The sequence below is a fragment of the Microplitis mediator genome, chromosome 7 (genome assembly GCF_029852145.1).
Source record: "Microplitis mediator isolate UGA2020A chromosome 7, iyMicMedi2.1, whole genome shotgun sequence".
NCBI lineage: Eukaryota > Metazoa > Arthropoda > Insecta > Hymenoptera > Braconidae > Microplitis > Microplitis mediator.
This window is the reverse complement of record NC_079975.1, coordinates 25,317,464-25,605,821: the sequence shown is the minus strand read 5'-3', so window position 1 is coordinate 25,605,821 and position 288,358 is coordinate 25,317,464. Positions and strand designations below refer to the sequence as shown.

Here is a 288,358-nt window from a genome sequence, read left to right as displayed (position 1 = left end):
CATTAAAAATTATCATTAAAATAAAAATATCGTAATTACAAATAAAAATAAAATTTTAAAAAACAAAAAAAATATTTGAATCACGACATTAAATTTTCTGTTTCAATCAACGTATGACTAAGAGTATGACTAAAATATATAAAAACAATTAACTAATAAATACAATCATTCATACACCTATTGATGAATTTAAATATTTTTTTTTTTTTACGATTTTACCTTGACCTGAAGGTTTCCGAAGAACCAAAAACTCGCGGCATTAATTTAAAAAAAAAAAAAAAAAAGTAATAAGTCAAGAGCAACAAGACGTTTTTCACAGGCCGGTAGACAAAGTTATCCATGCATAGAAACACTTTTTATTTCATCAAGTGATTGTCATCAGAAGAAATGCTCCTCGGCACCATTTAGTGTTCAATAGACCGAAGATTTATTGTTTACATTTTTTGCTAATATTCTGTCGATTAAAATAAACAAACTTGAGAATCGGATTTCTTGTACACTGGGTTCGATTAGATGCCGAGTAAGTTTCTAGATCTGGTTTCTTTACACACTCACATCGGTGATTCAGCTCGGTTTAGAAATACATGAGGATTGAGGACGTGAGTTGACGATATTTACAAGAAGTTTATATCCTTTGTCATTGAAAAACTTGATGTTTGTCCAAGTCCTCGCTCTGTGATTTCATTGATAATTAAAAGAAAAAATTAATTATTATTATTATTCAATAATAACCATAAATTTTTTGTCACTTTTTCATGCGCGTCCGAAATTTTTTAGTAAACAAACACAAATCTTTTATTGCTTTGTCATGTTGGTACGGCCTCCCCTAATTTTTTCGTTTCATACGAAATATTTTCTGATAAATTTCTGGCTTTTGATCAAAAATTGAAAAAACGTAATTTTGAGAAATGTTTTCAACCTTTCGAACTTTTGCGTGAGATAAAAATTTAAATTCTGTGTTCGAGGGTAGATTTTCCACAAACTCTAGATACAAAATAAAATCCTGCCATTAAAATTTTGAAAATTTGCTTTGAACTTTTCGGAATTCAAAATTTTAAATGCGAGAATATTTCAACAAATCAATTGCAAAAAAATAAAATAAAAATATGCACACGTAGAAAATTTAAAAAACTACAGGTGCAATTTTTTCAAATATTTTTTTTATGTTTTATCGTCAAAAAAAAAAAATCCAAAAATTATTAGACGTCTGCTAACTTCAGTATCATTAAAAAACGGGTAAAACGGGTCACCCTCAAAATTTTTTTTTAACTTTTGAAAAATATGATCTGCATGACAATTCGCACATAAAAGCGCCAAAAATAAAATTTTTAAAATTTGACTTCTGTCCCTGGTCTCAAATGATTTAAAATTGATTGTAAAAATTGCAAATTACTTTGAAAGTATAAAACCAAAAAAATTTCACAAAAATTTTTGGTTTCTCCGCCCAAAATTTCCCTGTCTCCTTTAACTCGATCCATTAACTGGAAATCTGTAAATCTGGTCCAATTTTTTTGCGGTCTAATATCTCATATATTTATATATATTTATATGCTTAAAAGTCTCACGATCTAGAATAATATATATGTATATGTATATATTAGCGTACATTGGCTAAGTTAAGGCCACTTTTCTTACAATATTAGACTGCTACTATATAAATTGACCTTGAGTTTCTACTAGTACAATAATATATATATTTATATACACTATGTAATATAAAATGGATACTATTTACGTAATCGTATCATGTACACACGAATGTACTTAACTTCACACGGGTGTCCTTTTAAATTTACCATTGGATTTTAGTTTTATTTTTATTTATTTTCTCTTTTGTCGATGTCCCTAAAATTACCTTTTATTTTTCTCTTAATTAACTAAACATTTAAAAATTAAATTATAATTTTTTCCAAAATTTACTATTACTACACAGAAAAAAAAAATATCTTGGCGCAAGAAATTTTTTGTATTATAAATTGAAAACAAAAATTTTCTTGAGACAACAAAAATTTTCTCGGTTCAAAAAATTTTTTCTTGCTCTAAAAAAATTTATACTCGCTCCAAGAAATTAAAATTTTCAATTTATAATTCAAAAAATTTTTTTAGACAAGAAAAATTTTCTCGGTTCAAAAAATTTATTCTCGCTTCAAGAAATTTTAAGTTTTCAATTTATAATTAAAAAAATTTTTTGAGACAAGAAAAGTTTTCTCGGTTAAAAAAATATTTTCTTGCTCTAAAAAAATTTATTCTCGCTCCAAGAAATTTTAAGTTTTCAATTTATAATTCAAAAACTTTCTTGAGACAAGAAAAATTTGCTCGGTTCAAAAAATATTTTCTTGCTAAAAAAAATTCATTCTAGCTCCAAGAAATTTTAAGTTTTCAATTTATAATTCAAAAAATTTCTTGAGACAAGAAAAATTTTCTCGGTTCAAAAAATATTTTCTCGCTCTAAAAAAATTTATTCTCGCTCCAAGAAATTTGAAGTTTTCAATTTATAATTCAAAAAATTTCTTGAGACAAGAAAAATTTTCTCGGTTCAAAAAATATTTTCTTGCTCTAAAAAAATTTATTCTCGCTCCAAGAAATTTCAAGTTTCCAATTTATAATTCAAAAAATTTCTTGAGGCAAGTAAAAATTTTTTTGGGCCAAATAAAAATTTATCGCACTAAGAAATCCTTTTTTTCTGTGTACTGTTATTATTTGAGGTCAATGGATAAAAAATATATTTTTGATGAATGTAATAAGGCGGGAATATAAAGATGATACAAAGTTTCAGTTGAAAGTAAACAATACTAAATATATTTAGCGAGATAAAAAAAAATAATGCCGGTCCCACGGGTAGCTTGGCCTCAAATATATATATTGTGTATATTCCTTGAGTTCAAGTACGTCGAGAGGGAAATTCGCGATGGATTGTGGCGAGCGATGCGCACTGATGAAATAAAATAGTCGCAATAATGAAAAATATTTTTTTTTTTTTAATTAACATGCCGTAATTTTTTCTTATGGCTTTCAAAGTCCACAGAAATTTATGAAATTTTTTTCTACGTCGCTAATTGTTACGTCGCAATAATAGGGCTGGTCAATGACAAAATCTAAAATTATTTTACTTATCAAAGTGATCTTAGTATCAATTTTTATGATGATCCTGAAGTTAGCACACGAATAAAAATTTTTTAATTTTTTTTTTTTAATTTAATTTAAAAAAAAATAAAACTAAAAATATGCACAGGTAAAAAATTTTAAAAACTGTAGGTGCAATTTTTTTAAATATTTTTTTTTAAATTTATCGTTTTTAAAAAAATTCAAAAACTATTAGACGTCCGCTGACTTCAGTATATTTTTATGATGGTACTGAAGTTAGCAGACGTATAATAAATTTTGAATTTTTTTTTTCGACGATAAACTGTAAAAAAAAAATATTTCAAAAAATTGCACCTGTAGTTTTTTAAATTTTCTATATGTGCTTATTTTTTTTTTTTTTTTTTTGTAATTAATTTGTTGAAAAAAAAATCCGAAAATTACTAATTATCTGCTAATTTCAGGATCATTTTTTATGACAGTAAAGATAGCAGACATTTGAAATTTAAATAAATTTTTTTTAATAGATGAATGATTAAAAAAAATATATTTCCAAAAAAATGCACATGTAGAAAATTTAATAAACTATACGTGCAATTTTTCAAAATGTTTATTTTTTTGTTAAAAAAAATTCCAAATATTGTTAAACGTCTGCTAACTTTGGTGTCATTCAATTTTTATTTAAAAAAATTAATTAAAATTACATATATCTAATAATCAGTCACAGGAAGTGATACATCGTTCCTCCCAACCCGATGACTCGAAGACATTGAAAAAAAAAAAATAGGGGAGGGTGGGGCAAAGCGGCCCCCATGGGGCAGAGCGGCCCCCCTGAAATTTTGACCAAAAAAAAATTTTTTTTTTTTTCGACTAATTACTATAAATCCGATATGTTTGCGCATTTTTACCCCTACGCATGACATTTGGGGCAAAATGGACAAGCCCAAAATTTTGAAAAAGTGATTTTTTCATATTTTTATCGTCAAATTAAAAAAAAATTGTTATAATTCCACATTTCTAGCCCTACGCATAACACCTGGGGCAAAATGGACCAGCCGGAACTTCCGAAAAAATTATTTTTTCATATTTTTCGGCCGTTTCTTTATGTAAGAGGCAAATTTGGTCACTCAAAATTTATAAAAATTAATTTTTTTTTTTTAGTTGATAAATTTTTGAAATAAAGTAAAATTATAGAATATATTTTTTTTTTTATTAAATAACAATTAGTAATTAAGGTAATCGAGAGTGAACGATTTTTTACGCTTTAAAAAATTTTTTTCGAGTAATATAAAACCAAAAATAGTTGTCAAGAGTAAGAAATACATTCTTAATGATGAAAACAATTTAAAAAAAAAAAAACGAAAAAAAAATTTTTTTTTATCACTTTTTGAAGGGGGGCCGCTCTGCCCCACAAAAAAAAAAAAATATTTTTCAGAATTTCGGCAAAATGTCCATAAATTTGTTCGAAATAGGACAAAAGTAAAGTGATCATATGGTTGAAAGCCACAAAAAATAATCATTGGCTTAGGGGGGCCGCTCTGCCCCACCCTCCCCTAGTAACAAATTGCTATGAGTCACCTCTTATTTAAATATCAACAATTCATAAAAATTAATTCATTTCTATTCGTAATTATAATTGATAATTATATATTTAAAATTTCTTAATAAATATCCTTCGAATTAACACTCGGTGAGTTTTCCGTTCATCATTCAAATTTACATATCAATTAATTGCTATCTGCATATCATCAATTACAACATAAAAATAAAATAAAATCATTTTTTATAATTATTTAATTAAATACCCTTGACCATTTGACAGGAATATGAATCATATAAATAGTATACTGTTTCACAGAATTTATATTATATATGTATAATGAAGAGTCAGGAAAAATGACAAACTAATTAGCATAATATAGTTATTACATACTTGTGGTGTAATAGAGACTTTATAAATTAATTTAAAAAAAAAAAAAAATCATAAGTCCGACAATTTTTTTTCTTTGATAACGAGGACAATTTTCTTAAATTTGATCTTCGTCCTTCAGAAAAATGTGATTTTTTTTTTCCGATTTTATCTCATATTTAACTATATATTTGTTTTCTAGTAAAATATGATATATGATATTTTTTTTTTATGTAATCGTAATAAATTATTAAGCCAAATTTAACCGGATGCAATTAAATTTTGCTGATAAAAAAAAATTCAATTATTAAAATTAATTTAAAAAAAAAAGTTCAATTTTTAAGATTAATTTAAAAAAAAAAAATTCAATTTTTAAAATTAATTTAAAAAAAAAATTCAATTTTTAAAATTAATTTAAAAAAAAAAATTCAATTTTTAAAATTAATTTAACAAAAAAAATTCAATTTTTAAAATTAATTTAAAAAAAAATTCAATTTTTAAAATTAGTTTAAAAACAAAAATTCAATTTTTAAAATTAGTTTAAAAAAAAAATTCAATTTTTAAAATTAATTTAAAAAAAAAAATTCAATTTTTTAAATTAATTAAAAAAAAAAAATTCAATATTTAAAATTAATATGAAAAAAAAAATTCAATTCTTAAAATTAATTTAAAAAAAAAATTCAATTTTTAAAATTAATTTAAAAAAAAAATTCAATTTATAAATTAATTAAAAAAAAAAAATTCAATATTTGAAATTAATTTGAAAAAAAAAAATTCAATTCTTAAAATTAATTTAACAAAAAAATTCAATTTTTAAAATTAATTAAAAAAAAAAAATTGATAGGAAGACATTTTTTAATAATAAAAGAATAATTAAAATATGTTATTGTTTTTAAATAATAAAATTATACAATCTAATTAATTATGAATGCATACACGAGGACAAATCTCTTTCTCACGCTCTAAAGATATAAAGGATTTAATTGGCGAATAAATAAATAAGAATATGAATGAGGATATTAAGTCGACAGTGCAGTCTATTGATTGACCATCGCCGCCATTGCAATATCATGGCTATTGATGTTGTTTAAAGTTATTGTTGTATATTCATTTGTTGTTACTCATAATAATTATTCATTATAGTGCGTCTGTGTTTTTTAGTACTATCGCAATCCGCTAGGTGTTTTCTGTGGCTCTGCATTGTTCATTAATAGTCATTTACGTTACGTCATATATATAATAGTTTAATATATTTTGCAAATATATACATGTCTTATATAAATAAATAAATAAAATAGTAAAATAATTTATTTCTTTACTTATATAATTATACTGCACATTTTTTTTTAACCGTGACATTGATCATTATTCTAAAAAAATTTGAATTAAAGTTTGAATTCAAATAACTTGGAAATAATTGAGTTTACGAAAAAACTCAATGAATACTTTTTTGTAGCAAATTTAATTCTAAATAAATTTGTACTGATACATTTTTATCGTATCTTTGATAGCAAGCTCATAATTTTCATTTAAAAGACCCAGTGTGTGATTAAAATTGAAAATTTTATTCCGTCAATGATTTAGTGAATACAAAATGAAATTCCGACTAAACTATCGAAGATCCGTAAAAAATATCTCTATACATTTTTGTAGCAAATTAAATTATCTACAAAAAACTTCCTTACAACTTTTCTGTACATCGCATACTTTCAGCCCAATACTAATCCAAAGTAAAGTAAAAAAAAAATTTCAGTCCTGGCAAAATTACCGAGTACTCAAAAAATTTTTTTAAATTCTCAGTATAAATTAACAAAAAAAAAAAATTAAATTTAAAGGACAATACAATAAATGAACGTAACCAAACGTGAGAAAAAAGTTATTTATTATTATTATGATGCAAGTGACCTCCTCCCTACTTATTTTAACACTGAGTGCCCCCGTCCCTCCCCCCAAGCTTTTATATTTTTTACCATCTACCTATTGTGCACATGCACACAAACACGCGAAAAATTTTTTTTCAGCCCATCGCTTCTCCTCATAACTTAAAAGTTTAAGCCCGCTAATGTCTTGACAACTTGTGTTCCACCACTTTCGACTTTTACATCAACATATAATACCACTACCATACACTTACGTATTATCTCATACTTATACTCATACTCATACTCAGTCATAGAGTAAACCTATTTGTTGTTACATTAGCATGGTATTTTTTTTTTCCTACTACCAGCCCATCCTATCCTCCCTATTTATTACTATCTGTTCCTCTTATTTTATCTCCATTCTTTTTTACCTGAATAATAAGCTAATGTAATGCTCTTTCTTACTTACTCACTCACTTGCTTGCTTGCTTACATTATATGAACACGAATACGAATATAATAGTATTATATTATGGGTTTATAGCTTACTTGTACTACTGACTCCCCCACTACTTAAAATACGGATGACCTCTTCTGTATTACTCGAACTACTCGCACGCAGAGATAAATGTATATGGACGGGCCTATGTCACTTTTAGTAACGTTAACGAGCTAAGAAGTGTCGGGTCACTAATAACGAATATTTATTTTCATATTTATTAATTTATATATTTATGGGAATAGTAATTTGGAATTTTTGAGTGAAACCATTTGCTGCTGGTTTTGTTTATATATATAGATATATATATATATATATATATATTTTTATAAGGAAGTATTTGGTAGGATGGAGGTCCTCCATCGTCCTGTATTTGTTGTTGTCGTCGGTGGATGGAGATGTGTAAGTTTATTTATGTGGGAGAGTAATTAGTGCAGTTTATTTATCATGTTCTATATATTTTAAGTGATTGAATAATTAATTTTTTTTTTAATTATTAAAATGACCTTAATGTTTTAATTGGATTATTTTTTTTTTTATGTATATGACATTTGAAAAAATTTTTGCGTTTGAAGTAAATTTGAAAATTTTTCGTCGGGTAAAATTTTGAAAACGAGAGAATTTTATGATTTAGAGGACGAATTTTTTGGAAAAATAAAAGAGCGGTAAAAAATATTTGAATTATATATATATATATATATATATATATATATATATATATATGACATTGGAAAAAATTTTTCCGGTGTTCAAAATAAATTTGAAAATTTTTCGACGGTGGTTGAAATTTAGGAAACAAGAGAATTTTATAATTTAGGGGATAAATTTTTTGGAAAAATAAATGGGCGGTAAAAAATATTTGAATTATATATATGACATTTGAAAAAATTTTTGCGGTGTTCGAAATAAATTTTAAAATTTTTCGTCGGTTAAAATTTTGAAATCGAGAGAATTTTATGATTTAGGGGATAAATTTTTTGGAAAAATAAATGGGCGGTAAAAAATATTTGAATTATATATATGATAGTTGAAAAAATTTTTGCGGTGCTCGAAATAAATTTGAAAATTTTTCGTCGGGTAAAATTTTGAAATTGAGGGAATTTTATGATTTAGGGGATAAATTTTTTGGAAAAATAAATGGGCGGTAAAAAATATTTGAATTATATATATGACATTGGAAAAAAATTTGCGTTCGAAATAAATTTAAAAATTTTTCGTCGGTTAAAATTTTGAAATCGAGAGAATTTTATGATTTAGGGGGATAAATTTTTTGGATAGATAAATGGGCGGTCAAAAATATTTGAATAAAAAAATGGATGAATTAAAAATTCGAAAAATTTGAGGCAAAAAAAAAAATCCAAAAATTTTGTAATTAAAAATTCTGATATTTTAATTAAATTTAAATTAATAAGAGCCGAATAAAAATAAAAATCGATATGAGATAAATAAAAGTATGAAAATGAAAGCAACTTTCGGCGTTTAAACATGACAAGGGTAGTAATGAATAACTAAAATACTAAAGGTCGAATGAAAGTTATATAAACGGGAGGTTGATGACACATATGATATATATAAACTTTATTGACTATTCCAGATATCCACGTGTATAATATTCGTGTTATTTTCCCTATCACTGGTATCTTGTCAGTTGGATTTGCCTCCCCTAAGAGACGAGCGCGTGTCTGCAGACGCTTATAATCAGCGTAATCGCGGATCTATAGATTCGTATAACCAACGTGACCGTGGATCGATAGATCCTTACAATCAGCGTGACCGTGGATCTTCAGATTCTTATAATCAGCGTGACCGTGGATCTTCAGATCCTTATAATCAACGTGACCGTGGATCTTCAGATCCTTATAACCAACGTGACCGTGGATCTATAGATCCCTATAATCAGCGTGATCGAGGATCTAGAATAAATGACTTGGATTATAAAAATGTCCTTGCGCGATTGGATTTTCAAGGTGCGGAAAGGTGCAGCAATAATGTCGCCGCTCAATGGAATTATGAGACTAATGTTAATGAATACTCGCAACTTCAAGCTGTAAGTTCACATATTTATTATTTATATTTACTAAGTAAACATATGATACAATAACCCGTGAGAAAAAAAATTCGATTTAAAAATTTTCAAAAAAAGTTTATAAGATTAAACTAGGAGTTGATAATTTTTGTGAATTTTGAAATTTTTGAGAGTAAAAAAAATTCAACTGAGACGCGAGAAATATTTTGAATTATGAATTGAAGACAAAAATTTTTTTAGGGCTAGAAAATTTTTTGGCACAAAAATTTTTTTTCTGTGAAGTTTTCAAATTTTTTTGAAATTTTCAAATAAAAATAAGGAGACTAGAATTTTTCTATTCAAATTTTATCAAAGTTCGAAAAATGATCGACTCAAGGCTCAAAATTTTTTCAAATTTGGAAACATGAAAATTTTTGGAACAAAATTTTTTTACATGGAAAATTCCAACCCTTATGTTCTATGCCCGATCATCAAAATAAAAATTTTTTAAATTTCCTTGTCGACTAGAAGAAAATTCAAATCAATTTTTTAAAGAAAAATTAATGAAATAAAAAATGTTATTGCAAGTCAATAAAAATTAATGTCATTGCATTCCTTGAACCAGATTAATAATTAAAGATGATAAAAATTTTCCTGATTCATTTATGACTTGAATACGTTCAATTAACGATTTTTTTTATTATTATAATTGTTATTATGATTTTTTAATGCTACTATCTCACGCGATACCTTTCAGTTCGTTATTTTCTTAACTGATACGACCACCAGGTTTTTATTTAGAAACTAATCATATCAAATTATAGATTATCGCTATCTGTATTTTCAGACATGAGAAACTTTCTTTTTTTTTCGTAATTGCTCTACTTTTTATTTTCAAAAATTTTTTTTTATGCTGGTTATTTGAATTGGTAATTTTAGTTTGCAATTAAAAATAAATTTCATCATTTTTTCGGTTAAATTTAAAAAAAAATTAACAGAGTACACCAAAAAATCCATTAATTTTCGTAATAAAATCAATTGAGCAAAAAATAATTAAAGAAATTTATAATAAAAGTGAATTTGAAAAATTTACTTCATTATTTTTTTAATAATTTTGTATAGACAACAATAATAATGAAAAAAAATCCTCGACCTCATCTCCAACGTCAGATTCACGAGATTGATTGGCCGCTTGCGTTTTACCACGTGAAATTTCTCGGCAAATGCATAACTTGAGAATTACAAATACTTGTACATATATATGTATATATGTGTGGTATGACCACGTGAATAGTCTTATAGCTTAACGTCGAATGATGCACGAGAAAGGGCGTGTGTACAATGACAATACGTTAATGTGCGTCTTGATACGGGAAATGTTCCCAGGTGCTATTGTTGTGTCGGCAAAACCCATTGCGATTAAAATATTGAGTAAGAGTTTCAGTAGACAACCACTTACTGCTTACATATTCGCCGGTAAAACATGTGGCTTTTTTTTAAATTATTTTTTTTTTGTTACATTACGATTACGCGATTTCGGTAATCGTTACCATCACGTGCTCGTCGCGTGTCATTAATTTTTTAATCACTATTTTGCATAATTAAAATTCATTTAATTAGTAGATTTCATAGAAATCTATCTTTTGCGTTTGTCCTTATGGTGGAATTTTCAAAAAATTTTGCCATAATCTATCATAATTCATCGAGTAGGTTCCAAAAATACCATTGGTTCAAAAGTTTATATAGGGGAGGGTGGGGCAGAGCGGCCCCCCTAAGCCAATTATTATTTTTTGTGGCTTTCAACCATAAGATCACTTTACTTTTGTCCTATTTCGAACAAATTTATGGACATTTTGCCAAAATTCTGAAAAAAATTTTTTTTTTTTTGTGGGGCAGAGCGGCCCCCCTCCAAAAAGTGATAAAAAAATTTTTTTTTTCGTTTTTTTTTTTTTTTAAATTGTTTTCATCATTAAGAATGTATTTCTTTCTCTTGACAACTATTTTTGGTTTTATATTACTCGAAAAAAATTTTTTAAAGCGTAAAAAATCGTTCACCCTCGATTACCTTAATTACTAATTGTTATTTAATAAAAAAAAAAATCAATTCTATAATTTTACTTTATTTCAAAAATTTATCAACTAAAAAAAAAAATTTAATTTTTATAAATTTTTAGTGACCAAATCTGCCTCTTACATAAAGAAACGGCCGAAAAATATGAAAAAATAATTTTTTCGGAAGTTTCGGCTGGTCCATTTTGCCCCAGGTGTTATGCGTAGGGCTAGAAATGTGGAATTATAATAATTTTTTTTTAATTTGACGATAAAAATATGAAAAAATCACTTTTTTTAAATTTTGGGCTTGTCCATTTTGCCCCAAATGTCATGCGTAGGGGTAAAAATGCACAAACATATCGGATTTATAGTAATTAGTCGAAAAAAAAAAAATTTTTTTTTTGGTCAAAATTTTAGGGGGGCCGCTCTGCCCCACCCTCCCCTATATACATGTAATATAACGCGCCTTGTTGCGACGATGGCGGCCACAATTTTTAACGGATCTTAATGAAACTTGGCACACTTATTCTATAAACGGTTATCGCGGTTAAGTTCAAAGATGAGCAAAATTGGTCATCTAGTTTAGAAATGAGGGACATTTGAAATTCCAAAAATAAAGAAAAATCCTACTTCTTCGGCTTTTTTAGTAGATTTCATAGAAGTCTATCTTTTGCATTTGTCCTTATGGTGGAATTTCCAAAGAATTTGCCATAATCTATTATAATTCATCGAGTAGGTTCCAAAAATACCATTGGTTCAAAAGTTTATATATATACATGTAATATAACGCGCCTTGTTGCGACGATGGCGGCCACAATTTTTAACGGATCTTAATGAAACTTGGCACACTTATTCTATAAACGGTTATCGCGGTTAAGTTCAAAGATGAGCAAAATTGGTCATCTAGTTTAGAAATGAGGGACATTTGAAATTCCAAAAATAAAGAAAAATCCTACTTCTTCGGCTTTTTTTAGTAGATTTCATAGAAGTCTATCTTTTGCATTTGTCCTTAAGGTGGAATTTTCAAAAAATTGCGCCATAGTCTATCATAATCCATCGAGTAGGTTCCAAAAATACCATTGGTTCAAAAGTTTATATATGTATGTATGTAAAATAACGCGCCATGTTGTGACGATAGCGGCCACAATTTTCAACGGATTTTGATGAAACTTAGCACACTTATTCTATAAACGATTAGCTTATTTAAGTTCGAATATGAGCAAAATCAGCCAAGTAGTTTAGAAATGGTGAACATTTGAAATTCCAAAAAAAACGAAAAATTCTACTTTTTTGGTTTTTTTTGTAAATAACTTTTTAACGGATATATATATCTTTATTACGTAAAAAGAACTTGATAGCCGATAGAATAAGCTGTATTTTCCTTTTTTTCATTTTTTGTTTTACGATAATTGTTCGACATTTAATAAGGGTTCAGTCACATAATGGACTTATGTGTTGATAATGCCAGTGTTTATATCTTTGAAAATTTTTGATGGGTGATTATTAAATTATATATACGTATTAAAAGTGGAACAACTATCGTAAGAAATCTACTTCCATTTCGGATGCCGGATGGCCTTTTTTTATGGAAGAAAGAAATACGCACTTTAAATTTTTAAAAATCGATCATGAAAAATCAAGATTAAGCTTTTAAATATTTCCTTAATTCAAGGACGATTATATACTACTTATATATTTTTACTGATGATAAGTCGTGATAAAAAAAAGTCAACCCTTAATTACTTTTTCTTATTTCCGGTTTCTTAATACAATTTTTCTTTAATTACAAAATTAAATTTCTTGGACACTAACTAGGCCACAACCCCCACCCCCTCATTAAGGAGAAGTAAAATTACCCTATTCATAATTAATATAAAGTAATTTTTAATTACAATTTATATTTACAGTTAGAAGCCCAACGAGATTACGCAGAATTTCAAAATGGCGCATGGCAATTGATCAACAAACTAGACGTCTCCAATCAACGTGACCCGGTCCTCCAAAGACGATTGAGATATCTATCAATCGTCGGTCCAGCTGCTTTGCCACCCGACCAATTAGACCGGGTAATTACTTCAAAAAAAGGAATTTTTGGCGCGAAAAATTTTTAATTACCTAAGAAATTTTTTGCACTAGAGAAAAAACAAAAATTCTTGCGCCAAGAAATCCTTTTTTTTTCTATGCAATAAAAATCTATTCCATCTTCTTTTAAACCTCGACAATAACAACAACAAGAACAATAAATTATAATATTTCCCACATATTTAATACAACAAATGTAAGGTGTAACCAAGGTCAGGCATAACTAGTATACTGTAGAACTAGGTCACAATACTAGTGAAGAAATGTAAGAAATATCGCTCAACCACAACGAACACTACTGACACTGATGACTCTTTTACCTTGAGTAGGTCATTTCTCTCAGTACTTTAAATACCAACTATTGGACTAATTAATTTAAGTGCAGACTCATAAAATCGTTTTGTCCCTAAAAAAAAATAAAAAACCCGCCATTAAAAATTTAAAAAAATTAATGGACATAATTTATGCATTTTTTGTCATAAATTTTTTTCGACTATATATATATATATATATATATATATATATATATATATATATATATATATATATATATATATATAGAAAATAGTTACCTCACTAGAGCACGTTTCTGACTGATTTACCACCCGACCTTTATTATTAAGTACCCAATGATTACGTAATTTATTGTGAAGATCGTTTAAATGCATTTTAAAATTCTGAACAGACTCAAGAATATTTAATAGTTAGTCATATATGTGTAAATATATATAATAAAATAAATATAATGACGTTTATAGAACAAGATAAAATATTTGAATAATATTTAAATATATTATTTGTTTTTAGAATGCGTTTTTAAAATTCAAATTGTTTATTTATATATTATATATATATATATATATATATATATATATTCATATGTATGTAGTATGATGAAGAATAGGATTTAAAATAAACCGGTAATTACTTATACAATCGATGAGAAAATACGAGAGTGTATAGAATACGCGTTAAAAAATATGAAAAAAAAAAAAATTTATTATTATTTTACAGAGAATGAGAATAATGTGTAAGGTGTAGTTTTGTTATAGAATATGTTTTATAATAATGTAATATGTATGACGCAGTGATGCGTGACAAGATGTTAAGATTATGCGTGGGCCGAGGAGGCTTAATTATTTTAATGTTGTTGTTATCAGTCTGGCAAAAACTTTCACTAAAATAAATAACATTTTTTTTGTTGCAGTATAATCGACTGATAAATGATATGCTGGCGATTTATAATTCGGCGACTATTTGCGCGCATAATGATCCATTTAGATGCGGACTGAGACTGTATCCAGGTAAATTTTTTGTATTTTATAGAGTAATATTTTGCGCCTGTCGTTTTTCATATATTTATTTTAATGTATATTTTCGTGTCGTTTGTATATATTTTTTTGCTTTCGACCAATCATGTTACGAGTAGTTTGGCTTCACATATATTCCATATAAATTTTATCATAGGATAGTTTGTGGCAGGGTGACCCTGCATGGGCCAACTTTGAATTTGAAACCATCCATAGGCATGCAAATGAGTAAAATGAATTTGATTAGTAGACAAAAAAAATTTTTACGCGACCCGATTTGACTCACGCAGCATACAGCAGCTTACGATACAAAAATGTCCCTCTGACCGGTCAATCTTGAGGAAATATTTTTTTCTTTATCCCTTAGTCGAAAGTACGCACTTCCCTCCCTAATTTTAAGGCCTAAAGTCTCATTTCCCTCTCCTAGTGGAGTTACACGCGCCCCACTTACATCGCCGGGAGCAAAAAATTTTTTCGTGCCTACGGAAACAGCCGGCTGCTGCCATCTACTGAACGTCTACCACTTTATCAATAAAATTTTTGACGATAACATCATAGATCGTTGCTTTATTTATATGTACGTCAGTGTTTTCGTGTCTCGTTGTTTGTGATATTTTAAGTAAACAGTGTACTTGCAATAATAAAATGACTGAAAAAGTATCATCTGATGACTCTATGGACGAGGATGAGGTGATAAAAGATTTTGATGCAGAGGCGAGGTTAATTATTGAAAGATTATGTATTCATTTATATATTATTTATTGGCAGGAAAAAAATCTTGTTCATAGGCATAAATTTATTTCTTTCGAAAAAAAATAATTATTTTTTATTTTTATTTTTTATAAGTATAATTATGTCTTTTTTTTTGTTTTGTTTTTGATGCCTGCCCCCGCCGACCAGACGCACTCGCTTCGCTCGTGCTTTCAAATGTCGCGGGGCAGGCATCAAAAACGCAACAAAAAAAAAAAGGGAGACGGAAAAAAATTAAAGTTTTATGTATGTCCGAAAGAGGCGCGTCAATAGGGAGCAAATAAAAAAAACATGGCCGACCTGTCAGCTGAAGGCAGAACGTGGTTGTGTTGTTTATAGTATTCAAAAATGTAATTAATAAACGTACTTTCGACCAGGTATAAAGAAAAATCGTATACACCACACGGGAAGATAGTTAAAAGCCCTGCCCTGTGTGTCATGATGCCCTCGGCTTCGCCGCGGGCATCATATCACACAGGGCAGGAATTTCAACTTTCTTCCCTTGTAGTGTAATATACTATTTTTGAGACCGACTGTCCTGGAATGAATTTTAATTCATCCCGAGGTTCGAAAATAAGTTAAGTAAAGTCAATTTATAAATAAAAAAATCTGTCTATCGGTTGACCCTGTGGGCCAGCCGTAAAACTTCCCGCTGTTTTCGAGCTCGAAAATACTTTTGTATACCGTTCTTTTTGAAAAAAATAGTTTTTTACCATTTTTTCTCCAACGATATCTCTCAAACGAATAAACCGATTAAGACGGTTGAGGTGGCATTCGACGCGGCTTATAAAGCTCTAGAGCCCAGTCGATTTTGGAATCAATCCATCGAGCACATTGAAAGTTATCCAAAAAAAACATTTTTGGAAAAATTTTATTTTTGGAATACCTCTGAACGAGCCCTACCGATCTAGCTCAATTTCTTACAGCTTCAAGATATTGACAATCCGCGTCAAATGACACCTTAAAGTTCAAAATCGCTTCACCCGTTCAAAAGAAACAGGTATTTACATACGTACGTACGTACGTACATACACTCGGACATCATCTTGAAATTAGTCAGAATAGCTTCCTAGGACCTCAAAACGTCGACATCTGATGATAATTCGATTTTCGTAAATCGGACCAAAACCAATAACTTCCCGAATTTTTGAAAATTTACAATTTTCTTAGCGGGAAGTTAAAAAAATTTCGCGGCTAGAGATAAGCTACTAGATCTCATTGCGGCTTACGCGAAATTGGGCATTTTTGGGCCCGACTCTACACTAACTTTGTACAGTTTGTCGGGTTTTATTAAAAATAAATTGACCTGCGTAACAAAATTCATAATGAAGAATTTGAACATAAGAGATAATTTTGATCTTAGACTCACACAATTTTGGAATTTTATAAAAATCAATGAACGAAAAAATTTTCATCTCAGTACTTTCCAAATTTTTTCAATAAACATAACTTTACAGGAGGTCGAAATTTTGTTTTTTTCCTGAATTTTTCAAAATCCAAAATCCGAATTTCGACGATCACTATTATGAGCTTTTTTTAAAAAATTTTGAAACGAATTTTTTTTTACCCGAGGACGGATAGTTAATTATAAAATTAACATAAATTGATTGCATAAAATTTTTAATAGCATGCAATTAGTTAGCAACAATGAGTAACAAACAATTATGCATTTAAAGAAAATTACAATTCAAATGGTAATTTGTTATTATGCTCAACTAACCATAATTTGAATAAACTTCATTTGAATATTTAATATCACCTACTTATTAATTTTATTACTTAATATATATATTCATATAATTATTCAAATTTATTTTTGAACAATTAATGCGTAACTAAGTACCGTGTGAAAATCTTCATGTGTAATTAAAAAAAATAATTCAAGTCAAGTAAATAAAAATGAATTATTCACAAAAAATATATATGATAGTAAATTTATTTTATAATTTAAAACGTTTATTTATAGAAATATCAAAACTAATGGCCAAAAGTAGAGACTGGGATGAATTACAGTGGGTGTGGGTGGAATGGCGACGACGAAGCGGCTCGCAAATCCGTGACCTCTATAGTCAATTAGTCTTTTTGAATAATGAAGTTGCCAGATTAAATAGTAAGCCATTAAAATTTCTAATATTTAAATATAAACCTTTCTATTTTAATAAATTTTGAATAAAAAAAATAATTTACGTAAAATTGTCCCGTAGATTTTACTGATGCAGCAGACTATTGGATGTTCCCATACGAGTCACCGGATTTCCAGCAGGAATTAGACGAAGTGTGGGAAAGTGTCCGACCTCTTTACGAAGAACTTCATGCGTATGTCAGAAAGAAGCTTCGCGATCTCTATGGACCTGAAAGAATCGGCGGACATACTCCGCTTCCTGCTCACATACTTGGTAAATAATTTTTTTTATTATGAATTTAAATTATTAATTAGGAATTAATAATTAATAATTAATTAAGGAAATGTATGGGGACAATCGTGGACGAATCTTCTTGACATAACTACTCCGTATCCTGGCAAATATTACATGGATGTTACGGAAGAAATGCAAGCGCAGGTAAAAAATCCTAACCTGTATTCAAATAAAATTTTTTTGCACCTCAAGCGCGAAGCGCAAAAAATTTGGCGGCCATTTTGTTTTTACTATTTTTATTGTTCACTTTTATTTTCTACCAACTACTGGCAGCAGCACTAGTGCGACAGTAGAATTAAATAAAAAAGCGACATCTAAGAAAAGGCGGGAGATTTTAAAAATTTGAAATTCAAAAATTTAAAGACTAAAAAAAATAAAATTAGTAATTTAGAAGGTAAATAAAAATAATGAGCGATTGAGGTGCGCAGTTAGGGATTTTTCTGTTGTTTTTTTTTTATATATTTTTAATGAAAATTTATTTGTTACAGGGGTACACGCCCATAGATATGTTCCGTATTGGAGAAGAATTCTACCTCTCACTAAATTTGAGCGCAATGCCCCAGGAATTCTGGTCGGGAAGTATAATCGTCGACCCGGGTGACCGGCCATTAATTTGTCAGCCTTCCGCTTGGGACTTTTGTAACCGCGTAGATTATCGGCAAGTCACTAGATCTTCTCCATTCATAATTTTTTATCAACCCCTCGAGTGAACTATTCAAATAATCCACAATTTTTTCCACAGAATAAAAATGTGCACAAAAGTAACAATGAAGGATCTGATAACTGTCCACCATGAAATGGCGCACATTCAATACTTCCTACACTACAGCCACTTGCCGCGTGAATTCAGAGATGGCGCCAATCCAGGTAAGGATTTCTTCAAAATTCGAACTTTCTTATCTTTTAATCTTCTTTCTAACGAAAAAACATTTTCTGCTACTCAATACTGTCCCAATTATTTACCCACATAATAAATGGTTACGTGCGTTAATATTTCCGACAAAATATCCCCCGACAAAATATCCCAGGAACAATTTTAGGTCCAAGATGGAAAATTTCAGGGATAGCCTGCAAAGTCTATTGCTTTCTCTTTACCTATTAACCCTTCAGGACATGGGTGTTTTGACTGCCGTTATTTACTCTGGCCATGAGAAAAAATCTCATGGCTTCTGCGCATGCGCACCAAATATTTCAAATACAGTTTTCTTACGAAAACATCATTTATTTTTTTTTTTAATGTTTTTAAACCATAAAATAATTATATTTAAATAATATGAACTATTAAATTATAAGCTTTACATATTTATGCAGATAAACACTGCACAATATTGCACTATTATTTTGTAAACATATGTATCATGTAAACAAATATGGCGGACGCGTACTACTGTTACGTTTTCGCTGCACGATGTTGATGTTGAGCTCAGCTAGTTCTGTAGTATTTCTAGGTATTGGGTTCTCGACAGCAAATCACCTCACGGTGACCCGAAATAACTGGTTGTATTTTAGATATAACAATAACTTTATTCACAATTGATAGTTATAGAATTTAGAAGTTGAAAGTATACACTTAATATACAAATGATGTATGTTCAATAGTCAAACTTACAGAAGGTATAACTATGGACTTGATAATTTAATAAGCTCTGATATCAAAGATCTGGTGTTCAGAGTCTAAGTCTAATGTGTCTAAGACTAAATGTATCTGAATAATAATCGAACAGAGTGAGCCCCTCCTGCTCTGAGAGCGAGGGTTTTTATTAGGTATTCTAAGCACCAAAAATAGTGGGGTTGAATTGTTGATCAGAGTTCACACTCAGTGGTCATTGAACTCGTCATTGCTTATCAGCGCGAGGCGATTGGGCATGAGACCCATGCGTCGAGCGCGAGAAGGGATTTGATCCTCGGCTGATGTAATATCTGAGAAAAGTTATTTATTTGAAAGTCAAAGTCCATTTTCATATCATCTGCGTTTGTTACAAATTATTACTAATAGTTTATACAGCTGTGTTTTAAAATGATTAAATTATCTCTAGTTGAATATACTTGAAGATTATTATGAAAAATGTTCTCATACGTGGGATTAAGTACATCCGGTGATAGTTTGTTATTTGATTATTGATTCGTAAAATACACGTATGTTAAAGATATTCTTATTTTATACAATTTAAATGATGGAGTAATTCTTATGATATATAATATTCTTACGTTATTATAATTATCTACTTAAGGTACTCTAATTGTTGGTAATTAGGGTGCCTTATTTTGGGAATAGACTTTAGGTCGGTAAAATAATCTAGTGAGCTAAGAACGGGCCCTGCTTGACAGCCAGGATATAACACGCCCCACCCCGTTGGACGAGCGCCCCGCTCGTTATTTTTTTTTAAACATAATGGGTCTTACCGACGTAAGGTCTATTTCCTTACAAATGTATTCTATTTTAACTACATGATAAGTTGATAAACAGATGTCTTTCTTATTTTTTCTTTGCTTTATTACTTAAATTTTGTTTTATTATTCGTTAAATAGTTTTGCTTAAAATTCTACTTAAAATCTAACTTACAAAATTAATTTCTTATTTAAAAAATTTTCTTGTTTACATTTAATTATTGATACATATGTATTTATGATTTTAGTATATCTTTTTTTTTTTTTTTTTTATGAAGCTTTGAGAATAAGTTTATTGATACTATTATCTATACGATTTCAGTATATTTTTTCATGAAATTTTGAGGATAAGTTTATTGATACTATTAGTGGTTTTTTTCCTAAAGAGGAATACAAATTATTTTTTTATATATTTTTGATATAGTTATTCGATTTTTTTTCCTAATAGATATTATACATACATATATTTTTGTATAAAAATTTTTTATATTTGAAATTCGTGTGTTAGTTGGAGTCCTTAGTCAAGGATCGTTGGTAGGAAAGAAAGTAGTCTTCAGTATTGTGTGAATGGGAAAGCGAGATAACTTATTTATATGCTATTTTTGCTCTATCGCAGTGAACTATTTTTCTTTTCCCCGGTTTGTATTCTATCTCTATATCATTCTTATCTGCAAGTACATCAGTAATTTTAAATGGGCCTAAATAATTGTCGTCAAATTTACCGGTTTTTTGATTTTTGATTAAATAGATTTCTTGACCTATAGTAAATTTCACGGGATTAATTTTCTGATCATAATATTTTTTTGATTTTTCTTTAGCTTTTTCTAAATTTTCTTTCGCTTGTCTTTTAGTTTCAAAAAGTCTAAGGGTTAAACTTTGAACGTGATCATCATACGTGAGAATTTCTTCAAGATAAGGAAATTCCGAAGGCATACGGGCTTGTTTTCCGTAGACCAGCTGATAAGGGCTGAATTTAGTCCCTTCGTGTACACTAGTGTTATATGCAAAAACTGCAAAAGGAAGCCATTTATCCCAATCTTTATGATTTGTGTAATGTTTAATGAAATCTGTAAGAACCTGATGACTTCTTTCTAATGAGCCATTAGATTGAGGGTGAAAAGCTGTAGTTTTAACTTGTTTAATTTTAAATGCTTTCGCTACTCTCCGCATAACTTTACCGATAAAAGCCGCGCCTTGATCAGTCAAAATAACTTTTGGACAGCCATGAAGACAGATGAAACGTTCTATTAAAGCTTCTGCAATATCATCTGCTGTCATGCCGTATAAAGGAATAGCTAAACAATATTTAGAAAGATCATCTTGCATAGTTAATATATATCTGTAACCATTATTTGAAATTATGTTAGGTACTACGATATCCATAGCAACTTTATCAAAAGTGTCTGAAGAAGTATCGGTAATTATCATTGGTTGTTTAGTTTTGATTCTAACTAGTTTTTTCTTTTGACAACTTATACATTTACGAACAAAACCTTCTATATCTTTTTTTATATTATCCCAGAAATATCTCTGTCTAATTCTATTGTATGTCTTAGTCACACCTTTGTGACCTGCGAACGGAGACTCATGATTCTCCTGCATGATTTTTTTGTCTCTGTTCTACTGAAGGAATAATGATTTTATCTTTACAAATAGTTATTTTTATTTCTGTTCCTGCAAATACTTGATCTATAATATTTTTAATTTTTAACCACGAAACGTTTTTCAAATTACTTCTACCTTCTGAGATGCTAGCCGTTTTTAAATCCATTCCTAACATTGTTTCTTTTAAATGTAAAAATGCTTTTAAATAATTATTTTCGATAGGCAAATCTTGATCATTATTTTGAGTGACTAATGCAAACACTCTTTTCCGCGTAGTTCCTGACTTAATTACTTCACCTATTTTATATTTATTTGTTGGAGATAATTTTAATAAACCTAATTCTAATAATCTTTTACCGATTTCACTGGATACAGTGCCATCTGCAGAAATAAAACATAAATAATTATCTTTTTTCATCTCTAAATTGTCTCTAGTTTCAATAAAATTGTTAGATTTTTCGATTTCTTCACCGTGAGAAATATTATCAATTACTAGCTGTGAATCATTATTGTTAAATATTGGAGGATTATTATTATCGATTCGTGTTAAAACGTTATTAGTATGTGTCGGAGAGTTGTAAACAGGGTCCGAGGCTGCTCTTATCGGCGCCGCTGGACTACCTGGATCATTTAAAAATGTTTGATAATTTTCATCAGCTGTAATTCTTGCAATGTTATTTTGTGTAATATTTAAATTATCATTAGGATCATTAGCTAATATTGATTCATTTTCTTTTGAATGTTCTGAATTTATAGTTTCTAAATTTACAGGTTCCAAAGTTGCAATAATATTAGGAATTTGTGGATATCTCTGTCTGAAATTACTATTTTTATTCATTTGTTTTGATTTTGTTTTTAAATCTTGATAGCTATTTTTGTGTTGCATAGCATTTTTAATATTTGAAATGTGTTGTTGATGATTATATTTAGTTACGTCACAGCAAGCGCATTTTGTCGGCTTACGTTGGCGTGAAGATCTTCGTAACGGCTGTATATGTTGTGTAGGATTAGTATATTTATTTACTGTATTGTTTACAAATGTATTTTTTGGATTACTTAAGTCACGTGATGGTGATGGAGCATTAACATGAGGAAGATGTGTGTTTAAAGATTGTTGAATTCCGACCGAACTTTTAACGTTATCTATATTTTCTATATTTACGCGTGTTTGAGATGTTTTTGAGTCTCGTACGACATTTTTATCGCTGCTCGATTCTTCTGATGAATAAATAACGCTTACGACTTCCATAGGTTCTATAAACGAGTTTTGTAAAGATATATTGTTTCTATTATTTTCAATTACAGCTTGAGTATGAATAATTTTAGGTACATCACCACCTTCGTCAGATGACCATGGGATTGCACCACCTTCATCTGGGTTACCTTTAGGTTCAATATAAGTTGCTTTATTAGAATTATTTAAATTTAAAGTTTTTTCAATTTTATTTGAATTTTTAGAATTATTTTTACGCGGTAAATTTTCGCTAGTTTCGCTATTTGAAATAATCGATTCATCTGAACTGCTTTCTTCTGAAGTTTCTGGAATTATAACATTTGATATTTCTAAATTGTTTTTATTTCTTTTCTTGGAACGTATCATTGGAGAAGGAGTAAAATTAGCCAATTGTGATGTTCTTTTAATTAGAAAATTTTTTGCTAAATTTCTCTGAAAATTATTTTCTTTACTCGTAGGATGAGTTCGCGCAATAATGGGCGTTCTAGGGGAGGGTTGTATGGGAAGGAGGGGGGTAGAAGTGTTTGTAGCTTGAATCTTAGGTCTGAAACTTGGGCCTGGTGTAGGCGTATTCAGAGTTTCAATTATAGGGAGAGGGGATGAATCTTGTAATGAAGTACGAGAAATAGTCATATTCTCGGATAATGATGCATTTTTATTAATATTTTTAATTGGAGTGGGTACAGGAGTAATTCCAAAGTCAGTGGAATCTGTCGTATCCCCGTTATAAATTCCGATTTTCTTTTGCTGATCAAAAATCTTTTTTCGAAGTTTTTGAATATTATAAATATCTGAATCATCCGATGACGAAGTGTCATGAAAGTCTGAAAGAATAATTTCTTCATCATGAATTTTAGTTTTATTTTCGCATGTTTTACCGGGTTGTAAATTTCGCTTTTCTAAATTTAGTTTTTCTGAATTTAGTTGTTCTGAATTTAGTTTTTCTGGATTTAGCTTTTCTGAATTTAGTTTTTCTGAATTTAGTTTTTCTGAATTTAGCTTTTCTGAATTTAGTTTTTCTGAATTTAGTTTTTCTGAATTTAGCTTTTCTGAATTTAGTTTTTCTGAATTTAGTTTTTCTGAATTTAGTAATTTAGTATTTCTTGAAAATGGATTATATCGCCTGACGTCAGATTTCTTTTTTCTAAAAATTTTATTTTTAACGATATATCCTGAAGGTTCTGAATTTAGCTTTTCTTTAACTGATCGTCGATCAATCGGGTGATCAATCCTATTGTCGTCGATAGAAATAATTTTGTCGACTGGATCTGTAGGTAATATATCCACAGATTCAACCGCTTGAGGTGTGAGCTCAAGGTTTTGAGTTTTGTCGATTGGGTCGGTCAGATCCATATCTGTTGACTCAACCGCCGAAGTTTTAGAATTTAAGTTTTTCTTATTCTTTTCAACCGTATCTGAACCATTTTCACTATTACCATGAGGAACAAACGTTTGAATTTTAGTTTTTAGAGTTTCCCGCGCTTCATTCTCTGAAATAGAAGTATCAGAAGCTTCAATCGCGGCAAATTTTACTTTTTTTCGTTCGTCAGAATCTGACGATCTTAATCTAGCTAAACCCGTACTAAGGGTTTTACCTCCATAAGGAGTGTTTTTATAGCGCCATTTAACTTTAATTGGATAAGCTTGACGCTCCTCGATAATTGGATTACGAGATAGTGCATCAGCATTAGTATTTTTTTTACCTGCTTTATGCACTATTTGAAATTCGAAATCTGCCAGACGATGTCTCCACCGCATTACACGTGAGTTTGGGTCATTCATATTATTAACCCATACTAGTGGCCGATGGTCGGTCACTAGCGTGAACGGTCTACCGTAGAGATAATGTCTGAAAGTTTCTATACCAAAGAGAACTGCGACCATTTCTTTTTCAGTCGTAGAATAGTTTCTTTCATGTTTATTTAGGACTCTAGAAGCGGCGGCTACCATAGGATCTTCGCCAACCTTACCTTGTGAGAGAATTGCACCGACTGCGTAACCTGATGCGTCAGTCGTTACAATAAATGGTTTTTCAAAGTCCGGATACTGTAATATCGGAGCTGTGCATAATTTATCTCGTAAGGTTTCGAAAGCCACTTGATGATTCGTGGTCCATTCGAACTTCGCATTTTTACTTGTAAGGTCCGATAAAGGCTTCGCAACCTTTGCAAAATCTTTGATGAAACGACGATAGTAACCACAAAGACCGAGAAATTCTCTCAATGACTTAACATTAGTTGGAACTTTGAATTCTTTGACTGCTTTAATTTTATTTGGATCAGGCTTAACGCCATCAGCCGATATTAGATGACCTAAATACATTACTTCTCTTTTAAGAAATTCGCATTTTTCTGTTTGAAGTGTTAAGTTTGCACTGCGCAGGCGTTCTGCGAGTTTTATAAATTTTGTCGCATGCTCTTCGAGTGTACGTGCATAAATTACGATATCGTCTAGATATACGAATAAATCAAAACCCTGTAAACCTCTAAGAACTAAGTCCATCAATCTTTGAAATGTAGCGGGTGCATTTTTTAAACCAAAAGGCATTCGTGTGAATTGATAAAGACCATAAGGTGTTTTGAAAGCTGTTTTCTTTCTATGTTTACGGGATAGTTTAATTTGATGAAAACCCGATTTTAAGTCGAAAATTGAAAAGTATGTAGCACCACCAAGTTGATCGAGAATTTCACAAATTAATGGCAATGGATAGACGTCTTTTTCAGTTTTGTCATTGAGATTTCTGTAATCAATTACTAAACGAGTACGTTTGTTACCTTCAGAGTCAGGTTTCTTAGGAACAATCCATAAAGGAGAACAATATGGTGAGTTCGATGGCTCGATAATGTCCATCTTACGTAATTCGTCAATATGTTTTTCAATTTCATCTTTTAGAGTAGGTGGATATCGATATTGTCGAGTGTTTACCGGTATATCATCGGTTGTATGTATTTTGTGAGTTATAATATCAGTGGATTTGAGAGGCTCACCAGGTATGTGGAAGAGGTCAGAGTATTCCTCGATAAGAGAAATAACTGCTTTACGCTCTTTGTCGTCAAGGTGATTTAGCCGAAGAAGCTTAAGAACCTCATTAACACGGTCATCTCGAAACTGAGTATGATCTCTATGTTCTGTGGCCTTATCTTCCTTTTCCGAAGGGCTACTGTCCTCGTCTACACTTGTATCGAAAGGATACAAAGGAATTACGGGCACATTCACTGTGACGTCCACATCTTGTGTATTGATGGCATATAAGTAAGCTATTCCATGATCATTTTTGACCACGGCTTCACCTGCAAATATTCCATCACCCAACTCTATTTCAGGTACATAACCTTCACTTAAGTTATTTTTGACTCGAATGTATATTGGAGCTTTTGACCTAGCCGGCAGGACAAAGCTTTCCTTTTCTAAAAATGGTATCTCTAATTGTAATTTAGTGAAAGTTATGGATTCCTTGGTAGAGTCGATTACACCACCTTGTTCTTTAATAAATTCCCAACCAATGATTCCAGTATATTCGAGAGGAAATTCGTCAGGAATAATATGAAAATCTACTGTAGTATTAAGCATGCGTAATTGAATTTTTCCTAGAGTTAAAGCATCAGAAACTCCATTTAATTTAAAGCAGTATGATTCATCGATTAATTTAGAATTTTTAATTTCGCTTAATTTTATTAAATTTAAATTGCAACCAGTATCAATCAAAAATTTAGCAGTATTTAATTTAATGTCATCTGATCTTATTATAATTGATGTAGGCCTATAATTTGGTAAGAGTGCGCCTACAAAATAAGTTTTTAATGGGATTCTTATTGTGCTTGAGTTATTACCTGGCGCTGAGATAAAACGTTGCCCGTCGGAGCGCCGGATCGAGGGAACGTCTTTTCGTTTCCCGCATTTTCAGAATTAGTTGGTTGATTTTTACGTTTGTCTTCATTAAATATGCGTTTACGACATACATCGATAGTGTGATATTGCTTTTTACAATAACTACATTCTGGAATAGTTTTTTCTGAATTTGATTTATTATTATTATTATTTTTATGATATTCTAAAACGCGACAATCGTTAACAGTGTGATTAGTTCGTTTACAGTAAACACAACTTATTTCTTGTTGTGAATTATTATTATTATTAGTATGGGATCGCATGTTTATATTTTGATTTGGTTTTTTATATTGATTATTATGATTATTATTATTATTAGTATTTCGAGAAAAATTATTTTTATTATCTGATTGAATAGCATAGCAATTTTTTGAAACTGGATCATGAGATTTAAAATATTTGGAAACTGATGTCATTTGTTGCTGACAAGTTTCGATTTCCATCGCTGCTTTTGCTGCGTCATCAAGAGTTAAATAGAGATTTTGAGCAGTAGCTTGTTGTAAGAACATAGCTATATTAGGTCGAAGACCTGATAAGAATGCTTGGACTGCTGCTTCAATTGCAGTTGACTTTTTTGAATCTTTATCATCGATATCTGATAAATCTATTTCCGCGATCGCGCGCGTTAAATGATTATCTATTCTATAACTGAAATCTAAAACTTTTTCGTTAGGTAGTTGAACGAAATCATTGAACTCTTTTAGCCAAACCGAAATAAGTTTTTTAGGTCTGAAGTGAAGATTTATGAATTTAATTAGGTCGTTAACATTAGAATAATTTTTTGAACAAATGCGTTTTAACGCTTCGCCTTTACATTTTGCAATTAAAAATCGAATAACTTGTTTATGATCTAAAATACGTAATGCAATAAATTCTTTTGCATCTACGCAACTTTGTATAAATGAATCTACTGGATAACCACTAGTAGTACCATCAAAATCTGGTATCGTTTTGAAAAATTCTTTATAATCTGATTTAGTTTGTGTAATAGTATTATTTAAATTTATTGTTTTTTCTTTACTATTGTTTGCAGTTAAAATATCTAATTGTTCTTTTAATTTATTTTCGAGTTGTTTTTGAAAATGTTCATGCATTTGAGATTCTAGTTTGCTTTTTTCTACTTCGCTAATTTGTTTTAATTTTTCTAATTGCGCTTGTAATGCAAGAATTTGACTTTGTTGTTCGGAGATAGTTGTCTCCATTTCTTCAGTTAATGTCATTTTTGTAGTAAAGATTTAAATTGACTTACTCTTATAGTGATAAGAAATGTTTATTAAATACGACAGAAGACGCTGGTAAGACTTCTGTAGACTTCGAAGAGTAGTAGGATGTTGGTTGAAGGCTCTGCTGCTGTAGTGTGCGTTGCTGATAAGCTAACAAGGCTCCGATGACGATGATTATGTAGACAAGTATATTCAAAAGGCTCTGATGACGTTGTAAATTTGAATGTGTGATGGATTATATTATTTTTTCACCACAAAAAAATTTTTTTTTTTTTTTTTTTTTTTAAATTTAGCACTTTCTTTTATTTTTTTTTAATTTTATTTCACTTTATTTTTAATTTTTTTTTTTTTTTTTTTATTTGTTTTTTTTTTACACACAACAAAAAAAATTTTCGGAAAGTTTTTCTTTTTTTTTATATTAGTATTATTTTATTTATTTAATTTTATTCAGTAAAAATTTTTGACGAGAAAAAAAAATTTTATTATTTTACTCGTTACTGGAAACACTGAATTTAAATGTTAATTTCTTATTATTATTTTTTTTTGATACTCACTTTTCACTCAATAAAAGTTTTTACTTTGAGGTTGATTGAGTTTTTTTTAATGGGAAAAAAAAAATTTCCAGATTTTTTTGAAAACTCACCAGGAACTTCGGGGCTGTTCGAATCCGATCGCTGCCACCAATTTTAATATATACTAGCTGTTACGTTTTCGCTGCACGATGTTGATGTTGAGCTCAGCTAGTTCTGTAGTATTTCTAGGTATTGGGTTCTCGACAGCAAATCACCTCACGGTGACCCGAAATAACTGGTTGTATTTTAGATATAACAATAACTTTATTCACAATTGATAGTTATAGAATTTAGAAGTTGAAAGTATACACTTAATATACAAATGATGTATGTTCAATAGTCAAACTTACAGAAGGTATAACTATGGACTTGATAATTTAATAAGCTCTGATATCAAAGATCTGGTGTTCAGAGTCTAAGTCTAATGTGTCTAAGACTAAATGTATCTGAATAATAATCGAACAGAGTGAGCCCCTCCTGCTCTGAGAGCGAGGGTTTTTATTAGGTATTCTAAGCACCAAAAATAGTGGGGTTGAATTGTTGATCAGAGTTCACACTCAGTGGTCATTGAACTCGTCATTGCTTATCAGCGCGAGGCGATTGGGCATGAGACCCATGCGTCGAGCGCGAGAAGGGATTTGATCCTCGGCTGATGTAATATCTGAGAAAAGTTATTTATTTGAAAGTCAAAGTCCATTTTCATATCATCTGCGTTTGTTACAAATTATTACTAATAGTTTATACAGCTGTGTTTTAAAATGATTAAATTATCTCTAGTTGAATATACTTGAAGATTATTATGAAAAATGTTCTCATACGTGGGATTAAGTACATCCGGTGATAGTTTGTTATTTGATTATTGATTCGTAAAATACACGTATGTTAAAGATATTCTTATTTTATACAATTTAAATGATGGAGTAATTCTTATGATATATAATATTCTTACGTTATTATAATTATCTACTTAAGGTACTCTAATTGTTGGTAATTAGGGTGCCTTATTTTGGGAATAGACTTTAGGTCGGTAAAATAATCTAGTGAGCTAAGAACGGGCCCTGCTTGACAGCCAGGATATAACACTACGAAATGACCCGAACTCGGCCGAAAAAGAAACGAAAGCTAAAATTTCCCACCTTTTATTACTCTGGCCATGAGAAAAAATCTCATATCCTCCGAAAAAAATTTTCTTTTTCATTATTTTTAATTAAAAAAAAAAGATAACTAAATTATTGGAAGATACAAAAATTTTTAGTAGCCTTTCCATTTGAAATTTAAAAAATATTTGAGATTGAAGTTGATCATGAGAAAAAATCTCATAGCCCATGTCCTGAAGGCCCTGATTAAACAACTGAATTCGATCGAATAAAACAGAATTAAATTTTTAATTCTATTTAATTCAGATAAATTCTGTTAATTTGGTACCTAACTTAAAAATGAATTCTGTCTAATTCGGCAGGCAAACCAGAATTTGTCCAAATTACCACGAATTTAAATAATTCTATTCGGTTTAATTCTGATCAATTCGAAAATAATTATCCAATTTCTGGTTCTGAATCCGAATTAAACTGAATTAAAACGAATTTGAAATTTTTAAATCGGTTTTATTCTGTTTAATTCAAATTCAAATTTTCAATTCATTTGAATTCTGTTTTGTAGAATTCGACAGAATATAACAGAATTAAAATTTTTAATTCGGTCGAATTCAGTTGTTTAATCAGGGGGTTAAAGCATATAAATAAAAAATTTTCAATTAATTAAAAACATTAGTAGAGAACATTAATTAGCTTATTATCGTGCTGTGCCCTCTTTTCACGGATTTTGTGTGTGTTTATTCGAAAATAAGCCAACACATAAGTTTGTTATCGCGCTGGGCCCAAAACACGTCACACCCCGAAATTTTGAAATATTGTGATATTTTGTCGGGGATATTTTGTCCGGAAATATTGACGCGTGTCACCCTAATAAATATGTAATTAATGACATATATTTACTGACCAACAATAAACGGAAACCGGAAGATAAACCTTTTAGCCACAATGTAATTTGAAAGTGAGTAATAAGCGATACGCTCCAAGTGAATTACTGCATTTATAATTTTATTACTCCGGCTTAAATCTCTTTACGTCTTATACAATCACTCGATATAACATCTGGTCAAGTAAACCGCAACAAATAAGTTTATAAAATTAATAAACAAATATCATTTAATCCATATCCGGAATTACGATCTGCTAATTAATCATCCGGTCGCGGTATTTAATCACAGGCGTACCAAAAAAAAAACTCAAGTATACACGCGTGCGTTAGATCCTATATTACGCGATGTAATTATCGCACTTTCACTATCGCGGATGTTCTCCATACACCGGAACAGCTTCAATACGACCACAATAACATCAATCAACTCACACGTTATTACTCTAGGAAGTCTTCCGGCATAATTGAACATACCGCGATTTAATTAAGACAGTTTCTGCGAATATCCTAGATCAAACATTAAACAAAAACAAAAAAATGATGAACTGAATTCGCAGGCTTTCACGAGGCCGTCGGAGAGGCTGTCGCTCTGAGCGTTGGATCGCCTCGTCATCTCCAAACCCTTGGATTGGCGAACAAATACATCGACGAGCCGTCGGCAGATATAAATTATCTGTTTTCGCTGGCGATGGAAAAATTACCTCTGCTGCCATTCAGCATCGCCGTTGACCGTTGGCGGTATGACGTCTTCCGCGGAATCGTAAATCGCGAAGAGTACAATTGTCATTGGCACAGAATGATGGAGCTCTACGCGGGAATCAAACCTCCCGTTTTACGATCGGAGGACGATTTTGACCCTGGTGCGAAGTATCACATTCCTGCCAACGTTCCCTACGTCCGGTGAGTACTTAATTCTATGGTTAAACTAAAGTACCCGAGTCGAAATTTAGAGTCCACTTAGAGCCTTCTAAAGTCGGACCTATTTCGGACTTGGAAGCTCTAAATAGAGTCTGTTTCTATGTTAAATTAGGTCCGATTTTGGTCCCTGAGGTGCTTCGAATTTCTGTTTTCGGCACTTGCGGGCTCAATCTAGGACCTGATGAAAATTAAAATTAGGTCCGATTTAGGGCCTATTATTACGGGACTAATATTGTCGGATTTGAAGGCTCAAAATCGGACCTCTCAGTGAATGTTAGGACCTCCGGGTTCAAAGACGGAGCTACAGGACTACAGGGCTCTAAATCGGATCTATTTAGGGCTATAGGGACCTATATAGGCTCTAAATTTCGACTCGGGTAGCTTAAGGATTTTGAATATTGGGATCGATAATAAGGCCTCTGATTAGTTCTTTGGTTTTTATTTTCATACAAAAGAGATTTACAAAAAAACTGCGTTAATAATGATTAATAACTACCTATTGAATGCGTAATATTAATAACTATGATGGGACTCAAAATTATGTCCGCCGAAGTCTCCATGATCGCCGAGATCTGAGTTTCCGCCAAAGTCATGCTCGGGCTCGTGGTGTTCGTGATGTTCGTGATGTTGGTGATGGTCGTGATGTTCGACTTGCTGGTGGTGTTCGACCTTGTAGGGAACTGGTACCTTTACTGGGTAAGGAACGTGTTTTTCTACGGTATAGGGGACGTGCTTGGTAATGTGAACCGGAACTGGACGTTCGACTGGAACCTTGACTGGGTAAGGCACTGGTTTTTCAACTGGTACCGGGATCTTCTTTTCGACTGGATAAGGAGCTGGTACGTGGACCTTTACTGGGTAGGGCACTGGTTTTTCAACTGGGTAGGGAACCGGTCGCTCGACGTGGACCTTGACCGGGTAAGGAACCGGATGGTCAACTGGATAGGGAACTTTCTTTTCGACGTGGACTGGGTAGGGTTTGATGATGTGGACTGGGTAGGGCCGGTCTACGTGTACTTTGACTGGGTAGGGAACTGGTTTCTCAACGGGGTATGGTTGGGGCACGTGGACTGGAACCTTAACTGGGTAGGGGATGTTTTTCTCAACGGGGTACGGTTGTGGTACTGGAACCTTCACGGGGTAGTGGACCTTCTTCTCAACTGGGTAAGGAGCTGGCACGTAAGTTTTGTAGGGAACCGGACGTTCCACGGGAACGTGGACTGGATAGTGGACTTTTTTCTCGACGGGGTAAGGCGCGGGAATGTGGACAGGCACTTTGACGTATACTTTGTAAGGAACTGGAATTTTCTTCTCGACTGGGTATGGCTCGGCAACTGGAACCTTTACGGGGTAAGGCACTTCTTTTTCAACTGGATAGTGGACTTTCTTCTCGACGGGATACGGCACCTTCACGTGCTTGACAATCGTTATTTCTTTGACTTTGGCTTCTTCGTGGTGAGGATATGAGTGGCTTTCGAATGAGTGCCCGTGTGACCCGCCTTCAAAGCTGTCATGACCAGTACTCATGAAGAGTCCTTCATATCCGCCTCCGTAATTACCCTCTGAACTGTAAAGACCGCGTTTCTCTTGCTTTTTTTCAACCGCAGAGTCTGTTGATTCAACGGATTTAGATTCTGCGGCCTCTGAGTCTTTTTCTTTGAGGTCTTCTTTGCAGCTCACGCTGCTTGTTAGCAGCAACGCTAGTAATGCGAGCTGTAATTTTTAATAGGTTAGATTATTTTATAGTTTTTTGAAAAATTAACATCTTTTTGAAAATTCAGAAAAATTTGTTCGATCAAATGATTGTCACTTGAATTTGTTTTTGCCGATATTTTATTACGAATGGAAGAGAATTCAGTAGTAAAAATTTTATTTCAGAGACTAAATTTTAAATTATCACCGAAAAATTTCTTAAATAAAAAAACTGCACTTTTGTAATTTTTACTTAAAAAATACTTGCAAATAATTTTCATGCGATATCTCAAATTTTCTTGAAAAATTTTGATTAAAATTTGAAAAAAAAAAAAAAAAATGAAGAAATTTCACTTTGATAAATTTTCCCGAAATTAAAAGAAAAATTCGAATTAACTCAGTGTACTCTCACTTTTGAAAATTGAAATGAAAAAAAAAAAGAAAAATATTCTGCCGAAAAAAAAATTTTTCCACATTTAAAAAACCAAAAATTAAAAAGAAATTTTTTGAAAACTACACACACAAAAAATAAAAACTTACCGAAACTCTCATGACTAAATATTTATTGTAATGTTACAGTACTCCAGAGTTTACTGTAATAATTCCCCCCGGATACAATCCACTTTATATATACCCAAGTACAGCTTTCCCCGCCTCTAAATATCCTAGTACCCGCGGTAGGCCGGTTTTGTTGAAAGTGAAACACTTGGTTTTATGCGTGTTAACAACACATGATAACAGCACATTTCAAGCAACACATCCTACCCTCAATACAATGCCAATAAACCATTCGCACACAAGCGCACAATCACACATCAAACACGTGTTCCTTCTCGATCGAATCATCAGTTCGATAACTCCTAGCATTTGCCCAGGCATTGAATATCGAGGACTTCCTTAAGCTATTAATGTCCAGTCTAATCCAATCCCTCTATAATTTGATTAACAAGCATATTAATTTACGCTGCCACAAAAAAAATATATATATCTATAAATATATGGATATATGAAGCTAAGATTTATTAGCTTATGAACTGCAGCTGATTAAATATTTCCGGAAATACTTTTTATCTACACATGAATGGAATTATTCGTGTGTATAACTGTTTCGTATAAATTATTTACTAAGCGGAAGAGGAATACAGTAGATATATATTTTTTGTATGTGAAGGGCAGCGATGCAAAAACAAAAATAATTTATGTAAAATTTTTTATTAATCCTGGGTTTCATTTATTGGACTTATACCCCATGAAAAAAATTTATAAAAAAAGTATATAAATATATATGAAATATGTATGAAAAATATATTTTTAATAGCTAACTTTTGGCCGATTTTCGTATATTTGAAATGTATCAGGATATATAAAAAAATATATATCCTCATTATACTCATATTTTTTTCATAAATTTATATATATATATATATATTTAATATATTTTTTAAATATTTTCATAGATGTATTTTTATGATTCTGAAGTCAGCAGACAATTAAAAATTTTTTGATTTTTTTTTGAACTATTAAATTTGAAGAAAAAAAAAATTTTTTAAATACACATGTAGAAAATTAAAAAAACTACAGGTGCAATTTTTTGAAATATTTTTTTTTTCAATTTGTCGTTTTTAAAAAAATTCAAAAATTATTAGACGTTGACTGATTTATGATCCTGAATTTAGCAGACAATTCAAAATTTTTGGATTTTTTTTTTGAACCATTGAAATTGAATAAAAAAAAAAAATTAAAAAAATGCACATGTAGAAAATTAAAAAAACTACAGGTGAAATTTTTCAAAATTTTTTTTTTTTAATTCGTCGTTTTTAAAAAAATTCAAAAATTATCAGACGTTGACTGATTTATGATCCTGAATTTAGGAGGCAATTCAAAATTTTTTGATTTTTTTTTGAACCATTAAATTTGAAGAAAAAAAAAAAATAAAAAAATGCACATGTAGAAAATTAAAAAAACTACAGGTCCAATTTTTCAAAATATTTTTTTTTTGATTTGTCGTTTTTAAAAAAATTCAAAAACTATTAGACGTCGACTGATTTACGATCCTGAGTTTAGCAGACAATTCAAAATTTTTGGATTTTTTTTGAACCATTAAATTTGACGAAAAAAAAAAAATAAAAAAATGCACATGTAGAAAATTAAAAAAACTACAGGTGCAATTTTTAAAAATATTTTTTTTTTTTTATAATTCATCATTTTTCAAAAATCCAAAAATGATTAAACGTCGACTAATTTCAGTATCGTGTATTTTTTATATATTCCAAGATATATTTTTAATATATTTAAATTACATTTGAAATATATAAAATATATACGAAAATCGACCAAAAGTTTTTTATACATATTTTATAAATTTTTTTCATGGGGGTATTTTGCTTTTGCAAAATTTTGAGCTGAATATTGCGATTATATATTAAATTTTGTGCTGTTATTGTTATTAGCATGTATGTCTATGGGCATTATGGAGAGATGGACTCTATAGTTTTAGAGAAAGTGCAATTTAAAATGAAAGAATGACGTGATACTCCTTGGGCACTTGGCAGTTGTTACTTTCGATTAGATCGCGATGATAAAGCACTCTTTGTCCACTTCCGTCTGGCTATTGAGTAACAAAAGAGTCATTACATGAGCGAGGTAAATTAACGTCGGCGATTTTTTTTATGTCATATCATAAGATTCTGAGAATTTGTTTATTTTTGGTTGGATTATTTTGACGAGTAATATTTATTGCGGACTATGATTATAATTATTATCGTGTTGGCGGTATCGAGTAGTTGAGTTTTTAAGTGCGTGATTTAATTAACGAGTGAAAGGGATTGTGTCGGAACTAAACTGGAGGGAAGACCTGTTGAACGGGATAATAAACGAGAATTTCCGGACTATCATTTTTCATTTGTCGAATCATATGTTCGTTATAAATCTATTAATATTTATTTTTATCTATTCATGTTTTCATTGCTTCAGTACGAGTAGATAGGAAGCGAACATATGCTCTTATGAAATAGATGAGTTTTTTTTATATCAATTTTATTGAACAATTAAATCCGCTAGGTGTTTGGTTACCGGTATTAACACAGGGTTGTTAAATTTTTTTTTCATAATAAATTTATTTATTTATTACTTTTATGAATTATAAATTTTTAATTATACAATAAAAATTAATGATTTTTTTTCTTCAATACAAATTAATAGTAATTAGAAGAGTCTTTAATTATAGACTCGGCGTGACTGGTCAATCGAATTAAAATTGAGTAAAAAATAATTAAATTTTAATTATTAATTGGTAATTAAAAATTTTGAATTTAAACATGTAAGATTTTTGAATAGTAATAAAAAACTACAATTACTGATTACTAACTACGATTAATTTACAAAAATAGTACGATAATACAATCCTTCAGTGATATTGATTTTTTTTACGATAATTTGACATTTTTGAATTTTTTTTTAACATAAAGTTAAATATTTTTGAATTCAAATCACCTTTAATTTGACAGACAGTGATAAATATCACTGATTATCAGTAAAAATATCACTGACCATCAGTGATAAATATTTCTGACCATCTTTAAGAAATATCTGTAATCACCCGTAAAAAATATCACTGACCTTTAGTGAAAAATATCTCTGACCATTACTGAAAAATATCACTGACTGTTAGTGAAAAGTATCACTGACCCTCGGAAAAAAATATCTCTGAACATTAGTAAAAAATATCACTGACCATTACTGAAAAATATCACAGACTATTAGTGAAAAGTATCACTGACCATGAGTAAAAAATATCTCTGACCATTACTCAAAAATATTACTGACTATTAGTGAAAAATATCACTGACCCTCACTAAAAAATATCTCTGACTATTACTGAAAAATATCACTGCCCATGAGTAAAAAATAGCTCTGATTATAAGTGAAAAATTTCTCTGACCATTAGTGTAAAATATCACTGACCCTCAATAAAAAATATCTCTGATCATTATTGAAAAATATCACTGACCATTAGGGAAAAATATCACTGACCATTAGTGAAAATATCTGACTATTGGAGAAAAATAATTGTCCATCAGTGAAAATTCACTGACCAACTTTAAGTGTCTCCGTTACTTACGTGCATGAAAAAAAATTATTGAAGTATCTAAAAATTCTTTTCTCACGCAGAAGACGTTGCCCTGTCTAGCTAAAGTGCCACAGCTTGACTGTAATCACTTAAAAAAAAACCTTAATTACAAAAAAAAGTACCATCCATCTTTACAGTAAAAATTTTTATTAAAAATTATTTTTATAACATAAAACTTGACAATTACAAAAAAAAAATTTATTTAAGATATTCATTACTATTATTGTTATCAGCAATATGACTAATAATAGCATGCAAAGGCATTGAATATTTAATACTAACAGGATAAGTCGTAAGCGGGTAAAAATAATACATAATAGGGTAATTTTTTTGTGTAACTTTGAAATTATGTTCCGGTGGACGATCGTAATTATTTAAATTTATTTCTTCTCCATTTTCTTCAGACACTGGAATCAGTTGTCTATTCAGAGGAAAAAAAAAATTTTCTTTATGTCCGTGATCATGGTCGTGATTTTCGAGCTTCGGTGCGTATCGATATTGACCGCCAAACGGAAATAGTGGCGTAGATCGAAATGGAAAAGTGTTTATGTCGATTTGTTGTTGTTTATGTTGATGTTGGCGTTGGAATAGTTGTTGTTGTTGTTGTTGTTGTTGTTGTTGTTGTTGCTGCTGAGGGAATTCAGGGGACTGTTTGAATTGAGGATAAAATTTATCCGGATTGTTTATCCGTTCATTATCATCGATAGCACGTTTAAAAAATTTATTGCCACGTTTTATTTGTGCAACAGCCAATTCGCCGGCTTCGCGTTCTTTAGCAATACGCTCGTAGTCGTGACGTTGTTGTGGCGTATAAATGAAACCCGGAAGTTTCCATGTTTTATCCTGTTTTCTTACACTAGAGTGAGACTCGCGAATGGTCTCGGTCTCGGTCGACGAGTTACCACTTTCAAGCGCCTTTTCCACTGCCCTCTCGGCTACTCTCTCGGCCGCACGTTCTACCGCGAGCTCAGCAGCTCGCTCGAGTTCCTCCTTACGGCTCGCGGAACCAGTCAGTGCGATGCTCAGACACAAAATTACCACTCCGACCAGTTGCACTACCTAATTAACCACATCCAATATTTTATAAAAAATTAAGACCTTTTTAGATTCGATTGAGTGAACAAAAAAAAGTACTAATAGGATCGATTGATTAATTGATCAATTACATCGATTACTTAATCAGTCATTTTTTTTTTTTAATAGTTTACTTAAGAAAAAAATTGAGTCAAATAATTATAGAGAAACAAAACTTAATCTGTGGTCTGCAAAAATTATTTTTTAAATGATTAATTAATTAAATTTTAATTGATTTTTGGAATTAGTATTTTTTTTAATATCAATAAATTTGTTGTGAGGCAGAAAAATTTATTTTTATTTTGAATGAATACTGAATTTTTGGAAATTAAGATAAAATTTGAATACCAGAATATGTAAGTGGCGCCATCTAAAGAGAGCGAAACTGTGGCGCCACGATACGATTCCTATCAGAATGAGGATTCACTAAAATATTTGAGATTTTTCTGTTCTTTTTTTTCCGAATATTAAAATCGCAATTAATCGACAATATTTTTCAAAAACTATTAAATTGTGTTGATTCATTTTTTTTTAAATTCTAATTTCAATTAGGGGAGAAGGGGGCAAACTGGGCCCCTGGGGGCAAAGTAGGCCTCTTAAAATTTTAAAAAAATATGGGGGCAAAGTGGGCCCCTCAAAATTTTCTACACGCCAATAAATTCGGACGGATCATAAATTTATCGAAATTTTTTATATAATGAGGGCTAAAATAGACCAGCAAAACTGTTAATTAAATATAATTTATTAAGAAAGTTAAAGATAATAAAATTACGTTTTAAAATTATATCTTAGCAGACTATTGAAATGACTTTTATATTATTAAAATACAATTGGTTCATAGTTGTTTGCAAATATCACACGTGTAAAGAATAAAAAATATCGAATCCGAAATTTTTTGGAGGACCTACTTTGCCCCTAATTTTCAATTTTTCAATTTTACTGGACGTAGCATGAAGTGAAAATAAGTATAAAGGCTCTAAAAAGAAGTAAACGCGTAAAAAAAATTAATAATATTATAATTATTTTCCTTAAGGGACCCACTCTGCCCCCCTCCCCTAAATTAATTAGTGCATTCTCAAAAAATTTCCAAATTTTCACCCTGTACCAAAAGGTCAACAATAATTTTGAATTTAAAAAATGCGATCTATGCCCGACTAAAAAATCTCAATCTTCAAAATTACGACTAATTTCTCAATTATAAATTCAAAATTACAGTCTAGATTTTTGAATTATTCGTCAACTTTAATTTTTGATTAATCATCAAAAAAATTAATTTTATTGTTCAAACCACAAACTACTAAATTATTAATTGATCTGTCAAAAAGTAAACAGTACTTACTAAATTATGCTTCATTACGAAAAATAATCCACTCGATTTACCGCTGTCTCAAAGTTAACTAAATACCAACTAAAATAAACCGACAAATATTTATACCTCTGATACTTTCGCTAGTTCCGAAAAGACATTAAATAAATAATTGTCCTTGTTAGTGAAATTGTCTGCAATAAAACTAAACAATAAATTATCTCTAATACTCCCTTCCCCTCAAAAAAAAAAAAAAAAAAAAAAACAACAACACCAAGATAATATTTTATTTATTACATTTTACAGTATTGATTGATATAAAAATATAAAAACAATAAAATTATCATTAACAATTGACTTTCTCAGTAGTCAAACTTTCTCATCAATAAAAATCTTAATCACTATCCTAAAATTAACAATAATGATTTAACAACAAAAAAAAAATTCAACAAAATTTTAACCTGACTAGATTCTAAAAAAAAATAACATATTCGATTGCAGTATAAATTTACAGTTCCACGATTGTGAACAATAGTAATAATAGAAAAAAAGATATTAATAATTTTTATTGCTCCAGTAATCGACATATTTATGCTCTATTTCCAACAACGACTAATTTCCTTTCTCTTTAATATTTTTACTCGTACCATCATACGTTTTAATTCTCTTAATTATTTTTCTAAGTCGTTTCACTTTTTTACCATTCCTCTTATCATTATTATTATTATTATTATTATTATCATTATTATTATTATTATTATTAATCTCATTGATGTTTTGGTTATCATTTTTAACAACAACTCCCTCAGAATTAACTTCTTTCAAATCCGTGGCTTCTTTGGCGCCATCTGCACTAGCGTTGGCCGCCACATGGTTCCTAACCTCTTCGGAATTAGTGTCATCTTCTTTGCTGTCTTCGACCACAGGTTTAACATCAGAACCTTGAGTATCCGCCTTAACATGGCCAACATTGGCCACAACTTCGTCGGAACGAATCAATTGCTCATGATCCCAATCATTTCTGTCGCCATATTTGTACTCTGTTTCGTGAGTATCAATAGCACTGGGTCTAAACTCATCACCACAGCAGCTTTCTTGTTTATACCCACTATGAATTTCATCTTTGGCATCATCATAGCCATGTTCTGGTTCATGTTCCACCTGTTCGTGTTCCACTGGTACAGGAACGGGGTTTTCAATCGGCACTGGAACTGGACGGTCAACAGAAACAGGAACCGGATACGGCCGATGGTTGACCACAGGGTAGGGAACTTCTTTTTCGACTGGGTAATATTGAGGGACTTCAACTTTTACTGGGTAGGGAACATGTTTGACGACGGGGTAAGGAACAGGTCGTTCGACTTTTACTTCAACTGGAACCGGCTTGGGTTTGAACACTGGGTAAGGAACATGTTTGAAGACGGTTACTGGATAAGGTTTCTCGACAGGAACAGCGACGGGTCGGTCAACTTTGACCTCCACGGGATAATGAATCGGCTTTTCAACCGGATAAGGTTGCGGAACTGGAACAGGAATCTTAACAGGAACGGCAACAGTTTTTTCAATAGGATAAGGTTCCGGAACGGGTATTTTAGATTCGTAGTATACTTTCTTTTCAACGGGATAAGGGTCTGGGATGTATGTTCGGTATGGAACAGGTCGTTCCACGGGAACATGGACAGCATAAGGTACTTCTTTGTAAACAGGAACCGGGTAAGGAACTTTTGTTGGAACTTTTATGACGACCTTAACAGGGTATGGAACTTCTTTTTCTACGGGATAAGGCTGCGCCACTGGGGTATGAATGGGGTACGGAACTTTTTTGATCACAGGATACGGAATTTGTTTTTCTACTGGATAAGGAACGGCGACATTCTTGATGACAGTTATGACTTTTTCGTGTTCGGTATATTCTTCAGTATATTTTTGATCCTCGTCGTAGAAACGGGGCTCAGAGTCAGATGACTGGGCAATATTGTCTGTAGGCCGGATTAATGGTTCATCTGATAATGTTCCTGTGGAACCGGTATCCTCGGACATCCGGTCGGTCAAAACGCTCAAGTCCATTGACTGTTTTTTTGAAATGTAATTTTTTGAGTCCTCTTTTTTTAATACTCCTAGACATAGATTTATTTTTTTATTTTATTCATATTTAAAATTTATATAATTTTTAATAATAAAGTTTATTACTGATATTATTTATCTCAGAATTATTGTTTTTTTTTTTTTTAACGGGGAATTCAGAACTTCGATGTCTATTTTTAAATATGGCAATAATTATAGTAATAAAAACGCAGCAATAACACTTTCTTGGTAATTAAATAAAAGAAAACTTTAGATCGAGAAACTATGATAAATTTTCTTTTAATTAAAAAAAAAAATTAATTACTTATTTTATTGTTATTTGGATAGTAAATTTTTTCAAATTTTACAATTATTTTTAAATGAATTTTTTTGTTAAAAAAAAATTTACAATGGAGTAAAAATAATTATAGGGGAGAGTGGGGTAAAATGGGCCCCTTAAGAAATGAGGACTTGTATGTAATATAAATGTCAGCCCATTTTGCCCCACTCTCTCCTAAATACTGTAGTCTGCAAAGAGAAAATTTTAACATTTTTTTTAAATTTCCCGCGAAAAAAAAATTAAAAAATTTCAGAGATGCGGAATTTTTAAATTTTGAATTTGAAATTTAACTTTGATTGCCACTCAGTAAAAATGTAATGAAAAAATTTTGAAGCCTCAAAAAAATCTATTTTTTGGATTGAAAAAAAAATAGGAAATGAATTAAAAAAAAAAAGTGAAATTGCGCGGTAAAAAATTTGAATAATGATAAAAAATATTACCAATAGAAGAATCTTTATAAATAAAAGAAAACTTTAGATCGAAAAAATATGATGAATTTTCTTTTATTCAAAAATTAATTGCTTATTTTATTATTATTTAAAAAAATATTTTTTCAAATTTGACAATTATTTTCTAAAAAATTTCCTATGGAGTAAAAATCATAACAAATTCTGTAATCTGCAAAGAAAAAATTTTCACATTTTGTAAAAATTTTTTTGGAAAAACAAAATTGAAAAATTTCAAAAATTCGAAATTTTTAAATTTTGACTCTGAAATTGAACTCAAAGTATCGCGAAGTAAAAAATCGAATGAAAAAAATTTTGAAGTCTATAATTTTTCAAAAATACAAAAAATCTGTTTTTTGGATTAAAAAAAAAAACGAAAATGAATTTAAAAAAAAGTGAAATTGCGCGGCAAATAATTTAAATAATAATAATAATAAATATTATCAATAGAAGGATCTCTATAAATAAAAGAAAACTTTAGATAGAGAAAATGTCATGATTTTTCTTTTAATTGAAAAATTAATTTTTTATTTTATTATTATTTAAAAAAATATTTTTTCAAATTTGACAATTATTTTCTAAAAAATTTACTATGCAGTAAAAATAATTCTAAATTCTGTAGTCTGCAAAGAGAAAATTTTCACATTTTTTAAAAATTTTTTTTCGAAAATTTCAGAAATTCGAAATTTTTCAATTATGAGTCTGAAATTAAACTCAAAGTATCGCGAAGTAAAAAATCGAACAAAAAAATTTTGAAGTCTGTAATTTTTCAAAAATACAAAACATCTATATTTTGGATTAAAAAAAAAATAGGAAATGAATTTAAAAAAAAGTGAAATTGCGCGGCAAATAATTTGAATAACAATAATAAATATTACCAATAGAAGGATCTCTAATATCATCAGGATCAATAGTGCGATAGCTAACGTAAAAATTTGGTCTCTCCCATGAATATTTTTCCTCTGGGGTAATTCGTAGATATCCACAATCGAGGATCGGTTTCTTGTAGTTGTATCGTATCGTCGCTGACACGACAACAGCGACACAATAAATAATCAGTGTCAAGGTCACGTGTATCTGTCGAAAAAATGCACCGGGTAAACTTTCAGGGTGTTTAGAAATAAGCTCGATAATTAATGCAATAATTATTATAATTATTTAATAATTATCCACTATCTCACCACGTGTCCCATGACGTCGAAAAAAGAGCTCGATGCCCCGCAGATTTATTGCAACAAAAGTAATAAATAAAAAATAAATGAGTTAATGACGGACGGGTTTAACTTGTCGGATTGTAAAGAACAACTGGAACCGATCCTCATATTTTTCCTCTATTTAATACGCTCGCTTGTACAAGTGTGTCATCTCCCACAGGTTAAATATATACATATATATTTGTGCATGTGCATGCATTGTACTTATGCTCAGTTTTTCTTTTTCTATATAATATTGTTAATTGAACGATGCTTTTCACGGACAATGGGCGGGGAAGATCGCTTTCTTAATTTCGCTTTGCTATCAACACAAACATTGACGGCTTCGGGTCCATGAACTCTTTTTATTCGTGATATTACATATATTTATTTACACATATGTATGTACTCGTTAGTTGAAAGTGAATACTCATTTTCTTGTACATCAGCACGTAAACATAACTATGGTTTTTTTTTATTAACATTTTCACACTTTAATGCCGAGCATTTAGACGGTTTGAAAATTTTTTTCATTGATACGCAGTACAGTTTTATGATGTCTCAATTATTTACGGAGCGATCGGTTGATAAAAAATTTATGTGCTTGCAATAACTAATTAATAGATACATTAGATTTTTTCTGAGCATTTAATTGAATTTTTTTGAAAAATTAGTGGTCTATTAATTCCCATACAAAGTCGCCGAGCTTAGAAATTTTTCCGTAGATCGGCTGATGCCTGGTTTGCAATGGTTGGCCGATCAATGGCTACCTATACTGGCCTGGGCATGGCAAATCATTGGCAGCCGTCTTTTTGCTTAACAAAACGGCGCACAATTAATCGATCTTTAGCCGATCTTCGGCCGATGCTTGAAAATCGGCAGCCATTCACGACCCAGTAGTCGATTATTTTTTTTATATGGGTTGGCACGAAATTTAAAAAATAGAAAAATAATTTTTGCGGGAAAATTTCCGTGAAAGTTTTCGGGTAAAAATTCCCTGGAAACTTTCCCGGTAATTTTTGACTTGTGAAATTTTTTTTGATACCGTGTCCATTTGAAATAAAAATGTGTCGCGATAAAAATAAATATAAAAATTTATAATTTAAATTTTCAATTTTTTTTACGTCAGGATTAATTTTTATTTTGAATTAAAAAAAATTTTCTATTTTTTTTGGACACTCCACTGCCTAAGATTTTTTTTTTCCCAATAAGTGAAAACTAACCGACCCCGCCTATTAATTATGGTCATTTCTTATATTAATATTATAAAATAAATATATTAATTAGTTTATTTGTGAATATGTTAAATAATTTTCCCAGTAATCACGCGATCTCCCCCTCACAGTAAACTAAAGTATTTATATATGTATATTTATATATAAAGATTGGAAATCGAAAGTATCTTCATCGAGGATGAAAATCGTTTCTGTCACGCGAACTATTTAACGCCCGACGACTAAGCTCCATGTTTTACATACTCATTTAATCCAGCGCACTACACATCTATTTTAATGCCTCAATATATCCAAGTACATGGAAATAAATATGTTGGATATATGTGGAGAGGTATTTGTACATTAACTCGAGACTGTTACGCCCAATTAATTAGCCTCAGGCGATGCAAAATGATAGCAACTAGTAACAATCACATTTGGTGCATGCTTACCTCGTTCGCTATATGTATATATATATATATATCTATATACTGGTTACTGGTGGTTTCGGCACGGTCCCGTGCCCACAATATATTGCTTGCAATAGATGATCGCATTTCAGCAAAATCGATTTTAATTATTCGATGTAACCAACTTCTCATCATTTATTTTTGTGTTTATTATTTATACACACATACTTTTATTTTATCTAATTAACAACTCAACACGTCAAAATAAATTTTATCTACTTCCCTTTCATCTGTAGAAATCTTAAGTTTCCCGCGGAAAAAAATGATTAATTTTTAATTAATATATAATTAAGTTGAGTTTTCAATTCGAGTTTTATACTCGGCTCAAATTTTATGAGATTGGAAGATCGAAATTGTATTGATAAAAAATTAAAGGGGACATTTCGAAGGATTTTGAGTTTTCTTAATTGAAAACCTTCGATCTCAGTTATTTCAAAATTTGATTAATTTGGGATTTATTCTACGGCTCAAATTTAGTAAGATTTGAATATCGAAATTAGTTACATTGATAAAAAAATTTAAACGGACATTTCGAAAGGATTTTGTGTTTTCTTACTTGAAAATCTCCAATTCAAATGATTTCAAAATTTGATTAATTTAAAATTTTTCAATTTGAGATTTATTCTACGGCTCAAATTTAATCAAATTTGAATATCGAAATTAGTTACATTGATAAAAAAATCTAAAGGGACATTTCGAAGGATTTCGTGTTTTCTTAATTGAAAACCTTCGATCTCAGTTATTTCAAAATTTGATTAATTTGGGATTTATTCTACAGCTCAAATTTAGTAAGATTTGAATATCGAAATTAGTTACATTGATAAAAAAATTTAAAGGGACATTTCGAAGGATTTTGAGTTTTCTTAATTGAAAATCTCCGATCTCAGTTATTTCAAAATTTGATTAATTTGGGATTTATTCTACAGCTCAAATTTAGTAAGATTTGAATATCGAAATTAGTTACATTGATAAAAAAATTTAAAGGGACATTTCGAAGGATTTTGAGTTTTCTTAATTGAAAATCTCCGATCTCAGTTATTTCAAAATTTGATTAATTTGGGATTTATTCTACAGCTCAAATTTAGTAAGATTTGAATATCGAAATTAGTTACATTGATAAAAAAATTTAAAGGGACATTTCGAAGGATTTTGAGTTTTCTTAATTGAAAATCTCCGATCTCAGTTATTTCAAAATTTGATTAATTTGGGATTTATTCTACAGCTCAAATTTAGTAAGATTTGAATATCGAAATTAGTTACATTGATAAAAAAATTTAAAGGGACATTTCGAAGGATTTTGAGTTTTCTTAATTGAAAATCTCCGATCTCAGTTATTTCAAAATTTGATTAATTTGGGATTTATTCTACAGCTCAAATTTAGTAAGATTTGAATATCGAAATTAGTTACATTGATAAAAAAATTTAAAGGGACATTTCGAAGGATTTTGAGTTTTCTTAATTGAAAATCTCCGATCTCAGTTATTTCAAAATTTGATTAATTTGGGATTTATTCTACAGCTCAAATTTAGTAAGATTTGAATATCGAAATTAGTTACATTGATAAAAAAATTTAAAGGGACATTTCGAAGGATTTTGAGTTTTCTTAATTGAAAATCTCCGATCTCAGTTATTTCAAAATTTGATTAATTTGGGATTTATTCTACAGCTCAAATTTAGTAAGATTTGAATATCGAAATTAGTTACATTGATAAAAAAATTTAAACGGACATTTCGAAAGGATTTTGTGTTTTCTTACTTGAAAATCTCCAATTCAAATGATTTCAAAATTTGATTAATTTAAAATTTTTCAATTTGAGATTTATTCTACGGCTCAAATTTAATCAAATTTGAATATCGAAATTAGTTACATTGATAAAAAAATCTAAAGGGACATTTCGAAGGATTTCGTGTTTTCTTAATTGAAAACCTTCGATCTCAGTTATTTCAAAATTTGATTAATTTGGGATTTATTCTACAGCTCAAATTTAGTAAGATTTGAATATCGAAATTAGTTACATTGATAAAAAAATTTAAAGGGACATTTCGAAGGATTTTGAGTTTTCTTAATTGAAAATCTCCGATCTCAGTTATTTCAAAATTTGATTAATTTGGGATTTATTCTACAGCTCAAATTTAGTAAGATTTGAATATCGAAATTAGTTACATTGATAAAAAAATTTAAAGGGACATTTCGAAGGATTTTGAGTTTTCTTAATTGAAAATCTCCGATCTCAGTTATTTCAAAATTTGATTAATTTGGGATTTATTCTACAGCTCAAATTTAGTAAGATTTGAATATCGAAATTAGTTACATTGATAAAAAAATTTAAAGGGACATTTCGAAGGATTTTGAGTTTTCTTAATTGAAAATCTCCGATCTCAGTTATTTCAAAATTTGATTAATTTGGGATTTATTCTACAGCTCAAATTTAGTAAGATTTGAATATCGAAATTAGTTACATTGATAAAAAAATTTAAAGGGACATTTCGAAGGATTTTGAGTTTTCTTAATTGAAAATCTCCGATCTCAGTTATTTCAAAATTTGATTAATTTGGGATTTATTCTACAGCTCAAATTTAGTAAGATTTGAATATCGAAATTAGTTACATTGATAAAAAAATTTAAAGGGACATTTCGAAAGGATTCCGTGTTTTCTTATTTAAAAATCTCCATTTCAAATGATTTCAAAATTTGATTAATGTAAAATTTTGTAATTTGGGATTTATTCTACGGCTCAAATTTAATAAAATTTGAATATCGATTAGTTACATTGATAAAAAAATTTAAAGGGACATTTCGAAAGGATTTCGTGTTTTCTTACTTGAAAATTACTGATCTAAGCGATTTCAACATCTGATTAGTTAAAAATTTTTTTTTGAACCTCACAAACATTCAAATTAATCCATTTACATTTTCTCCCATAAGTTAAGAGACCCAGTACCCGATCACTCGTGTATTTGTATATCTATATTTACTAAATTTTACGAAATATAGATATAAAAATACATGAGTGATCTACTAGGTCTTTTACTTTACAGTCAATTAAAAAAAATTTGAATTTAAATTTTTTATTCCCGCCAAACCGATCGATCATTTTTTTTGGAGACTATTCAAAAACCCGGACACTGGTCGCTATGATCAAAAATCAGTAATCAAAATTCAATTATAATTCTAATGAAAAAAAAAAAATCAATCGACCCCTTTTTTGAACCGGAACATATTTTTATTTCCTATAATTTCTCCATAAAAATAAATTTTTGTTCTTTTTCTACAAATTCGCCTTTTTTAGATCAAAAGCAAAAATTCATAGGTCGGCATACAAAATTGATTTTTTGATTCTTCCCTCGATTTTTAGAATCGAACACTTTGTCAAGCATCAATCAAAAACTTAACAATCGATTTTGTTCTCGAAAATTTGAATCTATAAAACAAATACTGTTTAAAAAAAAAATGATTGTATAGTTTAGTGATACAAATTATCTCATTATAAAACAAAAAGTACAAGTTGTTTATTGTCTAGTCGGTCTAGTCTAATCTCAACAATAATTTCACTTTCATTGTTTGTAAAGTAGAACTCAAACTTGTCGGCAGCGATAAGAGCAAGTAGTTCACTCACTTTCCATCTCGAGTACGTGGCTCTGTAACTAATCCGAAATAAAATCCCTCTTACTTTCAAATCCACTTGGCATTACGACCGGTTTAAATTAAACAGCGTAATCCGACATTGAATAACAACAACAATAGCAAGTAAATTTGATTTTATTCAAAATCATTTATTTATAATTACTTGTACAAATTCAAGTACCACGAATCTTAAAGGAAATAAATTGTGAAACCTATTCTTATATTTAGCCATATCCATGTCATGTGAAAGTATGTCGACCTATTTTTATTTATTTTCCTTTCAATAGTGACACATTAGTGGGTTGTAATAATTTGCAATAATGGTATATCGTTGTGGGTGGAAATTCCTTGGAATGACAATTGCATCGCCTCACACGATGCACAGCCAGCCATGGAACAGCCACAACAACAAACATACAATAGTTTCACACAATTGTCATACTTTTAGTATTTTGAAATTTTTTAAATATTTATTTTCTATTATCGCATCTTATAATTATTTATTTTTAAAAAAACTCATCCGCCAGCCGGAATTCAAGACTTTTTTTTTTTTTTTTTTTTTTTGAAAAAAATTAGAAACTATGGAAACAGGATTTCGTGTTTTTTTTTTTTTTAACTCAAGATTTTCGTAAATCTACAGAAATTTAGGGAAATTTTATACCCAAATTTTAATAGACGCAATTATGGAAATTTAATTAAAACTAAAAAAAAAAATTAGTCCTGTATTTTGAAATTTGACTAAAAGTAAAAAAAAAATTTACAGTTACGCTAAATAATTTCAGACATAAATTATTTCGCTTCAGAAAGTTTTATCAAAAAATATATAAGGGAAGAGGGGGCAAAGTAGGCCCCAGAAATTTTCTGTACGCCAATAAATTCGGACGGATAATAAGCTTATCAAAATTTTTTATATAATGAGGGCAAATATCACACGTGTAAAGAATAAAAAATATCAAATCCGAAATTTTTTTGAGGGCCCACTTTGCCCCAATTTTCGATTTTTTAATTTTACTGGACGCAGCATGAAGTGAAAATGAGTATAAAAGGTCTAAAAAGAAGTAAACGCGTAAAAAAAATTAATGATATTATAATTATTTTCCTTAAGGGGCCCACTCTGCCCCCCTCTCCCCTAAATGAATTAGAGCGTTCTCAAAAAATTTCAAAATTTTCATCCTTTACCTAAAGGTCAAGATTAATTTTGAATTTCAAAAATGCGATCTATGCTCGACTAAAAAATCTCCATTTTTAAAATTACGACCAATTTCTTAATTACCAATTCAAAATTACAGTCTAGATTTTTGAATTGTTCGTCAATTTAAATATTTGATTAATTATCAAAAAATTAATTTCCAAACCACAAACTACTAAATTATTAGTTTTGTTAAAAACTAAACAGTACTTACTAAATTATGCTTCATTACGAAAAATAATCCACTCAATTTACCGCTGTCTCAAAGTTCGGTTCAACTCTGCCCCCTCTCCTCTAAGTAGTTTTACAAAAAAAGTGGGTTTAGAAGGACGTTAAATAATTATTAAAAAAAATTAATGATATTGAAGTTAGCTGACGTCCAATAACGTTTGGTTTCGTTTTTAAACGATAAATTACGAAAAAAAAATATTTTCAAAAATTGCACCTATAGTTTGTTTAATTTTCTACATGTGCATTTTTTTACTTTTTTTTTTTTTTGTAATTTATTCGTTGAAAAAAAAAATCCAAAAATTTTAAATTGTCTGCTATCTTCAGGATCATAAAAAATTAATACACTAAAAAATTGGAAGTGAATTCGGAGTGATTACGGATTTTATTAAATCCGAATTCACTCCGTCACGGAGTTTAAAAAAAAATCATTCTGCATACGTAGTAAAGAGTTTTTTTCTTTTAACGGGTGTGGATTTTATTTAAATCTGCACTCGCTTCGATTCAGAGTTTTAATATTTTAATTAACTCCTCGTAGGAGTGAATTTTACTCCGGGGGGTTAAAAAATAGACAATCATCTGCTCCGGATTCACTCCTCTAATTTTTAGCGGTAAATTAAAATTTAAAATTCAAAAATAATTAATTTCGAATCATAATAAAAATTTCTATAAAAATCTATCCCATTACCGTAAAAAAAAAGGTAAATATATTGTGTCAATGTTTTGACATCTGATGCGATAAATCCTCGTAATGTTAGCATATAGACAACTCTTACTTTCGCATGGATCTCTGAGGTTTATCGATGTACACACGAGTTAATATATGTTATTACATCCATTTGCGCGAATGACCACATTATATAACACTTTAAATCACTCTCCAACTCGAGCAAAATTTCTCCCGTTATACCACTGGCAGTAACTATTTTTCCATAAATTTAAATAAAATAATATATTATTTTAATATCAACGTCTATAAATTTTATCGCAACCGGTTCCCTCGTTTCAATTAATTCTAATAAAAGAAAGTTATTTAATTCTGCTTTTATTACAAAAAAAACAATTTTATTTATTACCCAACCGATTGTTCGAAACCAATTGTCTAGATAAATAAATATATTAATATTTATATACATCCATATACATTTTTTTTATGCTACGTAAATTAGCTGACGTCTAATAATTTTTGAACTTTTTTTTTAAAGCGATAAATTATAAAAAAAAAAATATTTGAAAAAATTGCACATGTAATTTTTTTAATTTTCTTCATGTGCATTTTTTTTTTTTTTTTTTTTTTTTTTTAAATTAAACTTGAAAAAAAAAGTTCAAAAATTTTTAATTGCCTGCTAACATCAAGATTTTATTTTTCTTCAAATTTGAGTAGAAAATTAAAAAAAAAAATATTAAAAAAAATTGCACATATAAATTTTTTAATTTTCTTCATGTGCATTTTTTTTTTTTTTTTTTTTTTTAAATTAAACTTGAAAAAAAAAGTTCAAAAATTTTTAATTGCCTGCTAACATCAAGATTTTTTTTTCTTCAAATTTGAGTAGAAAATTAAAAAAAAAAAAAAAAAATCATGAGTAAGCGAAACATGTTTCCAAAGCGTGCCAACAAACTGACAATTTCACTTGCCAGCTTGTCATGCACTGGGTCAGCAAACAAAAGATGATAAATCGGCATCTAGAATATTAATGTCACTATTGAAAAAAAAAAAAAAAAAAATTCAAATTTAATCATAAGGTAAAAAAAAATAAAAAACTCATTGGCTCTTATTTAACAATCTCATATTATTTACTATCATTACACAATAATTATAATTACATTTATAATTTATAATTAATATTAATATTAATTATTTATATAAAGTCGATGGTAACTGACAGATTAATCTAAAGGTAAAAAATCGATATTTAAATTAAAAAATATAATTTTTCAGGTAACCGTTGTAAAACGCGCGAACCAATTTTTAAAATAAACCTATTTTATTTATTTATTTGTTTAATTATTTATTTAAAATGGTTTCGCGCTCTTTAGTGATGGTAGTCGTGCTCGAACCCACCGTGGTCTGGGTACTCGTACCCGTGGTGCTCATGGTGATTATGGTGATCATGATGAGTATGGTGTTCATGATGGTCATGGTGCACATGGACTGGGTATGGAACCTTTACGGGATAAGGTACAGGTTTTTCAACAGGGTAGGGCACGTGCTTTTCAATATGCACTGGGTAAGGTCTGTCGACTGGAACCTTGACTGCGTAGGGAACAGGTTTTTCTACTGGGTAAGGAATGTGTTTTTCGACTGGGTAAGGCGCGGGTACGTGGACCTTTACTGGGTAGGGCACTGGTTTTTCAACTGGGTAAGGAACCGGTCTGTCGACTGGAACCTTAACTGGGTAAGGAACTGGTCTGTCAACTGGGTAAGGCACTTTCTTTTCGACATGGACTGGGTATGGCTTGGGAACAGGTACTGGGTAGGGTCTGTCGACATGGACCTTGTAGGGAACGTGAACGATTTTCTCAACTGGGTAAGGCTGGGGAACGTGAACTGGAACATGGACTGGCACATGGACCTTCTTTTCGACTGGGTAGGGCTGAGGAACGGGCACTTTTACTGGGTAGGGAATGTGTTTCTCCACTGGGTAGGGCTGGGGTACGAGTACCTTTACGGGGTAGGGCCTGTCAACTGGCACATGAACTGGCACGTGGACCTTCTTCTCAACTGGGTAAGGCTGGGGCACATGTACGGGCACCTTTACGTAAACTTTAACTGGATATGGGACGTGTTTTTCAACGGGGTACGGCTGGGGTACTGGTACCTTTACTGGGTAGGGCACGTGTTTCTCCACTGGATAGGGGACGTGTTTCTCAACGGGATAAGGCACCGGTACGTTTTTAACCACTGTGAGGGTTTTATAATGATGATCACCGTGATAACCACCACCGTAACTGTCCAAATTGTCGAATTCAAAGTCGTGAAGGTTGTGGAATCCGTGTTCACCGTGACCACCGTGTCCGTGTCCGTGTCCAGCACCGATTTCGTAGCCGCCTACGTCGTAGCCGTAACCATAACCAAGACCCAAGATCCCGCGCTTTTCGTTCTTTTTGGTGGAAGATGAGCTCTCGTCGGCGGATTTTTCCTCGACTTTCTTTTCCTCGGCGAGTGCCGCTGTCGCCAATAAGGCGAACACTAACTGCAAACGAAGATATGATTAATAAACTATTTTATTTTAAAATTTAATTATTTTTTAATAGTGCACTGAATCACTTCACGAATATAATTTTTGTGTGCGTGTGTGAATGTGCGTGTAGATGTGTCTCTAAAAGTATCAACGTACCAAATACTTCATATTGGATTTAGTTAATGTTCCGGGTGAGTCCAGAAGTGAACTGGATGCTGATTGCCAGTAGTTCTGGGCCTTATATACGCGGCACACTTTCGCCTTCGTACGAGGAGGCCCAGCTGCCCCCAACTTATTCACCCGGACGCTAATACGACGTACCCCCACGTTGTTATCTGACGTTTTTTTTCTTTCTACATTACATTTTTTTGCTTACTTTGTTTGATGTATTGGATGTGTGGTCTGTGGTAGGAATTGTTGGTTACCAACTCAACTCACAAACTGGTCATTGCGGATATAATTTTATCCGAATGCTGGATTGTAAACCCAAACATTCGACTGTCACACTCCTACGTACTAGGTATTTATTTATATATATTTATATTTACTTTTTATTTATCAAAGTTATGTCCCAAGAAATTATCTCGCTGTACTTAAGAGCTTTAGTTGTAATCACACGTCAACGGTTACATAAAAATTTATGGAGAAATTTTTTAATCCGCCTGTTTACACGTCTCTTATTTTGACTGGCTCAGGATTATTCCCAGATGATATGGATGTGGATAATTGGATGTAATTAACTTTAAAAGCGCGGAGATGTGCGACGTTTTTTTAGCGAAATTTTAAATAATTGCTTTCACTTGAGGCCCAATTAAATAACGTCGTTAGTGGGTAATTTGTTATCAAATTTTGCAAGGATTATTTTCAACTTTCACGATATTGCAGAGGAAATTTTTAGTTGCTATTGTTCCTGGTTTGGGAGAATTTGAATGCATTTTTTGGGAAAAGCCGAAGGCGGGAAAAATCTTTAATCGAAAGTCTGGTTGGAGTTTTTTTTGCTTTTATTGACGGTGGTGTTTTTTTTTTTTTTTGCAGAAACTTTGTGGCTGGGGTACTACAGTTTCAACTTTATCGAGGTCTATGCCAAGCCGCAGGCCAACGATACACCAATGATCCACGTCGGCCGCTGCATAAATGCGATTTTTATAGAAGCCCAGAGGCTGGACGCGTTTTAGCGTAAGTTTTTTTAAATATTTATTTATTTTGGTAGGGAAATAGATTTTTTTGAGATTTTAATAAATAGGCGGGACTTTTAAATGTGTTCTACATACTGACAATATTTAAAAAAAAAATGAACTAATTTCGGTTAAAAAATTTTTAATTTACAATTTTTCCCCCATGAAAAAAATTTATAAAAAAAATATATGTTAAATAAAAAGAAAATATATTTTTCATATAAAAAAAATATATTAAAAATACATAAAAAATATATAAATATATATGTTAATATAATATTAATATAATATATAATATATATTAATATAATATGCATAAAAAATATATTTTAAATAGCTAACTTTTGGCCGATTTTCGTATATATTTTATATATTTTAAATATATTAAAAATATATCTTAGAATATATAAAAAATACATGGATAAAAATATACAAAAAATATATTTTTTTTATATTTAAAAATATACAAAAATTATATAAAAAATATATTTTTTATATAAACTTTTTATATTTCTTTTTCTATGTTGTTAATTAACTTAATAATATATTTTTTATATTTTCATAAATATATATTTTATAGATTTAAAATATATTATTCATGTATTTTTTTATATTTTTAAATATAAGAAAATTATATTTTTATACATGTATTTTTTATATATTTTTTATATATTTTTAATATATAAAATATATACGAAAATCGGCCAAAAGTTAGCTATTTAAAATATATTTTTTATACATATTTTATATATTTATGTATTTTTAATATATTTTTTTTATAATTTTTTTTCATGGGGGTTAGATTTTCCTGGAAAGTTTTTTGTCGCATAAATTTTTAAGTACCCGAAATATTCAGAAAATAAGGGAGGGTGGGGCAAAGTGGGCCCACCTCCTCTATTTAAAAATTTTCTAGGGTCTAGAAAAAAAAACTAACAAATTTCGTATTAAAAATTTTAAATTTCCTATTTTTTAATTTTCCTAAAATTTCTTATCATAATTTTCCCAGTACCCAAAATATATGAAACACATTTTTAAATACCTGTAGGGACTCATATAAATTACCAAAAAAAAAATATTTAAATATGAATATTGTTCGTTAGAAAGAAAGTATAACAAGTTAGAATTAAAATAAAAATAAATCATATATAAATATACAAAGAATATAAAGAAGGCTGTTGTAAGGACACAAATGACGTATTATAACATAAATGTGAAATGTACCACGTAACGCAGTTTAACAGAATGCAAGTGAGAGGAAACTAGAACGACTAGTCCTCGACATCGAATCGTATTAACTTTGGTAACTAAATATAAATATACATATACATATATATTATAAAATCCATCCATGTATGCAAATAAAATAATTATTTCGCGATACATTCCATATTCATAATTAACATACATTAAATTAACGCTCGTCCATTACCGCACCGTCTTCGTAACCTTACATTAAATATTAAATAATCGATTCATTTTATCAATTAACTATATTAATAAATAACATATATATGTAACATAATACTTTTTTATATTTTTTATATTTAACTTTTACTTAAATTGTCACTTTCTCATCGCAAACAGTTAATAGACTAATTAATTAAATTTTTTTTAAGCATATATTAGACTGATTCAAAAAAATCGACTAATTTTTTTTTTCTTCATTATATTGAAAATATTATTGGAAATGACGAAAAAAAAAATACTGTGAAAGTTTGAGCTCTTAATATTAATATTAACAACTGCCGCATCGCAATTTTCTATTTCCCGTTTAAATAACATGGGGAAATTTATTTTTTAAGCTTTGGAATTTTGTAGCTCTCGGTGGAACCAATATTTTCGAATGGTCAAGACATATTCTTATGGGAAATTTTACGCTCTACAAAAAAGGTCTCTTATAATTTTTCGATATTTTTATTTCTTCAAAAGTAATTTGAAGTTAAAGTTAGATTGACGATAAATTTGTCACATTTTTTAAATTTTTTGACGCAACCATCAACTTTATCCGAAAATTTTAAAGGACATTTTTTGTAGAGCATTTTATTTCCTACAACTTATCTCAGAGAAAATTTTCGATATTTCTCATAAGTCGTAAGTTATTCGCAATTAACTGAAAATTCAATATAATTAATTTTAAGCAACAAAATCTAGATTATTTAAGAAAATTTTCAGTTAATTGCGCATAACTTACGACTTAAGTGAAATATCGAAAATTTTCTCTGAGATAAGTTGTAGGAAATAAAATGCTCTACAAAAAATGTCCTCTCAAATTTTCGGATAAAGTTGATGGTTGCGTCAAAAAATTTAAAAAATGTAGAAATTTATCGTCAATCTAACTTTAACTTCGAATTACTTTTGAAGAAATAAAAATATCGAAAAATTATAAGAGACCTTTTTTGTAGAGCGTCAAATTTCCCATAAGAATATGTCTTGAACATTCGAAAGTATTGGTCCCACCGTGAGCTACAAAATTCCAAAGCTTAAAAAATAAATTTTCCCATGTTATTTAAACGGGAAATAGAAAATTGCGATGCGGCAGTTGTTAATATTAATATTAAGAGCTCAAACTTTCACAGTATTTTTTTTTCGTCATTTCCAACAATATTTTCGATATAATGAAGGAAAAAAAAATTAGTCGATTTTTTTGATACACCCTAATATATATTAAGGTGCTGCGTTTGAAATGAACATTTTTTTTTTTTTCACTCCCAATCGAAAATTTTGTTCTATTTAGTAAATTTGTTTTTTTTCCTTTTCAATGAATGAAACTCAGCCCCACATTTATGTATCGTATCGGTCCCAAGTTTTTCTTAAAGGGAAATGAATGCTCTTTAAAAAAGCCAGTAGCTGCTTAGCTCTGAGTTCAACTCTAGCTCTCCTGTGAGTCTTTAATGTCAAATTTTGTATCAAATTGATGGTTTTTTGCTGTTAACTCATGAACACTCAAGTTTAGAGAAAAAAAGTACATGATCTTTTTTGTAGAAAATTTAGTTTTCTATAAAAAAGGTTCCATGACTTATATCCGTAAAACTATTATTTTGAAAAATATATGAATTTAAAGTTATTAAAATTTAAAATTTTAGCAAAATTTCGAGATTAATTGTTTTCCAATTAAATAATATTCATATTTTATCAAAAAAAAATCAAAATTTGTAAGACATTCAAAATTAAGTATTTACAATCTATTTTTGGAATAAATTCGAAATCATTTATATATATATATCTATATATCATCAAATTATTACCATAAATAATAAACAACTGGTTTATTACAATAGTCGGTCTCTCATTATAATAGACATTATTTTTCAATAGCTTTAATTATATTTTAAAATTCAATATATATGTAAGCAAGCTGTTGAAGAAGTAAGATGCAATCTCTTGGCTCTTATGTAAATTTATTTCCCATAGAAAGACGAGGTGAGCGACTTGACTATTTTTTTTTTTTTTATTGTTGTTGCATCCAATTTTCCCACCTCATTTCTTCACAATTTAAATCACTTGTTATTACTTCAATTTTTTTTTTTTAATGGCCACTAATATATACAAATATATATGCTTTATTTTTATTGACGATTTTGAAAATATAAAAATTGTGAGGCAAAAAAAAACGAAGTGTTTATTGGCATGAAAAAAGGAGCGCAAATGTATGTAATGTGTAATAACATATATGTTGGGCATTAGCGGTGAAATAAAAATAAACATATAAATAAATATAAAAAGTAGTGTGTTAACTGCATTCGTCTCAAGACGATCATGAGTGTGACGCAATATATGTTGCGCTGCGCGGCGATATCTGGGTTTAAACTCGACTCTGGTAGATGTGTAGATATAGAAGAATACAAATGTATGTACACTGAGAAGAGAGCGAATCATTATGTGTAATGCAACTTGGTAGTGTGATGTGTAGTAAGTACATGGACGAAATGTACTGTACGGTAACTAGTGTAGTTAGTTGGTAGTTAGTTTCTGTGGGATTTAATATTGACCGGGCGAACTCAGAACCATCACCGGATAATCCTACTCGAGAGTTTAATCGGTTATTTTAACTAAAGTCTTTAATATATTTAATTACTTTACTTTTGTTGGAGTTCATTTCCTTCGTTTAGTTCTCATTTTTTTTTTTTTTTTAATTAAATGTTTATTTTGTCATTTAAAAATTTTTTTTAAATTTTATCAATGTATTTTTTTTTTTTTTTAAATAAAGTTAGCAGACATTTAAAAATTTTTGGATTGTTTTTTTTAAAAAAAAATGAACATTAAAAAAAATATTTTGAAAAATTGCACGTATAGTTTATGAAATTTCCGACATGTGCATTTTTTTAAAAATATATTTTTTTCATTATTTATCTGTTAATAAAAATGTTTTTTGATTTCAAATGTCTGCTGCCTTTACTGTCATTTTTTTTTTATTGTTTTCGAGTATAAAAATTAGTAGGGGGAGTGGGGCAAAATGGGCTGACATTACACATAAGCCCACATATCTTAAGGGGCCCATTTTGCCCCACTTGTCTTTATAAAATTTTTCTTATTGAATTGAGTTTTTTTATGATACTGAAGTCAGCAGACGTCTGATAACTTTTGGATTTTTTTAATTGCGGTAAATTATGAAAAAAAAAATATTTAAAAAAATTGTATTTGTAGTTTTGGAAATTTCCTACATGTGCATTTTTTTAGTTTTTTTTTTTTTTTTGTACTCGATCTGTTGAAAAAAAAATCCGAAAATTATTAATTGTCTGCTACCTTCAGGATCAGAAGTGAGCCGACATCTAATAATTTTTGAAATTTATTTAAATCAGTAAATTATGAAAAAAAAAAATATTTAAAAAAATTGCACTTATAGTTTTTGAAATTTCCTACATATGTATTTTTTTAGTTTTTTTTTTTTGTACTCGATATGTTGAAAAAAAAATCCGAAAATTATTAATTGTCTGTTACCTTCAGGATCAGAAGTTAGCCGACATCTAATAATTTTTGAAATTTATTTAAATCGGTAATTTATAAAAAAAAAAATATTTAAAAAAATTACACTTGTAGTTTTTTTAATTCTCTACAAGTGCATTTTTTTAGTTTTTTTTTTTTTTGTACTCGATCGATTAAAAAAAAAATCTGAAAATTATTAATTGTCTGCTAACTTCAGGATCAGAAGTTATCCGACATCTGATAATTTTTGGAATTTCCTCAAATCAGTAATTTATAAAAAAAAAAATATTAAAAAAAATTGCACTTGTAGTTTTTTTAATTTCCTTCATGTGCATTTTTTTAGTTTTTTTTTTTTTTGTACTCGATCTGTTGAAAAAAAAATCTGAAAATTATTAATTGCACCCGTAGTTTTTTTTTTAATGACAGTAGATATAGATCAACCATTTGTATAAGAGCTTAAATTATTTATATAAAACTAAAGCAAAATGGCAGATCTAAAATTTTTTTTTTAATTCAAATTAATTTATTTTCAATAAAAAACATAATTTCAGATGAATAATTGATACCATTTATTATTTTATTAGTAATAAAACTCAATCGATCTAAAGATAAATTACGCGTGTAAAGTCTTAAGTAAAAAAAGAAAAAAAAAAATTGAACGAGTATCATAATAAAAAAACGAATGGTCTCACATAATAAAAATAATAAAAAAATAACAGTTATTAAAGTTAATAGTAATATATCAGATACTAATATTTCAAAAAGACAACGTAACATAACTCTCGCTGATCTGTAGGAAAAGAAAACGTCAAAAAAAAAAAGTACATATAAAGTTTCCATCCAGCAAACATAACACTCCCATACATAACAGAGCGATTACTCGTCAGTGCATTAAAGCGAAAGAAAATTCATGCTATCACTAAAATTCTATGCTTTAGTCGCGAATCTACCCAGCTCATAAATACCTACTGTACATACGCTATCTACTCACATCCACCCATACATAAATTTATATATCTATGTTTGTCTTCCTGTAGTCAACAAACTCGAGTTAACAAAAGTTAATACAATATCAAGTACATAAGACCCAGCACACAAATGATTCAATCCTCGTAAACTCTCGCCAGTTAAATTACGGTTATATGTAATGTTACAAACACACTATTATGTACTATTGCGAAAGCCTATCACATTAAAACATCTAGAAAAAATATGTTTTTAAAAACGACGCATATCAATGTCCTTTAATAAATCGATTTTCATTTCCGGTACTGTAAAAGGAACGGTGTCAAAAATGGACTCTATTCAAAACCGCGTGGTGTTAAAATGAAATAACGCCGGTGTTGGCAGCCCATACGATAAAAATATATGTCTGGGCAAATCTGCATATATGAGACATATTTATATATATGTTGCATATATGCAGATTTGCCCAGATATATCCGGATATATATTTTTTTCGTATGGGAGTGTTAAAATACTGGTGTTAAATCAGTGTAAGAAAAAATTCCACGTATGGAAATTAGAAAGAAAAAATGTTACATATGAAAAAACATAAATTTTGCTGTGTATTTATTTAGATAATTTATTTTATACGTAATTTATTAAAAAATTACACAATTTCACGCCTACTATTTCAATCATCATTAATTTAATTTATTAATTAAAATTTTGTTTAACTTTCGTGATCGAGGAAGTAAAAATATTTACAAAGTTAAATATTTTTAACACCGGGAAATTTTTTTAACACCTTTAAAGAATATTAACACCTTCGGCGGTGTTATTTTAACACCGCTATAGGTGTTGAAATTTAACACCTTGAATTTTATCACCTACACCGCCAGGACTTACCCCTGATTTTTCTTTAAGTCTATAACTAAGTCTTGACGGTGTAGGTGTTAAATTTCAACACCAAGAGCGGGGTTAAAGTATTTTTAACACCGGGAATTTTTTTAACACCTCTAAATAATATTAACACCTTTGGTGGTGTTATTTCAACACCGCTTTTGGTGTTAAAATTTAACACCGAAAATTTTAACACCTACACCACCTGGATTTAAGATAGATTTTAATTTCCTACACTGTAAAAAAATTCGGGATAAGTCTAGATGGTGTAGGTGTTAAATTTCAACACCAAAACCGGTGTCAAAATATTGTTAACACCGGGAAATTTTTTTTAACACCTGTAAAGATTCCTTACACTTCGGTGGTGTTATTTTAACACCGCTTTTGGTGTTATTTTAACACCGCTTTTGGTGTTATTTTAACACCGCTTTTGGTGTTAAAATTTAACACCGAATATTTTAACACCTTCACCACCTGGACTTAAGATAAATTTTAATTTCCTACACCGTAAAAAAAGTCGGGATAAGTCTAGACGGTGTAGGTGTTAAATTTTAACACCAAAAGCGGTGTCAAAATTTTTTTTTCTAATTTCTAAACGTGGAATTTTTTTCTACACCGATTTAACACCAGTATTTTAACACCGCCAAACTACACCACCTACACCGATGTTATTTTATTTTAACACCGCTCTGTTTACAGTGTATTCATTCATCCATTAAACACTGAAAAAAAATATTATTATTTTATACATTTTTTTAATTAATAAGCTTTCTAATATCCTTGGGTATAAAAAAAAAATGAATAATGGTTTATTTATTTATTTTTTAAGTTACAAATAAACATAAATGTTGATATGTGATGTTAGTAACGCAATCAATGGTTCAGAGTCCCGTAGTTAAAAAGTTGCGAAATTATGAGCAGACAGGAAAGTCCCGATTTCGCTCTTACTCTCCATACCGGAAATTATAAGATCGATGAATTACGACAACTATTCGCTAAAAACATTCCTAAAACGTTCTTGTAACCCATTCACTGTTCTCACGGCTTCGATTAATTCGCTTGGGTATTATCTGGGTAATTATACATTGCTTAGACATTTTTTAAATTTGTCTAGCTACGGTGATATTAATAGAATATAGGATTAAGAAACTTCTGGTGTCAATGTGCTAACAAATATCTTTACATGAAAATTTATATTGCGACATTTTGGCGGTCGGAAAATTGTTTGAATTTTTTTAAAGTGGAAAATTGTTTCCTTGCAATTTTTTATGAATAATTTTCTAGACAACATGAAGTTTGCGCGCGAACCGGCATTTAATTTAAAAAATGATCATTATTTAATTTTTTGATGGTCAATTGACGTCAATTGTCCAAAAAATTTTGAATTGATGATAAAAAAAAAAATTCAAGTTATTTTCTAAATTGTTTCTCGTTTTTTAGTTTCTACCCACCAATAGAATAAATTTTTGCCACCAATCAACTCATAGCATCTAATTTAGACACCCGGCCTTAAAAACGATCCTCCCAATTCCCAAAAATGGCAGTTATGGTCGTAGAACATCACTATTAAATAAGATTCTAATCAACTGTTTTTAAAATTATCTCAAAAAAGTATAGATTAAATTCAACATGGCATTAATTGGACGTTAATTGATTTAAGATGTCAACTAACGTATGTTTAAATATATAATTTAGAATCATCTCACACAAATATTATCTCATTCACTGACAAGTTTCTTACATCTTACTCGCTTAATATAAACTCACTTTCTACGAGGTATGTTGAGCATTAATCTATAGCCAAAGGCATTATTCGCGGCATAACGTGACCCAACGTACACTTGACCTTTCAGAAATGTTTTATATATACACAACTACTCCCATATATGTATGTACATATATATTAATTCCAATACAAATTCCCTAGGTTATTTATTTTTAACACTTGACACTCAATATTCAATTATTACATCACCTTACATCTTATTATTTAATCTCCTTACACAATATTAATAATAATAAATAACAAATTATACAACGAGATATATATTTTTACTATACAAGATATTATTATTTATTTAGCAAATATGATTTCTCAAATTATCGATCTATTTGTCGAGAATTTTCTACTTTACATGAGTACGCTTTACTAATACAACAAATATATATTATATATAGGTGTGTACAGAAAAAAACAATTTCTTGGGACACGAAACATTTCGTATTACGAAATGAAAAAAAAAATTTTCTTAGGTCTAGAAAAAATTTCTTGGCGCAAAAAATATTCTCTTACCTCAAGAAAATTTATGATCTCAGTTCAAAATGAAAAAAATTTCTTGAGGCGAATAAAAATTTTTTTTACCAAGAAATTTTATCAAGAAATCATTTTTACCAGATAAGGATGTAGAGTGGTTTGATATGTTATTTAAAAAAAATTTTGGATAGAAATAAGAAATTTTTTTTTTCTTTTTTTTCATCATGCTGTACCTCCAAAATTATAGTAGCTAAAAATTTGAAAAAATTCTGAGGAGTAACGGCTAATATAAGGATAAAGTCTACAGAGTTTCAAATTTTTCGAACAATTACTTTGGCCGGAATAAAAAATTAATCGTTCAATGCCAAAAATCACATGTTATTCAAATGGGAAATTTGCATCACTGTGCGGCACGGGTCAAAATTGAGATAGAAACCTGAAACTTTGAGCATATTTTTTTTTATCTATTTCGAACCACATAAACCTCTGGGAGCATAAAAATTTGAAAATATCCAAAATAAGGACCACCCTAATATATATATTAGGGTGATTCAAAAAACAAACAACTTTTTTTTTTTTCTTCCAAACAGGTTCAAGAGTTTCGTTTAGATAAAAAAAGACGCCTGTGAAAATTATAGCTCTTAATATTAATGTTAAGAGGTTCCGTATTGCACTTTTCTATTTCCCATAAGAATAACATGGAAAAAAATTTTTTTGCGTCTTCTGATTTTCATAAGTAGCTAACGATGCGTCATAGGAATAATTGGCAGGCATGTTTTTGTAGGTAATTGAATGCTCTACAAAAAAAGATTTTTATCATTTTTTGATAAATTTATTTGTTCAAAAGTTATTTGAGGTTGAAGTCGAATTCATATTGAATTTTGAGATCTTTTTACTTTTCCGGCGAAACTATCAGACCTATTACAAAATATTATGGAACCTTTTTTGTAGACAATTTTATTACCTACAAGTAATTCCCAATAAAGTTTTTTCGAATTCCGCATTGTTTTCTAGTTATTTTCATTTTAATGTCAAACTCAAAAAAAATAGTCTTCTGATCGATTTTATATATGCATGTATGTATGTATGTATGTATGTATGTATGTATGTATGTATGTATGTATGTATGTATATCTTATTACGTCACGTGATAATTAGATAGTATTTGTTTAAACCGGATGTAGTGATTTGTATCAAGAAAATATATATATATATATAATGCCGAGATTAAATTTTTTTAATTAAAAATAAAAAAAAATTAATTTTTTATTTTACATCAATACCCAGTAATTAAAGCGTACATTCATAGTCAATTAAGTAATTAACAATCTTTTTTTTTAAATAAACATAAATTACTACAATTTACTTTTAATTAGTGTGAGTATTAAATTAATAAAAATATCAAGTTAATAATTAATTCAAAAAAAGTTTGGGGTCGAACAAAAAATTGTAACGTTACTGAAAAGCTTTTAGTTTGACCGTTGATTCAACAATTGTTAAAAGTTTTGTCGAGTTTTGCCAAACATATTCTGGCTTTGATATAAATTATGAATTTTATTTTTTTTTTTTTTTTATGTCGGTTTTGTAAATTTTTTTTACGAAAATTTAAATGTAACTTTGAAATTGGGTTGAATTTTTTACGTCAACTGCAGCAACTTTTTTTAATAAATAAATAAACGTTAAATTAACAGCCATGTGATTTTATTTGTAAAAAATTCAAAAAAAAAAATTTAATGTATTTAAATTTAAAATAAAAAAAATTTCTCTTGAATGAGACCTTTGTAAATTTCAAGTAAACACACGTCTCCGGATTCCCGGCAATAATTTAAAAAAAAAAACAATCTCTGCATACTTACTAACAGCCAAAAGTTAAACTCATTAATTTATATATTTTTTATTCATTCGTAAATAAAAATTTCGGAGAAAGTAAATTTATTTTAAAAATTTGACGACATTTTTTTTGCTTCTGCTTCTGTTCCTGAGGTATAATAGACCGATTTTCACTTGCAGGAGATTGATGGAGAAAGGATCCTCAAGACCATGGCAGGACACACTCCAAGAGGCGATCGGTGAATTCAGATTGGACGGTGACGCACTCAGAGAATTTTTCAGGCCATTGGAGGATTGGCTGAGAACGGAAAATCTCAGGAACGGTGAAGTTGTCGGTTGGTCTTACGGTAAGTCCTATTATATATATTTATTATCACATCATTCAATATGTATCTCGGTCTGTCTCTATTTCTATATAGCCATACATATATACATATATATATATATAAATAAAATATATATAAAATTACTTTCCATCACATAAAGTAAAGTGAGCTAAAAAACAACCGACTTTCTGATCTTCCGGTTTATTATGTCTCAGTATTTTATTGATCATTGATCTCTAACGGATTTCCGTGTAATATATATATGTATATATATATTGATAATAAAATATAAAAGACCACTAGCCACTGCTCTTTATTATTGATATATTTATGATCATATTTCACTTTGAAAATAATTTATATAATCTAATCCCGCGAATAATAAATTTGAATTTTTCCCGCGAAATTTGAATTAAAAAATTTAAAGTTCAGAAATAATAAAATTTTTACTCGACTGAAAAGTGGCCGACAAAAGACTCGAAAGTGAATACAAGACCGAAATTTGACCCACGTCTAAAAAATTTTCTGTTCTATTTTGAGCTTGAAATTTTATTTTTAAAAAATACTACGGCCGAAAAAACGCAGACTCAATTTATGGGCGAATTTTCGGCCTATTTATGAGGAATAACAAAATTTCGAAGTTTTTCTGGCCTAATTTCGGCATTTTCCAATGAAATTCTTCAGCTGAGTCGTAATTTTGACAAAATTCAGCTTTTTCGGCCTTTTCTCCGTATTTTCGGTCGGAAAAGATAAAATTTATTGAGCAGACAAAAAAAAATTGATACCTCGGCCTAAAAATATTTTTGCAATTCCGAAAAAAATCAAAATTTCGTTCGTTCAAAAAAAAAAAATATCAGGCGCAAAAATTAATTATCGAGCCAAAGAAAATTATAATGAAGTTAACAGACAATTGAAAATTTCGGATTTTGTTTTTTCAAAAAATAAATCACAAAAAAATGCATACGTAGAAAATTAAAAAAACTAAGTGCAATTTTTCAAAATATTTTTTTTTTAGTAATTTATCATTTTTTAAAAATTCAAAAAATTATTAGATGTCGGCTGACTAGTATCAGAAAATTTTTTCCGTGGAAAAGTAAAAATTTTACCAATATTACTTAATATAAAAATAAATATAAGAACCCATGAATATATGAATAATCTTCTCATATATCTGTCGCTACTTACTCGCGATTATAATACGCTAAGCTGTATCCTCAATCCTCGCGTATGTCGGCGCTATCTAATCCGTGGGATTGAGTATTATTACGAAATGGGTGTAACGAGAGCGAAAGGAGCCTCTTACATTACATTACACTGCACTACACAACACAACACAACACTGCATTGCACTATACTAGATACCAGTGCAGCACATGTTAATAAACCCTCAAGACTAATATATAAGTAAAAGAACTAAACATAATAATAAATACATGAATATTTCTCATCAGTATTAATCTCTCGATACACGGACAGAAATACATGTGAGGGTGTCCGTGTCCTCCCACATGCACACACTGAGCTTTAGGTTTAAGTTTTTGTGCGATACAATGTAATGTAAGTACAAGTCGAGTTAATAATATGAAGAAAGATGTATGGCGGCGTCTGTTGCTGTATAAAGCTGTTATGTGTGTATAGAATCGTGAGACACGTTCGACGTCTTAGGTCGCTCTTATTTCCATGCCTCGTTGCCTTTGTTTAGCTCTCACGACACACTTTAACTTACTCAAGTCTTTAATATATTTTTTTATACATTTATTCTTACATATTTAACACGAAACACCCACGGAGATATTTACCCGTCCGATATCATGTCTATATATGAATATTCTTTAATTCACCTGAGAAAATCGCGGCTTTTTTTAGTGAGTCGGCTCTCTTTTAAATATTTCATATATGGAAAAAAAAATTTTCGTGGCGTAAGAAATATTCTGCATTAGGAGTTGAAAGTAAAACTTTTTCGAGTCTAGAAAAAATTTCCTGAATTTAAATGATACTGAAGTTAGCAGACGTCGATTTTTTAAAAAACGATAAATTATAAAAAAAAAAATATTTGAAAAAATTGCACTTATAGTTTTTAAAATTTTCTACATGTGCATTTTTCAGGTTTTTTTTTTCTTCAAATTTAATTCGGCAAAATAAATTAAAAAAATTTTTAATTGTCTGCTGACTTCAGGATCGTGAATTTAAAATTTTCTTGGAGCCAGTGGAAATTTTTATGTTTTTTGAATTTTTATTTTAATTATTTAAAAAAAAAAATCAATTAGTAGGAAATTAATCATTTTAGTAAACAATTAAAATTATTTTTAAAAATGAAAAAGAAAAAATTACAGTGGCTCATTTTCCCCGAATTTTCATATTGTTTCCTTTCCATGATAAAAAAAAATTTTTTAATTCAAATTTCTAAGTTGCCGCCTAAGCTAGTGAATTTGTTTCACTCAAGATATTCCATTTTGCCCCGATTCTCATGAGTAGTCAATTTTTTATAGAAAAATCATCATTACCCTGTAACTTTATGATTCAATTTTCTCAAACAAAACAATAAATAATAGTGTTGAGATTCTTATATATATTCTTATATTATTAATAACAATAATAATAATAATAATAGAGTGAGCTAATTTTCATGGGATTACAGATTACACATAAATTTATTTTTATTTACAATACAGCTTTTACTCGGAGAAATATATGAGAAGACAGACAATTAATAAATATCCTGTTGTTTATTCGTAGATATATATATTAGGGTGTGTCATTTTAAGGCTATATTTTTTTTTTACTGCTATACCAGAAAATCTGGTAGTATATAGAAAATAAAAAATTATGCCGCTGGGCTAAAGGGTTCAAGTCCAATAGCGGCTTAGCTCATCAAAAAATTCGATTTCCCATTTAAATAACACAGAAAATTTTTTTTTTTAACTTTGAGTATTTTTAACTCGTGCACAAATCAATAGATCGAATTGACTAATACATATTTTTGTAGGAAATTGAACGTTCTACAAAAAAGGTCTCTTATCATTTTTCGATCAATCGATCTGTTCTAAAGTTATCAGAGCTCGAAGTCAAGTTATAGTAAATTTCGAGATCATTTTACTTTTCCGGCAAAACTATCAGACTTATCACAAAATATTATAGAATCTTTTTTGTAGACAATTGTATTTCCTACAAATTATTATTCGTAAAATTTTTTTAAATTCCGCATTGTTTTCTAGTTATTTTCATTTTAATTTCGAGCTTTGAAAAAAGTAGTGTTCTGATCGATTTTAAGAGCTTGAAATTAAAATGAAAATAACTAGAAAACAATGCGGAATTCGAAAAAATTTTACTAATAATAATTTGTAGGAAATACAATTGTCTACAAAAAAGATTCTATAATATTTTGTGATAAGTCTGATAGTTTTGCCGGAAAAGTAAAAAGATCTCGAAGTTTACTATAACTTGACTTCGAGCTCAAATAACTTTAGAACAGATCGATTGATCGAAAAATGATAAGAGACCTTTTTTGTAGAGCGTTCAATTTCCTACAAAAATAGGTATTAGTCAATTCGATCTATTGATTTGTGCACGAGTTAAAAATACTCAAAGTTAAAAAAACAAATTTCCCGTGTTATTTAAACGGGAAATCGAATTTTTTGATGAGCTAAGCCGCCATTGGACTTGAACCCTTTAGCCCAGCGGCATAATTTTTTATTTTCTATATACTACCAGATTTTCTGGTATAGCAGTAAAAAAAAAATTATAGCCTTAAAATGACACACCCTAATATATATAGATATTCATATATTTATGTATATATGTGATTACAGACGGCGACTACTGCAAACGGAGCATCGAAACAGCCGGTCTTCAAGTCTATGGAGCTGGATTTTATAATAGTGCTTTCTCTGTTTATCAATATTCGAGTTTCGTTATGACTTTGCTATTAATTATTGTGACAGCCGTTTTTTAAAATGATTATTTTATAAATTTATTTATTACTTAAGTTATTACTCAAAATAAAATTTTTAAAAATATAAATGATTATTTGTTTAAATTTTTACTTCGATGGAAAAATATTTGACATTGAAAATTTTAGGTGTAATTTTATAAAAAGTTTTGTAAAATTTACATGGACACATAAATAATTTATGGTAAAATTTTTATAAATTGACTTCGTGTATAAAATAGATAAAAAAAAAATTAAGTGATTTAAAATGCAAATAAATCAGACCGCGAGATATAATAAGTATATTTTAAAATCAACGCACATATAAGAACGCGGAAAGAGAAATAAATGATCCTATACGCTACATAAATAAATACACAAATATATATGTATATATATATAAATGTATGTATATAATCAGTTGTCCATCACATCACGTTAGTCATAATAAAAAGTCTATAGAGACTTAATTTTCGAGATTAAATATCTCGATAACATTCTCTTAGCTACAATGCGCACATCAATTACACCAGCAACAAAACAAATATATAAATAGTATACAAATATATAACAAGTATTTCTTATATATATAACAAATATTTCTCAAAAATTTTTATTTATTTTGTATAAAAAATTTTAAATAGATATATTTTTGTTTACTGTAACAAGATGGCGGGAAAATCTATTGTGCGCAGGCGCATAAAGAGGGGGAAAACCCGAAGATACCCGAAGTAAATTTCTGTACTAGTGCGATAATTTCCCAAAAAAAAATTTTTATAGTAAATTTTTTTTATTTAAAAAAAAATTGAATTTTGGTTTCCATAAAATTTTGAAAACGAAAATTTTTTTCATAATTCAAAATAAATTTTGAAATTAAGATGAATATCAAATTAATTATGATACTGAAGTAAGCAACCGTCAAATAATTTTGGAGTTTAAAAAAAATGATAAATTATAAAAAAAAAAATTATTTTGAAAAATTGCACTTGTAGATTTTTTTATTTTCTACATGTGCATTTTTTTAGTTTTTTTTTTTTTTGCAATTGATTTGGTGAAAAAAAAATCCAAAAATTGTTGATTGTCTGATAACTTCTGGATCATAAATTAATTACTAAATTTTTTTTATTCTTTCAAAAATACAAAAACTTTTTGTAAAAAAAAAAGAAAAGAAAAGTCTCCGCAGAACGTGATGAACAATGAGTCTAATGCCCTATAGAGTCTGGCTTTCACCGTTTAGCCGACGTTAAAAGGAAGTAAAAAAAAAAAAAAAAAACCAAATAGATAAAGTGTAATATAAGTAAATATATAAGGGAGTTATAGAGAAACGGAATCTGGTGTAAGTATGAAAAAATTAAATTGAATTTTAAAAAACGCTTTATAATAGACACTAATGAGACGATGATACGCTAGATCTTATTTGTAATTCTCCTGGTAACTGTTTTAGTTGTAAATTGGCTGAGATACTTGACGTTAAATTGTTTGTAGACGTCTCCTGACTGTGACACCTTCTGGGAAATAGTAATTATGAGCCTTTCACGTAATGTGATGTAATGGAGATTAAAAGACACGTTGGGCGCCAGATAAGTTTCATTTTTTATTGTTGGTATTTATGAGTACGCCGGGCGTTTAAATTTAATGGATAATTTTTTCGGTGATTAATTATCGCAGTTAATGGTTTATTTGGGTATTCAATTAATTTTAATTGGCTGAAAGTAATGATGAAAGGTATTTAATTATGACATTGTCATGCTGATTGATCAAGAGTAAATTGCATTTAATTATTAAATTGAGATTAAGGTATTACTCATATAGAATTTTATTAATCGTCATAATTATTCATGATACGGTCATTTGACTGCTGCTTTGCGACATTAATATTTTTTTTTTCACTATGAATTTTTTTTATTACGTAACAGAAAAAAATTAATTCTTGGCGCAATTTATTTTTCTCGTCCCCGGAAAATTTTTACTTGACCCAAAAAAATTTTTTAGGTCAAGTTAAAATTTTCTTGGGGTAGAAAATAATTTTTGCGTCGATCGATCATTAAAAAAAAAATTATCGATTGAATTGATCCAGACCAATAATTTTATACTTGATCCTAAAGTTAGTAGACAATTCAAAATTTTGGGATTTTTTTTTTTCAACAAATAAATTACAATAAAAAAAAACTGAAAAATGCACATGTAGAGAATTGAAAAAATTAGGGGTGTAATTTCTTAAAATATTTTTCATAACTCCTGCCTTTAAAGTTCAATATTCGAGCGTCGTGTAGCGCGAGTAAAATAGGTCTTTCTCTCGATAACTCGACGAAACTATACAACGATGTCGAAAAATCAGCTGTTGGACTTTTCAGCATGATTTTACTGTGCTGAAAAGTAATTGGCTATAGGAAATGTATTCAAATTACCTAGCGACCGTCGTTCACTCGAGTTAAAAAGAGATAGCGATACTTTTTTCTCCATATACTCCTACTGTCGCGTTTATCCTGAAATCCGCACATGCGCAAATAGAAAGACGACAATTGGAAACCAGCATTGTGATCATATGTGTCTTATTCTTATTGAAAATCATAACCTGTGTGTTTGATTGTGAAAATTATAATATTATATTATTTATTGTTCATAAAAAATTGCCACATTATTAAAAACATAGATTTTAATAAACTATGGCCGATTTAACGCGACAGTGTACTCCGCCAAATTTGGTTGCTGCGGCACAAAAAGCGACGCTAAATCTTTTACCCAAAAAATCAAAAGCGTTATACAACAAAGCTTATGATAAGTTTTTAGATTGGCGTAAATTAAATAAGACAGAATCGTTCTCCGAGACTGTAATATTAGCCTATTTAAATCACCTGTCTGAAACATTATCACCATCGACATTATGGTCACAGTTTTCGATGATAAAAACGACAATTTTATTAAATCATAATGTGGACATAAAAAATTATGGGAAAGTCACAGCTTTTTTAAAAAACAAATCGATTGGATATAAACCTAAGAAAGCTAAAACTCTAACATCAAATGAAGTAGAAAAATTCTTAAATGAAGCTCCTGATGAAATATATCTTGCTTTAAAAGTAAGTTTATAATAATTTAAATTCTCACTTATAATCTGTGAATTAAAAAATTAACTATTATTTTTAGGCTATTTTAATTTTTGGCGTAAGTGGGGCGTGCAGGCGCGGTGAATTATCGAGTATGACTACTAATAATATAAAAATTGTTGACGAATCTACTATACTTGTCCAATTACCTAAAACTAAAACTAACGTTGCCAGGTCATTTACTATTATCGATACATTTAATGAAGTGGTAAAAAAATATATGTCAACACGCCCAAAAGAAACAAAGATTGATCGTTTTTTTTTAAAATACGCCAATGGTAAATGCCAACAACAGCCGATGGGAATAAACAAAATTGGTTCTATTCCGAAAATAATTGCTGAGTATTTAAAACTACCTGAACCGGAATTATATACAGGTCACTCATTACGACGTACTTCAGCAACATTACTAGCTGATGCAGGCGCTGATTTGCTAACGTTAAAACGTCACGGAGGATGGAAATCTAGTAATGTTGCTGAAGGATACATCGATGATTCGGTAGGAAACAAAAAAGAAATCGCCAGTAAAATAAAAAAAAATATAATTTTGAATAAAGAAAATCAGACTATTGAAACGAGTGAAGCTAATATTGAAATTACTGAAGATATTAACCAAAATGAATTAGTTAAAGATAATTTATCTGCTGTAGTGTCTCAAGTACAAAATACTACTGTACATAAGAATCTTGATATTTCATCAACAATTACCATGCCTTCTAAAAATATGAATTTCTCGTTCCACAATTGTACCGTCAATTTCAACTTTGATAATAAATAAATATTATATGTACTAATTATTCTTACGGAAAAATAATACTAAAAAATTTTTAGATTAATGTAATTCAAAAGAAAATTAAAATTAAAACAGAAATTAAGAGTTCAATTACAAAATAAAACATTAATAGATTGTTATTATTTACACCTGTACAATTATTTATATTCAGGAGGTAATTTTTTATTTTTTGAATGATTGAATTCCTCTCAATTAAACTTTAAAGGCAGTCATTATAAAAAATATTGTTCGATACATAAAATTAAAAAGAGGGATACGGTATGCATGTATTGTCAACACTCGTCTAGGGATATGTTACATTCACAACGAGAACTCGTACCTACATCTCTCTCGCACTCGCTTCGCTCGTGCGAGAAAGATGTATGTACTCGTTCTCGTTGAGAATGCGGCATAACCCAAGACTTGTGTCGCCAATCCAAGCATGCCGCAAACCCTCTTTTTAATCCTACGTATCGAAAATAGCTATTTTTAACTTCCCGCTAAGAAAATTGTAAATTTTCAAAAATTCGGGAAGTTATTGGTTTCGGTCCGATTTACGAAAATCGAATTTCCATCAGATGTCGACGTTTCGAGGTCCTAGGAAGCTATCCTGACTAATTTCACGATGATGTCCGAGTGTATGTATGTGTGTACGTACGTACGTACGTACGTACGTACGTACGTACGTATGTATGTATGTAAATATTCATAACTCTTGAACGGATGAACCGATTTTGATCGTTGAGGTGTCATTCGACGCGGCTTGTTAATGTCTTGAGGCCGTATAAATTTGAACTTAATCGGTAGGGTGCGTTCAGAGATATTTCAAAAATAAAATTTTTTCGAAAATGTTTTATTTGGATAACTATTAATTTGCTCGATGGATTTATTCCAAAATCTAATCAGCTCTAAAACTCTATAAGCCGCGTCGAATGCCACCTCAACCATCAAAATCGGTTCATTCGTTCAAGAGAAACCGTTGACGAAAGAATTCAAAAAAAATTTTTTCCTTGGTTTTTTTGAAATTTCTCAAAAACGGCTGAATAAATCAATTTCAAAATTCGACCAGCTTTAGAACTTGATAAAACGCGTCGATTGCCACCTCAACCATCAAAATCGGTTAATTCGTTCGCGAGATATCGTGGAAGAAAGAAATGCTAAAAAATGGTTTTTTACAAAACAATGGCATACAAAAGTAATTGCGAGCTCGAAGAGCTCGAAAATATATTCACAATAATGTTTTCGAGCTCAGCGAGCTCGGAAACAGCGGGAAGTTTTGGGGCTGGCCCGCAGGGTCAACTGACAGACCGATTTTTTTTATAATTTATCGCTTAAAAAAAATCAAAAACTTATCAGACGTCGACTAACTTCAGTATCATTGATATTTTTTTTATTTACTATGAATTTTTTTATTACATAACAGAAAAAAAATGAATTTTTAGCGCAATTAATTTTTCTCGCTCCCGGAAAATTTTTACCCGACCTAAGAAATTTTTTCCTTGACCCAAGAAAATTTTTACTTGACCTATGAAATTTTCTACTTCACGAATTGTAAACGGAAATTTTTTAGGGAGAAGCCAAGAAAAAATATTTTGGGGCAAAAAAAAATTTCTTAGGTCAAGTAAAAATTTTGTAGGGGCGAGAAAAAAATTTTTCGTCAAAAAATCAATTTTTCCTGTGTATCGATCATTAAAAAAAATGATCTATTAAATTGATCTTGATCCTAAAGTTAGTAGACACTTAAAAATTTTCGGATTTTTTTTTCCATCAAATAAATTACAATAAAAAAAAAACTAAAAAAATGCACATGTAGAAAATTGAAAAAACTCGATGTGTAATTTTTTCGAATAATTTTTTTTTTATAATTTATCCCTTAAAAAAAAATCCCAAACATCAGGCGTCGACTAACTTCAGTATCATTGATATTTTTCCCTATAGAATGACTTTCATTTATAAAAAAAAAAAAAATGTCATGATACTCAGTAATAATTAATACACCCGACCTGTGTACTCTTGATATATAATAAAAAAAATTGTTATTTAATAAGAGGGCGAAAATAACAGAAATTACAAACTGCAAATTTTTTTTTTTTTTTCACTATTACGAGAGCACGAAAAAATGAATGATAATTTTCTCATGATTACACACATCTAGACTAAAGACATGTGCACGTGTAGATATATATGTATATATAATTTACAACAAAATGAAGAAAGTCTCTATCGAGTACTACCGGTCTATACAATGATTGCATCGAATTGAACATAACAATGACACGCGTGCCAGACAGTCCGAGTTATTGAACAGCCGGTTTTAACTCTTGCATATATTTGTCAGACATACCCATATATATATATATATATATATATATATATATATATATATATTGGGTCTACTGTACTCTGACAATGACTACATGCACTTGCATTTTAAACTGAACGTAATCGAGTGTTGCGATAAATTGCGGGTCATTATAATTATTTTTTATTTTTAAGACTGTCTATAGTTCCGTACAACAATTACTTTTTTTGACCATTGTTATCATTGTCGCTGTCCTTTCTTAATCAAGTAATTACTATTATGTATAATAACTACAATGAACACGTATTATATATATATAATTTATGATATAAATATAAGTAACCTTGTCATTACACACCGTCCATAATTATCTTGACGATTAAATCACATTAGTTTTTATTGTAATAATGAATTGTATTATAATTATTTAAGATTGAAAAATAAATAGAAAATGTAACCGTTTATTGAATTTGAATTTTTTTTTTTTTTATTCATTTCTTTTTTTTTTCTAGGCGAAGTCAAGGAAAAATGATTTTTTTAGGTTATGACAGCGCGTCAGGTGGGCCAGGGTCAGGAAATGGCGAAGGATGAAACTAGTTATGGATTTTAGCGAAGTGTGGACCGTAACGTTTTTTCTGTTGGAAATATCTCAGTACAATATAAACGTTTTTTGTTCATTATGATGTCCTCTAGTAGAAAAACCCTGAAAAAGTCCTGGGAAAAATTTATTTTCCGAACTCAGACTCGTAAGAGGCTGGGTGGACATGGGTAGAGATGGGTAGAGATGGGTGGAGATGGCCGGGGATGATTCTCTATGAAAAGTGGCCGTAATTTTTTTTCTGTTGGGAATAGCTCAGTACAATATTAACGTTTTTTGTTCATTATGATGTCCTCTAGTAGAAGAAACCCGAAAAAGTCCTGGGAAAAATTTATTTTCATAATTCAGACTCATATAAGGCTGGGTGGACATGGGTGGAGATGGGTGGAGATGGTCGGGGATGATTCTCTATGAAAAGTGGCCGTAATTTTTTTAACTTCCCGCTAAGAAAATTGTAAATTTTCAAAAATTCGGGAAGTTATTGGTTTCGGTCCGATTTACGAAAATCGAATTTCCATCAGATGTTGACGTTTCGAGGTCCTAGGAAGCTATCCTGACTAATTTCACGATGATGTCCGAGTGTATGTATGTGTGTACGTACGTACGTACGTTCGTACGTACGTACGTATGTATGTATGTAAATATTCATAACTCTTGAACGGATGAACCGATTTTGATCGTTAAGGTGTCATTCGACGCGGCTTGTTAATGTCTTGAAGCCGTAAAAATTTAAACTTAATCGGTAGGGTGCGTTCAGAGATATTTCAAAAATAAAATTTTTTCGAAAATGTTTTATTTGGATAACTTTTAATTTGCTCGATGGATTTATTCCAAAATCTAATCAGCTCTAAAACTCTATAAGCCGCGTCGAATGCCACCTCAACCATCAAAATCGGTTCATTCGTTCAAGAGAAACCGTTGACGAAAGAATTCAAAAAAAAATTTTTTTTTGGTTTTTTCGAAATTTCTCAAAAACGACTGGATAAATCGATTTCAAAATTTGATCAGCTTTAGAACTTGATAAAACACGTCGATTGCCGCCTCAACCATCAAAATCGGTTAATTCGTTCGCGAGATATCGTGGGAGAAAGAAATGCTAAAAAATGGTTTTTTACAAAACAATGGCATACAAAAGTATTTGCGAGCTCGAAGAGCTCGAAAATGTATTAACAATAATGTTTTCGAGCTCAACGAGCTCGAAAACAGCGGGAAGTTTTGGGGCTGGCCCGCAGGGTCATCTGACAGACCGATTTTTTCTGTTGGGAATAGCTCAGTACAATATTAACGTTTTTTGTTCATTATGATGTCCTCTAGTAGAAGAAACCCGAAAAAGTCCAGGGAAAAATTTATTTTCATAATTCAGACTCATATAAGGCTGGGTGGACATGGGTGGAGATGGGTGGAGATGGTCGGGGATGATTCTCTATGAAAAGTGGCCGTAATTTTTTTTCTGTTGGGAATAGCTCAGTACAATATTAACGTTTTTTGTTCATTATGATGTCCTCTAGTAGAAGAAACCCGAAAAAGTCCTGGGAAAAATTTATTTTCCGAACTCAGACTCGTAAGAGGCTGGGTGGACATGGGTGGAGATGGGTGGAGATGGTCGGGGATGATTCTCTATAAAAAGTGGCCGTAATTTTTTTTCTGTTGGGAATATCTCAGTACAATATTAACGTTTTTTGTTCATTATGATGTCCTCTAGTAGAAAAACCCTGAAAAAGTCCTGGGAAAAATTTATGTTCCGAACTCAGACTCGTAAGAGGCTGGGTGGACATGGGTGGACGTGGGTGGAGATGGGTAGAGATGGCCGGGGATGATTCTCTATGAAAAGTGGCCGTAATTTTTTTTCTGTTGGGAATAGCTCAGTACAATATTAACGTTTTTTGTTCATTATGATGTCCTCTAGTAGAAAAACCCTGAAAAAGTCCTGGGAAAAATTTATTTTCCGAACTCAGACTCGTAAGAGGCTGGGTGGACATGGGTGGAGATGGGTGGAGATGGTCGGGGATGATTCTCTATAAAAAGTGGCCGTAATTTTTTTTCTGTTGGGAATATCTCAGTACAATATTAACGTTTTTTGTTCATTATGATGTCCTCTAGTAGAAAAACCCTGAAAAAGTCCTGGGAAAAATTTATGTTCCGAACTCAGACTCGTAAGAGGCTGGGTGGACATGGGTGGACGTGGGTGGAGATGGGTAGAGATGGCCGGGGATGATTCTCTATGAAAAGTGGCCGTAATTTTTTTTCTGTTGGGAATAGCTCAGTACAATATTAACGTTTTTTGTTCATTATGATGTCCTCTAGTAGAAGAAACCCGAAAAAGTCCTGGGAAAAATTTATTTTCCGAACTCAGACTCGTAAGAGGCTGGGTGGACATGGGTGGAGATGGGTGGAGATGGTCGGGGATGATTCTCTATAAAAAGTGGCCGTAATTTTTTTTCTGTTGGGAATATCTCAGTACAATATTAACGTTTTTTGTTCATTATGATGTCCTCTAGTAGAAAAACCCTGAAAAAGTCCTGGGAAAAATTTATGTTCCGAACTCAGACTCGTAAGAGGCTGGGTGGACATGGGTGGAGATGGGTGGAGATGGTCGGGGATGATTCTCTATGAAAAGTGGCCGTAATTTTTTTTCTGTTGGGAATAGCTCAGTACAATATTAACGTTTTTTGTTCATTATGATGTCCTCTAGTAGAAGAAACCCGAAAAAGTCCTGGGAAAAATTTATTTTCCGAACTCAGACTCGTAAGAGGCTGGGTGGACATGGGTGGACGTGGGTGGAGATGGGTAGAGATGGCCGGGGATGATTCTCTATGAAAAGTGGCCGTAATTTTTTTTCTGTTGGGAATAGCTCAGTACAATATTTACGTTTTTTGTTCATTATGATGTCCTCTAGTAGAAGAAACCCGAAAAAGTCCTGGGAAAAATTTATTTTCCGAACTCAGACTCGTAAGAGGCTGGGTGGACATGGGTGGAGATGGGTGGAGATGGTCGGGGATGATTCTCTATAAAAAGTGGCCGTAATTTTTTTTCTGTTGGGAATATCTCAGTACAATATTAACGTTTTTTGTTCATTATGATGTCCTCTAGTAGAAAAACCCTGAAAAAGTCCTGGGAAAAATTTATGTTCCGAACTCAGACTCGTAAGAGGCTGGGTGGACATGGGTGGAGATGGGTGGAGATGGTCGGGGATGATTCTCTATGAAAAGTGGCCGTAATTTTTTTTCTGTTGGGAATAGCTCAGTACAATATTAACGTTTTTTGTTCATTATGATGTCCTCTAGTAGAAGAAACCCGAAAAAGTCCTGGGAAAAATTTATTTTCCGAACTCAGACTCGTAAGAGGCTGGGTGGACATGGGTGGACGTGGGTGGAGATGGGTAGAGATGGCCGGGGATGATTCTCTATGAAAAGTGGCCGTAATTTTTTTTCTGTTGGGAATAGCTCAGTACAATATTAACGTTTTTTGTTCATTATGATGTCCTCTAGTAGAAGAAACCCGAAAAAGTCCTGGGAAAAATTTATTTTCCGAACTCAGACTCGTAAGAGGCTGGGTGGACATGGGTGGAGATGGGTGGAGATGGTCGGGGATGATTCTCTATAAAAAGTGGCCGTAATTTTTTTTCTGTTGGGAATATCTCAGTACAATATTAACGTTTTTTGTTCATTATGATGTCCTCTAGTAGAAAAACCCTGAAAAAGTCCTGGGAAAAATTTATGTTCCGAACTCAGACTCGTAAGAGGCTGGGTGGACATGGGTGGAGATGGGTGGAGATGGTCGGGGATGATTCTCTATGAAAAGTGGCCGTAATTTTTTTTCTGTTGGGAATAGCTCAGTACAATATTAACGTTTTTTGTTCATTATGATGTCCTCTAGTAGAAGAAACCCGAAAAAGTCCTGGGAAAAATTTATTTTCCGAACTCAGACTCGTAAGAGGCTGGGTGGACATGGGTGGACGTGGGTGGAGATGGGTAGAGATGGCCGGGGATGATTCTCTATGAAAAGTGGCCGTAATTTTTTTTCTGTTGGGAATAGCTCAGTACAATATTTACGTTTTTTGTTCATTATGATGTCCTCTAGTAGAAGAAACCCGAAAAAGTCCTGGGAAAAATTTATTTTCCGAACTCAGACTCGTAAGAGGCTGGGTGGACATGGGTGGAGATGGGTGGAGATGGTCGGGGATGATTCTCTATAAAAAGTGGCCGTAATTTTTTTTCTGTTGGGAATATCTCAGTACAATATTAACGTTTTTTGTTCATTATGATGTCCTCTAGTAGAAAAACCCTGAAAAAGTCCTGGGAAAAATTTATGTTCCGAACTCAGACTCGTAAGAGGCTGGGTGGACATGGGTGGAGATGGGTGGAGATGGTCGGGGATGATTCTCTATGAAAAGTGGCCGTAATTTTTTTTCTGTTGGGAATAGCTCAGTACAATATTAACGTTTTTTGTTCATTATGATGTCCTCTAGTAGAAGAAACCCGAAAAAGTCCTGGGAAAAATTTATTTTCCGAACTCAGACTCGTAAGAGGCTGGGTGGACATGGGTGGACGTGGGTGGAGATGGGTAGAGATGGCCGGGGATGATTCTCTATGAAAAGTGGCCGTAATTTTTTTTCTGTTGGGAATAGCTCAGTACAATACTAACGTTTTTTGTTCATTATGATGTCCTCTAGTAGAAAAACCCTGAAAAAGTCCTGGGAAAAATTTATTTTCCGAACTCAGACTCGTAAGAGGCTGGTCGGACATGGGTGGACATGGGTGGAGATGGTCGGGGATGATTCTCTATGAAAAGTGGCCGTAATTTTTTTTCTGTTGGGAATATCTCAGTACAATACTAACGTTTTTTGTTCATTATGATGTCCTCTAGTAGAAAAACCCTGAAAAAGTCCTGGGAAAAATTTATTTTCCGAACTCAGACTCGTAAGAGGCTGGTCGGACATGGGTGGACATGGGTGGAGATGGTCGGGGATGATTCTCTATGAAAAGTGGCCGTAATTTTTTTTCTGTTGGGAATAGCTCAGTACAATACTAACGTTTTTTGTTCATTATGATGTCCTCTAGTAGAAAAACCCTGAAAAAGTCCTGGGAAAAATTTATTTTCCGAACTCAGACTCGTAAGAGGCTGGTCGGACATGGGTGGACATGGGTGGAGATGGTCGGGGATGATTCTCTATGAAAAGTGGCCGTAATTTTTTTTCTGTTGGGAATATCTCAGTACAATACTAACGTTTTTTGTTCATTATGATGTCCTCTAGTAGAAAAACCCTGAAAAAGTCCTGGGAAAAATTTATGTTCCGAACTCAGACTCGTAAGAGGCTGGGTGGACATGGGTGGACGTGGGTGGAGATGGGTAGAGATGGCCGGGGATGATTCTCTATGAAAAGTGGCCGTAATTTTTTTTCTGTTGGGAATATCTCAGTACAATACTAACGTTTTTTGTTCATTATGATGTCCTCTAGTAGAAGAAACCCGAAAAAGTCCTGGGAAAAATTTATTTTCCGAACTCAGACTCGTAAGAGGCTGGTCGGACATGGGTGGACATGGGTGGAGATGGTCGGGGATGATTCTCTATGAAAAGTGGCCGTAATTTTTTTTCTGTTGGGAATATCTCAGTACAATACTAACGTTTTTTGTTCATTATGATGTCCTCTAGTAGAAGAAACCCGAAAAAGTCCTGGGAAAAATTTATTTTCCGAACTCAGACTCGTAAGAGGCTGGTCGGACATGGGTGGACATGGGTGGAGATGGTCGGGGATGATTCTCTATGAAAAGTGGCCGTAATTTTTTTTCTGTTGGGAATAGCTCAGTACAATATTTACGTTTTTTGTTCATTATGATGTCCTCTAGTAGAAGAAACCTGAAAAAGTCCTGGGAATAATTTTGTTTCCGAATCCAGACTCATATGAGGCTGGGTGGACATGGGTGGACATGGGTGGAGATGGTCGGGGATGATTCTCTATGAAAAGTGGCCGTAATTTTTTTTCTGTTGGGAATATCTCAGTACAATACTAACGTTTTTTGTTCATTATGATGTCCTCTAGTAGAAGAAACCCGAAAAAGTCCTGGGAAAAATTTATTTTCCGAACTCAGACTCGTAAGAGGCTGGTCGGACATGGGTGGACATGGGTGGAGATGGTCGGGGATGATTCTCTATGAAAAGTGGCCGTAATTTTTTTTCTGTTGGGAATATCTCAGTACAATACTAACGTTTTTTGTTCATTATGATGTCCTCTAGTAGAAGAAACCCGAAAAAGTCCTGGGAAAAATTTATTTTCCGAACTCAGACTCGTAAGAGGCTGGTCGGACATGGGTGGACATGGGTGGAGACGGTCGGGGATGATTCTCTATGAAAAGTGGCCGTAATTTTTTTTCTGTTGGGAATAGCTCAGTACAATATTTACGTTTTTTGTTCATTATGATGTCCTCTAGTAGAAGAAACCTGAAAAAGTCCTGGGAATAATTTATTTTCCGAATCCAGACTCATATGAGGCTGGGTGGACATGGGTGGACATGGGTGGAGATGGTCGGGGATGATTCTCTATGAAAAGTGGCCGTAATTTTTTTTCTGTTGGGAATATCTCAGTACAATACTAACGTGTTTTGTTCATTATGATGTCCTCTAGTAGAAGAAACCCGAAAAAGTCCTGGGAAAAATTTATTTTCCGAACTCAGACTCGTAAGAGGCTGGTCGGACATGGGTGGACATGGGTGGAGATGGTCGGGGATGATTCTCTATGAAAAGTGGCCGTAATTTTTTTTCTGTTGGGAATAGCTCAGTACAATATTAACGTTTTTTGTTCATTATGATGTCCTCTAGTAGAAGAAACCCGAAAAAGTCCTGGGAAAAATTTATTTTCCGAACTCAGACTCGTAAGAGGCTGGTCGGACATGGGTGGACATGGGTGGAGATGGTCGGGGATGATTCTCTATGAAAAGTGGCCGTAATTTTTTTTCTGTTGGGAATAGCTCAGTACAATATTAACGTTTTTTGTTCATTATGATGTCCTCTAGTAGAAGAAACCCGAAAAAGTCCTGGGAAAAATTTATTTTCCGAACTCAGACTCGTAAGAGGCTGGTCGGACATGGGTGGACATGGGTGGAGATGGTCGGGGATGATTCTCTATGAAAAGTGGCCGTAATTTTTTTTCTGTTGGGAATATCTCAGTACAATACTAACGTTTTTTGTTCATTATGATGTCCTCTAGTAGAAGAAACCCGAAAAAGTCCTGGGAAAAATTTATTTTCCGAACTCAGACTCGTAAGAGGCTGGTCGGACATGGGTGGACATGGGTGGAGATGGTCGGGGATGATTCTCTATGAAAAGTGGCCGTAATTTTTTTTCTGTTGGGAATAGCTCAGTACAATATTAACGTTTTTTGTTCATTATGATGTCCTCTAGTAGAAGAAACCCGAAAAAGTCCTGGGAAAAATTTATTTTCCGAACTCAGACTCGTAAGAGGCTGGTCGGACATGGGTGGACATGGGTGGAGATGGTCGGGGATGATTCTCTATGAAAAGTGGCCGTAATTTTTTTTCTGTTGGGAATATCTCAGTACAATACTAACGTTTTTTGTTCATTATGATGTCCTCTAGTAGAAGAAACCTGAAAAAGTCCTGGGAATAATTTATTTTCCGAATCCAGACTCATATGAGGCTGGGTGGACATGGGTGGAGATGGGTGGAGATGGCCAGGGATGATTCTCTATGAAAAGTGGCCGTAATTATTTTTCTGTTGGGAATATCTCAGTACAATACTAACGTTTTTTGTTCATTATGATGTCCTCTAGTAGGAGACACGAAAAAAATTTCTGAGAAAAATTTATTTTCCGAATTCAGACTCATATGAGGCTGGGTGGACATGGGTGGAGATGGGTGGAGATGGCCAGGGATGATTCTCTATGAAAAGTGGCCGTAATTTTTTTTCTGTTGGGAATATCTCAGTACAATACTAACGTTTTTTGTTCATTATGATGTCCTCTAGTAGAAGAAACCTGAAAAAGTCCTGGGAATAATTTATTTTCCGAATCCAGACTCATATGAGGCTGGGTGGACATGGGTGGAGATGGGTGGAGATGGCCAGGGATGATTCTCTATGAAAAGTGGCCGTAATTTTTTTTCTGTTGGGAATATCTCAGTACAATACTAACGTTTTTTGTTCATTATGATGTCCTCTAGTAGGAGACACGAAAAAAATTTCTGAGAAAAATTTATTTTCCGAATTCAGACTCATATGAGGCTGGGTGGACATGGGTGGAGATGGGTGGAGATGGCCAGGGATGATTCTCTATGAAAAGTGGCCGTAATTATTTTTCTGTTGGGAATATCTCAGTACAATACTAACGTTTTTTGTTCATTATGATGTCCTCTAGTAGGAGACACGAAAAAAATTTCTGAGAAAAATTTATTTTCCGAATTCAGACTCATATGAGGCTGGGTGGACATGGGTGGAGATGGGTGGAGATGGCCAGGGATGATTCTCTATGAAAAGTGGCCGTAATTATTTTTCTGTTGGGAATATCTCAGTACAATACTAACGTTTTTTGTTCATTATGATGTCCTCTAGTAGAAAAACCCTGAAAAAGTCCTGGGAAAAATTTATTTTCCGAACTCAGACTCGTAAGAGGCTGGGTGGACATGGGTGGAGATGGGTGGAGATGGACGGGGATGATTCTCTATGAAAAGTGGCCGTAATTTTTTTTCTGTTGGGAATAGCTCAGTACAATATTAACGTTTTTTGTTCATTATGATGTCCTCTAGTAGAAGAAACCCGAAAAAGTCCTGGGAAAAATTTATTTTCCGAACTCAGACTCGTAAGAGGCTGGGTGGACATGGGTGGAGATGGGTGGAGATGGTCGGGGATGATTCTCTATGAAAAGTGGCCGTAATTTTTTTTCTGTTGGGAATAAGTCAGCATAATAATAACGTTTTTTGTTCATTATGATGTCCTCTAGTAGAAGAAACCCGAAAAAGTCCTGGGAAAAATTTATTTTCATAATTCAGACTCATATGAGGCTGGGTGGACATGGGTGGAGATGGGTGGAGATGGCCAGGGATGATTCTCTATGAAAAGTGGCCGTAATTTTTTTTCTGTTGGGAATAAGTCAGCATAATAATAACGTTTTTTGTTCATTATGATGTCCTCTAGTAGAAGAAACCCAAAAAAGTCCTGGGAAAAATTTATTTTCCGAACTCAGACTCGTAAGAGGCTGGTCGGACATGGGTGGACATGGGTGGAGATGGCCAGGGATGATTCTCTATGAAAAGTGGCCGTAATTTTTTTTCTGTTGGGAATAAGTCAGCATAATAATAACGTTTTTTGTTCATTATGATGTCCTCTAGTAGAAGAAACCCGAAAAAGTCCTGGGAAAAATTTATTTTCATAATTCAGACTCATATGAGGCTGGGTGGACATGGGTGGAGATGGGTGGAGATGGCCAGGGATGATTCTCTATGAAAAGTGGCCGTAATTTTTTTTCTGTTGGGAATAGCTCAGTACAATATTAACGTTTTTTGTTCATTATGATGTCCTCTAGTAGAAGAAACCCGAAAAAGTCCTGGGAAAAATTTATTTTCATAATTCAGACTCATATGAGGCTGGGTGGACATGGGTGGAGATGGGTGGAGATGGCCAGGGATGATTCTCTATGAAAAGTGGCCGTAATTTTTTTTCTGTTGGGAATAAGTCAGCATAATAATAACGTTTTTTGTTCATTATGATGTCCTCTAGTAGAAGAAACCCAAAAAAGTCCTGGGAAAAATTTATTTTCCGAACTCAGACTCGTAAGAGGCTGGTCGGACATGGGTGGACATGGGTGGAGATGGCCAGGGATGATTCTCTATGAAAAGTGGCCGTAATTTTTTTTCTGTTGGGAATAAGTCAGCATAATAATAACGTTTTTTGTTCATTATGATGTCCTCTAGTAGAAAAACCCTGAAAAAGTCCTGGGAAAAATTTATTTTCCGAACTCAGACTCGTAAGAGGCTGGGTGGACATGGGTGGAGATGGGTGGAGATGGCCAGGGATGATTCTCTATGAAAAGTGGCCGTAATTTTTTTTCTGTTGGGAATAAGTCAGCATAATAATAACGTTTTTTGTTCATTATGATGTCCTCTAGTAGAAAAACCCTGAAAAAGTCCTGGGAAAAATTTATTTTCCGAACTCAGACTCGTAAGAGGCTGGGTGGACATGGGTGGAGATGGGTGGAGATGGCCAGGGATGATTCTCTATGAAAAGTGGCCGTAATTTTTTTTCTGTTGGGAATAAGTCAGCATAATAATAACGTTTTTTGTTCATTATGATGTCCTCTAGTAGAAAAACCCTGAAAAAGTCCTGGGAAAAATTTATTTTCCGAACTCAGACTCGTAAGAGGCTGGGTGGACATGGGTGGAGATGGGTGGAGATGGCCAGGGATGATTCTCTATGAAAAGTGGCCGTAATTTTTTTTCTGTTGGGAATAAGTCAGCATAATAATAACGTTTTTTGTTCATTATAATGTCCTCTAGTAGAAAAACCCTGAAAAAGTCCTGGGAAAAATTTATTTTCCGAACTCAGACTCGTAAGAGGCTGGGTGGACATGGGTGGAGATGGGTGGAGATGGCCAGGGATGATTCTCTATGAAAAGTGGCCGTAATTTTTTTTCTGTTGGGAATAAGTCAGCATAATAATAACGTTTTTTGTTCATTATGATGTCCTCTAGTAGAAAAACCCTGAAAAAGTCCTGGGAAAAATTTATTTTCCGAACTCAGACTCGTAAGAGGCTGGTCGGACATGGGTGGACATGGGTGGAGATGGCCAGGGATGATTCTCTATGAAAAGTGGCCGTAATTTTTTTTCTGTTGGGAATAGCTCAGTACAATATTAACGTTTTTTGTTCATTATGATGTCCTCTAGTAGAAGAAACCCGAAAAAGTCCTGGGAAAAATTTATTTTCCGAACTCAGACTCGTAAGAGGCTGGTCGGACATGGGTGGACATGGGTGGAGATGGCCAGGGATGATTCTCTATGAAAAGTGGCCGTAATTTTTTTTCTGTTGGGAATAGCTCAGTACAATATTAACGTTTTTTGTTCATTATGATGTCCTCTAGTAGAAGAAACCCGAAAAAGTCCTGGGAAAAATTTATTTTCATAATTCAGACTCATATGAGGCTGGGTGGACATGGGTGGAGATGGGTGGAGATGGCCAGGGATGATTCTCTATGAAAAGTGGCCGTAATTTTTTTTCTGTTGGGAATAGCTCAGTACAATATTAACGTTTTTTGTTCATTATGATGTCCTCTAGTAGAAGAAACCCGAAAAAGTCCTGGGAAAAATTTATTTTCATAATTCAGACTCGTAAGAGGCTGGGTAGACATGGGTGGACATGGGTGGAGATGGTCGGGGATGATTCTCTATGAAAAGTGGCCGTAATTATTTTTCTGTTGGGAATAGCTCAGTACAATATTAACGTTTTTTGTTCATTATGATGTCCTCTAGTAGAAGAAACCCGAAAAAGTCCTGGGAAAAATTTATTTTCATAATTCAGACTCATATGAGGCTGGGTAGACATGGGTGGACATGGGTGGAGATGGCCAGGGATGATTCTCTATGAAAAGTGGCCGTAATTATTTTTCTGTTGGGAATATCTCAGTACAATATTAACGTTTTTTGTTCATTATGATGTCCTCTAGTAGAAGAAACCCGAAAAAGTCCTGGGAAAAATTTATTTTCATAATTCAGACTCGTAAGAGGCTGGGTAGACATGGGTGGACATGGGTGGAGATGGCCAGGGATGATTCTCTATGAAAAGTGGCCGTAATTATTTTTCTGTTGGGAATAGCTCAGTACAATATTAACGTTTTTTGTTCATTATGATGTCCTCTAGTAGAAGAAACCCGAAAAAGTCCTGGGAAAAATTTATTTTCATAATTCAGACTCGTAAGAGGCTGGGTAGACATGGGTGGACATGGGTGGAGATGGCCAGGGATGATTCTCTATGAAAAGTGGCCGTAATTATTTTTCTGTTGGGAATATCTCAGTACAATATTAACGTTTTTTGTTCATTATGATGTCCTCTAGTAGAAGAAACCCGAAAAAGTCCTGGGAAAAATTTATTTTCCGAACTCAGACTCGTAAGAGGCTGGTCGGACATGGGTGGACATGGGTGGAGATGGCCAGGGATGATTCTCTATGAAAAGTGGCCGTAATTATTTTTCTGTTGGGAATATCTCAGTACAATACTAACGTTTTTTGTTCATTATGATGTCCTCTAGTAGAAGAAACCCAAAAAAGTCCTGGGAAAAATTTATTTTCCGAACTCAGACTCGTAAGAGGCTGGTCGGACATGGGTGGACATGGGTGGAGATGGCCAGGGATGATTCTCTATGAAAAGTGGCCGTAATTTTTTTTCTGTTGGGAATATCTCAGTACAATAGTAACGTTTTTTGTTCATTATGATGTCCTCTAGTAGAAGAAACCCGAAAAAGTCCTGGGAAAAATTTATTTTCATAATGCAGACTCATATGAGGCTGGGTGGACATGGGTGGAGATGGGTGGAGATGGCCAGGGATGATTCTCTATGAAAAGTGGCCGTAATTTTTTTTCTGTTGGGAATAGCTCAGTACAATATTAACGTTTTTTGTTCATTATGATGTCCTCTAGTAGAAGAAACCCGAAAAAGTCCTGGGAAAAATTTATTTTCCGAACTCAGACTCGTAAGAGGCTGGTCGGACATGGGTGGACATGGGTGGAGATGGCCAGGGATGATTCTCTATGAAAAGTGGCCGTAATTATTTTTCTGTTGGGAATAGCTCAGTACAATATTAACGTTTTTTGTTCATTATGATGTCCTCTAGTAGAAGAAACCCGAAAAAGTCCTGGGAAAAATTTATTTTCATAATTCAGACTCATATGAGGCTGGGTGGACATGGGTGGAGATGGGTGGAGATGGCCAGGGATGATTCTCTATGAAAAGTGGCCGTAATTATTTTTCTGTTGGGAATATCTCAGTACAATATTAACGTTTTTTGTTCATTATGATGTCCTCTAGTAGAAGAAACCCGAAAAAGTCCTGGGAAAAATTTATTTTCCGAACTCAGACTCGTAAGAGGCTGGTCGGACATGGGTGGACATGGGTGGAGATGGCCAGGGATGATTCTCTATGAAAAGTGGCCGTAATTATTTTTCTGTTGGGAATATCTCAGTACAATACTAACGTTTTTTGTTCATTATGATGTCCTCTAGTAGGAGACACGAAAAAAATTTCTGAGAAAAATTTATTTTCCGAATTCAGACTCATATGAGGCTGGGTGGACATGGGTGGAGATGGGTGGAGATGGCCAGGGATGATTCTCTATGAAAAGTGGCCGTAATTATTTTTCTGTTGGGAATATCTCAGTACAATACTAACGTTTTTTGTTCATTATGATGTCCTCTAGTAGGAGACACGAAAAAAATTTCTGAGAAAAATTTATTTTCCGAATTCAGACTCATATGAGGCTGGGTGGACATGGGTGGAGATGGGTGGAGATGGTCGGGGATGATTCTCTATGAAAAGTGGCCGTAATTATTTTTCTGTTGGGAATAGCTCAGTACAATATTAACGTTTTTTGTTCATTATGATGTCCTCTAGTAGAAAAACCCTGAAAAAGTCCTGGGAAAAATTTATTTTCCGAACTCAGACTCGTAAGAGGCTGGGTAGACATGGGTGGACATGGGTGGAGATGGTCGGGGATGATTCTCTATGAAAAGTGGCCGTAATTTTTTTTCTGTTGGGAATAGCTCAGTACAATATTAACGTTTTTTGTTCATTATGATGTCCTCTAGTAGAAGAAACCCGAAAAAGTCCTGGGAAAAATTTATTTTCATAATTCAGACTCATATGAGGCTGGGTGGACATGGGTGGAGATGGGTGGAGATGGCCAGGGATGATTCTCTATGAAAAGTGGCCGTAATTATTTTTCTGTTGGGAATATCTCAGTACAATACTAACGTTTTTTGTTCATTATAATGTCCTCTAGTAGAAGAAACCTGAAAAAGTCCTGGGAATAATTTATTTTCCGAATCCAGACTCATATGAGGCTGGGTGGACATGGGTGGAGATGGGTGGAGATGGTCGGGGATGATTCTCTATGAAAAGTGGCCGTAATTTTTTTTCTGTTGGGAATATCTCAGTACAATACTAACGTTTTTTGTTCATTATAATGTCCTCTAGTAGAAGAAACCTGAAAAAGTCCTGGGAATAATTTATTTTCCGAATCCAGACTCATATGAGGCTGGGTGGACATGGGTGGAGATGGGTGGAGATGGTCGGGGATGATTCTCTATGAAAAGTGGCCGTAATTTTTTTTCTGTTGGGAATAGCTCAGTACAATATTAACGTTTTTTGTTCATTATGATGTCCTCTAGTAGAAGAAACCCGAAAAAGTCCTGGGAAAAATTTATTTTCCGAACTCAGACTCGTAAGAGGCTGGTCGGACATGGGTGGACATGGGTGGAGATGGCCAGGGATGATTCTCTATGAAAAGTGGCCGTAATTTTTTTTCTGTTGGGAATATCTCAGTACAATATTAACGTTTTTTGTTCATTATGATGTCCTCTAGTAGAAGAAACCCGAAAAAGTCCTGGGAAAAATTTATTTTCCGAACTCAGACTCGTAAGAGGCTGGTCGGACATGGGTGGACATGGGTGGAGATGGCCAGGGATGATTCTCTATGAAAAGTGGCCGTAATTATTTTTCTGTTGGGAATATCTCAGTACAATACTAACGTTTTTTGTTCATTATGATGTCCTCTAGTAGGAGACACGAAAAAAATTTCTGAGAAAAATTTATTTTCCGAATTCAGACTCATATGAGGCTGGGTGGACATGGGTGGAGATGGGTGGAGATGGCCAGGGATGATTCTCTATGAAAAGTGGCCGTAATTTTTTTTCTGTTGGGAATATCTCAGTACAATACTAACGTTTTTTGTTCATTATAATGTCCTCTAGTAGAAGAAACCTGAAAAAGTCCTGGGAATAATTTATTTTCTGAATCCAGACTCATATGAGGCTGGTCGGACATGGGTGGACATGGGTGGAGATGGCCAGGGATGATTCTCTATGAAAAGTGGCCGTAATTATTTTTCTGTTGGGAATATCTCAGTACAATACTAACGTTTTTTGTTCATTATGATGTCCTCTAGTAGAAGAAACCTGAAAAAGTCCTGGGAATAATTTATTTTCCGAATCCAGACTCATATGAGGCTGGGTGGACATGGGTGGAGATGGGTGGAGATGGCCAGGGATGATTCTCTATGAAAAGTGGCCGTAATTTTTTTTCTGTTGGGAATAGCTCAGTACAATACTAACGTTTTTTGTTCATTATGATGTCCTCTAGTAGAAGAAACCTGAAAAAGTCCTGGGAAAAATTTATTTTCATAATTCAGACTCATATAAGGCTGGGTGGACATGGGTGGAGATGGGTGGAGATGGCCGGGGATGATTCTCTATGAAAAGTGGCCGTAATTTTTTTTCTGTTGGGAATAGCTCAGTACAATACTAACGTTTTTCGTTCATTATGATGTCCTCTAGTAGAAGAAACCTGAAAAAGTCCTGGGAAAAATTTATTTTCATAATTCAGACTCATATAAGGCTGGGTGGACATGGGTGGAGATGGGTGGAGATGGCCGGGGATGATTCTCTATGAAAAGTGGCCGTAATTTTTTTTCTGTTGGGAATAGCTCAGTACAATACTAACGTTTTTTGTTCATTATGATGTCCTCTAGTAGAAGAAACCTGAAAAAGTCCTGGGAAAAATTTATTTTCATAATTCAGACTCATATAAGGCTGGGTGGACATGGGTGGAGATGGGTGGAGATGGCCGGGGATGATTCTCTATGAAAAGTGGCCGTAATTTTTTTTCTGTTGGGAATAGCTCAGTACAATATTAACGTTTTTTGTTCATTATGATGTCCTCTAGTAGAAGAATCCCGAAAAAGTCCTGGGAAAAATTTATTTTCATAATTCAGACTCATATAAGGCTGGGTGGACATGGGTGGAGATGGGTGGAGATGGCCGGGGATGATTCTCTATGAAAAGTGGCCGTAATTTTTTTTCTGTTGGGAATAGCTCAGTACAATACTAACGTTTTTCGTTCATTATGATGTCCTCTAGTAGAAGAAACCTGAAAAAGTCCTGGGAATAATTTATTTTCCGAATCCAGACTCATATGAGGCTGGGTGGACATGGGTGGAGATGGGTGGAGATGGCCAGGGATGATTCTCTATGAAAAGTGGCCGTAATTTTTTTTCTGTTGGGAATATCTCAGTACAATACTAACGTTTTTTGTTCATTATGATGTCCTCTAGTAGAAGAATCCCGAAAAAGTCCTGGGAAAAATTTATTTTCATAATTCAGACTCATATAAGGCTGGGTGGACATGGGTGGAGATGGGTGGAGATGGCCGGGGATGATTCTCTATGAAAAGTGGCCGTAATTTTTTTTCTGTTGGGAATAGCTCAGTACAATATTAACGTTTTTTGTTCATTATGATGTCCTCTAGTAGAAGAAACCTGAAAAAGTCCTGGGAAAAATTTATTTTCATATTTCAGACTCATATAAGGCTAAGTGGACATGGGTGGAGATGGGTGGAGATGGCCGGGGATGATTCTCTATGAAAAGTGGCCGTAATTTTTTTTCTGTTGGGAATAGCTCAGTACAATATTAACGTTTTTTGTTCATTATGATGTCCTCTAGTAGAAGAATCCCGAAAAAGTCCTGGGAAAAATTTATTTTCATAATTCAGACTCATATAAGGCTGGGTGGACATGGGTGGAGATGGGTGGAGATGGCCGGGGATGATTCTCTATGAAAAGTGGCCGTAATTTTTTTTCTGTTGGGAATAGCTCAGTACAATATTAACGTTTTTTGTTCATTATGATGTCCTCTAGTAGAAGAAACCTGAAAAAGTCCTGGGAAAAATTTATTTTCATAATTCAGACTCATATAAGGCTGGGTGGACATGGGTGGAGATGGGTGGAGATGGCCGCGGATGATTCTCTATGAAAAGTGGCCGTAATTTTTTTTCTGTTGGGAATATCTCAGTACAATACTAACGTTTTTTGTTCATTATAATGTCCTCTAGTAGAAGAAACCTGAAAAAGTCCTGGGAATAATTTATTTTCCGAATCCAGACTCATATGAGGCTGGGTGGACATGGGTGGAGATGGGTGGAGATGGCCAGGGATGATTCTCTATGAAAAGTGGCCGTAATTTTTTTTCTGTTGGGAATAGCTCAGTACAATATTAACGTTTTTTGTTCATTATGATGTCCTCTAGTAGAAGAATCCCGAAAAAGTCCTGGGAAAAATTTATTTTCATAATTCAGACTCATATACGGCTGGGTGGACATGGGTGGAGATGGGTGGAGATGGCCGGGGATGATTCTCTATGAAAAGTGGCCGTAATTTTTTTTCTGTTGGGAATAGCTCAGTACAATATTAACGTTTTTTGTTCATTATGATGTCCTCTAGTAGAAGAATCCCAAAAAAGTCCTGGGAAAAATTTATTTTCATAATTCAGACTCATATAAGGCTGGGTGGACATGGGTGGAGATGGGTGGAGATGGCCGGGGATGATTCTCTATGAAAAGTGGCCGTAATTTTTTTTCTGTTGGGAATAGCTCAGTACAATATTAACGTTTTTTGTTCATTATGATGTCCTCTAGTAGAAGAAACCTGAAAAAGTCCTGGGAAAAATTTATTTTCATAATTCAGACTCATATAAGGCTGGGTGGACATGGGTGGAGATGGGTGGAGATGGCCGGGGATGATTCTCTATGAAAAGTGGCCGTAATTTTTTTTCTGTTGGGAATAGCTCAGTACAATATTAACGTTTTTTGTTCATTATGATGTCCTCTAGTAGAAGAAACCCGAAAAAGTCCTGGGAAAAATTTATTTTCCGAACTCAGACTCGTAAGAGGCTGGTCGGACATGGGTGGACATGGGTGGAGATGGCCAGGGATGATTCTCTATGAAAAGTGGCCGTAATTATTTTTCTGTTGGGAATATCTCAGTACAATACTAACGTTTTTTGTTCATTATAATGTCCTCTAGTAGAAGAAACCTGAAAAAGTCCTGGGAATAATTTATTTTCCGAATCCAGACTCATATGAGGCTGGGTGGACATGGGTGGAGATGGGTGGAGATGGTCGGGGATGATTCTCTATGAAAAGTGGCCGTAATTTTTTTTCTGTTGGGAATAGCTCAGTACAATATTAACGTTTTTTGTTCATTATGATGTCCTCTAGTAGAAGAAACCCGAAAAAGTCCTGGGAAAAATTTATTTTCCGAACTCAGACTCGTAAGAGGCTGGTCGGACATGGGTGGACATGGGTGGAGATGGCCAGGGATGATTCTCTATGAAAAGTGGCCGTAATTATTTTTCTGTTGGGAATATCTCAGTACAATACTAACGTTTTTTGTTCATTATGATGTCCTCTAGTAGGAGACACGAAAAAAATTTCTGAGAAAAATTTATTTTCCGAATTCAGACTCATATGAGGCTGGGTGGACATGGGTGGAGATGGGTGGAGATGGCCAGGGATGATTCTCTATGAAAAGTGGCCGTAATTATTTTTCTGTTGGGAATATCTCAGTACAATACTAACGTTTTTTGTTCATTATGATGTCCTCTAGTAGGAGACACGAAAAAAATTTCTGAGAAAAATTTATTTTCCGAATTCAGACTCGTAAGAGGCTGGGTAGACATGGGTGGACATGGGTGGAGATGGCCAGGGATGATTCTCTATGAAAAGTGGCCGTAATTTTTTTTCTGTTGGGAATATCTCAGTACAATACTAACGTTTTTTGTTCATTATAATGTCCTCTAGTAGAAGAAACCTGAAAAAGTCCTGGGAATAATTTATTTTCCGAATCCAGACTCATATGAGGCTGGGTGGACATGGGTGGAGATGGGTGGAGATGGTCGGGGATGATTCTCTATGAAAAGTGGCCGTAATTTTTTTTCTGTTGGGAATATCTCAGTACAATACTAACGTTTTTTGTTCATTATAATGTCCTCTAGTAGAAGAAACCTGAAAAAGTCCTGGGAATAATTTATTTTCCGAATCCAGACTCATATGAGGCTGGGTGGACATGGGTGGAGATGGGTGGAGATGGTCGGGGATGATTCTCTATGAAAAGTGGCCGTAATTTTTTTTCTGTTGGGAATAGCTCAGTACAATATTAACGTTTTTTGTTCATTATGATGTCCTCTAGTAGAAGAAACCCGAAAAAGTCCTGGGAAAAATTTATTTTCCGAACTCAGACTCGTAAGAGGCTGGTCGGACATGGGTGGACATGGGTGGAGATGGCCAGGGATGATTCTCTATGAAAAGTGGCCGTAATTTTTTTTCTGTTGGGAATATCTCAGTACAATATTAACGTTTTTTGTTCATTATGATGTCCTCTAGTAGAAGAAACCCGAAAAAGTCCTGGGAAAAATTTATTTTCCGAACTCAGACTCGTAAGAGGCTGGTCGGACATGGGTGGAGATGGGTGGAGATGGCCAGGGATGATTCTCTATGAAAAGTGGCCGTAATTTTTTTTCTGTTGGGAATAGCTCAGTACAATATTAACGTTTTTTGTTCATTATGATGTCCTCTAGTAGAAGAAACCTGAAAAAGTCCTGGGAAAAATTTATTTTCATAATTCAGACTCATATAAGGCTGGGTGGACATGGGTGGAGATGGGTGGAGATGGCCGGGGATGATTCTCTATGAAAAGTGGCCGTAATTTTTTTTCTGTTGGGAATAGCTCAGTACAATACTAACGTTTTTTGTTCATTATGATGTCCTCTAGTAGAAGAAACCTGAAAAAGTCCTGGGAAAAATTTATTTTCATAATTCAGACTCATATAAGGCTGGGTGGACATGGGTGGAGATGGGTGGAGATGGCCGGGGATGATTCTCTATGAAAAGTGGCCGTAATTATTTTTCTGTTGGGAATATCTCAGTACAATACTAACGTTTTTTGTTCATTATAATGTCCTCTAGTAGAAGAAACCTGAAAAAGTCCTGGGAATAATTTATTTTCCGAATCCAGACTCATATGAGGCTGGGTGGACATGGGTGGAGATGGGTGGAGATGGCCAGGGATGATTCTCTATGAAAAGTGGCCGTAATTTTTTTTCTGTTGGGAATATCTCAGTACAATACTAACGTTTTTTGTTCATTATAATGTCCTCTAGTAGAAGAAACCTGAAAAAGTCCTGGGAATAATTTATTTTCTGAATCCAGACTCATATGAGGCTGGTCGGACATGGGTGGACATGGGTGGAGATGGCCAGGGATGATTCTCTATGAAAAGTGGCCGTAATTTTTTTTCTGTTGGGAATAGCTCAGTACAATATTAACGTTTTTTGTTCATTATGATGTCCTCTAGTAGAAGAAACCTGAAAAAGTCCTGGGAAAAATTTATTTTCATAATTCAGACTCATATAAGGCTGGGTGGACATGGGTGGAGATGGGTGGAGATGGCCGGGGATGATTCTCTATGAAAAGTGGCCGTAATTTTTTTTCTGTTGGGAATAGCTCAGTACAATACTAACGTTTTTTGTTCATTATGATGTCCTCTAGTAGAAGAAACCTGAAAAAGTCCTGGGAAAAATTTATTTTCATAATTCAGACTCATATAAGGCTGGGTGGACATGGGTGGAGATGGGTGGAGATGGCCGGGGATGATTCTCTATGAAAAGTGGCCGTAATTTTTTTTCTGTTGGGAATAGCTCAGTACAATATTAACGTTTTTTGTTCATTATGATGTCCTCTAGTAGAAGAAACCCGAAAAAGTCCTGGGAAAAATTTATTTTCCGAACTCAGACTCGTAAGAGGCTGGTCGGACATGGGTGGACATGGGTGGAGATGGCCAGGGATGATTCTCTATGAAAAGTGGCCGTAATTATTTTTCTGTTGGGAATATCTCAGTACAATACTAACGTTTTTTGTTCATTATAATGTCCTCTAGTAGAAGAAACCTGAAAAAGTCCTGGGAATAATTTATTTTCCGAATCCAGACTCATATGAGGCTGGGTGGACATGGGTGGAGATGGGTGGAGATGGTCGGGGATGATTCTCTATGAAAAGTGGCCGTAATTATTTTTCTGTTGGGAATATCTCAGTACAATACTAACGTTTTTTGTTCATTATGATGTCCTCTAGTAGGAGACACGAAAAAAATTTCTGAGAAAAATTTATTTTCCGAATTCAGACTCATATGAGGCTGGGTGGACATGGGTGGAGATGGGTGGAGATGGCCAGGGATGATTCTCTATGAAAAGTGGCCGTAATTATTTTTCTGTTGGGAATATCTCAGTACAATACTAACGTTTTTTGTTCATTATGATGTCCTCTAGTAGGAGACACGAAAAAAATTTCTGAGAAAAATTTATTTTCCGAATTCAGACTCATATGAGGCTGGGTGGACATGGGTGGAGATGGGTGGAGATGGTCGGGGATGATTCTCTATGAAAAGTGGCCGTAATTATTTTTCTGTTGGGAATAGCTCAGTACAATATTAACGTTTTTTGTTCATTATGATGTCCTCTAGTAGAAAAACCCTGAAAAAGTCCTGGGAAAAATTTATTTTCCGAACTCAGACTCGTAAGAGGCTGGGTAGACATGGGTGGACATGGGTGGAGATGGTCGGGGATGATTCTCTATGAAAAGTGGCCGTAATTTTTTTTCTGTTGGGAATAGCTCAGTACAATATTAACGTTTTTTGTTCATTATGATGTCCTCTAGTAGAAGAAACCCGAAAAAGTCCTGGGAAAAATTTATTTTCATAATTCAGACTCATATGAGGCTGGGTGGACATGGGTGGAGATGGGTGGAGATGGCCAGGGATGATTCTCTATGAAAAGTGGCCGTAATTATTTTTCTGTTGGGAATATCTCAGTACAATACTAACGTTTTTTGTTCATTATAATGTCCTCTAGTAGAAGAAACCTGAAAAAGTCCTGGGAATAATTTATTTTCCGAATCCAGACTCATATGAGGCTGGGTGGACATGGGTGGAGATGGGTGGAGATGGTCGGGGATGATTCTCTATGAAAAGTGGCCGTAATTTTTTTTCTGTTGGGAATATCTCAGTACAATACTAACGTTTTTTGTTCATTATAATGTCCTCTAGTAGAAGAAACCTGAAAAAGTCCTGGGAATAATTTATTTTCCGAATCCAGACTCATATGAGGCTGGGTGGACATGGGTGGAGATGGGTGGAGATGGTCGGGGATGATTCTCTATGAAAAGTGGCCGTAATTTTTTTTCTGTTGGGAATAGCTCAGTACAATATTAACGTTTTTTGTTCATTATGATGTCCTCTAGTAGAAGAAACCCGAAAAAGTCCTGGGAAAAATTTATTTTCCGAACTCAGACTCGTAAGAGGCTGGTCGGACATGGGTGGACATGGGTGGAGATGGCCAGGGATGATTCTCTATGAAAAGTGGCCGTAATTTTTTTTCTGTTGGGAATATCTCAGTACAATATTAACGTTTTTTGTTCATTATGATGTCCTCTAGTAGAAGAAACCCGAAAAAGTCCTGGGAAAAATTTATTTTCCGAACTCAGACTCGTAAGAGGCTGGTCGGACATGGGTGGACATGGGTGGAGATGGCCAGGGATGATTCTCTATGAAAAGTGGCCGTAATTTTTTTTCTGTTGGGAATATCTCAGTACAATATTAACGTTTTTTGTTCATTATGATGTCCTCTAGTAGAAGAAACCCGAAAAAGTCCTGGGAAAAATTTATTTTCCGAACTCAGACTCGTAAGAGGCTGGTCGGACATGGGTGGACATGGGTGGAGATGGCCAGGGATGATTCTCTATGAAAAGTGGCCGTAATTTTTTTTCTGTTGGGAATATCTCAGTACAATATTAACGTTTTTTGTTCATTATGATGTCCTCTAGTAGAAGAATCCCGAAAAAGTCCTGGGAAAAATTTATTTTCATAATTCAGACTCATATAAGGCTGGGTGGACATGGGTGGAGATGGGTGGAGATGGCCGGGGATGATTCTCTATGAAAAGTGGCCGTAATTTTTTTTCTGTTGGGAATAGCTCAGTACAATATTAACGTTTTTTGTTCATTATGATGTCCTCTAGTAGAAGAATCCCGAAAAAGTCCTGGGAAAAATTTATTTTCATAATTCAGACTCATATAAGGCTGGGTGGACATGGGTGGAGATGGGTGGAGATGGCCGGGGATGATTCTCTATGAAAAGTGGCCGTAATTTTTTTTCTGTTGGGAATAGCTCAGTACAATACTAACGTTTTTTGTTCATTATGATGTCCTCTAGTAGAAGAATCCCGAAAAAGTCCTGGGAAAAATTTATTTTCATAATTCAGACTCATATAAGGCTGGGTGGACATGGGTGGAGATGGGTGGAGATGGCCGGGGATGATTCTCTATGAAAAGTGGCCGTAATTTTTTTTCTGTTGGGAATAGCTCAGTACAATATTAACGTTTTTTGTTCATTATGATGTCCTCTAGTAGAAGAAACCTGAAAAAGTCCTGGGAAAAATTTATTTTCATATTTCAGACTCATATAAGGCTGGGTGGACATGGGTGGAGATGGGTGGAGATGGCCGGGGATGATTCTCTATGAAAAGTGGCCGTAATTTTTTTTCTGTTGGGAATAGCTCAGTACAATATTAACGTTTTTTGTTCATTATGATGTCCTCTAGTAGAAGAATCCCGAAAAAGTCCTGGGAAAAATTTATTTTCATAATTCAGACTCATATAAGGCTGGGTGGACATGGGTGGAGATGGGTGGAGATGGCCGGGGATGATTCTCTATGAAAAGTGGCCGTAATTTTTTTTCTGTTGGGAATAGCTCAGTACAATATTAACGTTTTTTGTTCAATATGATGTCCTCTAGTAGAAGAAACCTGAAAAAGTCCTGGGAAAAATTTATTTTCATAATTCAGACTCATATAAGGCTGGGTGGACATGGGTGGAGATGGGTGGAGATGGCCGGGGATGATTCTCTATGAAAAGTGGCCGTAATTTTTTTTCTGTTGGGAATAGCTCAGTACAATATTAACGTTTTTTGTTCATTATGATGTCCTCTAGTAGAAGAATCCCGAAAAAGTCCTGGGAAAAATTTATTTTCATAATTCAGACTCATATAAGGCTGGGTGGACATGGGTGGAGATGGGTGGAGATGGCCGGGGATGATTCTCTATGAAAAGTGGCCGTAATTTTTTTTCTGTTGGGAATAGCTCAGTACAATATTAACGTTTTTTGTTCATTATGATGTCCTCTAGTAGAAGAAACCCGAAAAAGTCCTGGGAAAAATTTATTTTCCGAACTCAGACTCGTAAGAGGCTGGGTGGACATGGGTGGACATGGGTGGAGATGGCCAGGGATGATTCTCTATGAAAAGTGGCCGTAATTTTTTTTCTGTTGGGAATATCTCAGTACAATATTTACGTTTTTTGTTCATTATGATGTCCTCTAGTAGAAGAAACCCGAAAAAGTCCTGGGAAAAATTTATTTTCCGAACTCAGACTCGTTAGAGGCTGGGTGGACATGGGTGGACATGGGTGGAGATGGGTGGAGATGGCCGCGGATGATTCTCTATGAAAAGTGGCCGTAATTTTTTTTCTGTTGGGAATATCTCAGTACAATACTAACGTTTTTTGTTCATTATAATGTCCTCTAGTAGAAGAAACCTGAAAAAGTCCTGGGAATAATTTATTTTCCGAATCCAGACTCATATGAGGCTGGGTGGACATGGGTGGAGATGGGTGGAGATGGCCAGGGATGATTCTCTATGAAAAGTGGCCGTAATTTTTTTTCTGTTGGGAATAGCTCAGTACAATACTAACGTTTTTTGTTCATTATGATGTCCTCTAGTAGAAGAAACCTGAAAAAGTCCTGGGAAAAATTTATTTTCATAATTCAGACTCATATAAGGCTGGGTGGACATGGGTGGAGATGGGTGGAGATGGCCGGGGATGATTCTCTATGAAAAGTGGCCGTAATTTTTTTTCTGTTGGGAATAGCTCAGTACAATACTAACGTTTTTTGTTCATTATGATGTCCTCTAGTAGAAGAAACCTGAAAAAGTCCTGGGAAAAATTTATTTTCATAATTCAGACTCATATAAGGCTGGGTGGACATGGGTGGAGATGGGTGGAGATGGCCGGGGATGATTCTCTATGAAAAGTGGCCGTAATTTTTTTTCTGTTGGGAATAGCTCAGTACAATACTAACGTTTTTTGTTCATTATGATGTCCTCTAGTAGAAGAAACCTGAAAAAGTCCTGGGAAAAATTTATTTTCATAATTCAGACTCATATAAGGCTGGGTGGACATGGGTGGAGATGGGTGGAGATGGCCGGGGATGATTCTCTATGAAAAGTGGCCGTAATTTTTTTTCTGTTGGGAATAGCTCAGTACAATACTAACGTTTTTTGTTCATTATGATGTCCTCTAGTAGAAGAAACCTGAAAAAGTCCTGGGAAAAATTTATTTTCATAATTCAGACTCATATAAGGCTGGGTGGACATGGGTGGAGATGGGTGGAGATGGCCGGGGATGATTCTCTATGAAAAGTGGCCGTAATTTTTTTTCTGTTGGGAATAGCTCAGTACAATATTAACGTTTTTTGTTCATTATGATGTCCTCTAGTAGAAGAAACCTGAAAAAGTCCTGGGAAAAATTTATTTTCATAATTCAGACTCATATAAGGCTGGGTGGACATGGGTGGAGATGGGTGGAGATGGCCGGGGATGATTCTCTATGAAAAGTGGCCGTAATTTTTTTTCTGTTGGGAATAGCTCAGTACAATACTAACGTTTTTTGTTCATTATGATGTCCTCTAGTAGAAGAAACCTGAAAAAGTCCTGGGAAAAATTTATTTTCATAATTCAGACTCATATAAGGCTGGGTGGACATGGGTGGAGATGGGTGGAGATGGCCGGGGATGATTCTCTATGAAAAGTGGCCGTAATTTTTTTTCTGTTGGGAATAGCTCAGTACAATATTAACGTTTTTTGTTCATTATGATGTCCTCTAGTAGAAGAATCCCGAAAAAGTCCTGGGAAAAATTTATTTTCATAATTCAGACTCATATAAGGCTGGGTGGACATGGGTGGAGATGGGTGGAGATGGCCGGGGATGATTCTCTATGAAAAGTGGCCGTAATTTTTTTTCTGTTGGGAATAGCTCAGTACAATATTAACGTTTTTTGTTCATTATGATGTCCTCTAGTAGAAGAATCCCGAAAAAGTCCTGGGAAAAATTTATTTTCATAATTCAGACTCATATAAGGCTGGGTGGACATGGGTGGAGATGGGTGGAGATGGCCGGGGATGATTCTCTATGAAAAGTGGCCGTAATTTTTTTTCTGTTGGGAATAGCTCAGTACAATATTAACGTTTTTTGTTCATTATGATGTCCTCTAGTAGAAGAAACCTGAAAAAGTCCTGGGAAAAATTTATTTTCATAATTCAGACTCATATAAGGCTGGGTGGACATGGGTGGAGATGGGTGGAGATGGCCGGGGATGATTCTCTATGAAAAGTGGCCGTAATTATTTTTCTGTTGGGAATATCTCAGTACAATACTAACGTTTTTTGTTCATTATGATGTCCTCTAGTAGAAGAAACCCGAAAAAGTCCTGGGAAAAATTTATTTTCCGAACTCAGACTCGTAAGAGGCTGGGTGGACATGGGTGGACATGGGTGGAGATGGCCAGGGATGATTCTCTATGAAAAGTGGCCGTAATTATTTTTCTGTTGGGAATATCTCAGTACAATATTTACGTTTTTTGTTCATTATGATGTCCTCTAGTAGAAGAAACCCGAAAAAGTCCTGGGAAAAATTTATTTTCCGAACTCAGACTCGTTAGAGGCTGGGTGGACATGGGTGGACATGGGTGGAGATGGGTGGAGATGGCCGCGGATGATTCTCTATGAAAAGTGGCCGTAATTTTTTTTCTGTTGGGAATATCTCAGTACAATACTAACGTTTTTTGTTCATTATGATGTCCTCTAGTAGAAGAAACCTGAAAAAGTCCTGGGAATAATTTATTTTCCGAATCCAGACTCATATGAGGCTGGGTGGACATGGGTGGAGATGGGTGGAGATGGCCAGGGATGATTCTCTATGAAAAGTGGCCGTAATTTTTTTTCTGTTGGGAATAGCTCAGTACAATATTAACGTTTTTTGTTCATTATGATGTCCTCTAGTAGAAGAATCCCGAAAAAGTCCTGGGAAAAATTTATTTTCATAATTCAGACTCATATAAGGCTGGGTGGACATGGGTGGAGATGGGTGGAGATGGCCGGGGATGATTCTCTATGAAAAGTGGCCGTAATTTTTTTTCTGTTGGGAATATCTCAGTACAATACTAACGTTTTTTGTTCATTATGATGTCCTCTAGTAGAAGAAACCTGAAAAAGTCCTGGGAAAAATTTATTTTCATAATTCAGACTCATATAAGGCTGGGTGGACATGGGTGGAGATGGGTGGAGATGGCCGGGGATGATTCTCTATGAAAAGTGGCCGTAATTTTTTTTCTGTTGGGAATAGCTCAGTACAATATTAACGTTTTTTGTTCATTATGATGTCCTCTAGTAGAAGAATCCCGAAAAAGTCCTGGGAAAAATTTATTTTCATAATTCAGACTCATATAAGGCTGGGTGGACATGGGTGGAGATGGGTGGAGATGGCCGGGGATGATTCTCTATGAAAAGTGGCCGTAATTTTTTTTCTGTTGGGAATAGCTCAGTACAATATTAACGTTTTTTGTTCATTATGATGTCCTCTAGTAGAAGAATCCCGAAAAAGTCCTGGGAAAAATTTATTTTCATAATTCAGACTCATATAAGGCTGGGTGGACATGGGTGGAGATGGGTGGAGATGGCCGGGGATGATTCTCTATGAAAAGTGGCCGTAATTTTTTTTCTGTTGGGAATAGCTCAGTACAATATTAACGTTTTTTGTTCATTATGATGTCCTCTAGTAGAAGAAACCTGAAAAAGTCCTGGGAAAAATTTATTTTCATAATTCAGACTCATATAAGGCTGGGTGGACATGGGTGGAGATGGGTGGAGATGGCCGGGGATGATTCTCTATGAAAAGTGGCCGTAATTTTTTTTCTGTTGGGAATATCTCAGTACAATACTAACGTTTTTTGTTCATTATGATGTCCTCTAGTAGAAGAAACCCGAAAAAGTCCTGGGAAAAATTTATTTTCCGAACTCAGACTCGTAAGAGGCTGGGTGGACATGGGTGGACATGGGTGGAGATGGCCAGGGATGATTCTCTATGAAAAGTGGCCGTAATTTTTTTTCTGTTGGGAATATCTCAGTACAATATTTACGTTTTTTGTTCATTATGATGTCCTCTAGTAGAAGAAACCCGAAAAAGTCCTGGGAAAAATTTATTTTCCGAACTCAGACTCGTTAGAGGCTGGGTGGACATGGGTGGACATGGGTGGAGATGGGTGGAGATGGCCGCGGATGATTCTCTATGAAAAGTGGCCGTAATTTTTTTTCTGTTGGGAATATCTCAGTACAATACTAACGTTTTTTGTTCATTATGATGTCCTCTAGTAGAAGAAACCTGAAAAAGTCCTGGGAATAATTTATTTTCCGAATCCAGACTCATATGAGGCTGGGTGGACATGGGTGGAGATGGGTGGAGATGGCCAGGGATGATTCTCTATGAAAAGTGGCCGTAATTTTTTTTCTGTTGGGAATAGCTCAGTACAATATTAACGTTTTTTGTTCATTATGATGTCCTCTAGTAGAAGAATCCCGAAAAAGTCCTGGGAAAAATTTATTTTCATAATTCAGACTCATATAAGGCTGGGTGGACATGGGTGGAGATGGGTGGAGATGGCCGGGGATGATTCTCTATGAAAAGTGGCCGTAATTTTTTTTCTGTTGGGAATATCTCAGTACAATACTAACGTTTTTTGTTCATTATGATGTCCTCTAGTAGAAGAAACCTGAAAAAGTCCTGGGAAAAATTTATTTTCATAATTCAGACTCATATAAGGCTGGGTGGACATGGGTGGAGATGGGTGGAGATGGCCGGGGATGATTCTCTATGAAAAGTGGCCGTAATTTTTTTTCTGTTGGGAATAGCTCAGTACAATATTAACGTTTTTTGTTCATTATGATGTCCTCTAGTAGAAGAATCCCGAAAAAGTCCTGGGAAAAATTTATTTTCATAATTCAGACTCATATAAGGCTGGGTGGACATGGGTGGAGATGGGTGGAGATGGCCGGGGATGATTCTCTATGAAAAGTGGCCGTAATTTTTTTTCTGTTGGGAATATCTCAGTACAATACTAACGTTTTTTGTTCATTATGATGTCCTCTAGTAGAAGAAACCCGAAAAAGTCCTGGGAAAAATTTATTTTCCGAACTCAGACTCGTAAGAGGCTGGGTGGACATGGGTGGACATGGGTGGAGATGGCCAGGGATGATTCTCTATGAAAAGTGGCCGTAATTTTTTTTCTGTTGGGAATAGCTCAGTACAATATTAACGTTTTTTGTTCATTATGATGTCCTCTAGTAGAAGAATCCCGAAAAAGTCCTGGGAAAAATTTATTTTCATAATTCAGACTCATATAAGGCTGGGTGGACATGGGTGGAGATGGGTGGAGATGGCCGGGGATGATTCTCTATGAAAAGTGGCCGTAATTTTTTTTCTGTTGGGAATATCTCAGTACAATACTAACGTTTTTTGTTCATTATGATGTCCTCTAGTAGAAGAAACCTGAAAAAGTCCTGGGAAAAATTTATTTTCATAATTCAGACTCATATAAGGCTGGGTGGACATGGGTGGAGATGGGTGGAGATGGCCGGGGATGATTCTCTATGAAAAGTGGCCGTAATTTTTTTTCTGTTGGGAATAGCTCAGTACAATATTAACGTTTTTTGTTCATTATGATGTCCTCTAGTAGAAGAATCCCGAAAAAGTCCTGGGAAAAATTTATTTTCATAATTCAGACTCATATAAGGCTGGGTGGACATGGGTGGAGATGGGTGGAGATGGCCGGGGATGATTCTCTATGAAAAGTGGCCGTAATTTTTTTTCTGTTGGGAATATCTCAGTACAATACTAACGTTTTTTGTTCATTATGATGTCCTCTAGTAGAAGAAACCCGAAAAAGTCCTGGGAAAAATTTATTTTCCGAACTCAGACTCGTTAGAGGCTGGGTGGACATGGGTGGACATGGGTGGAGATGGGTGGAGATGGCCGCGGATGATTCTCTATGAAAAGTGGCCGTAATTTTTTTTCTGTTGGGAATAGCTCAGTACAATATTAACGTTTTTTGTTCATTATGATGTCCTCTAGTAGAAGAATCCCGAAAAAGTCCTGGGAAAAATTTATTTTCATAATTCAGACTCATATAAGGCTGGGTGGACATGGGTGGAGATGGGTGGAGATGGCCGGGGATGATTCTCTATGAAAAGTGGCCGTAATTTTTTTTCTGTTGGGAATAGCTCAGTACAATATTAACGTTTTTTGTTCATTATGATGTCCTCTAGTAGAAGAAACCTGAAAAAGTCCTGGGAAAAATTTATTTTCATAATTCAGACTCATATAAGGCTGGGTGGACATGGGTGGAGATGGGTGGAGATGGCCGGGGATGATTCTCTATGAAAAGTGGCCGTAATTATTTTTCTGTTGGGAATATCTCAGTACAATACTAACGTTTTTTGTTCATTATGATGTCCTCTAGTAGAAGAAACCCGAAAAAGTCCTGGGAAAAATTTATTTTCCGAACTCAGACTCGTAAGAGGCTGGGTGGACATGGGTGGACATGGGTGGAGATGGCCAGGGATGATTCTCTATGAAAAGTGGCCGTAATTTTTTTTCTGTTGGGAATATCTCAGTACAATATTTACGTTTTTTGTTCATTATGATGTCCTCTAGTAGAAGAAACCCGAAAAAGTCCTGGGAAAAATTTATTTTCCGAACTCAGACTCGTTAGAGGCTGGGTGGACATGGGTGGACATGGGTGGAGATGGGTGGAGATGGCCGCGGATGATTCTCTATGAAAAGTGGCCGTAATTTTTTTTCTGTTGGGAATATCTCAGTACAATACTAACGTTTTTTGTTCATTATGATGTCCTCTAGTAGAAGAAACCCGAAAAAGTCCTGGGAAAAATTTATTTTCCGAACTCAGACTCGTAAGAGGCTGGGTGGACATGGGTGGACATGGGTGGAGATGGCCAGGGATGATTCTCTATGAAAAGTGGCCGTAATTTTTTTTCTGTTGGGAATATCTCAGTACAATATTTACGTTTTTTGTTCATTATGATGTCCTCTAGTAGAAGAAACCCGAAAAAGTCCTGGGAAAAATTTATTTTCCGAACTCAGACTCGTTAGAGGCTGGGTGGACATGGGTGGACATGGGTGGAGATGGGTGGAGATGGCCGCGGATGATTCTCTATGAAAAGTGGCCGTAATTTTTTTTCTGTTGGGAATATCTCAGTACAATACTAACGTTTTTTGTTCATTATAATGTTATCTAGTAAAGAGATTCCAATCAAATCCTACGATAAATTTATTTTTTGAGTAATCGACGTTGGGCAGATGCGGGCAGATGACACTGTCTATGGCTCTTCATGAAGAGTGGCCTGTAACTTTTTTTTTGTTGGAAATAACTCATTACAACATAATTGTTTCATGTTCCTCACAATGTCCTCTAGTATGAGAAACAGAAAACGTCCGAAAATAATTTTTTTTTCTGACTTATGACCCATATGAGGCCGGATGAGCACACTATCTTCGCATTCTTATAAAAAATGACTTGTGTCATATTTTCTGTTGGGAATAACTCCACACAATACGTACGTTTTCTGTTTCTTATGTTTTTCTCTAGTAGAATAAACCTAAAAAGCCCCATAGAAATTTTTCCAAGTATACAAAGCAAGGGGCATTTATGCGCAATTCAATAAAGACTTGATGCTGCTCTTATTGGATCGTCAGTTTGAATTTATAAAGCTGTCTTCAGTCTATATTTAGCTCATGAATTTCTGTATGTTGACATTTTTAATCGATCTATGATACACACACAATCGGAATAAAAGATGATCAATGATGTGGAAATAAAGAAAGGGTTTTATTCGGTCACTGAGCTTCAGCTCGAATTTCAATCGCCTCGCAATTCCATTTAGCCTTCGGCAAGAAGAATAATAACCACCAGCAAAAGAAAAATAATCAAATTACTGAACCGGCAACTCATCGAATTCGAAAAAAATAAAATTCATCAAATATGAAGTCCGCTCCATTATAAATAAGAAAAAAATTGATTTGAATTAATCTTCGAGCTAAACACTTGTCGTTTTCATTCCTCAGCTAGCAATCAAAACAAATGATATGCATAATTTACTAATTTACTGAAATTAATACCGTCGATAAATCCTGTGCAAGCTCTTTATCCGAAATTGCGGGTACGAAATTAATTTAGTTTCTCAACTGCTGGCAGTTTCTCTTTTTAAATTGTAAATGTTATATATTATCTATTTATAGGATGACATTAATTTTTTTCTGCCGAAAATTTCCGTAACAAAAATATATTTTTGTTACGTCAGCAGGTGAAAGTTGATAAAATTACAAAAAAAATATTATACAAGAGTACGAATTTTTAAAATTATATTTTTTCAAACAAAATCTCTTATCTAAAAATAAATATCGCGAAGCCATAGAGCGTTAAAATTTTTTTAGACAAAAAATCAATTTTTTTATCCGAAGGTACAAAAATTCAAATTCAATTTCGGATTTTTCCTAAAAGATCTGAAACCAAAAAAAATGTTCAAACATTTTTTTTAACACTGAGTAGAAATCCATAAAAAAAAATTGTCAATTTTTTTAATTTTGAAAAAACTCAAAATCGATTTTTTTTACTTCTTTAGATGTCAACTATAATTTTAAAAAAATTTACGCACTTACGGCTCGGTTCCTTTTCCAGGAACTTTAGGCGAGAATAAATTCAAATTTAAATAAAATATTTGTGAAAATTATTTTAATTTCGAAAAAACTCCAGATCGATTTTTTTTTACTTTTTTAGATGTCAACTATAATTTTAAATAAAATTACGCACACGGTTCTCGGTTTCTATCCCAGGAACCATAGGCGGGAAAAAATTCAAATTTAAATAAAATATTTTTGACAATTTCTTTAATTCTGAAAAAACTAAAAATCGATTTTTTTTTTTTACTTCTTAAGATGTCAAGTATAAAAAATAAAAATTTACGCACACGGATCCCGGTTTCTATTCCAGGAACTTCAGGCGGAAGAAAATTTAAATTGAAATAAAATATTTTTGACAATTTTTTTAATTTTGAAAACACTCAAAATCGTTTATTTTTACTTCTTTAGATGTCAACTATAAAAAAAAAAAAATTAACGCACACGGCTCCCAGTTCCCATTCCAGGTACCATAGGCGGGAAAAAATTCAAATTTAAATAATTTTATATTTTTATACTTTTTATAAAAAACGTATCGTTTTTGAGTCTACGCCTTCACTGCTCCTGTAACGATATGACTTCCAATAGTTCAATTCATTCACAAAAAAAAAAAAATTCATGCTGTCCATTATAAATAAATAAATAAATAATAGATAGAATACAATTTTTTATAATCAGCGAAAGTATTTTTTTTTATTACACATTTTTCTGGTTCGTTTAGTAGGTGAAGGTTGATAATAATTTATAATGCGCAGATACATTAAAATAAAATTGATACATAATTCATAATAGATACAGCTTTAAATGTATTGCTGTAGTAATAGAATAAAAATGGAGATTGAAATTTAAATTGATCGGGTAAAAATTAAGGATATTATAGTTAATGATGATAGGCTGAATTACAAGCTAATTTGTGTGGGTAATTGGATAGAGTTGTGTCTGCTGAGCCATTATAATTTAGACTAGTGTTGTTATATTGTCTTGTACTGTGCATGTACAGACTAAATAAATGTCAAGTACGGGTTGTATTGTAATGAGTCGAGTTCGAGTTAACTTTAGTCAAGACGAGATTAATCGAGGGGCTGCAGTTTCTACGGAGTACAATTTATTTTTTTTTTTTTTAAAGAGAACAAAGATCCTGTGAGTGATCTTACAAATTTGCAATCACTTGCTCGCTGCTACACAACTTTTGTTGCATAATTTCGTTACTGAAACTTGACATTTGTTTCTATCTCTCTTTCTCGTGATTTTACTCCACTATTATTTTTATTAAATTCCTTTTTTTTATTATTAATGATAATTAGAATTTTTTTGCAATAATTGAACAAATCAAAATTTTTGGTTTAAATTTTTTGAGTGAATATTTAGAAAAAATTTTTGAGTATTTAATTACAAAAAAAAAAAAATTCAAATTCAAAATTTATTCAATTTTATCAAAAAGCCTCATAGCTTTGCAAATTTTGATTTTAGAGAGAAAAGTTTAAGATAGATTTTATAGGAAATTTTATTGGCTACAAAAAAGGTCTCTTACAAAAAATTGATAAACTCAAAATTTTCACAGATATAGTCATTTTTAAATTACCTCAATACGAATCATCCATTTTGGTATTTTTGATAATTAATTAAATGTCAAAATTAATTTTTTTTAATTATCAAATTCAATTAAACCCTAAAGACAGCTGAGTAATAGCTGCGGGTTCCTCTTTCATTTTTTTTTAAACCGTAATTTTTATTTTACCATACGGAAAATAAATTTGAGGTGGGAAAATTTTTGAAAAAAATTTATATAAATTTTGGAAAATAAATTATTTGATATAAAATTTTTTACTATATTATATGAGATATATATACATATATATATATGTAATAATTTCGTTACTGAAACTTGACATTTGTTTCTATCTCTCTTTCTCGTGATTTTACTCCACTATTATTTTTATTAAATTCCTTTTTTTTATTATCGATAATAATTAGAATTTTTTCCCCATATTTGAAGAAATACAAATTTTTGGTTTAAATTCTTTGAGTGAATATTTAGAAAAAATTTTGAGTATTTGATTACAAATAAAAAAAAATTCAAATTCAAAATTTATTCAATTTTATCAAAAAGCCTCATAGCTCTGCAAATTTTGATTTGAGAAAAAAAAGTTTCGGAAAGATTTTATAGGAAATTTTATTGGCTATAAAAAAGATCTCTTACAAAAAATTGATAAACTCAAAATTTTCACAGATATAGTCATTTTTAAATTACCTCAATACGAATCATTAATTTTGGTATTTTTGATAACTAATTAAATGTCAAAATTAATTTTTTTTAATTGTCAAATTCAATTAAAACCTAAAGACAGCTGAGTAATAGCTGCGGGTACCTCTATCATTTTTTTTAAACCGTAATTTTTATTTTACCATACGGAAAATTAATTTGAGGTGGAAAAATTTGATAAAAATTTATATTAATTTTGGAATATAAATTATTTGATATAAAATTGTTTACTATATTACATATATGAGATATATATACATATATATATGTAATAATTTAGTTACTATAGTAATTTCGTGTTCAACTGTAGTATATAATCTCTAATTTGTCAACGAATCAAGTGAATGAATTACTAAAAAAAGTGGGGGAAATTCTGTCAGATAGGGTCGGAGTTCATTGTGCTATACAAGTGCATTCCGAGTTACTACGACGCGCCCAATTACTTTCATACGAGATAACTTCTTCATGTTACTCAATTTTTATATTCCAGTCGTGACTTTCATTTAAATTCAAAACTTACAGAAATAAAAATCAAAAATCATCCAGTCGAAGAATAAAAATTTTGTTTTCCTTCGTCCCGAGTGAAATAAACTCGAAATACGTTCAAAGTTGATACAAAACAACAATAATAGAGAAAGTTATCGAATTGAATTAAAAAAAAGTTTTAGAAACTAGATACGGATTTTTTTTGTACTGTCAAATTTTTCTATTTTTGTGATAAATGTGTCGTGATTTATATTTTTGTGAGTAGAGAAACTAAATTACTATGTGACAATAGTCTTTATCCAATTGTCCGGTGATCGTCTTCTCATACGTGCCGAGTAGTACAGCGACAACGTCATCTAATGTAATGTAATATACTGGCACGTAGAGACGTCGACATGTACTGTCAACTTTTTTTTTATTTCAGAATAAAAAGGCGACTTGTTTGACGTGTGATCGGTGATTAGTTGATTGATTGCTATTTTAGGACAACTTGAGGAAACTACTTTTTTTTTTGAGAATTTTTATTTGGAAACTGGGAATAGTTTAAATTGTTACGGTAATTTTTATTTAAAATGCTAATATGGGTAATAAAAAAAAAATAACGAGTAATTGATACAAATAAATTTTATTTTGAATAATAAATTACTGGAGGTACAAAAAAAAATTTGTGTTAAAAAATATTATTACGGTTAAATGTCAGTTGAAAATTTTTGTGCCATAGTTAGAGGCCTTATTTGAATTTTTATTGAAGGTATTGGCGGCAAAATTTTAGTGACGAATATTTTTATTGAACCAAAAAAAAAAAAATTACAGTTTCACATTAAAGCGGTGATTTGAATAAAATTAAAAAAATTGCAGTTTAAATAAAAATTTTGTGATTTTACTCAAATTTTGAGTCCACAGTAAAATTTTCTAGTGATAATTCTGTTCAAAAATAATTTTTCGAAACCGTAGTTGATTTTTTTTTTACGTCTAAATTTAAATTTTTAATTTTTAGGGAATTATTCAAATTTTAGCAAAAAAAAAAAATATGTGGGGCAAATTGGGCCTCTATAAAATTGTATGAAGGCCCACTTTGCCCCATTTTTATTGATCGTATTGGCGGCAAAAATTTAGTGGCGAAATATTTTTATTACACAGAAAAAAATTACAGTTTCACATTAAAGCGGTGATTTGAATAAAATTAAAAAAATTGCAATTTAAATAAAAATTTTTTGATTTTACTCAAATTTTGAGTCCACAGTAAAATTTTCTAGTGATAATTCTGTTCAAAAATAATTTTTCAAAACCGTAGTTGATTTTTTTTCGGTCTAAATTTAATGATTTTGAAATTAGCAGACAATTAGTAATTTTCGGATTTTTTTTTCACCAAATCAATTTAAAAAAAAAAAAAAACAAAAACTAAAAATTGCACACGTAGAAAATTTAAAAAACCACAGGTGCAATTTTTTCAAATATTTGTTTTTTTATATTTTATCGTCTAAAAAAAAATCCAAAAATTATTAGACGTCCGCTAACTTCAGTATCATCTAAATTTAAATTTTTAATTTTTAGGGAATTATTGAAATTTTAGCCAAAAACAAAAATATGTAGGGGAGGGTGGGGCAAAGTGGGCCTCCATAAAATTATATGGAGGCCCACTTTGCCCCACCCTCCCCTAATTAAGCGTAAAATAATTAAAACTATTAGTCGAAATTAGGGTTGCATAAAATTTGACGTCTAATTTATTAATAACAGAATTTTCTAAATGATTTTGAATTTTAAAAAAATTAATACGATCAAAAAAATTTATGTTGATATTTTGACTAAATAAAGAACTCAGGTCTAATTTAAATTTATTTATTGTATAAATACTAACGAATATTAAAATTATCTTTATCCAGTTTAGTCACACGATCTGTATTTATATACAATAATATAAACAAAATATAAAAAAAAAAAAAATAATTCAGTGAAGATTAAAAACATCGATAGTAACCCAATCCTTCTTTGTGTATCAGGATCAAGAGACGCATCGTATCTCGAGCACTTGACACTTAAAAAAATAACTTTTAGTCTCAATAAAAAATAAGTCAGTCGTCACTTTATTTTTAGAGGATCGACATCGTGATCTGCTGTCATGTGAAAGAAATTTTTTTACTTATTAATTAACACAAGTGCGTAATTAAAATTAATATTAAATGCATTGTGATTTTAAAATGTGAATAAATTTTTGAGTGACAGTAAAAATCCACCAAAATGAAAATAAAATTATAGTTAAGTTCTACGACGCAGAAATTTCGAAGGAACTGAAAAATTTTTTAGTTCATTTTCATTATTGTCGGCACGAGTTTCCGTTTCCTGGCGGCGTGTGCACATCAAAATGGAGTCATCCTGGGTTTTGAAACAACAAAATGGCCTCGTCCTCGTACTCGTCCTCGTCCTCGTCCTTGTTCTGGTGACTTCTGCGGGAGCTTCTGAAGAAAATTTGTGCCAAAGGGTGGAAAAGTAATTTATCTTTATTCAATTTTATTTAAAAAAAAGATTTTAATTGCAACTCGACCGTCGGCCAAAAGAGCGCGAAATTCAAAAAATAATTTTCTAGTTAAAAAAAACGTTCCCGAATATGGGCGCTGCTGTAAGCATTTTTACGTAAAATTTTTTTAATGATATTTAAGTGATTAATGGCGGTCATTAAATATGTTAATTAATATTTCCGTTAATTTATGATGGTAATAATAATTTTAAAAAATTTATATATATGTATAAATATATCTTGTAATAATAGTGGTTGCAAAAAAATTCCTGTTATTTCTCAAAGCGTAAATATTGTAAAAGTTTCTTAACAGGATATATAGTTATATTTTACGACATATCCATCGGACATTAAAATAGAAAGAAGTTTTAAATAATAACAATACTTACGAGCAATCTAAATGATCAGATGTTTGGTTTATTATTTTAAATGAAGGTCATATTCATTTTACCGCAATAAATATTTGTTGTATTCATTAATCTCAGCCGGGGACTTTCATTTCGATATTTTAATTAGTAATTAATTGAATGTTAATGCTTAGTCAATAACTTGATGAATGCACATATTTTTTTTAGCTATACAGTGACGGTTAGAGAACAGTATCATCAACCGGTACTGGTCACAACGACTTCATGGTGTTTATCTGTCCCACCGAGATGCACCAGAGATCATATTGAGATGAGAACTCTATTTAGAATAAAGGTATTTACTGCTCAGGGGGAGAGTGGGGCAAAATTAGACACTCGTAGTGCGACCAATTTTGAATTTCCAGTAAAAAATTTTGAAATTGAAGGAAAAAGAAATTCTTGACCTCTAGTCAACTTTTATTCCGGGAAAAAATATTTGGCTGAAAATAAACCGAAAAAAAGGCGGTAACGGCAGAAATTACGTCAATACCATAAATTTTTATTAAAAGTTGGCTGATTAGACGTTGAAATTTTATTTTTTTTTATGACCAGACCGAAAATTGGTCGAAAAATTGAGTCGGCTCCCATACGAAAAAAATAAATATCCGGGCAAATCTGGAATATGTCGAATATATGCAACATATAAATATATGTCTCATATATGCAGATTTGCTCGGATATATATTTTTTTCGTATGGGCTTATTTATGATCTTGAAGGCAGCAGACAATTAGTAATTTTTGGACTTTTTTTTTAACAATTAAATTTGAAGAAAAAAAAAAATAAAAATATGCACATGTAGAGAATTTAAAAAACTACCGGTGCAATTTTTTTAAATATTTTTTTTTTTTTTTGTAATTTATTGTCCAAAAAAAATCTAAAAATTATTAGACGCCGACTAACCGGTATCATGGTTATTTCCGGCCTTTTTTCAGCCATAGTTTTTTTTCCATAAAATTGTAGAGCTTAGAAAAATTTCAAGCAAGTTAGTATAGAATAAAAAATGTTCCATCTTTTGCTTGGGCTGCTCATTGGTAATAAATAAAAATAACGAACACGAGAAATTTTTTTTACGACTAAATTTCGAAGTGGTCGCACTACTCGGGCTGACCAACTCCTTATTTTTTTAGAGACTGAACATTTCCAAAAAATTTTTCTCTTAAAATAGCGTTTCATTTTGCCCCACTTTTCCTCATTTACTATAAAAATTCATTTTATCCTAAAATACATAAATTTATAATGATCCTGAAGATAGCAGACAATTTAAAATTTTCGGATTTTTTTTTCTACGAATAAATTACAAAAAAAAAAAAAAAGTAAAAAAATGCACACGTAGAAAATTAAAAAAACTATAGGTGCAATTTTTGAAAATATTTTTTTTTTCGTAATTTATAGTTTAAAAAAGAAATCAAATGATCCTAAAGTTAGCAGACATTTAAAAATTTTTGAATTTTCGTATTTCAACAAATCAATTGCAAAAAAATAAAATAAAAATATGCACATGTAGAAAATTTAAAAAACTACAGGTGCAATTTTTTGAAATATTTTTTTTTTATGTTTTATCGTCCAAAAAAAAAATCAAAAGTTATTAGACGTCTGCTAACTTCGGTATCATAAATTTATAAAATACTTTCGGCAGATAATAAAAATTTAAATAAAATTACCAAAAAATTATATAATAATTCAAAAAATATATACGTTAAATAATATCTCATAATAAAATAATAAAAATAAATTATTTATAAATGCAAATAATTATTATCATAAAAAAATATAAAAATAAATAAATAATTCAAAATATTCCATAATAAATAACCAATAATTTATCACATCCAATTAATTCATATTCATAAATAAATTTTCTGTTCTAACAATAATTTTTTTTCCTAATTAAATATGCCTACAATAAAACCTACTTATAGTCCGCGCATATAAATATTAAACAGTGAATCAGAACAAAGACCGTAAAATATAAAAATATATATGAGGGAGTTGATTACTCGTGCAAATACAAAGCCAAGGAACTTGTACGTCCTTCTCTCCTTTATATATTTTTTATACGCTTGAGTTTCTCAGTGTTTTACTCGACTCAGTAAATACTTATTACGTCAGAGAAAGCGACAGTGAGCGATAAATATCGCGGTGGATAATTAAATAACTGGAAGATATGGGATAGATTAATGTTCATACTCTTTCATATATATATATGTTTATGATATGATATTGTTGCATATTTATTCGGCATTTAATTGCGCAAGACTAATTATCGGTTATTATTTTTAATGATCTGTGATCTCCGATTCCGATGATTTCAAATTATTGGGAAATAAAAAAAATTTTAATCATTTCCGGACACTTGCTCATTATAAATTTATTTACATTATTATGTACTCGAGGCACGACGCGTGGTCAACAAAAAATTTATTAATGCATGTAAGGACTTCGATGTAAATATGAAACCGAAAAAATGATTTTTAAAGAGAGTGCGGGAGAAAGACCGAAGGCGCGGCAAACTTTCAACGCAGCTGGTACTCAATATATATGTACATATATATAATCAAAAAGATGGATTACTAAGCGAGTTATTACGTAGTGCTCGGATATATGTATGATTTATATCTTAATATATATATGTACATATATATTTGTAAAAAATCAAAATTAGCGGTCATGCTTGGGAATTAAATTTATTATTCCTCTGACTTTATTTGTCAATAACAATAATTATTATGATAATTACTGCGGTATTTTTAAGATGATTGATGTTTACTCTGATTATAATAATGGTTATTATTTTTACTATTACGAGAATAATTATGAAATTTTTTTTAATCAGCGTGAATTTGATTTTTTTTAGTATTTTTAGCGGAAATAAATTATTATTGGGATGTAATTATTTTTTCAAAATAGGCAATGGAAAGAAAATTGAATTCTTTGTTATTTTAGTTTTTGTTAAAAATATGGTGAATTTAATTGGAGAAAATTAAAGAAATTTTAAGGTTTAAAAAAAAAAAATTTTCCACTAAAACTAGTGAGTGGCCCATTTTACCCCAAATATAAAATTTTTCTTGGCTCTGTCCTTTAAGACTGAGACTGAAAAAAAAAATTGACCACTAGGGACAGTGGGAAATTTTTCTCGAATGAATTTTTTGAAACGACTGCAGATAATTTGACATTCTAGTACTCGTTAGACTAGAATATTTTTTTGGAGTATAACTTCTAGATTTTTTTGTTTCAAATATGTTGAAAAAAATAAGAAAAAAAAGGTATAAATATTTTATCCCTTTCACTCGGCGATAACTTTACTCATATATTTAAATAATTTTACAAGTTTCATTCATCCTGACGATTCTGTAAAATTCCCAGCGCCAAAGTTCTTTACCTCATTCAGTGTTATAAAGTTTCACTGAATTTAAATATTTATATTTTTTATAAAATAACTTTCAAATCCACGAAATTTCACTAATGGCCAGATTTTTTTTAATAAGTACTTAGTTCTTAAAAAAAAAATTTCGCATTAATAATTTTAATTTACTTTTAAATATTTCATCGAAAAATTATCTTAATTAAATTAATTATTTTATAGCGTTAATTAAATTATTTATTTTTAGAGCGAAATAAAACAAAGGAATGTTAGTGATTGTTGTGAAGGATACGTCAAACAAAAATATCGAATAAATAATTACTACTCGGAAAAATGTATTCGAATATCAAACTGCACACCAGGGTTTATTGGAAATAAATGTGATATTGGTAAATATAAATATATATATATATTTTTTAATTCTTTTTTATTTTTTAATTTAACTACACAGAAAAAAAGATTTCTTCGAATAATGAATGAAAAGTGAATCATATATGATCCATATATACGTCATATATGATCCGTATATGAATTATATATACTCCATATATGACCCACATATGTTTCATGTATAATATATACATGAAACATATATGAATCATTTCATCCGTTATATATGCTCATGTATGGAGCATATATGATTCATATACGGATCATATATGCTCCATATATGACCCACATATGGATCATGCTTGATATATATATATATATATGAAACATATATGAATCTTTTCATCCGTCATATATGCTCATGTATGGAGCATATATGATCCGTATATGAATCATATATGCTTCATATATGACCCTCATATGGATCATACTTGATATATACATGAATCATATATGCTCCATATATGACTCTCGTATCGAGCATGTATGACATACATGACATATATATGCTCCATATATGAACCACATATGCAGAATGCATAATATATACATGAAACATATGAATCATACATCCGCCATGTATGTTCATCTATAGAGCATATATGATCCGTATATGAATCATATATGCTCCATATATGATCCGTATATGAATCATATATGCTCCATATATGATCCACATATGGATCATGCTTGATATATACATGAAGCATATATGAATCATATATCCGTCATATATACCCACATATGGATCATACATGAGCCACATAGGAGCATATATGAAACATATACGAGACGTATATGATCCATATATTCGTCATATATGCTCATGTATAGAGAGCACTTATGAACTATATATGCTTTTATACTGATCATATATGTCCTATATATGAGCATATATGACATATATGCTCCATATGATTCATTTTCCACCGAAATTAATTTTTACTCACTTACATAAATTTTTTATACTTTCAAAATTTTTTTTTTCTATGTACTAATAACCACTTAATCAAATAATTTTAATTAATCATAAAAAAAAAGTAACTTAGAAAAATATAATAATTAATAAAATAAAACTTGATCTATAAAGATTAAAATGCGTGAGAGTAAAAACAATAAATGATTCCTACGCTCAATACAGTACTATAATAAATTGTTAACTCATGAGAATTTGATTTAACGTACGATATATGTTATATAGGGGCCGAGTCAAATTCAATTGGCAATTTCACTTGACTCATTGTACCCACCGATTGTCCATGACGCGGCTTGATATTACACATCAAATATTAATATACACAACAACACAAATGTTTCCTCACCAAACGTTGTTTAATTTGTCCTACTATATATTATCCACAATCACTATACATATGTATTTATATATATATAAATATACTTACAGTATAAACATACAAGTGCAAAATGTCACCGGAACCAGTTACGATAATGCATTTATTTTAATGTACTTTCACGTATTTGCTGCATAGTTAATTAATTGCATAGATTTTTTCATATATTTTAATAATCATAATAATCACACGTGTTACATGTCTGGTTTGTTGAATTTATAGCTCTTTAAATTTATAAAGTTTTTATTTATTTATTTTTAAACTCATCGCCGCAGTTAAAAATAAATAAAAACATCGAGTTTGTAGTGGAAATTTTCACTAATTACGAACATTTTTTTTTATTTACGTGTGGGTATGACTAAAAAAAGAGAACAACCCTGTCATGGACAAGAAAGCATTGCGAAAGTATTTTTAGAGTTGACTTCCGGTGTTTCGTAAAACTTTCAACTTTTGCTTCTACTGGAAATTTAAATTTTCCAAATTTATAAAATGACGTCATACAAATTATCATTTATTTATTTTTGTAATTAAACTTTTTTCAATTATATAATATAGTATTTTGTTAATTAATAAAAACAATTATTTATATTTTTTTGTTGCCTGTAATCAATTTTCCCCCGGGGTCTTTCTTAAAGTCAATAATGAACTGATTCGCTGATAAATTTAATTTAAAAGTTAGTAAATAAATTTCTCGATGCCGTATGACTGCAAGAGGCTAGTAATTGTTTTAAGTAATTAATTAAAAGTATATTTAATTAGTAAAAGTAATACCCTGGTAAAAAATTTATGAGCTAAAAGCAAAAATTGAAATTTCTTCTCAGCCAAATTTCGCTGACGGCCTAAAAATGGCCGCAAACTTGAAATTTTTTCGTTCTAGAATTTTATTTAAAAAAAAAATATATATATGTATATATATATATATGTTGTAAAAGAGGTAAAAAATAAGCCGACTCAATTTTTCGCTCAATTTCCGGCTTTTTTTTATTAAAAATAATAAAATTTCGGCATAATTTTAACCTAATTTCGGTTTTTTTGAATAAAAGTTTAAAATTTCGGCCGGATTTAGTTTTTTTACTCACATATTTTTACACGGAAAAAAACAAACTATATAAATTGAGAACAACAAGTAATATGATGATAAAGTGGTCAGTAAAAAACCATCATTCTGAAAAATAATTTTTTCGTTTATGATTAAAACGTGAATAATTACAGGATAAGTATGAAAACTTATTGTCTATGTACGCCCTGATTAAACAACTGAATTCGACCGAATTAAAAATTTTAATTCTGCTCAATTCTGTTAAATTCGGTAAGACAGAATTCAAAAGAATCCAAGGATTATTTTCGAATTAAACAGAATAAAACCGATTTAAAATTTTTGAATTCGTTTCAATTCGGTTTAATTCGGAGTCAGGACCAGAAAGTCGAAGATTATTTTCTAATTAAGCAGAATAGAATTATTTGAATTCGTTTCAATTTGGATAAATTCTGGATTTCCTGCCGAATTACACAGAATTTATCTGAATTATATAGAATTAAAAATTCAATTCTGTTTAATTCGATCGAATTTAGTTGTTTAATCAGGGAGAAAATTTACTATTTGAACTTTAAAAATCGTAACTGATACTTAGAAAATTGACGACACGTATCATAAAATTTACTATTTGAATGTTAAAATTCCCCATATAGACACCCGGGTTCCGGGTTATAATTTCGAACACTAATTTTTAAAGTTTATTTTTTTCCGTGTACCCAACAAATAAATACATAAAATACGTATACGTTATAATGTAAAAAATTTTATCAACAGCGTGTCCAGAAGGTACGTGGGGTATCTCATGCCAACAAACATGCAATTGCGGGCTTAAGGGTATTTGTAATCCGATTAATGGAACTTGTCGCTGTCTACCAGGATGGAAAGGCTTAAAGTAAATCCATATGTTTATTGTCTATCAATCATATATACAAACTCATAAATTCCTCTCATATACATTTTATCCACCAATATTTACATGTTATTTTTAAAAACATCTATATAAATAAACAAAAATCCTCATGTCAACTTTCAGCTGCACAGATAAATGTGACCCGAGTAAATGGGGTCGCGATTGCTCAATGTCATGCTTTTGTATCGATGGATTTTGTCATCATGAGACAGGAAAATGTAACAGTATTCAATCCTCGATAGATATTTTTGTTATAAACAAAACGAATGAAAAAATAATTGAAATTACGACTGATAAATCTACTACCGAAATTAGGGGCAATTCCTTTGATACAAATTTTTATAATAACAATAATAATAATAATTTTATGAGTACGGAGCTGCAAGTAGGTGAGTACACATATATATTTAATTATTTATATCGCTTTCACTTGATTTAAATAATAATAAAATTATATACTTTTTATGCCTCTATATTATGCAAATTTATATGCTAATATTTGATTTAACAATTATTTTAATTAACTCAATAACTAATAATATATATATATATATATATATATATATACATATATTTTTTATTATTTTATTTATTATAATTAACTGACGCAATAACCCTTTTATCTACAAACGATTTAATCGATTTTTTTATTTTGTTAATTTAATAATTAAGTGATTTATACTTTCCATAGAATAGTGAAAATTTATGTATATATTTATTCATATAATGTAAATATTTACATTAGATATCGGAAATAAAATTTTGATAAATTTTAGAAAATTGTCGAATTAATTAAAAATTAGGAAACGCGGGGTAAAATAAAATTTTCTTTTTAAACCCGGGTCCATTTTACCTCAAAGTCACTTTTTCTGCTTCTCAATAAAAGAATTCCAGTACCAAATCGCGTTCCCTAATTTACGCGTTTTGGGAATTTGAATTTTTCGCGGCAATTGACCGCCGAAAACTGACGTCAGAAAAAATTTTCTAACGAATCGGAAAAACAGACAAAAATATTTTTAGTAGTACATAAGATGATATTTATTGAAATTTATGTACATATATATAAATATAACAATACAGAGAGCAGTACTGTTCCTACTGAAGCAACATCAAAATTGAAAGCACCAGCAATTAACTCAGTAATTACTCCGAGCGAGAGGACATTTACGACTTCATCAAATGTATTAACAACTACAACAGGTACCCCAATTCTATCAACAAAGTTCATCGATACATCGACATCGACATCTACGTCATCAAACCGTCCAATCCTAGCAGTTCTCCATATGTCTGGAAAATCTATTCCAACCCAAATGATTACGAGCTCCATTGGCACAGGTAACAATCACTATTATTCACATTATTCTCAGTTCACTCTATTTCAAAGTCTTGGAATATTAATTAGTTATTCTCACTAATTTTGTAAAACCACACTGTTAAAAATCAGCAGTGACTTCGGAGTAATTACCGACTTTATTTGAATCCGAACTCACTCCGGGTAAAAAAAATTTCCCGCCAAAATTATAATTAAAGTTTTTCTAGGCCGAAAAAAGGCTCAGGTCATGAACACAAGGCCGTAAAATGACTAATCATTACACCTAAGAAAAATCGAAATTAGACTGACTCAATTTTTCAAGCAGTTTTCGGCTTGTATGTTAAGAATAATAGAATTTCGGTGTGTGTTCAGCCAACCTTCGGGTTTATTTGATAAAATTCAACGACTTCAGTGTGATTTCGGCCAAATTGAGATTTTTCGGTCAGATTTCGGTCTTTCCCAATAAAATTCTATGATTTCAGTGTGATTTCGGCTGGAATTGAGATTTTTCGGTCAATACTCGGTCTCTTCCAATGAAATTCTATGGTCTCAGTGTTATTTCGGCCAAATTGAGCCTTTTCGGTCAGCTTTTGGTTTCTTTGAAAAAAATTCTATGGTTTTAGTTTGATTTCGGCCAAATTGAAACTTTTCGGTCAGCTTTCGGTCTCTTCCAATAAAATTCTATGGTTTCAGTTCGATTTCGGCCAAGTTCATACTTTTCGGTCAGATTTAGGTCTTGTCCAATAAAATTCTATGGTTTCAGTGTGATTTCGGCCAAATTTAGGCCTCTTTGAATTAAATTCTATGGTTTCGGTCTGATTTCGGTCTCTTCCAATAAAATTCTATGATTTCAGTGTAATTTCGGCTGGAATTGAGATTTTTCGGTCAATATTCGGTCTCTTCTAATAAAATTCTATGGTTTCAGTGTGATTTCGGCCAAATTTAGGCCTCTGTGAATAAAATTCTATGGTTTCGGTGTGATTTCGGCCAAATTGAGATTTTTCGGTCAGCTTACGGTCTCTTCCAATAAAATTCTATGATTTCAGCCAAATATTTTTACCCGGGTTGAACTTCCGGAGTTTTCAAAAATATCACTCCGAACGTGGAGTAAATCGAGAGTTTAAATTTACCGCGTAGAGATTTCGAAGTGCAATTATTCAAAATGAAAATATAAATTTCAATGGACGGTAATTGATTCTGTCGAGTAACAAACTATATTATTAGAGACGTCACATTTTTTTTATCCAACAGGATTACAAGATCCGCTGGGAGCTGATAAAATTCCAGTTCACGTTCCGATGTCACTGGATATTATAGCGTTTATTGTTATCGGGTCGATATTATCTTTGGGATTGACAATAATGGCAGTACTGGCAATTCTTCATGTCCGCGCTAAACTTTACGAGACTATAAGGCTGTCAATTTACGACACCGAGAAACCGTCGGCTGGAGAACATAATAATAGCAACACATTGACAAGAACAAGAACAATAACATCAATACCAATACCAGGACCAACGCCAACTCTAACGGCATCGGCCATGTCCTCGACACTGACACGCGAAAAAGGATACGACAGGCATACGATAAATCGCAATAGTCATATACTTACGCCCGTACGTGATTATGGTGAGTTATTTTATAACTTATTCGCTTATTCATTTTTAGTGGGTTCGTAAATTAAATATTCATGTGATCGATAGAATTTATGTCTCTTATTTATTAATAAAAATTTAATATTTGAACGATTTTATATAAATTCGGCAGAAATGTCCATAGAATAAATAAATTCTCAAGATATTTCCTGTCGTTTTCTTAAGAAATGATCTAATAAAATATTTATAAATTTTGCAAAATCATGTTTTCTTTGCACGAAAAATTCAAAAGAAAGTTATAAAAATATTCCTTAAAAAATACGTACGTAATGACCGGGTACTTAAATGTCTTTGAAAATTAAAAAATTTGTTAATTTAATTCAGGGAAAATTAAGAGTTTATCTACAAAGTTTTCATGAATTAAATTCACATTTTTTAATTTTTAAGGCCTTCGTTACTCCGCCACTAATTAAAGCTCGGTCAATATTTGGTACTGTCGCCTTCTAAAAAAAAAAAAAAAAAAAAAAAAACTAATATTCCAGTAACCGGATAAAATATTTTAGTGGCGACCTGTTCAAATATTCTACTAAATTCTCATGATATTCATTTTTTATGAGATTTAATCATAAATTCCGAATTATTTTTTAAATTAATAACCCTGTCAAAAAAATCCATATGGGAAAACAGCCTAGATTCCTATGTTCCCACATGGCGTTTTTGGAAACCCATATGGTTTCCTGTAGGAATCCAGCATAGATCCCGATTTACATTCTCACATGGGTTCCTATGTAAATCTAAACTATAGCAAATCCATATGGGAATCTAGTATGGATTTCCATGTGGATTTTTACAAAAATTTCTTATGGGAATCCGCATCATGTCAAAATAGGAATCCAAATACCCACAGTTTCCTATATGGTTTTTCCATATAAAGCCATACACTCCTATATCAATTCCTATGGATTTCCCATATAAATCCATATACTCCTATATTAATTCCTATGGATTCTAATATAAATCTATGCTTTCCTATATGGATTCTTATGGGTTCCCATGTAATCCATGGATTATTTGATACACGGAAAAAAATGAACTATATATATATATAAATTAAAAACGACAAGTAATATAATGATAAAGTGATCAGTAATTACTATCATTCTAAATAGTAATGTTTTCATTTATGATCAAAACGTGAATAATTACAGGACAAGTATGTAAATTTATTGTCTATGTAAGAAAAATTACCATTTGAACTTTAAAAATTGTAACCGATACTTAGAAAATTGCCCGAGTCGAAATATTAGACGTAAGTTGAACGTTTTAAACGTGAATTGAACATTTTTAACGTTTTGAAAGTAAATTGAACGATTTTTTTGTATTTTGGTTCGTAAAAAATTGGTAATTTCATGAGTTATGATTTTAGTTTAATGACAACATTAATTAATTTATTTCAATATTTGTAATCACAATTTTCATAACCTTGATATCATAATATATGAAAAGATATAATAGTGTTAAAGATAGAAGTATGAAACTAAAAAAATTTTTTTTTCGAAATACGAATTTTTTATTTAAGAGCCAGAAAAGCGGACGACAAAATTTTAGAGACTTGACGTGATTATAATCCAGGAGTACAAAATCGATGAAAAAAATTTTTCGGTATACTTATGTTTTCTTATTGTAAGTCTAAATAGGTTTTAGTTACGTTTTCGATTTATGATAGGGGAGGGTGGGGCAGAGCGGCCCCCCTAAGCCAATTATTATTTTTTGTGGCTTTCAACCATAAGATCACTTTACTTTTGTCCTATTTCGAACAAATTTATGGACATTTTGCCAAAATTCTGAAAAATTTTTTTTTTTTTTGTGGGACAGAGCGGGCCCCCCTTCAAAAAGTGATAAAAAAAATTTTTTTTTCGTTTTTTTTTTTTTAAATTGTTTTCATCATTAAGAATGTATTTCTTTCTCTTGACAACTATTTTTGGTTTTATATTACTCGAAAAAAATTTTTTAAAGCTTGAAAAATCGTTCACTCTCGATTACCTTAATTACTAATTGTTATTTAATAAAAAAAAAAATCAATTCTATAATTTTACTTTATTTCAAAAATTTATCAACTAAAAAAAAAAATTTAATTTTTATAAATTTTTAGTGACCAAATTTGCCTCTTTCATAGAGAAACGGCCGAAAAATATGAAAAAATAATTTTTTCGGAAGTTTCGGCTGGTCCATTTTGCCCCAGGTGTTATGCTAGTAGTGTAGGGCTAGAAATGCGCAAACATATCGGATTTATAGTAATTAGTCGAAAAAAAAAAAATTTTTTTTTTGGTCAAAATTTCAGGGGGGCCGCTCTGCCCCACCCTCCCCTACTCCAATCTACGTTTTGAATAAGTTTAAAGTTGTCAAATTGAGTTTTTAATGTCCAAAACGTTCAATTTACGTCTAATATTTCGACTCGGGCGATGACACGTATTATAAAAATTTATTATTTGGAGTGTTAAAATTCCCCATATTGACATCCGGGTTCCGGGCTATAATTTCAAACATTAATTTTTTTCCATTAGGCATATGAGTAAATTATTTGATAGTTGCATTGATTAATAGTCTTAATACGCTTGATTATATTATACATAAAAAAGTATGTGTATGTAAATATATATGTGTTGTTATTGGCAAAGTTCGAAGAAATAAATATGAGTAAGACTTTTATTACTGTCATATAGTTGAGAGTTGACTTATGCACCTGGTATTACGAGTTAATATTAAAATATTGAAATATGTTGTTATGACACACTCATAGTGACGAGTATTATTTCGAAATTATTATGCATTATACATAATATATATATATAGCAATGTTAATGAGTAAGCGAATTTACATCATTTACTACCGTTCGTTCAACTTTGTTTCAACAACTTTGTAAACATAAAGCCGATATATTATTCGCGATTTAATTATTGATTATAGTTGAATATTAAATAACTAAATTTATTTAAATATACCCATTTATCTTTATTTTTTTACTGAGTAATTTTATCGAGTGAAAAAATAAAGCGAATTATATTAAAGAGTGAAAGATTGAAATATTAAATGATTGACAAATTACGTACTTCCGTTTTTTATTCGGTCCCCTTTATTTTATTTCAATTTCATTTCTTTTTTTTTACTTTTATTCATTAATAGGGATAATAAAATAAACGCTTGCGACTTTTTATTTAAACAGTTTTTTTTTTTTTTTTTTTTTTTTTTTTCAATTAATTGCATCTTAGAAAATTTTTTGTATCTGATGAGACCTGAATTTTCTTTCTTTATTTAATTTTCGGGTGGATTATAGTGACGTGGGTTAGGCAGTAAAAGAAAAATCCAAAAGTCCGAGGGCTTATTGAATTGAAATTGAATTTTTTACAAAATAAATTTATTTTATTTTTCTGATTTGAGAATAAAAAAAAATTTTTTTTGGACGGGAAAAAATCTGGGGATGTAAGAAATTTTTTTCGCGCCTTAAGAAAATTTTTGAATTCAATTCATAATACAAAAAAATATTTGGGTCGAATGAGAAGTAATTGTGGCAAAAAATAATTTTTTTCTGCGTATGTCATTAACATTAATTATAGTTGTTATTTAAAAAATAATTACTAATTAATTTACTAAAGATTTAATTGAATTTAAATTAGAAACTCCAAGATGTATTATTCCTGAACGACCGGGTACATTACCAAGACCAACTCCTATAACACGTGAATCGACGTATTCAAATCAATATCCAAATATTCATTTATTCAGTAATTTACGAGGTAATTATATTTTATTTATCATTTTAATGAAATGCAATTTTTTTTATAAATTATTATTACACTGAAAAATCGGAAGTAAATTCGGAGTGAATTTGGATTTTATTTAAATCCGAATTCTTGCGCCGCTCGGAGTTCAGTAAGTCTAAAAAAAAATTACTCTGCATGCGGAGTGAATTGGAAGTTTTTTTTTTTTAATGGAGTGGTTTTGGAGTGATGCAGATCCCGGGTAAAAAAAATTTGTTCCAAAAAGATTCCAAAAAAGTTCCGCATGTGGAACTTCTGAAAATGAGACATTAGAACTTCGATAGAACTTTTTTGGAACGTTAGTAATTTTGATGGTAAAAAAAAAGTTTTTTTGAGCAAATTTAGTCAAAAAAAGACGTTCTGAGAACTTTTTTGGAATTTTTTATGGATGTTTTTTTTTGTTCTATAAAAAATTCAAAAGTTGTGATTTTTGAACTATTTTGGCATGTTTCTGGAACGTCTTTAGTCTACAAAAGATGCAAAAGTAGTGATTTTGGAATGTTTTGGAAAGTCTTTCTTAGTTTAGAAGAAAGTCAAAAGTATTGATTCTGGAACTTTTTTGGCATGTCTATACAAAATTCCAAAAAAGTTCCAAAAACGTCTTTTTTTGACTCTAAATTTGCTCATAAAAACTTTCTTTTACCATGAAAATTATTAACGTTTCAAAAAAGTTCCAATCTGTCTCATATTTAGAAGTTCCACATGCGGAACTTTTTTGGAATATTTTTGGAACGAATTTTTTGTATACAGGATTTTATTTCACTCCCAATTCACTCGGGGCAAGACTTGATTACTACAGTTAAACAGTGTGTGTGTGTGTTCGTGTGCGTATTATCTGTATCAGTATTATTATCTGCGAGTTTTTACTACGATTTTATTCAATCAAGTTATTTTTTATTAATAAAATTTCCAAAACTCCTCTCCGGAGTGAATTTCACTCCGGATTCACTCTGCTAATTTTTTACAGTGTATTATTATTAATAATAAATATAAATAATTATTGATACTGGTAACTATTAGCAAATGAACTAGAAAAATATATGAAAAAAATGATACTGAAAATAGCCGACGTCTAATAATTTTTTGATTATTTTCAAAACGATAAAATATAAAAAAAAAATATTTAAAAAAATTGTACTCGTAGTTTTTTAAATTTTCTGCATGTGCATATTTTTATTTTTTTTTTTTTTTCGTAATTGATCTGTTGAAAAAAAAATTCAAAAATTTTTAATTGTCTATTTTTAGGATAAAAAAAAAGTTTAGAAAATGTAGAATAAAACATAAAATAATGATTGTGATGTTATCGTATTGGAAAGTTTAAAACTAAGAAAGTGCCAAGCGTTCTTGAATGACTTAAAAAAAAAAACGAATAAAATAAATCTCAAAGTGTTGGAACTCAGCCATTTCTTAAAAGTCTATCGTTTTCCACTTATCGTGTCACGAGAACGGAAATTGTTTACTTGACACGAAACAATTTCTCGCGTAACATAATCTCGTTACACACGATCATGCAATCCATTTATTGTAAATATTTTTTTAAATCCTCCATTTATTTTTATCGTTATCTGCTTACAGAATTATTAGAAGCGCATTACGATCGACCACCGGCTAATTCATTGCGTCAATTAACAGTAGAGTCAAATAACGAAGCCGAGCATCTCTATGATGAAATTCCACTTCAGACAACGACGTTTTCATTAAAATCTGATTCATTTGAATAAATTTATATCAGAGTAATAATAATAATTGATCATATTTATGTAAAAAAAAACATTTAATGTAATAATTTTTCTACGAAAACAAAAATATTATTAAGAAATGAAAATATTTATTGATAAATAGATCAAGTATCAAATTTATTATCAATGAATTTATAAAATAGACATATTTCATAATATATTTCTAAGTATTGCGTACAATTTAATAAATAAATAAATAAAAAAATGATAATCTGATGACCTTATTAGACTTATCGTGACACACTGAGGTCTGGTTTATGTGATTAATAATATAAAAATCAAAATATTATTTTATTTACCAGTAATTTTACAGATTCAATCGAGTCAACATGTTTGCCCACTCGTTAAAGAGCGTGTTGATTTTTTTAATCGCGGGAATTTATTTGTCCCGAGCTCAGCAAGGTGTTAAAGGTGGTTATTATCAACAATATCCACAGAGTTCGTATAATAACACAGAAGTTGGTACTTGTTATAAAAGAGTTCCGTAAGTACAGAGTTTAAATATGTTTTTATTATTTTATTACTTGAGCGTTTTAATTAAAGGAGAATTTTTTTTGGTAATTAAAAGTCAGGCAGAACGCGGTACGAAAAAAAATTTTTTTAATTAGAAGAGTTCAAAATTTTTTTTCCGAGTACACAAAAAAATAAATATTTGTCCCAATTGAATCAATTTATTTGTGGCTTTTTTTGAATAGGGGAGGGTGGGGCAGAGCGGCCCCCCTGAAATTTTGATCAAAAAAAAAATTTTTTTTTTTTCGACTATTTACTATAAATCCGATATGTTTGCGCATTTTTACCCCTACGCATGACATTTGGGGCAAAACGGACAAGCCCAAAATTTTGAAAAAGTGATTTTTTCATATTTTTATCGTCAAATTAAAAAAAAATTAGTATAATTCCACATTTCTAGCCCTACGCATAACACCTGGGGCAAAATGGACCAGCCGAAACTTCCGAAAAAATTATTTTTTCATATTTTTCGGCCGTTTCTCTATGTAAGAGGCAAATTTGGTCATTAAAAATTTATAAAAATTAAATTTTTTTTTTAGTTGATAAATTTTTGAAATAAAGTAAAACTATAGAATTGATTTTTTTTTTTATTAAATAACAATTAGTAATTAAGGTAATCGAGAGTGAACGATTTTTTACGCTTTAAAAAATTTTTTTCGAGTAATATAAAACCAAAAATAGTTGTCAAGGAAAGAAATACATTCTTAATGATGAAAACAATTTAAAAAAAAAAAAACGAAAAAAAAATTTTTTTTATCACTTTTTGGAGGGGGGCCGCTCTGCCCCACAAAAAAAAATTTTTTTTTTCAGAATTTTGGCAAAATGTCCATAAATTTGTTCGAAATAGGACAAAAGTAAAGTGATCTTATGGTTGAAAGCCACAAAAAATAATAATTGGCTTAGGGGGGCCGCTCTGCCCCACCCTCCCCTATTTATTAATGAATAATGACAGATAAAGATTAGACTGGGCTAAAGAAATTGACTTTTTTTTTTTCTTAGCTATATCGAGAATATTATTCAGAATGACAAAAAAAAAATTTCATGAAAGTTTGAGCCCTTAATATTAATTTTAAGAGGTCTATCATCGCTATTTTTAATTTTAATTCATAATTCGATGTTTTACGTCAGAACTGCTAAAACATTGGAAAAAAAAAATTCATTTTCACTTATTCTTATGTAAAATTGAATACCCTACAGAAAAGGTCTGATTGAAAATTTTTGTCAGACAAGCCGTTTCCGATTAATTAAGCTTACTAAATTGATTTATTTCTTCAATTTAACATTTTTACTTTTGAATTTTGTAACTGACGAATCAAGAAATATCCAAAAAAGATAATGATAGACTTTTGAAGGAAATTTAATGCTCTACAAAAAAGACCTCTTGACATTTTTTGCTAAATTCACTCCTTCGAAAGTTATTCAAGGTTGAATTTGAGTCAAAACGATTTCAATAACGTGAATAACTTTCGAAGGAGTGAATTTAGCAAAAAATATTAAGGGCTCAAACTTTCATGAAATTTTTTTTTGTCATTCTCAATAATATTTTCGATATAGCTATGAAAAAAAAAATAGTCAATTTTTTTGGCCCAGTCTAATAAATATATTTGGTATAATAAAATATGACAGTTGATTCGAATAATTTTATAATTTGACTGGAATATATAATTTATTTGTGGTAAGTAAATAATATATTTGAGGTAAAGATATTTAATTTGTGTCTCAATACCAAAATAGTTCCATATTTTGGATCGAGTATAGGATTAAAAAGAATTTTAAGAAATTGAGAATTTTCAATTTTTCTGAATCTTTCTCAATACTAAAATAGTTCCATATTTCGAGTTATGACTTAAATTGAAATAAATTAAAATGAATTCATGACTGCGAATGTAGCAGACGTCAGACAAATTTAAAATTATAAATAAACCGAGTAAATAATTTAAAAAATTAAATTTAAAAAAAATACGCATTTAAAAAATTTAAAAATTAATAAGTGCATTTTTTAAATTATTTACTCTGTTTATTTATAATTTTAAATTTGTCTGATGTCTACTACATTCACACTCATATGAATTCACATTTTTGAATCTTTTTCGATAGCAAAATAGTTTCATATTTTAGGTAACGTATAGAATTGACAAAAATTTAAATAAATTTAGAATCTTTAATTTTTCTGAATCCTTGTCAATACTAAAATAGTTCAATATTTTATATCACGAAAGATTCAATACTTTTGAATTCCATTATAAGAATTAGAAAGTATTCAAATGATCGAAATTTCAATTTCATCCCTAGCAAATCCAAATAACGGTAAATTACCGTAATTTACGGCATGCAGTAGAATTGCCGTAATTTAAGGCAAAATACGGCATTGAATCGTAATTTGTGGGATTTTACCGCAATTTACGGTAGATTACCGCATTTTACCGTAAGTTACGGTAATTCTGTCGGATACCGGAAATTACGGTAATTACGGTAATTCGGATCTGCTAGGGATTTAATATTTTTCAAAATCTCCGTATGGATTGAAAAAAATTTAAATAAATTTCAATACTTTTCAATGAGTATTTTTAATTAGGGTACTTCAGCACATGGCCCAACTATCCTCTATTTGCAGCAATCCGATCATTTCTTTACCCCAAATAAATCACATTTCGATATCTTTGGCTCAAATAAATCTTAGTCAGCTCAAATAAATCTTTTTTTCACTGTATCCAGAAATTTTTTTCAAAAATCTTCACTAAACTTTATATTCAATTTTCAGTCCTAAATTACGTAAATTAATTTTTTACAATGAAAAAAAAAAAATTTATATTTAAATTGGAATGAAAAATGTCTTTCATATTTTCTAAATACGGGTAAAATATAAAAGACTCAGCATATTAAATTTTACAAAGCCTATTTCTTGCGCGACCCATTGTATCCAGTCCTCCCCTAGTTCTTTATATCAAACAAGTGCACAATTTTCAATAGAATCGAATCAGCTCTTTCTGATGGGTATTTATTTTAATAAATAAGACCTTTTATTATTTAATAAAAAGCGCACATACCCTTAATTATAAAGTACAATAACTTCTTTCATTTTATTTTTCACTATTGGAAACTACTTAATGAATAATTTTTTAGAAGAACGTCAGCTTTTTTCGATACTTGGGCTGAGCATTATTAAATAATCGAGATAATAATTTGCTGAGTCCAAATGACCTCAACCTTTTTAAATTGCATGGAAAGCCTGTTAATAATGTAACAAACAAGTATTGATTTAAGCATCAAAAAAGTACTCATGAGTACATCACTCATATGTTAAAAAAAAATATTTAATCGATAGAATGAAGTGAGGAAGAGAACGATGTTACTGTTTTTGAAAAAATATATTATTGCAGGTACCACGAAGCTTTGGCTACATACAACAGGGCAGGAAATAATCAAGGAATAAGACCAGTAAATATATGAATTAAATATATGATTACTAGGGGTGTGCAAATGTCAGTTTTCGAATCATTCGGAAACTTTGAATTATTGGTTAATTATTAAAAAATAATTTTTTAAATTTATTACATGTGATAAAAATTTAATAGTCGGAATTTTAATTGATCATTCGAATTTCAGTTGACAATTTTAATAATTTACTAGTAATTGAAAAATCAAGAACACGCGACAAAAAAAACAAGGAATTTATAGTTTCATATAATAACTCGGCGTTTTGAATTGAAAACTGGAAACATTTGATAAAATTCTGTAAGAACTAGGAAAAAAATAATTAGGAGCAGCTACCAAAAATAATCAGCAGCAGCTACTGATATAGTCGTTAGCCAATACTGAAAAACCGCGAGTAGCTACCGATTTTATTGGGAGCAGCTACCAAAAATAATCAGCAACAGCTACCGATATAGTCGTTAGCCAATACTGAAAAACCGAGAGTAGCTACCGATTTTCTTAGGAGCAGCTACTAAAAATAATCAGCAGCAGCTACCGATATAGTTGTTAGCAAATACTGAAAAACCAAGAGTAGCTACCAATAATAATCAGCAGCAGCTACCGATATAGTTGTTAGCAAATACTGAAAAACCAAGAGTAGCTACCAATAATAATCAGCAGCAGCTACCGATATAGTCGTTAGCCAATATCGAAAAACCGAGAGTAGCTACCGATTTTATTGGGAGCAGCTACCAAAAAGAATCAGTAGCAGCTACCGATATAGTCGGTAGCCAATACCGAAAAACCGCGAGTAGCTACCGATTTTATTGGTAGCAGCTACCAGAAAAAATTAGTAGCAGCTACCCATTATTTTTTTTTCAATGAATTACAGTTCCAAATAATTATTCTATTAAAACCTTCAATAAAATCGATTAGAACTATTCAGATATCCTTAATAATAAGTTTATTAATAATAAATTTGAAAAATAATTTCCAGCCCTGGAATAACACTTACGACAATGGTTGGGTAACAATATTGGATTGCTGCGACGGCTATCAGCGAAGCTCAATAAGCAATCGGTGTGAATCCGTATCAAATGATTGCCGCACTGGTTGTTTCGGGGGTAGATGTGTCGCTGGAACGTGTACATGTGATTCTGGCTGGTACCCAGTAGAAGGTGTTTGTAAGCCAATTTGCCGACGCCCATGCGGCCAAAACGCTTATTGCTTCGCACCGGAAGTCTGTGAGTGCGAACTTGGATGGGAGAAATCCTCCCAAGGTATTTGCAGACCCACTTGCCCGGGGGGATGTGTCAACGGGGATTGTATTTCTGCTCGTGTGTGTCAATGCCGTCCCGGATATACTTTGAACGCGACACGTGAAAGATGTGACGCCATTTGTGAGGGTGGATGCCAGAATGGTGTTTGTTCGGCTCCAGGCGTCTGTACTTGTAACGTGGGGTAAGCTGCCCAAATTCTTTCTTTTATTAGAGAAGTAAAAATAATTTTTTAATTTGAGTAAAAAAAGTTATCAAAACTTATTATTTTAGATACGTCAACCCACCAAGGGACCGTGAAACGTGTGTACCAGATTGTGGCTCAAGTTGCCAATACGGACTGTGCGTAGCTCCAGGAGTTTGTAATTGCAGACCAGGATACAGAAAAGATCCAGCATCAGAGTCATGTATTCCCGAGTGCCGAACTCCCTGTCCAATTAACGGACATTGTGTCGCACCAGATAGATGTGATTGCTTTGATGGTTATCGATTAGATTATGCTAGTAATCGATGTGTTGCAGTTAATTCTCAATCGGGTGGTTATCAACAGGGCGGTTATCAACAGGGTGGTTATCAACAGGGCGGTTACCAACAGGGCGGTTACCAACAGGGCGGTTACCAACAGGGTGGTTACCAACAGGGTGGTTACCAACAGGGCGGTTACCAACAGGGCGGTTACCAACAGGGAAATCAAGGAGGTAGTTATCGACCGGGAAGTCAACAAACCGGGAATTCCCAAGACTGCGATCGTCCCTGTGTCAACGGTGTCTGTATGGGCTACAACATTTGCAGCTGCAATGATGGTTATGTCCCAGACCCAACAGATTCCACCAGAACAAAATGTATTCCCGGCTGCCCGGGAGGTTGTCCCAATGGCGTTTGTTCCGGACCGAACTACTGTCTTTGTAAGCCGGGTTACGTCAAAGAACGCGGTGTCAAAGGCTCTCAGAGATGTGTACCTCAAAATAATTACTAATTTTTTTTCTGTACCCCAAAAACTACTAGGCGTTTTTGAATTAATAAAAATTTCACATACATATTAAAATTTTCTTGACTTTATACTCATTTATGTGCAATTTTTATTTCTTACCTACAGTCGTCAACCCGCTGAATAAATTTCGAACTTGTTTACATGACAGAGAAATTGTAACTGGTCTTAAATTTCTCATTTTAACTAAAAAACATTAAAGGCAAAGTCTTGATTCAAGTCATTACCAAAAATTTATTGTTCAAGATAAGAACGAAATTTCGTTAAAAAAAAATCCGTACCATTGCTGTACTTTGCTACTAAATAAAATTTATTGCAAAAAATCTAATTACTCCGATAAAATGAAGCTTTTAAAAAATAACACAATAAATAACATAAATAACGCAATGAATCATTTGAATTAACGATCCCCCAAATGAACTCGCTCCCGCTGTAAAATAACTCGACGACTAAATGAAATTTACGTAAAATCGATACCTGCAGATTTTAAATCTAATCTTTCTTAGAACAATACTCAAGTCCGATGACTCTTCACATAAAATAATATCGATAATTTACAGCCATAACTAAAATTAATGTCGCCAAAGTTTATCCTAAATAATGAATCCGCTGAAAATCCTCAAAGCCTTTGAATCCGGAAATAATTTACCGCCGTAGTGTTCGGCCTAGAAAAATAAAAAAGGATTGATATCCTACTTTGCGCTTTGCCATATTTATATACATATATATCTATATATATTATGACATAGAAAAAATTTTTTTTGCGTCTTCTGATTTTTATAAGTAGCTAACGATGCGTCATAGGAATAATTGGCAGGCATGTTTTAGTAGGGAATTGAATGCTCTACAAAAAAAGTTTCTTATCATTTTTTAATAAATCTATTTGTTCAAAAGTTATTTAAGGTTGAAGTCAAATTCAAATTAAATTTTGAGATCTTTTTACTTTTCCGGCGAAACCATCAGAGCTATTACAAAATATCACAGGACCTTTTTTGTAGACAATTTTATTCCCTACAAGTTATTTCTTATAAAATTTTTTCGAATTCCGCATTGTTTTCTAGTTATTTTTATTTTAATGTCAAGCTCTTAAAATCGATCAGAAGACTACTTTTTTTTTTAGCATGGCATTAAAATGAAAATAACTAGAAAACAATGCGGAGTTCGAAAAAATTTTATTGAAAATAACTTGTAGGAAATAAAATTATCTACAAAAAAGGTCCCATGATATTTTGTAATAGCTCTGATAGTTTCGCCGGAAAAGTAAAAAAATCTCAAAATTTTATACGAATTCGACTTCAACCTCAAATAACTTTTGAACAAATAGATTTATCAAAAAATGATAAGAAACTTTTTTTGTAGAGCGTTCAATTACCCACAAAAACATGCCTGCCAACTATTCTTATGACGCATCGTTAGCTACTTATAAAAATAAGAAGACCCAAAAAAAATTTTTTCCATGTTATTCTTATGGAAAATAGAAAAGTGCAATGCGGAACCTCTTAACATTAATATGAAGAGCTATAATTTTCACAGTATTTTTTTTTCGTCATTTCCAACAATATTTTCGATATACTTAAGAAAAAAAAAAACAGTCGATTTTTTTTATACAGCCTAATATATATAGCCGATAAAGTTGGGAATAACTGCAGTCAGATGGCGCCCAGTTACCGCAAAATAAAATAATAATTTTCGTTTATCTTCTCCAGAGTACTGGAACTATGATGTAGAATGGAAGAACAGAGCAAGCGCGTGATGATATAGGGGTTAGTTTGAGCTTTTACGCAGGCAGGAAGCTTGTGTTGGAAGCTTTCTGGTTGTATTCAGATGCGCGCGGCGCCCAGTATCTTATATAGGGCGTGTGCAGAGGGACGCGAGATCGCCAGCAGAGGAACCAAGAGAAAGAAAAGAGAAGCTAGAGACGGCTCAGGAAGGGTGGACTGGAATATAGAGGGGGTAAAAGATGTAGACTTTGGACTGATGGCTGGTTTCAGGGGTAGACTCGCGCCGCGGGGGCGATGAGCGCACTTCCGTTTATTTCTCTTAAATTTATCTGTTCTTGTTGTTACTGGTTTACTTGTCTTGTCATACTGATTCGTCCTACTTGTTACCTAACATCAGCCTCATTTGTTTATAAAGATTTAACTGGTATTTATATTAACAACAGTTACGTTAACAATAACAATAATATAAGTTACCCTAGTGTAAGTAGTAGTAGTAGCGTTAGGAGTGAAAGGAATTATTTGAGGGTAAATGACTCCCGGGATGGGACGAACAATGTGATAACTAATGATTTTGTGCTGAGTGGTGAAGGTGTGGATCGTGATAGCAATCATGCTCATGTTGATAATAATCATGATGATGATGGTAGTTTTTTTAATGAGAAACGAAACAAACGTGCAGTTACTGGAGAAGATTTTTATGATGAAAATACTGATATGTCGTACGATGAAGATGACGAGGATGATTATGGTCAAACCAACAGCACAGGTAAGATAACTATTTTTTTAAATTATTTCTGGGAGGAAAATTTTATCTATGGAAATTTAGATCCGATCCAATTTAGATCTTTAGGTAAATGAAGTCAATTTTAAAAGTTGAAGGGAAATGTTGATTGTAAAAGAGATTTCGAGGCCTACACAGAAAAAAAAAATTCTCGACTGAAGGTAAATATTCTTGATTAAAGAAAATTTTTTTGGAGACCTAGATTTTCTCAGATAAAGTAGAAATCTTCTCCCCGTGTAAAAGAAATTCGATTCAAAAAGATTCCAAAAAAGTTCTGCATGTGGAACTTCTAAATATGAGACAGATTAGAACTTTTTTGGAACGTTAGTAATTTTGATGGTAAAAAAAAAGTTTTTATGAGCGAATTCAGAGTCAAAAAGGACGTTCGTGGAACTTTCTTCGAATTTTTTATGGACGTTTTTTTTGGTCTATAAAAAATTCAAAAGTGGTGATTTTTGAACTATTTTGACGTGTTTCTGGAACGTCTTTAGTCTACAAAAGATTCAAAAGTAGTGATTCTGGAACTGTTTTGGAATGTCTATATAAAATTCCAAAAACGTCCTTTTTTGACTCTAAATTTGCTCAAAAAAACTTTTTTTTACCATCAAAATTACTAACGTTCCAAAAAAGTTCCATTCGAAGTTCTAATCTGTCTCATGTTTAGAAGTTCCACATGCGGAACTTTTTTGGAATCTTTTTGGAACGAATTTTTTTTACACGGGTCCGACCAAGACGAATTTTTTTTAACTAAGAAAAATTCTCTTGGCTCAAGAAAATCTTGACTTGGTTCCCAAAAACGTTTGTCTTCAAAAATATTTTCTTAACACAAGATAACTTTTTTTTCTGTGTAGTGAAAAAAAAGGATTAAAATTTTGGATCCAGAAGGTTGAATGTAAAATTTGAAAAACGATCTTAATCGGTCTAATCAGAGCCGGGTTATGATTTGGTTGAGGGTAAAGGGTTGAAGTAGAGGTTGAGGGTTGAGAGGTTGCGTTTGTAGGGCAGAGTTTTTCTTGGGTGTTAATGGGGCTGGGGTTGGAAATGTGTAAGGATGTCAGTATTGACTGGAAAGAGGATTTTTTACAAGTCCGCGGGTGGATAATGGGATAAAATTAACCCTCGCGTGACAATGTCTATTTTGTCATTGGACAATCCGGTTCACGTGGATACCATCCGTATTTCATGGCTGAGTAATAACGGATGTGAATGACCGTGGTATTGATGAAAATTACACGCTTACTATTCTATTGCTTTTCCGGATTGTAAATAATTTCTTTGGGTAAAAGAAAAGAACCCCCATGAAAAAAATTTGTAAAAAAATATGTGTTAAAATATATAAAAAATATATTTTTCATATAAAAAAAATATATTAAAAATACATAAAAAAGATATGAAATATGTATAAAAAATATATTTTAAATAGCTATCTTTTGGCCGATTTTCGTATAGATTTTATATATAATAAAAATATATAAAAAATACATGTATAAAAATATACGAAAAATATATTTTTCTTATATTTAAAAATATAAAAAAAATATTTTAAATCTATAAAACATATAAAAAAATTATATAAAAAATATATTTTTGATTCAACCAACAACTTAAGTAAAAAAAATATAAAAAAATTATGTAAAAAAAATATTATTATTAAGTTAATTAACAACATAGAAAAAGAAATATAAAAAATATATTTTTTATACATATTTTATAGATATTTACATATTTTTAATATATGAAAAATATATTTTTTTTATATTTTAACATATATTTTTTTTATAATTTTTTTTCATGGGGGAAGGGTTTCTTATATTTTTTATTTTGTCATTCGATCTTAGATTTTATGGTGACTAATTCATTGAAAAATTTTTTTCTTTATTGTGATTTTAAAAAAAATTTGTAAGTAGAATTTTCATTTTTATTTTCCGCCTTATTTGTATTTTGAGACAATAAAGCAAACAAATAATAATTTTCACTTCGTTTGTCATGGCAGAAAAAAAAGTTTAGATCAATGACCTCCTTCGAGCCTAAAGTTTTATCTTTCCAATGCAACTGACAGATTAAAGCTGCAATATTTTCTTTAAGAACGATAGCGGAAAATCGAAAGAAAGTTATGATATTCATTTTTTATTCAAAACTTTGAGGATAAATTTATACGTCAGAATTATTCATGACGTTGGATAAAAAAATTCAATAAAATATTTTTTTTTAATGCAGCCATTTTAGCCCAACTTACATAATATACCCGGGTAAAATATTGACGAAAATTTGATAAAATTTTCTAGGCCGGAAATTTTTAGATGAATTAAGTCGGCCTATTTTCGGCCTCAGTAATTTTGTTGTTAAATAAAATTATAAACCTCAGAAAAATTTCAAGCATAGAACAGAAAGTTTTTGGCCTAGTCGGCAAAATTTCGGCTTAGCTAGTTTTCGGTCTTGTAGTTCAGCCGACACTCCGAAATAGGAGTAATAGTTATCGAAAGTTGGTGCAAATTTGATTTAAGGTCTATGATGTCACCCACAAACGCTCCCCTAAATAAAAAAAGTCACCAATCCAGGGGTTAATAAGAAAAAAAATAAAAAACATCCCCAAAAATAGATTTTTCGCAAATATTTCATAAACAAAAAAAATTTGTAAGAAGCTTTCAAACAAAACTTGTAGAGAAAAAAATTGTAAGAAATTTTTCTTGAAATATCGCGTAAATATACTGAATTTTTCTAAGGATACGCCACTGAAGTATTGAGTTCACTCCTTGGTCTTTTCCGGCCACTTTTTGCCCGAAAAAAATTTTATTACATTTTTAGCTGCACCACCCGTATGAAAATAACATATATGGTCAAAATGTATGATAAATATCAGAAAATATATGTGGCCAATTTAACTATATTTTCTGATATATTTTTTTTTATATTAAAAAATATAGTATTCATCATATACGAGTCGGTATATGTTTAGCATATATAAAATATATATGTCAATCATATACAGAAAATATATTTTTATCATATATGAAAATATATATTCTTGTCATATATATGGAAACTATATTTTAATATATGAAAATAACATATATGGTCAAAATATATGTAAAAATATATGATAAATATCAGAAAATATATGTGGCTAATTTAACTATATTTTCTGATATATTTTATTTTATATTAAAAAATATAGTATTCATCATATACGAGTTGGTATATGTTTAGCATATATAAAATATATATGTCAATCATATACAGAAAATATATTTTTATCATGTATGAAAATATATATTCTTGTCATATATATGAAAAGTATATTTTCATATATGAAAATAACATATATGGTCAAAATATATGTAAAAATATATGATAAATATCAGAATATATATGTGGCCAATTTAACTATATTTTCTGATATATTTTTTTTTATATTAAAAAATATAATATTCATCATATACGAGTCGGTATATGTTTAGCATATATAAAATATATATGTCAATCATATACAAAAAATATATATTTATCATATATGAAAATATATATTCTTGTCATATACGAAAACTATATTTTTATCCTACATAAAAATATATATTTATATCATATACGAAAAATATATTCTGATCATATATAAAAACATATATTTATATTGTGTATGGAAAAAAAAGTTTCTTATTCGTATGACCAACTCTAATTAAATTAGATCTAAATTTTAATATACTCTTTAAATTGCAGTTAAAATTTTCAAAATTAGTTAATTCAATGCGAATATATATACCCATATACATATACATACACTGAATAAAATATATGCTTAAATATAACAAAGAAAATATATGGTGCCATATATAATATAAATTATATGCTACCATATATTTCATTTCATATAAAAATTATATATTTTTTGAATATAAAAGGAAATATATCAATACAATATATTATAAGGTAAATGTAAATGTATATATAGCTTAATATAAAAAACATATAAGTTACATATATGGAATACATATATTGACTACTGTATATAATTTTATATTAAATCGGCGAAAATCTCTATATGATTTTTTATAATATACAATATAATATATCATATATTTTTTTGTTGCAAACATATATGATTTTATATATTTTAACCATATATTTTTTTTATACGGGCAGCTTTTAAAATAATAATAAAATTCAATCCAATTTTATTGCACTAAATTAATTGATGGGGATAAAAAAAATTTATAACTTTTCATTGCAAGTAATCGATCACTCTGACAGCTTTTCTTACAGTCGATAGCTGACTGATTCGATAGAAAATTTAATCTAAAACTTATTAAATAAATTTAATTGTTAGACCGGAACAGTAACTCAGTGACTGCAGCTCGTTTATTATTAATTCCATTTACCCGACTGTAAATAATTACTCGCCGCGTTATTTAATCTTTTTATAAATTTTATATAAAACAAATAAGTCATTCTCTCTAATTAATTGCTATTAAAGAATTAACGTAATTAAAACACGGAATTTTTTTCTTAACATTCCACTCAAAAGTCTTCTATTATAATAAATTACTCTAACCCTCATTAATAATTGTGTAAATAAATTTTCTTGCTTACATACATTTTAAAAAAGTATTGATTAGATAATTGCAATAAATTAAATACGAGATTATCCGGAAGATATTAATATCAATTATATGACAGGCTTTAAAATAACTTAATATATTAACTGTCACATAATTATTAAATGCCTATAGTTCATTTATTAACTGTCCAGTAAAATTAATGATGATTATTTTTGTTTAAAAATTATCAACTTTCACTTTTTTTTAATTTATGATTTTTATAATTAATTTTTTTTTTTATTTAAAATTTTTCTTTACGTCAAAATCATTTTTATAAATTTTTTAAAATGTCAGCCAATATAAATAAATAATATATTATATATATATATATATATATATGTATGCTAACTAGTTAATTATTTTCCTGCAAGATGTTCTATGGAATAAATTAATATCCAGTAAATTATAATTTTCATCATAAAATTAAACTTAATATTAATCGTTTTACTCTAACGGAATACTGTCATCTTAATATTAATTTAGTATCTAAATTTATTTTCATTGACTATATGATCATTAATTATTTATTGAGTTTATGTAAAATTTGTGAAATTGCTTTTCTCGAAGGCATTGCAAAAATTAATAATTATAGATCGTTACACTGTCGAAAATTGAGAGTAAATTCGGGATCGAGACACAGGTTTCGGAGTTGAAAAAAAATCTCTGCGATACGGAATAAATAGGGAGTTTTTTGTATCGAGGTGATTTCGGATGTCAATTTTATTTCCACCCGCACCCACTTAAAGTTTTCATGTGAAAGTTAACTCCTTTTCGGAATAAATTTCACTCCAATGTGATCGAATAAATAAAAAGTCATTCATTCTGAATTTAACCCACGTTCATTTGGTGACCAGGTGAAAAAATTTTCAGTTAAAATAATAGTAAATTTTTTTCTCGGTCTCAAAAAGGTCCAGGTAATAAACTCAAGGCTGAAAACTGGCTAGGCCGAAAAATGGTCAATAATTAGGCCTAAGAAATTGAAAAATAGGCCGACTCATTTATCGGTCCGTTTATTGAGAATAATAAAATTTCGGCTAAATTTAGGCCTCTTTGAATAAAATTCTGTAGTTTCGGAATAATTCCGACCAAATTCAGTCTTTCCGGAATATTTTTGGCCAAATATTTTTACCAGGGTAAAATTGGTGCCGCGACCGGTTACCCTCGGACAAAATAACCCCGACAAAATAACCTAGAACAAAATAACCTGAAAAAATTCACATAAATATATCACGATAAAATTCGTACCTGAAGGTTATTGTTTTTCAGGTTATTTTATAACAAAGTTATATTTTTTCAGGTTATTTTGTTACGAGGTTATTTTGTACTAGGTTATTTTGTCGAGGTTCTTTTGTCCGAGGGCAATTTGTTACGGAACCGCAAAATTTATTTTCCAGGCGCAGGATTTCTTTCAGTCATATGGTAAAATTTTATAAAAAAATTTTCTCCGTATATTTGAAAATTTGTCCTAAAGGAAAATCATCAAAATTATTAATAATATTTTTTGCCAATATTAATATTCGATATCCGTAAACAGAAATTAAAAATAAAATTTTTTTCCTCCATTTCAAATTCATTATTAACGAAATTATTTTTTTTACTGCTCGTTAAATTGGATTAAAATATGCACTGAAATAATAAATTAGCCTGATTTAAATTAAGCCGTAAAATATTTTTATTTCAGCATTTAAATAAAAAAAAAAAGTTACTAAAAATAATTATTTTAATTCCATTAACAATAAAGTACTTTTAGTACTCGATAATCAATTTAATTTTTCCTGATAAGGATATCGAGAATGAATTTTAAATTATTGTTTGATCAAAAAAAAAAAAAATTGATTGAATTTAATAAGCAAATATTAAAATTAATAATAAAAAGTAGATGGTGCATAAAACCGAATTATGTATTTAAATAAAAGTTAAGTATACATAAATAACATAATATATATTTAACGCATTAAAGCATTAAAGCTTAACTTAGTTGCGTTGTATTGATTTTAAATGTCAAGTTAAATTTAGGTTGCATAGTCAGTAAACTCGAATACAAATCCCGTGTTTTCATTTCCTGTATACACTACTTGATATCTTGTATGGATTATTATTATTACTATTATCATTATTGTTTTTGTCATAACCAAGAGCGAAGAATTGTCTGTTGGTTCGCATTATGTAAAGTATAAGTTGATAAAAGAACTCGATGTTTGTTCAGTAAAATAAACACTCGTTTTATTTTATTTTATTTTATTTAAATTTAAATTTTAAAATAAAATTGTAGAGAAGGGGCGACTCCTTGGCGCGCCGTGTGAAAACACCTGCAATCCGGACCTGCAGCACGTCGTTTGCGACGCAGTCACCGGATTATGCGAGTGTGATAAATCGTATCCCGTTAAGCTTGGGCCAACAAAAGGATGTGCGAAACGTAAGTGTGTTTTATGAATTAATAACTATTGAATTTTTTTTAAATTTCCCGCCATGAAAATTGAAAATTTTCAATAAAACGCAAGTTATTGGTTTCGGTATTAATTTTGAAAATCGAGTTGTCATCAGATCCCATACAAAAAACAAGAATCGGCTCAATACTGGGTCGTGAATGGCTGCCAATTTTCAAGCGTCGGCCGAAGATCGGCTAAATATCGGGTGATAACGGTATGCCGAGCATTGGCCAATCGTGGCAATCAATCATCGGCCAAAGCTTGGCATCAAGAGCACTCGATCAAACCGTTGGCCAACGAACGGCGGTTAATTGTGCGCCGTTTTTGAAAGCAAAAAGACGGCTGCCAATGATTGACCATGTACGGGCTAGTATAGTTAGCCATTTATTGGCCAATCATTGCAACCAGGCATCGGCCGATCTATGGAAAAATTTTGAAGCTCGGCGACTTTGGGGATCTCGACGTTTTGAGGCCCTAGGAAACTATTTTGATGTGGAAACTAATTTTTGTCGTACGATAACTTAGAAATGAATTAACCGATTTGGACCTACTCGGTGGCAATCGAAAGGGCTCATCAGGACTTAGATCTGGATAAAATTTGAAGTCGATTGGTTGAGTAGTTTACGAGTTATACGAAAAATAAAAATTGGAAAAATTTTGTTTTTTAGGATTTTTTCATATAATTTATAAACTACTGGCCCGACTTGCCTTGAAGTGTATCCAGTTCTTAGTCTTGATGAGCCCTTTCGATTGCTGCCAAGTAGGTTCGAATCGGTTAATTCGTTCCAAAGATATCGTAAAACAAAAATTAGGTTTTTTGATCGAACAACAAAATAACCAATTTTTTGACTTCGAAGAGCTCAAAATTTTTTGAACAATAACATTTTTGAGCTTTGTGAGCTCGAAAAGAGCGACAAGTTTTGGGGTTGGACCACAAGGTAAAAAAAATATTGAAATTCTACGAAAAAATTAATATTCATGTTCTTAGTGGCCAAGTGGTCAAGGCGTCAAGATATTCGTACACTTTTATGCACCCCTAGGTCAATGGTCGTTGCGAGCTTGGGTTCGCAACCGATAATTGCACCCATGTCAAATCAAATTTTCTATAAAATGAATACAGAACTTTCTTTTCTAATTTTTAAGAAATAAAATATCAATATTTTTTGGAATTTAGCAAAAAGACTCGGAGAGCAGTGTTACTATCGAGCAACCTGCACCTTTTCGGATCAACACTCAACCTGTACCCAAGTACTTCATAATGCAGTATGCGATTGCAGCGAAGGATATCACAGAGTTGCTGCTGGAAGGTCTAATAAAAAAGCCTTTTGTGCAGAAGGTAAATCAATACGTCCATTTTTTTTTCATTCCTCTCTATTACATAAATATATAGGGGAGGGGGCAAAGTAGGCCCCTTAAAATTTTCAAAGCTTCAAAAAATATGGGGGCAAAGTGGGTTCCTCAAAAGTTTCTGCACGCCAATAAATTCAGATGGATAATAATCATTATATATATAATATATTATATATATAATGATAATAATGATATATAATTATTTTCCTTAAGGGGCCCACTCTGCCCCCCTCTCCCCTATTCATATAATATATATATATTTCATTACATTGATGCCATATATATATAAATGAAAATTAAAAAAACTGAATATGATGGATTTAAAATAGATTTGGTGCTGATATCAACTGATATGTCGACTCTGCTGGGAATAGCATCAGGCATAGCTGTATTGACAGGACTCATGTGCTTCGTCTTGAAGCTATTCAGCCGTGCGAGGTACTCGAGACCTCGACATTACGCCAACGCCAATCACGCTCCCCCCATGCTTTTTTCTAGTGATACAGGTGAGTACTCTATATTAATATATATATATAGATATATATAAATATAAGTATATGAAATGAATGCCGTACATATGTACCTATGTATAAATATAAATATATATCTATCCATTTACTATATACATATATATACTTATACTTATTTATGTTATATTACAACACGTGAACTTTTATTGATGTCCTTGTATCTGTAATATTCTGCACGTGTAATAAAGGTCAAATCAAGGACGTGCTCGAATGGACAAGACATTTCTGCACTAAATTTAAGTCCTTTTTATTGTACAGCCAATTAGATTTTGTAGTCGGGTAATTTTTTTGCTAATATTTTTACTGTACGGAAAAAAATTTAAGTTTAAAAAATGAATCTAAAATTTCACCGGAATTCAATAATTACAGTTTCAAATTTTAAAAAAAAAGTGGTTTTGAATATATTGTTGTTGGTACTCATTCGAGAGGAAATTTATCAAAGTATTCAAAAATGCCTTTTTTTTTGATAAAAAAAAAAAAAAATTTAATTTAATTATTAGTAACTAAAGTAATTTATTAAAAACTGAAAACTTTATTTTTACTAATATTTATTTTATACAGAGATAATTTTCAAAATTTAGGGAGTAATTAGTTTTATAAAATGAGTGAATAGATAAAGCGATAATTAATCGGATAACACTGAGTATAGGGGTGGTTAAACCTACACTTTCAATAGGGATTAATTTCGCGTTATGTAACAGAATTTTAAACGATTAAAATTACCAATAGGATAATTAAGTAAGGATTTAATTGAAAATTATTATTTTGAGTATAATATAATATAATAAGATATAAATAGCAAAAAAATTACCTTGATCTACTTACTGAGTAATAAAACGAACGAAGCAAGCTCTTGACAATCATAAATTTATACATATACATATATGTATAGATAGAGGAGGGAGGGGTAAAACGGGGTAGGGGGCAAAATGGGGCACCCCCAATATTTTATAAAAATAATAAAAGTTTGTTTTTTTAACACTTGTTAAACTTTTTCAAAAATCGAAGTGTCAATATCAAAAAAAAATTCGATGTATTTAAGTCCCTGTTTACCCCCCCCCCCCCTACATTAATGTGTCAAAAAAAACCTGTCCTATCATTATCTCCAATTGCATGACTCCGTGTATCTAAAATCTAATTTAAATGTCACTCGAATTGAATAATTTTCCCGCCAATTATTAACTCCAACTTTTTCGCTATCCGAGAAAAAGGAGTTATGTTAAAAAAAAAGAGGTAACTTTGTAGTCAAACATGTCAATCAAGATCTCGTTCCCAAAATCTTCATTGTTTCAAAAATTTTATTTTACAAGAACTACACTGTAAAAAGAGCGGTGTTAAAAATGTACTCGTTTTAACTCCGCCCGGTGTAAAAATGAAATTACACCGGTGTAGGAGGAGTAATACACCGGTGTTAAAAATACCGGTGTTAAATCGGTGTAAAAGCGGAGTAAAACCGGTGTAAAAACGGGGTAACCGGTGTAAAAACGAAGTAATTCCGGTGTAAAAGTGGGGTAACAGGTGTAAAAGCGGAGTAATGCCGGTGTAAAAGCGGGGTAAATTGCGTCCGCTTAGAGTATTAACTTTAAAGATTATAAAACACAAAAAATGTCAGTTCTTTATAAAAATTTATAAAAAATATCATTTATTAACAAGTATAGTGATCAAGTAAGTAAAAATATTCACAAAGTAAAATATTTTAACACCGGTAAAGAATATCTACACCGTCGGCGGTGTTATTTTAACACCGGTCTAGAATATTTACACCGGTGGCGGCGATATTTTAACACCGGTACAGAATAATTACACCGATGGCGGCGTTATTTTCACACCGCTTTCGGGGGTAAATTTAACACCGATAATTTTAACACCTACACCACTTGGACTTACCCTGGTGAATTTTTACAGTGTATGAATTGTTTTAAAAAAGGCTACGACTGTCCAAAAAAAGGCTCGTATGCCAAAGTTTTTGGTCTAAGCGGCGGATATTACGGGCGATTGGTCACTCAAAGTGATGTCCAAGGAGGCAATAACCATATTGATGACCAATGGGATCATACAGGCAGAATAAAAAATTTCGATGATACCAATAGTGATATTAATGATGCCAAAAAAAATGACAGCGGAAGAAAAATATCAATAGTGTTACCAAGAGTGATATTCGCAATAATAATATTAATATTAATATTAATGATATTGATGACAGTTATCATGAAATATCAATGATATTGATAATAATAGTATCTAATGATGACATTAATATTGAAATTATTTGGAAAAAAAAACCCACTACAATTTCAGGAATCCCATTGACGCTTTCGGGCAGACCATCATCGCGTTCAAGTCAAAGAAGTGATGGCGACCCGCTAAATTGCTCGACATTTCGTCGTCCCAGCAGTGGAGGAAGTAGAGGACCTCTTGTGCCGGCTTCAAGAGCAGGTGCGGCTCGTGCCGCCGCCATCTTGCTTATTTCGTGTCATCTTCAGGCTACTAAGGACGGAACCAAGCACCGACGAACCCTCAGTGACGTTGCTGAGGGATCCACTGACGGCCTTGGTAGACCCAATAAAAAATTATTCTTTACCAAAAATAATAATAATAATAATTAATCTCTCTACAAAAGATGCTCGTCTTTTATAAATATATTACTGATATATTTATTCATGGTCATGAGTTTTGTTGCAATCTACCTCCTATGTTGTCTAAATTCCTCCGTACATGTTCTCCTGATATGTATCGTCATTGTCGTCACTTACGTGCGTGTGCTTTACACATATGGGGATGTTGTCTTCAGTGTGATTATGTGCTTCCTATATATTGTTCAGCTGCACTCTTTATCTTTATATATATTATCTGTGATGTAGAAAAAATATTTTTTTTCTGTGTAATTTTTTTTTCGTTCTCATGGAGGGAATTTCAAAGCTTTTTTCGTCGGAGCTTGCCGTTCGCAAATAAAAAAAAAATTAAAAAAAAAAAAAAAAAGAAATACCAACGAACCCTGTATGAGCACTGGCGTCGTTGGTTGTTTTTCGTGTCAATTGCGATGTTTGTGTCGTGACATTATCGATGTTCATTGTCTTTATTTGTTATCTTCGTGTTTTTTTTATGTTAATGTCAATGTGAACACAATTAAAAAAAAAAAATTAGATATCTTAACTCGGTAATTTACCTGGGAAACTTGGGGCAAAATGACTCAGTTTTTAAGCAAAAAAAAAAATTACGGGATAACACAAAAAAATAATCGGTAGCAGCTACCGGTTGGTGATCGGTAGCCGCTACCGATTATTTCGGTAACGGCTACTGATTATTCGGTAACAGCTACCGATTATTTCGGTAGCCGTTACCGATTGAAATCTGTACCAGCTACCGAAAAAATCGGTAGCTGTTACCAAACATTAATTGGTAGCTGCTACCGATTATTTCGGTAGCTGTTACCGAAAATTAATTGGTAGCGGCTACTGATTATTTCGGTAGCTGTTACCGAAAATTAATTGGTAGCTGTTACTGAAAATTAATTGGTAGCTGTTATCGAAAATTAATTGGTAGCTGTTACCGAAAATTAATTGGTAGCGGCTACCGATCATTTCGGTAGCTGTTACCGAAAATTAATTGGTAGCGGCTACCGATTATTTCGGTAGCCGTTGGCGATTGAAATCTGTACCAGCTATCGAAAAAATCGGTAGCTGTTACCGAAAGTTAATTAGTAGCAGCTACCGATTATTTCCGTAGCTGTTACCGAAAACTAATTGGTAGTGGCTACCAATTACTTCGGTAGCTGTTACCGAAAATTAATTGGTAGCGGCTACCGATTATTTCGGTACCTGTTACCGAAATAATCGGTAGCGTCTACCGAAATAATCGGTAGCGTCTACCGAAAAATAATCAGGAGCGTCTACCAAAAAATAATTGGTAGCGGCTACCGATCGCTAACCGGTAGCTGCTACCGATTATTTTTTTCATTGAAGTTGACGCAAAAAATTCTTGAGTCAAAATTTTTTACTAATCCTAAGAAAATTTTATTTTCAAATTCATAGGGCGAAATATTTCTTGGTCAAGAAATTTTTTTATTCGATGTAGAAAATGCGGGAAATTTGAAATTTTCAATAGAAATTTTTTTTTATCTCATAAATTTTTTTTACGAAGCTGGAGAAAACCATTTCTGAGGTAAAATGGGCCATAAATATATGAACAAAATTTTCTATAGGCCGCAGTGCCTAATAATCTTACCCCGTAATTTTTTTTTGTTAAAAAATGGAGTCATTTCGCCCCGAGTATTTCTATCTTATATATATAATGAAAAATATGTCCGTAAAAAACGATTATTTTTCATATCTTCCACAGTAAATAAAAGTATTTATCTCCCACAATTACACATTTCGGCATTTTCATGCCCGTAACTAAAACGATAAGACATACATATCAAAGCATACTCTGCAACAAGGTTCAAACAATGAACAAGCAGTATCTTCTGGCATTTCCCACCGGAAAATGACATAAAACAATGAGAACACTAGAGAGTGTATATACAGAATACAGAGAATTCACAAGCATCCAGACTTGGGTGTAAATATCTTGGCTATTTGCCACCTTCTCATGAAGTTTCCACCAGATGTTCAATACACACCTTTTCTCTTTCCCCTCATTCTCTCTCTCTCTCTTTTTCTCTCTGTTATACTCATAAATATATGAATAAAAATATATACCTCCATTCAATCACTCCTAGAAAAACTATTCAATCGTAAAAAATACGAGTCAGCAAGATGGCAGCGGCCGATTTTGAAAAATATCACTGTCAAAATATAAGTGATATTTTTGAAATATATTTATATATATATAAATATTCATTGGTAAGAAATATACCGATCAATCGTGCACACATACAATAGCTAACTCGCTGCACTCAATATTTATTCAAATATTTATTTGCATGCCTTATGTTTATTCCCGCATGGAAAAGCTATATATTGTTAAAAGTATATAAAAAAATATATGGTGAATATGTGATAAATATATAGCGGCAAAAATATCTATATTGAAAAATATATGTTTTTTACATATATTGGATTATATATTTATAATAATATATTTACTTGTATATAATGTTTTGTATTTTTCTATATATATTATCTCATATAATGCTCAATATATTCTTGTCATATATGGATGGTATATATATAATTTATAAGTATAATATAATAAACTTAATATATATTTCCATATATTTTGACTCATATAATTAGTGGTATATGGTCTCTATATAATTGATTATATATGAAAGAATTTATATGTTCAAATATATGGTTAGCGGTATATTGGAATTATATTTTTCTAATATATTAAAACTTATACTTTTCGCAATATATTGAAAATTTTATTTTTTCAATATACTTTTTCAATTTCTACACAAATCCACAAAAAAAGTCAAATTTACTATTTTTTTTTCTTTTCATTGACATTTCATTTACTGAATAATTAACGCAATAACCTAAGAAAAGTAAAAAAATTGCCATATATTTTACAATATACTGGAAACTATATATTTTGCAATATACTGGAAAACATATATAAAAAATAAAAAAAATACTATATATTAATTAATATACTACTTTCAATATAATATATCAATATAAAAAAAGATATATTAAAATATATATGTAAAACATACATAAAAAAAGTCATATATTGATAAATATATTGGTAATATATTCTAGCAATATATTTTTTTTCAATATGTTATCATACATTAATACGGCAAAAATCTAAATATGATTTTATATATTGTACAATATATCACATTATAATATTCATATATTCTATCATATATGTTTTCACATATAAAGTTTTTTCATGCGGGTTTATTGCTTACAAAAATGAACACATATATTATTTACTGAACATGTTAATTATCATTAATAAAAAAACTAAACCCATTTCCTGATTGCTGATCACCGTACGTTTATTTTTTATAATTGTTTCTAAAAATTCCTAGCACGAAGTAAAAGAAAATTGAAGCTGTAAATAATGTAGCGTAGTTGTAAAAAGTTTTAGAAAATAATTAAAACTCTATTACAGTTTTATTTAATTATTTTCGAATGAGTTTGTGCTCAAGGACTGACTCTAATTAGTTAAATTTTTGATGACAGGTTCCCGAAGACCGAGCTTGGCGTCGCTGCACAGTTCGGTATCTTCGGCGCGGAGCTACAGCGCCAAGAGATTGGAACGGGAGAGAAATGAAAAAGAACAAAGACAAGCGCTACAGGAATTGAGGATGTCGCGTCAACGTGATTCAGATGCGAGCCAGCAGCAATTGGGACAGCAACAGCAGCAACAGAATCAACATCAACATCAACATCAACAATTGCAATTGCAGCAGCAAACTAACACACCTTGTCCTAGTCCACGGACTCCGCATTCAACTGATGAGTTATTGCCTGCTGTTGAGGAAGGCAAAGAAGCATTTTATAATGAGGCACGTTTTTTTCTTTTGTTAACTAATTGGTCATTATAATTGCCCACTTTTCACGCGGAGCACTACCTCTATCATTTTAAAATCAACAAAATACGTCCTGGCATCCATGGGTTCCCATATAGATTTCCGATATGGAAATTCAGGCATCCATAGTTTCCCATATGGATTCTCTACATGGGAATCCAGGCATCCATAGTTTCCCATATGGATTTCCTATATGGAAATTCAGACATCCATAGTTTCCCATATGGATTTCCTATATGGAAATTCAGGCATCCATAGTTTCCCATATGGATTCTCTACATGGGAATCCAGGCATCCATAGTTTCCCATATGGATTTCCTATATGGAAATTCAGGCATCCATAGTTTCCCATATGGATTCTCTACATGGGAATCCAGGCATCCATAGTTTCCCATATGGATTTCCTATATGGAAATTCAGGCATCCATAGTTTCCCATATGGATTTCCTATATGGAAATTCAGGCATCCATAGTTTCTCATATGGATTTCTTATATTGGAATTCAGGCATCCATAGTTTCCCATATGGATTCTCTACATGGGAATCCAGGCTTCCATAGTTACCCATATGGATCTCCCATATGGGAATCCTGACTTCCATAGTTGCCCATATGGGAATCCATAGCCTCTCATATGGATTTCCCATATGGAAATCAAGGCATCCATAGTTTCCCATATGGATTTCCTATATGGGAATCCAAGCTGCCCTTATGGATTCGCTGCATGGAAATTTAGGCATCTGTAGTTTCCCATATGGATTCTCTATATAGGAATTCAGGCATTCATATCTTCCCACATGGATTTTCTACATGTGAATCCAGGCTTCCATAATTTTTCATATGGAGCTCCTATATGGGAATCCATAGGTTGCCATATGGATTCTCTACATGGAAATCAAAGCATCCATAGTTTCCCATATAAATTTCCTATATGGGAATTCAGGCTTTCATAATTTCCCACATGGATTCTTTACATGGGAATCCAGGCTTCCATAATTTTTCATATGGAGCTCCTATATGGGAATCCATAATTTGCCATATGGATTCTCTGCAGTAAATCCGGATTTGAATTCACGTTTACTTGCAAAATTTTTCACAGTATACCCAATAAATTCAACAATAATCTATAAATAATTTAAAAAAATTTATTGAAAATCAGGTAGCAACAACTTCTGGTACATCACAACTTCCAAGTACGTCAAGATCAAAACTTACCCACCAAAAATCGCTGTCATCATTACCATTAACAACAACCGCAGTTACCTCATCAACGACAGTATCATCAACAATGCCATCAAAAAAAAAGCGTAATGTTAATAATGAAACGGCCTTTACAACTTCATCTGCCGTGTGTACAACAGCCTTTAATAATAACCGCGACACCGGCAACTGTTCCAACGTAGTTGATATTTTTGAATCATAGACCAAATTTTTTAATTTATTATTCAATAACGTTTCAAAAAATTAATATTCAAAGTGACGTGACTTTTTTGAATCACTTGTCATTGGCAAGTGGAACTTGATCGAATTTACTTTTAATTAGAGTTTTAAAAATATTATATTTATTTCTAATTGGATATTTGAATAGAAATAAATTTATATAGTGCCAAAATTCAGGTATTAAAATATGTGATTATACAAGAAAAAAAAATTTCCCAGGTTTTCAAGAAATTAATTTTGATTTTTTTTCATTCATTTACCAAATTTGAAAAAAGTTTTTAATTTTCAATTTGAAAAATTCGGTTCCATACCTAATGAACTTCGAAAATTTGAACTTTGGCAATTTGAACTTTTGTAAATTTGAACTTTGAATAATTTAGTATTTCTTTCATCAAAAAAAATTTTTTTTTGATATAATTATTTTTTTACTAATCGACTTTGATTTATTCCATTCATTTTTTTTTTTTTTTTCATTTTTTTTTTTTTTTTATTTGTTTTATTCATAAAAGTTCAAATTGGTAAAGTTCAATTTTTAAAGTTTATTAGGTCGGTCACCAAAAATTCAAATATTAAAATTCCAAATTAAGAATACGCGAGTAACAAAGAAAATTTTAATTCAAATTCAAAATTGCTACGATAAAATTTCAAAAAATTAGTAATCAATTTGACTCAAAATTTATAAAAACAATAAATATATAAAGTCACCTCATTTTAAATATTATATTAAAAATATTACGACTAAAAGTCTGATAATATTCCCGCTCAAACTCTTCCTGAATATCCTACGAATTATAAAATAATACGTTCGAGACGAGTTTTAGCAGTTAAACAAAAAAAATTAAATATCTAAACAAATAAAATATGTTTTGTAATTACCGACATTTACATAATCCGATTAATTTTTTTTTTTTTTTCATATTTATTTACATTCTTAATAAAACGATTATTCCATTAACAATTATTATGATTATTGAGGCACGATAATATATATTTATATAAATATTTAATAAATGAATGTTTATAAAAAAAAATATATATGAAGCTTTATATACGTTTTTGCTTGTGTGCGGTTTTGATGTCGATTTGGAATAATTATATTGATTAATTATTATTAAAGCTTTAATATACATTATATATATTCATTTGTTACATATCAATGTCGCACTATCGTGCCTCTTTAGACAAAAAAATAATAAAAAATGTTTACATTAGTATTGATATTTATTAACATTACCGGTGTGAAAAAATCTCGTTTCAAAAATATTCCAAAAAAATTCGACATAAAGAACTTTTAAATTTGAGGTGGATCAAAAAACACGGTAGTGTCTCGCGCCAAGTACACGTTCAAATCAAACACATGTCATGGCGCGAGCCTACCGGTATTAAGCTCCAATTTTTAAAAACTTGTTTAAAAATTATAACTTCTTTGAACTTTAAGAATTTAATGGCAAAAAATGTGGAAGATTCGTAACTTATGTGGGTAAATTTCGAGTCAAATGAGAGCGTTTTTGAAACATTTTTCAAATCTAAGATTTTTGAACTTTTTCTGATAGATTCTATTGAAATAAATCAATAAAAAGTATTGCAAATCAGTGAATATTTACTGAAGATCTGATTAAATCAGTGATATCCTGACTAGAAATTACTTTGGGATCAACCAGTGTATGTATCTGGGCCTCATTGGGTCCCAATAGGGAAATCCTTATGAGGGCCCAAACAGAACCCAACCGGAAAATCCCAAACAAAAATAAAATAATTCATGGTCAGTATTTCCCAATTGGGTCCTAAGTAGGAAATCCCGTGAAAAAAGGGACTGCTCAATAAGGGCCCAATAGGTCTTTCTATGTGGGGTCCCTATATGGCAACCCAATGAGGGCCCAATAGGTCTTTCTTATGGGGTCCCTATAGGGCAACCCATTGAGGGCTCAATAGGTCTTTCTATGTTGGGTCTTCGTAGGGCAACCCAATGAGGGCCTAATAGGTCTTTCTATGTGGGGTCCCTATATAGCAACCCAATGAGGGCCCAATAGGTCTTTCTATGTGGGGTCCCTACAGGACAACCCAATGAGGGCCCAATAGGTCTCAACTAAAAATTTCTAGTCAAGATAGGGGGGGGGGGAATGGACTCATATTTACATGACATATAAACCCTTTTTTCTTAAAGGGCCCATTTTTTCCCTCTCTCCTCTATAACAGACTTTTGTTGCAGTGAAAATTCACTGATTGGAAAATTTTTTACTGATTCACTATAAAAGAATGAAGAAAAATTAATTAAAAATACGTTTTGAAAATTATGCTTTATAAATATTATTCATCGGCTCGAAATTTATGAAGTTTTACAACCAAATTTTTTACTATGAAAATTCTTAAAGTTCAAATCTGTCTCACATTTTTAAGCTAAACATGAAGAATTTCATTAGAATTTTTTAAAAACGAATTTTTTTTACTCGGGTATCAATTATTATTAATTATTATTATATATTGAGTCTACAATTGTTAAATATATATAATTAAATATTATTGATGTATTATTTAAAAAAAATTTTTATTGATAATATATAAGAGACGTATTAAATAGTGATGGAGAATGCAATATTGAATTGTTATAAAAATTAAAAAATATAAATATTAAAAATAAAATGAAAAATAATTTGCTGAATAAATTCGTACATTATATAGAAATGGAGATAGTTGACGTAATCTTTATAATGTTTACACGTTCGAATGATAAATAAATAAAAAAAAATTGATTTTTAAGTCATTATTTGTGTTATTGTTAAGAAAAAAAAAAAGCAAACGGAATTTAAATATTTATAAATTTGTTTGTTAATTGTATTTTTTTAATTATTAGTTACTAGTGATATGGCGTTAAAGTTATTTTTGTTACTTTTTTTTTTAGAAAAATTATTGTATAAAATTATGTTCAATTGTATTTGAAAAGTTGAATAAAAATTTTTTTTTACAATTCATTATTTTTTTTCACGCATCTTTTTTTTCGGAAAACTTTAAGAAAAATCAAAAAATTATAAAAAATAAAATAACCCTCGTTCAAAATTTTGTGTCATATTTTTCTAGATATTTTTTTACCCGGGATATGCCCAAAATTATTTATCATTTCAGACATAAAAAAAAAAATTGTACGTTACATTGCGATTATTTTTATCCCGTATAAATAAAGAAATTAAGTACTCAAACGTTTTAACGAAATTGCTATAATTATTAAAAAATATTTTTTTATCAAGATTGCCCAGTAATGACTAATGATCATGACACACACAATTAACTCGTGCAATCCGCGAGTTTGTCAGTCACGCAATCTAAAGAATAACACATTAGAATAATAAATAAAAATTCAGTCGGCCGTATATTTAGTTAAGTGTGCTTTCGCTTGTTTCGAGATATGGTATCGTGATAAACTAATAGCATTTGTTAGAAAAAAAAAAATCCTTTAAATCCTAATTAATTTTTTATCAAACCCCCGACAAAATGGACCCCCAAGAAGAAAGAGTGAAAATGTCACGTGATTCCTCAAAAATAAATATTCGGTGCCAACATAACCCAGTCATGTAACAAATTTGCACCGTCGGGCAAAAAAAATGCATGTACAAAAAAAATGTTACTCCAACAGGACGTGGGACTGAAACAGCTGCTTATAAACACTCTAGGTTCAGCATGTAGCAGTAACAGGACTAATCCTACTGCAGATTAATATTTCGTGCCAACATAACCCAGTCTTGTAACAAATTTGCAACGTCGGGCAAAAAAAATGCATGTGCAAAAAAAATGTTACTGCAACAGGACATGGAACTGAAACTCTAGGTCCAGCATGTAGCAGTTACAGGCCTAATCCAACTGCAGACAAATATTTCGTGCCAACATAACCCAGTTATGTAACGAATTTGCAGTGTCGGGCAAAAAAAATGCATGTGCAAAAAAAATGTTACTGCAACAGGACGTAGAACTGAAACGGCTGCTTATAAATACTCTTGGTCCAGCATGTAGCAGTAACAGGAATCCTACTGCAGATAAGTTTTGTTGCTGCAACAGCCGCAGGACTAGTTTTCGTCGCAGTTAGCGCAGAAAATAATTCAAAACTGAATTCAGATTCAAAAATTTTTGTAATTAATTTTTAGTGATCCGAATCGCCCACAATTCTAGTATTGCCTTTATGTAATTTAAAAAAATTTTCGGGCTCGATACAGATTTTTGCAATTTTCCTTTACCCAAAAATTTCAAGGAGCCAATTTTGCCCCTCCCACTTCTTACTTTACTAAATGATTCAGGCAATGAATCTATGCGTGTACATCAATTAAAATAAATTCCTCGCTGAAAAAGTACCTCGACACTACGATTAACAATAAAAAAGTGAAAATAAAATTTTTCATTTCAAAATAATTAATTACTAGCGTGACATAGAAGGAAATAATATAAGCTCACTAGCACGAATTTTTCAACGCCACTTAAGCTAATTATCACGGGACAATTTTATCCGTAATACTAAACGAGTAAAACACGTAACAATACAAGCAATGGCCAATTAATTATTAATTAATTAATTAATTAATTATAAATAACCGCGAATTTTTGTTCCTCTCTGCCAGTCCGCGAAATTTTTCACACCTGCACCATCTCATTTTGCGTTTATTCAGACTCCGAATTTGAAAAATAAATGGAATCAACGGAAGATTTGATAAAAGTTGTGATCAATAAGAACAGTAAAATAAATACAGAAACAATAAAAAACTTATTGAAACCCATGACGTTGATTTCATGGATTCTTTCTGCCGGAATATGTCACCCAGATTGTTCGAAAATAACAACAATACTAATACGTATCATAAATTTGATAATTTGTACTACAATAGTTGCTTACGGCGCGTTAGATTTTTTCTTCTTTGAGAACGTATTCAAAAGTGATACATTCAAAATAATGTATTACACAAATAAAGTGACATGTTATGTGTCATCATACTGGTGCGTAATACAAGGAATCGCGCAGCACAAAAAATGGCCGGTGTTGGTTCACAAAATGGTGGCGATTGACAAAAAAATGAGCAGACATGCTTTCATGGAATGCAATAATCGTTTGATATATAAGTTCCAAATATTTTCAGTGATCACTACTGTCATAATGGGGCCATTTTCACTTATTTGTCATGTGGTTTATTACTACAACATTCGGCCCGAAGATCTTTTTGCGTCTGATCTATTGCTCTATCATACAATCGCCCAATCATTATCTATGAATCTGTATTTTGATATTATAGTTTTGTTTATTTATTCAAGATTGAAGGGGCTCAATAATGGAATTAAAAAATTCCATGGCTGCAGTTCGGGGACTGTTGTATTGGAAATACGACGAATTAGAGAAATTTATAGTGGTGATTATTTATTTGTTGTTTTGAAAGTTCTGAATGAAAATAATCTCTTTAGGGCAGGAAGGGACAGAGACACAAATGTTGAATAAGAAATCTTATTTTGTAACCACAAGATAAGATAACTTACAGTAGCAAACTTCTGCCTTAATATTCGGATAACAAAACATTCTTTATAATTACGATACTTCTGTATCAGCATTTTGGCCTACTTTCGAAGCCTATAGCTCTCCTGCGAAGACTTCATGGCTTCCCTTAATTGCTGTTATCATTTTTCTATCGCAGAGGGTCGTGTCTAGATGTTGTGTTCTCTGTCTGTAAAATAGTTCAGTTTGTGTATATATATCACTACTAATTTGATTAATATTGAGTTGATCTCGTATTTCTCTATTAGTGGTTATGGGATCCGCGTTACTGATCATTCGGAGCGTTTTGTTTTCAAGTGTTATTATTCTATTAATATTAGATTTAAATGTATTGCTCCACACTGGTGCAGCGTAGAGTAATATAGGTTTTATCATCATTTTATAAAGTGTAAGCTTATTATGGACATTTAATTTACTTTTCTTACATAATAGCCCAGATAGCAAAATGACGTCTTGATGAGTTCTGAATGAGTTCCTATTTATGATTTGGACGTCTTAAAAACATGTTAAAGAAGTCTTTAAGAAGTTCTTAAAATGTCGAATGCGCCACCTAGCGAACTCAGTAAGACGTCTTTAAAAAGAGTTCTCAAAGAGTTCTTTTTTCTGACTCCGCAAATAAGACTTCAGAATGAACTTACCATGACGTCTTAAGGAGTTCCTAATTTTGACTTCATTTTGACTTCAAAAAAGTTAAAAAAAGAATACATTAAGACGTCACAAAACTGACGTCTTATTTATGGAGTCTTCAAGAACTCTTAATTAAGAGTTCTAAAAAATGACACCTTTAAGAAGTCATTATATGACTTCTTGAAGACTCCTTCAAAAATATGTCGTAAAGCAGTCATTCTGACTTTAATGCTGTCTGGGAGGGGGGATAGGATTCGTTTTATTTGGTTTGCTTAATGCAGGTTTTTTGTATGTGTTTAGAATACGTTAACTTCCCTGTGGAAAAGGTCTTATAAAATCTCATAAAAAAAATTGGCTATGAGAAAACGATCAGTATTTGTCCACGAAAAATCTCAAAAATTCTGATACAATTATTTTCTCATAGATGGTGCATCCAAAAAATTTTTTTCTTAAAATTCTCATATAAATTATCAGAATCTATAAGAAACAGAAGCTGTAATATTGTGAGTATAAGTATTTATAAGTTTTCGAAAAATGTAAAGTTTACAATTGAGTAGATTTTGGAAATGAATAAGATTGTATGAGACGATTTCTGAAGTAATCATACAAGATTTGATACTGATTAATTAATGTGAGTACAGTTATTTTCCATATAGTTTATATGCTAAATGATTGAATTTTTTAGCATGAATTCAAAAAGTTTCTATTATGTATACTCAAGAATATTTGTATAAGTATTTACGCGGAAAATATTTAGCAATCTATTCACGAAAAATCTATGAAATTGAATCCGTTTATTTATTCATCAAAAATTACTCAAGTAAACATTAATATTAAATATTAAAGTCATGATGTATTATGGGATATACTATAGTACAACCCAAACAGGTACTTGTTGGTCTGTTAAATGACGCAGGAGTACTCGAATAAAATCGTATTGAAATTTGGAATATAACACTTCTGAAATAAATGTCTTACCAGGGACACTACAAATCGTAGGCGCGATCTCGTGGCGAGCACCGAACTACTCCCGCTGCTGCTACCTAGCACCGGTGACTTTCCCCTTCTCCATATCGATCTTTTCTCCCGAGAAATTTTTTCTCTTGGCTTAAGCAACTTTTGTTATTTTGTTCGGAGAATACAAAAAAACTTGCGTGAAAAGAATAGTACTTGTTCCGAGAAATTTGATTCTGTTTAACCAAAAAAATGCAATATCGCTACAAAAAAATAATGCACCAAAAAAAAAAAAAAAAAATGGGGCAAGATAAATTACTGGGTTTGTAAAAAATCACATAGAAACTTATATTTTCACTCATCTCCGAACAGTTAAAATATTTAAAGTACAAGAAATAGTGATAATATTAGTATTTTTGGTGTAAATTCTTATAAAAAAAAAATGAAGTTAAGCAATTATTTTTGAATGAATCTGATAAAATTAATATTTTATGTGAATGGAAATTATTTATAAAATCTCATAAGTACTCCATAATATTTTATAAGTAATAGCCTTCTAACTAAAACTTACAAAAACTCATAAATCACATAGCTTTTAAATTAAAATTAAATCTTTTAAGTTTTTACAAGTTAATTCGATTATAGATTTTCTTACTAATTCTCATAAAATTTTTATGAGAAAAAGGTCTGCATTTGTCCATGTGATTCCTGATTCAGTCTCATAAATTTTCGAAGAAATACATGTTAAATATTTTCTCATAAAATATGACAAATATTTTATGATATTCAATAAGATATTATCTCCTAGGATAACTCTTACTAAAACTTATAAATTCTGGAAATTTCATATAAAAAAATAATCTTATTGAGATTTTGTAAGTATTATAACATCGGAATTCGCCTGATCAATTCTTATTGAAAATAGATTAGAATAAACTGTAACAATCTTATAGAAGTGAAAGTACTTATTCAATCTCATAATCGTTGGCGGAATTCGAGTCACAAAATCTCATAAATTAAAAAATCTTACTCATTCTTTTAAAAATCTAGTACGGAAATCATGATAGGAACACATCAAAAGCTTTGACTCATAGATTCTCATAAAAATTCATATGAGAATTTTTTTAAATCTCATAGATATTTTCGAAGCTCATAGATTCTCATAAAAAATATTCAATATCTTATCAGAATTTATGAGAGCTTTTCCACAGGGTTATTATCTAGAATTACACATAGATATTTAGCACTATTATTTGGCTCAATTTTTTCATTATTAATATTAATAAAGAGATCTTTTTCAGTCTTTTTAAGTTTTTTTATACGCACCTGAGCAGTTGTCGCCCTATAACTTCATATTTTGATATTTTTTCTAACGATTCTGTTGCCAGAATCGGCATTTCGCCCAACGATAAACTTCTTCTGTAATTAATATTGAGGTGTCTCATATTTTTATCGTGTTAATTTTCATTCTTTTAAGTTTCAGTAAAATTTATTATAGGAATTATTAATAATAAAAATTAATGCCGTAGGTATTTGCAATCTTGTGAGATACGTTAACAACATTTATGGTGTCCACTTACTCCTGAGTACCTTAAACTCATTTACAATGGTCGTGGCGACCTTATTCAGAATATACATGGGCGTCGTTGAAGAAAAAAATATTTTCATCCTAATTAATAACTTAATATGGATTATTTATACCGTACAGGTGACATTAAACTGTTTCGTTTGCACATTCGTCCGAGGGCAATCCAAAAAAACCGAAATCATAACTCACAAAATAATTATTAGGTAATCAACATTTTTTTACCCCTATCTATTTAGTTAATTAATTGATCATTAGCGAAACAGTTTTAATAATTTTCTATCCATTCAGACGGCTGTCAAAGTGTCCGAGACCCTATGAATTATATTCAGTAGACGTAAATCGGTCATGTGATCCGGAAATTTATTTACAACGAGAAATAAATAATTTTTCATCCCAACTTCATCACTCGACAATGAGTTTCAATGCGTGTGGATTTTTTTTAATCGACAATAAACTTTTACGAAGCGTAAATATTTATATTTTATTTTATTTACATTTTATTTATTTATTTATTTATTTATTTATTTACAATATTTAGTCTTCAATTTAATCAATAAATCTATTAATTGATTAATTAATTAATTATTTGTTTCAGTTTATCGGAGTCATTACAACTTATTTGATAATTCTCGTACAATTTTATGTACCAGAAGGAAAAAATATCAATAAACTTCATACTAATGAGACAAGTGAATCGTAAAAAATAATCAATCTCTCATAAATAATTGTAGTAATTACTAAATAAATAAATATTCGTATTGTAAGAAGAGAAAGTAATTGATAAAAAAAAAAAAAAAACATTCACTCGTTCACTGACGGTTGGTTTGATGCACTAAATTATTTACAGCAATCACTGATTGTGCGTTAATTATTTCTTTACAAACAGGTCTCTGTAATTATTAATAAAAATTTTTTCCTATTGACAATTTTATTTGATAAATTATCTATTACGCTGCTGTTAAATATGATTGGCAGAACATTCCTAGTGCATTGGTAGCAAATATCGTGAAACATGTCCACCATGTTGCTAATCCAAACAGACCACGGAATACTTCTGTTGTAAAAATCTGTAAAATTTATAATGTTATTTAAATATTTTGTTAAGTATCGAGAAGCATGAAAATTAAAATATATGCATTTTGATGATTTTTAATTTTTTTTTATGCGCCCTTATGACTCAGTATCTATATTTTGGTTCTGTGTCGATTGATCCCACGGTAACTGATCCCATAGATCAGGACATGATTTTTGTCTACCTACTTCTGTTAGTGTAGATTAATATATATGATGGGATCAGTTATCCAAGATCACTTGTTGTGGGATCAGTTATATGAGAAGCGTTATCTGGCTTCACTTTTCGTGAAATCACTTGTGGGATCAGTAATTTGGGGTGATTTGTTGTGGGATCAGTTATTTAGGAACGATTGTCTGGCTTCACTTTTTGTAGATCACTTGAGGGATCAGTTATTTGGGATCAATGATGTAGGATCAGTTAATCGGGATCAATGATCTACGGTCAGATATTTGGGATCAATCAATGATCTAGGATCGGTTTATTGGGATGACTTATAGTTGGGATCATTCGTCGTGAGATCAATGACAAGGTTAGATATTTGGGATCAATTAATAATCTAGGATTAGTTGATTGGGATCAATTATCTGTAATCAGTTTATTGGGATCAGTTATAGTTGGGATAATTCGTCGTGGGATCAATGATTTAGTATTAGATATTTGGGATCAATTAATAATCTAGGATTAGTTGATTGGGATCAATTATCTGGGATCAGTTTTATGTGGGATCATTCGTCGTGGGATCGATGATCTAGGATCATATATTTGGGATCAATCAATGATCTAGGGTCAGTTAATTGGGATCAGTTATAGTTGGGATCATTCGTCGTAGGGTCAACAATCTAGGATCAAATATTTGGGACCAATTAATGATCTAGGATCAGTTGATTGAGATCAATTATCTGGGCTCAGTTATATTTGGAATTATTTGTCGCGGGATCAATGATCCAGGATCAGTTATTTGGGATCACTGTCGTGGGATATATAATTGCTGGGATCAGTTAAGGGCACACCCTATATATTTTTAACTACAGGGGCGTATAAAAATATTCAAAATTTGTATTTATTCATTTTTATACTTCTATATAAAAGAAATATTGATTAACCTTAAAATAATTCAATTGAAATCATAAAAAGCCTAGAATAGAAAAAAAAATAGCAAACCTGTTTCAAAGATCCTAATGCTAAATGAAATTCTTCGGCAGTCTGTGTAATAGTTTTTTCACTACTTTCTGTAATTTTATCATCAATTACAGCAGAATGTGATTCGTCAATCGAGCATTCGTCCGACACATTACTAAAGCCATTCCACGAATAGCCGCCTGTAAAAAATTTAATAAATAAAATATATATATTTATTATTTATTCACAGCTGAATAAATAAACCTACCAAGTGTTTTATACATAAATGAAAAAAACAAACACATCAATAATGGTGCTACAAATTGTATCGTCACAACACAAAGATAATAAAACACAGCAGCAATCTAAAAAATTAAATTTTCGGTTTGTTAAATTGGGTAGTCATTTTTTCAAACTAATCAACAATGAACTCAATGAAAAAATTCCGATATCATTAAACTGATGAGTTCATTAACACAAATTACCTTTTTTTGCAGATCAACATTAGTAATTCTACCAGACTCTTTTTTTTGTTTTTCTAGTCTTTGTTCGGCTAAATTTAAATACGATTGGAAATACATCGGCATGAACGATAATTTCAATAAAACTACAACAATAATAGCTATCAGTCTCATACTATCAAATGCATCTGATGTCATACTAAAAAATATATTTCATAAATTAATTATATATTGACTATATTTACATATAAAGTACCCGGAAAATTTTCTTGACCAGTGGTCATATACAATAACAATAAAATTTTAAAACAAAACACTTACAGTGGACCGCTTGTTCCTGTAAACACACGTACAGTAAGATAATCACGACTTATGGGTTTGATCCACAAACAAACTAATAATAAAGGCGATGCAAAACTTATGTTTGCCAATAACAATAAAATGTAACGATCTTTGTAATATCTGAAATAAAAAAAATCATTATTTAGGAGGCTTCTGGAAATTCTTCATTAAAACTAACAATTAATTACACTGAAAAAAATAAATATTTGTCCCAAATAAATCAATTTATTTGTGACTTTTTTTTGAATATTTCTTAATGACAAATAAATATATTTGGTACAACAAAATATGACAGTTGATTCAAATAATTTTATAATTTGACGGAAATATATAATTTATTTGTGGTAAGTAATTGATATATTTGTGGTAAAGATATTAAATTTGTGACAAATAACCTAAAATTTGGCGATACTATACATATATTTGAAGCCCTTATTTATTTGTAGCAATTGGATCATTTCTTTACCACAAATAAATCACTTATTTCACGCAATTAAACTACTCATATATATTATATCTTTCTCACAATTAAATATTTATTTGGCCATATCCAAATATACGATATCTTTGGCTCAAATAAATCTTAGTTGGCTCAAATAAATCTTTTTTTCAGTGTACTTATAGTTATGTATTAATTATAATTAATAAATTAACCCAGATAAAAATATTTTGCCGAAACTACTCTGAAGTAGTAAAATTTTATTAGACGAACCCGAAATCCCGCCGAAATTTGATTGATTTCAATAAAAAGGCCGAAAAATGGCCGATAAATTGAGTCAGCCTAATTTCGGAGATTTTTAGGCCAAATTTCGGCAACTTTTCACGTTTTTACCCGGGTAATGGTAAAAAAAAAATACCTTAACGCATCTTTATGCATCTGAGCCATTCTCAACCCAGGAAATGTTAATAAGGAACCAAGCAACCCGCACCATACTGCTAAGAAAAATTTCAAAACAATTTTTGATGCCGGCCCACTAGAAAAATTATTATTTATTTATTCATTCAAAAGCAGTTATATATATTTTAAAATTAATATATTGTTTTGGTCTCACGTCGAAGAAAGTCCTTGTTCTCCGAGAAACTTGGTCGCACTTTGGTTGAAACTTGTGTAAGCTTTATCCAAACCGATTTCCAAAATTTTGTCATCGACAATTAGGACAGCCATTGCGATTAGCAAATAAACGAATCCCATTACAATGCATGTCGATCTTTCGCCGACATTTTCATCCCCTTTGAAATACTGGACCCACAGGACTATCAATGTTTTGCTATTTATTTTATTTAATTAAAGAATAATATAATATACGTCCTAATTAATAACTTTTTTAACTTCTCGCTATGAAAATTGAAAATCTCCAAAAAACGGATTTATTGGTTTCGGTCCGGTTTTCAAAAATCGAGTTTCGATCAGATGTCGACGTTTTGGGGTCGGAAACTAATTTTTGTCGTACGATATTTTTGGAAGAAATCAACTAATTTGGATATTTTTTGAAAAAATCAAAAGGGCTCAAGACCAAAGTTGATTAGATTCCAAATTCCGTCTGCTGAGTAAAATTTTATTATTTTTTTTTTAGGTTCTTGTTACATAATTTGTAAGCCGCTCGATCAATTTTTCTCAAAATTTAATTAAAGCTAAGTCTCAAAAAGTCTTTTCGGTTGCCGCGAAACTCTGAACTCGAAAACAACCGGAAGTTGTAGGGTTGGTCGTTTTTCAAATTTTATAGGTTAAATTACTATAGAAGACTGAAATTTATAAAATAATCAAGTGATTGGCTGTAAATATAAGACGGTAATGATAAATTTAAAAGGATACAATGAAAATCCAATGACTAGTACACACCAGAGCATACTTAGATTTATTTCCCCTTCGATTGAATAAAAATAGTAATAAATCTGTAATTGAAATTTTAAGGATTTAGTTTTTAATTGATGAGTGCTGATTATTAATTAAGTATTTGTTTTAGTAAACAGTTAATGAACCTCTGTCAATGCATAAGTTATAGATGCATAGATGGCGAAGTCTAATAGCCATTGAAAATCCGAAAAATACTTCAAATGAACGATATCTAGCTTTGAAACCTGAGCGTTTTCTAATGTTATATCTAAATTACGTGGCACGTGAAAAGTTGCGTGTGATTTTCCATTTTCCATGTGCTTTCCTTTCCTCGGTTTGTCTTTTGGTATATTCGCTAAACTTTTCAGTTCTGCGTTTGTTGGATACAAGTATCGTATTAATCTGTAATTATTATATGTATTTAGTAGTAATAAATTTTATTTTAAATAAATATAAGTTATTTTAGTTTACTTTTGAACAGTTAATATGGGAGAAGGAAAAATTAAAGCTGAAAAAAGACAAATTTTGAGATTTCGGGCCTTAAAAAAAAAAAAATTTAAGACTCAAGGTCTATTTGAATATAAAATTTGAAAAAATTAGACCCTGATTATTTTTTCTCGGACTGCACAATAGTGAATTACAGAATAGAAAAAAATTTAGGGGATATCTAATTGCTTATATGCGTAAAAAAAATAAACAAATTTTTATTTCAAATTAGAAATTCTTGCTAAAAAAATTATTTTACTCAAAATTTGATACAAGATATAATTTTTTGTTCAAAAATAAATTATTTGTTAATTGTAACCAGGGTTCGAAAGTTTGTGCTCAACAATAAGAATGAAAGAAAAAAATTCACGCAAATTTCTCTATATTAATGTGACGATCGCGAGCAAATTCACCTAAATCAAATTAAAAGATATATTCAAATGTCGAGTGTCAAGATAATTAGTAAGACCATCAACAAGACAATTAGCAAGACCACCAGCAAGATAATTAGCAAGACCAGCAGCAAGATAACCATTAAGACAATTAGTAAGACCACCAGCAAGACAATGAGCAAGACAATCAGCAAGATAATTAGCAAGACCACCAGCAAGATAATTAGCAAGACCACCAGCAAGACAATGAGCAAGACAATCAGCAAGATAATTAGCAAGACCACCAGCAAGACAATCAGTAGGACAATTAGTAAGACTATCAGCAAGACAATCAGCAAGACCACCAGCAAGACAATTGTCTTGCTGGTCTTACTGGCAGTCTTGCTCGTCGTCTTGCTGGTGGTCTTGCTAATTGTCTAGCTGGTGGTCCTGCTAATTATCTTGCTAATTGTCTTATTGACATGTTTTTTTCACAACCTCAATTTCGACATTCTTTAATGGCATTCGATATTCGAATATATGTTTTAATTCAATTCACGTGAATTTGCTCGCGATCGTCATTTTCATATAAAAAAATTTAGGCGAATTCTTACCTTTATCCTTAATGTTGAGCACAAGCATCTGTACTCTGATTATAAGTAATTTTTATTGTACTGAATACATTTTTTTCTAACTCTCCACAAATTTTTTTTTATTTAAAAAACAAATAATTTATTGACTCAAAAAAATTATTTTTTCCAAAGATAATTTTTTTCTCAGTATGATATAATTTTTCTGTTGACTTTCAAGACTATGATCCCATAAAAAAAAAATTTTGCTCTATTCTAGTCTATATCTATAATATATTTTTATGCCAACTCTGGTGAAAATTTTTCGGACTTTTCTCTGAAAAACTGAAAAAGTCTTTAGAACTTCGAAAAAAATTTTCGAACTTCAGAACTGAGTTTTACAGAGAAAATTCCGAAAAATTTCCACCAGGGAACACAATAAAATTCAAGTTTTCTGACAGGACAGTGAAGACCGGGTTAGTAAAAATAAAATAAAATTGAAGACCGAATCCAACCGAATTTACACGCAGGAATAAAAAATTAATTTTAATTAATGATAAAAAATTTTAATTACTAATCGGAACATAAAATTATAGGAAAATTCTTACCCAGTGGAACATAAAACCCATCTCGCAAATGAAAAATGAGGATTTATTTTTTGTATTAAGCTAACAATTACTAATGTTATCACTAATTGAACTCCTAAAAGTGCCTGAAATTAATAAAAAATTCCTATTATATTAATTTATAAATATAAAAATTAAAAAAAACTTACCATTGTAAGGAATAAAAATACACTGATATAAATTATCGTGTTATATTAAAACGGGCCGAGTTATTTAAGAAAGTAGGCTTTTGAGATTTACAACAAAAGAGGGGATGTGTTTTATAAAATTATCTATGTCCCGGTAATAAATAGACTTAGTGTATTATGAGATGACTAAGACTAGACTGGACTAGACTAAAGATTCACAAGAATTTATACTATTATAAACATATATTTATTTTAAAATAAAAAAATTTAGGTTAGTCATAACCTCTTTGTCGCGTGTACTAACACTCTGTCTTAACGAAATTAAAAGCGAATGAAAAATAAAAATAATATTTGGGGTCTTAAATTTATTCAAATTTTCATTGTGTATGTGATCATTGCAAGCTAATAAGTTTATAAGACTAGACTGTTATTGTTTTTTCCGAGCGATTAAGTAAAGATGGGAGTATACTTTTTCACCCCCACTTATTTTACGTTCCAATCACAATTCAGGATCCAGCCAATCCGAGTTTCTATTGTTTACAACTTTGTATCATCGTAAGATATATATGATTGTCGTTTGTTTTTGTATATATGGTAATTGTTTTCTAAGAATTACCAAATTACCGTCAGCTCATATAAAAATATGTCATATATGTAGTTTGGTCTGGATATATCCGGATATATATTTTTTTGTATGGACGACAAAACAATAATAATATTTTTTGTTCTGGGGGGGGGGGGGGGGGTATTTTGTATTAAAGACCAAAACAAAAATCTTGAATGAAATTTGTACCCATGGGGCTAAGAGTAGAAACGGGTCCATGTTCTTACCATGGGTTAAAATGGTGGAGGTTTCGGAGAAATGCAAAAGATGGCGGTGTGTAGTCCATTGGAAGAGTTAGTTATACTTTTAATAAAGTATTGAAACGCTGTATTTAATAAGTTCAATAACTTTTTGGGATTTTTTTTGTAATGAATTTCTTCAGAGGGTTCATGTAATTTTCTTTTTTTGTCAATAAAAAAAAATGAAAATTGAGGATTGAATACAATTTTTTAAGCATTATAATAATAACTAAAATATAGACTTAAGTAAATAAAATTCGTTAACTTTGTTTATAAATAATTTAATTAACAACAAATTAACACTAAATACATTTACAGTAAATTTGTTATTTTTTGTCACTTTTCTACTCTCTTAACCCTTTCCCGAAAGTGTGAATCGAAATGAATCGGTGTGAGCTCTACGGGGGTAGCGCCAATCAAAGTTCATCGTTAAGGGGTAACGGTAACCGATTTTCAATTCAATTTAATTCACGGACAAACACTGAAAACGTAAAATAGAGTCTTTAGCGTTTTTTATAACCTTAACAAAGAGCTAGAAATTTCATATTTTCAAAAATTCTAATTCGTCTCCGAGAAAAATTGTTTTAAAATTCTCATTTACTCTACGAGTGCAACAGAGACAGTCCCATTTATTTTTCTGAGTGTGAGAAAGAGGTCCGGTGGCGCATCCCCTTAAAGCTGTGTGAGTAACGGTTTAATCGTAGTAGTGCATGCTTTAAGACGAAGACGTACGATTCAAATTGAGAGTAGGGGCTCAAGGTCAACCGGGAAAGGGTTAAAATGAATCAGTGAAAAGTGCTGCAAATCAGTTAATATTCACTGATTTTCATCACTTTTTACTGATTCATTTTAAGAGAGTAGATTGCGTATCAGTTTTTCAGAGGTACAATTTCTAGAAATTTTTAATTTCTCCGATGATAAACTGGCATGAATTATAATTCTACGGCTAATCCTAGTAGGAATTTTGATCAAATCTGCAGCGAATCCTGAGCAAATTACTATACCTATATATTGTTTTTCATGATATTGATTAAGGCTTCTACTAGGAAAATGCGTCAATTATTTAGAATCGTTCAAATAATATATTGCATCATCTAATAACGTGACGTAATGTGGCCAGCGACATATTTCTTGATTCTGAAGACACCATTCTGGGGCTAAATGACCAGCGAAAATACCCCGATCTACCAAACGTTCGCGATGTCGGTATACTCTTGATTCAACATCCATCCAGCGATTTTCTTTTTCACTCCATAATCTTCCCGCTAATGCGGCGGCTCGAGGCCACAGACGTGCATCCAGGGAAGAACTGTCAACCGATTCGGACCATAGGACTACTTCTCCTCCTGTAATAAAAAAAATTGCAATGTTAATTTCTGTATTTCATTACCCGGGTTGAAAAATTGAATCTGATTTTAGTCTAGCTTGACTGTATTTGGACTAGTTGATCTGTCTTTAAATTTATAGATAAATTTTAAGCTGTTTTTGGCCTAAAGGCGATCGAAAACAGACTAAAAAAATAATAGGCTAAAAAAGTCTGATTGGGGTCTGAATAAAAACAAAAGATAGCAAAATATTTTGGGAAAGAAGCCTGATTTTGATCTATAGGTGAGCTTAACTAAAATTTTTATTTCATTTCATACAGATCACATTTTCCGACTCGGGTATATTATTATGATCTCGAATAAAAATTGGAAAATTCCATTCTTACCAAAAATCAAGTGACGTTTTGATTGCAATTTTAGCTTGTTGATGACTCTTGATGGTGAATACTCGTAAATTTTTCTCCAATCATTGTAGGGTGAGCACCAGTTATTTCCAGAGCCCACATGAGATCCAAAGCTAAATTACAAACAATCAGATTTCAATTTTTTTAACTTTTGGAAATATATGCAACCGACACTAAATTTGAAATTTAGGTTGAGTTTGTATTGAATTCTACTACTAATGTACAGAATTTCAGGTCAGTGTTCAAAATCAGAAAATTTTCTTAATTCTAAGTCCTTCCAATTTCGGATTTAAAAAAATAGACTTTATTTTTTTTGTCTTAAAATGTATTTTTAAATAAAAACTACAAAAAATTATTCAAAATCGAGCTTATATACAATTATCCAAAAAATTAAAGGAAAAAGAAAATTTTATAAATTTTTTAGTGATTTTTGGAAGGCTGTATTTTTGTGAAAAATGATCGTATCAAAAAAATTAAAAAAGCAAATTGAAGCTTGAAATCTCTAGTTTAAAGATCTTCCAGCAAAATAATTTTTTGAGCCACGGTTTTTCCGGAATCATAAGAAAAAGGTCGAGACAAAATTTTGAAAAATTTTTTAGTTTTGTTTTTTAGGTCTACGGGGCCGGGAAAATTTTTTTCGAAAAAACCAATTCATGGGTCGTTTAGGAAATTTAATCAGCTACAATTTCTTTTTTTTTGTTTCTCTGTACAACAGTTTGCTGCTGAGATATCAGCCTTCAAATGAAAAAGGATCCTTTTGTCTTTGTATTATTGTCATTGCAAGCGACCCGCAAAAAAAATTCCAAATAATTTATCTTTTGTCTTTTTGAACCAATTACGTGACACTAGATTTAAATTTCTTGTTAAACTCACCCACAATCTAGATAATGTACATCATACTGTGAAAAAATAACTCTAAAGTCATTTTCAAACAGATCTTTAATCGTCTGATGATCATCTTGACCCATCCAATTTTGAATTATATACTTCCTATTATCCAACTGATATAGATTTTGTTTCTTAGTTAAATCACTTGACCACAAAATAGCCTGAATATCTTTGCCACCATTAGCCAACTTCAGCTTCTCATAAGCCCGTTTCTGAAAGCTGGCCCACAGATGGATAAAATCTGCATCCGACAACTTTGAGTCAGTGGTATTAACCCATCGCTTGATAACTTCCGAGGATTGCCAGCAATTTCTATTAACCTGATCGCCTCCCATATGGAAAACATCTGGCTCAAAGTCTTCCAACAAATCCTTGTAAAGTCCTTCCAGAATTTCGAAGACTCTGTTGCTAATAGGATTCAGCTGACCACACGGTGGTACTGAGCAGCTAAACATCCAGGGTTCAGCACGATAACAAAGCAGAGCATCATCGCCAATCCACTGCCAGCCTTCGCCCACATGGGCTGGGGCATCAAGTTCGGGAACGACCCGGACCCCATGATAAATCCCGAATTCTTTAATTTCCTTAATGTCTGCAGCAGTGTAGACTTTGCTAGGCGAGTACGCGCCATACCGAGTCATATTCGGCCAAGTGCGACTGACGTAAGGGAAACTTTGCTGATCAGTAATATGCCAATGCAGTGTATTCAATTTCGACATACCCATTGCCTCAATTGTTTTCATTATCGCCGACTTGGTTATGTAATTGCGACTGGTATCCACTAATATTCCGCGGTACGGATACGCTGGACTGTCGACAAACCAAGCATGTTTTACTATCTGAACCTCGTTACTGATTTCATTGAAAGTAATCAACTGTTCTAGGGTTTCTAATCCGTTTCTGATACCGAAATAATTGTCGGCCCTCAACTCAACGTCCACTGAGTAACCTTGCGTTGAAATTTTCAACTCATAACCTTCTTTGGTCTCCAAAGTCAGTGACATGTCATTGGTATTTTGCAGATCATAGACAATAATCTGCATTTTCCTTCTTCTTACCAATCGTGTCATGTTTGGCTTAAATGCTCTCAAGTAGCTTCTAAAAGCATTCACTTTGCGCATGATGAACTTACCCACGACTGTTTTTCTATATGAGTCATAATATCGTATCCTGTTGACATTTATATTGACTAGTTCATGATTCAAACCATTTTTGTCTGTTGGTTCTGGCCATATAGTTCCCCTGCCACAAATTATACGACAGGCGTTTAACGACAGCAGTGATGTTGTTGTGTTACCCGTTATTTCAAATTTTTTACAAATGTTTTCGATACATTTGTAATGCCACACTGGTCTAAAAATATAAAACAAATTTTTTAAATATATATGCAAACAGATATTTGAATGTGTTTTTAATTTATTAATTTATTTTTCTTACTTTTCACCCACGGAATTACCGTACAGTAAACAAAGCTCAAAAAATGTAAGCAAAAGTATTTTGTGACTGAACATATTGTAACAAAATCGAAAGTTTTATTGATTGTGATAAAATTTTGTTTTGTAAAGTAAATGAAGACTGGCACGAGAAATTATGGTTTTCAGTTTATATACTATGATTCCTTCTGGATGTTTATCTGACAGGTGTCTTTACAATAATGGGATACTACCACGAATATTGATGTCTCACTTTGCTTTTTGTGTAGAACAAATAGTTACAAATATTAATATAGTAAACATACAAATTGATTCAATAGCGATTCATATGCTACCGATAGTGTCTATTGTAGTACTTATACCTCTTACTTCTGGTTGTCTGTCTGTCTGTGGACATATGTATGGAAAATAATCAAATTTTTATATAAAAGAAGAAACAGCGATATATTGTTTTATATATGTCATAAAATTACTTGAATATATTTATGCGTTTCTTTAGATAAATTTAATAAAAACAAACTAATGTCTTACAACGATTGTCTTTATTTCAAGTTACTAATAGCTATTATGTTTTTTATAAATATATATGAAGTGTCGTTTAATTTAGGAAATCAAAAATAGTAAAAATGGTTAAAATCGAAATAAGCTATGGCACGCGCGCTTTTTGGAAAGAACTCAAAAAGCTTTAAACACATCGGGTCAAATGGTATTTGATAACGGACTTTTTTTTGACGGACGGTCTGGGTTTTGTCCCAAACTTTGACGTCCGAGTCCCCAAGTGAGTGGAAAACGTCAGAGGAGTCACTTCAGTATTCCACTGAAAAAATAATCGCTCACTGCTAGCGATTTTTTTCTTGAGCAGCTAGCGATTTTTCCTTTAGCAGGTAGCGATTAAAAATCGTTTGCTGGGAGCGATTTTTTCGCTAGCTGGAAGCGATTTTTAATCGCTCTCTGCTGAAGAAAAAATCGCTAGCAGCTAGCGATTATTTTTTTCAGTGGATCGGAGCACTTCATAAAAATACGTCACACAAAATTTTACCATTTTAGACCTCCCTCCCCTTGTCACAGTAAGCGACTTACCCTCCTCTCCCATAAGTGCGAACGTATTTTATGAACGGCCCTTGAAAGGAAAAATGAAAAATGATTAGGGCTAATGATGTGATACTGCATCATTAATTTCATATATTTGCATACATTAATTTAGAATAAATTGATTTCCTTTGGATATAGAGTGGGAAAAAATAGGTAATTTTTGTAAAGTAGTCTAAAAAAGATCCTTAAGTTTATTAAATCGAAAATTATTGGCGTACGTGATTTTCTGATACCATCCATATCTAGATTTACAAACTAGTGTCACATATAAACGTGGAAATGTTAGTGGCACGTGGCCCTACCGGAACGATAGCTAAAAGGAGAAAAAAAAACGGGGAAATGTAAACGTCATATATATGTATGACGCACATTCAATACAAGTGTTAAATTAAAAATAACGTTTATTTACACTGAGAAGTAAGACATTTTTCGGCAACATAAGAGCAGTAGAATCAATTATAAAACTATGTCAGCATTAATGAAACAAAAAAAATGATAAATGACGTATACATTATTTTCCTTTAACCAATATGACATACTTATATTGTTACTGATTATTATTAATACAATTTGACAATATGTAAATGGAAATTAGATATTTACATGGATAGTAAAAAACACACTAATTAAGATAATTTTTTTATTATTGACAGAAATGTTATCATGCCAATTGATTAGAGATGATAGTAATGTAAATTTTATAAATATATGCATGAATATTTAGGGCAAAATGAGGAGCCAAAAAATGTGTTTTTTAAATATACTTTTTAATTGTTATGCCAAAGATACTTAATTTCTATTTGCATATTTTCAAAATGTGTGAAGAAAGATTATTAACACTAGAAGTATGTCATATTGGTTAAAGAAAAACATTGTATAGCGTATTTTTAATTTTTTTTAATTTTAATGATCGTTTTATCGCTCTTAACTTGCAGTAAGAATTAAAAATAGTCAATGCTTATCATAAAAGCTGTTTTCAGTTTAACACTTGTATTAAAAATTAAATATATAAATATATAGGGGAGACCAGGGCGCGATGAACCCCTTCAAAAATTTGAGCGAAATTATTTTTGTTATCATTTTTTAGAAAAAAAATCCCTTTTTCTTCAATTATAGCAAAATTATGATGGAATTATTCGCGATGGATCAAAACAATTTGTACCTAGTGCTCAAACGTCACAAAAAAACATTAGCAGCTTAGGGTGCCGCCGTGCTCTGGTCTTCCGTATATATAAAATTTTGAATACACCTTTTGGCCCTCCTGCAGGGAAATATATATATTAGGGTGTTTCATATACAGGCGATATATTTTTTTTCTGTCCTACCTGAGAAACTAACAATTTATAGTACAAAAAAAATATTCCCGCTTGAAAAAAAATTCTAAGTCAATTAGAGGCTTAGCGCGTCGAAAAATTCGATTTCTTATTTAAATAACATGGGAAAAAAATTTTTTTTAGTTTGGAATTTTTTACCTCGGCAATGGCTCATTGTACGAATAAGCCCAGCATAAATTTTTGTAGGGAATTTAACGTTTTACAAAAAAAGTCTCTTATCATTTTTTGCTAAATCCATCTGTTTAAAAGTGATTGGATCTCGAAGTCAAGTTAGAGTAAATTTTGAGATCTTTTTACTTTTTCGGCGAAACTATCGGACTTATCATAAAATGCCATACAATCTTTTATGTAGACAATTTGATTTCCTACAAATTATCTCTGATAAATTTTTTTTTAATTCTGTATTATTTTCTAGTTATTTCCATTTTAATGCCAAGCTCTTAAAATCGATCAGAACACTACTTTTTTTAAGAGCTTGGCATTAAAATAAAAATAACTAGAAAACAATGCAGAATTAAAAATAAATTTGTCAGAGATAATTTGTAGGAAATCAAATTGTCTACATAAAAGATTGTACGGCATTTTATGATAAGTCTGATAGTTTCGCCGAAAAAGTGAAAAGATCTCGAAATTCTTCGAGGTCCAATAACTTTTCAACAGATGAATTTATCAATAAATGATAAGAAACTTTTTTTGTAGAGCGTTAAATTCCCTACAAAAATATATACTGAGCTTATTCATTCAATAAGCCATTGCCAAGGTAAAAAATTCCAAACTAAAAAAAAATTTTTTTCCCATGTTATTTAAATGGGGCATCGAATTTTTCGATACGCTAAGCCCCTAATTGACTTAGAATTTTTTTTCAAGCGGAAATATTTTTGCTGTACTATAAATTGTTAATTTTTCAGGTAGGACAGAAAAAAAACAATATCGCCTACATATGAAACACCCTAATATATATATATTAGACTGATTCAAAAAAATCGATTAATTTTTTTTTTCTTCATTATATCGAAAATATTGTTGGAAATGACGAAAAAAAAATACTGTGAAAGTTTGAGCTCTTAATATTAATATAAACAACTGCCGCATCGCAATTTTCAATTTCCCGTTTAAATAACATGGGAAAATTTATTTTTTAAGCTTTAGAATTTTGTAGCTCATGGTGGGACCAATACTTTTGAATGTTCAAGACATATTCTTAGGGTAAATTTGACGCTCTACAAAAAAGGTCTCTTATAATTTTTCGATATTTTCATTTCTTCCAAAGTAATTCGAAGTTAAAGTTAGATTGACGATAAATTTTCACATTTTTTAAATTTTTTGACGCAACCATCAACTTTATCCGAAAATTTTAGAGGACGTTTTTTGTCGAGCATTTTATTTCCTACAACTTATCACATAGAAAATTTTCGATATTTCACTTAAGTCGTATGTTATTTGCAATTAACTGAAAATTTTCTTAAATAATCTAAATTTTGTTGCTTAAAATTAATTATATTAAATTTTCAGTTAATTGCGAATAACTTACGACTTATGAGAAATATCGAATATTTTCTCTGAGATAAGTTGTAGGAAATAAAATGCTCTACAAAAAATGTCCTCTAAAATTTTCGGATAAAGTTGATGGTTGCGTCAAAAAATTTAAAAAATGTGAAAATTTATCGTCAATCTAACTTTAACTTCGAATTACTTTGGAAGAAATGAAAATATCGAAAAATTATAAGAGACCTTTTTTGTAGAGCGTCAAATTTACCCTAAGAATATGTCTTGAACATTCAAAAGTATTGGTCCCACCATGAGCTACAAAATTCTAAAGCTTAAAAAATAAATTTTCCCATGTTATTTAAACGGGAAATAGAAAATTGCGATGCGGCAGTTGTTTATATTAATATTAAGAGCTCAAACTTTCACAGTATTTTTTTTTCGTCATTTCCAACAATATTTTCGATATAATGAAGAAAAAAAAATTAGTCGATTTTTTTGAATCAGTCTAATATATATGCCAACATATATGTGGTATATAATTTTCCCATATATATTTTTCTATGCGAGATTTCAAATGAAATTACGGATTTATCTTCAATGAGACAGTTTTGATTTTTCAAGAAAATAAAAAAACTAATGAATCTCGAAAAAAGTTATTTTTAGTCTATATCATAATTATTACAATCTATGTAATAATGGTTACGTTATCTAATTACTTTTTAAATTTTTCATTCTCCCAAATCATTTCGATATTGGATTTTAATGGGTTGATGATAAAAATTTTTTAATCACATGTCTAGTTATTTTTATCAATCACGATAATTTTAATTATTGAAACAACTGGCTTACGATCAATAGCACTCAAACCACGTAAAGAGTTTGTAACTTATAGATTTTATATTTTTTATCACATATTTACCTTGACAAGTGTTCACTTTTTCATTCTTTTCAACCTTTTACCCTTGAAAGCTTACCCAATCATCGTATTGATTGGTGATTAATAATTATTATCTATGCAAATACATAAATGTGTTTGATTAGTAGTAATTTTTATTTAATTTATAATCATATTAACATTAAAATTGATATCTAATAAACAATAGAAACAGTAAATAGGGGAGGGGGGAGTAGAATGGGCTCTTTAAGAAAAATAATTATAATTTAATTAATTTTATCAACACATTTACTTTTTTTTAGACCCTTGATACTTATTTTCACTTCATTATGCTGCGTCCGTTAAAATTAAAAATTAAAAATTAACAATCGAAAATTAGGGACAGAGTGGGCCCTCCTAAAAAATCTCGGATTTGATATTTTTTATTCTTTATTTTATTTTAACAATCAATTTTGAAGGAAAGGGTAAAGGAAAAAGCAAATCAAAACAACCGGTCGATGATTCGGCTTGTATTTTTTGTGGCAAATTATACTCAGAATCTTTAGAGCCATGGATTCAATGTGGCCAATGTAAAAATTGGGCCCATGATTGATGAGCCGGTGTTCACAACAAAGTTGTGCGAAGCTACACGTGTAATATTTGCAAATAACTATAAACTGTAAAAAATCCGGAGTGAATTCGGATTGAAATTAAATCCGAATTCACTCCGCATTCACTCCGCCACTCGGAGTTCCGGAGTTTTAAAAAAAATCACTCCGCATGCGGAGTGAATTGGGAGTTATTTTTTTAGCGGAGTGATTGCGGAGTGACGCGGATTTTATTTTACTCCCAATTCACTCCGGTCCGGAGTTTTAATACTTCAATAAATTTATATTAAACTGCTAAACAATGTGTGTGTGTGTGTGTGTGTGTGTGTGTGTACAAATGTGTGTGTGCGTATGTGTGTGCGTATCAGCTGATCAATTATGTAATACGCAAGTTTTTACTTCGATTTTTTTGAGTGGAGTTATTTTTTATTAATATCATTTACAAAACTCCACTCCGGAGTGAATTTCACTCCGGAGGGATTAAATTAATATAAAATTATCTACTCCGCGAAAACTCCCCTGTGGAGAGAATTTCACTCCGAGGGGAGTGAATTTCACTCCGAGGGGAGTGAATAATTAAAAATTCATTCACTCCGCATTCACTCCGGATTTAATCCGCATTCACTCCGCGAATTTTTCACAGTGTAAAATAATTGTATTTTAATAATATAAAAAGTCATTTTAATAGTCTGCTGTAGTATAACTTAAAAATGTCATTTGATAATCTTTAACTTTCTTAATAAATTATATTTAATGAACAGTTTTGCTGGTCTAGTTTAGCCTTCATTATATAAGAAATTTCGATAAGCTTATTATCCGTCTGAATTCATTGACGTATAGAAAATTTTAAGGGGCCCACTCTGCCTGCCCCCCCCCTTCCTCTATAAGTAGTACAAAGTATTTTTCAATAATAATTTTAAAAATTAAAATTAAAAAACTAAAGCCTAAAAGTTCGAAAAAAGTTAAATTTGAAATCCTGATCTGTGTCAAATTTGAAAAATTTTTTTGCATGTCACACTTTCATGGAATTTTATTAAAATGAATTTTTTGACACGGGCTGTGCAAATTTAGATTTTCCAAATTTTTTTTTTTTTCTAATTTCGACACTATTCCGACTCCGCTTAATTAGTTCCGCTGAAACTTTGTGGAGTCATATATCATTAAATTTTATAGTCTTCTATATGAATAAACAAAAAAACCAGATATTAAGTAATCTATTGATACTGTAATAGGTAGAGAATATAATTAATTACGTCATTAAAAGTTATATTGAAATACAAAAATATAAAAAAAGGTAAAAATTATTACTTCTAAATTTATAAATTTTGTATAAATCAATCTATATAACGAGCATTTTTTAAATTATCGAAAACGTTATCACTAGTTTTATTTCTTACAATCACCTTTTTTTTTTTTTATATAGTTCTATCAGTACAGATTAATTAGGTGGGCAATTGAATTCTTTTAGTTTGGAAGGTAAGGTCAGTCATTACAAGACCGCTTATGCTATCGACTCATTAGTATATAGAGTATTAGAAATCAATTTATCAATCGCTGTAGGTTTATAAAAGTATTGTCTTATCTATTGTCTGACCAGTCACAGTTTCATAAAAAAATTGATACAATTTCGTTTGACACGTCGAAATTTGAATCATAACAAATTTAGTGCGAAATAAATATGTATATAAAAATGAAGAGTAAAATTTTTTTTAATGTTATCATCGTACTTGAAGTGAACTTTCTAGCCGCTTATAATCTTAGTGATGTTTATGAATATGACAGACGTGTGCAGTGCGCAAGCTATGGATCCAAAGTGAGTATTAGTAACGATATCTATAAATATTTTTTTGTTTGTTTCAATTAAGCTTAAAGTTATAACAAAAACCTCGGTATTCTTGAACTCGAAAGTACTCGCGATAAAATTTATGAGAATTTTAAACTTGAAACTGTTTGTATCCAAAGTAATTATAAAACAATCCAGATATGATTCAATTGAATCAGCACTTTTTTGAAAAAAGTAAAAAATTTTATGTATTTTTTTTCATTTCGATGAAGACATTTAAAAATCTACTTGAGTGATCTAGAATCTTGCGTAAATCAAAAGCTCATTATTGGAAATTTACAAGTTTTCGGCGAATTTTAGCCCGTCATCGGCTAAATTTCGGTCACTTTTCGGTCTTGTGTTCACTATCTGGGTCTTTTATTGGCCACTTTTCAGCCGAGAAAAAATTTTATTATATTTTTGGCTTGAAATTATGTTACCTGGCTAATCAATATTAAACATTTTTTCAAAAAGTGTCACCCTCATTCCTTACAAGCATGCTGTGCACTAAATAATGTCTGCAAAAAACAAGGATGGGGAGCACTCAGAACTAATTATTTCTGCCGTTATTCAGGTATCGTTAACTTGAACTAGTTGAGAAATTATAAACATCTTAATAATTCGATTATATAAATTGTTTTCGATTTTCACTGCAACTTCAGGAAATCTGAACGAGCCTTGTCAACGCAATGTCGATTGCTCAGATATTAATAATGCCGAATGCTCTGTTGACAAAATATGTGAATGTAAGAATAATTATATTGAAGTGGCGGGTCAAATATGTGCGCCTCTTTTGGGTGGATTCTGCAATAAAGACGCTGACTGTGTGCCCACTAATTCTGAATGCATCGATAATAAATGCACATGTCAACTTGCATTTATATCACAATCGATTTATCGATGCATTCCAAGTAAGTCAAAAAAAAAAATTATCATTTTTTGTAATAAGCAATAATCAAAAACTATACTAATAAATCACTGATTGATTTTATCATTTAAGCTCCATTGGGACTGTCATGTGAAAACACTAGAGATTGTTATCCGAGGGAACATATAATTTGTTCTTCTGATAAAGTATGCTCTTGTAGAGAAAATTATGTCATAAGAAATGATGCAACATGTGCACCACTTTTGGAAGAATATTGTTGGAATGATGAAAGTTGTGCGCCCAATCATTCTGTTTGTGTTAATAATACATGTATATGCGAACCTTATTACTCTTTATTATCTAAATACATGTGTATAATAAATTAGTACAATAAATTATATTGAAATTAAAATTTATAACGTAAGTCTAGAACTGATACTCGCGATTGGTTCTCGTCGAAATACGATTCGAGGGTAAATTTCTCATTTTCCAATTTTTTTTTTATGTTCCTAAAAAATGTGTTGCTGCATTATTTTTGAAATGAGTTTTTTCACACTTCACTGAAAATCAGTATATTACACACCAAGGACGAAAAATAGGACATTTCAACCCGCATGGGTAATTGCCTACATGGGCCAAAGGCGATCTTCACCTGAAAGTTTAAATTTTTGCCTCTGTTTATGGGAAGAATGGCGCATGCACTAATTTTAATCATTTGTTTTTTCATAAAAGAAATGAACGACTTTCTTCTATCTAAACAGAGCAGGAATTTAAACTTTTGGTGCAGGTATGGTGGAAAATCAAATTACTGATAGTGTTCGAACCAGTCAAAAAAAAACATTAGACCAAAGTTATTTTTGTTACTTTTTCAAAGTATCCTATTATGCCCCGAGAAATAATATTTTTATTGCAATTATTGTAACATGATAACAAGTTCATGAACAATTAGATATTATAAGCAAAAATGAACATAATATAACTTATTTAATATGCACCATTTATTCATTTGAATTTACATTGATTACGTAATACACGAGGCGTTATTATGAATTATGCAGTATCATTTCAATTTATTGCGCGTGTTAGAGCCTTGCACCTTGATAAGTTGTCTGTGTTATCTACCAATCATTGTCTATTCGCTCTTCAGACTGTGACATTGAAAATATGAAGAAAATCTGGGCATCGGCAATCGACCCGTTATGATAAAGTCTAAAGTTGATCAGATTTTTAAATCATTTGGTTCAGTTATTTCGAAGATATTTGCAAAAAAACCGTTTTTTACCATTTCTTCCTCCCGCGATAACTCCCGAAGAAATTGTCTGATTGAGATGGCTAAGGTGGCAATCGACGCGTTTTGTTAGGTTCTAGAGCTGATTAGATTTTGAATTCGATCGTATAAGTTGTTTCTGTACAATTAATAAAAAACTAAAAAAAAAATTTTTTTTTTTCGTAATTCCTCAATATTTTTGAGTCTACATGATCAAATGATCTGAAATTTTTTGAAAAGTCGATGGCCAACAAGCTCTTTAGATTGCCGCCTTAACCATCCAAATCGATTCATTAGTTGAAAAGTTGCAAAGAGTTTACATATATAGGGGAGGGTGGGGCAGAGCGGCCCCCCTGAAATTTTGACCAAAAAAAAAATTTTTTTTTTTTCGACTAATTACTATAAATCCGATATGTTTGCGCATTTTTACCCCTATGCATGACATTTGGGGCAAAATGGACAAGCCCAAAATTTTGAAAAAGTGATTTTTTCATATTTTTATCGTCAAATTAAAAAAAAATTATTATAATTCCACATTTTTGGCGCTACGCATAACACCTGGGGCAAAATGGACCAGCCGAAACTTCCGAAAAAATTATTTTTTCATATTTTTCGGCCGTTTCTTTATGTAAGAGGCAAATTTGGTCACTAAAAATTTATAAAAATTTAATTTTTTTTTTTAGTTGATAAATTTATGAAATAAAGTAAATTTATAGAATTGATTTTTTTTTTTATTAAATAACAATTAGTAATTAAGGTAATCGAGAGTGAACAATTTTTACGCTTTAAAAAATTTTTTTCGAGTAATATAAAACCAAAAATAGTTTTTAAGAGAAAGAAATACATTCTTAATGATGAAAACAATTTAAAAAAAAAAAAAACGAAAAAAAAATTTTTTTTATCACTTTTTGAAGGGGGGCCGCTCTGCCCCACAAAAAAAAAAAAATTTTTCCAGAATTTTGGCAAAATGTCCATAAATTTGTTCGAAATAGGACAAAAGTAATGTGATCTTATGGTTCAAAGCCACAAAAAATAATAATTGGCTTAGGGGGGCCGCTCTGCCCCACCCTCCCCTACACACATACACACACATGTATACATTAGGGTGGCCCAAAAAAACCGACTATTTTTTTTTTGAGTCTCTAATGAAAATTAGTTAAGACGTTTTAAGAAGCCTCTCCAAAAATCACCTCGATAAAAAATTTTCAAGAGGTCGCTCACGAATTTTGAAAATATCAAAAATGATTGGAATTCGGATTTTTGTTTCTGAATTTATTCTTCCTCGTGGCAGCAATATTTTATATCTGTAAAATTATGACTATGCTGAAAATTTCAGCCCAATATTTAAATATTTAAACGGCGCTCAAGAATTTTGAATGTATTAACTGATAATATGTAACTAATACTTTGAATTAGTTTTTGTATTTTTTTATAACTCAATTACTGTCATTTCACTTAAATATAATTTTGTCAGAACCGAAAATATACAAGACAGTCTTAAACAATAAAATTGTGTAAGTTTTGAATACGCAAAAAAACTTAAAAATTGAATTAAAAATAAAAAAGTATGTAAATAACATATTATTTCTATTTCTCGGGTTGTATTGTTATTCATTATGATACAAATTGATGGTAAAAAAATTGAGAAGGTTTATTATTAATATTCAAGGGTCGATCCAAGAGACAGTACTCGGAAACATTCAAAATTCTTGAGCGACGTTTAAATATTTTAATTTTGAGCTGAAATTTTCAGGGTAGTCATGATTTCATAAATATAAACTATAGCTGCCACGAGAAAGAAGAAATTTAGAACAAAAAAATCCTAATTTCGATCATTTGTGATATTTTCAAAATTCGTGAGCAACCTCTTAAAAATTTTTTATCGAGCTCATTTTTGGAGAGGCGTCTTGGAACATCTTAAACCAACAAATTTTCATTAGAGACTTGAAAAAAAAAAAATAGTCGGTTTTTTTGGGCCACCCTAGTATACATACATACACACACTCGGACATCATTCTGCGAATAGTCAGAATAGCTTCCTAGGACCTCGAAACGTCGACATCTGATGAAAACTCGATTTTCTAAAATTGGGGTGAAAACAAGAACTTCCCGAATTTTTGAAAATTTACAATTTTCTTAGCGGGAAGTTAAAAAACCAGACATTAAGTAATCTATTCAGACTGTAATAGGTAGAGAATATAGTTAATTACGTCATTAAAAGTTATATTGAAATACAAAAATATAAAAAAAGTTACAAATTATTACTTCTAAATTTATAAATTTTTTATAAATCAATCTATTTAACGAGCATTTTTTAATTTATCGAAAACGTTATCACTAGAGTATTATTATTTTCAATCACCTTTTGTTTTTTTTTATATAGTTCTACCAGTACAGATTAATCAGGTGGGCAATTGAATTCGTTTAGTTTTAACGGTAAGGTCAGTCATTGCAAGAACGTTTATGCTATCGACTCATTACTATATAGAGTATTAGAAAACAATTTATCAATCGCTGTAGATTTATAAAAAAATTGTCTTATCTATTGACTGACCAGTTACAATTTTATAAAAAAATATGATATAATTTCGTTTGAAACGTCGGAATTTGAATCATAACTAAATTTAGTGCAGCTGCAAAACAAGCGCTTTTATCGATTGTGGTATTCATCGTTGATTGGAGAAACATATGAAAAAAAATGAATAGTCAAATTTTTTTTAAAGTTATCATAGTACTTGAAATAAACTTTCTAGCCGCTTATGATCTTACTGATGTTTATGAATATGAGAGACGTATGCAGTGCGCAAGCTATGGATCTAAAGTGAGTATGAGTACCAATATTTATGAATTTTTTTTTGTTTGCTTCAACTAAACCTTAAGATACAAGAAAAAAGTTCAAAAAATTGATGACCTTGGAGCCGAATTTAGAACCTCGGTATTCTTGAACTCAAAAGTACTCGCGATAAAATTTATGAGAATTATAAACTTAAAACTATTTCTATCCAAAGTAATTATGAGACGATTTAGATACGATTCAATTGAATCGGGACTTTTTTTAAAAAAAGTAAAAAATTTCATATATTTTTTTTCATTTCGATGAAGACATCTAAAAATCTACTCGAGTGATCTAGAATCTTGCGTAAATCAAAAGCTCAGTATTAAAAATAATAGGAATAAAAATTTATCATTAGAAATAAATCGTACATGGAAAGAATTTTTCGATAAAAATTACTCTCTAATTTCGAGTAATCCTGGGCCGTTGCAAAAAATTGGTATTTTTTGTTTTAAATTTAATATTTTTTGTTTAAATATTAACGTTGCTAGACTATGTTTTACTCTACTACTGAGTAATTTGTTAAAAGTCTTATATTTAATCGATTATTGTGAATATCTCATCTTACTCTATTCATTTTTACTCCATGCGATTAATTTTTACTCCCCAATATATACTATTCTTTTAAACCCATTAACTGTTTGATGAAAAATTGCTTATAACTCGAATAAATTTTCTTATCTATGGCAGTAATTTTTACTCTGAACTGCAGAGTAATATTTCAATAGTCTCCGTTAATCTTCGGTTAAAATCGGCTTCAATTAAATGTCTTTTATTTTGCTCGCGACAACTTACATGTTACGCACACAAACGTAGGGCTGGAAAAAAGACGATCTCTGTATCTCTCTATAACTTAATATTTATTTAAAAAAAAAAAAAATTTGGATTTTTTCTTTTTCAACACAATAAGAGAAACATTTTTTTTTTATTCTTTTTCAAAATATTTATTTTAAGTCATATTCTAAGGCAATTAGATGGTTTTTAGATTTTTTATAAAAATTTCAGCCTATTAATTGTAATTTTTATTGTAATTCAATATAAATTTTATCAATTCAATAATCAACTTTTTATCATAACCTACGAGTAAAAATTGAAGTAGAGAGAATTTATTTAGACATCCGCTAGGGGTAATTTTTACTGGCAATTGTGAGTAAACATTAATCTGATTGATTTTTACTCATTGAAAGAGTAAAATTTCGTAATTCGAAAGTAGAAAGTCGTAATGGCCCAAGATTACTTGATTTAGAGTAATTTTTAGAATAAATAACATGGCAATATTCATACGAAAATTCTTTCCGTGTAGTGATTGACAAAATACTTGGGCTAAAATATTTTGCCGAAAATACCCCAAAAAGCCGGAATCGTAAAATTTTATTGAAAGAGGCTGAAAATACACTGAAATTCATTATTCTTCAGAAGCAGCCAAAAAACTGGCCGATTGATTGATTTGGTCTATTTTCAGCTATACTATATTTTTTTTTTAAGTAAAATTACAGAACTTGAAAAATTTTCGAGTTTTCGGCGATTTTTAGCCCGTAATCGGCTGAAATTCAGCCATTTTTCGGTCTTGTGTTCACTATCTGGGTTATTTATTAGCCACTTTTCAGCCGAGAAAAAACTTTATTATATTTTTGGCTTGAAATTATGTTACCTGGCTAATCAATATTAAAAATTTTTTCAAAAAGTGTCACCCTCATTCTATACAAGCATGCTGTGCACCAAATAATACCTGCAAAAAACAAGGATGGGGAGCCCACATAAGTACTTATTTTTGCAGTTATTCAGGTATCATTAACTTAAACTAGATGAGAAATCATAAACATCTTAATAATTCGATTGTATAAATTGATTTCGATTTTTACTATAACTTCAGGAAATCTGACAGATCCTTGTCAACGCAATATCGATTGCTCAGATAATAATAATGCCGAATGCTCTGTTAACAAAATATGTGAATGTAAGAATAATTATATGGAAGTGGCGGGTAAAATATGTGCGCCTCTTTTGGGTGGATTCTGCAATAAAGATGCTGACTGTGTGCCCAATCATTCTGAATGCATCGATAATAAATGCACATGCCAATTTGCATTTATATCACAATCGATTTATCGATGCATTCCAAGTAAGTCAAAAAAAAAATTATCATTTTTTGTAATAAGCAATAATCAATAACTATATTAATAAATCACTGATTGATTTTATCATTTAAGCTCCATTGGGACTGCCATGTGAAAATACTAGGGATTGTTATCCGAGGGAACATATTATTTGTTCTGATAAAGTATGCTCTTGTAGAGAATATTATGTCATAAGAAATGATGCAACATGTGCACCACTTTTGGAACAATATTGTTGGAATGATGAAAGTTGTGCGCCCGATCATTCTATTTGTGTTAATAATACATGTATATGCGAGCCCAATTACTCTTTATTATCTATAAACATATGTATACTAAATTAGTACAATAAATTATATCGATATTAAAATTTAAAACGTAAATCTAGAACTAATACTCGCGATTGGTTCTCGTCGAAATACGATTCGAGGGTAAATTTCTCATTTTCCAATTTTTTTTTTATGTTTCTAAAAAATGTGTTGCTGCATTATTTTTGAAATAAGTTTTTTCACACTTCACTGAAAATCAGTATATTACACACCAAGGACGAAAAATAGGACATTTCAACCCGTATGGGTAATTGCCTACACGGGCCAAAGGCGATCTTCACCTGAAAGTTTAAATTTTCGCCTCTGTTTATGGGAAGAATGGCGCATGCACTAATTTTAATCATTTGTTTTTTCATAAAAGAAATGAACGACTTTCTTCCATCTAAACAAGGCAGGAATTAAAACTTTTGGTGCAGGTATGGTGGAAATTCAAATTACTAATAGTGTTCGAACCAGTCAAGAAAAAACATTAGACCAAAGTTCTGTTTGTTACTTTTTTAAAGCATCCTATCATGTCCCGAAAAAAAATATTTAAATTGAAATTATTGTAACATGATAACAAGTTCATGAGCAATTAGATATTATAAGCAAAAATGAACATAATATAACTTATTTAATATGCACCATTTATTCATTTGAATTTACATTGATTACGTAATACACGAGGCGTTATTATGAATTATGCAGTATCATTTCAATTTATTGCGCGTGTTAGAGCCTTGCACCTTGATAAGTTGTCTGAGTTATCTACACAATCATTTTCTATCCGCTCTTCAGATTGTGACATTGAAAATATAAAAAAAATCTATAAATAAAAAATAATTATAGTTAACAAGTGGTCTTTAGATAATCACGACTGAGAGTCATAATAATATTTACTTTATTAGAAACAAGGAACTATAGACATAATCTGACTTGTCATTGACGCGGAAGCATAAAACTACTTCAATTATAAGTTGCATAGCATACAGTTGTTAGTTGTTGTTAGTGATCTGTGCATTGAATTATTAGCTGCAATAAAAATAAAGCTACACATATCTTAATTAATTTAATTACTAAGTCTAAAAAAATTTCAAACTATATTTTATAATTTTACAAAATTCCAAATTAAGAATGGCCCAACCTGAGTGGCTAACAGCGCGATTTTTGGAACGTGTACTACGAAATGCAGATAAAGATGATTCGATTTCGGTAACTGAAATTTCAGTAACAAATGCAACTAATAAAGGTGATAATTACACCAGTGATATGTTCCGAGTTACTTTTGAATCAATCCGTAATGAAGATGGTGTTAAAATTTCTAAGAAAAATTCAATTATTGTAAAAGCTGCACTTAGTTCTGAAGGGAAACATAAAGATCTAGTAAGTATCGCGAGACAAAAATGTGAGTCTCCGGAAGTCTCTGTACGAATCTCTGAGGAAGAGACGTCAGAAGACTGTTTAAAGTTATAGATATCTCCGAATGAGAGACTCTATGAGACTGTTGGATTTTTAAACTAATCATGGACATTTATGGAGTAAATAAAAAAAAGTTATTTGTTATTTGAAAAGTACTTTTTGTTTGTGTTATAAGAAAAATTATTCAAGGGAAGATTAATGTCATGATATAATAGCATACACTAAATTACGATAAAAAAAAAAATACTTATCACTCTGTCGAAAAACAGAGAAGTACCCGAGTCATGGTTGTTTTCAAGTTTGGAATATAACAGTTCTAATATATGTTTATTACCAGGGACATCATAAGCGGCTGGGCGCGATCTAGTGGCGAGCACTGAACTACTTCCACTGCTGGTGCCTAGCACCGGTGACTTCCCCCTCCTCCATGTATATCTTTTCTCCCAAGAAATTTTTCTCTTGCTTTAAGCAAAAAATTTTTGATTCAAGTTAATTATTTACTTGGTGCAAGAAAATTTTGATTTTCCAAATCGTAAAAAAAAATTTCCCGAATCAAGGGTATTTTTTTTTATTCAAGTTTTGAAAACTTTTTTTTCTGTGTAGTCTCTGGAAGTCTCGAGTTGGGAGACTTAATGTTTTCTGGGATATTTCATAGTCTGAGTTTTCTGTAGTCTCCGAATAAGAGACTCTGGGAGATTCAAAAAGACCGCATGTGAAACACGATTGACTGCTGGTCTCTTAGATGGAAATAGAGAGACTTAAGGAGATTCAGAGCCTTCTAAAGACTCTCAAAGGCCCAAGGACTTGAATTTTTCGTCTCGGGTAGATAATGAAATAATAGAAAAATCTTTACTAATTTAATTTAACTAATGTTTTTAGATCGAGGATGCCAAAATATTTGATAATGAAATAAAAATGATGACATCGACCTTGAAAGATATGGAATCAGTATTGAAGGATACTAAACTTGGGGGACGATGTTATTATGCTCAGCTTAAAGATCCTACGCTATTAGTAATAGAAGACTTGGCGCCATTAGGTTTTCGTATGGCCGATCGCCAAGTAGGTCTTGACCTTCAACACTGCACTCTGGCGTTACAGAGATTGGCCAAATTTCATGCAAGTTCTGTACTGGTTTGTGAGAATGTTAGTGTCGTTTATTTTTGTTATACTGTAGAATTACAATAAGTTGGATTCCATTAACCCGGAACTTCCCCTCAATGTTGAACCCCATTACGAGTTACGCTATCTTTCACCCCATTCATGTAGACGTACAGCGCTTCAAAGGAGATGAGGCATTCAATATAAAATACAAATATAAAATATGATGGCCAATTATTGAAATGCCAGTATTAATGATTATGTTTATTTTTATTTAGACGCCTAAGTACAAAAAAGATCATAGCAAAGGAATGTTTGCTAGTGACTTTCCACCGGACGCTGCTAAATTTTTTTCCGATTCAATAAATTCTATGGTTAAAGCAGCTGAGACATGGTCGGAATTGAGTGTAGAATGCAGAGAAAAAATAAGAAAATTGTCGAGTGCTGTTTTTCCTAAAGCATGTGAAGTAGCCAAACTCAATGAATCGGAATTCAATGTATTGAACCATGGGGATTACTGGGTCAATAATATGTTATTCAAATACAATGACAAAGGAAACGTTGTGGATCATGTTTTTGTAAGCTAAAGTCTATAATCAACTCAAATAAAATGAAAATCACTGGAATCAAAAACTAATAGTTTACCTTTAATCTTCTTAGGTTGATTTCCAAATGTGTATTTATGGAACCCCTGCTATAGATCTTCAATATTTCTTCAATACAAGTGCTTCTGAAGAAGTGTTGGCGCTTCATAAAAATTCACTGATTGAACAATATGTAAAAATTCTTTCTACGACAATGAAAAATATTGGATGCAAAATTTGCCCTCCTAGTCTCAGTTACATAAAAAAAATATTTATTGAACTCGAAATTATTGGTTTCGTAGTAGCCTGCACAGCTCTTCCAATCATGATGACTGATAAGAGTCAAGCGAAAGGCCTTGAAGAATTAATGAGTCCGGGTGATGCTGATTTTAATGCAGATGCTTACAAAAATGAAGCTTTTAAAATGAAAATAATACCACGGCTTCTTGAATGGAATGCTCGTGGAATACTGGATTTTTAATTTGAAGCTCTTCAGGGAATCGCAAGAAACTGATACGATTTTTGGAAGCAATTGCATAGATAAAGTTCGTCACCAGCTAATCAGGCTCAATATTCGAATGGTTCGATAGAGTAAAATAATTATAATAATAAATAATAACGAAAAAAAGTTCTTTAAATAACTAAAAAAATTATTTATTGCATAAAAAAATATTTAATAAAACAAAATTGTACATATTGTGAATTAAATGAATAAATAAAATACTCAGAGTAATGTTTAATATATCGGTTATTAAAATTGATTAAATTTAACTAAGCGAAAATTTACATCATTATTATAAATTAGGCGCAAAAGCAACAGTATTATCGTAAGTTATTGCACGTCAATTACAAGCTTCTAGGCTGATAAAAAATCAGTGTAATGGATAGAATCATTTCCTATCGACTCTCAAGAATTTATTGCCCTTGGAAAATAAAAAAATGACCAAACAAACAGCACACTGACATTGATTAAATGGCTTGAAGATAAATAACTTTGTATTACATAATCCTGTTAACATCGTCATAAAAAAATAAACTGAACAGATAATCTAACACTGGTGTAGATCAGGAAGTACGAAACAAATTGAATCAAACGTTGCATCAGACTTAGTCGTTGGTAGTTCTCAGTGATCTGTGCCTTTGTATAGAATTATTGACTTATATTATCATTATTTATATAAATATATAGAGGAGGGTGGGGCAGAGCGGCCCCCCTGAAATTTTGACCAGAAAAAAAATTTTTTTTTTTTCGACTAATTACTATAAATCTGATATGTTTGCACATTTTTACCCCTACGCATGACATTTGGGGCAAAATGGACAAGCCCAAAATTTTGAAAAAGTGATTTTTTCATATTTTTATCGTCAAATTAAAAAAAAATTATTATAATTCCACATTTCTAGCCGTACGCATAACACCAGGGGCAAAATGGACCAGCCGAAACTTCCGAAAAAATTATTTATTCATATTTTTCGGCCGTTTCTCTATGTAAGAGGCAAATTTGGTCACTAAAAATTTATAAAAATTAAATTTTTTTTTTTAGTTGATAAATTTTTGAAATAAAGTAAAATTATAGAATTGATTTTTTTTTTTATTAAATAACAATTAGTAATTAAGGTAATCGAGAGTGAACGATTTTTTACGCTTTAAAAAATTTTTTTCGAGTAATATAAAACCAAAAATAGTTGTCAAGAGAAAGAAATACATTCTTAATGATGAAAACAATTTAAAAAAAAAAAAACGAAAAAAAAAAATTTTTTTATCACTTTTTGAAGGGGGGCCGCTCTGCCACAAAAAAAAAAAAAAATTTTTCAGAATTTTGGCAAAATGTCCATAAATTTGTTCGAAATAGGACAAAAGTAAAGTGATCTTATGGTTGAAAGCCACAAAAAATAATAATTGGCTTAGGGGGGCCGCTCTGCCCCACCCTCCCCTATATCATTTTGAATTATTATTTTCATGGAAAGTATATTCCTAATGATATCGCTGAAAATCGTCTCTAACTCAGCAAATCGATGTATTGCCACCTACTCTACACTTTACCGAACGCGTGAACATTATTCATTGTATCGTATACGCATGCGTACTATCGATTGTGCGGGAGTTGTTTACTAGCTTACGAATCTAAAGGCGATCCTAGGTTGGCGGTAATTTATGTTAACATACCGTTTTTTGTGATAGCACACGACGAATTTTGAATAGTCTACAAAATAAGTAAACAGTTATTTTTGAAAGTCAAAATATTTAAAATGCACTAAATTTAAATCGTTCACACATACACTTAATAATTGCAGTGCAATCGCAATATACAAATGTCTGATGCGTGATTCAGATTTTATGAATCTGAAGAACCGATTTGTTTTTTAGAAGCAAATGAAGAAAAATTTTGTCAATCAGCTGAGTAGGCTCAAGAGTTAAATGATTCTCAAGGTCGATAAAGGAAATTTTTAATAAATAATAAAAAAAATAAAAGTCCTGTGAGTGATCTAAAAAAATTATTAGGTGCAAAAAAAATATTAAATAAGACAATTGTATTTATTTTTAATTAAATAGATAAATAAAACACTCGTCATATTTGCGCGGCTGTAAAAAAATTAAACTCAATAGATTATCGGACGCTAGTCGTAGATTAAGAAGTAAAAAACAAATAATATGAAACATTCAGTCATCAGATGTGAATTATTGTACAGTTAACTTTTATAAGTACATGTAATTATGTATGTAGTTACGAGAATAACTATTTAACTTAATTGTTATATTGAATAAAGATATAAAGTATTTGTAACGAGAATAAATTCTCTCTCCTATTATTTCATAACTACGCTATTCAACTCTTTAGAGATAAACTCAGTTTGAAGCTGTCATCAAAACTTAAAACATCAAGACACATTCTACATACCTCAATAAACATATGTTCGTTTCGTTGTTGCCTGTTTATATATTAATCAATTTTATTCTATATATGTTTAAAGAAATTTTTAATCAATATTAAATAACTAACCATAATTTAAAATTAAAATGGATCAACCTGACTGGCTAACGGCGCGATTTTTGGAACGTGTACTACGAAATGCAGATAAAGATGATTCGATATCGGTAACTGAAATTTCAGTAACAAATGCAACTAATAAAGGTGATAATTACACAAGTGATATGTTCCGAGTTACTTTTGAATTAACACGTAATGAATCTGGTACAACATCATGTGAAAAAAGTTCGATTATTGTAAAGGCTGCTCTTTGTACTGGAGGAAAACAGAAAGATTTCGTAAGTAGATTTAATGTAGTGACTAATAATCTTATTAATTTTAAATTAATTTTATTTACTTATTAGTTCTCAGTTTTCTGAATAACACCTCGAAATTTTTTTTTGCCGATTTATGTGCCGCAAAAACGTTTATAAAGTTATTAAATGACTTTGGATTTATTAAAATTCAAGTAACCGGAAGATTAGGAAGACTGGCAATCAAGTAATTTATTTTATTTGAAAACTGTTCATAGGTTGAGGAAACTAAATTATTCGACAAAGAGATAAATATGATGACATCAGCTCTGAAGGATATGGAATTAGTGTTGAAGGACACTAAACTTGGCGGACGATGCTATTATTATCAGCGTAATGATCCTGCGCTATTAGTAATAGAAGACTTGGCACCATTAGGTTTTCGTATGGCCGACCGCCAAGTTGGTCTCGACCTTGAACATTGCACTCTGGCGTTACGCAGATTAGCTAAATTTCATGCAAGTTCTGTACTGGTTTGTGAGAATGTTAGTGTCATTTAATTTCATTCTACTCTCTTAAAATAAACCAGTGAAATTTCACTGATTCTCCAGTGAAATCCACTGATTCACCAGTGAATCGAGCGATCACTGATTCAAAACCAGTGAATCGAGCGATCACTGATTCAACCAGTGAATTGAGCGATCACTGATTCAACCAGTGAATCGAGCGATCACTGATTCAACCAGTGAATCGAGCGATCACTGATTCAACCAGTGAATCGAGCGATCACTGATTCAACCAGTGAATTGAGCGATCACTGATTCAACCAGTGAATCGAGCGATCACTGGTTCAACCAGTGAAATTTACTGATTCAACCAGTGGACTAAGATGATCGCTTGGCTCACTGTTTGAACCAGTGACATGCCGGTATACTACATAAATATAAACAAAATAGGTTATATTAATTTTATTTTATCATGAACGTTTATTCAAAAACAAAGTGAATCAAAAAAGTCTTAATAACAATTATATTTAATTAAAAATTATTTAGTAATAAAATAACTAATATTAATTAGGATTTATAAATATTTAATGTGTTTCCATTTTCAATGGGCTTTTTATATTGTTTAATTTTGAAATTATGTCATTCATTTTTGAGGTTAGCTCCAAGCTATTGAAATTGCTCCAAAGTTATTTATTTTTAAACTCTGTCAAAATTGTGTCATATAATTATTATTGTTATATAAAAGTTAGTTAAAATATTACATGAAGATAATCAATAAATATTACTTATTTATTGACATAATAAAATACTTAAATATACTCATGTACAGAATGCTGCTGTACCCGCGCGCTTACATGTTTTTAGTTCACTGATTGAACCCAGTGAGCGCGACGTTCACTGATTCAACCAGTGAAGTTCACTGGTTGAATCAGTGAAATTTCACTGGTTCATTTTAAGAGAGTAGATGACTAAAAGATGAAAAAAATGAATAAATACTTGATGTGTTTAAATATTTAATTTTATTTAGACTCCCAAGTACAAGGAAGATTTTAGCAAAGGTCTGTTTGTTGTTGATTGTCCAGCGACGTTGATTGAATTTTGGACAAACGGAATAAAATCTTTGGCAAAAGTCGCTGAGTCATGGTCAGAATTGAGTGTAGAATTGACTGAAAAACTCAAAAAAATGGCAGATGTTTTTTATCCTAAAGTGTGTAAAACAGCAGAGATGAAGGAATCTGAATTCAATGTAATAAATCACGGTGATTTTTGGATTAATAACATGCTGTTCAAATATGATAACAAAGATAACGTTGTGGATCATATTTTTGTAAGATAAAGTCAATAATTTATTTAAACAATATCCACACTACCGCAGGTACAAATTTATAATTAAGATAAATTATTTCAGGTTGATTTTCAAATTTGTGTTTATGGATCGCCTGCATTAGATCTTCAGTACTTTTTACATACGAGTGTTTCTGAACAAGTACTGATAGATTATAAAAATTATTTGATTGAAGAATATGTAAAAACTCTTTCTACAATAATGAAAAAAATTGGGTGCAAAACTCACCCTCCTAGTCTCAGCTACTTACAAAAAATGTTGATAGAAAGAGAGATTATTGGATTTTTAATGGCTTCTACAGGCCTTCCGATTCTACTCCTTGACAGAAGTCAAGCACAAGATCTCAACGAATTAATAGAAAATAAAGGAGATATTCATTCTAATGCATATAATAATGAAGTTTATAAAAAAATAATGGTACGGAGACTTCAAGAATGGGATGCTCTCGGGCTGTTCGATGAAAATGCTTGAAAAATATTCAGTACTACGTTTTCAAACTTTGATTAGCGCAGCAAAATTGAACAAAGTTTTCTAAAAGTTTATATAGAGTCAGTTAGATGACATTTTTTCGAAAAGTGGCAGTTAAAATTTACAATTTAAATCGTTTTTAAACTGGTTTCTTTTATTTAATATTTATGATGCCTGTGACTGTATATTGCACAACTCGAACGCGAAGCGGAGAGGTTTGGTTCTACTATGTCAACATGTCGAAGTCACGCGATTCACTCACATTGAAGCGTGTATATTATTTTTATAACGCACTGACTCGTTATAAGAAGCACGTCAGTATTAAGATAAAAACACTAATAAACAAATAATGTTCTTATTAAGTTGTACAAAATGTATTATGATAAAAAAAAATCTGTAACAGATATTTTTCCAAATAAATATATTATTTTATTTAAAATTTTGTTCAACTGCTCTCTTGACTAATGCATTACCGCCACTCCAAATTTTTATGAAAAAAACCTGACTGATTCAAAATATTTATTTTTAATTTTTTAGTTGTTATTTTTTTAGGTATCTCTGTGTACATTGCAAAAAAATGGTGTTAAAATGAGGTTACACAATGAAACATGAGCGTTTAAGGTGTGCACTTTTGGATTTTCCGAACATATCAACTTCTCGCTATGAAAATTGAAAATTTGCAAAAAAATGGAAGATATTGGTTTTGGTCCGATTTTTGAAAATTGAGTTTTCAACATATTTCGACGTTTTGAGGTCTTAAAAAGCTATTCAGACCATTTTCAGACAGACGCCTGTCTGTGTTGGTATATAGGGGAGGCAGGGGCAAAAGGGAGTACTTAAGGAAATACCAAGTTTTCGAGGACTCAAAGACGCTAAATCTTTTTTTTTTTAATGATATTCAAAATAAATAGAAGAAATTTTCAGTTACCGTTGAAAAAAAAAATTTTTCATTTCTGCGGGCAAAGTGGCGTACCCCCTAAAAAAGGTAAAAAAAAAAAAATTTCTGGATTTTAAACGAATTTGATTAAGTTGAATTTTTTTTAAAGTAATTTACATGAAGAAAAATTATATTTTACATGTTTATTGGATACAAAAGGAGAAAAAAAATTTTTAATAGTTTTTGTTATAAAACAAACGTCATTAATATTTTTCAACTGACAATTGATTTTTGAAAAAGTTTATCAAAAAAAATTCAAAATAACGATTAATTATATTTACGGAAGTGATTTTGGAATGTTTAAAAACCATTTAAAATATTAAATTTTTTTTTATCAAATTTTGGGGGTACCCCGTTTTGCCTACCCTACCCCCTTTTGCCCCCCTTTCCCCTATGTGGGTATGTAAACTGATTTTTGTCGTACGATATCTTTGGAACGTATCAACCGATTTGAATGTTCTTGGCAGCAATCGAAAGGGCTCACCAAGACTTAGAACTCAATTGATATTTGAGTCAATCGATCGAATAATTAACAAGTTATAAAAAAAATAATAATTACTCAAATAAATTTGTTTATTATTGCTCGACTGATTTGTTTCTAAGTTTATTAAAATCTAAGTCTCAATAAGCTCTTTCGATTGTCGCAAAGCATCTGTAAATGCGTCGATTTGTTCCAAAGATTTTTTGAGCTTGAAGAACTCAAAAGCTATCAATAATAACGTTTTCGAGCTCTACAGTCTCACAGGATCAACCGTTTTTCAGATTTCTCTTTGTTCTAAATACATGAAAAATCTTTTTATAAATTTTAATTTTAATCTTCCCAAAATTTATTTTACCCGCTCTCACGACAGCTAAGACAAAAATCATAGATGAATATTTTAACGCCCTTAGACGTATTTTTGTAATGACACATTAATAGTGAATAATAGCGATTATTTGAATGAACGTGTGTTGATTGCGCAATTCATTATGACGCGGAGCACTTGACTTTGATATAAGTTACAAAGCATTATTTTAATTTATTGCATGTCAAGTGAAGCCTCGCGCGTTGACAAGTTGTCAGCGCGATCTACGTAATAATTTTCTATTTACACTTAGGACTTTAGCATTAAGAAATAAAAATAACGATCTAAAACGAGAGACATTTAAAAATTATTTATAAGATGAATATGACTTTTGATTGTCATCGTCTTGTTGACTTTATTTATGAAAAATTGAGTTAAATAATTATTTAACTCTTGAGTAACAGATACGGAAGAAGAATCGATCTAGTTTAACGATACATTTCTTTGAATGCAGTCATTATTCGTCGCCGTTGTTGTCCACTGAGTATTGACTTTAATAAATATATATAGAATAGATAATTAATAATAATTTTAATAAAAATTAAAAATGACTCCCCCAGCGTGGATAACAGCACAATTTATAGAAAATGTGCTGAAAAAAGCAGATAAAAATGATTCAATTTCAGTTTCCGATATTTTGGTAAATATCGCGACTAACAAAGGTGATAATTATACTAGTGACATGTATCGGGTTCATTTTGAATCAACGCGAAATGAAGCTGGCAGAAAAATACATAGAAAAAGTTCACTTATTGTTAAAGTTGCTTTTACTACTGAACAAATACACAAAGAATTAGTAAGTGCTAATTAAAATTTAGAACTTTCGAATTATTCCCCAGTTTTCAAGTAATTAGTAAATTTTTGAATTATTCCAAAAATCAGAATTACTCGTAAAGTACAAGTGAGACAAAAATTTTAAGATCACAATTCGAACCGAAGTTCGTTTTGGCTCAAATAATGTGATAATTTGCGAACAATTCGAAATTTTGATTTTTAGATCGAGGATGCCAATATCTGTGACAACGAAATAAATATGATGACGTCAACTTTGAAAGAGATGGAATCAGCATTAAAGGATACAAAGTTATGCGGCCGATGTTATTATACTCAAGAGAAAAATCCCCCGATTCTAGTTCTCGAAGATTTGGCGCCCTTGGGATTTATCATGGTTGATCGTCAAGCACGTCTTGATCTCCAACACTCGATTCTGGCGATACACAGATTAGCTAAGTTTCATGCAAGCTCCGTACTGGTTTGTGAAAATGTTAGTTATGTATAATTTCATTTTAGTGAATGAACACTGCAAAAAAATCGGGTTATAATTGATTATAACCTAAAGCTATTTACTAACGAATATGTAATTTTTTGTCAAATAGAAACCTAAATATAAAAATTTCTATACCAAAGGAATGTTTTCCGTTGGATTTCCGCCTGAATTAGCAAAATTTTTCACAAATGGAACGATAGCTGTTGCAAAAGTAGCCGAGTCCTGGCCAGAATTGAGTAAAGATTGCAAAGAAAAACTTAGAAAATTAGGAGATAGAGGTTATGTCAAAGCATGTGAAATAGGAAATTTGAGAGAATCTGAATTCAATGTAATAAATCACGGCGACTATTGGATAAACAATATGTTATTCAAATACGATGACAAAGGCAATGTGATTGACCATATTTTTGTAAGTTTAGTTTTGCACTAAGGGGTTACATGGGTTTCGTCGGGTAAAAAAAGGCCTATTTTCAATATTTTTTTTTCTATGTAAAAAATTATTTATTTAATTCAAACTTTTTTCTGTCTTATAGATACATATTTAAAGAATAATTTCTGAAATTTTCAAAAAAAAAAAATTTTAACTCCTACATTGTGACGTCATTTCCGGTGACCCCTCGAAAAAAACGTGAATCCGCGTTATCAGCATAACTCCTGACAAGATCATCTAAAATAAAAAAACAAAAATAAGTGTTTTAGTTAAGACCATAAACTCGTGTTTGAACGAAGGAAAGAAAAAAAAGTAAAAATTGGAATTTTGGCAGACATTTTTCCAAAAAAATGAAAATTTCGGTCAAATTTACTTGACATTTTGTTTTTTTTAAAATAGTTGTAATTGAAAAAAAAAAAACTCCTTCGTCCAAGTACGAGTAAATTGTATCTCGAACACCTGTGTAAAATTTCATCAAGATCGGTTGAGTAGTTTTCGAGATCATTTGACAACCGACTTTGAAAACACGATTCCGAGAAAAACGCGTTTAAAGTTTTGCTGATTCTTCTATACCTGACTTGGAGCGCAGACCTTCCAAAGGCCGTATCTCCGAAACTATTATTCGGATCGACTTGAAAATTTAGGATAATATTCTTGAGATGTTGTAGAAATTAATAAGCAAAAAAAATCGATTTCTTGAACCCACGAAACCCATGTAACCCCTTAAGCATAAATAAACTAAATATAAGCTGCTCTAAATTGATAAATTATTTAAGGTGGATTTTCAACTTTGTGTTTACGGAACGCCTGCACTAGATCTTCAGTATTTCTTCAATACAAGTCCTTCTGAAGAAGTATTGATACTTTACAAAAATTATCTCATTGAAGAATACGTTAAAGTTCTTTCTACAACAATGATAAATATTGGGTGTAAAACCTGTCCCCCTAGTCTCAATTATATACAAAAAGTATTGAGTGAAAGAAATTTCATTGGTTTCGTAGTATCCAGTGTTTGTCTCCCGCTACAACTAATTGATAAAAGCCAGGCACAAGGTCTAGATGAAATAATGAGCAGTGATGATGCTGAATTCAATCCTAATGCATATAAAAATGAAGCCTATAAAAAAATAATGATACGGAGGCTCCAAGAGTGGACTGCTCTCGGATTATTTGATTAATAATTATCGGAATTTGATTATATGCTACAACAGAACCGACGCTAAAAATATATCGTTAATTTACTCGGCAAATAAAAAAAATGATATAATATTAGCTTTAGAAATAATTTTAATTATAAAAACTTCTAAAATAAAACAATTAAAAATCACATATTTGGAATATTTATTAAGCCGTATCAGATAAAAATGTGATGTTAATTATAAATATACAAAACAAATATTAAGTGCAAATACTAATTTTTTTTACACACAGACAAGTTACTAATAAAATATTTACATGCATTATTCATCGCCGCAATGATAGAAGGATTTCTTAGCATTTAAAAATATTTTTTAGTATTTAAGAAATCATTTCTTAGATTGTAAGAAATATTTGTTAAATAGAAAAAAATTATGTTCAAAAAACGGTATCCTAAGGGATCGCCACTGTGAAATTTCAAAAAAAAAATTTTTTTTTTTTTAAATCAAAGTTTCTGTGTTCAAAAATATGTATCTAGAATTTTATATAAAAATTCCGAATATTTTTCAAGTTATAGTCATTTTTGTGACAGCGCGTCAACTGACCGTTGCGTCGACTAAAAACTTTAAACGCGTTTTTCTCGAAACTACTTTTTTTGAACTGGTGGCATCTGTAATTTGCATAAATATAAACCGATTCGCAACTTTTTTTTTCCGTATTCGTCTATTCAGTAGCTAAAGTTGCATGTAGGGGATTTCGAAAATTTTGATTCTTAAGATTTTTTAGGGCTGTTTGAATCCAAAAAAATGAGAAAAAAAAACGAAAAAATTTTTAATATGTCGCCATTTTTTTTCAAATCCAAATTTTCAAAATCCCCTACGTGGAACGATAACCACATGCATACAGATTACGCGGTTTAGTTTTTTTGTTTCTGATAATCCGTTTTTGAGTTAGAGATGACACCGTGGTGGGGGAAATTTTTTTGGTGCTCCACAAAAATGCTTATAACTTTGTAACAACATGATATTTTTTAATGAAAATTTAGGAGAATTATCTTCAATGTATACTTTATAAAACGAAAAAACCCGATCCCCAAATTCCTTTATTATTCCAGTCAAAAAAATTCCCGAAAATCACGAATTTTTTCGATCCTCACAGTGGCTATCCGCCTTAAATGCTAAGAAATCCTTATATTAGTGCGAATATTGTGTTCAACTCTGCAAATTGATATAATTCCTTATGCTCTACATTCTGCCAGCTGCCTCAAGGCTTAAACTCAACACATGGGCAATATTCATACGCATGCGCATTATCGATTCTACAGGAGTCATTCACTATAGACTATAGCTAGCGAATCTGAAGGAAGGCAATCTTAGGTTAGTAGTTACTCATCACAAGGGTCGACAATACTAACAAAATTTCCGGATCTTAGATTTCTAATTACGTTTTTAATATTTATGAGATTCTACTGATGAAAATCTTCCGAAATAAGTGAATAGTTTTTTTAAAAAGTGAAAATATTTATATAAAACAAAATTCAAATATGATACTGAAGTTAGCCGACGTCTAGTAATTTTCGGATTTTTTTTAAGCGAGAAATAAAAAAAAAAAAAATATTTTAAAAAATTGCACTTGCAGTCTTTTAAATTTTCTACATGTGCATATTTTTAGTTTTTTATTTTTCTTGAAATTTAATTGGTAAAAAAAAATCAAAAAATTTTTAATTGTCTGCTACTTTCAGGATCGTATTCAAATACGTGACTGTTCTTAAATAATTTTTACTTGTTTATCCAAGCATTTAAAAAATAATATTTGTTTTATTAAATTAAAACATGGAGGATTGTGAAGAGCTTCGTGAAAATTTACTGACATCAATTCGAAATAATGATTTAAATAAATTTCTAAATATCATTCCATCAAATTCACTTTTATCATCCTCTTTTGGATACAAATTGCTCTGCACTGCTCTAGAATATCAACAAACAGAAATCGCCATATTTTTATTGGAAAATAAGGTCCCAGTGAATAGCATCAGTCAAAATGGCAGCCGATCAGCACTGCACTACGCAGTGATAGGCAACAATTTGAAAATAGTTGAGATGCTTTTGGCAAAAAAGGCATCAATTGAAGTCAGAGCAGATGTTGTAAGACATTATGACTGTTCGAAGCCTATGTACACATTCTATCATCAAGATGGATACACGCCTCTGCATTTGGCCGTTGAAAAGGGTAATTTTGATATAATTAATCTACTACTTGAATCCGGCGCAGACGTTAATTGTAAAACAAAAGAAGACTTAACACCTATTCAAATTGCTGCTATTATGGCTACTGGAGTAATTATAAAGCTACTTATTAAATACGGTGCAAGTATGGACGTAAAATATTCACGGACAAGAAGAGGAAGATATTCTGTTAGTAAAAGTAATGGCACAACATATGAAAGCTACTATTCGTATTCCGAAGGATTTTCTTTACTACACAGTGCAATCGAGAATAGTAATGATGACGTTATCAACACATTACTAAATCTGAAATTTGATGTTAATGTTAAAGATGCATTTGGTACGACACCCCTAATGATTGCAGCCAGCAAAATAAATTATCAAATTGTTAAATTACTGCTGAATCATAATGCCAATTTGCATGACATTGATTACGATGGAAAAATGACGATACATTACTTATTTTTGAACCGATCAATACAGTTTAGAAGAACGTGTTATAAAGAAAAACTTTATGTAAGATATAAAACTCCGTTGATTAATTTGTTGATGAAAAATGACGCTAATTGTGATGCAGAAATTAATGGGATTCGATTAACGGCTCTCCATTTGGCTGCTTATTACTCTTATCACGAAGCTGTTGAACTATTGGTTAATCACGGTGTGAATGTTAGTGTAAAAATGAATTGCAATGGTAGGAATTACACGGCGCTTGAACTTGCTCATGGAGTTTTTAAGACACATGATTTTTTGAAGGCTGAAAAAATTTTTCTGGGCGATTGTTATCACACTGCACGATGCTGCCGCAGTAAAGAACGCGAAGCGACTCTAGTTCTTTTGATAAAACATATTATGAAGATGAGAGCACTGGGTGTTGAAGTTTGTAAACAGGATTTGGACTTAATTTACAAGGAATACCGAAATTATTATGATGAATTCGATAATGTGTTAAGTGAAGAAGTTAATCGAATGAAGAAAGAATTTTTTTGTGATAGTTATGTTAGCTTCTATGATATTGTTGTTAAAGATATCGCTAAGCTGGTGATGTATGCGAGGAATAAAAATATTTTTGTGGACAGCGATACTTATCGAGATAAATTTCCTAATTTTTACAATATGGCGTCGAGTCGATTTAGTCGCGCGCTTAGGAATAAACAGTGGAGTGATAAGTGCGATCATGTGTATTTTATTTTTAGACATGTTCTTAAATTACCGGATTATTCTGTAAGGAATATATTTTCTTATCTATCGCGTGATGATGTGAGAAATTTTAATTAAAAAATATTTTGTAATTTATAATTTATTCAAATTAAAAGTAAGCTTATTAAAAGTAATTTTTAAGATATTCTGGATTAAAAATTGTATAATTAATTTTGAATTAAATTGTTTTGAAAATTTTACAAAAATTAAGAAGTATTCACTTTATTTAACATGGAATTTTTTACTGTATACTTTACATTGATATATTAAAATATTTTATTATTAATCGATTTTCAATATTTTTTTTGTAGTAAATTATAATATTTATATTTTCTAATTAATTTGCATAAGATTATTAAAATTAGTTTTTCATTCAGTCAATGCCAGAGTATAAATTTCCATACATTAATGGCGGAATTTGAACTTGGCATTGAAAAGAGTCTGCACTTTTTTCTCTATCACACTCAAGTCAGTGCAGTAAATGGAAACTTCCCAAGTTTTTCTTCTGAACAAATGAAAATTAAAAAAAAAAAAGAACGTAAATGGCCAGATTATGTAGTAATGCATCGAGACGTTCTTAATTTTGGGTTTAGAGGTTATGTTTGAGAGAAAAGCTGGACTAAAATTACTAGAGACCCTCCTTAAGTGATTACTCGCTAGGCATGCATAAGTTATTGGATACTGCGTTAAAGCCCTCCCTGCATTGACACTTAAAATCTTCGCAAACTGTATTTAGTGTCTTGCATTGATGATCCGCCAAACAATTTCCCCCTATGATTGGCAAACAAGTTGACCTGTTTTCTGCAAAATTATTTGGTCTACAAGTACATATTTTGTCTTCTGAACACTGACTGTGCCATGGTTCACCACAATCTATATTGTTTTCACATCGGTATACCGAACTTACTAAATTTGAAAAAAATAATTATTACTATCAGCTAAATATTTTAAAAATAACGAATTCAAAAATGATTTTCGCTTACTTCTTACACACTGAGTGTCAGATACAGATACATAGTTTTTTTCGCATTGACATTTATTATTAATACATTCCATTACATCCAAAAAACAGTCAGTATTAAATCGACAATAACTTCCAATCATCGGGGCACATGTTGAGTTGCTTAATGCATAATGATCTTCATTACAAACACATATTTTTTTATTCGAACATTTTGCATTATTGATTGATTGACAGTCAGAACGTGTCTGGCACGGTTCTCCCAATAACGCTTTAATAAAAATATTTATAAAAAAATAATGTATAGAAATATTTTTGAATTAAGTGAATTTTTGAATTTGAATAAATTATTACTTGGCACACATTTTTCATTTGATTGAAATATATAGTTACGTCGACATTGACAACGATTCTTAGTACAAACCGAATTAGCAGCAGCGCAATCTGTATCTATTAAACAGTAGCCATTTAAAAGTGGCGCGCATTTTGAATTATTTAATGCAATAAAGTTGAATTCACAAATACATTTATCAACTTTTGAACATTGGGAATGGCTTATAATGTGGCAGCCAAAAGTGGAAGAACAAGAATGATTTGTGAGCGCTAAATAGTAAATTAATTGTATTAGATTAGTAATTTCAAAGCATGAAGATTGATTACCAATAGCTGAACGAAATCACTGTTTATTTAAGATGTACTAAATAAAATTCACCATTTTGTGGTAAGCACATTGTTTTATTCAATTGAACATAACCATCTTGACAAACACATTTAAGATCTGAACATTTCGCATGTTCTACTACTTCACAATCTGCATCTATATTACAGATACTTTCCAGTGGTCCTGGAAGAAATGCCAATTTTAACCGGAAAAAAACCTAAATAATGTTATTTTTCAAACACTACTCACTTGGCGCCATTTTACATACATCCGAATTTAACGAAACATGGTTTGCGGCACAAACACATTTATTATCTGTCGAACATTCTGCATTACGTATTAGAACACAGTCTGTATGATAAAAGCAAGGCAATCCTATTTCCGCTTGAAAAAGAAAGTGAAAAAAAAGGACCATTAACCTAAAAAACTTCAACAATTTTTCATGCATGCAGACCAATCAAATTAACCCTTTAATGTTTGGGAGTTTCGAAAGGTCTCCATGTGTGTCGAGTAGGAAGAGCGCAGTAAGTAAGAATAGTTGTATAGTAATACAACTATCTGTCCTTTTCCATTTATTTTATCCCTACTTTGGGTACAGTAACAGTGCCGTAGTTAGGAATGTTTAATGTTAACCCCTAAAGGGTTAATCAATTTCAACTATAGAGCTAGAGGCGTCTAATTTCGTCCCAATGTATTAGCTCTTAATAGTTCACAGTTAAAAATTCTGTGTAAAATTCTCGGGGGCCAGGTAATTATAAAAAATTTAGTGTATGGCACGAGACAAAAGACAATTTCAGACTTTGGGTACCCTAACGGACCCAAATTACGGTAAATTACGGTAAACCCACCGTAAATTACGGTAATCCACCGTAAAATGCCGATTTACCGTAAATTACGGTGGATTTACCGTGAATTACGGTGGTTTTACCGTAATTTACGGTGGATTTACCGTAAAATACGGAAATACGGTAATCCACAGTAAATTACGGTAATTCGGTAATCCATCCGAATTTTTTACGGTAGATTTATCGTATTCAACGGTAAATTTACGGTATACCCGCCGGAATTTACGGTAATCCACCGTAAAGTACCGATTTACCGTAAATTACAGTGAATTTACCGCAATTTGCAGTGGGTTTACCGTAATTTACGGTGGTTTTATCGTAATTTACGGTGGTTTTACCGTAATTTACGGTGGTTTTACCGTAATTTACGGTGGGTTTACCGTAATTTACGGTAAATCTACTCGAATTTTACGGTATTCTACGGAAGATTTACGGTAAAATTACCGTAAATTTACGGTAAATCAGGTCTGCTAGGGTAACGCCAATCAACCTTTGTCTGATATCATTTTTTTCAGCTCTTGTCACACAATATACCATTAATTCAACTTACTAGGAATACATTTATCCCTGGATATTTTCATAAATTTTTGTTTACATTCACATCCATTTTCAATGCAAACGGCATTTTCGGCATGACAATCTTCATCATCCTTACAGAATCCGCCTATAATAGGTATACATATTTCTTTGGTGAATTGTCTATATCCATTTTTACAAATACATCGTCCGCCGAAGGAACACACTGCAAATGGTATTTGATTACAATCAGAATCTGTTTGACAGGACTCTTGTAACTGACCTAATAAAAAAAAAAAATAGCGTTATTTCCCCAATTAGATATAGCCATCAGGAGCAGAATAAAATATTAATGGACTCCGACTACCCTGGCGGATCCGAATTATGTTAAATTGTTGTAATAATTTTAAGAAAACTTACTCGGCACGCACTTGAATGCGTGATAGGCATGATTAGGTTTACATTGACATATATTATCAATACAATACGAATTTTCCATTGCACAAGGTTCATTGTTTTCACAAGGTTGGTTAATATATGGTGCACACCATGTTGTGTTGATTGGAAAATAATCTTCATTACAGATGCATTTTCTATTTTTATTACATGTTGAATGTTTAATTGAATCGCACCGTCTATTCGTATCACAAAACCCGCTCAACTGAACTATATAATTAAAAAAAAAGATACCTTCACATATAGCTCTAGTTTTTTATAGTAACATATTTATAATGAATACATGTAATGCAAATTACGAAGTGTATTTTGTTATGTAAATGTTTAAGACCAAAACCATAAAAGTAAAACAAGTGTTTTTTATTTCAGCTGACTCTCTTCTGCTATTTTATACAGCAAAGGTAATAGTAGCCCTAGCAGACCTGATTTACCGTAAATTTACGGTAATTTTACCGGAAATCTACCGTAGAATACCGTAAAATTCGAGTAGATTTACCGTAAAACCACCGTAAATTACGGTTAATCCACCGTAAATTACGGTAAATCGGTACTTTACGGTGGATTACCGTAAATTACGGCGGGTATACCGTAAATTTACCGTCAAATACGATAAATCTACCGTAAAAAATTCGGGTGGATTACCGAATTACCGTAATTTACGGTGGATTACCGTATTTCCGTATTTTACGGTAAATCCACCGTAAATTACGGTAAAACCACCGTACATTACGGTAAATTCACCGTAATTTACGGTAAATCCACCGTAATTTACGGTAAAACCAGCGTAATTCACGGTAAATCGGCATTTTACGGTGGGATTACCGTAATTTGGGTCCGTTAGAGAGTGTTTACTTGATATAATATGACAATTTTATATATAAATCTTATAGAACAACAAATTAATGGTTTGAATAGTGACTACTTACTCTGTACGCATTGAGTATTGAACCTCGGATAATACTCAGACTTGCATGTACATTTATTATCAATACAAACAGAATTATCGGGTATACACTCATTAGCTGTCGAACAAAATCCACCTAATAATGGAGCGCAAACTGTTCTATTGAAACATTTCGTATTGTAGATTCCTTGACAATCTGAATCACGACTACAAGGGATCCCCTGTTCTTCTAAAATAATTTAAACAAATAAATGAGTACTACGATAATAGTCGAAATTTGTTCTATTATGGAAAACATTGCTCACTTTGCATGCACAAGGTATTGGACACCTGTAGGTAGTTATCATTGCATCGACACTCATTATTAATACAATGAGAATTATCTGGTACACAGGTTTCATTTTTCCAACAGAATCCACCCAGTAATGGTGAACATGTCGTCTCATTTAACTGAATATTATTAGCTCTACAAACACACTTTTTACCTTTCGAACATTTAGCATGCTTTATTGCATCGCAGTCATTATCATTGTTGCAGATCATTCCCAATCGCTTTACTATCATAAGAAAATTTGATTTCATGTAGAAATTCACAGAAAATAATCATAAGTTTTGAGATTAAATAAATAACGTACCTGAAGATCGGAACGTTTTTCCCGGGACGAAAATAAAAAACCAAAATGAAAAATAAAAAATCTAGTGGATCTAGATTTATGAAATGTTTCGTATGGGTGCTAGTATGTCAGCAAAAAATTTTAGGCCACCCCCAATTCCCGGAATTATTTTTAAGCAGTCAAATTACATGAAATTTTTCATTTTCGTTGAGCGAAAAACGTTCCAATCTTCAAGTACAGAATAAATATTTAAAATACCATCAGTGCGCTCCGAAGAAGGGGATGATTTACTTGGTTCCAATGTTATTTCGCTATACAGGCAAGAATGCCAACCATCGGGATCACACTAAAAATTGAATACAGTGTTTATAATAAATGATTCATTTATTTTAAGCTGCATCGCATCCACTAATGACATTTTGGCACTTATATAATATAAAAAAAAAATCTAAAATATATGAGCCGTGTCCATATGTCGGTGTAATAAATTATCATCTTTTTGAACGCAAGAGTGTACAAATTTTAGCTTATATTCTATTTTATGAAATATATTTTTTTAAATATTTAAGAGGATATTGAACTTTTATTGGAAGTGTTCTAATACTGACACGCATTTTCTTAAGATAAAATACTTACTTGATGTGTATGTTTGGCATTATCTTTACTTTCGGTGATAAAATTACCGAATATTATGATCAATGTGAAAATCCGGCAAATTTTTTTAAATAAAATGGCAATCGGCATTTCAAAGATTCTATTTTGTCGATTTTTAAAACTGAATTTAATGATTACTTTCAGAAGTTTCTTTTACGCGTCGTGATTAGCTATTAAAAGAAATTTTTTTATGACTTGAATCGTCAGCAAGAAACTTAAAAACAAACAGTTATCGATAAGGGTTATTATTGAAACAATTATGATTATTCTTAAAAATTTTAAAAGCTAGTAATTACGATTTTGAAGTCTTTAAAAATAGATAATTTGTATTTACTCATAATCAATAAAAAATAACTAAACCTGAAGTAAGAGTTTTTAAAAATAAACTGTAATCATACATTTTATGAATTATCAACGAAAAATATCCGAATAGCCACAGAACCACAGCAGGCTTCTTTTAATTTGACGTCTCAATGATGTCAAGTTCAGACTCTCCAGCTTTTTACAACAATATGGTTACAAATTGACGTCAACTATCTACTGCCTCAATCTGAAGGCATTGACCCAGAAATTTACCATCAATTTGCTTCCAAATTGACAACAAATTATCGTCATTTAACTTGCGCGTAAATTTTTTGCAGTCAATTGCAGCAGTAGATTTACGTCAATTTGTTGTTAACTTGGCTATCAGAGTATATGAGGCTCGAGCTGTATACCGCGACCAGGTAATAAAAATTTATCTTCACATGGTAATAAAAATTACTTTTATACCAATTAGACAATCATTATATGGTAAAGTAGAAAAAATGAATTAATATATCGACATTCTAATCTTTATAATCCTTAAGGCCGGGCCGTACTATACGAATTTTTGAATTTTACTTTTCTTTTGATTTATTAATCAATTGTTATTACAGAAATTTTTATAGCTTCCGAAAAAATATGAAAGACAAACTTTTTCGGAAGGTTTTCATCATTCGAGTGACGTAATCATTCAAAACGTAATTAGCTAAGTAAAATTCGAAAATTCCTTTAGTACTGCCGACCCTTACTTAATTAAGTACCCTGATAGCCACCCTAACCGTAAGTTAACAATAAGCTACTGCCGTATTTTAAAGGTAACTTAAAGAAAAGTGTTGGAGAGCAAGCAGTTACCTTTAAGTTGACAGTAAATTGTCTGTTAACTTAAATTAAATTTGACTACGTGTTACTGTCAGACAATAACGTTAAGTTAATCCCTGATTGTCACCAAATTTTTATATAGTGGAAACCTAAACATGCAAACCTCTCAATAAGACAATTTATAGATAAATTGAGAAAAATATAGATAGCCCGAACTGAGAATCGAACCCAGATCAATTCGGTATCGCGCCGAGTGCTCTACCAATTGAGCTATCCGGCACTATACTATATTCCATTCAATTTGATCTATAACTTATTGAGCCACACCGTCCATCGTACGGTAATACACTATTTTTATATAGTGGAAACCTAAACATGCAAACCTCTCAATAAGACCATGTGTCACCAAAAAATCGATTTAAAGGGATTTGCAATGTTAAATGCCCGTAAGAAGAGAGATTCAAAAATAGTCAAGGTATTCAAAAGTATTGAAAAAATTTTTTTTTGAATCCCTTTAAATCGATTTTTCAATCAGGGATTAAAAGTGTCACTTCAAATTGACGGCAAGTTTTTCTGTCAAGTTACATTCAAGCTATCCCTGTTTAAAAATATTGATTGAAAAGAATAAAAAATGATGAAATTCGAATTCTTTTCAATAATTTCAATTCTTTTGTTTGTATATATAGATATACAGTTTGCATGGAGTGACCGCTTCTCAATTCTTTTCAATCAGTATTTTTAACCAGGGTACTGCCGTATTCTGAAGCCAACTTAAAGGAATAGTGATAAATTAAGATTTAAAAAATGCAAAAAAACGAAGGCCCGAAAGTGTGATTTTTTTATATGTAGTATTATATAAGAAAAAAATAAATATTTTAGAATCATGCGTATTTTGAGCTCATTAATAAACGAACCTTTTTAGAGTTACAAACGATTATTTTTTTATCAAAAGCTAAGATTTTTATACTTCATTTATCTTATACTTGATTAAAAAATTTCATAAGATGATGTAAGAAAAAAAATATCATGTTAAAATTAAAATACGTGGTATTCGATTCTTTATCAATAAAATGTTTTTAGTTTCCATCAAAACCATTAAGTGTCGAAATATTTTTTTAATTGCGTTTTAATTGCAACGAATAGTAGTAATAATATAGGTAATAGAAGTAATGTAGACAGAGACACACACAAAATATACGTATACTTTTATACTCATATATATTAACACAGATAAAAGTTCACGCTGATTAGATTAGATCAATTCGTTATTGTTTTTTTCTGATACTCATATCATTTAATCATTATAAGACCAAAAGGAATCACGTAGACTGTTTTTAAGAGCGATTGTCGTGTTATAAGCAATACCGGGCTTGATTGTTAATCATACTGTTGTTTTATTCCACGTAAGTAAATTTTTGGTTTCTTATATAATAAAACGTTGCAATAACGCAGTCCTAAGTTTTACATTATTCAAATATTATAATCAAATAGGGCATGATGTCGTTGACCGGGATAATTTTTTTGACTATTTTTATAATATCTACGACGCAAGGAATTCCATATTTTTCGGAAATTCCTGCATTGTATGATTTACCAGAAGTGCTTCGTGATAATGCGAATGTGACTTACCGGCTTCCTGACAATGTAGTACCAAGTCATTATAGGATCAAACTGATCCCAGATTTACAAAATTCTTTTACTTTTACTGGGTCATCAATAATAGAGATTAAAGTTATAAAAACAACTAAAACAATAGTTCTACATGCTCAAAATATCGAAATTACCGGAAAAATTTCACTAACTAATGTAGCTGATGCGACTCAAGCTCAAGAAACGGAGACACATTCAATAGAAACCACAAATAATTTTTTAACAATAACATTCCCGAAGGATATAGCAGTAGGTAGCTATAATTTGACTTTGGCATATAAGGGTGAAATTAACAATTACTTGAGAGGTTTTTACCGAGGAAACTATACAGATGGATTAGGCCGGAATAGGTAATTAAATAAAATGAAATAAATAAAAATAAGCGAAGAATCCCTAGTTAAAATATTAGACGTAAATTGGACGTTCTTAACGTTTTTAACCGTAAATTGAACTTTTTCAACGTTTTAAACGTAAATTGAACGTTTTTAACGTTTTGAACGTAAATTGAACGTTTTGGACATTATAAACTCAATTTGACAGCTTTCAACTCATTCAAAACGTAGATTGGAGTATCATAAATCAAAACGTAACTAAAACCTATTTAGACTTATAATAAGAAAACATAAGCATACCAAAAAATTTTTTTTCATCGATTTTGTACTCCTGGATTATAATCACGTCAATTCCATAAAATTTTGTCGTCCGCCTTTCTGGCTCTTAAATAAAAAATTCGTATTTTGAAAAAAAATTTTTTCAGTTTCATACTTCTATCTTTAACACTACATATGTATATCTGTTCATATATTATGAGATCAAGGTTACCCGTATGAAAAAACCATATACTGTCGATAATATATAAAAAAATATATGGTAAATAACTGAACACATATGGCGGCAAAATAATTAATATTGATTAATATATGATTTATCATATATAATAATTTATACGTTTAATATTATAATAATCCATATCATCTATAATATATGTGATTATATTCATGTGATATTGTATCAAAAATTATATGTCCGCTTTATATATTAATTTATAACGTAAAATATATGTTTCATCATAGAAATTAATTTATAATTTCAATATTATTATAATCCATATAATTTATAATATATGTAATTGTATACATTTGATATTACATCTCAAATTACATTCTCGTTTTATATATAAACTTATAATTTCAATATTATAATAATTTCGATATTATTATACATAAATAATGTAAAAAATTCACTCATACCAAAAATTAAAGGAACAAAAAAATTTTAGAAATTTATTACCGGTTTTTGCAAGACTGTAACTTCATGAAAAATAATCGTATCAAGATTTTAAAAAAAGCATTTTATAGCTTGAAATCTCTAGTTTCATATTTGTACAAATATATATAAACATATATCTATATAAATATATATTTACATACATTTATACAAATATATGTGAACGTATATTTATATAATTATATATTTACATGTATAAATTTTATATGTCAGTTATATAATTGAATCATATATCTTATCATATAACTTAAAATATAGTATAAAATATTATAAGCAATATTTATAAGTTAGCATGTAAACAAAATATATTACCGATATATATGTTGCAAATTATAAAATCATATAATATTCCGGCAAAATTTAGTATATGGCTCCATATATGACTTCTTATAATTCCATATAATTTATCATATATTTTGAATTATACTGAAGCTCATATATTGCTTTTTCATACGGGTATGAAAATTGTGATTACAAATATTGAAATAAATTAATTAATGTTATCATTACACTAAAATCATGACTCATGAAATTACCAATTTTTTATGAACCAAAATACAAAAAAATCGTTCAATTTACTTTCAAAACGTTAAAAACGTTCACTTTACGTTTAAAACGTTAAGAACGTTCACTTTACGTTTAAAACGTTAAGAATGTTCAACTTACGTCTAATATTTCGCCTCGGGAAGGGAAAAATATTTAAATAATTTATAAATTCAACACTAGGTCGATAGCTTCAACACATTTTGAACCTGTTGGTGCTCGGTTGGCCTTTCCATGTTGGGATGAGCCAGCATTGAAAGCCTATTTCACGATATCGATAAGACACAATCGAGATTACACCGCATTATCAAATACACAGTTAAATACATTGCAAACTGTTGAAGATAATGACAATGAAGTGTGGAGTATTTTTAAAACAACTCCAAAGATGTCAACTTATCTCGTTGCTTACGTTGTCGCAGACTTTGATCATTTGTCGAATGAAAATGATCAGTCATTCAGAGTATGGGCAAGAAAAAATGCGATCAATCATGGAATGTATGCAGTAGATGTGGGACTGAAAGAGTTAACGGCTCTAGAAAAATATATTGGTATAACATTTAAGAGCCATGGGCTTACTAAAATGGATTCTATTGCATTGCCTCAATTGTCGGCTGGAGCTATGGAGAATTGGGGTTTGGTTACATATCGGTAAATCACATTCAATTCGTTCTGTACGATTTATATTTATGAATATTTGAAATTAATATTGTTTTTTTTCAATTATAGAGAAAATGGCCTTCTTTTTAAAGAGAATGTTAGTTCTCTTTACGACAAAGAAGGAATTGCTAAAGTTATTTCACACGAATTTGCTCATCAATGGTTTGGTAATTTAGTTAGCCCAAAATGGTGGACTTATGTCTGGCTCAATGAAGGTTTCGCTAATTATTTCCAATATGTTATTACTGATATGGTAATACTTTCAATTTTTGTGGATTAATAATTTTATAACCTCTTCAACACGATTATTAATTTACAAGACTACTAAATTTTGGATTTTAGGTTGAAACTGACTGGCGTTTGATCGAAAGATTCGTTGTAGAAAACTTACAAAATAGCGCTTTTGGAGCGGATAGTTTGAATACCAGTCATCCGATGGATGTCAATGTATTGAGCCCAAAAGAAATTACCTCCATTTTTGATAGTATTACTTACAGCAAAGGTATTGAAATACAATATTTAGTACACGGAACAAAAATTCTTGTGACCAACACGATGCGATTTCCTGATTTATGATACTTGCTTAGCTATTTAGAGGTTAGATAGGTCAGCGATAGGTATAGCAATGGCAGCGATTATATTGGGAGTAGGATGAGATCATTGCTGGAGTTATAAGTCGCTCATTTTACGGAACGGGCTGCTTTAATTCATTCTTTCTCAAACTGCTTTTGAATAGAAAGACCTATAGCTCATTTTGTTTAGATTAACTGGCCCTGATTAAAAATATTGATTGGAAACAATTGAGAAGCGGTCGCTCCATGCAAACTGTATATCTATATATACAAACAAAAAAATTGAAATTATTGAAAAGAATTCGAATTTCATCACTTTTAATTCTTTTCAATAAATATTTTAAAACAGGGGGGTGTCTTCTCAAGAAGGCAGGGGAAGAAACCACGCCCCCTGTTGACCAAAACGTGGTATGTCGACCAATACATGGAATTGGTGCTATAGACAAATCCTCTCTTAGTCAGCATAAGGGAAACCGAATACTTAGGATTGCCCCGATTAAACAACTGAATTCGATCGAATTAAACAGAATTAAATTTTTAATTCTATTTAATTCAGATAAAATCTGTTAATTCGGAACCTAACTTAAAAATGAATTCTGTCTAATTCGGCAGGAAAACCAGTATTTGTTCAAATTAAAACGAATTTAAATAATTCTATTCGGTTTAATTCTGATTAGTTCGAAAATAATTCTCCAATTTCTGGTTCTGAATCCGAATTAAACTGAATTAAAACGAATTTGAAATTTTTAATTCGGTTTTATTCTGTTTAATTCAAATTCAAATTTTCAATTCAGTTGAATTCTATTTTGCAGAATTCGACAGAATATAACAGAATTAAAATTTTTAATTCGGTCGAATTCAGTTGTTTAATCAGTGTCACTGAGTCCGGACTTGTAGTGGCTGTTGGTTCGGCACCTACATGCAAAAGGATCTTTGATCTGATCATCGGTACTGGGGTATTCTCGATAATGAGCTTATGCTCAAAATTTCGCTATAATCATATTACAGTAGAATGGAGTGACACGACCGATGATCCGAGGACAATTGATCCGCGACAATTGATCCTTGCGACGATTGATCCGTCGATAAAATGCGTGTAACATGAAAATTTACGCCCTTTTTCCACTAATTTTGCGTGCGTGTAACATAAAAAATATACTCACACACAAATTAGTGAAAAAAGGGCGTAATTTTTCATGTTACACGCATTTTATCGACGGATCAATCGTCGCAAGGATTAATTGTCGCGGATTAATTGTCCTCGGATCATTTGTTACGTAACCGTAGAATGGACGGGATATTCGCAGCGCGTGTATGCCTGAAATATGCGAGGCAACGGCTTCCCGTAAAACGGATGGACTTCGGTCCCGTTACATTAATTAATTAATTTCGCTTAGATTAGAATAATTTTAGTGAAAAATCTACTTCCAGTTCGGTCTCCGGGTGGTCTTTCTTTATTATTTTAAAATAATAGCTTGTCATTTCATAAAGAGTAGTCAACATATCTATTAATTGAATAATTAATATCAAACTTTTTCAGCTGCATCTGTTATCCGTATGATTTCTCACATTATGGGAGAAGATAAATTTAAAACAGGTTTAAAAAATTATCTTACTGCAAAGTAAGTTTCTTTATACCACATTAAAATACATTAATTTAGGAATTTATTTTAACAATTCAATTATTGAACTTAATAGGCAATTCGATGTAGCGACGTCCGATGATCTTTTTAATGAATTGACCAAAGTAGTTGATGAAACGATGAAACCAAACTTTTTGGCGGCTCTTAAAAATTGGGCAACAACTCCTGGTTTTCCAGTTGTCACTGTTGTAAGAAATTACACGACGAAAACTGCAACAATAATTCAATCTCGATTTTCGTTCAATCAAACCGAAGTACCTCCGTCATCGAAATATTATGTTGCAATAAATTGTGCAACCCCGAAAGATTTCAATTTCAATGACACATCATCTATAACATGGTTCAAATCTGATGAAAATTCTACAGACATTCCAGCAGCGGATGAAAACGAATGGCTAATTTGCAACAAACAACAATTTGGTAAATTAGGAAAAAAAAAACGTTTTTAAATATTAAATATTTGTACTGTATAAATTAACAGAACGTTTTGCCAATAGGTTACTATCGTGTAAATTATGATGAGAAAAATTGGAATCTGATCACCAAATTGTTGGCAATTAATCATACGGGAATACATGTTTTAAATCGCGCACAACTTATTGACGATGCATTTAATCTTGCTCGAGCTGGTTATATTCATTACAACATAACATTACCTCTTATCGGATATCTTAAAGAAGAAGTAGATTTTATCCCGTGGTCTTCAGCATGGAACGGTATCTCGTATCTAAATAGAGTATTAACCAATACCGAACACTCTCAAGTTTTCAGAGTAATTTGATTAATTTCATTCCTTACTACCCGCATAAAAAAACTTTATATGTGAAAACATATATGATAGAATATATGAATATTATAATGTGATATATTGTACAATATACAAAATCATATTTAGATTTTTGCCGTATCAATATATGATAATATATTGAAAAAAAATATATTGCTAGATTATATTACCAATATATTTATCAATATATGACTTTTTTAACTTCCCGCTAAGAAAATTGCAAATTTTCAAAAAAGGGAAGTTATTGGTTTCGGTCCGATTTTCGAAAATCGAGTTTTCATCAGATGTCGACGTTTTGAGGTCCTAGGAAACTATTCTGACTATTCCCGGATGGACGTCCGTGTGTGTGTGTGTGTGTGTGTGTGTGTGTGTGTGTGTGTGTGTGTGTGTGTGTGTGTGTGTGTGTGAACTTTTTTTTGTCCGACGATATCTTTGGAACGGATGAACCGATTTGAACGTACTTGGTGGCGATCGAAAGAGCTCACCAAAACTTAGTCTTGATTAGATTTTGGGGTAAATCGATCATGTAGTTTACAAGTTATACAAAGAATAAGAATTAAAAAAATTTTTTTTTTTGGTTTTTTATTGATTTCTCAGAAACGACTTATACGATCAACTCCAAAATCTAATCAGCTCTAGAACTTGATAAAACGCGTCGATTGCCGCCTTAGCCATCTCAATCGGATAATTCGTTCGAGAGTTATCGCGGGCAAAAGAAATGGTAAAAAACGGTTTTTTGCGAATATCTTCGAAACAACTGAACCGAACAATTTCAAAATTTTCTCAGCTCTAGAACTCAATAAAATACGCCGATTGCCACCTCAACCATCAAAATCGGTCAATTCGTTCGTGAGATATCGTGGGAGAAAGAAATGCTAACATCGGTTTTTTTCAAAAACAATGGCACACAAAAGTATTTTCGAGCTCGAAGAGCTCGAAAATGCATCCACAACAATGTTTTCGAGCTCAAGGAGCTCGAAAACAGCGGGAAGTTTTGGGGCTGGCCCGCAGGGTCAACCGATAGACAGATTTTTATGTATGTTTTACATATATATTTTAATATATCTTTTTTTATATTGATATATTATATTGAAAGTAGTGTATTAATTAATATATAGTATTTTTTGTATTTTTTATATATGTTTTCCAGTATATTGCAAAATATATGGTTTCCAGTATATTGTAAAATATATGGCACTTTTTTTACTTTTCTTAGGTTGTTGCGTTAGTTATTCAGTAAATGTAATGTCAATGAAAAGAAAAAAAAATTGTAAATTTGACTTTTTTTGTGGATTTGTGTAGAAATTGAAAAAGTATATTGAAAAAATAAAATTTTCAATATATTGTGATAAATATAAGTTTCAATATATTAGAAAAATATAATTCCAATATACCGCTAACCATATATTTAAACATATAAATTCTTCCATATATAATCAATTATATAAAGACCATATACCACTAATTATATGAGTCAAAATATATGGATATATATATTAAGTTTATCATATTATACTTATAAATTATATATATACCATCCATATATGACAAGAATATATTGAGCATTATATGAGATAATATATATAGAAAAATACAAAACATTATATACAAGTAAATATATTATTATAAATATATAATCCAATATATGTAAAAAACATATATTTTTCAATATAGATATTTTTGCCGCTATATATTTATCACATATTCACCATATATTTTTTTATATACTTTTAACAATATATAGCTTTTCCATGCGGGTATATTTCTGTATCTAAATTTATTAGTTTAATGAATCATTTTTTTGATAATCAAAATTTTCTATAGGAATATATAACAGGATTAACTGGAAAATTGATCGAAAGTGTTCATTTTAATGAATCATCCGAAGACTCGCACATTACCAAATTACAGCGAATAAAACTAATAGAAAATACTTGTGCTATGGGTTTGAAATCGTGCTCAGATTATGCATTATCAAAATTGAATATGTGGCTTAATAATTCTGAGACAAATCCGTAAGTTTGAAACGTTTTTATTTATCATTCTAAAAAATGTATAAAGTAAATAGCACCATCATTTCTAATTATAATCCATTAGCCACCAGCCACTAGTATATTTTTTGTCGCTTTCTAATGTTAGCGATACTAAGGCGTTAATTACACTTCATAAAATACTATCAAAAAACAATTCCAAGAAAGACTTAATTTTTTATCATTTTTCAAAAACCATTACTGCCTTAGAAGTGTTTCTTTTAATATCATTGACACCACTTAAAAATTGTTATTTATAATTATATTGGCTTAGGAAAACATTTTTCTAATTTGGGGACGGCAATAGTATTATATTAAGCTACTAGATTAATTTAATTTTTGTAACATAAATTAGACTTTCACTAGATTATGCGTCGTTTAATGCTCGATAGTACTAATTGTCCACGATAGTTTATGTAATAAGTGCTTAACAGGGGTTTTCAGTCAGTAATTTATCGGTCATCCATCAGTCATCTCAATGGAGAGTCTGTAAAAAATCTGTAGTGTCTGAAAAGTGTATGGAAACTCTCAGTATTCCGATGAAATTAGACCCTAATTTCGACGCTTTCGAGTCACTTTCCGACACTTCCGGACACTTTCGGATTCTTTCGACCTAATAAATAGGAAGATACCTGCCGAAAACTAGTCAAAAACTTAATTACAAAAAACTACAATTAAGGCTCGGCCGTACCTAACGAAATCTCGAATTTAAGAATTCTAATTACTTTTTGAATATTTATGGGACTCGGATGATGAAAATCTTCCGAGGAAGTTCGTCTTCTGCTTTAAGTCGGAAGTTAAGAAAATTCCTGTTATGATAATTACTTGATAAATAATTAGAATTATTAAATTCAAGATTTCGTTAAGTGGGGCCCAGCCTTAATACTAATATAATTTATTTAAAGCCGTAAGATTGATGGTGGCGTCATCTAGGTTCGCCTAAAGTTTACAACTTTAATGTTATTCATGCTTATAAACTTTGGCTTCTTAGAAATTGGTTATTTGTTAGTTTTTAGTCAGTAATCTATCGGTCATCCATCAGGCATCTCAATGGAAAGTCTGTAGAAAATCTGTAGAAAGTGTCTGAAAAAAGGGTTTTCACTTTTTTCTCTCTCGCATACAGTAAGAAAAGACTCTTCAAAATCACTAACGCAAAAAATTAAGGAACAGAAAAATTTTAGAAATTTTTTAGTGATTTTTGCAAGGCTGTAACTTTTTGAAAAATAATAGTATCGATATTTTAAAAAAACTATTTCAAAGCTTGAAATCTCTAGTTTCAATATCTTTTGATCAAAATTTTGTAGAGCTACAGTTATTGCGCAATCATGAGAAATATCGACAGTCAAAAATTTTCGAAATTTTTTTTTTCTTTCGAAGGGTCCACGGGCAAAGGAAATTTTTTTTCATTTTGATGTTCATTACGAAAATCTTTGTTTCGCGATATAATTATTATTCATTAAATTATTAAAAATTAGTGTTTTACTTACCAAGGGAGGAAAGGACGTTATCTCAAAAAAATTTAATATCTGAGAAAATCTGTATAAATTTGAATAGATCTATTGATATCAATGTAGATCTGAAATTCGAAAGAATAAGATCTCCGTTCATCCAATCGGATTTCATTAGATCTAAGTAAAATTTAAAGCTACTTTTCTTATTTTATCATTCAGGCTATCAGTGGATCTGAAAAAGGTCATCATATGCAGTGGAGTGCGCAGTGCTGATAAAAATACATGGAATAAATTACTATTAAAATATAAAGAAAATTACAATGATGACGATATTTTGACAGGATTAGGATGTACATCAGATACTGTTATTTTGAAAATGTATCTTGAAATGGCTATTAATAGTTCCTTACCTGTTATTAATCGTGACACAATATTCAAAGCTGTCTACACAGGAAGTGATGTAGGTGTAGATGTAACTCTTGATTTTCTTAAAGAAAAAATACACTACTTCCTCGCCAGGTGAGATTTTTCATTCACGTTCTTCATTCAATTGAAAATTTTATATAAATATGTAATATATGATTTTAAATAACCTATTCTCATATTCAGTGAGGCTGCAAGTGCTGCGACTGTTAAATCTTACATTACCGATATTGGAAGTAGAATGACAAATCAAAGTCAAATTGAAAAGGTAACGGTTTTTATAATTAATAACATTCCTTAATTTTTTCGTGAAGAAATTCAATGTATATAACAGAATGGAACTAAGAAAAAATTATGATGGTTTAGTCCGGAAATCAAACCCAAGTCTTTAGATGTCGCATCAACTGCTTAAAATTAAGGCATTCTTAACTATTCAACTGAACTAACCGATCATATACATTACATAATCTTTCTCAAGTTCTCTCTTCTGTTACCCGGGTCAAAAATAAAACTTGATTCAGATTCGCTTCACCTTATTTTCTTTTGAAGTTATCGATTTGCCGACGATTTTTCGATAAGATCTCGACTTTTTCAACTTGAATCAAATATTTTTCAACTTTTTTCATCTTAGTTTCAACTAATTTGTATTTTTTGATCTTAGTTAGAACTTATTCGTCTTTACTTCGAGCACGATAGTCATTCACCTTACTTTTGACTTGCTGAATCAAGTCGAAAAAAAGTTATTTATTCGTCTCACTTTTGCTTTAATATATAAAAATTACTTCACCTTAGTTTTGACTCTTTCGCCTTATAATTTAAGTCGAATAAGTCTAAATCAAGTCCGTGAAAAAAAGTCGAGTTTGTCTTGTAAAAAACGGTTCCAAATTTCGACTTCGTAAACCAAGTCTAAATCAAGTTTTATTTTTGACCCGGGTACTCATTGAATTTCTTTTGCCTTGGTGTTGTTCTTTAGTTTGTTTGGCGATGCGCATGGTCATATTGTTATTATTACATTTTTGGCATAGATGACCTTTTTATTATCAAATTTTGAAATATTATTATTATATTAAAAATCACCTCAATATTTATCAAGTTAAATTAACGGATCATAAATTTTAAATTATAGATAAAAGAAATCCGGACTCTAGACACAAGTTTACTTAATGGTATCATAGACGAAGGTTTAAAAAGAGCTCAGAGTAATGTTGAGTGGCTAAAGTCACGATCTGGAGAACTCGAAAAATTTTTCAAAAAAGATCCAGTAACTCCTCCTACTAACGACCATGATTCTGGAGTCACATTTACTGCATCCTTACTTTTAACTACTGTTTTATTTGCATTAACTTTATTACACTAAAATATTATATTTCTTATTATTCTCATTTTTTAATTTTATAGTTGTTATAAATTAATTTATCGATACTGTACGGAAATTATGAATATTCAAGATAATGTAATAATTCCGAAATTTAGCTTTATGCTTAATAAAAATTTTAAAAATGATCTGAAAAACGATTGATTCTGTAATCCTACCCTAAAACTTCTTGCTGTTTTCGATCCGACTCTCTAAACATGAATAAGTGAAAATAAGTGAATATTCTCTAATTCCAAGTGCAAACCGAACCAATAATTTAAAAAAGTAGTTCAGTTGGCACTCAGAATTAGGGAATATTCACTTATTCATGTTTAGAGAGGAGAAAAAATATTTTTATAAAATTTTATAAAATTTCATAAAGTTTAAGAAAATTATATACGATTCTGTAATATTTTAAATAATTTTGTAATATTTTACGACATAAAATTCCCTGAGTCAGAATATTAAGACTACATGAGCCTACATGGAAAGAATAATATGGTGGTGGCAACTTTCTGGGATAGTATTGAGTATTTTCTGTAAAAAAAAAAAATTTCAGACAGTACTGTATCCCTGATTAAAAATATTAATTGAAAACAATCGAGAAGCGGTCGCTCCATGCAAACTGTATATCTATATATGCAAACAAAATAATTGAAATCAATTGAAATTATTGAAAAGAATTAGAATTTCATCACTTTTAATTCTTTTCAATCAATATTTTAAAACAGGGATGCTATCTAAACTGTATCCACTACTGTCCGGGATAGTACTCAGTACTATCTAGAAAGTAGTGGATACAGTTACCAGTTCTTTTGAAATTATATAAAATTTCATCAAACCTTATAAAATTTACTAAGGAAGTTTAAAACTTCAAATTTCCATATACACTACTTGTTTATACATGGGTTGACGCGGTAGACAGTAACAAGGACTAAGAATCGGAAAACTCCAGGTTCACCCTCAGCACACTGATAGAAGGATTTCTTAGCATTTAAAAAAGATTTCTTAGTATTTAAGAAACCATTTCTTAAACATCATTTCTTTGTATTTAACAAATATTTCTTACTATTTAAGAAATGATTTCTTAATAGTTAAAAAATCATTTCTTAAGGCATGATTTCTTAACTATTAAAAAATCATTTCTGAAATAGTAAGAAATATTTGTTAAATACAAAGAAATGATGTTTAAGAAATGGTTTCTTAAATACTAAGAAATCCTTCTATCAGTGCAGTCACCAAGATTTTTCCGTCAATATTTATAAAAACACATTTAATCCGTCTTAATAATGTCCTCACCCATTAGATCAATATATAAGATTTAGTTGCATTTTTTTCCACAGTTTAATATTTTTTTTTAAATAATAATTGTCTGTAAAATTTCATAAAAATTTATGCAATTTTAGAAAATTTTATAAACCGGATCGAAATTTTATTCAACCGGATTGAAATCAATGGCTTTTTTTTGTGTTCTATTTTTACAGCGAAAAGTTATAAAACATTTAGGACAGTCCACTTAGTGCACATGATAGAAGTGATTTGTTAAAAAAAAAACTTTTTTCAAATAGATTAATAAAAATGATTTTATTAAGAGACGATCAGATCTTCGTCAAACAATTAATTTAGCCACAAACTTGTAAAGCGTTCTTTTATTTAAGTAAAACAATTCTTAATATCAAGCCTCTTCAATGCGTGGGACGTAGGTTAATGAAGTCAATTATTCAGATCATAGCTTTACATATTTACTACCAAAAGTTACCTTGACGTATAATGATCTTTTCCTAGGAAGTAATGTACATTTGTTTACATATTCTATTTTTTTATTTTTTAATTGTAATCAGTGAATAGAATATACATCAATTACACAAACAAAAACAAAGAAAAAAAAACGTTTCAATCTAATCATTAATTATTGAAGCAGTCTGTCCTTAAAATTTAACAATGCAGTTATCCATGAATAATTTTGAATTAACTTAGCATCTAAAAATGTTTATGCCGTTAATGAATTATATTTGATTATTATTTTAAAAACTTTATCAGATGTAATAAAAATTCTTGGTAAGCTAAAATCCAGGGGCATTAGCAAAATTATATAAATATTTATGATTCTTTCGTAAGGTCAATGAGTACTGTAACTTTATTCATTGATCCGAGTTTTAGTTAACAGTGAGTGATTAAATGGACACAATACTAGTGTCACTGATGCAAACATAATTTTCTTCTTGTTTTATTATTTTTGCGGTTGCCGATGTGAATAAAAATGTTATTATTAAATAAATTTCGGTGTTTTCTAATACTAGTTTGTGTGGTTCAATTCCAACGATCTGTTGCGCAAAATGAAAATAAATATATTAGTATGTTGTTGGCAAAAGTATTAGGCTTCCGATTGTCAAACGATACATCTCCACAATCATATGCTTTGCAAATAGAACCTCATTTTACTAACGAAGAATTTACGTTTGACGGAACAGCTAGTATAATTTTTGAAGTGCATAATCCAACTCGGGATGTGATCTTTCATGTTGCTGATTTACTAGAGATTGATAAGACGTACACAAGATTAGTGCTTAGTGATGGCACAATAAAGAAACCAATCACACAACGATGGAGTGATATTCTTGAATTTTTTAATATTAAATTTCAAGATGAATTGCCAGTTGGATTGTACACATTGAAACTCAAATGGTTGGGTCATGAAGCGAAGAATCTCAAAGGTTTTTATCGTGGTATTGATGACGATCCAAACGAAGAAAAGTGAGTTTCTTTTTTGTTGATAAATTTAGTCTATTTATCAGATTAAGTTTTTTGTGATTAGAAAATAATGTATCCAACTGATATAATTATAGAAATTAATTAATTTCCGAACGAATCTGCTTGAAAGTAAATAATTATTAATGTCATCTTAGTTGAAATATGTCATAATTTTTTTATTTCAAAACATTTAAACGCTTTTCTATCATACAAATAGGGGAGGGGGGGGCAAAAGGGGGTACCTAAAGAAATACTAAGTTTTCGAGGATTAAAATACGCTAAATCTTTTTGATTTTAGTGATATTCGAGGTAAATAGACAAAATTTTTAGCTGCCGTTAAAAAATAAAATTTTTATTTTTGGCGGGAAAAACGGGGTACCTTTAAAAAAAGTTGAAAAAAAAAAATTTCTGAAAATTGATCAAATTTTATTACTTGCATTTTTTATATGTAATATACATAAAGAAAAATTACATTTCACATCATTGGTGGACACGAAGGCAAAAAAAAAATTTTTGTAGGGCAGAGAAGCCTCCCTGCAAAAAATGATATTTTTTTTTTTTTAATTGTTTTCATTATTAAGAATGTATTTCTTTCTCTTGACAACTATTTTTGGTTTTATAATACTTAACAAAAATTTTTTTAAGTGTAATAAATCGTTTCCCCTCGATTAGCTTAATTACTAATTGCTATTTAATAAAAAAAAACAATTTTGTATTTCTTATTTGTCATTATTTTGAACCCAAAAAACGTTTTTTTTGATTTTTTAGATTGCAGATTATTTTGCATTATTCAAAATATTTTATCAATAAAAAAATAAAATATTATTTTCGAATATTTTTAGTGGCCAAATTTGCCCCAGCTATAACAAATCAGCCGAAAAATGGATTAGTGTATCATATTTTTTTCAATTTGACCATAAAAATATGAAAGAAAAATTTTTTTTTAATTTTCGGCTGGTCCATTTTGGCCTCGGTGTTATGGGTAGGGCTAAAAATGCGGAAATATATCAAATTTTTTTTAATTTAACGATAAAAATTTGAAAGAATCATTTTTTTACGATTTTCGGCTGGTCCATTTTGCCCCAGGTGTCATGCGTAGGGCAAAAAAGCGCAAATATATCGGATTTATACTAATTAGACGAAAAAAAAAAATTTTTTTTTTTCATAAAATTTTGGGGGTACCCCGTTTTGCCTACCCTACCCCCTTTTGCCCCCCTACCCCTATATGATTCTGAGAAAAATAGTGACATTTGATATATTGATCTACGTAGATAATAAGATTCACAATTTTCAAAATTAAAATATCCTCATTAAGTCTAATGTATGACATCGTTTCAATAAACGATAATAATTAATTTTTATATGGATAACCTACATATTTTTCAAATGTATTTACATCAGTGGTTAATAAATATTTTGAATTATATTAAATCAGATATATGGTGGCGACACATTTTCAACCTCATGCAGCTCGCAGGGCTTTTCCATGTTGGGATGAACCTGCATTCAAAGCAGAATTTGAAATTTCGCTGAAACATTATCCCAACTACACAGCTTTATCAAATATGCCAGTAAAAAACCACGTAGAAACAACAGATGGAAAGATTTGGACAAACTTTGAAAAATCTCCCCCAATGTCAACTTATTTAGTGAGTTTTATAATTGCTGATTACGAGCATTACGAAAATAATGTTGGAAATGTCACATTTTGGACGAAAAAAGGTAGCAAAGATAATGTAAGACTGGCTTTTGAAATAAGTCAAGCAACATTAATTGCATTGGAAAAATACACTGGTATACCATACGCACTTCCTAAGCTAGATCAAGTAACTGTCCCTCAATATTCTTCTACTGCTACTGAACATTGGGGGATCATTAGCTATGTGTAATAACTTGAACATGTATTTTATTTATATTATTGATAACGCAAGCCAACAAAAACCGACTTATTCTTCAGGGTTTTAACTTTTTTATATTTAATCTGATACACCGAAAAAAAATAATTGCTAATTCCTACAGATTATTTCTGTAGCTGTTAACGAAAAAGTATGTATTGTCTTCCCAACAAGAGAATGCACCTCGGGTGTCGTCGGTTTTTACTCCCACTCTGGATGTTTTATGTGTTAAATGTTCTCCCACTTTTCTGTGCGCATGCGCAGTTCATAAATGTTCGGTGGGGGCAATTTCCGAGGTGTATCTCTTACTGGGACCACTTTAGCAATACTGCCAGGGTGCATCACACTCGCGTATCTTATTAAGCCAGGTTATGAGAACCGCTGGTGCTCGGGGAGCCGGTCCGAGTTGAACAAAAAATTCGCGGGGATAAAAAATAAAAAATTTATATTTCTTTGTGAAAACATAATATTTTATATTTGTAACATAAAAATCTCATCTTTTCTGAGTATTTTTATTTATTTATTTTTTTTTTCACGATGCCATTTTTTTCCAGATAGTTAACAATTCGCAAAATACAGAAAAACATTTTTTGTAATAATTTTTTTTCAAATTAAACTGTCGTAAAAGTATTTTTTTTCAGTGTAGTTTGACGATTTGTCATTCTTAACTTTGATCTACATTAATTTTCATATATCTTAATAATGATACATTTAGGTCTACGTAAAAGTATCAGTATAATGCGGGATTTATGCATCCGTAGATTTAGATTATTTTTTTCCCAAAGCCAAATTTTCTTATTTTTGAAGAACTCCATATAATCGAAATTGAATTCAATGTTAATTTATAAAACACATTATATAGGTTTCACGAAATACCCATAGAAAATATGATTCTATATTCATGTCGGCTTGTGTTATTCTACTGATAATTTCAATCATAATTATTTTGAAATTTTTTTCACTTAGAACCTATGGAGTTTATTTTAATTTGAATGAAAATAGTATTTTAATGCGCGATAATGCAATCCAATTAACAATACACGAAGTTTCTCACCAGTGGTTTGGAAATTTAGTAACACCCGTTTGGTGGGACGACCTTTGGTTGAGTGAAGCTTTCGTCGTATATTTTTCAGCAAAGATAGCTGACGAGGTATTTTCTACTTTAATGACCATAATTTCAATAACATCCTATATAACAATCTTGTTCAAGACTTGAGCAAGCCTGGTCTCAAATTCGATAGACATTAGTGTCTTTTCCTACCTACTCGTCTTGCTGCAGATACTTGTGGCTAGATTTCAATAGCAAGTCTAGTGCAAGCCTTACACAAGAAATTCGTGCCAGATTATAACTTAATTCTGGAGCAAGACTATAGTAGAAAATAGTTGCGCATGTCTTGCTCAAGGCTTCAAATTGACCTTGAGACTCGAGTAGATCTTGAGCAAGGCATGCGTAAGTACTTGTCGTAAGTTATAGTACAACAAATGCGCACAAGTCTTGATGAAGATTTCTTGCTACCTGATCTTGCGCAAACCTATTCGTAGAAAAAGACACTAGTGACTGAGAGTTTTACTCGAGACACTGGCACCAGAATCTTGCTCAAGTGTGTGTTACTTGGGATGTCCATCTGTGATGAAAAAGATACCCTGGCGATTTTGAATCACCCTGGAAACACCCTAGGAGTGGAAACACGGTGGAATCACGATGGATCCACGATGGTTACACGGTGGGTTTTTTTTTCATTTTATCACCGTGATTCCACGGTGTTTACACGGTGTACCCACCCTGATTCCACGATGGTTACACGGTGTACCCACCATGATTCCACGGTGTATCCACGGTGATTACGCGGTGTACGTGGAATCACGGTGATAAAATGAAAAAAAAACCACCGTGTAACCATCGTGGATCCACCGTGATTCCAGGGTGATTCAAAACCGTCAGGGTACTTTAATCAAAAAACATATATATATAATTTATATTACTTTTACAATAGATACTAAATGATTGGTATGGGAGAGATTTATTCGTCGTCGATATTATGCACAAAATATCTTTTCCAGCAGAATTTTTAATCAGATATCCTCGACCAATTAAATGGAATCCTGGTAGCCCATCAGAAGTTTCAGAAATATTCAATACAGTGACTTATCGTAAAGGAGCAGCGATCGTTTATATGCTCGAAAATATTTTATCTGAAGATGTTTTCCAGGACGGAATAAGGAGATATTTACAAAAACAGTAATTGTATATTAATTATAATAATCGTTATATGAAATCACATATTAATTTAAGTTTTTCAGTCAATTCAGCGCGGTTACAACCAATGATTTATGGCAAGCTCTTCAAGAATCTTACGATGAGAGTCGACTATTTCCCATTTTGAATATTAAAGAAGTAATGGATCCATGGTTAGAACAAACAGGCTATCCAATTTTGAATGTAACAAGAGATTATGAAACTGGAATTACAAATATCACTCAATCAAATGGAATGCCCGCTAATCCAGATAACTTATGGATGGTTCCGTTGACTTTTACAGATAGTTCGAAACTTAATTTCAATCATACGCGACCGACACATTGGTTAGCACAATCTCGTGAAAATCTCACAATTTATGGAATCCATAAAGATGACTGGGTGATTTTTAATATTCAGCAAAGTGGTCAGAATTCTTGATAAATATCAATGATTTATTCCCCCGGGTCAAAAAATTACACGGAAAAAAGAGCAGTTGAAAAATTACAGTTTCGTATAGTAGTAAAGCGCTCCGAGTCCGAAACTGTAAAAATTATATTTTTTATCAGTAAATTTTACAGAAATAACAAATATTACAGTTTCAAACTCGATATTGTCGATTTAAACTGTAAAATTTGCTGCTTAAAATAGTATTTATTTTATTACTATAAAAAATTTATAAAATTACAGTTTAAGCTTTAATGTTTAAAGATTTTTGCCCCGAAAGCCTTTTTTACTGTAGAAACTGTAATTTTTCAACTGCTCTTTTTTCCGTGTAGATCTGTTTTAAAATAAATGATAAATTCCAATATTTTTTCTTGAATTTAAGTTTATTAATCGTATATATTTTATATAAGAATTTAATCTGTTTTTGCCTATACTTTTCCTTATTCAGGCCAATATCAGACTTATTCTCGTATGATATTTAGTCTGTTTTAAATCGCGTTTAGACTAAAAACAGACTTTTTTATTATAGTTCATGTTCTGTGTTCAATTGTTTTTGATGACAAAAACAGACTTTATTTACTATAATTTTTAGTCTGTTTTCAATCGCTTTTAGATCAAAAACAGGATTTTTTACAAATCCAAATAATAATAATAATAATAATATAGATTCATAAATTTATTTTAATTTTCTTGATATTTGAAACATGCTAATGCGCTTCCGTAATAAGATGTCACAAGAATTTTGATGGTTTCTAATGCCAAAATATTTTCGATTTTATTCAGTAAATAAGGAAAATTTCTTGACATTTTAAGAGTTATTTTATTACTTTTATTTAAAACTATAAATATTCAGTCAAGACAACTAAAACATAAAGCTGCACTGAAAAAAAGATTTATTTGAGCCAACTAAGATTTATTTGAGCCAAAGATATCGTATATTTGGATATGGCCAAATAAATATTTAATTGTGAGAAAGATATAATATATTTGAGTCGTTTAATTGCGTGAAATAAGTGATTTATTTGTGGTAAAGAAATGATCCAATTGCTACAAATAAATAAGGGCTTCAAATATATGTATAGTATCGCCAAATTTTAGGTTATTTGTCACAAATTTAATATCTTTACCACAAATATATCAATTACTTACCACAAATAAATTATATATTTCCGTCAAATTATAAAATTATTTGAATCAACTGTCATATTTTGTTGTACCAAATATATTTATTTGTCATTAAGAAATATTAAAAAAAAAGCCACAAATAAATTGATTTATTTGGGACAAATATTTCTTTTTTTCAGTGTGTCAAACTTTCATTAACTGTCGACATTTTCAAACAAAAGACACTAAATAAATAGTAAACAAAACATAATCAATTCTGTAACTTCATATATTTTTTATAAATATTGCCCATAAATAAAAATATTACGTCCATGATTTAATCTAGTTAAGTCCTTGCAAATTTTCAGAACTAAAATTTTTTAATGTTTAAGAATTAATCTAGTTTTGTCTGTCCCGTAACGAAATTGTTTTTTAAAACAACAGATCAAAAACAGCTTAAAATTTTTATAAAAGATCAATAACAGATCAAATAGTTCAATTAGACTAAAAACAGATCAAATTTTTCGACCCGGGTCCATTTTTTATTTAATCAATTATTTTCAGGTTTCTATCGTGTTAATTATGATCACGAAAATTGGAAACGCATAGCTGATTATTTGCATACTAATAACTTTTATAAAATCAATGTCAAAAATCGAGCGCAATTCATTGATGATCTTTATTATTTTACGACTATGGATGATCAATATTATGAAATGCTCATTGATGTTATTTCATATTTGTATAGAGAAACTAATTATCTTCCCTGGATACCAACATTAGAAATAATTGAGAAATTCAACAGTTTATTGATGAATACTCCAAGTTATAATATCTTTGAAAAATTCATGTTACATCTTTTGAATAATATAGTTGAGCATGTGGGTTTCGAAAATGATAAAAATGAAAATCATTTAGTTCAACTCGCTCGGCATCATTTGTTACCTTGGGCGTGCGCTTTTGGTCACGAAGGATGCCGGGCGGCTGCTCGTGATAAGGTTACAGCACATCTTGAAAATCCTAGTAGTAATGTGTAAGTTAATATTGTTGTTGATAAAAGTAACTCATAAAATTAACATTCAAAGAAATGCATCTAGCTTTAACTGATTTTAATTTATTTAGAATTACTCCGAGTGAAGAAAGTTGGATTTATTGTAACGGTCTCAGAGCTTCTAATGAAAGTATTTGGGAAAATTTCATGAATGCACATCTTGCTAATCCTCTGGAACAACCAGGATTTCAATATTTAGGGTGTACTGATAATCGTCATTTAATTGAAAAATATTTACTTCTAGCAGTTGCAGATAATTCTACACTTTTAACGGATCAAGTTACTAACGCTATTTTATCAGTTATGTCTGGAAAACGAGAAAATGTTGATTTTGTTTTGGATTTCTTCATCAATAACATTGAGAAAATTAGACAATAGTAATTAACATTTTAATCATTACTCTATTCAAAAATTCCATACAGGTATTCTGCATAAATTTTTATACACGGAGAGAAATTTATGGTAACGATTAAAATAAATTATGGTAATGGTTACCATAATGTGATAGTAACGGTTACTATAATATTATAGTAACCATTACCATAATATATAGTAACCATTACCATATTGTATGGTAACCATAACCATAATATTATAGGAACCATTACCATAATATATGGTAACCATTACCATAATATATAGTAACCATTACCATAATATATGGTAACCATTACCATAATATATGGTAACCATTACCATAATATACAGTAACCATTACCATACTGTATGCTAACCATTACCATAATAAATGGTAACCATTACCATAATATATGGGAGCCATTACCATAATATTATAGGAACCATTACTATAACATTATGGTAACCATTACTATAACATTGTGGTAACCATTACCATAATATATGGTAACCATTACCATAATATATAGTAACCATTACCATATTGTATGGTAACCATTACCATAATAAATAGTAACCATTACCATAATATATGGGAACCATTACCATAATATTATAGGAACCATTACTATAACATTATGGTAACCATTACTATAACATTGTGGTAACCATTACCATAATATATGATAACCATTACCATAATATATGGTAACCATTACCATAATATATGGTAACCATTACCATAATAAATAGTAACCATTACCATAATATATGGTAACCATTACCATAATATATAGTAACCATTACCATAATATATGGTAACCATTACCATAATAAATAGTAACCATTACCATAATATATGGTAACCATTACCATAATATATAGTAACCATTACCATAATATATGGTAACCATTACCATAATATACAGTAACCATTACCATACTGTATGGTAACCATTACCATAATAAATGGTAACCATTACCATAATATATGGGAGCCATTACCATAATATATGGTAACCATTACCATAATATATAGTAACCATTACCATATTGTATGGTAACCATTACCATAATAAATAGTAACCATTACCATAATATATGGGAACCATTACCATAATATTATAGTAACGATTACCATAATATTATGGAAACGATGACCATAATATTATGGTAATCATTACCATAATTATTTCACATGCGATATGGGAATTGTTACCATAATTATCGGAATAATTCCCATAATCATGAGAACTTTTCCGAGAAAGTATGGGCCTATATCCCATAATTCCAAGTAATCATTACCATAACGGTATGGGATGACATTTCATAAATGTACTAGGAAGGGTTACCATAAATTTTTCTCCGTGTAGAATTCTCATAATACGTTTTCGGATGAAAATCCCTCTAGGAATCCATCATAGTTTTCGGCCAGTTTGTTTGTAAAAATTTAATATTATTTATTCCCATTCTCAAATAGCAAAATTTACTAAATATATAGTCAAGTTTACTAATGCAGTTTATATTTAATTCCATACTTAAATAATAAAAATTACTAAATATAACTAAAAATTAAATTCTCACGAAAGTAAAATGGTTTTTTACGATAGAGTAAATTTAAATCAAATTTTTTAAAACTTATTTTTCCGTTTAATTATTCAATGTCAATGAAATTTATTAAATTAAGATATCAATTTATTCTACAGTTTCGATGTAAGAGATATGTCCAATCAAATTGATTGGATAGCACAAAAATTTAGTGAAAGTATAAAAAACCCAGATCAATATAATAAAGTATGTATGATATAACTTATATTATAAAAAAAAATTTATTTTTATGACAATAACACTTTGATATTAATTTTTGTAGTTTATAGAATTTGTTACAAGTCAAGAGGATTTAGGTAAAATGTCGCCTACGAGTGAATTATTAAAAGAAGCTAGAAATACTATGGCATCGAGTGAAAAAATATCATCAATATTTCATGCACTAATAGATTCAAAGCCTTCACTTTTTAATCTTATACATGGGCCATTGTATTCAAATAATAAGTGATTAAAAATAAAATGAATGCAACAGATTTATGTCAAGAAATATAATCGTTATATTTGATTGTTGTTTTATATAATAACTGTTTACTTTAAAATCACCGTTTCCTTTAATTTAAATTTATTTCGATTTTCTGTAAATTTTAAACTCAAAATTTATTCACTTACAAAGATTCTGGATTTGAAAAAAAAAAAAAAAATAATGTAATTTATAAATTATAGTTTACTAAACATAATTGAAAATTTTTGAATCAAAATTGAAAATTCTATATAAATATGTTACTTATAAATATGTAGCATTAATTTAAGAAGGTTTTACATACTTACGGCCACATAACATGGAAATTTGACGATACGTTAGGCTTACAGTCAAAATTTTCGGTAGATAACAGCACAATAGATTCAAGGAAATAAACTTTATTGAAAGAATTGCAGTGAAATAATTATAACCTTTCACAGATTAAATGAAAATCATCAAATATTTCTTACTAAAAATTAAAGGTGTTATGATTGAATTCTCTAGCAGATCCAAATTACGGTGAATTACTGTATTTTGCCATGAAATACCTTATTTTACAGCAAATTTGCAGAAATTTGAGTCAAAATGCGGTAATTCATGGTAAAATACGGTAAATTATTGCAATTTATGGAAATTTACCGCAATTTGTGGCATTTTTACCGTAACAAAGTGAAATACTTCACATTACGGTAAAATACTGCAATTTCCCAATAAATATGCACTTTTACGGTAAAGCATCGCACTTGTACCGAAAAAGACCGTCTTTTTTACGGTAAAATACCGCACGTTTGCCGCAAATGTACGGTAAATTACCGTATTTTCACCGTGAAATACCTTATTTTACAGCAAATTTGCCGAAACTTGCGTCAAAATGCGGTAATTCATGGTAAAATACGGTAAATTATTACCATTTATGGAAATTTATCGCAATTTGTGGCATTTTTACCGTAACACAGTGAAACACTTCACTTTCTGGTAAAATGCCGCAATTTCGCAATAAATATGCATGTTTACGGTAAAGCATCGCACTTTTACCGAAAAATACCGTCTTGTTTACCGTAAAATAACCGCAGGTTTGCCGCAAATGTACGGTGAATTACCGTATTTTCACCGTGAAATACCTTATTTTACAGCAAATTTGCCGAAAATTGCGTCAAAATGCGGTAATTCATGGTAGAATACGGTAAATTATTGCAATTTATGGAAATTTACCGCAATTTGTGGCATTTTTACCGTAACAGAGTGAAATACTTCACTTTACGGTAAAATGCTGCAATTTTGCAATAAATATGCACTTTTACGGTAAAGCATCGCACTTTTACCGAAAAATACCGTCTTTTTTACCGTAAAATACTGCAGGTTTGCCGCAAACGTACGGTGAATTACCGTATTTTCACCGTGAAATACCGCAAGTTACCGTAATTTACCGCATAATACCGTAATTTGCCGTGAAATTCAACAGTCTGTGGTAAAATATCGTAATTCTTATAAATACCGTACATTATGCCCACACGGAAAAAGTATATATCCGTATATATTCGGGCAAATCTGAATATATGCCGCATATATGCGGTATATATTCAGATTTGCCCGAATATATATACGGATATATAATTTTTCCGTGTGGGTGGTAATTTACCGTAATGCGGATCCACCAGAGTTATTTAAAATAAATAAGTATGGCCTCTCAATATAGATGAAAAATATTTTAGGTCATAAATAAAATACATTAGCTATAAAAAATGTTTACTAAATTATGTTAATGAATACACATAATTGTATTAAAAAGTCATTTCATTATTTCTTAGAACGATTTAATATCTAGCTCATTGTAATCACATTCAGGCATTAATTTTAATAAATGTATCAAGGTTTTTCTGCAGCTATAAAACATCGATATAAACAATTATTGCTACTAGTGTGCTACCACCTGAGGACGGTAGCTGCATGGAAGTTTGTGATTGTGATTAGCGATAAATTTATCAAAATGATTAAACAGTTTATTATTTGTTCAGCTATACTGTTATATGTAGTGACAGCAATACCACTCGCTGATGAACCTAATGACAATAGTAAAACAGCTAATAATGATGAAGAATCGAAATTCCGTTTACCACGTACAACATCACCACGTGTGTACACGATTGAGCTTGATCCAGATATTAATGGTGAAGATTTTACATTTAGTGGAAAAGGAACATTCACGTTCGAAGTTCTTGAGCCTACTTCTTCTGTAACTGTACATAAATCACAGAGGATTGAAATAGACAACAGTTTTACAGAAATTTTTGATAAGAAAGGAAATTCTCAGAAACCTAAGAGTCAAGAGTGGAATCAACAAAATGATTTTTATACTATGGAGTTCGAAAATAAATTAGAGCCAGGAACTTACACTTTGAAAATGAAATGGACTGGCCAGGATACTTGGGGCTCACCAGGATTCACACGTGATGATTACTATATAGATGAATCTGAAATGAAGTAAATAATTTGAAAAGTATTTTTACACACTTCAAGTGTACATTAGGGTGGGCCGAAAATACGCTTTTTTGAATTTTCATTATTAAAACCAAAAATATTTTTCTTTGTACAAAAAAAATTGTTCGAAAAACAAAAAAAATTGTAGGTCGATATCTTGGGCTCGCCAAATCCCGCTAAAGTTAGAAGTTGTTTAAAAATTTTTTTCCAACGTATTTTGATCGGAAATTTAATTCTCTACATAAAAGTTCGTATAATAAAATTACGTAAAATTGATAGTTACTGAGATAATTGCAATTTTGTTCTAAAAAATATAATTTTTCAAGATATTATCACTTTTTTAGGATAAAATATGAATTTTATCATATAAATTTCATGGAAAATCAAATTTCTTACGAAAGTGGTCCTCTGGTAAAAACTTAAAATTTATAGTTATTCAGAAACTGGCAGTTTTATGTTTAGATAGTCACATTTCTCGTTATTTGGTGGTTTTCACCAAGAATTGCTATTATCTTTGTAACCATCAACTTTGAATAAATTTTTATTAGGTCTGTTTTGTAGAAAATTGAATTTCCTACAAAATTTTTACGATAAAATTTATTTTTTACTCTGAAAAAGTAATAATATCTTGAAAAATTTCATTTTTTATAGCAAAATTGCAATTATCTGAGTAACTATCAACTTTACGTAATTTTATTATAGGACCTTTTTTTGTAGAGAATTAAATTTTCGATCAAAATGTGTTGGAAAAAAATTTTTAAACAACTTCTAACTTTAGCGGGATTTGGCGAGTCAAAGATATCGACCTAAAATTTTTTTTGATTTCCGAAAAATTTTTTTTTTGTACAAGGAAAAATATTTTTGGTATTAATAAATAAAATTCAAAAAAAGCGGATTTTCGGCCCACCCTAGTGTACATGCGTAGAAAATGCTCTAGTGTCATTTTTTTTTGAAATTTTTATTATGCAAATTAAATATGTATTGTTATATATTTTCAGACACCTCGTTGTTATGATTTCTAAACCACTTGGAGCTCGAAGTATATTTCCTTGTTGGGATGAACCAGCATATAAGGCTTTTTTCAATCTATCAGTCAAACATTCTCCAACTCATACTTCATTATTTAATACGCCTGAAAAAAGTCATGAAATATTGCCAGATGGTAACATCATTACCCATTTTCAAATGACTCCGAAAATGTCTACATTTGCTACTTGCCTAGCTATCACTGACGATTATAAAGTACTAAAAACCTCTGACGGAAAAATGTCCTTCCACGCATTAGAAAAAGATTTAAACTCATTGAAATTTCCACTTGAAATAAGTCAAACACTTCTGAAAGAAATGGAATCTCTTACCAATATACCCTACACATTGCCTAAATTAGATCAAGTTATCATTCCTTACGCAGCTAGATCTAACGCAATGGATAATTGGGGAATCGCCGGTTATCAGTACGTTTATTTCTGATTTTTATTGTAATAAATTTTATTTAAATGGAAAAATTTTGTTGAATGAACCGAATTTTAATGATTTTACTAGGCTTACAGATGTAGCATTCCAGAATACTACTTTAGTCCCTAACGTTGAAGATCTCGATACTATTTTATTAGAACTATCTAATCGAATAGCATACCAATGGTTTGGAAATCTCGTAACTCCAGCTTGGTGGAATGAAGCTTGGTTAAGTGAATCATTTGCTACGTACTATACATTTAAAATGTTGGAAAAAGTAATTTTGCACTATTACTGTTAAGTTGCAGTATTCATAATTTTATGGAAATTACAATTATACTTATTTATATTTTAGACGGATCCGTACCGAGCAGTTATGGATTGGTTAGTAGTTGAATATATAAATGATTATTCTTTCGATGCAGAATTAACTTTTGGTGAAGCATTACCTATCAAATGGATGCCACTTAATCGAACAGGTATTAAAAATATGATGAGTCCTATTACGCATTTCAAAGGTCCTGGCATTCTACATATGCTGGATCATATTCTTGGTGAAAACGTGTTCCGCGACGGAGTTCAGCGATTTTTGAAGACTCAGTATGTAGATTTATCTAGAAGTAGGTAATAGATTACTAGTAATACAGTATAAACAGTTTTCGCCTTTTTTAGCCAATTCGATACTGTTGTTACTGACGATCTCTGGAAAGCTCTTCAAGAAGTTTATAATGAAAACTATGGGTCAGAAAAACCATTAAATATTAAAGAGACTATGGACCCCTGGATCGAGCAAACTGGAACCCCAGTCATAACTGTTACTCGGGATTATGAAACTGGTGAAACAAACATAACACAAGAAAATGTTCGTTATGCGAATTCAGATAACAAATGGAAAATTCCTATTAATTATGCAACTAAATCAAACCCGGACTTTTCGCGAACTGTTCCGACTATGTGGATGGAACAAGATGAAGAAACAAAAAAAATACCTGACATCGATAAGGATGACTGGATTATCCTTAATATTCAGCAAAGGGGTAAGTTTATCGTTAAAATTGCTTTCAAAAATACAAGAAGTGTTCCTTTTATTTCACCGACAATGAAATGGTGAGTTTCAATTCTTAATTACCCGCATGAAAAAACTTTATATGTGAAAACATATATGATAGAATATATGAATATTATAATGTGATATATTGTACAATATATAAAATCATATTTAGATTTTTGCCGTATTAATATATGATAATATATTGAAAAAAAATATATTGCTAGAATATATTACCAATATATTTATCAATATATGACTTTTTTATGTATGTTTTACATATATATTTTAATATATCTTTTTTTATATTGATATATTATATTGAAAGTAGTGTATTAATTAATATATAGTATTTTTTGTATTTTTTATATATGTTTTCCAGTATATTGCAAAATATATGGTTTCCAGTATATTGTAAAATATGTAGAACTTTTTTTACTTTTCTTAGGTTATTGCGTTAGTTATTCAGTAAATGTAAGGTCAATGAAAAGAAAAAAAAATAGTAAATTTGACTTTTTTTGTGGATTTGTGTAGAAATTGAAAAAGTATATTGAAAAAATAAAATTTTCAATATATCGCGAAAAACATAAGTTTTAATATATTAGAAAAATATAATTCCAATATACCGCTAACCATATATTTAAACATATAAATTCTTTCATATATAATCAATTATATAGAGACCATATACCACTAATTATATGAGTCAATATATATGGAAATATATATTAAGTTTATTATATTATACTTATAAATTATATATATACCATCCATATATGACAAGAATATATTGAGCATTATATGAGATAATATATATAGAAAAATACAAAACATTATATACAAGTAAATATATTATTATAAATATATAATCCAATATATGTAAAAAACATATATTTTTCAATATAGATATTTTTGCCGCTATATATTTATCACATATTCACCATATATTTTTTTATATACTTTTAACAATATATAGCTTTTCCATGCGGGTAGTCAGTCAAAAAAAGTTTCAGTGCAGATAACTATAAACGACATAATTTATAGTATGAAATAGATCACAATTTTAGACTTGGTGTGATGTCAGCTCTTGCCTTTGGTTCAAACAGACAACTTCACCCTCGTCTAAGATCGTTCTGTTTTCTGTTTCATTTCTTTCCACACATGATGTAGTATGTCATGTTAATAACTTTTACAGGTTTCTATCAAGTTAATTACGACGAAGAAAACTGGCAACGCCTTGCAGAATATCTTTTTAAGGATCACGAAAAGATTCATCCAATCAATCGGGCGCAACTTCTTCAGGATGCTTACAGAATGTACCAAGATGATAGTTCATACATTGACGCACTTTTCAATATATCATTTTATCTACACGAAGAAACAGATCATTTGCCATGGGTTCCAGCATCAAAAATTATAACAGACATGCATGAGAAATTGCGAAATACTGATGTGGAAGATTATTTTAAAATGTATGTTCTGTTCATCACTGATGAAATAACCGAACATATTGGGTATGGAAAAGACGAAGGTGAAACTCCATCGACAGTCCGAGTTCGAAATATGCTTTCTCCGTTACTTTGTGAATATAGTCACGCCGACTGTCAATCTTTCGCTCAAAGACTATTTAATTCATACATGGAAAATCCTTCAGAGTTTGCGTTAGTTCATTCACTTTTACCGTTCTGTTCAATTTAATCATAATTCAGTGTAATTAATGCCGTTATAACTTTTATTAATATTTGTATTAATTATCGTAGGTTTCCGAACTCGAATTGGGATTGGATTTTGTGTAATGGACTTAGGGAGGCTGATGATTCAGTATGGGATAAACTTATGTCTGATCAGCTTCCTATGCCAGAGTCTATTCGCAAAAAAAAATATACTTTTATTAAATGTGCCGAGAGTAAAGAGAAACGTGATAAATATATCGCTGAAGCAATGAACGCTAATTCAAAGGCAACAGCCAACCAAATTAATCAAATGTTTTCAGCATTTCTTGAAAATAGTAGAGATGATGTTGATTATGCAATTCAATACTTTACAGAGCATTTTGATGAAATTGCAAAATAGTACTTATTTTTTCATATTTATCTTTTTCTTATCAGTTCACTGTTATTAACTATTTTAACCTTTATTTCAGCTTTGAAAAAGGAGATGATTTCGATCTATCTGATCTTTTTAACAATCATATAATGGCCATCAAGACACAAGATCAATATGACAAAGTACGTTGTAAAATTATTTAAGAAATTGAAATCAAATGTGCCGATAAAATCCCATATTCTCTAACCGAGTAAAAAGTGCTTTTGATAACGCTTGTGATTAGCTTATGAGCCGTTAGACTGGTGCTGCTGACACACGAGTATTGAACGCCATTCCTCATTCAGTTAGATAAAAAAGTTTTTGTATCGAATGGTGAGAAAGTACGCTTTTTTTTGGTAAAAACAACACTACCTCCTCTGATAGCCAAGTTGGCAGCAGACTGGCAACAACTTTCTGCAGTAGTTGGTTGTCAAGTTGGCCGCAAAAATTGACATTTCCGTAAGTTGATGGGAACTTTCTGAGAAAATTGTCTGCAAAAGTTGGCATTCCATTAATTGACAGCAACCTGTCGCCAACTTTCTGAGACTGTTCGTGGCTAAAGTTGATGTTACGTTAGTTAACGGAAAGTTGCCCAGCTTGTGGCAGCTCACTGGCGCCAACTTTTTCAAAAAGTTGGCGGTGACCTGTAGCCAACAATTACAAAAGCTGAAAGTTGTCGGCAACTAATGTACACCAACTTTCTGATCAGAAAGTCTGGCTATCAGGCTCACATTCGTTGGAATTACTTCTAACGAATAATTATTCTTAGCGGAAACAACTAGAGATTTCAGTCAGGTTCATGTAGTGAACTGTATATTACGATCAAATGCGGTTCAATCAGTGAGTTTTGTATATAATTTCTTTATATATGTATATAAAAAGCGTACGATATTTCAGAATATCACGAAGAATGTAGGCACTATGGGTGATATTTAATCTTCAGTGTCTTCTTTAACCAATGAAAAACGTGCTTACTTACCATCAGTTACAAAAAAATTCTCTAATTACAGTATTACTATAAAACACAAAAAGTTTATAAAATTTCCGCTGTTTTGTTATTGTTACAGATGACAGCATTTTTCGAGCCCCGAAAAAATACGTTGAAAAAGGTGTTGTATGAACGCGTGCCAGCTCTCCAACGTGCACTCGAAGAATCTAGTAGTAACATTGAAGAAATGAAACAAACTTCTGCTATGTTCCGTAAATTAATGAATTACAACTTTGTAGATGATAAAGATGTTAAGTAATTATTAAAATGTAATAGGATGATTTATTATTCATTCATATTTTAATTGTTCTTACCTTAGATATATGTTAATACCCCGATGAAAAAAGATTTTGTCTAATCATATATGATCATGCATAATTGTCTATATATGATCAGATCCAAAAATTGGCCAGGTCTGATCATACATAATTTGATCTGTTTATATATGAACAGATACACTGAGAAAAAATTTCTCTTTGGATAATTAAATTGGTTTTGTTGAATTCTATTAAGCTAAACATTATTTGGGACAACTAAATTTTATTACGTCAATATAATCTATTTTATCATTTTTAACAAATGATTTAATAGACTCTATTTGGTTGACATTAATATTTCTCTCTCTAAGATAATAAAATCATATGGTAGAGTTAAGAAAATATTGATTTGAAGGACAACTAAACTATTTTGTAGTGCCAACAAATCCAAATATTAGAGCAAAATATTATTATATTAACTCTAATAAATATTACTTAGACACAAAAAAATATATTCATTTAGAATAAATATATATATATTTGTTCGAGGTTAATAAATATATATTTGAACCTAATGATTATTCCCTTATGAAAAAGCAATATATGAGCTTCAGTATAATTCAAAATATATGATAAATTATATGGAATTATAAGAAGTCATATATGGAGCCATATACAAAATTTTGCCGAAATATTATATGATTTTATAATTTGCAACATATATATCGGTAATATATTTTTTTTATATGCTAACTTATAAATATTGCTTATAATATTTTATACTATATTTTAAGTTATATGATAAGATATACGATTTAATTATATGACTGACATATAAAATTTATACATGTAAATATATAATTGTATAAATATATGTTCGCATATATTTGTATAAATGTATGTAAATATATATTTATATAAATATATATTTATATATATTTGCACAAATATAAAACTAGAGATTTCAAGCTATAAAATGCTTTTTTTTAAATCTCGATCCGATTATTTTTCATGAAGTTACAGTCTTGCAAAAATCACTAAAAAAATTCTAAAATTTTTTTGTTCCTTTAATTTTTGGTATGAGTGTATTTTTTAAATTATTTATGAATAATAATATCGAAATTATTATAATTTTGAAATTATAAGTTTATATATAAAACGAGAATATATTTTGAGATGTAATATCATATGTATACAATTACATATACTATAAATTATATGGTTGATAATAATATTGAAATTATAAATTAATTTATAAGATGAAACATATATATTACGTTATAAATTAATATATAAAGCGGACATATAATTTTTGATACAATATCACATGTATATCACATATATTATAAATGATATGAATTATTATAATATTAAACGTATACATTATTATATATGATAAATCATATAGTAATCAATATTAATAATTTTGCCGCCATATATGTTCAGTTATTTACCATATATTTTTTTTATATATTGTCGACAGTATATGGTTTTTCCACACGGGTTGATTTAAAAGTTATGGTGCTAGGCAGCAGCAGCTGGAGTAGTTCGGTGCTCGCCACTAGATCGCGCCCACCATTTGTGGTGTCCCTGGTAAGATACTTATTTCAGAGTTTTTATATTCGCCAGCTCGAAGCATTCATGGGATGGTTTATTCGCTGAATATTTTTGATAATAATATAGGAGTATCCTGTATTACACTCTGTCATTAATGCTTAATAATAATGTTCTTCCTGAACAATTTTTGACATAGTACGAAAAAAAGTACGTGTAAAGGAAATAATTTTTTTTTCTAAATATGCATTTATTTAACTGTTAAATAAATATTCTGTCATTTTAAAATAATATTTAATTATTCGGCATAATATTCGTTATTTAGTTGTATGAATTTTTCATAATTAACATTGCTTCGCATAAGTGTCATCTTGCGAAATCGCTGATACGTTCCGTCGGTTCTTTGAACATATCTGCGGATCTTCGTTTTGATAACGTGTGATTTTGCCTTTATCATTATTCGTATCCAATCTTCCGGGGCCTTACTGAGTAAGAAATCATATTCTCTTGAACTACTCCCATTGCCATTGATAATTTACAGTGTAATTTTTGTGTTATGAATAAATAAGAGGAATTATTTCAGAAAGCAAAAAATACATCACCAATAAATCTAAATTTTTATAGTTTCACCTATCAACTATAAATTTTCAAATAAAGCAACTGGCTACTGTGAGTTTGTTGTTACAGCTTGGACATACAGGAGCTGGTGTTTTGGTGAAAAGATGGCTGTGTGTCAACTGTGTATGTCCTATTTGTAGCCTCGTCATAATGCACTAGTTCTTTCTGTTTTTCAACCTGGGTTGGACTTACCACACATGCTGTCTTATTGAGTGAAGTTCGGATTGTTTTGAGTTCCAGCGGCCGTTCCATTTTACCCAGAAGTATTTATCAATAGACTTTTTGAAGTCGTTTAACGTCACTGGGGCGTTTGAAGATTTATTTAACTAAAATGACATTTTAAATTGTAAAATTTACTGCTTCAAATTGTATTAATTTCTTTACTATCACAAATTTTCAAAATTACTGTTTAAGTTTTAATGTTTAAAGATTTTTGTCCCGAAAGTCTATTTTTACTGTAGAAACTGTAATTTTTCAACTGCTCTTTTTTCTGTGTATGTATTGGGATGATTTCTATCCGTGAATTTATATCTGCATTAATGTGCGAATTATTATATTATTATAAATCAATACTATGAAATATGGTGGATAGGAATTCATGTGAAATCATAAATACAGCCACGAATTTATAATAACTACAAGTGGCTAATGGAGGAGCGGAGCAGACTACATGCGGGGGACACCTTCTTCGTTGAGTTTATGAATGATTAGAGCAATATCGAATATTGAATTAGATTATGACTATCATTCGTTATTTAAATAAATAAGTATGACTTCTAACACCAATAACCTGAAATTAACAAACTCCGACTGCTCAAACGTTGAAACTTATAAATGGCGAGTATAAAAATAGAGTAGAGGTACCGCTTTTAGCCACTTTAGGGCCAGTTTTGGCAATCACCAAAATTAAAATAAAGTACTTTGTAAAATACGCAATGACGTATTATAAGTGTTACAAGTATCAACTGATATACAAAAGAATTCAGGTTCGAGCCCCAAGCTGGGACGAAAAATTTGATCTGTTGTCGATCAAATTAAAATTTTATTTTATTTCTAGTCAATTTTATTTTTTGTGTATTTAATTAACATGTGAAATGTAATTGAGTTTTGCCCGTACTATTCTTTTTTTGGATTATTTTCAGACTTATTTTCAATAATTTTTACTCTAGTTGTGGTCGCCTCTAGATCGAAGACTTTTTTCTCAAAATCTATTGCCTTCTTTTGTTTTTATCCAGACCAAGATCAGACTTTACTGTCCATTATTTTTGGTGATCTGTTTTTGATCGTCTTTAGATCAAAAACAGTTAAAAATTTTTATAAAAATTTAAAGACAGACCAATTAATCTAAATACATCTAGTTAGACTGAAATCAGATCAAATTTTTCGACCCTAGAAAACTAATAATGGTGATTGACTTAAAATAGAATAATATAATTTGACGAGCTGTCAAAAATTGAATATTTTATAAACTGATCGATTCAAAATCTAAAGTAATATAACATACCTTACAGAAAATTGTGATTAGCTAAATTGCAAACTGAATAAAATGTCCCTTTAAGAATACTCCGTAAAACTATTTAAATGGTGTATTACCGTACGATGGACGGTGTGGCTCAATAAGTTATAGAACAAATTGAATGGAATATAGTATAGTGCCGGATAGCTCAACTGGTAGAGCACTCGGCGTGATACCGAATTGGTCTGGGTTCGATTCCCAGTTCGGGCTATCTATATTTTTCTCAATTTATCTATAAATTGTCTTATTGAGAGGTTTGCATGTTTAGGTTTCCACTACATTTAAATCTCTCATTGAAAACGAAGGCCGAATAAGTTTACATAACTATAAAAGTATCCTCACGATTTCGAAGAAAAATTTATTAATCAATAAAGGAAATGCATGACCTGTAGTAATGTGTATTATAAATTATGTTCGAGAACATGACATTAAGTAATAGATTACTTTGTTTACCGGATTATCATAATTATATATTCATTAATGAATAATAAAAAACGTATGAAGGTCTCTCTATTATTATAAAATTTAGATACAAGTTTTGTTTGCCGTTAGTGTACTGCTGGCTCAGTCCAGTTCGTTTTGCAAAAAAAATTATTATTGTGTTTAATGGAAAGTTCATTATGAAGAATCATTTCGTTATATTCTCAGCTGTACTGCTATGTGTAGTTACAGCAATACCACTTGCTGTCGAACCGAGTGAAAATACGGAAACAAGTACTAATAATGACGGATCAAACGCAAATGAAGAATCAAAATACCGTTTGCCTCGAAATACTGCACCACGAGTGTATGCGATTGAGTTAGATCCAAATATTAATGGTGAAGAATTTACATTTAATGGAAAAGGAAAAATTACATTTGAAGTACTCGAATCTACTCGTATTATTACGTTGCATAAGTCATCAAGAATGGAAATAGATAAAGAGTCAATAGAACTTGTCACTGGAGGGAAACATCCTCCACGAGCTACATCCGTTGATTGGGATAAACATAATGAATTTTATACTATCAAATTTGAGACTGAGTTGGAACCAAGAAATTACGATTTATACATTAATTGGTCTGGTCGCCAATCAATCTATTCAGGGTTTATACGTATTGAGTACTATGACGACGATGGCAATACGAAGTAATTGGTGAAAAAAGTTTTTTGTTTACTACTCTCTTAAAATGAACCAGTGAAATTTCACTGATTTTCCAGTGAAATCCACTGATTCTCCAGTGAAATCCACTGGTTCAACCAGTGAACCGAGCGTTCACTGGTTTAACCAGTGAAATTCACTGATTCAACCAGTGGAATAAGATGATCGCTTGGCTCACTGGTTAAACCAGTGATACGCCGGTGTACTACATAAATATAAACACAATAGGTTAGATTAATTTTATTTTATTATAAACGTTTATTTATAAACAAAGTGAAGTCAAACAAAAAGAGTCTTAATAACAATTATATTTAATTAAAAATTATTTAGTAATAAAATAAATAATATTTATTAGGATTTATAAATATTTAATTTGTTTCCATTTTCTATGGGCTTTTTATATTGTTCAATTTTAAAATTATGTCATTCATTTTTGAGGTTAGTTCCAAGCTATTGAAATTACTCCAAAGTTATTTATTTTTAAACTCTGTAAAAATTGTGTCATATAATTATTATTGTTATATAAAAGTTAGTTAAAATATTACATGAAGATAATCAATAAATATTACTTATTTATTGACATAATAAAATACTTAAATATACTCATGTACAGAATGCTGCTGTACCCGCGCGCTTACATATTTTTAGTTCACTGGTTGAAACCAGTGAGCGCGACGTTCACTGATTCAACCAGTGAACTTTTAGTCACTGGTTAAACCAGTGAACTTCACTGGTTGAATCAGTGGAATTTCACTGGTTCATTTTAAGAGAGTATATTTTCTCTGAATCTAGTTTAAATAATCGTACTGTTACGTCCCCTGTGTGCTACAGTTTGTTACAGTACTTATTAATTTTTTTTTTTTCAGATACTTTGCTATTATGAATTCAAAACCAATTAGTGCTCGAAAAATATTTCCTTGTTGGGATGAACCAGAATTTAAAGCTCAATTTGTGATGTCAGTTAAACACGGTCCAAATCAAACTGCATTGTCGAATATGCCAGCAGTACGTCATGATAAATTACGGGATGGTAATATTATGACTCATTTCCAGAAGTCTCCAAATATGACTACTTATGCTGTTAGCATCGTGGTCACTGATGATTATGAATCGATAGAACGTTCTGAAGAAGAAGGAAAATTTTATGCATTAAAAAATGACATTGACTTCTTGAAATATCCATTGGAAATCAGTCAGAAGCTCAAAGACTTGATGGGAATTTATACTACTGTGCCGTATGCGTTACCTAAATTAGATCAAATTATCGTTCCTTATACATATGATCAAAAGACAATGGAAAATTGGGGACTTTTAGGATATCCGTAAATACATTTTTTGCTTGGATTAATTTTTATTTAGGAGAGGGTGGGGCAAAGTGGGCCCCACTAAAATTTGAGAGCAAAGTGAGCACCCTGAAATTTTCTATGAATGAGGCTCATAATAAGTCACCTTTACTTTTTTACGACTATTAATTTATTACTTATTAGCTTATTTATGTCTTACCCATTTTTGCCCACTTTGTCCCATATTTTGAAATTCGTAATTTATTATGAAGACAGCTTATTCATAACATTTTTAAAGTGAAGAATTTAAAAAAAGTAAAACGAGCAATAAATTTGTCTCACACAATTTTTTTAGATGGGGGCCCACCTTGCCCCTAATTTTCGATTTTTCAATTTCAATGGACACATCTTATCAATGTTAAATAACAAACAAGGGCCTATAAAGTAGTATAACGAGTAAAAAAAGTACAGATAATCCCATTTCTAGCTTACGGGGCCCACTTTGCCCCACCCTCCACTATTATCTTTTTCTTTATGATTTAATGCAATTTAATAAAACGATTGTCTTTTTTTCCTGCAGGCTTTCATCTCTCAAATTCATTTATACAAATTTAGTTCCTAATGTTGAAGACCGAGACGATATTTTGTTAGAGATCTCTCATCAAATAGCATATCAATGGTTTGGTAATCTTGTTACTCCTGCTTGGTGGGATGATGCTTGGTTAACCGAATCATTTGCTACATACTACGCATTCAAAATTTTAGAAGGGGTCATTTTCCATTATTAACTTATCATTGAAATTTTACTTCTTTCTAAATTTCAATTGTACTAATGTATTGTTTAGGCGGATCCGAACGAATCTATGATGGCTAGATTTGCAATCGAAACAATAAATGAAGAATCATTTGATGCTGAATCAGTTTTCGAAGAACCGCTTCCTATAAAATGGATGCCTCTTAATAATACGGCTATTGATAATATGATAAGTCCTATAACTAAATACAAAGGATCTGCCATTTTACATATGTTGGATCATATTCTTGGTAAAGACGTATTCCGCGATGGAGTTCGACGATACCTCAATGCACAGTGAATATATTCATCAAGAATTATTTAATGTCTGATAACCCAAGTAACACATGCGTGAGCAAGATTGTGTTGCCAGTGCCTTGAGCAAAACCTCTGGTGTCTTTTTCTACGTATGGGTCTTGCGCATGATCATGTAGGAAGAAATCATCATCAAGACTTATGCGTGGCTTGTTCAAAGCATTGTACACAAGAATATTAAAGATATCTCAGATATGGTGCAGTTGAAAAGTTTCTGTCGCATTTCTTGCATCAGTAACTTACGGCAAGTACTCACGCAAGGTTTGCTCAAGATCTGCTCAAGGCTCAAAGTCAATTTTGAGCCTTGAGCAGATTTTGAGAAAGCCATGTGTAACTATTTTCAACTATAGCCTTCCTCCAGAATTGAGTTATAATCTGGCACGAATTTCTTGTGTAAGGCTTGCACTAGACTTGCCCGGTATGAAAAAACCATATACTGTCGATAATATATAAAAAAATATATGGTAAATAACTGAACATATATGGCGGCAAAATTATTAATATTGATTAATATATGATTTATCATATATAATAATGTATACGTTTAATATTATAATAATCCATATCATTTATAATATATGTGATTATATACATGTGATATTGTATCAATAATTATATGACCGCTTTATATATTAATTTATAACGTAAAATATATGTTTCATCTTATAAATTAATTTATAATTTCAATATTATTATAATCCATATAATTTATAATATATGTATTTGTATACATATGATATTACATCTCAAATTATATTCTCGTTTTATATTGAACTTATAATTTCAATATTTAAAAAATTTCGATATTATTATACACAAATAATTTAAAAAATACACTCATACCAAAAATTAAAGGAAAAAAAAAATTTTAGAAATTTTTTAGTGATTTTTGCAAGACTGTAACTTCATGAAAAATAATCGTATCGAGATTTAAAAAAAAAGCATTTTATAGCTTGAAATCTCTAGCTTTATATTTGTGCAAATATATATAAACATATATCTATATAAATATATATTTACATACATTTATACAAATATATGTGAACGTATATTTATATAATTATATATTTACATGTATAAATTTTATATGTCAGTCATATAATTAAATCATATATCTTATCATATAACTTAAAGTATAGTATAAAATATTATAAGCAATACTTATAAGTTAGCATGTAAAAAAAATATATTATCGATATCTATGTTGCAAATTATAAAATCATATAATATTTCGGCAAAATTTTGTATATGGCTCCATATATGACTTCTCATAATTCCATATAATTTATCATATATTTCGAATTATACTGAAGCTCATATATTGCTTTTTCATACGGGGCTATTGAAATCCAGCCACAAGTATCTGCAGCAAGACACATAGGTAGGAAAAGACACTCATGTCTATCGAACTTAAGACCAGGCTTGCTCAAGTCTTGAACAAGATTGTTATATGGGAAGTGATGAGTGATACAATATCAATAGTTTTTGTAATTTTCAGTAAATTCGGTAGCGTGGTTACTAATGATCTCTGGAAAGCTTTTCAAGAAGTTTATGATGAAAATTATGGGTTAGAAAGACCTTTGAATATTAAAGAGACTATGGACCCCTGGATTGAGCAAACTGGAACTCCAGTTATAACTGTTACTCGGGATTATGAAACTGGTGAAACAAATATAACACAGAAAAACGCTCGGCATACAAATTCAGATAACAAATGGAGAATTCCTATTAATTATGCAACTAAGTCGAATCCAGATTTTTCGCAAAGCTTTCCGACAATGTGGATGGAAAAAGATGAAGAAACAAAGACTATACCAAACATTGATAAAGATGACTGGATTATCATAAATATTCAACAAAGCGGTAAACTAACCGTTAGAATGATTGATTCAAAAAGTATAATGGATATTTATATAATATTAATATTTGTGCAGGGTTTTATCAAGTTAACTACGATAAAGAAAATTGGCATCGTCTCGCAGAATATCTTATCAAGGATTACGAAAAAATTCATCCAATCAATCGGGCGCAACTTATTGAGGATGCTCACAGAATGTATAAAGATGATAATTCATACATGGAAGCACTTTTCAATATATCTTATTACTTACATGAAGAAACAGACCCTTTACCATGGATACCTGTAACAAAAGTTATAGAAAATTTGCATGAAAAAGTTCGTAACACAGACGTTGAAAATTTTTTTCAACTGTATGTTCTTTTTATCACTAACAAAATTACTGACGATATTGGTTTTGGAAAAGACGATGGTTATGATCCGCCATCACTTCGCGTCCGAAATATGCTTGCTCCAATAGTCTGTGAATATGGAAATCCTGATTGTCAATCATTTGCTACACAGCAATTGAATTCATACTTGGAGAATCCTTCAGAACATGCGTTAGTTAATTTATCACTATAGTTTAATTTAGGGAGGGGGGGGGTAGGGTTTCAAAGGTGAAAAAAAAGGATATTTTTATGATTTTTTCTCGGCGGAATGAGTAATATAATTTCATTTAACTTAATAACATATTATTGTACAACTTATAACCTATATCAGAAAAAATTTTCATTGGAAAATATTGAAAAATAAGCCGGTGACGTTGAATCTCCCGAGGCGCCTTCAAAAAAAGTTGTTTTGTGGTGAACATCATAACTCCTTACAGGATCATCTGAAAAAAAAATTGATATGCATTTTAAAGGTGATGTATTTCTCGTGGTAACAACGAAGGGATTTTTTTTTTTTTTTTTTTTTCATTTTTTTCTATTCCATTTTTTGAGCTAAAATCGCGTCTTTCACTTCCAAGTGCTGTACAAAATCGAAAAAAAAAAAAAAAAAAAAAAAAACTTCGTGGTTACCACGAGAAATACATCACCTTTAAAATGCATATCAATTTTTTTTTCAGATGATCCTGTAAGGAGTTATGATGTTCACCGCAAAACAACTTTTTTTGAAGGCGCCTCGGGAGATTCAACGTCACCGGCTTATTTTTCAATATTTTCCAATGAAAATTTTTTCTGATATAGGTTATAAGTTGTGCAATAATATGTTATTAAGTTAAATGAAATTATATTATTCATTTCGCCGAGAAAGAATCATAAAAATATCCTTTTTTTTCACCTTTAAAACCCTACCCCCCCCCCCCCTTAACTCAACCAAAATTTACTTTCACTGTTACTATTATCATATTGATCTATTATACTTCTGTCAATTATAGATTTCCAAATTCTAATTGGCCGTGGATTTTATGTTACGGACTTAAAGACGCAAATGATACTGTATGGAATAAACTTATGACTGAACAGCTTCCCCTTCCAGAGTCTATTCGCAAATCAAGATATACTTTTATTAAATGTTGCGAAACTAAAGAGCAGTGTGATAAATATATAGCTGAGGCAATGAGCCCAAACTCAAATGCTACGACAGATCAAATTACTGATATGTTTAGAGCCTTTCTGGAGAATGATAAAAGTGATGTCAATTACGCCATGCAATATTTCATCGACCATTTTGAGGAAATAAAAACATTGTAATCGTTTTTTTTATTTCCAACTGTTTTCTTTAACTTTCTTCAGCTTCATAAATTATTATATATCATATATTCTCTTTATTTCAGCTATGAAAAAGGAGATGATGTCGATTTAATTATACTTTTGGGTCGAACTATATATGCAATCAAAAATCAAGACCAATATGATAAAGTACGTTGTAGGATCATTGAAAAAGCAAAGAAATTGTGTCGATAAAAGCTCATATTAATAATGACATAAATATATAGTTCATAAGATTATGAATTTTTCGTTAACGTTTGTTTCGTTACAGATGAAAGAGTTTTACGACCCACGAAAAGAAGAATTTAAGAAGTTATTCGGTGAACGGGCACCAAGTCTCGAAATAGTTTTCGCAAACGCCGAAAAAAATATCAAAGAAACAGATCGAATCACTGATAATTTCCGCAAACTATTGAACAAAAGCTTCGTTTTAGGTGACTCATCATCATCCGAAGAAAACTAATATACTATAATGTAATGTGATCAGCTTAGAAATTAGATATACTGATTTGTTTTTTATGACTAGAATTTTTTTTTAATATTAATTTATGTGACTGCCTTCCGTACTTGGCTGTGGTGCTTCACCTTCATACACAAATTGATCCAAAAAATGATCGATTTTCGGTCAAGCAGATAAAGCTTTCACTCCCTTTTAAACTATCACTGAATAACCAATATCATTGATCATTATTCTGTTTGTGCATAGCTACTCTCCGTTAGCAGTAGTACCCGTATGAAAATAACATATATGGTCAAAATATATGTAAAAGTATATGATAAATATCAGAAAATATATGTGGCCAATTTAACTATATTTTCTGACATATTTTTTTTTATATTAAAAAATATAATATTCATCATATACAAGTCCGTATATGTTTAGCATATACATAATACATATGTCAATCATATACAAAAAATACATTTTTATCATATATGAAAATATATATTCTTGTCATACATGAAAATTATATTTTTATTGTAAGTAAAAATATATATTTCTATTATATACGAAAAATATATTCTAATCATATATAAAAACATATATTTATATTGTGTATGGAAAAAAAAGTTTCTTATTCGTTTGACCAACTCCAATTAAATTTGATCTATATTTTAATATACTCTTCAAATCGCAGTTAAAATTTTCAAAATTAGTTAATTTGATGCGAATATATATACCCATATACATATACATTCACCGAATAAAATAAATGCTTAAATATAACAAAGAAAATATATGGTGCCATATATAATATAAATTATATGCTACCATATATTTCATTTCATATAAAAATTATATATTTTTTAAATATAAAAGGAAATATATCAATACAATATATTATAAGATAAATCTAAATGTATATATATAGCTTAATATAAAAAACATATAAGTTACATATATGGAATACATATATTTACTACTGTATATAATTTTATATTAAATCGGCGAAAATCTCTATATGATTTTTTATAATATACAATATAATATATCATATATTGTTTTGTTGCAAACATATATGATATTATACATTTCAACCATATATTGTTTTTTCATACGGGTAGGGGTGTGCGAATATTGCACGAATCGAATCGAATATTTGAATAGTTCGATTCGATTCGCTATCGAATAATTCGTTAATTTGAATATTCGCACACCTCTAATTTAAATCAATAATTACTATTAGTATGACTATTATTATAATTTTGGACAAATGGTTATTAGGAATAAGTTAGGATTAAAGTTAATAATTTAGGATTTACAAAAAGTAAAATGGCTTGCAGTAAAAAACGAAATTACTTAACAAAAATTTATTTATATTTTTCATATAATTTTTGTTGTTAAGTATACAGACACAGTGATTACAACCTTAAATAAAATGTTATAATTATTGCTTACAATTATCCCCCAAAATAAAATACTTAATTTTCAGTATAAAAGCTTAAATTATATGCATGAAGTAATTTAAATAAAAAATAAGTAATGGCATTAAAAATCACTTAATTAATCGAAGTTCTTACAATCTCAGTAGTAATAAATATTTGGTGTCTTCTTAACTAACTACAAGTTTCCAGAAACAAGAATTAATAAATATAAATAGTAAAATGAGTCATTTAAAAGAGTATAAAATTCTACATACTAAATTATCAATAGTATTTTAATATTGTTAGCGATTCAATTGAGTTCCATATCTCACATCCTCACTACTTATTTAATTATAATTTTATCCACTGAATTTTTATTCTTATTGCCCATGAATTAAATACTTGATCATTATTTACATGTTCCCTTCTTCATGACTTAACATAACACAAAAATATTAGCCTTACTTAATAATGATATCTATTAAATCCCATTGCTTATTGAAATTGATAGGTATTCATGGTAGTGCTTAAAAAATTTAAACCATTGAATTCTTTGTTTAATTCAGTCGATGATGTAATTTCTGGGACAGAGCTAAAGGTTTGCTCTGAATCAGGACTTACTCCGTATGTATAATAGTTACTGTTATTAGCCGGATAGCCAGTGACAGTAGTGTGTTCTTTATGGTTATAATCTATGTAGTCAACAGGCTTTACATAATAACTGGTATAGTTATTATTATTATTATTATTATAGAACCCATTGACGGGTGAATAATAATTATTAATGTTGTTATTATACACTTGGGCCTGAGAAGATTCAGTATAAATGGTAGTATTTTGCATACTTCCGCTGTATGCCGGTTGGTAGTTGGTACCATTCGTCCAGTAGTTACCGTCGTTTTTAAAACCCATATCTTGAATCGGTGGCGAATGATGGTAGTGTATAGTTGAACCTAATCCAAGTGGGTTCATTCGCCTACGATCAACTTCAGCGGCAAGTAACTGATTGTTTCCATTCTTCGGAGGATTTAAATTTTTCTTCTCGATTTTATCGACTTTACTTTCGGTGGTTTTTTTCAGCTTCATTCTACGATTCTGAAACCATACTTTGACCTGTAAAATAATTATAAATTTAATAATTTTAGAAAATAAGATTAATGAATATTTTTATTACTATCGATGGTCACTATTTTATTACTAATTACAAATAACCAAAATTATATTTTGCATTTGGCTTAAAAGAACAAATTTACTTGTCTTTGTTTTTTTCCAGCTCCAGCCAAAATTTAATTTTTTTCAAAAAAATTTTCCAAAATTTATTTCGAACGTTTGTTTATAAATTTCGTGCTTTAAATTCAAACTACACGGAAAAGAGAGCAGTGGAAAAATTACAGTTTTTAGTGCGCAAACCGGGCCTTCGAGTACTATAGTTTACAATTTAATAATTGAGATTACTCCTTGTAATAAAGTAATTAAAATTATAAATACCAAATTCTATAGTTTCTAATGTATCTTTAGTTGAACGGAACTTGAAAAAGTCTATATACCTATGTAATATTATATATTAATATCTAGATACAAGTATATAAGAGTTTTGGCCGTACACAATTTTGAATAGTTTGATATAATTATATATAACTATGTAGTTTTATATATTACACTCATAAAGTAAAATTATACTCGTAAATAAAAAATTGCCAGAAAAATTTTAATGCACAATAATTCAAAATTTTAATAAAAACGTCTTATTATATGAAACTGAAATAATTGCTACATCAGAAATAATGTAAATTTTAGAGTTCCAAAGTAGCGAGACTTTGCTAATGTTTGAAACTGTAATAAATCATGGATATATATTTAATTTTTATTATTTCCGTGTAATTATTAAAATTTTAACGAAATTAATGCATCCCCAATGGAAACCAAAATTTTTTTTTTTTTTTTCATGGTGAATTAGAACGTTGGGTTAAAATAACAGAAATTTAATTTTAAAGTGATACAAGAAAAAAAAATTTTCTACCATATCTTACAGATATATCACTAATAAGTAATAAAAAAATATCAAATTTTCTCACCTGTCTTTCGGTGAGTTTCAATTTAGACGCAGTGTTAATTCTAGTTGTACGGCATAAGTAATTGTTCTCACAGAAAATTCTTTCTAGCTGATTGAGTTGCTCCGTAGTGAATGCGGTTCGTGCTCGTCTTTGTTGATTCTTTTCTGTAAAATGAAAAAAAAATAACTATTAGATTGTTATATCACATGTTAATAAGTAATATCTACGCAGATAATTTTATAATTACAGTGTGTAAAAAAAAAAAAACTGATCGTAAAAATATGTTCTTACATACTATTGATACTTATTTAATAAAATATTATGCAATTAAAATTTAAACTATAGTTAATTAATTTTAGAACTATAGCCCGCCGCGATAATCGCTACTGCATGATTACTTGATACAAGCATTAAGTAAACGTGTAAAGACATTAAATCGGATTTTCAAAAATTAAAAAAAAAAAAAAATTCAATTAAAACAATTATCAGTAATTCAATAAACGAATGTAAAAAAAAAAATAAAAAAATAATTTGAATTTATAATCGGAGTCTTGACCAATTAATTAATAGTTAATAATAAATACTAAAGCTCTTATATCCTGAATGAATGAATGAATTACCATACACATGAAGCTTAAATAATTATTAAAGAGTAATAAGTAATAATTATTCAAAATATTAAAATCTTACCTTTTGCAGAAGCTCGCTCCGCTTGATTCGAAGATTTATTTTTGGGACACTGAGGAAGATGTTGCTGAAGATTTTCTGTTGGTAATTCGTTGACGCCTTTGTTGATTAATGGCTCTGTTAATTGTTGATGCTCAAGTGGTTGTAAATTCAAAAACTCAGAATTTGAATCGGCTGCTACCAAAGTATCATTCGTATTAACAGCATCAGTATTTTGGTCAGCGTCGGAAAGAGGTGAATGATCACGATTTGATTGTTGGTTGTAATACCACTCCTCCGACACGCTCGTCCTCATGCTCTCAGGCGAAGACGGATACGCCGGCATCTCTACAGATGTGGTAGACACTTTGCACGTTTGGTTTAAATCAGTGTAAGACATTTTGAATTTATTTCGTTAATGCAGTTATTTTAATTTAACAAAAAGCGAAAAATTATTTTCAAATCCGTTCACTGTGAGAAAAAAGTCTATATTTCCAAGTAAAATATCTTAATTCAAGTATTAGTTCACTTCAATAGTGCAAAGAAAATATATTCTTAATTGCAGTAAAAACGTATTGTCTGTAGTAATTTATAAAATGATTAACGCAATTTTTATAAGAATAATAAATATTATACTTTAATGTAGTAAATTGTTTCTTGCTTTTAGTATTATAAGTCAAGTAAATATGTTTACTTAAATTCAACTTGTTATTTCACTCAGTGTTCGAATAAAGTAAGACACGACGGTAACTCTACGACGGTGTTGTAAGAACTGAGGTCTCTTCGGTCAAAGGCTACTACCGATTTGTACAGAGGTACGGAGCTACCTGATGCCCCTACCGAAGAAGAATTTTGGTTTGGAACCCCCTCCATTATTTAACTATAGTTTGTGTGTCTAATTTTCAGATTTTCACATTCATAACAAAGACTGGCGACGCCAACGTCTAGACAGTGTATTAGATAAAGGACTTAAATTTTTGTTGCGGTTTACTTGTAATTATTTTTCGATAATTATTCTCCTACTGAACTTAAAACAACAAATAACGAAAATTCATGAATGTTACTCCAACTATCAATAATATACAAATTAATGAAGATTTGAGAATTCAAGAATTTTTGATATCCCCACTTAAATGAACGATGCCGTCCTTTTTCAAAACTCTCACAGGTGCAGTTTGATCTGTTTGAATGGGAATAAACCGGTCATAGGTCTTGCTTAAATTTTTTTATAAACTGAAATTTATAAGAGGTAAATGTATGCATATTAGAGTATTTAATATTTCGGCGATTTTTTTTTCTATCCTACCTAAAAACTAATAATTAACAGAAAAAAAAAATATTCCGGTATTAATGTTAATTTATTTAATGGAATTCAAATGTTCATACAATTTTTAAAAATTTATCCAATCAAAATTTTGAAAATTAGATCAAACTCATAAAATAAGAATATGGATTTTTTTTTTTTTTCAAAATTTTATGGGGGTCTGTCGTACCGCAGGTATTTCGTATCGCTGTGAAACTTGAAAAATATATTAAACTCGTAGAAATATGACCCGTATGAAAAAACAATATATGGTTAAAATATATAATATCATATATGTTTGCAACAAAACAATATATGATATATTATATTGTATATTATAAAAAATCATATAGAGATTTTCGCCGATTTAATATAAAATTATATACAGTAGTAAATATATGTATTTAACTTATATGTTTTTTATATTAAGCTATATATATATACATTTAGATTTATCTTATAATATATTGTATTGATATATTTCCTTTTGTATTTAAAAAATATATAATTTTTATATGAAAAGAAATATATGGTAGCATATAATTTATATTATACATGGCACCATATATTTTCGTTGTTATATTTAAGCATATATTTTATTCGGTGAATGTATATGTATATGGGTATATATTCGCATCAAATTAACTAATTTTGAAAATTTTAACTGCGATTTGAAGAGTATATTAAAATTTAGATCAAATTTAATTGGAGTTGGTCATACGAATAAGAAACTTTTTTTTTCCATACACAATATAAATATATGTTTTATATATGATCAGAATATATTTTTCGTATATGATAGAAATATATATTTTTATGTATGATAAAAATATAGCTTTCGTATATGACAAGAATATATATTTTCATATATGATAAAAATATATTTTTTGTATATGATTGACATATATATTTTATATAAGCTAAACATATACGGACTTGTATATGATGAGTATTATATTTTTTAATATAAAAAAAAATATACCAGAAAATATAGTTAAATTCGCCACATATATTTTCTGATATTTATCATATATTTTGACCATATATGTTATTTTCATACGGGGATGACGAGAACAAAATTTTCTTTGGCATATTTTCAAAGAGGTTTATCGTGCCCTGAAGGGTCCGTTGTGCCCCGGTATTCTTATATTTTTTTGTGCAAAAAATTCGCATAATAAAATATCAACACCTATTTAATACAAACTCATGCTATATGAGATTAGGTATACTTGGTAAGTCATTAGTTCTATTTATATAATTACTTATGATTAAACGAAGTTCGTTTGTTATGTTTTAAATTAATGTTCATTAATGTTTAATTACCCGGTATATATATATATATATATATATATATATATATATATATATATATATATATATACTAAATGACTAGTATATATGAGTTAATGTTTCCAATTAAATAACAATAAATTTAGTCATGAAAGACACGGATCAGTTTAACTTAAATATCCTAATAATTATAAGAATAATAATTTTTTTTTTCCAGTATGTAATAAAATTATCGATCCGTGTACGTGCATGTTTAAAAATATATGGCTTTCACCTTACACATTCTGTATAATACTTCAGAGTTCTAACGTTATCAATGATTCACATTTTTAAAAGAAATTTTTTTTAAACATAAAACGCTTAAAAAATTTTATATTTTTTTCAATCACAGCTCATTGTAGTTCGTTATCTAATAAAGTAGTATACGTACTCAAAGATTATTGTCAATGATTGTGCATCGGCTATCAGTACTACAACGACTAACAATAAATCCTTCGATAACAATAGTAACAGACGTAATTTTTTGTAATCGTCAAACGATCGCATACGCATAAGTATTTTTTTCCTGATTGCAATGAGCATTTTAAAAAGTACTTAAGAAGTAAATTTGCTGTACACCGCGGACGGCGCCATCATAAACCCTAGAAGCGCCACAGATACAATCTCACCGTATGCTCATGTTTTACTGTAGTCCAGCAATGATGTCATTAGACATATTTATGAAAAGTGAAGCTAACAATTAGTATAGTAAGTAGTTTTAAAAAATCAGTTTTTTCTGAGTCAGAACTCGGACGTCATCTTCAGTTTTTGAAATGTGAACATGAATATTTTTTTTTTAATGTATGATTGCATTTATGCTCATAATATATATTGTTTATTATTAACTATTAATTTATTTATAAAAATTATTTACATGGGTAGTGTCTATCAGGAACTGAAGGCATCTGGTTTCAATATTTTGTCGCCAAAATTTTGAATGTACGTAAATGTCTGTACAATGAGGCGACGTCTGCAATTGTCTAATTACTGTAGACTGCAGCTTAAAATTTTATTTAACTAACGTATTGAAACTTAAAGTATACTGTAAAACTCGGCGCCAATTGTCGGGTCTAAGTGTGAATTAGCAGCGGGGTGCAACACACAGATCAATGACAATGGCGCGTGCTCACTATCTAGTGATTTATGTCCTTTTATCTTTTAGGAACCGTAGGATTTTGTTAAGAGTGTATTGACTGATGACGTACGTCTTTTAAAATCCTCTTATTGAATTACTCTGGCGCCATAACAGATCTTTCGATAATAATTTTTTTTGTTTCTATTTTCAAATTGTCTATTCTCGGTTGAGTCTATACTAATTTTAAAATATTCATATTTCAATATTCGTTAACAATTTTTATTGTTAATATTTTATGATTCTTTAGAAAATATCTTTGATGAATTTTTAAATTTATTACTCAGAGAAAAATATTTCAGAATATTTAAATTTGTTATAATGATATTTCGAATTTATTTATAATGGAATAAAATTATCCAGAATAAATATGTGAAATTTTTAAATAAAACAATATTAAATATTATACATTTTTCCCAAAAAAACACATAGATATGGTCACTACTAAAAGGCAGACCATTGAATATTCATAACTTGTTGTCTGTAAAATTATTGTTTTTACAAAAAAAATTAATTAAAAAAAAAAAAACTATCAACTGGAATGTAAAATTAAAAAAAAAATCGTTTTTAAATTTTTTGAAAATATACAATTAGAAAAAAAAATATTTGAATGAACTTGGTATGTGCTAATAAGATGATGCTGAAGATGGCCGACGTCAAATAAATTTTGGATTTTTTAAAAAATAATGAACTTGAAAAAAAAAAAATATTTGAAAAAATTGCAGTTATAGTTTTTCTAATTTTCTACATGTGCATATTTTTAGATTTTTTTTTTCTTTAAATTTAATTGTTCAAAAAAAAAAATTCAAAAATTTTTAATTGTCTGCTAACTTCAGGATGGTCTAATAAGATCAATTTTTAAAAAATATAAAACAACTATAAAAAGATATTATGTGCGCACCAAGTACATTCAAATAATTTTTTTTATACGATTAAGATTCATGATTTCGTTGTAATTTACAAATTGTCGCTTTAATAAAAATAATTTCTGATTGAAAAAAAAAAATACCTATATCAAAAATAAAAAAAACATAGAGTATATTTGAGATTAAATGAAATATTTCCAGTTCTAAATAATTGAATTATTTTTTTTTTTAGATAAAAAAAAAAATTGTTAAAAGATTTTTTGAAAATGATATTTGAGAATATGGCTTTTTGTTTCGAAACAAACTTTTTTTTGTCTCACGCATATAAACTAATAATATTATTTATTGAATACAAGTCAAATTGAAAGATGCAGTTATTTGGAAAAGAAAACAGTAAAAAAAAATTCAAATTTTTTCTTATATTTTATTGGAAGGGGTCCATCGTTCCCCGGAATTTTTTTTTTTTCTTAATTATGGATATATTATAGATTTTTCGAGATAGATCGAAACGACCTGGATGTATGTATACGTGATGCTTATAAGCTACAATAAATAATTAGCTGCTTAGATGAACCATCGTTCTCCGGCCTCCCCTATACCATGTCGACATCATGTGTGTACCAGAAAAGACATTTTGTATATAATGTCAATTGAATATATCATTTAAAAATTAATTAGTTGTAGGAGATTTTACCCGCATGAAAATAACATATATTTTGATTATATATAAAAAAATATACCGTAAATATATAATTTTATAAAACGGCAAAAATGTATGTATAATAAAATATAATATTTATATAAATTCAAAGTTATACTTTAATTTATAATTTAAATTATAAAAAAATATATACATATTTTCATAATATGTAATATAATTATAAAATATAATTTTTAACTTATAAAATTCATTATAAATTTACATATATTGGAATGATATATAATAGAATAGATTTTTTTATATATTAAATATTATATTGTTAAATATATTTTTTTATATAATTGACGTTGGAGAATCTCAAGATATTGAATTGTATATTGTATTATATAATACATTATATATCTAAAAATATAAAATAAAATATGAAAAATAAAGACTTTCAGTTTGACGATGATTGTGAGTATTAATGAGAATATATTTTATTCGAGTAAATTAAGTATGTAGATCGAACTTGAAAGGAAGTTTGTAGAGAGAGTCGTTATGACTATAAATTTTCATTTATATGATTAATTTCACCGGCACACAAAAAAAAATAAGTTCTCTGTACTTTTGACGGGACCGATTTATTCCCATGTATTTTGACCCGCTGAATCCGAATCCGAGGTCCGTTTAACCCGTACACCCTCAGATTTTTAGAAAACTTTAAAAAACCTCAAAAATACACAAAAATCGACCGTTTTTTAAATTTATAAATTTTTTTAACCCTAACTAAGCATGATTTTTATGTATTTCGGTCCTCCACATACTAACCTGAAGTTTATTAAAAACATTAGCCATTTAAAGTTTGAGTAAATTCCAAAAAACCCCAAAAAATTGCAAAAAAGCGAAAAAATTCTTAGTGTTGTGATAAAAAAAATTTTTTGAAGCATATTAAAATTTTTTTATGTTTTAGGCCAAAATATTTTTTATATATATATATCACAGATCGAACAATATGATTTCTTTTATTTATTTCGATTTAAAAAATGATTTTTGTTATAACAAATTTTATTTTTTTCGATTTTTTGGGAATTTTTGCCATTTATTTAAAATTTTAGAGATGTCTGAGCCATGGATGTTCGAGAATTATATGTGACAGATAAACATACATGAAAATAATTATTTATTTAGCCCTGTAAAATTTTTTTCATCACAATACTAAGAATTTTTTTGCTTTTTTGCAATTTTTTGGGGTTTTTTTGGAATTTACTCAGACTTTAAATGGCTAATGTTTTAAATAAACTTCAGGTTAGTATGTGGAGGACCGAAATACATAAAAATCATGCTTAGTTAGGGTTAAAAAAATTTTTAAATTTAAAAAACGGTCGATTTTTGTGTATTTTTGAGGTTTTTTAAAGTTTTCTAAAAATCTGAGGGTATACGGGTTAAACGGACCTCAGATTCGGATTCAGCGGGTCAAAATACATGGGAATAAATCGGTCCCGTCAAAAGTACAGAGAACTTATTTTTTTTTGTGTGCCGGTGTTTTTAATATAAAAAAATAATTACTCAAAATAAAATAAGTTTTAGAGGATACCGAAAGAGCATTCATAGAACTGAAAATTTTTCGAAGCACAAAAGTGTCATGTATATCTTTTAATATATACAAGCTTATATACGAGCATTATATATTATATTATACTGTTAATAATATAATTTGAATTATAAAATCATAATATATATAAACCTATAAATTGATACTATATAATGACATATATTTTTTTTACATAATCTAATATTATATGGAGTTTTTATAATGATAATATATGCCAAAATATAAAATTATATATTATATTGATATACTTTTAAAATATAAAATTTTATATTGAAAACGCCAAAAAAGTAGTTATTTTTAAATATATAATTATTAATATTCTAAATTATACTATAATATAATAAATATTATATTATCTGATATAATTTCAGAGTATAAGTTTTTTTCATGCGGGTGCTTAGATGAACCATCGTTCGCCAGACTCCCCTATACCATGTTGACATCATGTGTGTACCAGAAAAGACATTTTGTATATAATGTCAATTGAATATTTTATTTAAAAATTAATTAGTTGTAGGAGATTTTAATGATATCATTTTTCATTAGTTTCTTTTGCAATTATCACTATCCCTCTGTATGTACTTAAAAAGCAGTTTTAATACAATAACCACGTACTATAAATTATTTCATAGTAATTAAATAATTTATCGTTTATTTCAAAAATTTCAGTCCTACACAAAATCAAAATTTATTTATTACGAAAATGTTCAAAATACGTTTCTAAGAAAATTCATTTAAACAATACGTTCCAGACATTGTAAATCTATTTGAGACTGGCGCCGTACTGGCGCGCCAAAATCTTCTCCGTTATTACTAAAGTCTGCACAGAGCTTATTTAAAGTAAGGAGTATATAGATAGTCAGTACCTAGAATATTTTTCAAAAGTAATCCGGTAAAATCCTATTAGCATATTCTTAAATGTAGAGATATAAAATTCTATTGTTTGAAGCAAAGGTCACTATACCTGACAAACTGTATATGTATACACAGACATATATAGTATGTAGATATAATATACTGAATATCGAAAATTGAGTATTCTTTGTTCACAAAACCCCCTATGAATAATTACGTGGAAGTAAAATAAGATATCTTTTATACTTCTGCAAAAGCTAATTGTACAGACAAGCTTAAGATATGATTTCGCAAAGAATGAAAGGCTCTACAAGAAAAAGTTTCTTATCATTTTTGGATAAATTCATCTGTTCGAAAGTTATTAGTACTTGAAATCCAATTTATAGTAAATTTTGAAAACCTTTCACTTTTCCAGCTTAACTATCAGACTTATCACAAGATGTCACGAAATCGTTTTTAAAGAAAATTTTACTCCTTACAAATTATTACCAATAAAGTTTTTCAAATTTCGCATTGTTATCTAGTTATTTTCGTTTTAATGTCAAGCTCTTAACAGGAGTAGTGTTCTATCCGATTTCCAGAGCTTGACATCAAAATGGGAATAACTAGAAAACAATGCGGAATTTGGAAAAACACAATTCAAAATAATTTGTAGAAAATAAAATTGCCTACAAAAAAAAGTTCATGACATTTTGTGATAAGTCTGATAGTTTCGCTGAAAAAGTCAAAGGAACTCGAAATTTATTATAAATTTGACTTCCAGTGCCAAAATATAACTTTTGAACCAATGAATTGATCAAAAAATAAGAAATTTTTTTTGTAGAGCTTCAAAGCTACAAAAATATGTCTGCGGATTTCTACTCAATGAAACTTTTGAACCTGCTTCCGAGAACAAAAAAAATTTGTTTTTTTTTAAACACCCTAATATACATTAGGGTGATCATTAAATATTAAATTTTTTCAGACACCCCATAACTTTCTTCTTTTTAGTGAAAAAATATATGGGAAATTTGGTTTTTTATTTTTTAAGTAACGAGAATAAGTGCGTAGGACGCGATCAAAGTTTTTTTTTCGATACAGCCCATACGGAAAAAATATATATCCGGATATATCCGGGCAAATCTGGAATATGTTACATATATGCAACATATACGTAACATATTCCAAATTTGCCCGGATATATCCGTATATATATTTTTCTCGTATGGGAGTCGCGGTTTTTTCGAGCTCAAAGAGGCAAGTTTTGGGGCCCCGTATGAAAAAACCATATACTGTCGATAATATATAAAAAAATATATGGTAAATAACTGACCATATATGGCGGCAAAATTATTACTATTGATTAATATATGATTTATGATATATAATAATTTATACGTTTAATATTATAATAATCCATATCATTTATAATATATGTAATTATATACATGTGATATTGTATCAAAAATTATATGTCCGCTATATATATTAATTTATAACGTAAAATATATGTTTTATCTTATAAATTAATTTATAATTTCAATATTATTATAATCCATATAATTTATAATATATGTAATTGTATACATATGATATTACATCTCAAATTATATTCTCGTTTTATATATAAACTTATAATTTCAATATTATAATAATTTCGAAATTATTATATATAAATAATTAAAAAAATACACTCATACCAAAAATTAAAGGAACAAAAAAATTTGAGAAATTTTTTAGTGATTTTTGCAAGACTGTAACTTCATGAAAATTAATCGTATCGAGATTTAAAAAAAAGCATTTTATAGCATGAAATCTTTAGTTTTATATTTGTAAAAATATATATAAACATATATCTATATAAATATATATTAACATACATTTATACAAATATATGTGAACATATATTTATATAATTATATATTTATATGTATAAATATTATATGTCAGTCATATAATTAAATCATATATCTTATCATATAACTTAAAGTATAGTATAAAATATTATAAGAATATTTATAAGTTAGCATGTAAAAAAAATATATTACCGATATATATGTTGCAAATTATAAAATCATATAATATTTCGGCAAAATTTTGTATATGGCTCTATATATGACTTCATATAATTCCATATAATTTATCATATATTTTGAATTATACTGAAGATCATATATTGCTTTTTCATACGGGGCTGGTCTGCAGAGTCAATCGATAGACCGATTTTTTTTTTGAACATCCTAATATATATATGTGTATAAATATATTCATATTCATCAAGAAAATTTGGGTGAATCCTATAAAAACAAAAGTACGTAAACGTATTCTTATCGTCAATATTGACAACAATGAACAGATTACAGAAAGAAATGTAGTACGGAAGTACTTCATACTCATAAAATTATACATTTGCAATTGATGATTCGTTTGAGAGATCATCATAAATTTCATTTAATAAATTGAAAGCAGTACTAATGTTATCCTTACTTCCTTTGTCTCTTTCTGAAATTTATCAATCAATCGGTTATCATTATTGTTGTTGTTTCTTCCACCGTATTTTTTTTTATAAATCTATATACTAGATAAGAAAAATAGAAATAATAATTCATATAGGAACCGATAAAAAAATGTAAATATTATCAAGTTTTGAAAATTTTCGACTAATTAGTAAAGATAACTTGAAATATACGTAGCCAACCAAAAAGTTACGAAATAATTATCGTTTACTGCCGCCATAGCAATAATTCTAATATAGAGAATGAGTTGAATATTTCGAAAGCGGCCGTTCGAAAATTGAAGACGTGGAAACTCGACAAAATACTATGGCGCCTCAAAGATAAATGTAATACATAAATCACTCAATGGTCAACACGTGTAATCGTTGTTAGCGATCCCTTATGTTGCGCGCTGCTGGGAATTCACACTTAAGCTTTGGGACAGACATTGAGCTTTACAACCGCTTAGTTCTGGGCTTCAAAGTAAATAAGATTTAAATGACGAAACACCTTATTACCGTAGACTCTCACCAATCCATTGTTCATTTATTAATTCAAAAATAATATAACTATAAATTTTCAAGCTGTACAGTCCGTTGCCCAGAGAAAGTACATGAATTTATGAAATATAATATTTGTCAAACGAATTAGTAATTTTCCTTTCTCTGAAAACATTTGAATTTTTTGTCTCTATAAAATCAAAACGAGTCCTGATGCTTATGTATAATCAAAATAAAAAAATGGATGACCGTGATATTAATTAATTCATGAATATTACGTTCTTTTTAAAAATTTTATAATCAAAATTATGTTTCCCTATTTTTATGATTTTCGTGTTTGAATGAATTTTTTTAAGTACGAAAAAAAAATTTTGGTTATGTTTCGAATTTTTAGATGACCTCCGAAATTATTCAATCAATTACAATGATTATAATTAAAATTAATAAAGATTATTGTAACGAAAAAACATAATTTTAAGACTATTTGATTAAGTTTTCTGCAAGGTATTGAAAAAGGAATGAACAAAAATTTTTTTTTGAAAACAGGGGTGAAAACCATAAGCTTTCTAATTTTTTTGAATTTTTTCTAGTGGTTTTAGAGAAAAATAAAAAATTTTGTTTTTTTTTCTAAGCTAATATCAAGTTTTACGTTGAGTCCTTCTAATTGTACGAATTAATGGTCAAACTTAGTGATGCGCAATCGAAATCGATTAATCGAACAATCGATGTTTTCGTTTCGATTGTCGATTTTTTAAATCGATTGTAGGCCTTTCGATTAATTGAAAAAAATCGATTCTTTTTTTTTGAAAACGATTTTCAATCATCGATTTTTTGTAAAATTAATTAAGAAAAAAAATTTGTTTTTCAAAGTCATTTACTTGAACAGTATAAAAATTGTTTGACTAATACAGGCAAACAAATGATAAACAACTTAAGCGAAATGATTAAAGGTAGATAGATATATATTTATAATCTTATAGATCAAAATTTTACGCTATTTGAAAAATTAAAAAATGATCGATTTTAATAATCTAAATAATAGATTTAAATAATTTAAATAAAAAATTATTAATTCAATACAATACTTAACTTATTGAGAAAATATTTTTTTTTCTGAACTGTTTTTACTGAAAAGTTCAAATAAAAAATTATTAAAAATAAACAAAGTATTTTATTTGATATTATTTTGAATATAAATCACCATATGAAAATTTCATATTTCGAAATACAAACTTATATTTATACGCGGTGATATTTAACTTTAAAATAAAATTTCGAAATCGATTTTCCAAAATAAATTGTTAGATGGTCGACTGTGCAACTTTAAAGTTGTGATCAAATAATCGACCGTCAAATAAAGTAAATATTAATAATTTTGAATTTGTGATTTTGGACCCATATTCGTTTTTTGATTTTGAACAAAAAATTATAAAATCGATTTTACACAATCGATTATTAAGCTATCGATTCTGCAACTATAAAGTTGGGAGAAAAAAAAATCGGTTTTTTCAAAAATCGATTATGTAAATAATCGATTGTTCAGAAACGATTAATTACCATAATCGATTTCTTCAGTCGATTCTATTCGATTGTGAACAATCGAATAGTTGCTTCGATTTCGGCAACACTAGGTCAAACGCGGTTCCAGTAACGCGTCGAACGACTTCATTGTAAAACTATTTCACTGCAGTATCTATGTACATATACATCATGTTTGTATGAAGTTACGGCGCTACTTGGCTTTCAAATGACGTCAATCGCAATTTTATTTTTTAAGTACTTCTAAATGAGCCATTAGAAAAATACTTATGCGTATACGATAACTTTCTGATAAAAAAAATAAGTTTACTGATAATCAGTGCACTTACACTTTTTGTCATACATATCCATAAAACATTTTTTATCTATATGACATTACATCACGACTGTAATTAGCGGTTATATTTTTAAAAAATCTCGAGAACTTCAAAACCATTCAGTTATCTCGACGTTTTTTTTTTTTTTTTTTTGTGTGAATCACGTGTAACTTTAAATGTATGGTAATTATATGAGCAATCGTGAAAACTTAATCCTTTTTTAAAACAGTAGTGATTTCTTTTGTAGAATTTTCAATGTGTCTATAAATTGGTACAGGGGGTTTGCTTTTCAGGAGAGTGATTTCGGAGTGATGTGATTCTTAGTTAAATCCGCATTCGCTCGTCCAGAGCTTTAATAATAAAATAAACTCTCCTTGAAAGTGAATTTCATTCTGAGAGGAAAAAATAAATTTTTAAAAATCATCCACTTCGCATTCACTTTTAATTCACTTCGGATTTAACCCGCGTTCACTTCGTAAATTTATCATAGTGTATCTCCTCGCAACTTAATGGCTTTCATATTCAATGACCTATTCGAGCTAAATCAGAGGACCATTTAAAAAAATACTTGAAAGTTTCCATTTTTTAATTATTATGATGAGATTTTAAAACTAAAGAAAAATGTAAAATTACTGCAACATATTATACTTTTGAGACACTTGCACACTTATGTATATATGGAGCGACTACGTCACTATACTGTAAAAAGAGCGGTGTTAAAAATGGACTCGTTTTAACTCCGCCCGGTGTTAAAATAAAATTACACCGGTGTAGAAGGAGTAATACACCGGTGTTAAAAATACCGGTATTAAATCGGGGTAACCGGAGTAAAAGCGGAGTAATGCTGGTGTAAAAGCGGGGTAAATTGCGTCCGCTTGGAGTATTAACTTTAAAGATTATAAAACACAAAAAATGTCAGTTCTTTATGAAAATTAATAAAAAATATCATTTATCAACAAGTATAGTGATCGAGTAAGTAAAAATATTCACAAAATAAAATATTTTAACACCGGTAAAGAATATCTACACCGGCGACGGCGTTATTTTAACACCGGTCTAAAATATTTACACCGGTGGCGGCGTTATTTTAACACCGGTACAGAATATTTACACCGGCGGCGGCGTTATTTTAACACCGCTTTCGGGGGTAAATTTAACACCGATAATTTTAACACCTACACCGCTTGGACTTACCCCGGTGATTTTTTACAGTGTACTTATATTATTAATATTCATAATTTCGGATAAGTCCGTCAACCATCGATCGTCATCGATCGCCGAATATTTTCCCCCACGCTGATATGATATTCGGTAGCGTCACAGTACACAGCAAACATAGGGTAAACGCACCAATAGATGGACGGTTAAGCAGACTCTCATGTTTTTTAATCGAAATGAAGCTATAAAATATAAATAAGTTATAATAAAATGAATTATACTTAAGCAAAAATGTTTAATCAACTAGAAAAAAATAATTAAAACTTTGTATAACTTAGTGTTTGATTATAAAAAAGGAAAATTTAAGAAAAAGTCAAAATCCCCAGTAGATGGACGAAATCTCTGATAGATGGACGCTTCTTGCAAATGATATTTTCATCTTCTTATATATATAAAAAATTATTAAATTTTTGATAATACCAGCATGTGTTTAATACAATTAATTAAAAAAACAAATGTGAGATAATAATTTTCTAAATATATGTAGTATTTTTATTATCTTAAAAAATTTCTCACTTTTACATATTAGGTAGGGGTGTGCGAATCTTGTTCGAATCGAATCGAGTCGAATAGTTAGATTCGATTCGATATTCGAGTCGAATATTGAATAGTTTGAAAGATTCGAGTCTTCGCACACCCCTAATATTAGATAACGCAAAATATATGATAATATATTACGTAATATTAATTAACAATTTAAAAATTATTAATTATTTTGCTTAGATTTTATTTATATTAAAAAAATAATAAATAAATAAAAATGAGTTTATGTCACAAACAATTTTATTTAAACGTTATGAAAAAAAAAAAAAAAATTGAAAATTTACCCGATAAATCCAATGTCCATCTATTGGGTTAAGGTCAGAAATTTATCTCCAATAGATGGACGGCAAATTTTATTAAATTTTTTAAATTTAATTAGTTAATTATTAAATTAATAAATTTGTTAATGAACTACGAACATAATCACATGATACCTATCTTATTTTTTTATTTATTTATATTAGTTATAACAAATATAGTTTACCGGTTTTCTGCTTAACCGTCCATCTATTGGTGCGTTTGACCTAAATAGAAAAAATTTTCAGTTGCCGTTTAAAAAGAAAATTTAATTTTCGCGGGCAAAATGGGGGACCATCTAGAAATGGTAAAAAAAAAAAATTTCTGGATTTTAAATGAATTTGATTAAATTAAATTGTTTTGTAAGTAATTTACATAACGAAAAATGATATTTTAGATGATTGTTTGATACAAAAACAAAAAACTATTTTAATAAAAACCAAACCCCGTATGACAAAACCATATACTCTGTCGATAATATATAAAAAAATATATGGTAAATAACTGAACATATATGGCGGCAAAATTATTACTATTCATTAATATATGATTTATCATATATAATAATTTATACGTTTAATATTATAATAATCCACATCATTTATAATATATGTGATTATATACATGTGATATTGTATCAAAAATTATACGTCCGCTTTATATATTAATTTATAACGTAAAATATATGTTTCATCTTATAAATTAATTTATAATTTCAATATTATTATCAACCATATAATTTATAATATATGTAATTGTATACACATGATATTACATCTCAAAATATATTCTCGTTTTATATATAAACTTATAATTTCAAAATTATAATAATTTCGATATTATTATTCATAAATAATTTAAAAAATACACTCATACCAAAAATTAAAGGAACAAAAAAATTTTAGAATTTTTTTAGTGATTTTTGCAAGACTGTAACTTCATGAAAAATAATCGGATCGAGATTTAAAAAAAAGCATTTTATAGCTTGAAATCTCTAGTTTTATATTTATGCAAATATATATAAATATATATTTATATGAATATATATTTACATACATTTATACAAATATATGTCAACATATATTTATATAATTATAGATTTACATGTATAAATATTATACTTCAGTCATATAATTAAATCATATATCTTATCATATAACTTAAAGTATAGTATAAAATATTATAAGCAATTTTTATAAGTTAGCATGTAAAAAAAATATATTACCAATATATATGTTGCAAATTATAAAATCATATAATATTTCGGCAAAATTTTGTATATGGCTCTATATGTGACTTCTTATAATTCCATATAATTTATCATATATTTTTAATTATACTGAAGCTCATATATTGCTTTTTCATACGGGACTGTTTACTGCATCAAGCCGTTTAAAAGCGTGGGTGTATTATTGTAATTTCGTACCACTTGAAAGTGATGAAGATCGCGTCGACCCATATACGTTTTTTACAGAGTATATATACAAAGCTATCCGAAAGATTGGAGATTTATTTACGTGGCTATCGATGAGCGCCGAAAAATATCGATCATATTTCAAATTTTATAGCTTTACGCTTTTTCCCTCAGCTGATTATATACCGTATCAAGCTTAGAAACGAAATAAAGTATATTTTTCTAAAGTGTCCTTCACACCTTAGTTCATTAGAATACTTTAGCCCATCAGTCATAAAGTATTTCTTATAAGAATAGAGTAATACTTTAAATGTACGTCTTAAACTCCCTTCACAAAGAGGATTTATTTTAAACGAACAATTGAAAAGTGCGAAGTCTTTGTATATTCATTGAATTTACTGTCTGGACGTTGGCGCCAGATTTTAAATAGTGGGACCCTTAATATCTTCGTATCTATATATACTTTTACTGCCTGTAAATTACTGTACCTCAGAAAATTTTACTTGGGAGCCGACAGAATATTCGAAAGAGAGGGAATGAGTAGACAATTTTTAACACAGACAATAACATACAGAAGGTTGGTATACCTACAGACCACGTTTTCCTATAAATTGGCATACCCAGAGGCATTCGACATCAGTTACCTCAGCGGCTTCCATCAAGTAACTTCGCCATCTACGTTTTAACTTATTACAGTTAATACTTCCGACATACCATGGATTTTGACGATTTCATAAATGACGAACTTACAATCTCTAATTTTGATTTTCAATCGGTGTGGAGTGACTATTTTCCATCATCAGACTTTCAAGATTTCGCATTTTCACCAGAAAGTATACTATCAGAAGAATCAATTTCTTCTCCATCCTCCAGTTCTGATGAAGTCCAGTTTTCTGAACAACCCTCGGGAAAAATTGTGAAAGTGGATGAAGATGGAGTAGAAGCAGAAGGTAATTAAACATTTATAAGTGCAAATTATTTTATAGATTTTTTTTTTAATTTATTTTTTTAATTGCTGAAAATCGCGCTAATTTTTAAATTTATTTTTTCTTGAACTGTGTAAATTAGTCATCAAAATTTAATTTATTGTTCATATCCGTTTATTATATACTAACGTCTCGAAATCCTATTGCGGTGGACTATAGTTTCGATTAATTTGATAGTTCCAGTGTTATTTTTAGAGTATTTTATAAAAAAAAAGTATGAAAAACTTTTTAGAAAATGTTTTAAATATTTTTTATTGTTCTTTCGTTGCAACTTATAACAATAACTTTATAAATATTTACTATTAGTTGAGTGAATAAATATTACAATATTCTTATTTTATTTTATAGCTAGTGAAATCCCAAACAGAAGATTGCGAACTACATTTACCGACGAACAACTTCTTCATCTGGAGGAGTTATTTGAGAAGGACAAATATTTATGTCGCCCGAAAAGAATTTTAACTGCAAAGAAATTAAAACTTAGAGAAAGACAGGTAAGAGAATTTTTATATTTTTGTTTCTGCACAGTAAAAAACGAATCGTCAAAGTGTAAAAAAAACGTGTGTTAAAAATCTGAGTGTTGAATTTTTAACACTTTTGTGTGTCAATTTAACACACGGTATTTATCTTGTTTGAACTGTCGCAATCGATTGATTTTTTAACACACAAAAATGTCATTTTATTCGAAAGTAACACTTTTTATATGTTACTATGAAATCAACACACAAAATATGGAAAAAATAATGTCGAGTATCACAAAAGAATTCTTGGAAAATTTTTAATTTTAACGTATACGTGTGTAACTTTTTTTAACACTCGAAACATGTTAAAGTAACGTATGAATAAGTGTAAAACGTTTGTTTTACACACGGTATGTGTTGATTTTGACGAATCCTTTTTTACTGTGTGCTTATTCGCGAAATCTATATAACATGTGTTAATTCACAAATTATCTATTATCAACAAAAAAAAATTTTTTTTATATTGGAGGTGTGCAAATATATGATACTTAAGTTAGCCGACGTCTAATACATTAAAAAAAAAATATTTAATAAATGGCACTTATAATTTTTATACTCTTCTACACGTGCATATTTTTAGTTGTTTTTTTTTTTTTTTTTTTTAATTGATACATTGAATAGAATTAAAGAATGGGTAATTGTCTGCTAACTTCGGGATCGTTATAAATATTAATAAAATCTCGCACAGAAAATAAATTATTCGTGTTCGAAATGCTATAGTTTTTTAGTAAAGCCGCACCGTGTTGACCACGTGGCGAAAATTAAAATAAACACATGCAAAAATTACTATGGTCATAGTAAAATAGACAGCGATTATATTACAAATTACTGTAATTATTGGAAACCTGACGTCAGCTATAAATTCCATTACCATTTCGTAGAACTGATAATTCTAATAAAATACTTACATAGGTTATATTTTTAAATTCGAGATAAAGAGGTCCAAGTGTATGTATTCGAGTTATGGAGGGTAAAAATGTACAGAAATAGCTTGTAGGGACTCACTAATTATTTCGACTTATAGAGGGTAAAAATTTCGAGCAACGGAGGTTTTGGGTCTTGGAGGGAAGGGGATGAAATATTTCTTCGAGTTTAGGAGGTTTTCGACTTATCGAGGTTCGACTTACAGAGTTTCTACTGTATATGATTTCGGGTCGAACCGTGTTGACCGCGTGGTGAAAATTGAGATAAACAAATGCAAAAATTACTATGGTCACAGTAAAATAGACAGCGATTAAATCACAAATTACTGTAATTATTGGAAATTTTAGTATAGTCGTAGTAATTGTTTCATGTGTATACTTCAATTTTTGTCACATGGCCAACATGGTGCAGCTTTACTATGACACCATATCATTTCAAACGAGAATAATTTCTCTGCGCAATAATCAATTTCAATTTAAAAATATAGAATTTTTGATTTGATTTACAAATAAATGAATAAAAAATTATATACTTCAAAAATTTGTACATAAAAAAATTAAATTTCTTACGTGATTCTTTATGCCAAATATAGAATGTATTTTGACTATTAACCCGCGTAAAAAAATTTTATTCATAATTAATTTATATCTGAATTTCATCCCGAAACTCAGATCGTGACACAAATATGAGTTTCATCATGATTTTGTATCAACAACTTTAATCACGACAAAATTATGACTCAGTCTAATTTTTATCCAAGTGATCCAAAGTTTATTCACTAAATTAATTTCATAATCGAAACTGATTTACGTAAATCAAATACTTTATAGGAGAAATTTATTGGCGATTTTTTAATCGAGGAATTTGACAAAAGGTAAAAATTCAGTCAAGTTTCTACCTAAATCATCCCAAGTCCAATTCGAAGACAGAATAAATTAATGTAGAATTGATTCGGGTTTACTAGACGAAAATTTTGAGTAAATTCATGATGAAAGTCATATTTGTGTCACGATCTGAATTTCGTTATGAAATTCAAATTGAAATTCATTATGAACAAAAAATTTTTTTACACGGGAATTATTATAAAACTTCACATAGATGTGATATTTGAAAGTTTCTAAGTTCATAATTTTTTTACAGGTTAAAGTATGGTTTCAAAATCGTCGGATGAAAGACAAAAAACCATCCAAGAAAGTCGGAGACGGCAGCAAGGGTAAAAACAACTCGTGTTCCGATAATGAGGGCATAAAAAAAATAATAAATCCGTTGATCGCCGAAGAAGATGCACAATATAGAAGAACAAATGGATCAGCTGGGTATGATTCAACTGTATATCATCATCATCATCATCATCATCGTCTGCCACAAAATGCCGAGTTGGAACCCAAAATATACGATAGTTATTATCCTAATGCCGGCAGCTGTCAAACATACATCGGGAGTCAACAAAACGGGAATATGGGCTACACTGAGAACTATGGTTATGGTAACTTTCATACCAACGGATACAATAATAATTATTACCCTTGCCCTATCACCAGAGAAGTCAATAATATCCACAATAATTATGAATATTATTCACAACCTGATGATAAATACGTACAGTACAACGACTATGATAACTACTATACGACGACTGAAGTCACTGAAAGTGACTTGAACTTTTACCAAGCCGATGGGAGTCAGACTTCAGAACAAGATTGGAATTCTTCTACAAAATCTGATCTATCATATGATTTAAGCGACGTTATTACGGAATTTAATTATTAATGCTTTCGCCTGACAATTAACTTATAAAAACTATTTATCAATTATGCACTCCAAGATTAAGTGTGTGGTAAATATTAGCACATTTGCAATATACTGTTTAAATGCTATAAACTATAAAAAACTATAATTTTACTTCTGGTTTCAAAATTCGAACACATTCAACGTATGTTAAACTAATACGTTCGTAACAAACTTGGCTTCAAAGTGTACACGGAAGAAAAAAACTTTAAAAATTAGTGTTTAAAATTATAACCCGGAACCCGGTTGTCAATATGGGGAATTTTAACATTCAAATAGTAAAGTTTATAATACGTGTCGTCTATTTTCTAAGTATCAGTTACGATTTTTAAAGTTCAAATAGTAATTTTTTATACATAGACAATAAATCTTCATACTTATCCTGTAATTATTCACGTTTGAATCATAAACGAAAAAATTACTATTTTAAATGATGGTATTTACTGATCACTTTATCATTATATTACTTGTCATTCTCAATTTATATAGTTCATTTTTTTCCGTGTATTCAAATTTTTCAATTCTTTTAAAAATTAGTTCTAGTCATATGAATTATTATTGGATCTGAAAACTCATATTGTTAGAAAAAAAAATACGAAATATTTGTCATAAATGTTGCAAAAATTCTAATTTATTATGTCGCTATTGTTGTAAATATCGTTCTAAATTATTTTTATTTTTAAATCAATTGTAAGGAGATGTTGAGCATTCCTGATGATTCAACTTATTGATACTGCCATATTAATTTATTATAATCGATTACAAGCTATTGATAAATTACCCTAATTTATTGAATGTTTATAATTATCTAAGCGTTTTTATATAAATTTTTTTTTTTCCCGGCTATATATCGAACCGAATATATGCATTGTAATAATAATATCTAGGCAAAAATTAGTAATAATATTTATTTATTTAAGTTTTATACTTCCTGTTTTTATATAAATAACTGATGTGTTAATAATTTAATTAAAAATTGTGATAACTTTTTAATTATGTGTTTTTTTTATTCAATTATTAATTATTAGTTAATTTTTTTTAGTTTTTAAAGAAAGCAAATTCATATATAAAAATGTATAGGGGAGGGTGGGGCAAAGCGGCCCCCATGAGGCAGAGCGGCCCCCCTGAAATTTTGACCAAAAAAAAATTTTTTTTTTTTTCGACTAATTACTATAAATCCGATATGTTTGCGCATTTTTACCCCTACGCATGACATTTGGGGCAAAATGGACAAGCCCAAAATTTTGAAAAAGTGATTTTTTCATATTTTTATCGTCAAATTAAAAAAAAATTGTTATAATTCCACATTTCTAGCCCTACGCATAACACCTGGGGCAAAATGGACCAGCCGGAACTTCCGAAAAAATTATTTTTTCATATTTTTCGGCCGTTTCTTTATGTAAGAGGCAAATTTGGTCACTAAAAATTTATAAAAATTAATTTTTTTTTTTTAGTTGATAAATTTTTGAAATAAAGTAAAATTATAGAATATATTTTTTTTTTATTAAATAACAATTAGTAATTAAGGTAATCGAGAGTGAACGATTTTTTACGCTTTAAAAAATTTTTTTCGAGTAATATAAAACCAAAAATAGTTGTCAAGAGTAAGAAATACATTCTTAATGATGAAAACAATTTAAAAAAAAAAAAACGAAAAAAAAATTTTTTTTTATCACTTTTTGAAGGGGGGCCGCTCTGCCCCACAAAAAAAAAAAAATATTTTTCAGAATTTCGGCAAAATGTCCATAAATTTGTTCGAAATAGGACAAAAGTAAAGTGATCATATGGTTGAAAGCCACAAAAAATAATCATTGGCTTAGGGGGGCCGCTCTGCCCCACCCTCCCCTACAATTTGAGGGATAAAAATACTTTACAATTGTTCAAGTCAAATTAACAACAAATTGATGTAAAACTTTGCCTGAAAATTGACGAAAAAAATTTTCTAGTCAACTTTTTAAGTGAATTTGCATTTTGATTCGGGTAGTGAATTTTCATCAAATTGGGTAACAAGTTGTACATAAATTGTTGTCAAAAGCGGAAAAGTCCGAAGATGACGGAAATTTGACGAAAAATACGAGGAAACTTTTGTAAGTAAACTTTTGTTAAAGCAAACTGTGTTTACTTAAGGTAGTTTGCGACCAACTTGACGACAAGTTGTCAACAACTCTAGCTTTTGCAACTTAACCTGCTACAAGTTACCGCCAACTTTCTCTCAGTAAGTGACCGTCAACTTATTGGATTTCCAACTTTTGGTTCAAGCGAAACTAGAGCGGTGCTGCTATTGGCACCATCCACGGAAGGAATCCGTGTCTCTAAACGGCAATAGTTAGAAATACGGATAAAATTTCCGTGGATGTAATAGAGATACGGATAAAATTTCCGTGGATGTAATGGAGATACGATTATTTTTTTCTTTTTTGATTATAATTTATCTTTTTTGATTATAATCATAATTAATTCTGTTTTATTGTAAATTTTGTTTTGTTATTAATTCGAAATAATGTTGAATTCAAAAATTTTTGATGAATTATGAAGTATATTGAGTTAATTAATTGATAAGTTCAAATAATCAATTTTTTTCTGTTATTAATTCATTAATTATTTTATTCCTCCTATTCGGCCCACTGTAACTTCGTTTCTGTCGAGTTTAGAATAAAAATGGACATGGACAATTTCGTAGAGAATTAAATTTCCTCTAAGATAGTCGAGAGCAAAATTTAAAAAAAATTTCTTTGTGTAGTTATTTTAAAAATAAAAAATTTTACAGTTATTTAAATGGGAAAGGAGAGCCCCCATTGCGCCAGCTCAATTTTTGAGATATTGAGCTCAAACTTTAGGAGAATTTTTTTTTTTATATTGAAGAAACTTTTAAGATACGTTTAATTGAAAAAAAAATAAAAATTATTTTGACATGGTCTAATATATATATAGGGGAGGGTGGGGCAGAGTGGCCCCCATGGGGCAGAGCGGCCCCCCTGAAATTTTGACCAAAAAAAAAATTTTTTTTTTTTCGACTAATTACTATAAATCCGATATGTTTGCGCATTTTTACCCCTACGCATGACATTTGGGGCAAAAAGGACAGGCCCAAAATTTTGAAAAAGTGATTTTTTCATATTTTTATCGTCAAATTAAAAAAAATTAGTATAATTCCACATTTCTAGCCCTACGCATAACACCTGGGGCAAAATGGACCAGCCGAAACTTCCGAAAAAATTATTTTTTCATATTTTTCGGCCGTTTCTTTATGTAAGAGGCAAATTTGGTCACTAAAAATTTATAAAAATTAAATTTTTTTTTTTAGTTGATAAATTTTTGAAATAAAGTAAAATTATAGAATTGATTTTTTTTTTTATTAAATAACAATTAGTAATTAAGGTAATCGAGAGTGAACGATTTTTTACGCTTTAAAAAATTTTTTTCGAGTAATATAAAACCAAAAATAGTTGTCAAGAGAAAGAAATACATTCTTAATGATGAAAACAATTAAAAAAATCGGTCTGTCAGTTGACCCTGCGGGCCAGCCCCAAAACTTCCCGCTGTTTTCGAGCTCGCTGAGCTCGAAAACATTATTGTGAATATATTTTCGAGCTCTTCGAGCTCGCAAATACTTTTGTATGCCATTGTTTTGTAAAAAACCATTTTTTAGCATTTCTTTCTTCCACGATATCTCGCGAACGAATTAACCGATTTTGATGGTTGAGGTGGCAATCGACGCGTTTTATCAAGTTCTAAAGCTGGTCGAATTTTGAAATTGATTTATTCAGCCGTTTTTGAGAAATTTCAAAAAAACCAAGGAAAAAATTTTTTTTGAATTCTTTCGTCAACGGTTTCTCTTGAACGAATAAACCGATTTTGATGGTTGAGGTGGCATTCGACGCGGCTTATAGAGTTTTAGAGCTGATTAGATTTTGGAATCAATCCATCGAGCAAATTGGAAGTTATCCAAATAAAACATTTTTAAAAAAATTTTATTTTTGAAATATCTCTGAACGCACCCTACCGATTAAGTTCAAATTTCTACGGCCTCAAGACATTAACAAGCCGCGTCGAATGACACCTCAACGATCAAAATCGGTTCATCCGTTCAAGAGTTATGAATATTTACATACATACATACGTACGTACGTACACACATACATACACTCGGACATCATCGTGAAATTAGTCAGGATAGCTTCCTAGGACCTCGAAACGTCGACATCTGATGGAAATTCGATTTTCGTAAATCGGACCGAAACCAATAACTTCCCGAATTTTTGAAAATTTACAATTTTCTTAGCGGGAAGTTAAAAAAAAAAAAAACGAAAAAAAAAATTTTTTTATCACTTTTTGAAGGGGGGCCGCTCTGCCCCACAAAAAAAAAATAAAAAAATTTTTCAGAATTTTGGCAAAATGTCCATAAATTTGTTCGAAATAGGACAAAAGTAAAGTGATCTTATGGTTGAAAGCCACAAAAAATAATAATTGGCTTAGGGGGGCCGCTCTGCCCCACCCTCCCCTATATATATATATTAGGGTGGTCCGTTTGGAACGACTTTTTTTTTTTTTTCGCTCCCACTGAAAAATATTGTTGTAGACATTGAAAAAATAATTCTCTGAAAGTTTTAGCTCTTAATTTTAATTCTAAGTACTTTACATTTGATTTTGAAGTTTTCCCATTTAAAATACATGGGAAAGTTGGGATTTTTTTTTTAATTCTCTATAACTCAGCCACATTTTAAGTTATCGGGTCGCCGTTTGCGGCATTTTTTAGGTAATTTGATACTCTTCAAAAGTCTCCTTTATAGTTTTACTCGGACTCTAATTGTTTTTTCTGTATTGGTTCTGAAAATAATTTTTTT

At 30.6% G+C, this 288,358-nt stretch overlaps 22 protein-coding genes across 32 annotated transcripts; 15 read left to right on the top strand and 7 right to left on the bottom strand.

The window, feature by feature from the left end:
- Positions 1 to 7,500: 7,500 nt before the first annotated feature.
- LOC130670861 (angiotensin-converting enzyme) lies at positions 7,501 to 70,298 on the top strand. The gene is made up of 13 exons (XM_057474456.1): positions 7,501 to 7,753; positions 8,946 to 9,398; positions 13,316 to 13,474; positions 14,698 to 14,794; positions 17,517 to 17,660; positions 17,755 to 17,946; positions 18,014 to 18,111; positions 18,456 to 18,625; positions 18,710 to 18,834; positions 31,415 to 31,757; positions 54,963 to 55,103; positions 66,135 to 66,301; positions 70,090 to 70,298. The coding sequence occupies exons 1-13, from the start codon at positions 7,700 to 7,702 to the stop codon at positions 70,230 to 70,232; spliced, it is 2,286 nt and encodes a 761-aa protein (XP_057330439.1). The 5' UTR covers positions 7,501 to 7,699; the 3' UTR covers positions 70,233 to 70,298.
- Positions 32,199 to 34,134, bottom strand: LOC130670863 (skin secretory protein xP2-like). The gene is made up of 2 exons (XM_057474458.1): positions 34,008 to 34,134; positions 32,199 to 33,488 (listed from the first exon to the last, which is right to left on the bottom strand). The coding sequence occupies exons 1-2, from the start codon at positions 34,017 to 34,019 to the stop codon at positions 32,289 to 32,291; spliced, it is 1,212 nt and encodes a 403-aa protein (XP_057330441.1). The 5' UTR covers positions 34,020 to 34,134; the 3' UTR covers positions 32,199 to 32,288.
- LOC130670862 (probable serine/threonine-protein kinase kinX) lies at positions 40,281 to 44,460 on the bottom strand. The gene is made up of 3 exons (XM_057474457.1): positions 44,008 to 44,460; positions 43,705 to 43,903; positions 40,281 to 42,093 (listed from the first exon to the last, which is right to left on the bottom strand). Exons 1-3 carry the CDS (start codon positions 44,017 to 44,019, stop codon positions 40,589 to 40,591), a joined length of 1,716 nt encoding a protein of 571 aa, XP_057330440.1. The 5' UTR covers positions 44,020 to 44,460; the 3' UTR covers positions 40,281 to 40,588.
- LOC130670864 (uncharacterized) lies at positions 52,516 to 54,242 on the bottom strand. The gene is made up of 2 exons (XM_057474459.1): positions 54,084 to 54,242; positions 52,516 to 53,939 (listed from the first exon to the last, which is right to left on the bottom strand). The coding sequence occupies exons 1-2, from the start codon at positions 54,093 to 54,095 to the stop codon at positions 52,779 to 52,781; spliced, it is 1,173 nt and encodes a 390-aa protein (XP_057330442.1). The 5' UTR covers positions 54,096 to 54,242; the 3' UTR covers positions 52,516 to 52,778.
- A 962-nt stretch (positions 70,299 to 71,260) lies between the features above and the next one.
- On the top strand, positions 71,261 to 76,844 carry LOC130671799 (uncharacterized). Its single transcript, XM_057475877.1, has 2 exons — positions 71,261 to 73,288; positions 73,356 to 76,844. The coding sequence occupies exons 1-2, from the start codon at positions 72,875 to 72,877 to the stop codon at positions 74,091 to 74,093; spliced, it is 1,152 nt and encodes a 383-aa protein (XP_057331860.1). The 5' UTR covers positions 71,261 to 72,874; the 3' UTR covers positions 74,094 to 76,844.
- Positions 76,845 to 112,617: 35,773 nt separating this feature from the next.
- LOC130671378 (uncharacterized) lies at positions 112,618 to 131,322 on the top strand. Of its 5 annotated transcripts, none has more exons than XM_057475232.1 (11): positions 112,618 to 113,049; positions 113,113 to 113,244; positions 114,783 to 115,175; positions 115,779 to 115,905; positions 119,221 to 119,362; positions 122,526 to 122,643; positions 122,785 to 123,050; positions 123,742 to 123,999; positions 125,228 to 125,605; positions 129,247 to 129,366; positions 130,966 to 131,322. In XM_057475232.1, the coding sequence occupies exons 3-11, from the start codon at positions 115,051 to 115,053 to the stop codon at positions 131,109 to 131,111; spliced, it is 1,680 nt and encodes a 559-aa protein (XP_057331215.1). In that variant the 5' UTR covers positions 112,618 to 113,049; positions 113,113 to 113,244; positions 114,783 to 115,050; the 3' UTR covers positions 131,112 to 131,322. The 5 variants fall into 5 exon arrangements, with proteins under 5 accessions (XP_057331215.1, XP_057331211.1, XP_057331213.1 ...); XM_057475228.1 differs by having other exon boundaries at positions 114,689 to 115,175; XM_057475230.1 differs by having other exon boundaries at positions 114,572 to 115,175.
- A 98-nt stretch (positions 131,323 to 131,420) lies between these two features.
- On the top strand, positions 131,421 to 137,375 carry LOC130671379 (epidermal growth factor-like protein). Its single transcript, XM_057475234.1, has 4 exons — positions 131,421 to 131,613; positions 135,020 to 135,077; positions 136,051 to 136,514; positions 136,604 to 137,375. The coding sequence occupies exons 1-4, from the start codon at positions 131,459 to 131,461 to the stop codon at positions 137,304 to 137,306; spliced, it is 1,380 nt and encodes a 459-aa protein (XP_057331217.1). The 5' UTR covers positions 131,421 to 131,458; the 3' UTR covers positions 137,307 to 137,375.
- A 1,908-nt stretch (positions 137,376 to 139,283) lies between these two features.
- On the top strand, positions 139,284 to 156,974 carry LOC130671663 (uncharacterized). 4 transcript variants are annotated; one of them, XM_057475708.1, is made up of 7 exons: positions 139,284 to 139,805; positions 146,685 to 146,828; positions 148,016 to 148,177; positions 148,521 to 148,697; positions 151,020 to 151,274; positions 154,862 to 155,191; positions 156,373 to 156,974. In XM_057475708.1, the coding sequence occupies exons 1-7, from the start codon at positions 139,334 to 139,336 to the stop codon at positions 156,630 to 156,632; spliced, it is 1,800 nt and encodes a 599-aa protein (XP_057331691.1). In that variant the 5' UTR covers positions 139,284 to 139,333; the 3' UTR covers positions 156,633 to 156,974. The 4 variants fall into 4 exon arrangements, with proteins under 4 accessions (XP_057331691.1, XP_057331690.1, XP_057331693.1 ...); XM_057475707.1 differs by having other exon boundaries at positions 139,285 to 139,805; positions 154,862 to 155,187; positions 156,369 to 156,972; XM_057475709.1 differs by having other exon boundaries at positions 139,286 to 139,805; positions 151,020 to 151,157; positions 154,862 to 155,187; positions 156,369 to 156,971.
- Positions 156,975 to 160,969: 3,995 nt separating this feature from the next.
- On the top strand, positions 160,970 to 166,052 carry LOC130671570 (gustatory receptor 68a-like). The gene is made up of 4 exons (XM_057475538.1): positions 160,970 to 162,030; positions 165,281 to 165,542; positions 165,628 to 165,805; positions 165,935 to 166,052. The coding sequence occupies exons 1-4, from the start codon at positions 161,319 to 161,321 to the stop codon at positions 166,037 to 166,039; spliced, it is 1,257 nt and encodes a 418-aa protein (XP_057331521.1). The 5' UTR covers positions 160,970 to 161,318; the 3' UTR covers positions 166,040 to 166,052.
- LOC130671569 (transmembrane protein 161B) lies at positions 165,862 to 172,811 on the bottom strand. Its single transcript, XM_057475536.1, has 11 exons — positions 172,372 to 172,811; positions 172,205 to 172,308; positions 170,317 to 170,572; positions 170,150 to 170,229; positions 169,389 to 169,604; positions 169,194 to 169,310; positions 168,316 to 168,456; positions 168,019 to 168,193; positions 167,802 to 167,898; positions 167,576 to 167,733; positions 165,862 to 166,406 (listed from the first exon to the last, which is right to left on the bottom strand). The coding sequence occupies exons 1-11, from the start codon at positions 172,372 to 172,374 to the stop codon at positions 166,287 to 166,289; spliced, it is 1,467 nt and encodes a 488-aa protein (XP_057331519.1). The 5' UTR covers positions 172,375 to 172,811; the 3' UTR covers positions 165,862 to 166,286.
- A 1,438-nt stretch (positions 172,812 to 174,249) lies between these two features.
- LOC130671398 (chitooligosaccharidolytic beta-N-acetylglucosaminidase-like) lies at positions 174,250 to 177,156 on the bottom strand. Its single transcript, XM_057475271.1, has 3 exons — positions 175,796 to 177,156; positions 174,905 to 175,035; positions 174,250 to 174,539 (listed from the first exon to the last, which is right to left on the bottom strand). Exons 1-3 carry the CDS (start codon positions 176,929 to 176,931, stop codon positions 174,253 to 174,255), a joined length of 1,554 nt encoding a protein of 517 aa, XP_057331254.1. The 5' UTR covers positions 176,932 to 177,156; the 3' UTR covers positions 174,250 to 174,252.
- A 735-nt stretch (positions 177,157 to 177,891) lies between these two features.
- Positions 177,892 to 185,715, top strand: LOC130671995 (tenascin-like). Its single transcript, XM_057476175.1, has 5 exons — positions 177,892 to 177,949; positions 184,373 to 184,452; positions 184,936 to 185,035; positions 185,124 to 185,372; positions 185,462 to 185,715. The coding sequence occupies exons 1-5, from the start codon at positions 177,892 to 177,894 to the stop codon at positions 185,713 to 185,715; spliced, it is 741 nt and encodes a 246-aa protein (XP_057332158.1).
- A 3,342-nt stretch (positions 185,716 to 189,057) lies between these two features.
- LOC130671994 (delta-like protein C) lies at positions 189,058 to 191,890 on the top strand. The gene is made up of 4 exons (XM_057476174.1): positions 189,058 to 189,417; positions 191,115 to 191,214; positions 191,303 to 191,551; positions 191,640 to 191,890. The coding sequence occupies exons 1-4, from the start codon at positions 189,295 to 189,297 to the stop codon at positions 191,888 to 191,890; spliced, it is 723 nt and encodes a 240-aa protein (XP_057332157.1). The 5' UTR covers positions 189,058 to 189,294.
- A 746-nt stretch (positions 191,891 to 192,636) lies between these two features.
- Positions 192,637 to 200,856, top strand: LOC130671993 (uncharacterized). Its single transcript, XM_057476172.1, has 8 exons — positions 192,637 to 193,237; positions 194,153 to 194,419; positions 194,653 to 194,952; positions 195,035 to 195,436; positions 197,972 to 198,226; positions 198,460 to 198,726; positions 199,715 to 200,014; positions 200,096 to 200,856. Exons 1-8 carry the CDS (start codon positions 192,989 to 192,991, stop codon positions 200,501 to 200,503), a joined length of 2,448 nt encoding a protein of 815 aa, XP_057332155.1. The 5' UTR covers positions 192,637 to 192,988; the 3' UTR covers positions 200,504 to 200,856.
- Positions 200,857 to 202,415: 1,559 nt separating this feature from the next.
- Positions 202,416 to 205,305, top strand: LOC130672473 (uncharacterized). The gene is made up of 4 exons (XM_057477085.1): positions 202,416 to 203,078; positions 203,280 to 203,546; positions 203,659 to 203,958; positions 204,756 to 205,305. The coding sequence occupies exons 1-4, from the start codon at positions 202,830 to 202,832 to the stop codon at positions 205,155 to 205,157; spliced, it is 1,218 nt and encodes a 405-aa protein (XP_057333068.1). The 5' UTR covers positions 202,416 to 202,829; the 3' UTR covers positions 205,158 to 205,305.
- A 3,357-nt stretch (positions 205,306 to 208,662) lies between these two features.
- LOC130672472 (neurogenic locus notch homolog protein 2-like) lies at positions 208,663 to 229,312 on the bottom strand. Of its 4 annotated transcripts, XM_057477083.1 has the most exons (12): positions 226,096 to 226,177; positions 225,934 to 226,022; positions 213,757 to 213,844; positions 213,190 to 213,441; positions 212,907 to 213,113; positions 211,945 to 212,190; positions 211,559 to 211,807; positions 210,413 to 210,547; positions 210,215 to 210,346; positions 209,857 to 210,105; positions 209,525 to 209,773; positions 208,666 to 209,447 (listed from the first exon to the last, which is right to left on the bottom strand). In XM_057477083.1, exons 4-12 carry the CDS (start codon positions 213,425 to 213,427, stop codon positions 209,191 to 209,193), a joined length of 1,962 nt encoding a protein of 653 aa, XP_057333066.1. In that variant the 5' UTR covers positions 213,428 to 213,441; positions 213,757 to 213,844; positions 225,934 to 226,022; positions 226,096 to 226,177; the 3' UTR covers positions 208,666 to 209,190. The 4 variants fall into 4 exon arrangements, with proteins under 4 accessions (XP_057333064.1, XP_057333066.1, XP_057333067.1 ...); XM_057477081.1 differs by lacking the exons at positions 225,934 to 226,022; positions 226,096 to 226,177 and adding an exon at positions 214,135 to 214,309 and having other exon boundaries at positions 208,663 to 209,447; XM_057477084.1 differs by lacking the exons at positions 225,934 to 226,022; positions 226,096 to 226,177 and adding an exon at positions 228,974 to 229,312.
- On the top strand, positions 216,525 to 227,832 carry LOC130672470 (aminopeptidase N-like). The gene is made up of 12 exons (XM_057477079.1): positions 216,525 to 216,677; positions 216,766 to 217,274; positions 218,938 to 219,405; positions 219,484 to 219,667; positions 219,757 to 219,916; positions 221,527 to 221,608; positions 221,685 to 222,049; positions 222,127 to 222,401; positions 224,241 to 224,431; positions 226,117 to 226,416; positions 226,507 to 226,588; positions 227,447 to 227,832. The coding sequence occupies exons 2-12, from the start codon at positions 216,769 to 216,771 to the stop codon at positions 227,675 to 227,677; spliced, it is 2,844 nt and encodes a 947-aa protein (XP_057333062.1). The 5' UTR covers positions 216,525 to 216,677; positions 216,766 to 216,768; the 3' UTR covers positions 227,678 to 227,832.
- Positions 229,313 to 229,749: 437 nt separating the features above from the next.
- On the top strand, positions 229,750 to 240,028 carry LOC130672471 (aminopeptidase N-like). Its single transcript, XM_057477080.1, has 9 exons — positions 229,750 to 230,428; positions 231,861 to 232,310; positions 233,287 to 233,470; positions 234,315 to 234,559; positions 234,622 to 234,983; positions 236,672 to 237,140; positions 237,230 to 237,535; positions 239,222 to 239,309; positions 239,386 to 240,028. The coding sequence occupies exons 1-9, from the start codon at positions 229,935 to 229,937 to the stop codon at positions 239,569 to 239,571; spliced, it is 2,784 nt and encodes a 927-aa protein (XP_057333063.1). The 5' UTR covers positions 229,750 to 229,934; the 3' UTR covers positions 239,572 to 240,028.
- A 1,462-nt stretch (positions 240,029 to 241,490) lies between these two features.
- Positions 241,491 to 247,922, top strand: LOC130672469 (aminopeptidase N-like). The gene is made up of 9 exons (XM_057477078.1): positions 241,491 to 242,064; positions 243,060 to 243,515; positions 243,604 to 243,793; positions 243,872 to 244,116; positions 244,189 to 244,553; positions 245,760 to 246,225; positions 246,325 to 246,636; positions 246,708 to 246,792; positions 247,717 to 247,922. The coding sequence occupies exons 1-9, from the start codon at positions 241,571 to 241,573 to the stop codon at positions 247,894 to 247,896; spliced, it is 2,793 nt and encodes a 930-aa protein (XP_057333061.1). The 5' UTR covers positions 241,491 to 241,570; the 3' UTR covers positions 247,897 to 247,922.
- A 4,209-nt stretch (positions 247,923 to 252,131) lies between these two features.
- Positions 252,132 to 261,485, top strand: LOC130671548 (aminopeptidase N-like). The gene is made up of 9 exons (XM_057475505.1): positions 252,132 to 252,711; positions 253,591 to 254,046; positions 254,588 to 254,777; positions 254,853 to 255,097; positions 256,614 to 256,978; positions 257,050 to 257,515; positions 258,334 to 258,645; positions 258,733 to 258,817; positions 258,939 to 261,485. The coding sequence occupies exons 1-9, from the start codon at positions 252,203 to 252,205 to the stop codon at positions 259,128 to 259,130; spliced, it is 2,820 nt and encodes a 939-aa protein (XP_057331488.1). The 5' UTR covers positions 252,132 to 252,202; the 3' UTR covers positions 259,131 to 261,485.
- LOC130671549 (homeobox protein ceh-17-like) lies at positions 260,872 to 264,067 on the bottom strand. The gene is made up of 3 exons (XM_057475506.1): positions 263,278 to 264,067; positions 262,609 to 262,751; positions 260,872 to 261,646 (listed from the first exon to the last, which is right to left on the bottom strand). The coding sequence occupies exons 1-3, from the start codon at positions 263,651 to 263,653 to the stop codon at positions 261,029 to 261,031; spliced, it is 1,137 nt and encodes a 378-aa protein (XP_057331489.1). The 5' UTR covers positions 263,654 to 264,067; the 3' UTR covers positions 260,872 to 261,028.
- Positions 264,068 to 279,904: 15,837 nt separating this feature from the next.
- LOC130671065 (homeobox protein Hox-B3a-like) lies at positions 279,905 to 284,438 on the top strand. The gene is made up of 3 exons (XM_057474755.1): positions 279,905 to 280,245; positions 280,630 to 280,775; positions 282,867 to 284,438. The coding sequence occupies exons 1-3, from the start codon at positions 280,011 to 280,013 to the stop codon at positions 283,494 to 283,496; spliced, it is 1,011 nt and encodes a 336-aa protein (XP_057330738.1). The 5' UTR covers positions 279,905 to 280,010; the 3' UTR covers positions 283,497 to 284,438.
- Positions 284,439 to 288,358: the final 3,920 nt, after the last annotated feature.

Excerpts from the sequence above, each read along its gene's own strand:
- LOC130670861 (XM_057474456.1), top strand. The coding sequence starts at position 7,700 with ATGGAGGTCCTCCATCGTCCTGTATTTGTTGTTGTCGTCGGTGGATGG. Across the intron at positions 31,758-54,962 it reads GCCAACGTTCCCTACGTCCG|AAACTTTGTGGCTGGGGTAC; the intron begins GTGAGTACTTAA and ends TTTTTTTTGCAG. Across the intron at positions 55,104-66,134 it reads GAGGCTGGACGCGTTTTAGC|GAGATTGATGGAGAAAGGAT; the intron begins GTAAGTTTTTTT and ends TTTCACTTGCAG.
- LOC130670862 (XM_057474457.1), bottom strand. Across the intron at positions 42,094-43,704 it reads TATTAGAGATCCTTCTATTG|GAGTATTAAAAAAAGAGGAC; the intron begins GTAATATTTATT and ends ATCTATGTCTAG.
- LOC130671799 (XM_057475877.1), top strand. The coding sequence starts at position 72,875 with ATGGCCGATTTAACGCGACAGTGTACTCCGCCAAATTTGGTTGCTGCG. Across the intron at positions 73,289-73,355 it reads AAATATATCTTGCTTTAAAA|GCTATTTTAATTTTTGGCGT; the intron begins GTAAGTTTATAA and ends TATTATTTTTAG.
- LOC130671378 (XM_057475232.1), top strand. The coding sequence starts at position 115,051 with ATGGAGTCATCCTGGGTTTTGAAACAACAAAATGGCCTCGTCCTCGTA. Across the intron at positions 115,906-119,220 it reads GAACTCTATTTAGAATAAAG|AGCGAAATAAAACAAAGGAA; the intron begins GTATTTACTGCT and ends ATTTATTTTTAG. Across the intron at positions 123,051-123,741 it reads GAGTACGGAGCTGCAAGTAG|AGAGCAGTACTGTTCCTACT; the intron begins GTGAGTACACAT and ends ATAACAATACAG.
- LOC130671379 (XM_057475234.1), top strand. The coding sequence starts at position 131,459 with ATGTTTGCCCACTCGTTAAAGAGCGTGTTGATTTTTTTAATCGCGGGA. Across the intron at positions 131,614-135,019 it reads ACTTGTTATAAAAGAGTTCC|GTACCACGAAGCTTTGGCTA; the intron begins GTAAGTACAGAG and ends ATATTATTGCAG. Across the intron at positions 136,515-136,603 it reads GTCTGTACTTGTAACGTGGG|ATACGTCAACCCACCAAGGG; the intron begins GTAAGCTGCCCA and ends TTATTATTTTAG.
- LOC130671663 (XM_057475708.1), top strand. The coding sequence starts at position 139,334 with ATGAGCGCACTTCCGTTTATTTCTCTTAAATTTATCTGTTCTTGTTGT. Across the intron at positions 146,829-148,015 it reads AACAAAAGGATGTGCGAAAC|CAAAAAGACTCGGAGAGCAG; the intron begins GTAAGTGTGTTT and ends TTTGGAATTTAG. Across the intron at positions 148,698-151,019 it reads GCTTTTTTCTAGTGATACAG|GAATCCCATTGACGCTTTCG; the intron begins GTGAGTACTCTA and ends CTACAATTTCAG.
- LOC130671570 (XM_057475538.1), top strand. The coding sequence starts at position 161,319 with ATGGAATCAACGGAAGATTTGATAAAAGTTGTGATCAATAAGAACAGT. Across the intron at positions 165,543-165,627 it reads ACTCACAAAATAATTATTAG|ACGGCTGTCAAAGTGTCCGA; the intron begins GTAATCAACATT and ends CTATCCATTCAG. Across the intron at positions 165,806-165,934 it reads ACAATAAACTTTTACGAAGC|TTTATCGGAGTCATTACAAC; the intron begins GTAAATATTTAT and ends TATTTGTTTCAG.
- LOC130671569 (XM_057475536.1), bottom strand. Across the intron at positions 169,605-170,149 it reads CTAGTCATTGGATTTTCATT|CAAAACATTGATAGTCCTGT; the intron begins GTATCCTTTTAA and ends TAAAATAAATAG. Across the intron at positions 169,311-169,388 it reads GAACAAGGACTTTCTTCGAC|TGGGCCGGCATCAAAAATTG; the intron begins GTGAGACCAAAA and ends TAATTTTTCTAG.
- LOC130671398 (XM_057475271.1), bottom strand. The coding sequence starts at position 176,931 with ATGCGCAAAGTGAATGCTTTTAGAAGCTACTTGAGAGCATTTAAGCCA. Across the intron at positions 175,036-175,795 it reads GTACATTATCTAGATTGTGG|CTTTGGATCTCATGTGGGCT; the intron begins GTGAGTTTAACA and ends TTTGTAATTTAG. Across the intron at positions 174,540-174,904 it reads AAAACGTCACTTGATTTTTG|GAGGAGAAGTAGTCCTATGG; the intron begins GTAAGAATGGAA and ends TTTTTATTACAG.
- LOC130671995 (XM_057476175.1), top strand. The coding sequence starts at position 177,892 with ATGGCACGCGCGCTTTTTGGAAAGAACTCAAAAAGCTTTAAACACATC. Across the intron at positions 177,950-184,372 it reads TAAACACATCGGGTCAAATG|TGAACTTTCTAGCCGCTTAT; the intron begins GTATTTGATAAC and ends TCGTACTTGAAG. Across the intron at positions 184,453-184,935 it reads GCGCAAGCTATGGATCCAAA|TGTCACCCTCATTCCTTACA; the intron begins GTGAGTATTAGT and ends TTTTTCAAAAAG.
- LOC130671994 (XM_057476174.1), top strand. The coding sequence starts at position 189,295 with ATGAATAGTCAAATTTTTTTTAAAGTTATCATAGTACTTGAAATAAAC. Across the intron at positions 191,215-191,302 it reads TTATTTTTGCAGTTATTCAG|GAAATCTGACAGATCCTTGT; the intron begins GTATCATTAACT and ends CTATAACTTCAG. Across the intron at positions 191,552-191,639 it reads GATTTATCGATGCATTCCAA|CTCCATTGGGACTGCCATGT; the intron begins GTAAGTCAAAAA and ends TTATCATTTAAG.
- LOC130671993 (XM_057476172.1), top strand. The coding sequence starts at position 192,989 with ATGGCCCAACCTGAGTGGCTAACAGCGCGATTTTTGGAACGTGTACTA. Across the intron at positions 198,227-198,459 it reads GAGGAAAACAGAAAGATTTC|GTTGAGGAAACTAAATTATT; the intron begins GTAAGTAGATTT and ends AACTGTTCATAG. Across the intron at positions 198,727-199,714 it reads CTGTACTGGTTTGTGAGAAT|ACTCCCAAGTACAAGGAAGA; the intron begins GTTAGTGTCATT and ends AATTTTATTTAG.
- LOC130672473 (XM_057477085.1), top strand. The coding sequence starts at position 202,830 with ATGACTCCCCCAGCGTGGATAACAGCACAATTTATAGAAAATGTGCTG. Across the intron at positions 203,079-203,279 it reads AACAAATACACAAAGAATTA|ATCGAGGATGCCAATATCTG; the intron begins GTAAGTGCTAAT and ends TTTGATTTTTAG. Across the intron at positions 203,547-203,658 it reads CCGTACTGGTTTGTGAAAAT|AAACCTAAATATAAAAATTT; the intron begins GTTAGTTATGTA and ends TTTGTCAAATAG.
- LOC130672472 (XM_057477081.1), bottom strand. The coding sequence starts at position 214,242 with ATGCCGATTGCCATTTTATTTAAAAAAATTTGCCGGATTTTCACATTG. Across the intron at positions 213,114-213,189 it reads CAATACCTTGTGCATGCAAA|AAGAACAGGGGATCCCTTGT; the intron begins GTGAGCAATGTT and ends AAATTATTTTAG. Across the intron at positions 211,808-211,944 it reads CGCATTCAAGTGCGTGCCGA|GTCAGTTACAAGAGTCCTGT; the intron begins GTAAGTTTTCTT and ends TTTTTTTATTAG.
- LOC130672470 (XM_057477079.1), top strand. The coding sequence starts at position 216,769 with ATGATGTCGTTGACCGGGATAATTTTTTTGACTATTTTTATAATATCT. Across the intron at positions 219,668-219,756 it reads AATATGTTATTACTGATATG|GTTGAAACTGACTGGCGTTT; the intron begins GTAATACTTTCA and ends TTTGGATTTTAG. Across the intron at positions 222,050-222,126 it reads TTGCAACAAACAACAATTTG|GTTACTATCGTGTAAATTAT; the intron begins GTAAATTAGGAA and ends TTTTGCCAATAG.
- LOC130672471 (XM_057477080.1), top strand. The coding sequence starts at position 229,935 with ATGTTATTATTAAATAAATTTCGGTGTTTTCTAATACTAGTTTGTGTG. Across the intron at positions 232,311-233,286 it reads TGGGGGATCATTAGCTATGT|AACCTATGGAGTTTATTTTA; the intron begins GTAATAACTTGA and ends TTTTTCACTTAG. Across the intron at positions 234,560-234,621 it reads AGGAGATATTTACAAAAACA|TCAATTCAGCGCGGTTACAA; the intron begins GTAATTGTATAT and ends TAAGTTTTTCAG.
- LOC130672469 (XM_057477078.1), top strand. The coding sequence starts at position 241,571 with ATGATTAAACAGTTTATTATTTGTTCAGCTATACTGTTATATGTAGTG. Across the intron at positions 243,794-243,871 it reads CATTTAAAATGTTGGAAAAA|ACGGATCCGTACCGAGCAGT; the intron begins GTAATTTTGCAC and ends TTTATATTTTAG. Across the intron at positions 244,117-244,188 it reads CAGCGATTTTTGAAGACTCA|CCAATTCGATACTGTTGTTA; the intron begins GTATGTAGATTT and ends CGCCTTTTTTAG.
- LOC130671548 (XM_057475505.1), top strand. The coding sequence starts at position 252,203 with ATGAAGAATCATTTCGTTATATTCTCAGCTGTACTGCTATGTGTAGTT. Across the intron at positions 258,646-258,732 it reads TTTGAGGAAATAAAAACATT|CTATGAAAAAGGAGATGATG; the intron begins GTAATCGTTTTT and ends TCTTTATTTCAG. Across the intron at positions 258,818-258,938 it reads ATCAAGACCAATATGATAAA|ATGAAAGAGTTTTACGACCC; the intron begins GTACGTTGTAGG and ends GTTTCGTTACAG.
- LOC130671549 (XM_057475506.1), bottom strand. The coding sequence starts at position 263,653 with ATGTCTTACACTGATTTAAACCAAACGTGCAAAGTGTCTACCACATCT. Across the intron at positions 262,752-263,277 it reads GGAGCGAGCTTCTGCAAAAG|AAAAGAATCAACAAAGACGA; the intron begins GTAAGATTTTAA and ends TTCATTTTACAG. Across the intron at positions 261,647-262,608 it reads TGAAACTCACCGAAAGACAG|GTCAAAGTATGGTTTCAGAA; the intron begins GTGAGAAAATTT and ends ATTATTTTACAG.
- LOC130671065 (XM_057474755.1), top strand. The coding sequence starts at position 280,011 with ATGGATTTTGACGATTTCATAAATGACGAACTTACAATCTCTAATTTT. Across the intron at positions 280,246-280,629 it reads AGATGGAGTAGAAGCAGAAG|CTAGTGAAATCCCAAACAGA; the intron begins GTAATTAAACAT and ends TTTATTTTATAG. Across the intron at positions 280,776-282,866 it reads TAAAACTTAGAGAAAGACAG|GTTAAAGTATGGTTTCAAAA; the intron begins GTAAGAGAATTT and ends ATTTTTTTACAG.